General features: G+C 38.6%; 2 protein-coding genes and 2 pseudogenes across 10 annotated transcripts; 2 read left to right on the plus strand and 2 right to left on the minus strand.

The window, feature by feature from the left end:
- The first annotated feature begins 17,236 nt into the window (after nucleotides 1–17,236).
- On the plus strand, nucleotides 17,237–18,105 carry LOC118922882 (40S ribosomal protein SA-like; annotated as a pseudogene).
- A 2,268-nt stretch (nucleotides 18,106–20,373) lies between these two features.
- Nucleotides 20,374–164,755, plus strand: NMD3 (NMD3 ribosome export adaptor). Of its 9 annotated transcripts, none has more exons than XR_008996901.1 (19): nucleotides 20,374–20,492; nucleotides 20,991–21,047; nucleotides 21,924–22,058; nucleotides 23,893–23,989; nucleotides 29,466–29,546; nucleotides 30,281–30,409; nucleotides 30,658–30,748; nucleotides 38,812–38,890; nucleotides 39,572–39,668; nucleotides 41,458–41,575; nucleotides 42,564–42,709; nucleotides 47,551–47,663; nucleotides 48,456–48,528; nucleotides 49,789–49,895; nucleotides 50,807–50,877; nucleotides 51,322–51,432; nucleotides 154,115–154,235; nucleotides 154,924–154,997; nucleotides 164,603–164,755. XR_008996901.1 is itself a non-coding variant. In XM_057499762.1 (19 exons), the coding sequence occupies exons 2-18, from the start codon at nucleotides 21,004–21,006 to the stop codon at nucleotides 101,313–101,315; spliced, it is 1,659 nt and encodes a 552-aa protein (XP_057355745.1). In that variant the 5' UTR covers nucleotides 20,374–20,492; nucleotides 20,991–21,003; the 3' UTR covers nucleotides 101,316–101,317; nucleotides 102,273–102,458. The 9 variants fall into 9 exon arrangements, 7 of the variants coding, with proteins under 7 accessions (XP_057355745.1, XP_057355741.1, XP_057355733.1 ...); XM_057499762.1 differs by lacking the exons at nucleotides 154,115–154,235; nucleotides 154,924–154,997; nucleotides 164,603–164,755 and adding exons at nucleotides 89,927–90,029; nucleotides 101,252–101,317; nucleotides 102,273–102,458; XR_008996902.1 differs by lacking the exons at nucleotides 154,115–154,235; nucleotides 154,924–154,997; nucleotides 164,603–164,755 and adding exons at nucleotides 101,252–101,367; nucleotides 102,273–102,458.
- Nucleotides 138,013–174,343, minus strand: SPTSSB (serine palmitoyltransferase small subunit B). Its single transcript, XM_036906228.2, has 3 exons — nucleotides 174,289–174,343; nucleotides 164,702–164,798; nucleotides 138,013–139,576 (listed from the first exon to the last, which is right to left on the minus strand). Exon 3 carries the CDS (start codon nucleotides 139,542–139,544, stop codon nucleotides 139,314–139,316), a length of 231 nt encoding a protein of 76 aa, XP_036762123.1. The 5' UTR covers nucleotides 139,545–139,576; nucleotides 164,702–164,798; nucleotides 174,289–174,343; the 3' UTR covers nucleotides 138,013–139,313.
- Nucleotides 174,344–183,233: 8,890 nt separating this feature from the next.
- Nucleotides 183,234–183,501, minus strand: LOC118922887 (60S ribosomal protein L37a-like; annotated as a pseudogene).
- Between the last annotated feature and the right edge of the window lie 75,093 nt (nucleotides 183,502–258,594).

Consider the following 258,594-nt stretch of genomic DNA (forward strand, 5'->3'; position numbering starts at 1 on the left):
TGTCCTCTCCAGCACAGGATCCAGTCTAGGATTAAGTATTATATTTAGTTGTCATGTTTTTTTAGTCTCCTGTAATATGGAACATTTCCTTGGCTTTTCATTGTCTTTTGTGACATTGCCATTAAAAAAAAAAGTTCCTGTCAGGAAAACCTAGAATATTCCTTATTTTGGGTTTGTCTAATGTTTCCCAGTGATTAGTTTCAAAGTATGCATCCTGGCTAGAAGAGCATGTTAGTGATATTGTGTCCTCAGGAGCCCACACCTGGAGACATGCAATGTGTGTGCCATTCATCCCTCATTTGTGATGTTAATTTTGATCTCCTGGTCAAGGTGTCTGGGTTGTTCACATTGCAGTTAGTCATTTTTTTCTCTTGGTACCAATCTGGAAAGATACTATGTTCAGTAGCACACCCTTGGTGATTATCAGATGCTTGTCCTGTTAATTGTCTTTGCAGTTTTGTTATCTACCCAAAAACTAGACTGTATCCAATATCTAATTTCCTCAAATAATCTGGCTACAACTCCCCAAATTAACATTTCCAGTTTTCTTCCACCCTTCTGACTTGAAGTCACTAATAACAAAGTCTGTCTTTTCCTTGTAAATTGAAGTTGGATGACTTGATATAAACCTCAGAGAAATCATGTCAATAATTCATGTATGGACAACCTTCATGCCTGTTGCTGCATGGCCACTTATAAAGTTCACTGAACTCCTGATGACATCATCAGAGACATTCAAACTGCAAAAGATGCTTCCAGCCCAACATCTACAAATCACAGGCTGCTCACAGGGTTCAGAAACTGGGTTATAGTCTGCTCCAATCATTACTTTTTGTTTACCTCCCATGTGAAAAGTACCCTCCCTGTTCCAGGAGAGTGAAAGGTATCCTTATCACCAGGGACAAGAATTTAGGGCCAAAAAGGCTGTTTAAACAAATCTTGCTGTTTATCCATTTTGCTATCCATAGACCAACCCCCCCACCCATATTGTCAGTTCTCCACAAATTTATTATTCCTTCGTCTAAAATGTATAAAAGCTTCCTGCATTTGTCACCTTGATCTCAGATCTTTGTGGTACTCCCATACATATGGACATAATTAATTTTTTTCCTTTTAATCTGTTTCTTTTATTATGGTGGGGGAGGGGTCCTTAACCAAGAACCTGGAAGGATAGAGGGGAAATTAATTTCCTCCTCTACACCACCTTCTGAAATGAGACATAACTCTTTAACTAAACCTGACCTATTAAGAGGCTAGTTCAAGGAGACGCAGAAATCTACCGATTTAGCTTCTGGAAAGTGAAACTTCTTCAGGAAGTTTCAGAGGTAGGAATGAAGGGGAGCAGAATATGACACCCCAAAATATGCCTCCTTGGCCTTAGGATTGTTTGATGTTTCTTAAGAAATAGCAAACACAGAGGAAGCTCCAAAAACGGAGGTGAATTTAGCATTTTGTGAGGGAAAATCTCCACTGGTAAGGGTGTCTCCTTCTCTGTACCAGAAAGAAAACAACAACTCTAAATCACAAGAAACTTACCAATGGAGATGGTGCTCACTTAAGGCTGCCTAACAACCTTACCCTATCTTTTATGTTTTTCCTGATAACTTCTCAAAAATGGCCTTCCCACCCTCCAACATCTTTCTTTTGTCTCTTGCTGAGGATGGTATTTAAGGTGGTAGCTGGGGCCATTTCAGGGAGTTTCTCTCAGTTTTCCTGATTATCTTCCAAGGACATGAAGTATATATGTTAATAAACTTGTGTTTGCTTTTTTCTTGTTTATCTATCTTTTATTACAGGGGTGTCTAACCACAAAACCTAGAAGTGTAAAGGGAAAATTATTTTCCTCCCCTACAGTGGCAAGACACCATATAAGACCCTGCAAATAGGCTGCTTTTCATAAAAACCCTCTAGATTTAGTATTTATTAATGACTTTTGCCTGAACCAATCTTAACTGTTTAGACTGAAAAATGAAGGTTTTTCCAATTCGAGCTGTTTTTACATTTACAAGTCAGCACTTTCTCAGACCTGCAATGCATGAAATTGTGTTTCTCTTTCCCTCCTCATTAACATTATCTTTGCCTGACTTTATAGGTTAGAAAGTATATCATAATTTTTGTGTTACCTAGATTATTAATGAGTTTTATTAATTTTTAAACTGTTCATTACCTATTCATAGTGTGTCTACTTTTACCAAGAACTTAATGTTTTATATATCTGCATGATGTATTTATATATCTTAATGCTGTTAACCCATTTTCATATTTGTGATGATTATTTTTCTAGTACATTATTTGCATTTCAATTTTGTTTATACTTTTACCTTACATTTAAATATTTTTTGTATTGAGTCAAATATATCCATCTTTTCCTTTGTGATTTTTTTCCCATTGATATACTTAAAAAGTCTATTTTATAGAGTACATAATAAATTATATAATAAATATTTTAGTGTTGATTATATTCATGCTGCCCATATTGAAAGGGGCTTTTTTTGTGGAAAAAGGGATAAGGAGGAATGATGATTAGTTCCAAGCATAATTTCATAATAGTAACCATTATTAACCCTGGCGCTGTTAATGAAAAACAGTGTGTGTGTGTGTGTGTTTCTAATAGCTGTTTTAACATCAGGATCATTCACAACTCTTTCCTTAGGGTCAGGTGTAATTAAAAGATAATAAAACAACATTAAGTAGAAGATTAGTTACTGTTGTTTTTACAAAAGACCAAATGAGGTCAAGATGCCCTCTAGTGAACAGTTAGGTCCTCTCCACAAACAAACTGAATTAGAAAATCTACTGCACATTGTTTTATAAAATGCTCCACAAACACAGTTGAGATGTGGGGCTTTGCTTGCTTTCTGAACAATAGAATCAATAACAGAAATAAGAAACTCCCTTACATAAGAAATTATATGTGTCCTTGCTGAATGGATTTTATCTAATTCCTTCTAACATGCATTTTCCTTTAAGAAGGAAAAACCAAGTTGTCATGGTCAACAGTCTGTTTTCTCTTTTGAAAGTCAGTCACCCTATTGCAAAGTAAATCTACCTTATAAGTTTATTCAGGTAAATATTGACTTGTTCAATAGGTTATCTGAATTTTTTAATCAGAATTTGCCTTTATTTTAGGAAAGAAAGTAATATTATGAAAGAAAATAGTTTGAAAGATCTAACGATACATATCTACAAGAGGGAGACGTTGGCAGAAATTTTATGACTTTCAGTGTCAATGTGCTTGAAAAAGAGATGAAAGGACAAAGGGATTGAGTGTGGAGACTTTCTGTGTGGGGTTCAGGGGGTGTGGGAAAAACTCAGAACCTAGGCCAGGGTTTTGTTCCTAACGGAAAGCAATAAACGTTGTTGATTTGAGGTGAGACAAGTTATTCCTTCATCACCAGAAATCAAATCTCTTATCTTCTTAGTGAGTTACTAAGATGATGGATAGTAAAAATACTTGTAAAATGCAAAAATCCAGTGTTTCATTGATTTAAAACTGTCCTGGAAGACTCAGAGATAGACAGTCCTTTGGTCACAACAAAAAGTGTACTGAAGTACATGGTGAAAAGAAGATCTTTACAGCGAGGGGTTCCGGGCCAGTGCATATCCATCTGGGCGAAAAATGAACCTTAGCTTCTACTTCACACCATAAAGAAAATCAGTTCAAGGTGGATTTCACATATAAATGTGAAAAGTAAAACAGTAAAGCTTCTAGAAGAAAAACAGGCATCTTAGGGATGGCAGATATTTCTCAAACTAGACACAAATATCAATAACCACAAAGGAAAGGTTGATAAATTGTATTAATGAAAATTAAGAACTTTTCTACATAAAAAGCACCATTCAGAGAGTGAAAAGGCAAATCACACACTGAAAGGAGACACAATGCATATATTCAATAGAGGACTCTTACAAAGAATATGTAAAGAATGCCCACAGATCAATAAGAAAAAGAACAGAGTAAAAAAATGACAAAAGGCTTACTAGGGACTTTATAAAAAAGATATTCTAGTGACAGACTTATGAAAATGTATTCAACTTCCTTAGTCATCAGGGAAAGTAAAGTCAAACCACTGTGACAGCACTATAACCAGAGGTGTGCTGGTGAATATTTGACAATTGGCTTTCCAGAGGAAAAAAAATGTGTATTACAAAATGACAGATAATAAAATATACAATACATATTCTTTATTATAAATTCCATATAGCCAATTGATTCTTATAATGCTTTTGTTGAGTGTTGAACTCTACTATCCATACCTATGTAATTCAACTGTGCTTTGATAATTTAGCTATTCATAATAATATCAGTTACAAACATGACGCTTTTAAGTTTAATAACCTTAAGTCTATATAAACCAATAGAGTAATAAATCAAGTCCCAATTAGTAGCATTTCCCAGTTTCCATGGTGTAAATACTCCACTGTGGTCAATTTTAAACTACCCACAGGATACCGCAAAAGAGATGCATAACAGCACATCATTATATAGTATTTTCCCACACAGATACAGCTGATGTGAATAACAAGGAATAGATGATTGCCAAATGTAGTAAAATAATTAGGTGATGAATTTGGAGTACTTATTACCTTTGTTTTCATATAACTTATTTAAGTTTATATAATTTATAATTATATATTAATATAATATATATTGTTATATAATTTTATATGATTTAATTTTGATAATGTCTGTTTTTACACAAAGTTAAAAAATAAGCAGAAGTAATCTACAGTAGAAAAGTCTGGAAAGTGGCTGCCTCTTGGGGATGGGGCTCAAGGGGAGCACCTGAGGTCCTGGTTATGTTCTTTTTCATCAAATTGTACAACTTAAGATCTCTGTGTTTTTTGGTGGATGTTGCATTTCAATGAAGACTTTAAAACATTAAAAACAAATAAAACCAACCTAATTGATAATTCCAAGGTAAAAAGTAAGTTGGCTAATTTAACTGTATCTCAAGGAATAAGGGAATGGAAACCAGAAGATTAAGTAATGGAGTCCCATTATCTCACCATGAGACCCTGTGAAAGGAATTGTATTCCTTTTGTGATTCAATCTTCCTACTAAAAAACAGCAGTACGGGTAGATTAAACCAGAAAATGACTGAAAGAAAAAGACTTATCAAATGTCTGCGCTAACATTAAAAAGAGTATTTGAAAATAATTTTACATTGTCCCTAAAAATATGACTCTAATGATAAGAGTAAAATAGCCTTTAAAATATTTTTCAGAGACATAGTAACCACGTTCATTTTTTTCCTTTGGCCTGAATCCACAGAGATAATAAAATAAAATAAAAATAAAATAAGCTAATAAATAAAAAGGAAAAGAGTGCTTCTTAGTAAAAGATATGAGCAAATGGCTAAACATATATTGGATATGGAGTGAGGAATCTATCAGCCATAAACACAGTGGAAGGCAAGGAGCATCTTCTACTGAGTAGAAGTTAACTTAGCATTATATGTTGCAGATAAAATTTTCCAGAGATTGTTAATTCCTATGGATCTATATCTATATCTTCAAATTACTACCAAATTACTTTTGAAGATTTTCTCTTTCCATATATAGCATAACAAAATACTACATACAGAAGAATATTAGACTCTGTTGCTAAACAAAGACCATCCTTCTAGAAGCTTTACTGCTACAGCACATTTCACATTTCATGAATTTTTATGCCTGTTTTGCCCTAGACTTTCCTTTCTATGTGAGTTACTTAGCAGAACTTGGTTTGATAGTATGTGATATGTCCAAACAAGTAATCATTTTAGATACATGTGACAGAAAGAGGTCCTTTCTTGAAGGTTCCTATAAGCCTTACATTTTGGTCAAGGATGAGAACCATCACTGAGCATCAGTTTCACAGTAAAGCTACCCATCTCCTTTGAAAAGAGTCTGTAATCAGCAATTAAAGATCTTGAAATAATTTTAGACATTTGGCTCTGCACACACAGCAACATGATAAATGTGAATAATAGGCTCAGTTTGAGCAACCAGAGGAACAGATCATTTGGGTAAATCAAACTAGATTCACATGTAAGATGTGGCATGAAGTCAGAGCAGGTGGAGTATGCAGTAGAGATCAACTCTCATTTGGTATTAACAGACATGGGTGCTTCCACTTGAGGATACCCCAAAACACACCACCAGCAGATACACAGGGGGGGATGGTAAGTCTGAGCAAGAAAGGCTCACATCAGACCTATCAAAGCCCAGCTGTCCCTTTTGGACCTACTGTTACATACATGGTGCTAAAGTAGTCCAGGATGTGGTCTTGCTTGGGTACGTGCTGGAGACAACTGCACTCTGGCTAGGTGTACCTCATCTCAGAGTTATGTGACACATAGGTTTGCAAGTACACAGTACTCATACGTAGTTCATTACTCTTAACTTCTCCAAGCTAAAACATCTCCAAGCCAGATATAATCCCAAATTCCACACTCTGGGGCTAGAGTAAAGATCTGTTGCCCATATAGCCCTGGGAGTCATGTTAATGCACCCTTGGACCAGTTCTAGGGCCTAATCTGCAAGTCCAGACTTATCTGTGTTGACAAGGAATCATGAGATTGAAGAAGGAAAAAAAGACTGCAAAATATCTGCCCCAGCCAGACTGTCCAGTTATCTAGTCTATCAAGACAACTTTTCTACTTCATTATTTTATGTGTGGCTTTGTTTTATTCATTTTTGTCTTCTAAACCTGTGTAATGAGACATGAGGAGATTATATCTAGCCATCCTTCATCATTTGGGGGCATACTTTCATCAGATTATTTGGACATCCTTCCTTTTAACCCAGTTTTGAATAATAAGATGCCAAGCTGCAGTGTCTCAATGAAATCCCAGCAGTTTGGGTTCATCATTGGCTTAATCTACATTATTTTAATCAAGGAAGAATTGCTAGATGTTACACATCTCTGCTAAAGCTTAACGCTCTTTCATGCTGAAACTCTTACTAATCCTGGATCATTCTGCTGAGGTGGAGAGCTGATTAGGAACAGGAGACAGGCTCAAACTGTGGCTTTACCACCTTCTGGCTTTGTGCTCCCTGTTAAGTCCCATAGATCCTGAATTTGCTTTCCTCATCAGCAAAATGGATTAAATCTACCTCATGGGATTGTAGTGAAATTTAAGATAATATTTGTAACCTAACATAGTCTATGCTCAACAAATATAAATTGAGTCTAAATCTGATAGTTCAGTCTTTTGGAACTGTGCAAAAATTGCTTCTTGTCTATAATTTTTACTGTCATGGGTGGGTTTTATTGAAAAACCTCTGAAGTCTGGCAATAAATTAATTGCAAGGATTTTAGAGGATGAGTTTGCTGTGTTCTGAACAGAAATAAAAGTGCTTGCAGCTAAAAGCATTTCCTTGTATATGAAATTAAGGTTTGTGACTACATGCCAAGCAACTCACAAATAAGCATCATATTCTGGGCTACCACTTACCCTCTTGGAAGCTTTTTGAGAAAATTAAAGAGTGTATCCAAGAATTTGTTGAACTCAAGTAAATTTTCACTAAGCTGTTTGATTGCTCACTTTGTTAGATGGATTAAAGGTTATTGGGGAGGGTCCATAGTTGACAGTGCAGCTGATGGACTAGGAGACAGCCTGCACAATAATGAAGGCAAGGAAAATCACTCTGTATAGGATTAAGAGTTTAATTGGTTTCTCAAGGCACTTGCAGACTCTGTTCAGGAGCTAATTTTGAATTTTAAAGGAATACTGGATACGTGAGTCATGACCATTTAGGGCTTTCTATTTTATGTTCATAAATATTAATTGGACACATTACCAATGTCTAAAAATGGTCTAATAAATATTTACCAAGAACAGCTGGCTATTAGACTTCTTAAGTTAGTTCTTCCAACTATTAATTTTGGCAGAATGTGAAAATTATTAAGCTTGTTTAGGGATTCTAGACTTGGGAGGGGCAGAGGTGGGGGAGCAGGAGGCAGTTATTTGAAAATTAGCAAGAAAGGGACAGGAGAGAAACAGGTGGTGGCTCAGCTCGCCCCCTGTCTCTAGTTACTGCCCAGTCTCCATCTGCTCACATGATCCTGATCTAGGCTTTTCTGATTACAGGTACCTACCCTGAACTTCTGACCTAATGATGCAAAGAAGCAGGAACTTGGCAAGCCCAAAGGTGGCCACATGCTCAAGTTCCCAGCTAACAGGAATAGCTTTATGCCTGTGGTGCATGTTGCAGTGTGTAATCTAGGAAAGTGATGTTTGTGTGATCTTGACTGGATGAATTGGCTCTGCTGTGTGATTTTAGGTGGTGTTCCGGGCTGCATGGCCCTGAGTCTGTGTGAATAAAATGAAGGTTCCTGTGGCCAGGATTCTCACCTGGCCCTGGTTGGCTAGCTCAGTACACATGTGTGGGCAATATGTTTTTAATTGACTCTATAAAAGAGCCCTGCCCAGTGCTCTGGGTGACATGGTGGCATGGCTGCAAGGCTGCAGGAGAGCAGAGCAGAGGTTGGAGTGGTGGCAGCACTGAGGACAGACACTGGGACGGCTGTGCAGCCAGAGAGGTCCAGAGGCAGAGACAGGCTTGCTGCATACAGACTTGCTTTGAGTGGACAGGATCCTAGTGATTGACCTGCCACCATGGAAAAAAAAGTTGGGTATAATCCTTTCACCCCAAGAACGTTTTACTGTCATTTCTTTGGTCACATTAAATCCATAGTGAACTTGCTTGGGGCTGAAACCCACTGGCAAGACAGTCTGGTCCTCTGTTCTTTGGATTCTGGGGCCTACCAAGAGCATGTTCACAAATTCCTTTCTGCTAAATAAGCTAGAGTCAATTTCTCTTGCTTTGTGACTAAGAATATCATGTGATAGAACAATTAATTCAATTTTTAAAAAGCCAATGTTAGGCTGTAAAAATTTTCCATGGATTTTATTTGGTGTGGCATACCAATTTAAGACCTCCCTGATAAATTATAAACTCCTTAATAAAGGAAGCAGAACTGAATCCAAACAAAGTTAGGTTTCATCATTTTTCTCTTCATTATCAAAGTAATACATCATCCTATCTTTTTTACAATGCTGTTTTAACTGAAAAATTCTAATAAATTAATTCTTTAATTGTTATAGTCTCAAAGAAAAGACAAGGGACAAGGGTGGTGTGGCTGGCACATAGAGAGCATCTAGTTTGCCTGAGTGTGGATAAAATGAGTTCCTGTGGCCAGGATTCTCACCTGGCCCTGGCTGACTAGTTCACTGCACACCTGTGGGCAATACATGGCTGTTGACTCTATATAAAGACCTCCAACAAGTGCTCTGGGTGTGACGCAGTGGCAGGGCTGCAAGGCTGCAGGAGAGCAGAGCAGAGGCTGGAGTGGTGGCAGCGCGCTGAGGATAGAGGCCCAGAGGATGGCTGTGCAGGACGACTATGCAGGCAGAGGGGCCCAGAGGACAGCTGTGAGGACAGAGGGGCCCAGAGGCAGAGACCAGCTTGCTGTATGCAGACTCTCTCTGAGTGAACGGGATTTTAGTGACTGACCTGCCACCTGGAAATAAAGTTGGGTATAACCCCTCCACCCCAAGAACGTTTTGCTGTCAATTTCTTTGGTCACACTGAATTCATAGTGAACTTACCCAGGGCTGAAACCCATTGGCAAGACACTCAGTAACAAGCTGGCTGGAAAATGTGTATTCCGTAATCCCTAGAATAGTAGTGCAGCATGTTGTAGCTCTGGATTTCAGCTCCAGGCAAGTTCACTCTGGGTTTGGCCAGAACAAAAAATGACAACGGGGCATTGGGGAAAGGTTTCATACCCAGCTTTATTCTCAGGTCAGCCAGTGGAGCACTTAGATTACGTCTACTGCATGTGCATGCAGCAAGCCTGCAATCCAGAATCCACAAAGATCACTGGGCTGAGGTCTTTATATAGCAACACAGACAATAATGACTCATTGCCAACACGTGTGTAGGCATGCACCTGCACAGTATGCCAAGTGTTACATAAGCATAAGATCACATTGCATATGTGCTGAGGGTCAGGCAAGCATCCTGGCAAGAATAACTCCATTTTCCCTACACGTGGTCAGAAAGACAAAGGAGACTTTCCCTTTTCTTCTTTTAACCCTCATGCCAATAAGGAAATGTCTATTTTGGTCAAAACATTGTAGTAACAATCAACAGAGACTCAAAAAAAGTGAGTCACTTGCCAGCTCTCAAAGGAAACACATTTATTCATTCACTCATTCATTTATATTTCAAATGTTTATTAGGCTTTACTGTATTAGACCTGATGGATACAAAGTTATACAAGGTATAGTTCTTGTCCTCTGAGGCTTATGGTTAATAAGTACAATCTTTTGCATGACTAGAGGCTTCATGATACACAGGAACTTATCTGATATATTTATGTATTAGTTTATGATTATGATTATTATTTGTTTAACATTTTATGCATGTACAACCAATTACCATAGTCTATGGTGTTTTTTTAAAAATTGATATTCACTGCAGTATCTTGAGCACACATACTTAAGCAGATATGATTAGCAAGTTATATAAATAAACAGATTATACAAAGGTATATTCCCAAAGGCAATATGTACATTAATTAAAAGCTTGCATCTACAATTATGACCAAGTTCTTTCTAAAATGCAGAAATGTAAAATCACACATTTTTTAGAAATGAAGAAATTATCTTTACACTTCAAAAATCATATGTGGCTTAATCAGAAATGGATGACAGCTACAAGACTGTACTCTTCAAAGCCAATTACCTGATGTTTTTCTTGTTACCTAAACAATAGCAATGGCATTAGAAGAAAACTACACCTGCATTTTAATCACCCTCTAGCATTAAGGAAGTTCTACAGAAAGGTAATGCAACTGAAAGCTTTCAACTTTCAAATTAAAAATCTGCTAGGTCCAGATTAAAATATGGAAAGTCAGAGATGAAAAATACACAATTGGTTTATTGAATGGGATCAAAAGTTGTTGCCATTTCTTTGAATCTTGGAACTACTTTATTTCATTTCTCTAAATGTTTCTATTATTTTTTTCTTAGTGGCATGAGTTATCTCAAATATCTTACACAATTTTTCTACAAAGCACTTGTTTGCTGCTATTTAGATAGAACAAAAACTATTCTGCATTAACTTAATTTCTATTTTCGCTATAAAATTTTATCATGACAGATATCTAACAATTTTTCCACTAAAACAAAACAGTACATAATATTTTCATTCTTTCAGCACTGCATTTTTTAAAAACGTTAATGCTAAACAGAAAGAACCATTATTTTATTTGGCTACTAGATGTTGAACTGACAAAACCTATAGTTCTCCTGTGTTTCTCTTACTCACACTACTGCCACAGTTGTAATACTTCTAACACTTCTGGTCACCAAATACATAGGTTTTTTTTCCCCTCACACCAAGCAATTCTCCAGGACACCAGCTGGGTATCATATAATTTAACTAAAGACAGCATCAGATACCACAGGTTAAGGGCTCAGTCCCATGTGACTGCTGCCACCCCCCTTTCTCCAGGTTACCTACAACTTCTGAACTGGTTACAAATCTGAGGGGCCCATGACTTCCTCCTCAGGTTCTATTAATTTGGTTGAATAGCTCACAGAACTCAGGAAAACACTTATGTTTACCAGTTTATTAAAGAATACGATAAAGGTGCAGATGAAGAGGTACATGAATGAGGTCTGGGAGGGTCCTGAGCCCAGGAGCTTCTGTCCCTATGAAGTTGGGACACATCACCCTCCCAATAAGTGGATGCATCCACCACCTGAAAGTTCTCTGAGCTCCTTACTATTGGGATTTTATGTAGGTGTCCTCACATGGGTGTGACCAACTATTCACTCCATTTCTAGCCATCTCCCCTCTCTGGAAGATGGAGGGCGGGGCTGAAAATTCCAAGCTTCTAACGTGGCTTGGCCTTTCCGGTGGCCAGCTCCCTTCCAGGAGACCGTGCTCCTCACTTAGGCATTTACAAGGGTTTTAGGAGTTCTGTGCCTAAAACTGGGGAAGAAGATCAAATATATTTCTTATTATAAATCACAATATCACAGATATGTTTTAAATCTCTAATTAGAAAGAAAGCCTATGAACAGAATGCAGAATTTCTTGAAGCTTAAAGTTTAAGAACCCCAAAAGGCAACCTCCAGTCAAAAGATTTAGCAGCCCCAGAAAGAGGTTAGAAGTGCTTAAATATGTTAAGACCTGAGTCAGAATCTGGGTTTCCCTCTTTTCTAGGTATAATACCTTTGCTATGGAACATCTCTGAGCTTCTGTTCCTTCTCCTGTCAAATGGGGATTAATACGTACTTCAAAGGATTGTTGTGAAAATTAAATAGTGAGTGTAAGGTGTCTGGCTTGTAGCAGGTAACAACAAATATTTACTCTTTTTCTTTTTTTAAGGAGCTTAAGATCTAGTTGGGATTACAAGCTGTAAACTCATGAAAGGTAAAGAAAAATCCAAGAGTTAAGACACAATTCATGATTCCCATGCACTCAGTTTGCTGGAGAAGATGATCTTTAATGTCCCTTCCAGCTCTAAACATTGATCATTCTATGACAGCTGTATGAGAAGTGTCACGGGGCAGTGCATGATGAATTGGCAATTGCGAGGTGCAGACAGAAAATGCTGTGAGGTCGAAGAAGGCAGCATCTGCCCTGGGCTGGAATGGTTTAGGAGGACCATAAAAATATTCTGAGCTGTCTGGGCTACAGCAAAAGCCCAATTCAATTAGGGGAGCGATTGGCAAGAGGCTGATTATAATACAAGTTCAGGCCAAGTCAAGGAGAATAAGAAACATAAAATATTGTAGAGAAAGAAGAAAGGAAAACACAGTATCAGCAATTTGGTTTCTGAAACATACAAAGAATACTAAGTAGCTATCATCTTTTTTATTCTTACAATAGTCTTGGAAGATAGGCAAAGTATATCAGGCCTGCTGAAAATCTCCTGTGAGCGACGAGTCTGTTAAAATATGTTCAGTTACAAATAATAGAAAACCTAGCCAACAGTGGCTTAAACAAATAAAGTGGTTCTTTTTTCCTTAAATAGAAAGAACTTTAAAGGTGGACAGACCAGGGTTGGTGCCACCACATAATAACACAGGCAAGACACAGTTTCCTTTTAGTTTTCTGCCTTACTATCCTTAGCATGATGGCATTAGCTTTTATCCCTGTTGCCTTACTGTCAGGAGATGGCTGCTCTACCTCCAGGTATCACATTTACATTCTAGACAGGAAGCAGACAGAAGGGCAAAGGAACAAAGAGTGAGGGCAAAATGGCATATCCACTGAATCTGTGCCTTTTTATTAAGAAAGCTAAAGTTTTCTTGGAAGATTCCCCAATGGCCTTCCCTTTGTAACCTGCTAGCCAACACTGTATCTCATGATTGCTTCTAGTGGTAAAGATACTGGGGATAAAGAGAATGTGGATGACTTCTACCAATGATGAAGATAAAAGTGTTGCCTTGTGAAGGAAACTACCACAAAAGATAAAACCAGGGAGTTGTTTTTCTTAAACAGAAAATTTTATCTGATTAAAAACAAATCAGACTTTTAAAAATTTTGTGATAATTGGAGATTCACATGCAGTCGTAAGAAACAATACAGAGAGATTCCTTGAACCCTTTATCTGTTCCTCCCACCAGTAACATCTTGCAAAACTATTGTAGAGTATCACAACTGGGGTATTGAAGTGGATACAGTCAAAATACAAAACTTTCCATCACCAGAAGGATCTTCCATAGAGTCCTTTTCCAGCTACACCTACTTCCCTCCTGTCCTTTACCTCATTCTTAATTTCTGGCAAACACTAATCTGTTCTCCAGCTCTCTAATTTTGTCACTTCAAGAATGTTATATAAATGGAATTATACTGTATGTAAGTAACCTTCTAGAATTGGCTTTTTTGACTCAGCATAATTCTCTGGAGATTCATCTAAGTTCTTTGTGCAATAGTTTGTTTCTTCTGATTGCTGAATGGTATTTCATGGTGAAGATATAACACAGTTTGTTTAATCATTCACCTGTTGAAAAGTATCTGGGTTATTTTCGCTATTACAAATAAAGCTGCTATAAACATTCATGCACAGGTGTTTATGCAAACATAAATTTTCATTTCATCAGAATAACTGACTAATAGTACAGTTGGCTACGTTGTACTGTAGTCTTTGCCTTTAAGAAACTGCTATTCTGATCTTGATCTTCTGTATTTGCCATTTTTGTCTCCCTGGAAACTTCCAGTATCTTCCTTTCATCACCAGTGTTCTAAACGTCCTGAGAGTAATCTTTCATGTTGTCCCTATTTTTATCATTTTGATGAGAATGTGGCAGATCATTTAAATCTGTAAATTCATGTCCTTACATTCTGGAAAATATTTCTTGGATTATTCTTTTCAGTAATAATAGTTTGGCTATTAATTGGGAGGCCATGCCTCAACTAACTGAAAAGTATTCTAAAGTAAAGCAGCTACACACCTAGACATTTTAGAAAGTACTTTTTCTGACATCCACGTTTGTTTATTTACACTCCCTGTATATCCTTGGGATCTCCCTTGAAACTCAACTTCAGATGATATAAAATACTCACATAGTAAAAATAAGTTCATTTCTTACTTCATTTCTACTGTACAATCTTGGGAGGCAAAGTCTCTCCAACACCCCCAGGTTGGCTGGTCATAGTGCAGTTTTGCTGTCTTCTCCACTCTTGCTACAGGAGTAAAACAAGAAAATAGCACTAACCATCTCTGAGATCATCTGAGAGGAAGAGGTGAGGAAGATTTCAGTACCAATGAGACACTGACATGGTAGCAATAACTGAAAAGAAGGATCAGAGCAAAAATATCAGTTTCATCTTCCCAGATTCATAGTTCTTTGGGACCTAGTGCATATAAAGTTGTATTGCTAGAAGTTTTTTTGTGTGTGTGCAACTAAAGTTGTTCACTTCTGTGCCTTCACTAATTCTATCACTTTCCCATTTCATCTAAAAGCTAGAGGTCATTCAGCAAATATGTCTTTTAATAACTACAGTGAAATGTTACAAATTTGATGTCTGATACTTTGGAATTTGCAAAAGTGGAGAAATTTATCAATTATCATTCTTTTATTTTGTCTGTTTTATTTACTGGGATTCTATGTGAGATTTTATTTGTATTTTTTAAACTTTTTGTTGGAGTATAATATACATGCAGACATATAAACATCATGTTATAGATGAATGAATTTCATGAAATGAACATTCAAATTTTGTTTATAATTTCTTTATATTCTAAATTAATAGTAATGCGAGATTGCAAGTGTGATGTTTCAAAGTCTATACACTGGATGCATCAAAAACAAACCATTCCTTGCTGTTTAGTTCAATCACTGTTCAGAAGCTTCACCATAATAGCTTTTTGCAGTTTCTTTTTGCAGTTTACTAACACTTCTGTGTACTTTATTTCAATCACTTCTCTCAGCAATTTTATGAGGTTGGGGTTATTGCATAGCGTTAGAAAGAAGGAAACTGAGGCTCAGCAACATAAAGCAATTCCTTAAGACTGCAGGGTCTGTAAGTCACAAACCTTGGACATTGAAGGAAGGCCCTTGGGGTTTGGGTCTTGTGTCAGTTCTCACAGACATACTGCCTTTATGTGATTCATCCTATGAGGGGCTGCCCAAGTCCCCCTTCAGGAATGAAGGACTTATTCCTTATTCCTGCTGCTGGCAGGAAGCTCTCAGTTTCATCCATTGCTGGGACTGCCATGGCTGAAGAGACAAACCTCAGCCAAGTTTATGCCTCTTCCCTGCGTCAGTTGCATCCAGTGACATTCAAGGACAAGGCACAGCCCCCCTGGGAAAATGCTGAATGGTCATTTCATTAGTCTTGCCAATGGGTTTCAGCCCTGGAGAAGTTTGCTATGGATTCAATGAGATGGAAAAAATGACAATGGAACGTTCTTGGGGTGAAAGGATTTATTACCCAACTTTATTCCCATGGTGGTCGGTCAATCACTAGAATCCCGTCCACTCAGAGCAAGTCTGCATGCAGCAAGCCGGTCTCTGCCTCTGGGCCCCTCTGCTTCTGCAGCCCTCTCAGTCTCTGTTCTCAGGGCTGCACCACTCCAGTCTCTGCTCTCCTGCAGCCCTGAAGCCATGCAGCAGCCCAGAACACTGGGCGAAGCTCTTTATATGGAGTCAATAACAATGCATTGCCCACATGTGTGTGGTGAGCAAGCCGACCAGGGTGAGGTGAGAATCCTGGCCACAGGAAGCTTCACATTCTCCACATGACTTCAGGGGTCCCCACACGGTTGCAGAGGCCTCCATCAGACTTCTGGCAGCATCACGTCTCCCTCTACCTGCTTGCAGTTCTTTCCTTCCTTTCCACAGGTGTTTATTCTAAGTATGCTTCCTAAAAACTTCTGTGTTAATCTCCAGTTAATGCACCTTGATATCCCAAATGTGCTATCACATTTGGTAGTGTGAAAAAAATCACACAATGCACCTGAAATTTTTGTCTAGAATTTCACTGCTTAACAAATATTAATTGAGCATTTACAACTTACTAGGTATTAAAGATACTTAAAATGAATAAAACTCCATTTCTTTTAAAATGCTCATTCTATCTATCTCCAAGGCATTTATGTTGCAATCCAGAACAAAAGAATAAAAATCAATATTTATATTTACCTTAACTGGTTAGGAAGAAGATTTTATGGATTCTGAAAACATTGAAAAAAAATTTTTTTTGATGACTTTTGTAGATCAGGAATCTGGAAAATGAATCTGTAATTTGCTAGGAGGTCACAGTCATCTAGTTCTTTTAAGAATTCCATTTTATTACTAAGGCCAAACACCCAGAATTTAAGTATGTAAAAACATACTAAGCTAAAATTTGAATAAGGTTAGATACCCTGAATATAAGGACTCTGGGCAAGAGAACCCATTTTTTTAAATTGAAATTTGAGGATTAAACAAAAAGTGCAAAATGAGTTTCTCTCTGGTATAATCTGCCATTTTAATCCCACTTTGAGACCAATCATAGCAAGTTTATCCTAGGCTTGTGGCAGAGGCATTTGACACCAAGCACTTAATTCTGACATCTGGAGATGTTAGTACTGTGGGGTGGGAAGTGGGAGGAAAGTACTTTTGGCCATATAAGTATTTCATTTACCAAAAGCTTATGGCCTTTCAACCCTAACCAGAGAGGTCCATACAGAGGCATTGTTCTGGGTTCCCTGTTGTGACTTAAAGGGAAATTTCTCACAATGTCCAGAGTCCTTGATGTCCTCCAAATGAAGGAAGAGAATGTCCTCAAATTCTTTGCAACAGAACCCACTTTGGTGACACCAACCTTAACCTCCAAATGGGAGAGTACACTTTCAGAAGCAAAAATGATGGCATCACCTTATATATCTGAAGAGAACCTGGGAGAAACTTCTGCTGGGCGCTTGCACCATTGTTGCCATTGAAAAACTGGCTGATGCCAATGTCATATCATCCAGGAATATTGGCCAGTGAGCTTTGCTAAGTTGCTGCTGCCCCTGGAGCCACTCCTAATCAGGCCACTTCACTACTGGGACCTTCACTGATCAGGTACTTCAGGGAGCTATGTCTTCTGGTGGTTACTGATCCCGGAGCTGACCATCAGTCTTTCATAGAGGTTTCTTATGTTAACTAGCCTACCACTGAATCTCTGGGTAGCACAGATGTTCCTCTGCACTACATGGATGTTGCCATCCCATGCAATAACGCAGGAGCTCTCAGTGGATCTGAGGTGGATGCTGGCTGGGAAGTTCTGCACATGTGTGGCACCATCTCTGGTGTGCATCCATGGGAGGCTGGGTCTGATGTCTACTTCTACAGAGATCCTGAAGAGAAAGAAAAGGAAGAGCAGGCTGCTGCTGAAAAGGCTGTGACCAAGGAGGAATGTCAGGGTGAATGGACTGCCCAGATCCTGAATTTACTGCTTCTCAGCCCAAAGTTGCAGACTGGTTTGAAGGTGCAGGTGCCCTCTGTGTCCATCCGGCTATTCCTGACTGGAGACCAGAGTGCTCAGCTGGCCACTGAGGCCTGGTCTGCAGCTCCCACCGCTCAGGCCCCTGAATGGGTAGGAAAAACTACTGAGTGGTGTTAAACTGTTCTTCCACAGATTCTTAAACAGACAATGGAAATGAGATTGACAGAAAATAAAGTAGAAAAAAAAAAGGAAGGAAAGAAGAAAGCTTGTGGGTAAGAATAGATGGCCTGAGCCTACAGAATTAGACAAATTAGTTCAGGTCCCAGTTCTACCACTTGCTGCAGAATGCTCAGCAAATTAACTAATTTTTTGGAATATCAGCCTCATCTTAAAATGTAAGCTCCATGAGGGCAGGGACCAAGTCTGTTCACTGTTGTATGTCAAGTGCCTAACAAGCCTGGCACTGTGGCATTTGGTGCCACATCAAATAGAGGATTGAAGGAATATGTTGAGAAAGAAAGAAAAGCAAAAGCAACCCCTGACATTCAGAAGCTGGCCTGTACTCACAGGAAGGTAATGTTACTCTTTGGTTAGACATATGCAATTTCAAAGAATACCAACTTCAAAGTTATTCTGAGACCATGATAAAATGAGATAAAGCCAGGCCACTGCACAATTTTGTCTAAGCATAGACAAGTACAAGGTACTGTGCCACCCACAAAATATCAAACACTCCTTCTCTTGGCCAAAAGGAGTGACTGCCATCCTTCTACCTCTTCTAGACATAAGATTTATTAGCTCCCATCATAGCATTGCCTCCTCTTTCTGACAGCATCCAATCTAGAAGCAAATACCTGCTTTCTTAAACTCTTCCACAAGTCGCCCAACCAAAGATCAAATTCTGTGACAGATTTTTATCTAACACCTTCTTACTGAGACATTCCATAATTCCTCATGGTATGTTTGCACTCACTTCAGTGAATAATAAACACAATCTGTTTAACTACAGTTGTGTTTCTCGTGGTATTTGGATTAAGACAAATGATAATGTGAATGGAAAACATGGGGAGAAAAGCAGTCTTTTCAGAGTTGTTGTATCAAATAGGTATTTAATTTACCAACATACATGGAGATCTGTTTTGCACCAGGCCCTATACTAGGTGCAGCAAATACTGAGAAGAACAAGATCTAGACTGCTTTCCGGGAGTTTGAACCTGTGGAACATGACGAGTGGAAAATTTATGATCCAATTTAATGTTGTGGTACTGTTATAGAGGCATACACCTCTGTTATAGGACCACACATAAAATAAAAGAAGATCTTTGATTAGATTTGCACCCTCTAGAACTGTAAGATAATAAATTTGTGTTGTTTTATGCCACAAAATTTGTAGTAATTTGTTAGAGTAGCAATAGGAAACTAACATAGGATACTTGATCTTAATGTTTAAGGTGGAGTGTCCCAGGCATAAGCAAAGGTAGACGAGTTCCTTTTGGACCTGCCAATTGGTCTGTGTGGCTGTGTGCTTAGGAATGTGATAAGATATGTCAGGGTCAGATCCCGAAATATCTTCTTTCTATGCAGATAAATTGGAAATAATCTCGAAGGTGATCAGAAACCAATGAAAGGTTAAAAGCAGTGAAATGTGACAAAATCAGATTGGCATTTTAGAAGGATGGATTGGAGTCCGGAAATAAGGAGAAGGAATGAGAGACTACTTAAGAACACTAGGCAAGAAATGAGGCCTTCTTTGATGGCCCTCATTAAGAATATTTTACTTTTTACTTGACATTTGGGATAAGAAGGTGGAAAAAATATGGCTGTGCTCTTCAAATACTGGAAAGTCTGTCATGAAAAAGAGTGATTTGACATGGTCTTTGTGGCTCTAAGATCAAGGTGTTAACTCATAAGGAAATATTAAGTGCACTATTAGGAAGCACATTCTAATAATTGGAGTGTCCTAAAAATAACAAAGACTTCTTCACAAATAGTTAGGCCTTACATTTTTTTCTTTCATCTATTCAACAAAGACCATTTGAGCAGTTAGGATGTGGCAGGCATTAAGTCTATGCCTATTAACTGAATGGACAAAGCCTCTCTGATGGCGTTTACTCTAATTTCTTTGTGCAATGTGGTACTGTTTAATTTTTATATAATCATTTCAACCAAGAAGCAAGATCCCAATAGGGATACCTGAAAAGTGACTTATTTACACTTGCGAAGTTAGATGGGAGTGAGAAAATCGGGAGGAAGAAAACCCAACGGAAGACACAGAAAGATGGAGCTCTGGGCTGCGCCTCCCCACGCCCTCCCATCGGGCAGGCCTCCCGCCCTCTCCCGCTCCCGCTCCCGCTCCGCCCCGCCGCCCCAGCCCCGCCCGCGTGGCTCGCCTTCCCCTCCCCTTCCTCCGCCCCACTGGCCCGGGTTTTTCCGCCCGCGGGATTTCGAGCTTTTCTCGCGGGATCTTTACCCGCTCGGAGCTGGCAGTAGTGGCCGCGGAGGGACGTCGGGCGGTTGTTCTGCTGAGGTTTCCCCCCGATCCGGGCCCTGCCCAGAGACGCTAAGTAGGTGCTGGGGGCCGAGACCCGGGCTGCTGTCGCGGAGGGCTCCTGGGAGAGCGTGGGCCGGCCTCGGGACGCTTGTTGCGTGCGTGCCACCGGCCGGGAGCCCGCGTGAGGTCCCACCGCGTGAGGGCGAGCGGCGGGGTGAGCGGGCGGCCCCCCGGGCGCTGCGACACCGCCCCGGCCTCCTGCCGCTCGGGGCCCAGGCCTGGGCCTCGGCGCCAGCGGCTGCGGATGGGGGTGTCCGCGGCGGCCCTCGCTGGCTCCGAGCCTTCTTGGGCCCGGCTGGGTTGGTGCCCCGGTGACGCCGCAGGACCGCGGCCCAGATGGCAGCTCCAGGATTCGTTTGGTTCTCATATTAGAGAAGTCACTGGTTGCAGGGTTAACAAAAATTTGCTGCTTTACGGGGCTTGCAGTATATCAGAGGCAGAAGGGAGATTTGTATAAAGAGGTGAAAAGACAAATGAGTTAAATCCCACGATGTCTTTCTCTTAAAATCAGGGTATACAGGAAAATGGAGTACATGACAGAATCCACCGATCGCAGCCCAGGACACATGTAAGTCGCGTTCCTTTACCCCCATGCCCCTTACATTTAAAGATGTTAAAGTGAGTCTTTGAAACTTACGGCGAGGAAAGATTTTTTTGAGGGGGAATTCTGTCGTAAGTGGGAAAAATGAAAAGCCTTATTTCCTGTTAAAGTCGAGTTAATATTCAGTTGGAAAGTTGTAGTAAATCCTTGAATTGAGAATGTTAAAAATGTACCCTATGCATTCTTCTAGATTGGCACCGAACGGTAGGATAGCCATTAGCCACATGCAGCTATTTCAATTCAAAAACTTAAAGTGAAATAAAATTCAATATTGAGTTCTTTACTCATACCAGCCACATTCAGGTCCTATGTAGGCACATGTGCCTGGTACTATATTGAATATCACAGATTGTAGGACATGTCTTTCTGATAGCATCAGTGATCTTAAACATTTTCTGCCCAACTAGCACATCTATGGTTATGATACTCTACTCTCATCAGTTACACTGAAACACTAGACATGCTACTCTTTCTATCCTTTAAAAATTTTTCTGCTCTGGGTAAATGTTTACATTTTGGCAGTCGCTGTGCTATATTGAGGCTTTAAAAAAAAGCCTTTGCACTATAAAGCTCAAATGATGACTTTCAGAAATAATTTAGAATTTCTAGACCCTTTGGACATGGGCTGTGTTGTGAGGATCTTTGGAATTATAGTCCTTGTTTTTTGCCTCATTGTTACAAGGTTCTTTATCAACTATGCCGTTGAAGATTCTTCTAAGTTACTTTTTTTAAAAAGGGCAGAGATATTATGGCTTAACTTGAAGGCTTTGTTTGATATTTTAAAAATTTAACCAGTGAATTAATGAAATTTAATTTGAAAAATTCATACTTTATTTATTTAAGCTTGTGCTGTGAGTGTGGCGTCCCAATTAGTCCAAATCCTGCCAATATTTGTGTGGCCTGTTTGCGAAGTAAAGTGGACATCAGCCAAGGCATTCCGAAACAGGTCTCTATATCTTTCTGCAAACAATGCCAAAGGTATGGTGCATTACTATTTTATCCTACTTAAACGTTGGGATTTATATATAGGAGAGCCACCAGGACACACTGAGATTACACCAAGATACACAGAATAAAGTACATGTAACTGAAGTTTAATTTTTATTTATGTTGATATACTAAAGATTTTAGAATTTTCAATTTTGTAGTGTACTTTTCTAGGTTGCCCTGCTAATCTGGTAAAGATGGTGTAATTTGAATCTGTTCTTTTTCTTTTAAGGGATTAATAGCTTTGGTGTATACACTTAATAATGTATACGAGTTGATGTTTGTAAGGGTAAGTGAAAGCAGATTATTAAGGACATAGTATTGTTACTACCATGAGAGTTTTTTTCCCCCTTATAGTAACCAGAAGCTATGTATGATGAAAAACACCTTATGTTTTAAATAATTTAGCAGTGGTTTTAAAAATCAAATGAATTTCCCATGTAGCTAGAATGACTATAGTTCATGGGGAAAAAAAAGCTCTGTAAATCATATTTAGTATGTTCTGAAATAAAGATTAGAATTGAAGATAGGAGACTTCTGAAAGTTAGTGTTGTATTCCTTTATTTTCTTTAGTTGGCATAAACAGTTCCTATCTAGTAAGCCATTGAGTAATACAAAACTTTCCGATAAAACTGCCCATATAAAATTATATTCCTGTGATTTCTCAAGTGGGTTGGGACTCTTGAGGGTCTTAACTTTTTTGATAGGTAGGGGGGTTCACTATTCCTTTTGAGAACTTGAAAATTATCACCCCAGAAAAATACTTAAAACATGTACTTACACAGTCACATGGAATTTTGGGTACTGTTACAGGGATTTTACAGTTTGCAAGCTTGGCAAGTGTGAAGCTTATTATTCTGTTATGAGTATTTGCATATTCTTAAAAAGTATGTTGGAATGAAAAAAGTCCTGGACAAGAACCAGGAAATTTGAGTTCGCCTTGGCTCTCACAAAGCATCCTTTTGAAACTCTTGGCCAATTAACCTCTATAAGCCTTAATTTCCTCATCAGGATGAAGGCACTTTATCAGATGATATGTGAAACCTTTTCTAACTCAAAAAACATGCTTATTATAACAAAGGAACCTGTGTAAGGTATTTGAGTGAAACTTTGAAAGTAAAAATCAGAACATTCACTTGACAAGTATTCACTCAGTCAAAAAAAAGAGCATTCACAAAATACATTTAGAAATATCATGTCTAACAAACATTTATTGAGCACTTACTGGGGTCTAGGCACTGTCCTAAGTCCTGGGTGTGCTGGGCTAAAAAACGTAAAAGCATATACATAAGGGATTTAAAGTGTAATTTAATCAGGTTTTATGTAAGATTTTAAAACTTGAGTTTTACAGTTCAAAATTTGGAAAGGGACTTGAAATGGATGAATAGTCTGAACTACTGATACATAGTATGAGGTACTAATTTACCTTTCTTGTGTGTGAGAAATAAATAGTTCTCAAGCACACTTTAGATGTATAGTGTAAACCATTTTGATGCTATTTTGAGATATTTTTACCTGGTTTTCAGAGCATAACTTCAGGGAGCTCTTAGGTATTTTGTCATCTTCACTGTATTTCTTACTAGTGCTTGAAGTGATAAGACCTCTTTAATAGGTTATTTCAGACTGGCTTTCTCAGACACTCATAATTTTACCTTTTTAATAGAAGCTAAAAGTCTAAGAGTTTTCTGTAACTATTAAAATATATTTGGATTTAGTGCTTCAGCTCAATCTTGGTTATTATTGTATCTAGTTAATAACCTTATATCTATGGAAACTTTTTTTCCCTGAGAAATGCTGGTTTTTAGTATATTATCTTCTCTCTCAGATATTTCCAGCCACCAGGAACTTGGATACAATGTGCATTAGAATCCAGGGAACTTCTTGCTTTGTGTTTGAAAAAAATCAAAGCCCCTCTGAGTAAGGTAGGTCAGAATGCTAAAATCAGCTTTTGTAGGTTTTTTTTTTTTTTTTTTTTTTGCAGCTGTCCAGAAAACTTTCATATGAGTGTCTTTTCAAAGTAGCCATTAAAAGTTACCATTGGTAAGCACCCTACTGTACCCAACTGCTGTTTTTATTGGTAAAGTTATTTATATATACTCTCTTTTATGGAAATGAAAATAAATCTTTTTGCTTTAAAGGTTTAGTGTGGAATCAATTTTTTTTTCATTCATTATTTGGAACCTCTATGTGCAATAATTTTTTCTGATAATAATTATATAAAATGTTAAATGTAATTGAGGAGACTGTAGTATTACAGCTATGGTATTCAGTTTCTCATTATTTTCAGGACTGCTCTAGAAAGGAAATATTTGTGCCTGTTAAAGTCAGTGCATAAATGTTTCCAGAAAACAAATAGAGTTTGGTAGTCCATTTCACCTCTTTATATAACACTTTCACTTGTCTTTATGTTAAACTTTATGACTTTGTTCCACCAGGTATGTTTTTAATTGAAATGGACTCTCTTGGCTTAAAGGCCTTTGGATTGTCTTTTAAGCTGAGATAGAATTTCATGTAATAGATCTTTGACATTTTTCTCTTTGTTTTCCCTTTTTTCCCCTTTTTGGATTTTCTGTTACTGAAATGTTGGCTATACTGGCTTAAAACTTTTTCTCTTTTCCTTGGTATTGTTTTTAATCTTTTTGTCTTTTTTTCTGTGTTCTGGCACTCTCGTTTACTTTTGCTTTGTATTGATTTTTTTTGCCCAACAGTAGTATTTTTAAGTTCCAGAGTCTTTAATGTTCTTGATGCATTCTGTTCTTGAATTTTTCTGAAGCCATTTATAGGTCCTTTTTAAAAATTTAAAATTAAATTTTGTATTTCCTTCTGTTTCTAGATTTGTCTTTTTTACTTTCTGAAATAACTTTTCTGTAGAACTTGGAATTTTGCTTTCATATTTCATGCTTTTGTCAAATGTCTGGGGAGCCTAGTAATTCATTAGTTCATTAGCGGATGTTTGGTAAGTGTCAACTCTGCCAGTTTGCTTTTGGTGTTGGGGATATGGCAGTGAAAGAGAGAAACAAAAATCCCTGCCTTAGGGAGCTTTAATTCTAATTGGAAGAGATGGTGTAGAGTAGGCAATGGCTAAAGGAAGTTTGTGTGTGTGTGTGTATATACACACACACAGACACACACGTACATATACATATACTATATTAAAAAGCATATTTTCTTTGGAGGGAGAAAATGGGAAGGGGATGAAAACTGCAGGGAAGTTGTGATTTAAAAGAGTGGTTAGGAAAGTAAGGTGACATTTGATTAAATATTAAAGGCAGTAAGGGATGGAGCATTCTGGGTAGAGAAAACAAGTAACAGAGGCCAGAGGCAGCATATCTGTGTGGCTAAGAGTTGGAGTGGAGAGGGGAATAGTAATTGGAATGAAGCCAAAGAAGTCATGGAAAGTTAAGAGTAGGTCAGGCCTTGTAGGCCATTGTAAGGATCACTTTTCAATCTGAAGTGTGATGGGTATGGAGGGTGTAGGGCAGAGTAGTAAGATGAATAATTTACCATTTATCAGGATCCCTCTGGCTAGAGTAGTTGTGAAGGAGGGTGGGAGTAAGGGTGGAAGTGGGGACCTTTATTTAGGAAGCAACTGTAATAATCATGAGTAATGAATGATATTTGGGTCAGTAGTACAGGTGATTGAGAAGTGGACAGATTCTGGATCTATTTTGAAGGTAGTAAGGTTTACTGATAAAAGCTGGATCTGTGTGTGAGATGGAAGTGTCAAGAATGACTTCCATGGTTCTTGACTTGAGCAACTAAAAGGAGGGAGTTGCTGTTAAGTGAGGTTGGAAAGGCATCAAGAGAAGAATGTCAGGGTGGGAGTGATCAGAGCTCATCTCAAAGTGGTACTTAGATATCCATTAGACAGGGAAGTAGAAATAAGGAGTAGGCAGCTGGATAAAAATAAGCAAGGAGGTGGTCCAGATAGGAGATACTGAATTTGGTATATGTTTGGGGGTATTTAAAACTGTCAAATTGGATGGGATTTCATAGGAAGTTAAGATAGAGAAGGGAAGAAATTAGAGGGTTGAATCCTGAGGTCCTTCAGTGGTAAAAGTTTGGGAAAATGAGAAATCAGCAAGGAGACTGAAAAAGAGCTACTAGTGAGGTAGGTGAAAAATTAGGCAAGTGTTCTGTCTTGGAATGCGAGGGAAGTATTTTTCAAGGGACTTAACTCGTGTGATTTACAGCTGATGGGTCGAGTAGTGAGTTCTGGTAAATTTAGCAATGTAGAGAGCATTAATGACTTTGGCAAGCAATTTCTGTTAAGCGGTGGAGGTAAAGACTGATTTGAATGGAAATGAAGAAAGAGGACAGTAATTGGAGGCAACAAATATAGATAATTTTGAGATTTGCTGCAAAGGGAATCAGAAATGAGGCAGTGGGTGGAGGGAAATAAGGGAAAGGGACACATTGCTTAAGCTGCAAGATATTCTAGTATATTTGTAAGCAGTTTTAGAATGATGGGAAATAGAGGGAAAAGTTCATGGAAAGTGTACAGAGACATAATAATATGCTTGGAGTTACCCTTGAGGAATGGAAAAGAGACAGGTTGTAGCATACTAGAAGAGTATGTGTGTACATTCAGCAAATTATTTGGCACTTATTTTTTTGCCAGGCACCATTTTGGGAGCCTGGAATATTTCATGGAGCAAAACAAAAGATCTCTGCTTTCTAATGGGGCACTCTAGAGGTTGGTCTTGATAGGAGCATGCACAGTTCATCTGTGGTAACAGGAGAGAAGGTGTTGGTAAGCGAGAGCTTTTGGAAAATCTCTTCTAATTCCTTTTTTTACTGAGAAACAGAAGGATGAACAGTAGTTATGAGAGAAAAATTATTAGATGTTTGAGGAGAGAGGGAAGGGTATGAAATTGTTCTCTAGGGAAGTAGGAGAGGGCACATACCCAAATGATGTATGGTTGCTGGGCAGACGTAAGAGTTACAGTTAAAAATTTAGAGACTAGCATGGTGTGTTTTTATTTTTCTAGCCCCATCAACTACACAGGTAAGGCATAATAGACCAGGTAGAGCATTGGATTTAACCAAGATTGTGATTTAGCAAAGTGATTGAGGTGAAGGAGAGAGGGACCCAGGGGAACTGAGTGTGTACATGGGAATGATTTTGTGATTGATCTTGAAAGCAAGAAAGCTGGGATAGGATGGAAGTGAGTAGATAAGGAGGAATGAAGGTTAGTGAACAGGAGGTAGGAGGAATAGATTGTAGCTTGCAGTAGATTGAAGTGTTTTTGGTGCTCAGGAACTGTAGAAACTAAGCTGGAAAGATAAGAGGTGGTAGGGAGTGGGTTGTTTGGAATTGAGATTTTGGAGGGGTTTCAGATACCAGTAATAAAAATGTATAAGTAGCTGAGATAGGAAGATCTTCTAGGGAGAGGAACTCAAAAGAATGAACAGGACAGAGCTAGGATCATCTATGATGATACTGAAATTACCAAGTAGTAATATTGGTGGAAAGAGTGACAGTGACCTAGGAACTAAAATCTTTAAGAAATGAGAGCAGGTTACTCAAATATTAAAAGATGTCTATAACAAAGATATATTGGGTGGCATAGTCTGAAGACATTAGATTCAAAGCTAGTTATATTTAAGGAGGAGGCAGGAAGAATGGTTGGGAATTAGCAGTTAAGAGCAAGGACCTCTTGGTCCAGTGATAAGCTATCTTAACTTTTCTATCTGGCTCCTAGCACAGTGATAAGAAAATAAGAAAAAGTCATTAATTAGCTGCAGGGGAGTAATATGTATGATCATAGATCTAGAAGGTGAAAAGAATATTCAGCAAAGAAATTGCGGATTTAGGAGAGTTTGCTGTTAGGGAGTGTTGAGTTCCAGAGGGCACAGTAAAAGGTTCTCAGGATTTAGGAGGTGGAAAGATCACAGATCTAGAAGGTGAAAAGAATATTCAGCAAAGAAATTGAGGATTTAGGAGAGTTTGTTGTTAGGGAGTGTTGAGTTCCAGAGGGCACAGTAAAAGGTTCTCAGGATTTAGGAGGTGGAGGTGTTAGATGGGACAGAACAGAATGTGTGGAACCATATGGAGGTTGGAGTGAGGGAGATCAGGGGTGACTGAGGTGTCTGGGACTATGGTAAAGAAGGATAAAGGGGCCGGTAAAGTTGACTAGTCCTGGTTGTCTGAGGACAGATAGTGTGGTGAGGCTGTGTTGGGTCTTGGTATAGATACCATCACTCTTGAAGGTGGAGATTGTAGGTTGAGGGATGGGCAGTTTAAGTGCCTGTGGGGCTTCCTCTTGACCACTGCAGGTGGAGACTCCGGGAGTAAGAAGCTGCTTGTCACCCTCTCTAGGTGGTGTAGCTTGTTGACTACTAGGCTTTGCTGTTAGGGGAGCCAGTCATCGGAGGAGAAGGTTTTTACTCTGGAGTGCTGCATCCATACTAGCTAGTGTACTTCTTATCAGACAGGACATGATGAGGTATATCTGCCTGCTGATGTCTCCCATATCTGTTATATAGAGCTCCAGGCCAAATATATATATATCCACTGAACGTCTTCACTTGGATATCTCATAAATAAATCCTCTTAAATGTCTGAAACCAAATGCAGCATCTTCTCATCAAATCTGTTCTTTGTGTTAGAAAAATAGTATCTGAATGCCCAAGCTGGATCTTCAGTCATCACTCTAGAATCTGTTTTTTTTCTTTTTTCACATATCTGGTTATCATTAAATCCTATAGGTCTTATCTCCTAAATAGCTCTTGGATCTTTCTGCTTCTGTTATTTCTAGTGCCTGTCAGTTCAATTTACCTACAACTCCTGCTCAAATTATTGAAACAACCTCCATTCTTGTTCTCCCACCCCAATTTTTAGCCATATTGAGCTACTTTCAATTCTTCACATACAGCAAACTGCTTTTGGCTTCTGCTGGTCTGCTGATTTAGCAGTAAGTTTCATTGCAGATTCAGTATTCAGTGCATGAGCCTTCTCTAAAGCATGTTCATTCTTTTTTCAAGGCCACATGCTTAATATAGAGAGAATAGTCCGAGTAACAACTTTTGTTCATGAGATTTCTAGTAGAAGATGAGGTTACCAGATCTTTGCTTTCTTTAAAAAAGTATAATTTCCATTCAAAAAACAATGTTGTTTTTTTTTTTAGGGAAGAGGATTTTTTTTTCATATGCTTGTATTTTAATTTTTGCTCAACTTATACCAGTTGCATTAATATAAAGTCATTAAGTTGTCCTGTTATTTGCTGTTTTTGTTTTCATACCCTTGATGATCTTTTTTTAACTGGTGATGCTAGATAGTGATGCTCATCACAGATTCCTTAAACATCTTATGAAATCTGTTTATTAATGAATTGTTCTTTTATCTTTTACTACAGATGGGAACTTAGGTTTCTTTTTGTTTGTGTTTTATTGAAGGTACGGCTTGTAGATGCAGGCTTTGTTTGGACTGAGCCCCATTCTAAGAGACTTAAAGTTAAACTGACTATTCAGAAAGAGGTAAGCTGTACATAATTTCCTCAGCATGGTTAAAGTGTAGGTGGTGATAATGAGGAGCTCTGCTTGAATAGTTTAGAAGGAAAAGAATATGCTCTTAGTTTTAAGTGTAGTCTTTTTGATTATCTGTACTGATGATCAGGTCACTAATAAGTGCATTATTGTTCATGATTAGCAGGCTAAGATAATCTTTTCAAAGTTAATTTATAGTAGGAAGAAGATTGAAGTAAAAGTATGAGCTGAGGCATTGTTTCTCAAACTTGGCTGGTCATCATGACTCAGTCGCTGAATCATACTGGATTCAACTGGATGTGAGACCCAAGAATCAATGTTTAAAAAGATTCTCATGTGATTTCTGATGATGGGCTATGTTTGGGAACAATGGTATTAATGCGTGTTTTCTTCTGAGAGTTTTGTTTTTTTTCTTAGGATGAATTTTATATACACACATACACACACACACACTTATTTAGGTAAAAAATTCTTCAAAGAATATCTTCATAACCACTTCAACTAAAGATAAATTTGAAATGTTAATCTAATAAATCCTTGGAATTAAACTTGTTTTTCTTTCTTGAAGTAATATAACTTATGACTTTAAATTTAAATGATTTATTGTTGATGTAAAAGTATTCTTGGAGAAAGATTTTAAGTTAAATATTAAAGCATTTTCTTTTAAGAAAAATATTTGTTATTAAAACAGAAAGGAAAGAAAGACTAATTGTTTTCTTTATCAGGTGATGAATGGTGCTATCCTTCAGCAAGTGTTTGTCGTGGATTATGTTGTTCAACCCCAAATGTGTGGAGACTGCCATAGAGTAGAAGCCAAGGATTTCTGGAAGGCAGTTGTTCAAGTCAGGCAAAAGGTAAGGAGAGAAAGATGATGAGTGAGGCCTCCATCTTGCCTTTCATCTTTGTCAATTACAAACAGTTAGTAAAACCTCCTCTTTTCCCTTTCCAAATCCTTAAGGCAGCAGGGATAGTGTAGGTCAGATTTTAGATAACCTTTGAAGATTGTTTTTGTTTTAAAAATCAGTGTGCCATATCTGCAGATGGTTTTTTACTTTTGTTGCTTTTTGCATTTCATTTACTAATCTAATGCATTTGTGTTTAGACTTTGCACAAAAAAACTTTCTACTATTTGGAACAGTTGATTTTGAAATATGGAATGTATCAGAATACACTTCGTATTAAAGAGATTCATGGTGAGTTAAAATTTTAAAGAATTTGAGTTAAGAATTTCATTTCAACTAACCCAAAAGTCTTTTATCTTTATAGATAATATTTTGAATAGTACTATACAAAATAACTTTTAGGAAAAAGCAAATCTTAGTTCTTTTTGTGCATTATCTGATATGGTAGCCACTAGTCATATGTGGCTATTGTCTACTTGAAATGTGGCTAGTGCAGCTGAAGAACTGAATTTTTATCTTATTTTAATTTATTACATTTATTTCAATTTAATTTTGATTTACACTAATGATTAAACCAGTAACTACATTAATACAAAGTAAACTACTATGATAGAAAATTCATCAAAAACTTGTCTTAAGCAAAGATCAGTTTCTGATTAGAAGAAAATTAGTTTTGAGATCTGTTAGTTCTTTTGTTATAGTTCTGTTTTTCTTATGTCTAGAGGCATTTGTGATGGATACAATAAATCAGAAGTCTGTACTCAGTAATAAACAGTAAACAAATGATATAATTAGATTTTTTGAAGGTGGAGTAAATTTTTGTGTAATTTCATGACTCCTTAGAGTATATTCTTTTTTAGTACTGTTGATGTCAAATACACATACAAAATAATGGGTGAATATTTCTTTAATTAATAATAAAAAACATAAATATTCTTTAGCAAACACTAAAATCTCTTGATGAAGGTTAATATTTTTAGCTTGCTATGAGTTGACATGGAAATTGTTTTCCTAGTCTCTAAAATAGTAGGCTTAGAGAGCTGTTCTTAAAGAAAAAATTCGTATACTCCTAATTTTAAAACTGGGAGTTCCACTGTTAATACTGATCTGTTACTTGTTTATCTTAGAAGTGTGGTCTTGGGTCCTTAAAATGCAGGGAAGTGAGTATCAGTTAGGTCACCTGGAGAAAATCTTGAAAGCTTTGTATCTGACCTGAGCACATTACCAGTAGACATAATAATGTTAATAGTCTAAATTGGTGAAACACAGTTTAGTGAATACTTACTGTAGATTAGGTACCTTGTTGCCTGTTTAACATAGTGCCTGGCTATTTGTGGCTAGCCACCAGTAAAAATACACCCTTGGTATGAGTAACTTTGTTTTGAGTAATTCTTTTGGGGATTAAGGAGACCCAAATATAGCTAAGAAAGAGAAATTACTGTTTATCACAATGGCAGAATTATCCTCACACGGAGTTTTTCATAGCAAAGGACTTGGATACATTCTGGAATATACTTTTGCAGTCTGTCAAAACTAAAAATGTCCAAGTTTAACCCTTTTTTTCTTCCAGAAGAATTAATCTTTTTTCTCCCTACTGGTTCTTTGATTTAAATGTATCTTTGTTTATTTGTAACTTTGTTTTTAGAAATCACAATAATAGTAAAAATTTAAACAAGGAAGTATATGAATAAAGGACTTCTACCTCCCTTTTATCCATTTGTTATCTCCACAAGTATGTAAATTGTGATAAGGTTGGTTCCCTCTGTCAGCTGTGACAGGGTTAGATCATTCTGTAATATTTTGTGTCTTGCCATCTTCACGTATTTGGAAACCTTTCCATGTGGTTCTGTTTTGTTATTTTAATGCCACTGTGGTATCCATCATCTTGGCTATTGTAAATAGGCCTACAGTAGACATAGGAGTACTACTCTTTGAGAGATCCTGATTTTAATTCTTTTGGATAAATACCTAGCAGTGGGATTACTGGATTGTATGGTAATTGTATTTTGAATTTTTTGTTGAACTTTTGTATTATTTTCTGTAGTAGCTTCACTATTTTGCTTTCCTACCTGCAGTGCACAGGGGTTCCAATTTTTCCATATCCTCACTAATATTTACTGACTTTTTTTTTATAATAACCATCCTGATAGATGTGAAGTGATATCTATGTATGGTTTTGTTTTGCATTACCCTGATGATTAGTGACATTGAGCATTTTTCATATACCTGTTGGCCATTTTATGCTGTCTTTGGAAAAATGTCTGTATAGTTACTCTGTCCATTTTTTAATCAGCTTCTTAGTTTTTTTTTTGCCCTTGAGTTGTAGGAGTTCTAATATATTTTGGAGATTAACCTCCTGTCAGATAATGGTTTGCAAATATTTTCTCCCATTCTATAGTTTGCCTTTTGCTATGTTGTTTCTTTTTCTGTGCAGAAGCATTTTAATTTGATGTAGTCCTAATTTATTTTTGTTTTTGTTGTCTGTGTTTTTGGTGTCATATCTTTGAAATTACTGCCAAGACCAGTGTCATGAAGCTTTTTCCCTGTGTTTTCTTCTAGGAGTTTTATAGTTTTGGGTCTTATTTGAGTCTTTAACCTATTTTTTTTTTGAGAGGGCATCTCTCATATTTATTGATCAAATGGTTGTTAGCAAAAATAAAATTCTGTATAGGGGACTCAATGCACAATCATTAATCAACCCCAGGCCTAATTCTCAAGAGTCTCCAATCTTCTGAAGCATAACAAACAAGTTCTTACATAGTGAACAGTGCAAGGGCAGTCATATCACAGAAACTTTGGGTTTTGATCACGCATCATGAACTATAAACAATCAAGTCAGATATGATTATTCATTTGATTTTTATACTTGATTTATATGTGAATCCCACATTTCTCCCTTATTATTATTATTATTATTATTATTATTATTTTAAATAAAATGCTGAAGTGGTAGGTAGATGCAAGATAAAGGTAGGAAACATAATTTAGTGCTGTAAGAGGGCAAATGTAGAAGATCAGGTCTGTGCCTATAGACTAAGTATTAATCCAAGCTAGACAAGGGCAACAAAACATCCACGGATGCAGAAGATTTCTCTCAAAACAGGGGGGGTGAGGTTCTAAGCCTCCCCTCTGTTGGTCCCCAATTTCTCTCCTGATGGCCCCCCTGCGACTGTATCTGTCTTAGGTTGTTCCTCCCTTGAGGAATCTTACCCGTCTCTGGCTAATCAGTCATCTTCTGGGGCCATACAGGGAAATGTAAAGTTGGTAAGTGAGAGAGAAGCAATATTGTTTGAAAAGGTTAGCTTTTTACTTTGCAGATTTATGCCCTGTGGCTTCTATGCCCAGCATTTGTCTTGAGGTATCTTTACCACTTGGAAGAATTATGATACTCGGTAATTCTTGATAAGAGGCACTAATTCTACTAAACGGTTGTAATTAGGAAGGAAGAAGAAAAGCTCTAGAAGTAGCAGACGGAAGAAAACATGGGAAGATTGATTATTTCTTTGACATATCTTCTTGTAGAGTAACATTAGCATGTACAGGTTTTAAACTACTAATTAAATTGTGCACACACATTAACATAATAGGAATACAGCTACATAACAAAAGCAGACCTACAATTACCAGCCATATCCAGTGAAACCAAGAAAACCAGTTAGGTACCCTAGGCATTTGTGAAAACTTACCAATGATATGATGGATATTGTCTAACTGAATTTGAATAGTTTGAGAAAAATCAGACAAATTAAAACAACACATTCCTGGGAACTATTCACATCCCATGTGTTCTTTTAACAGTAGATAGTCTATAGTCGCATGATTTTGGAGCACTGCAACTTGCACTTCTCCTAATTCTTGGTTGAGTTCCGACAGTATAGATCCAGTCAAATTTGTTGTTTTACTGTATGCACAGGCCAGCTTAGATATCTCCTTCTTCATTCCAATGGCAAGTCCAGGAACCGGTGGGATGAATGCAGCTACAACTGCAGCAGCGCCAGGATCTTTGTTGAAGTCTTTTATTTTATTGTATTTTATTTTATTTATTTATTTTTTTGAGAGGGCATCTATCATATTTATTGATCAAATGGTTGTTAACAGTTAACAACAATAAAATTCTGTACAGGGGACTCGATGCACAATCATTAATCCACCCCCAAGCCTAATTCTCATCAGTCTCCGATCTTCTGAAGCACAATGAACAAGTTCTTACATGGTGAACAAATTCTTACATAGTGAATAAGTTCTTACATGGTGAACAGTACAAGGGCAGTCATCACAGAAACTTTCTGTTTTGATCACACATTATGAACTATAAGCAATTAGGTCAAACATGAATATTGGTTTGATTTTTATACTTGATTTATATGTGAATCCCACATTTCTCCCTTATTATTATTATTATTTTTAATGAAATGCTGAAGTGGTAGGTAGATGCAAGATAAAGGTAGAAAACATAGTTTAGTGCTGTAAGAAAGCAAATGTAGATGATCAGGTGTGTGCCTATAGGCTAAGTATTAATCCAAGCTAGACAAGGGCAACAAAACATCCACGGATGCAGAAGATTTCTCTCAAAACAGGGGGGGTGAGGTTCTAAGCCTCCCCTCTGTTGGTCCCCAATTTCTCTCCTGATGGCCCCCCTGCGACTGTATCTGTCTTAGGTTGTTCCTCCCTTGAGGAATCTTACCCGTCTCTGGCTAATCAGTCATCTTCTGGGGCCATACAGGGAAATGTAAAGTTGGTAAGTGAGAGAGAAGCAATATTGTTTGAAAAGGTTAGCTTTTTACTTTGCAGATTTATGCCCTGTGGCTTCTATGCCCAGCATTTGTCTTGAGGTATCTTTACCACTTGGAAGAATTATGATACTCGGTAATTCTTGATAAGAGGCACTAATTCTACTAAACGGTTGTAATTAGGAAGGAAGAAGAAAAGCTCTAGAAGTAGCAGACGGAAGAAAACATGGGAAGATTGGTTATTTCTTTGACATATCTTCTTGTAGAGTAACTTAAGCATGTATAGGTTTTAAGCTACTAATTAAATTGTGCACCCACATTAACATAATAGGAATACAGTTACATAACCAAAGCGGACCTACAATTACCAGCCATCTCCAGTGAAACCAAGAAAACCAGTTAGGCAGCCTAAGCATTTGTGAAAACTTATCTATGATATGGTGGATATTGTCTAACTGAATTTGAATAGTTTGAGAAAAATCAGCCAATTTAAAACAACACATTCCTGGGAACTGTTCATATCCCATATGTTCTTTTAACAGTGGATAGACTGTAGTCTCAAGATTTTGGAGCACTGCAACTTGCACTTCTCCTAATTCTTGGTTGAGTTCCAACAGTATAGATCCAGTCAAATTTGTTATTTTACTGTATGCACAGGCCAGCTTAGATATCTCCTTCTTCATTCCAATGGCAATTCCAGGAACCAGTGGGATGAATGCAGCTACAACTGCAACAGCGCCAGGATCTTTGTTGACGTTTTTTGATAATCATCTTCTGGAATGACTCTTCCAGAGTATGTTGATGTTGGAACTTCTTCTTAATTCGTTTTCTGGGTAGCCAAATTAGGCTTTGATCCTCTGTGTAAACACAAACAGACCCTTTGCCCACACTTTGATATGCCCTTTATACCATTGTGAAGAACTTATTGGAGGTCACCACAGAGGAACTGCCTTTTTTTTTTTTTGTTGTTATCATTAATCTACAATTACATGAAGAATATTATGTTTACTAGGCTCTCCCCTATACCAGGTCCCCCCTATAAACCCCTTTACACTCACTGTCCATCACATAGCAAAATGCTGTAGAATCACTACTTGTCTTCTCTGTGTTGTACAGCCCTCCCCTTTCTCCCACCCCCCCCTTTATTCATGCTCATCTTAATACCCCCCTTCGTCTCCCCGCCCCCCCCTTATCTCTCCCTACCCACCCATCCTCCCCATTCCCTTTCCCTTTGGTACCTGTTAGTCCATTCGTGGGTTCTGTGATTCTGCTGTTTTGTTCTTTCAGTTTTTCCTTTGTTCTTATACTCCACAGATGAGTGAAATCATTTGGTATTTCTCTTTCTCCACTTGGCTTATTTCACTGAGCATAATACCCTCTAGCTCCATCCATGTTGTTGCAAATGGTAGGATTTGTTTTCTTCTTATGGCTGAGTAATATTCCATTGTGTATATGTACCACATCTTCTTTATCCAATCATCTACTGATGGACACTTAGGTTGCTTCCAATTCTTGGCTATTGTAAATAGTGCTGCGATACTTTGTTGAAATATTTTGATGTTCATCTTCTGGAATGACTCTTCTAGAGGACGTTGATGTTGGAAGTTCTTCTTCATATCGTATCTTAATTTGTTTTCTCTGTAGCCAAATTAGGCTTTGATCCTCTGTATAAACACAAACAAACCCTTTGCCCACACTTTGATATGACCTTCATACCATTGTGAAGAACCTATTGGAGATTACCACACAGGAACTGCTTTTTTTTTTTTTTTTTAAGAGAAAGGAATATTATCAGAAAAATGTACTTCCATAGCTGATCATCTGACACCCTTTGAAAGATCAAAATTAAGGATATGTAAAGCATGCATTAATTGTTGATTTGCAGTTAGTTTTATCCTATCAGGGAGTAATCCCCCTTTTCTTTCTCTTTTTTTTTTTTTTTTTGTTATCATTAATCTACAATTACATGAAGAATATTATGTTTACTAGGCTCTCCCCTATACCAAGTCCCCCCCACAAACCCCATTACAGTCACTGTCCCTCAGCATAGCAAAATGTTGTAGAATCAGTACTTGTCTTCTCTGTTCTTTAACCTGTTTTTTGCATTGATTTTTTTTTTTTGTATGGTATAAGGGATCCTACTTTATTCTTTTGCATGTAGATATCCAATTTTCCCAACACATTTGTTGAACGGCTGTCCTTTTTCCATTGTGTATTGGCACTGTTGACAGTCAGGATGTATTTGTGTGAATTCATTTCTGGGCTGTATTCTGATCCATTGGTGTATAGGCAGTCCATACTGTTTTGATTACTATAGCTTTGTAGTATATTTTGAAATCAGGAAGTGTGATGTTTGCTCTTAATGGTGTCTTTTGAATTGCTAAAGTTTTACATTTTGAAGTCCAATTTATTTTTTTCCTTTTTTCTGTTGTTCCTTTGGTGTCATGTTTAAGGACTCTTATATAATCAATGCCACAAAGTTTTTTCCTATTTCTTTCAAATGTTTTATAGTTGTAGCTTTTATATTTAGGTCCAACCCTTTTAAGTTAAATTTTACGCATGGTGCAAGATAAGGGTCTAAATTCATCTTTCTTCATGTAGTTATCCTGTTTTCCCAGTGAAAAGATTATCCTTTCCCTTTGTATCTGCCAAAGATCTTTTAACTATAAATGTTAAGAGCTTATTTCTGGATTCTTGAAGTCTGTTCTATAGATCTATATATCTATTCTTAATGCCAGTACCCCACTGTCTTGATTACTTAAAGTTACCAGGTTTTGAAGTTGGGGAGGTATAAGGTCCTGACAACTTTATTCATCTTCAGAATTGTTTTGGCTCTTTTGACTTATTTTAGTTTCCTAGTTAGCTGAGTTTAGAAGACCATCTTTAAGGTCTATTTCCTAGGTATATTTGCTTTTACTTATTCCTTTTTTGCCAATTTTTAATGTCCTATATTGTGATCAGATAATGTCTTAAGTAATTTTTACTATTTGGAATTTATTGAAAAGCCAAAAAATTTTAGTACATGATTACTTTATATGAGTGTTGTGTGGATTTTTAAAAATAATGTGTTGTTTCTTGGGATTGTGTTCTATAATCTCAATTAAATCAACCTTGAGAATTGATTATTCAGGTTCCAGGTATCCTTCCCTCCTACTTTTGGTTCGTTTAGTCATTTTGGTTGTTAAATAGTCTTATACTAGGCCCCACAGTGATTGTCTATGTGTTAACATTTGTTGATTTCTTCTTTATAATAGTTTTTGCTTTTTGTATCTCAAGGCTATGGTATATTAGATGCATTCCTATTGTCTTCTTGGTAAATTGTTCAGTTTATTACATAAAATATCGTCCTCCTCTCCTATTTAATGTTTTTCCCTCCCCACTTGACTTTGAATTTAGTTTTGTCTGAAATTAAAATTGTGAATCTTGTTTTCTTTTGTTAGCATTTATCCTTTTGTTAAACAAATCATAAGTGTTATGCTATCCTTAATCTATTGTGGCTTCAATATATTTTTAATATTTCCTAATAATTTGATTAATACACATTTAACTTGTGATAATATTGTATTAGTAGAGGAAGACCTTATTTTGTTGAATTATTTTCATGTGACTTTCTTTTTATAAAAGATGGTCTGGATTTCTATTATTCTTCAAAACAACATGCTCAGAAGATGGTAGAATTTCTTCAGTGTACAGTTCCCTGTAGGTATGTTCTGAATCTAAATGTGATTAAGTCCAAGGACCTGGGACTTAAAAGTAGGTCATATCTACTTTTTAGGCTTAGACAAATTGTCTTTTGTTAAAATATTTTAAAATGTAGTAGTAATATGCAATTAATTAATAGCATTTATTGCAGTAAATCACTTTAAGGGAAGTATTAGCCAAATATTATGTTAAGAATCTCTTGGGAACTAGACCTCACTCTATGATAATAACCACTATAATGCTGAACAAGTGATTGAATATACTTAAAGAAAAGAAATAATGATGGTGGTATAGGGCTTTGGAGAGAAGTTTCATAGGAGAGGAAGTAACCTCCTAAAATGAGAAGTTTTCAGAGGTAGAATTTATATTGAAAGGTGTGATCTGTACAAATAAAGACTTGGAGTGAGCATTAGTGTGGCTCTTAATGGATGCTATATATATATTAAATTGATCTAAGCCAAGGGCATGTTTTGGAGGTTTAGAGTAGAGGAAGTTGAAAATTGGTAGGATGCAGTCAATTTGGAGAAAGTTTTGAAATGTAAGTGAATGAAATAAGGCATTGCCATAGCAGGCATCAGGACCTTGGACAGTGATGATTTGATTTGATGAAAGCTGATATTCCTGAGACTATATAAGTAAGGACTTTTGTCTTTTTATTACTATTAACTTTTTCTCTTAATAGGTACAAGGCCTCACAGAGACTTATCTCTCAGGATATCCATAGTAACACGTACAATTACAAAAGTACTTTTTCTGTGGAAATTGTTCCTATATGCAAGGTACTTTTTCTCAATCCATGTCTATAAAAGTAGAAGTGATTAATTGGTTTATTTGTAATTATTAGATCCTGATTGCCTTCTGGGGTTGGTTAAAAACTTAGAATAACTTCTTAAATGATTTCTGACACAATCAGCCATGTTGAAAAGTAATCATGTTTAACATTATAAATTAGTATACCTTTGTACTAATTAAAAGGCATGGTTACAGTTTTTTTAATATTCAGATTCCTTAAAATTTGTGATCCAAGGGGATACATGATATTTTTAATGAGACTTTGAATATAGGAAATAACACTAAAATAAATAACAGTGAACTACTCTGGAATATGTGCAAATTAGATTTTGGCATGATGAAATTAAATAGTAGTGTGAAAATGAGGTCAGAGAATTTTTTTTTTAATTTAAAAACATCTGACATTTTAAATATAGATTAGCATTTCATTTTAATTATACTAAGGTAAAAAACCTTGCTTTATAAATATATAATGAACTAAAGTTCAACAAATAGTTATTGAGGACCTACTATATAGAAGACTGTATATTAACGATGTATCTAGAGGTCTCTGCCATAAAGGAACTTATATGTTGATATTTGTAATAAGTGCCATAATTTACTGTGAACATTTTATAAAGTTAGTGTCTAAGTACTTGAGTGTATTTTCACCTCTTCGTGCCCCATAATAAAAGGGGTATATCGTATCATTTTGAAGATGGGGAAATTGAAGCTTGTGGGGAGGTTAAATGACTTGCCCAGAGTTATTTAACTACAGATAATGAAGCCAGGATTTGTGCCTAGGTTTGTGACTAATTTATGGTGTAGGACAGTATAAAGGATGAAATGATGGCTTAAAACAGGATAAGCAAACTGTATCTGTAAAAAGGATAGTATTTTCAGTTTTCAGGCCATATAGTCTCTTTTGTAACTCTGTTGCTGACCCACAAATGTAGTTATGGATAATAAGTAAACAAATGGTGGAGGATATATTCCAGCAAAACTTTAAATAAATGGAGGCTAAATTTGGCTAAGGGTCATAATTTTGCAGACCCCTGGTTTAAAACAGTGAATATTTTCCTGGCACAAAGCCTGGGAAATGTGAATCTAGGTATAAGGGCATGTTTAGGCCTCTCATATTAAGTGTATTGATTGATGCATACAAATAACTGGATAAATACATAATGCAAAGGATTATTTTAATTAATCATTATAGACTCTTAACTTAAAAACAGGACTGGGCTAGGTGCTATTAGGGATACACAGAATGTCCTTTCAGTGGAGACCATGATTGTGAATAGATAGAGCTTAAACTGTAACTCAGATCCTTTTTATATCTTAGTAGTTTAAAAACAGATAACCACATTGTTGTTACTATCTCCCAGTGTACATGTAGACAGGGCCTTTTTGGGCATTAAATCTTTGAGTAAATATTGATACATGTAGCTATGAAAGAGAAAAGTATTGCTTCTCTGAAATTTGTTGTGGAGATTTCACTCTCCTGATGTTTATAATACTTAGTTAAGCATTCACTTCAATAAACTTGAAATAAATGTAGTATCTTGGTAAATTGGGTCTAGAAAAAAATTTTAAAGCATTTTTATTAAGACATACATATGATCTTAAGGTGTACAGCTTATTTGCTATTCTCTAAGGTCTGATTTTTTCCTTTAGGCTCTTTGTTGATATATAAAATTAAAAATAACAAATGCATGTGGATCAGATTTACATTGATGAGTGTTTATTGGAATCTTATTTAGGATTTGCTTCATTCTAAGTGTTAGTTCTTATGCCTAGGATAATGTTGTTTGTCTGTCTCCAAAAATGGCACAAAGCCTGGGAAATATGAACCAGATTTGTGTGTGTATTCGAGTAACCAGTGCCGTCCATCTCATAGATCCAAATACCCTACAAGGTAAGTTTTAGGAATGGATTGCCTTGACAGTTATGGTAAGCAGTAATAATTTATGTTGTTAATTTTATCAAACATTCTCAGTGATAGTGGTTTGAAAAACTAGTTGAAATTTTAACTGCTCTTTAATTCTTACAAACAGTGGAGTTTTTAAAACTTTTGATAAGTTACCTTTGTGTTTTTTATTTGAAGAAACAATTCTGTGAACTTTAAAAATCTGGGTTTAGTCCATTTTTATTGAAATTGACATATTTGTTTACCTCATTTATTAATTTTGTAACTGTTAAATTCATTACCAAATTTTAGCATGTAGCAAATATCTTAAAATTTGATTTTTTGACTTGTAGTCCAGTAGAACATTTAATTTAAATATGAATTCTAACAAATTTCATCATACGTAATCTTTAAAATTCTCTTTAAAAAATGTTTTTAAAGAAGACCTCATTTTGATAACTATCTTAGTACTTTGTTGCATCTCCTATTTCTTGATCTTTTTCATATATTTCCTGTAATACAAGTTTTCTGTTGTAAAACATTGAGTTTATTTTGATATTTTATAGAAAGTTATTCATTATTCTTGTCAGTTAGAATTTATCAGTCAAACATCTGTTTGCAGTATTGGGATAAGTATCTGTGACATAGAACTTTATTTTCCATAAACTAAGCAGCTGAGATGGCTGATGTTTATAAAATAAAACGCCAGCATATGAAACAAGTATGCAACTGATTGGATCTGATCTTATTTTAAAGGCACTCAGCTATGTGATATTACAATAGTAACTACTTAAGGTATGTTTAATACCTGATGTTTCTTTTATGTTGTAGAAGTTGGGGGTTGATTTATAGGAAGAAATGATGATTCTAGAGTGAGTTGCCACTGTGGTTCTTGTTGATCTGATGCTTCCAAGTTTGTTTATACCAACATTTCCTACTTAACACATTTGAAATACGTCAATTCTCTTGTTCTTTAATGTTGTATATTTATTTTTAGTTGCAGATATTGATGGGAGCATTTTCTGGAGTCACCCTTTCAATAGTTTATGTCATCCCAAACAGCTAGAGGAGTTTATTGTGATGGACTGCAGTATAGTTCGAGATCTAAAACGCAGTGCAGGTGCTGGAATGATATCAAAAAAGGTAGGTTCTGTCCTGCCTACCTTCTCCCCGCCACCCCCTGCCAACTTTTTTTTTGAAATTTTTTGTGTTCTTGTGTTTTCTTAGTTGGTAATTCCAAACTGTAGTTTCAAATAAAGCTAACACAATTAGGTTAAAAATGCATTCCATGTTTGTTTGTTGCTTGCTTTGAACATGTGGTCATTTCCATGAAAATTAGACTTAAACTATCTAGTAACTTAATTTTTTTCTTTTTGATGTTAGAAACATTAAAAAAATGTTTGTTATGAAAAAGCATTAGATTTCTTTACTTTTGTACAGGAGAAACAAATGACAAGCTGACCTTTTTTGACTTTTTAAAAATTTTCAAGCATTTTGAATTAAATTTATTATCACTAAATACCGAATACTTCAGTAGGCATCTCTAAAACAGGAACATTTTTCTACCTGAAGTATTTACACATATGAACTACATAGGTTATATTCATATTCCCTCATTTGTCGCTAAGTGCCTTTTATGGTTTGTTCAAATCTAGTATCCTGTTAGGGGCCATACATCGAATGTGAATATTACACCTCTTAAATCTTTTACTTAACGAAAGCCCTGCCCTCTTTCTTCATGATACCAACTTCCTAAGGCAACTAGGGCATTTATCTTGTGGATCTGTTTTTTAATATTTCCTCATAATGTTCTTTAACTTGCTTCTTAAGCTCTTATATTTCTGGTAAATTGGAAAACAGATCTAAAAGATTTGCTTAAATTTAGGTTATTCTTGGCCAGAACATTTCAGAGGTGATGCTCTGTACTTTTTATAATATATCAAGAGACAAGTAATCTTAGGCTGTTTCACTGATAGCTAGATCTCTCCATTGTAATGCTAGGATTTTTTTCCCCCTTTTTGCTAAGCCTGTCTTCCTTCTATCTGTCTGTCCTTCCTTCCTTCCATTCAGATTGCCTAAATTTAACCAGTGAGAGCCCCATCAGAATAGATTCTATGTTTTAAAAATAATTTTTTTAAACGAATTTTACTTTTTTAGAGCCATTTTTGGTTCACAGCAAAATTAAGAAGAGGTAAGAGATTTCCCTCATAATGTCCTGCCTCCATGCATATATAGTTTTCTCCATTATCAGTATTTCCTCATCAGAGAGTTAAATTTGTTGTGGTTGATGAATGTACATTAACACATCATAGTCACCCAAAGTCCATAGTTTACATTATGTTTCACTCTTGGTTTTGTACATTCTGTGTACAAGTTTGCACAAATACACAGTGGCATGTATCCATCATAGTATCATACAGGATATTTTCACCGCTCTAGAAATCCTTTGTGCTCTGCCTATTTATTTATCCCTCCCTCCTAATAACCTCTAGCCTTTTTACTGTCTCTAGTTTTGTAGAATATCATGTACTTGGAATTGTAGTCTTCTCAGATTGGCTGCTTTTACTTAGTAATGTGCATTTAAAGTTCATCCATGTTTTTTCATGGCTTGATAGTGCATTTATTTAAAATTTTTTTTTAGTGTCAAAAAATACTTCATTGTTTGGATGTACTACACACCTTTCACCCATTCATTCACCTACTGAAGGGCATCTTGGTTGCCTCAGGTTTTGGCAATTATGAGTGAAGTTCCTATAAATATCCTTGTACAGGTTTTTGTGTGGACATAAGTTTCCAGCTTCTTTGGTAAATACCAAGGAGCCACATTTGTTGGCCCATTTGGTAAGATATGTTTAGTTTTGTAAGAAACTGCCAAACTGTCTTTCATTGTGGTGGTACCGTTTTTGCATTCCTGCCGGCAACTTGTGAGAAGCCCTGTTGCTCCATATCCTCACCATTCGGTGTCATCAGTATTTAGGATTTTGGCCATTGTAATTGGTTTATAGTGGTATCTCATTGTTGTTTTCAACTATTTCCTTGTGACATACGACATGGAGCATTGTTTCATATGCTTACTGGCCATCTGTATGTTTCTTAAGATCTTTGGCCTGGTTTTTATTGTGTTGTTTTCTTATTGCTGAGTTTTAAGAGTTATTTGTATATTTTGGATGATTGTCCTTTATCATATGTACCTGTTGCAAATATTTTCTCCCAGTCTGTGGCTTGTCTTATTCTCTTGATAATTGTCTTTCACGGAGCAGAAGTTTTAATTTTAATGAAGTCCAGTTTGTTGATTATTTCTTTCATGTGCCTTTGGTATTGTATCTAAAATTTAGTCATTGCCACACTTATGTTATTCCATGTTATCTTCTAGAAGTTTTATAGTTAGACATTTTACATGTAGGTCTAGGATCCATTTTGAATTAATTTTTGTGAAGGGTGTAAGGGTTGTGTCTAGATTGATTTTTTTTTTGTATGCAGGTACCCAGTTGTTCCAGCACCATTAGCTGAAAAGATTATCTTGGTCTTTGCTCCATTGTATCGCTTTTGTGGACTGTGTGTGGCTCTATCTCTAGGCTTTCTATTCTGTTCCATTGATCTACTTGTCTATCCTTGCATCAGTACCACATTGTCTTGATTATTGTAGCTTCATAGTAAGTTTTGAAGTTGGGCAGTGTCAGTCCTACAGATTTGTTTTTCTCCTTTAAAATTGTGCTGGCTGTTCTGGATCTTTTGCTCTCCATATAAACTTTAAAATCAGTTTGTCAATAACCACAAAAAAATTTGTTGAGATTTTGATTGGGATTGCATTGAATTGTACATCAAGTTGGGCAGAACTTATACCTTGAAAGTACTAAGTTTTTCTAACCATGAACATGCAACTATCTCTGTTTGGTTGTTCTTTGATTTTTGTTCACCAGAGTTTTGTAGTTTTCTCATACAGATCTTACACATATTTTATTAAATTTATACTTAGGTATTTCATTTTTTTGGTGCTAATGTAAATGAAATTTAACTTCAAATTCCATTTGCTCATGTTGGTGAATAGGAAAGCAGTTGATTTTTGTTTATAACTATATCCTGTAACTCTGCTATAATACTACTTCTAGGAGTATTTTTGTCCATTCAGATTTTCTACATAGACAATCATGCTATCTGCAAACAAAGATAATTCTATTTTTTTGTTCCCAACCTATAGACCTTTTATTTCCTTTTCTTGTCTTTGGCATTAGCTAGGATTTCCAATAGGATATTGAAAAGGAGTGGAGAGAGGGGACATGCTTGCCTTATATCTAATCTTATTGGGAAAGCTTCGAGTTTCTCACCACCAACTATGTTAGCTATAAATTTTTTTGTACATATTCTTTATCATATCAAGTTGAGGAGGTTCCTCTCTGTGCCTAGTTCACTGGGAGTTTTTATCATGAATTGGTGTTGGGTTTTGTCAAATTTCTTTTTTGCATCTGTTGGTACCATCATGTGATTTTTTTTCTTTAGTCTGCTTTTGGGGATTGGTGGATCCCATTAATTGATTTTCAAATGTTGAATCAGCTTTGCACATGTGGGTAAATCCCACTTGGTCATGGGGTACAGTGCTTTCATATTCTGTTGAAGATTTTTGCATCTGTGTTCATGAGAGATAACCCAGGCTGAAGTTTGCCTTCCTCGTAGAATCTTTGTCTGGTTTTGCTTTTAGGGTAATATTGGCCTTGTAAATGAGTTAGGAAGTATCTCTCTGTTTATGTCTTCTGGAGGAGACTGTAGAGAATTGGTTCTTCCTTAAATGTCTGGTAGAATTCACCAGTGAATCTACCTGTACTTTTTTGGAAGGTTATTAATATTAATTCAATTTCTTTAATAGATACAGATCTATTCCTATGTCCTTTTGACATTACTTTCCTGGTCTTTGAAAGCATCCTTTCTGGCACGACACCACAAATACATTCAGGAGTTCCAGAATCACATTGTATAATTCTGAAATCATATATTCCTGTCTACAAGGATTTGAGTCTGATTTCTTTTACAATGAAATAGTGTTGAGGGACTCCCAATCTGTAATCTACTAGTGCTTATTTCTTTTGAGGTAATACTGTGTCTCAAAAACAACCACTGTTGATTTGGGAAAATCAATGGAAATGGAAGACATTACTTTTAACATTTTTATTTAAAATAAAAATTTAGTAATATTGTTAAGATCAAACTTTTATCATTTATAATAAATGCAGAACACCATTCCCCTTCAGCCATATATAAAAACAGGTGTTATATTTTCTTGATTTTCAAAAAATACATTTAGTTAGGACAGATTTATAAGGCTTATAAATAGAAGCACTCTAGTAGCTAAAAGTGAATCCTTTTACATAGAATTTAGTCTTTATGGTAATTCACTTAAAAAAAAATTTTTTTTTCCTGAATCTGAGACCTGTCTTTAATTTTAATTTCTCTCTATCTCTGCCTCTTTTTTTTATGTCGTTGGAGATTCCTTATATTCTGTCTATAACTCTTAGTATTTTGCTCTTGATCTCCTTATACTTGGGTCTATTTTTGTTGACAGAAGTTGGCATGTGCTATTTTAATTTAGCCTGGAAGTCAGTTAAAATTGCTTGTAAAATCCTATGTTGGAAAGAGACTAATGGTTTGTTAGTTTATAATTTCAGACTTCCCTCAGTACACATATTGAACTATTTGTGAAAACATTTCTTTTGAAATTCTGCATGTCTTTTTCCAATGACATTGTTAATGTTTTATAAAACTTTGAATAAAATCTTAATCTTAACAAAAATATGATTTTTTTGTGATTCTTTTTCTGTACTCAAAATTCAGTAATTTGCTAATTTTAATAGTGTTTCAGAGATCTGAAAAATAAAAGTTTGTCCTTAGAGTGAAAATAAGAAAACCAAAATCAACATGTATATAACTTTTCTATGAGACACTGTTTGAGTTATGCTTAGATGATTGGAGAGTGCATTTTCTTTCTTGTGAAGCATACCCTTGGAGAAGTCTGGGTGCAGAAAACATCTGAAATGAATACAGATAAACAGTATTTCTGTCGTACTCATTTGGGACATCTTCTAAATCCTGGAGACCTGGTGTTGGGGTTTGTATTACTTTATGGTATTTTTAACTGCCAATTAGCATTGCAAATTTTCTTGGGGAGCCAGCAAAGCTATCTAAAATATTGAAGTTGTTTATTCCAAAGAATTTAAGAGTTTTTAGGAGACTTACAGCTCCTTTATTATTGATAACTAAATTAAACTGGATTGGACAGAAGCCCATAGTTATTCCATTTTGGCTGTCTTCTTAAAGAGTATTTGTTGCAAAGTTTTGAGTAATTGAATCCTGTAGTTATATGGTTAAATCATAATTACAGCTTCTTTGGGGAGTGGGTAATTCTTTAGGATGCATATGCTGCTGCTCTAATATTTCACTTTTAAAATATGGCAGCCATATATGTAAGGCATCTTGACAGGCATAGGACAGTTCATTCTGATGCAGAGCTTATCAGCATGCCTTAACATTACTTTGCTCTTACGATTTCCATTCTTTTTCACTAGGGAATAAGGCTTTCTTTCTTTTTTTTTTAATTAAATGGAACCAGCTTCCTGAATTTTAATGTTAGACTGATTTAACTCTGTTTTGCTTCTTTTACAAGCATGTGGTAAGATGGACAATAATGGATAATATGTGAGACTCGGAGATAGAGTGCATTATTATCTGTACCAGAATTTGTAGAAGCTTGCTTAATGCATAGTAAACTGCAAAACTTTTAAAGTGAGAAAGCATATTAAATGTTGGATCTTAGGAGAAACTTTCAGATAATTATCCATGAAATAAAAAGTTAGATGGGGAGAGTACATGTTTTGTCATTAATTAATTATTTTCATTTCAGGTTTGATTTGGCCAACTGTAACTTAAATGATGAGCATGTTAACAAAATGAACTCAGATAGAGTCCCAGATGTGGTAAGGCTTTAGATTTTTCCCTTTTTTCCTGTGTTAAAGGGGATTGATGTAATTCTTTTGGTAAGATGTACTGAGTTCACATCTTTGAAAATAACAAAAGAGAGATTTTTAAATTCCAGTTAAGGTATAATAATGAAAGCCTTCATTTTAAATCATCTTTTTTTGTGGGGAAAATCCAAGATTTAATGAGTTTTTTGTTGCTCTTAAAAATCAAATTTTCATTCTCTGCCAAACTGCTTGCTTCTGGTCTAGAGCAAAAATAAATGTGCAGCTAAAAATGACCTTTAGAATTTATTCAGGTTCATTGTTTTAGGCTCAGCTTGTATCATGTATTGTACAGTTAAGGCAGTTAAGACTTAAAACTGTTAACTCAGATTTGAATATGATTGCAGTTAATAATCTTCACGGTATCAGGTCTGAGAGAAAGAATATTACTTATGAAAAAACCTGTTAAATTCTAACATGATTATTAGAATTTATGAGCAAGTAATTGTGAATGTGGAAGACCATATGTATCTTGTGCTTGCTTAATTTTCTAAAATAAACATTGATCACTTTAGCCGTGGGCCAAAATAAAATCATGGCTTAATAAGGACTCTACTCCTCACCCACTTGTGCTTTTGTTAATTGATTAATTTATTAGAAAATAAAACCATGGTTTCTGTGTAAGTCTAAATAGGTCTTTCCAGCAAGGTAATAAAAAAAGACCAAGATAGTCTTAGAAAATTTTGTGTTGTATAAAATTATTTTCATTCATTCCATAATTTATTAAATTGTTCTAGGATATACAGTTGTGATATATATATGTATATATTTCTATAAGTACTTCTTAGTAGGAATAAAAGGGAGAAAAAGTGTCTGCCTGTGGTAATGTTTCAGAATGATTTGTGTGAATGGTAGTTGAAAACTGACTTTTGAAACAAAGTTTTGGCATGAAGTTTAATTTTTATTCTGGAAAATTTTAACAGTTACACAAATGATGGTTAATGCATTCTCATGAAGTAGTAAGTAGGTGAAGAAGAATGTTAAAAACTTCTCTTGACATTGCCTTTTGATTCCTACTCCTTTCCCCAAAATATAAATACTGTCATCAGTTGGTGACTTCCTGACATTCCTATAAACTTCTGTTTTTTTTCATCAGTTGGTGACTTCCTGACATTCCTATAAACTTCTGTTTTTTTTTAAGTTTATTGGATTTTGAGGCCTTGTTTACCTAGTTCCCACTTTTCATAACTTTGCAAACACTTCTGTTACTTCTAGGTACTGATCAAGAAGAGTTATGACCGTACCAGACGTCAGCGTCGTAGAAACTGGAAACTGAAAGAACTTGCAAGAGATAGAGAAAACTTGGATACAGATGATGAAAGGTCCCACTTTTCTTTAAAATTTACATGTTGTCTTAGAGGAAACTCTTATGCAGATCTTTATGGTTTTTACATGATGAGGAGAGAGTCACCACACAGTTGATACATGCACTCAATATTAATTTTGTATTCTTATCAGTGTCTTGATTGAATTAGTGTAAGAGGATGTAATGACTTACATATTCCATTATTATTTCTTGGGTTATAGCCTGACAGTTGCAGTATTACCATAAACATTTATTTGAAAAGTTAAAATAAAATAAGTAATTTTACCTGTGGATATCACAAATAACTCATGACTTAGGATAAAAAGAAAACAGCTCATTGATACCAAACATGCTGTTTTCCAAACAGCTTAAGGAGAAGTGAAGATTCTGGGTTCTAGAAAAGTATATTGGATGATTTAGAAGTGGTCTTTATGATGTTGAACACACTAATGTCTCAAAAAATGAAAAAGTAAAATTGTGTCATGAAATGTGAGTGGGAAATAGCACTATTTCTAAAATATAATCAATGTAATTTAAAACAAGTATGTATAAATAATGTTAAGTTAATTAAATATTATAAGTACATACTTGACTATTTCATGTATAGTCTTCAAAGTGTATGTATTTCAGCGTGGCCATAAGACTTTTTTGGGGGGAGAGTAAAGTAGGAAGCAGTCTTTTCATTATTTTATTTTTAATATCAATTTTATATCTGATTGTGTATTTTTTTATTTTTTTATCATGTAATTTTGAAGGTTTCTTTTTCTTAACATGTCAGTATTTAATTAACATCCATATTTGACCTTCAGATAATATTTTTAAAGATTTTAATACTTGGAACACATCTTAAAGTGCTGAAGATGAAGAAAACATAACTTCATAATCTTGGTAAAGATAGAATTAAATTTTTTATCTTTCTATATACAGGCAATACCAAGATTTCCTTGAAGATCTTGAAGAAGATGAGGCAATTAGAAAAAATGTGAACATTTACAGAGGTTGGTGTTTTAGGAGTATTTGATTTAAGTTGTATCTTCTGTATATGTAAGTGTATTACCCTAATATGAGTATTTTGGTATCTCAGACTTTGATTCCATTAATCGCTTTTGTTGTGTGTTTTTAAAACTACCCTAAAAACTTACACCCCAACCCCAAAAAGTTACAGAATAGTAAAATTTACTAAAATGTTGTTTTCTATACCATATTTGATATAATTTGCATCCTACTCTGATCCCTCAAGTGGCTGACCCCTATACTAGGGGATATTTGTTCATACATTTATGCAGTTCAGTCATTCAATGAGTATTTAAATGCCTGCTCTTAATATGATAAAAGAGTTGCAGATATAATATGAATAAATAGTAGTAATGATTGTGGGGGCAGGTATGTATTTGCATATTTCCTTGTTTGTATTTATTTGAAATCCCTGTATTCTTTGTTAGATTCAGCCATTCCTGTGGAAAGTGACACAGATGATGAAGGAGCGCCTCGAATTAGTCTGGCTGAGATGCTTGAAGACCTTCACATTTCCCAAGATGCTACTGGTGAAGAAGGTGAATTGATGATGACATAATGGGATCGTGTTATAGATGGTTTATGCCTCTGTAGGCTCAGGTTGTTGGACAAAATAACTTTTACTGTCTATTCCATCTATACTTCCATATTGAGAAAGGGGAAATTTAGTTTTAAACCTAAATACATGTGACTACTTAAATTGCCTACTCAAAGCACTGAAAATTGATGACTTTGTAGTTTTAGGTAAAAGATTGTGGAGAATGTAATTATACTGATATTTAGGCTACTTACATGTGGAATTTCATTGGTTTGCTTTTTTATGAGCCAGAAATATTTTCATATATTATAATGCTGCATTTAAAAGCTCAAAAGTTGTAATTCCTTTGAGGTTATCTAAGTCCTCAAGTACAAAATAAGCCTTTTACATTCTTTTAACGTTGATTGCATAATGAAGAGCTTATGAAGAAGCAATTTTAATATTAACTTGTGCAGTTTGATCCACCTTAGATTATTTTTATGTCTTTGTAGTAGGGAAGTTGGGATTCAGTTTATTAATGGACATTGAAGAGGAAAGTTAATTTTTTTATTCATAATAATGGCATCTTTAAAAATGGGGGGTTAACTTAGTTTTTATTGCACAAGAAAATATATTTAATATTAGTGGATTTATGGGAAATGACTAATTAAAAGTTAAATAACCATACATAATTTTGGTATTTTTTGCTTTTGCCAGCAGCTTAGGGTAGTAGCTGCTTAAGTCATAAAAATGTCTTCCTGTCACTTCAAGCATTTTTCTTTTAAAATTTTGTTTTACAAATTAAGAAGAAAGGAATATTCAAAATGTAAGTTTCTGTCTATTAAACACATCACCATCAAAAAGAATATTAGAATCTAGCATATAGATGAGAAAGTAATAAAAAAGATCTTCATGCTTTATGCAACCATGAATCAGATTTGAATGAGGAAAGCCTTCCATATCCTTGAAAGAAAGGCATTGGCTTGGGTTTTAAACGGTTTAGAGAATGAAGTATTATTATTTCTACAAGCAAGGTCAGATTTACTAGGTATGCTGTAACTAAGAGCTATTGCATAAATTCTATATATACCACTAAATAAGAAAATTGAGTTCAAGTGCTGAATGGAGCACTTTCCTTTTTTCAAGATTGGACTCCCCAATTCTAAAGTTATGAATAAAAGCCTGAACTTTCTCTAGTGTCTCCTTTTCTGTCTGCGTATCTAGTTAAAAGTTTTCACTTGCCGTCTGTGTTTGTCTCTTTTATGTCAAGACTAAAAAGCATGAAAATAAAAACATTCCCTTTTTTTGTGTCTTTGAAATGATTGCATCAGTGTCACATTTAAAGAATAAAGTATACAGTTGTCCAAAGTGGAATTTTGTTTTTGAAGTACTTGTCATATGACTTTCCCACTGAAAAATACAGTTTCCCACCAACCTTATTTATGTTACTCATTTTTGTGTTACGAGTAATGAAACCTGTTGGTTGAAAGAAGGCTGTGACAAGGTGAAGGAATGTAGCTAAGGGAAAAGCTGTTAGCCAAGAGCTTGTATAGAGCCACACAGCTTTGGTAAATCTACTGTTTTAGAGTATAGTTCCCAGACTTATGGGTCCCAGAAAATTCTTGATGTCCCAGAGTTGATACAACTTGGGAAGGCTGGTATTAATCAAATTCACAGGAAGTTATAAATATGAGTAAATTCTAAATCAATATGATTAGTTACCTCCTTTTGTAGCCAGATCTGTACTTGAAGCTGCTGTTATTTTATAGGGAGAGGTCACTTGATGAGCAAGAGAGCAGTTGAAAGAGAAAGTTGCTTATGTAATCCAGATATTTAACAGTATTAAGCTCATTTCCTTTCCACAGTAAAACCCAGAACTCCAGGTTGTGTGCTGGGACACATTTCAATGGTTAGTACTGAGTCAGTGCTGAGAGTTTTCCCTAGACTCTTTAATTTTAGTAAATGTGTTAATGCTAATTCCATCCTTTAGATTACTCAGTCTGTTATGTATACTCCAGGGGACGTTTATGTTTTTAAAAAATTTAATTTGATACAATTTCAGACTAAGAAAAGTTGCAAGAGTAATACAGAGAATTCCTGGATACCCTTCACTTAGATGTGAACTCTTGCTTGCTTTCTCTTTTTTTTCCTGAACCATTTAAGAGTAACACCACCAAATATTGCAATGTTTTTCCCCTCAAAAAACAGGGAATTTTCTTACATAACCACAGTGCAATGATCAAAATTAGAAAATTAAACAGTGATACAATACTGCTTTACCCAATGGATGATAATGAGTTTTTTCGGTTGTCCCAACTAAGACGTCCTTTATAGTAAAAGTATGTTTGTGTGTTGCATTGGGTACTTACATTGCTTTGGACTTTCTTCATCTGTACCAGTTGCTGAGTTTTATGTTTTATAATAATTGGTATTTTTGAAGAGTCCAAGCCAGTTATTTTGTAGAGTGACCTCAATTTGGGCTTGTCTGATGTTTTCTCATGATTAGATTTGGTTCAGTGTTTTTAGCAGGACTACCCCAGAAGTAATGCCAAATTCTCAGTGCTTGTATCAGGAGATGTACTGTTGATTAATCCAGATGTACTCAAACTTCCTGGGGTCATTAGTTGGTTTTCTGTGTTAAGGAACTAAAGGATTTAATCCTTTAAAGTTTCTTTTCACTTGATTTTAATTTACAGAAAATGAATTTGATTTATAGTTCTATGAATTTTAATATGGGTAGATGTATGTAATCACCACAAGATACTCAGCAATTCCTATCATCCCCTCCTCCCTGCCTCCCCCACAAAATTCCCTTTGCTACTCCTTTGGTTTCAAAACCTTCCACCATTCTTAAACTCTTGTCAACTTTTTGTTCTCTGACGTTGTGGTTTGCTTTTTCCAAAATACCATGTAAATGAAATTGTGCAGTATGTAGCCTTATGAGTGTTATATTTCGCTTAGCTTGCGTTGCACTTGAGATTTAGTGGTCCTTTTTATTTTGAGTTATACTGCATTATTTGGATGGATGTACCACAGTTTATCCAATCCTCTGATGAGGCACATTTGAATTTTGATAAAAAATAAAGCTGCTATGAACACTTCTACACAGGAACTTGGGTAAATAACTAGGGGTGGGATTGTTGGATCCATACTGTAATCAAATTTTTAACTATTGAAATCTGTTAAATTGTTTTCCAAAGTGATTTGTGCCATTTTGCTTTTCCACCAGCAATGACTGGATGGACATTTTAGTTACCCTGCATCCTCACCACCACTTGGTGTCAGTTTTTTTTGTGACTCTAATTTGCATTTCCCTAATACTTAATTATGTTGAACATCTTTTCATGTACTTGTTATCTGTTTTCTTTATTGGTAGAATGTTCAAATCTTATCTACTTTGAAAAATTGGTTTGTTCTTTTTCTTACTGTTTAGTTTTTCATTTTGATACTCAGAATTGGCCAGCGGTAACCTGCCAGTCTGGCTTCTGTGCCCCTTTGACAGTGCTCCTCCATGTATTTGATCTTGTTTGTTGATGGTGAATTTACAGTGTAACACTTTGGGCAGGTTTTCGGTTTCCCTTGTTTAGGCCCTGTGTGCAGTCTACTCTTGGCTTATTTTCATGACAGGGACCAATTTACCTAAAAATAGACCAATTTATTTAACAATAGGTCAGCCTAGGTTGAGTCATCCTGTGAATTAAGGAATCACAAAATGGTATAAAAAGCACAGGTGTAGGCTATTCTAAATTTATCAATTCTGTCACAGAAATAACTTGAGCAGTGTGGGGTGGTTGAGCCTTGAAGGGCAAGAAGTCAGTCTCAATGTTTCTTCAAATAAGTCCAATTTTAGCTCTTTGACTTGATAAATTTTGAAAAAACTGCCTTATTGCTTAGGAAGGAGGCATGATTAGGATGTCTTCTGTTAAAGCAACATCTCTATATGGTATTTAAAAGTTACTAGGAGTAGGTTTGGCAGTGTTCGTAACAATGCTGCTTGTATTGTGTTATCTGATGAAGATTTTGTTAGGTTTTTGGTGGAGTTAGCACTGAGTGGTGCCTGTCACACATTTTTCTTCTGACACAGTTTCACATAAATGTGGGTATCTATAACCCACTGCATTGTTGCATTGTTGCGGTTACTTTAAGATAATGTATATACTAGCACTGTTTGATGAAGTGCTGAACAGGTAATTCTAGGGAAGCTGTATTAGAAAGAAAGAAAACATGTTATAGAGTCAGTTCACCTGCCACTTATTAGCTATGTGGCTTAAACTATCTGAACCTCTACTTCTCCATTTCTAAAAGGGATTAATACTGTTTACAGTATTGCTAAAATTCTTAGTATGCTTCAAATTATAATTATTCAATAAATAGTATATACTTTTAAAGTTTATAATTACAGTTCAAATGTTGAATAAACATGTTGAGAAAACTTGTATGCATATACTTTTTAGAGCAGCAGAGAACTTAGAAAATGTGTATGGCACAGAGAACTATAAAAGACAGAAGCATAAATTACCCATATTCTCACTAGAGAGAGATTATCACTGTTAACCTTTTGGTATGTATTTTCTTTTTTTGTAGACTTCATAATAGTTTTATATCTTCAGACCAGTCAAGAATACAGTACAGAGAGTCCCCGTGTATGCTACACCCAGCTTCTGTCATTTATTATTTATATAGCTATAATATATTTGTTACACTTAATGAGCCAATATTGATACATTATTATTAACTGAAGTCCATAGTTTATTGAGATAAACTACTTAGTTCTTACCTACTTTTTCTTTTCCATGATCCCATTCAGGATACAATAATTTTTTTAAATGATATATTACTGATACACAGTCTTACTCATTTCAATTATACAACACAGTGGTTCAACAGTGACCATATTATTAAATCCTCACCCCCACTAGTATAGTTACTATCTGTCAACATAAAAAGATGTTACAGAATCATTGGCTGTATTCTCCATGCTGTACTACCATCCTCATGGCTAACTTATGATTGAGCCCTTTATCTACTTCACACTCGCCCCCCCTCATTAGTCCCTCCCTCATAGACCACCAGTCACTTCTCAGTGTCTATGAGTCTACTGCTATTTTGTACATTCTCTTTTAAGTTTTGTTTGTAGATTCCACAAATAAGCGAAATGATGTGGTAATTGTCTTTGCTTGGCTTTTATCACTAAACGTAATACCCACTAGGTCCATCCATATTGCAAATGGCACAATTTCTTTTTTTATGGCTGAATAATATTCGATTGTGTATATGTACCACATCTACTTTATCCATTGTCAACTGATGGACACTTAGCTTGCTTCCATATCTTGGCTACTGCAAATAGAGTGGCAATAAACATGAGTGCATATATCTTTTCAAATCAGGGCATTTGTTTTCTTCAGGTAAATTCCTAGAAGTCGAATCATTAGGTCATATGGTGTTTATATTTTTATTTTTTTTGAGGAACCTCTAGTGCTTTCCACAGCGGCTGCACCAGTTGATATTCCCACAAATAGTGTAGGGGGGTTCCCATTTCTCCACATTCTTGTCAGTGCTTTTTATTTCTTGTCTTTTGGATAGTGGCCATTCTGACTGGTGTGAGGTGATATCTCATTGTGATTTTGAGTTGCATTCCCCTGAGATTAGTGATGTGGAGCATCTTTTCATGTTCCTGTTGGGCCATCTGTATTTCTTTGGAGAAATGTCTTTTCAGGTCCTCTGCCTATTTTTTATTTGGGTTATTTGTTTTTATGGTGATGAGGCATATGAATTCTTTATATATTTTGGATGTTAACCCCTCATCAGATAAGTTGTTTACAAATATATTCTCTCATACTGTAGGCTGTTGCCCTTTTGTTCTGCTGATGGTGTCCTTTGCTGCACAGAGCTTTTTAGTTTTATTTAGTCCCATGTGTTCATTTTTGCTTTCGTTTCTCTTGCCTGCGGGGATGTGTCCAGGAAAAAGTTGCTCATATTTGAAGAGATTTTTGCCTATGTTTTCTTCTATGAGTTTTATGGTTGTATGTCTTACATTTAGGTCTTTGATCCATTTCGAGTTTACTTTTGTGTATGGAGTTAGACAGTAATCCAGTTTCATTCTTTTGCAAGTAGCTGTCCAGTTTTGCCAACACCCATTATTGAAGAAGCTGTCTTTTCCCCATTTTATGTTTATGGTTCCTTTATCATATATTAATTGACTATATATGTGTGGGGTTATATCTGGACTGTCTCTTCAGTTCCATTGATCTAAGGGGCAGTTCTCGTATTAGTACCAAATTGTTTTGATTACTGTGACTTTTTAGCAGAGCTTGAAGTTGGAGTATAATCTCCCCGGCTTTGTTCTTCCTTCTCAGGATTGCTTTGGCAATTCTTTTGTGGTTTCATATGAATTTTGAGATTATTTGTTCTGGTTCATTGAAAAATGCCATTGGTATTTTGATAGGGATTGCATTGAATCTGTAAATTGCTTTGGGCAGAATGGCCATGCTGACAATATTAATTCTTCATATCCATGAGCATGGGATGTATTTCCATTTCTTGGTGTCTTTAATTACTCTCATGAGTGTCTTACTGTTTTCAGAGTACAGGTCTTTCACTTCCTTGGTTAGGTTTATTTCTAGGTATTTTATTATTTTCACCATTGAGTATATTAGCTGTGGGTTTGTTGTATATGGCCTTTGTTCAGGATACCATAATACATTTGGTTGTTTCGTTTCTTCAGGTTTCTTTTGGCATTGGCAATTTCTCTGACTTGATTTGTTTTTAATGATCTTAACAGTTTTGAGGAGTACTGGTCAGGTATTTTGTAGAATGCCCCATATTGGAATTTGATGTTTTTCCTATAATAAGACTGGGGTTATGGGTTTTTGGGAGGAAGGCCATAAGCAAAGTTTCATTTTCATGACATTTTGTCAAGAGTCCATACTATCATTAGGATTTATCACTGTAGATGTTGGCCTTGATCAGCTGACTGAGGTAGTGTTTGTCACATTTCTCCACTATAGAGTTATTCCCTTTCCACTGTTCACTTTGGAAGGAAGTCACTGCACAGCCCACACCTAAGAAGTAGGGAGTTGTGCTTCCCCTCCTTGAGGGTAGGAGTATCTACGTAAGTTACTTGGAATTCTGTATCAAAGATTTGTCTCCTCTCCCATTTAGTAATTTGTTCAGTCAGTTATTTCTAGCAATATGGACTCATGAATGTTTCTATTTTGGGTTTTATCTAATACTATTTTATTTTGTTTGAATTGTTCTAGCTTTGGCCTTTTGAAGCTATTTTGGTTGCCTCCTGTGCTACTTTGACGTAACTCCATTATGGTTGTGTGTGGTTTTTCTTTTTTCATTCCTTGCTCTCACCTACCTTCCCTCTGATTCACAAGGTGCTACAGACTCATTTTGTATGTTTACTGCCTTAGAATCAACCACTTCTCCAAGAATTGGAGATGGTTTTGTAAGCCAGTATCTAGACAGAAAATATACTTACTGATTCTAGGGTATCATTTCTTTTAGGTTCTCTAAGCTGATAGACAAAAAAATACTTTTTATACTAACCTATATATTTATACATATTTCTATATATAACAGTCTGTATCTACATTAAACTAAACATGAGTTCATACTTTCTCTATTAATTCATTACCTCATTGATCAGTCTAGCTTCTTCCCCTTGTTTATCTGTAAAATCCCACTCCCAACAGTAAAAAACCCGTTTTCATCATCTGCCGTTGGTTTACTTAGTTGTTCAGTTCTATAATATAGGTATAGCAGTATGAGAATTGTTCACCTGTACTCCTGTGAAAAGCAACTTTATTACATTAATTGCTTATGTAGTTCCTTTTGCCTTTAGTCTTAACAGCCTGCACTCATTTCCAGTTAGATCAGCATCCTTTCCCTCCATCCCCCCTTTAGTGAGGTTGTGTCATATATTTTTAATATAGTTAGAATCTCTTGTTGCAGTCTGCATTTGATCCCCTGACCTCCTAAATGATTTCTTAGAAATTTGCATACATTAAGGTTCCTTCTTTGTGCAGTAAAGTTCTATGTGTTTTGACATGTGTAATGCCATGTATCTACCCTTACATTATCATACAGAATAGTTTTACTGCCCTAAAAATCCCCTGTACTTCACCTACTCATCTTAAACCCCAAACCTTTGGCAATTATTAATCACTTCACTGTTTCTATAGTTTTTACCTTTTTCAGAGTGTCATATAGTTTGAATCATACAATATGTACCTTTCATACTGGCTTCTTTCACTTAGCAATATGCCTTTAATGCTATTCTGACTTTTTTTGTGGCTTGTTAGCTTGTTTGTTTCTATTGCTGTATAATACTCAAAGTATAGATACACCGTACTTGGTTTATCCTCACCTTTTGAAGGACTTTTGGTTACTTACAGCTTTTGATGATTATGAGGAAAGCTGCTATAAACTTCTATGTGCAGGTTTTCAGATCAATTAGATAAATACCTAGGAGCATGATTGCTAGATCTTGTGGTAACTTTGGAAGAGACTGCCAAACTGTCTTCCAAAGTGACCGCACCAGTGTGCATTCCCATTAGCACTGTATATGAAGTCCAGTCACTCTGTATCACTGTCAGTATTTGGGATTGTCAGTTTTCTTTTGGCTTGGATCAGCTGGTTAAGTAATGTTGGTCCAGTTTCTTCACAGAAAAGTTACTTACTCTTCTCACCTCTCACTTTTGAGTAATGTACACTTTGGAAGGAAGCCGTCATGCACAGCCTGCAACAGTGGTGTTTGGTTGCATAGCATAGTTGCGGCATTAGACAGTTGATAGGCTGTGCTCTTGTAATAGTGTGTAGTGATATCTTGTTTTAATTGTCAGTTCCCTGATGACAAATGGGATAAGCATGTTTATATATGATGATTTGTCATTTGTGTATCTTAGATGATGTGTCCAAATCTTTGGCTCATTTTTAATTTGGGTTGTTTTCTTATTGTTAAGTTTTAGGAATTCTTTGTGTAATTTGTATACAAGACCTTTATCAGAAACGTGTTTTGAAAATATTTTTCCTAGTATATGGCTTGCCTTTAAAAATATAGATGAAAATAATATATGTATATGAACTACTTTTATGTAATATATGTTACATATGTTTACTTATACATGATTACATAGAGGTGGTGAAATCGTACTGTCTATAGTTTTTTTTACCTTCTTTTACTCCTTAACATTACTTAATAAGCTTTTCCTAAGCCATGAAAAATTCTTAAGTATATTTAATAATAAAACAATCCCACTGGTTTAATTTTTCCTGGAGTTCTTTACCTTTATCCAATAACTCATTATAAGACTGAGTAATAAACATTTCAGGGTTTGCAGGTCACATGGTCTGTGTCACAAATACTCTACTGTTGTAATGTAAAAGAGCCATAGACAGTATGCAAATGAAAGGGTGGCAATATGCCTGTGAAACTTGATTTAAAAAAACAGGCAGTGGGCTTGATATTGCCTGTGGCCTGTAGTTTGCTGATCCTGATGTAATTCTGTAGTGCCCTTTTACTCTTAGTCTGGGTGATTAGAATGAGGTAGAAGTTCTGAGCATAGGCCTCAGGAGGACTTGGCCTCTGTTGTATTTGTCAGGATGTGTCTGACAGAGTGTTGAAAGAAGAGATGCAGCTGGCACAGACTGAGATGCTCCAGTTATCCTAGATGAGACTTGCTTACCAACCTGGCTCACATATCTGAGCAAGCCCAGCTGAGGTCAGCAGAGCGGCCACACCAACCCCCCACTGATCCCAGACACAGGAGCAAGAAACTTACATGCCACTGAGGTTTGTGGTCATTAGTTGCACAGCATTGTTGTGGCATCTGACAAGTCATAGGGTGATGTTCAAACAATTAACCATCTGTGAAGTTGGGCATTTCCAGGTTTTTCTCCTTTTTCTTTTTTCTGTAAAAACATGTTCATTTTTGCCCATTTTCTTAAGAATGAAATTAACCATGTCAAAGAGTATAATAAAGTCTCAAGCTGTATCACAAAAATCCTTCCCAGAAATATACCTACTCTGTGATACAGTTGATGGGAGTGTCTCTTTTTACAGTCTTGCTATTGGTGAGTGACATGTTCTTTTTCTTCACTCAAAGTCTTCTAGGCTTAACTCAGGTGTGGCCCACTGCACAGTGATGTTTGTTGAGCTGTAGCAGTTACCATCTGTCCTGTTGTCTTGTTTTCATATGCCTTCTGAGTTTTTATTACTACTAATTGTATACATACTTGTCTCTCTCTCCAACTAGACTACACGTTTTTTTAGAGCAGTGCAAATTTGCACATTGCATAGGTCCTCAAATATGTAGTTAGTAGTATGATCTGATTTAAGTGAATATTTTGAAGAATGGGCAGAAATATTTGTTGGGTATAGCTTTTCTTTTAAATAATTCCTTATACATTTGTGTGTGAAAAAGGAAACCAAGCAGATCTTAATGGTGTTTGGCAGGGAGAGTTGTCCATGTTGATCAAGTCTTCATTTCATTTATAGAAACAAAACCTGCATCTAATTCTAAGCTTTGATAAATTTTATTTGAGTAGTACTAGTTAGTTAACCACACAAGTCTGATGTACTATTAATACAAATTGATCAGGTAAACGCACAGTATATTGTTTTCTTCCTCCAGGATACTTTATTGTGTGTAATAGCACAAGTGCTATTTGTAAATAATTATGTGGACAGAGGGCAAAGGACCTACACAGAAGGAAAAGCTAGTGGGCCACACTCAAAAAGTACAAAATATGTCTGGTAGTCTTTCTTTGTTTATGCATTTGGATCAGTAAAGAGCTGATTACTTGACAAAGGCAGATAAGTCAGTGTTTATCTGAATTCAAAAGTGTGAGCATAAATGAGCGTTGTAGAACAAGTCTCCATAGAATGTCACCAGACGGTACCTGATGACAATCTGAATGGTCTGGAATATAGAATTCTTTGTTTCACAGAGGATCTTAAAAATATCTGTGTTCTGACTGGAGAGTTCCATCTTGGCATTTTGCCTTTCATTTTGTGAGAATAGATAGACTAATCCTGGTTAAGTTGTAAGATAGCAAAAAGTTGGGGGTTGTTCCCCAATTCCCTTATTCTTTGTCTTCCCTAGTCATGTTCATTCTTCTCTTTTGCATAGGAAATTGTCTGATATCCATAGTAAGGGGTATATAAATAGTTATGGAGTGAAGTGTTCCTCCTGAGAGTATTTTAATGTTTGTCAAGGACCACAGGTTTAAAAAGCAAAGGCATATTCAGATGGACGAAGTATTTTGGGAGATAGCAAGTCTATGTATGGTAGGTATGTTTGTCACAATTCTTAATTCCTCTGTAGTGATACCTAGCCTTACACTTGCTTTGTCCTCAGGGTGGTGGAGTTTATTTCTTTGTTCCAAATCTTTGGATTTGGCTGTGTGACTTGTTTTAGCAATAGGATGTTAGTGGATACAATAAGACGATAGGATGAAAATGCCTTTGCCTATTTGCACTTGCGTTCTTGTCCTACCATCACCATGAGAAGAACATGTCCTGGGTAGTCATGTTCTTTTTTTTGATGGATAATTTTCTCTAATTGTAGAAATAGGCAAATCCCTTCGCTCAGTTAGGATTAAAGTTCAGATGACAGTAGATGTATTCCTATAGATCCCCTGAGAGCAACCTGGCTTTCACTGCTGTTGTGAATGAGTACAAAATTATATTGGGTTCATTCCCATATTCTCCTTTCTGCCTGTATTACAGATTTTACTGGTTTAAATAAAAAGTGCTCTGGGAGGTGCTTTGGGCTGGTGGGGGGAGGTTAAGACGACCTAGCTCCAGTTCCCAACTGTGCTTGAGGCTAAACAGCTTCACTTTTACTTAGATATTTGCTTTTCATACAATATTTTGTTAGGAAAAAAAGGTATATTTTAGAAAATTGTTGTAAACAAACTTGTATATTCATACCATGAAGTATTCATCAATAAAAAGGAATTAACTTTTTTTTTTACTAGGGAATATTTCTTTATTCTGGAGATAGTTCCATATCAAATCTGTCACAAAAAATATAAACATTACCAAATACCAAAAATGCTAAAAATGAAGCATTTTTGTGTAGTATGCATTAAATGGAATCAGTTATTCACTATCATAACTTCAACTATCCCTTCTCTACCTGTGACCCCCAGAAACTCTGTTATCACCTGTAGGCTCCTCATGTTTGGGGCAGTTCCAGCCCTGGACTAGGGCAATGGCTCACCCGCAGTCACCACCTAGCTTCTTTTCGCTGTGGTCAATCTAGGTCTTCCTGAGTGTCTAAAGCTGCCGAATCCCCGCAGGACCGAGCTCATGCCTCCAGCGGAGAATTCACTTTCCCTGGCCTCCGGTGCAGAGCTGTGAGGACTGGAGGCTCACCTGGGCTTGCATGCCCAAGTTTCTTTTTCTAGACTCAGCCCTTTCTCCCTCTATACCCATAGAATTGTTCAGACTTTTTTGGCTGTCTTTCCTCACCTGCGTTGTCTTTTTGACTCTTGGAAGTACTCTTATTGTTTCTAGGTTGAGTTAAGGGAGTCTGACCAGTTAGCTATCTGCTCACAGCTGTGGGAAAGACCTGCTTTAGACAAAGTCTGCACAGGCCTGCTGGCCCCTCCCTTCACCTGCTCCAGCACTTAAGTAGGCAGACTAAGACCTAACTCCATGCTCCTTCCCTGCACTGTGCAGGTAAAGAGCACCTGAAGACCTCAGGAAGGTAGCTGCTGACGTCTGGGCTGTAAGAGGTAACTTGAAGAAGAGCCACTAGGCCTGACCGGGGCAAGGAGGACAGGGCTGGCTTGGTGGGGACGTCTGGGACTCCTGTAACAGCACTTGATCACTGCTTTTTGCCTGTGCCTTTTGTTTTGTTTTCCTTTTTTTGTGTGTGTGTATATATCTTTTTTTTTTGTGAGGGCATCTCTCATATTTATTGATCAAATGGTTGTTAACAACAATAAAATTCTGTATAGGGGAGTCAATGCTCAATGCACAATCATTAATCCACCCCAAGCCTAATTTTCGTCAGTCTCCAATCTTCTGAAGCATAACGAACAAGTTCTTACATGGAGAACAAATTCTTACATAGTGAATAAGTTACATGGTGAACATTACAAGGGCAGTCATCACAGAAACTTTCGGTTTTGCTCATGCATTGTGAACTATAAACAGTTCAAATATGAATACTCATTTGATTTTTATACTTGATTTATATGTGGATACCATATTTCTCTATTATTATTATTTTTAATAAAATGCTGAAGTGGTAGGTAGATACAAGATAAAGGTAGAAAACAGTTTAGTGTTGTAAGAGAGCAAATGTAGATGATCAGGTGTGTGCCTGTAGACTATGTGTTAATCCAAGCTAGACAAGGGCAAGAAAACATCCACGTATGCAGAAGATTTCTCTCAGAACATGAGGGGGGAGGTTCTAAGCCTCACCTCTGTTGATCCCCCTTTTTCTCACCTGATGGCCCCCCTGCAACTGTGCCTGTCTTAGGTTGTTCCTCCCTTGAGGAATCTTACCCGTCTCTGACTAACCAGTCATCTTCCGGGGCGATACAGGGAAATGTTAAGTTGGTAAGTGAGAGAGAAGCCTTATTGTTTGAAAAGGTTAGCTTTTTACTTCTTTGCATATTTATGCCCTGTGGCTTCTATGCCCAGCATTTGTCTTGAGGTGTCTTTACCACTTGGAAGAATTATGATACTCAGTAAATTCGATATGAGGCACGAATTCTATTTAAGGGTTGTAGTTAGGAAGGAAGAAGAAAAGCTATAGAAGTAGCAGGCGGAAGAAAACATGGGAAGATTGATTATTTCTTTGACATATCTTCTTGTAGAGTAACTTAAGCATGTATAGGTTTTAAACTACTAATTAAATTGCGCACACACATTAACATAATAGTACAGTTACGTAACCAAAGCATACCTGTAATTACCAGCCATCTCCAGTGAAACCAAGAAAACCAGTTAGGCACCTTAGGCATTTGTGAAAACTTATCTATGATATGGTGGATATTGTCCAACTGAACTTGAACAGTCTGAGAGAAATCAGACAAATTAAAACAGTCCATTCCTGGGGACTGTTTACATCCCATATGTTCTTTTAACAGTAAATAGTCTGTAGTTGGAAGATTGTGGAGAGCTACAATTTGCAGTTCTCCTAATTCTTGATTGAGTTCCAACAGTATAGATCCAGTCAAATTTGTTGTTTTACTATATGCACAGGCCAGCTTAGATATCTCCTTCTTCATTCCCATGGCAAGTCCAGGAACTGGTGGGATGAGTGCATCTACACCTGTAGGAGTGCGTGGATCTTTGTTGGGGTTTTTTGATGATCATCTTCTGGCATGAGTCTTCCCGAGAGTGCTGATGTTGGAAGTTCTTTTTCATATCATATCTTAGTTCATTTTCGGGGTAGCCAAATTAGGCTTTGATGCTCTGTATAAACACAAACAGACCCTTTGCCTACACTTTTATATGCCCTTTATATCATTGTGTAGAACTCATTGGAGGTCACCACACAGGAACTGCTTTTTTTTATTGTTGTGGTTATCATTAATCTACACTTACATGATGAATATTATGTTTACTAGGCTCTCCCCTATACCAGGTCTTCCCCATAAACCCCTTTACAGTCACTGTCCATCAGAATAGCAAAATGTTGTAGAATCACTGCTTGTCTTCTCTGTGTTGTACAGCCCTCCCTTTTCTCCTACCCCCCCATGCTTGCTAATCTTAATATCTCCCTTCTTCCCACCCCCTTATCCCTCCCTACCAAAACATCCTCCCCTTTGGTACCTGTTAGTCCATTCTTGAGTTCTGTGATTCTGCTGCTGTTTTGTTCCTTCAGTTTTTCCTTTGTTCTTATACTCCACAGATGAGTGAAATCATTTGGTATTTCTCTTTCTCCACTTGGCTTATTTCACTTCGCATAATACCCTCCAGCTCCAGCCATGTTGCTGCCAATGGTAGGATTTGCCCTCTTCTTATGGCTGAGTAGTATTCCATTGTGTATATGTACCACATCTTCTTTATCCATTCATCTATCGATGGACATATAGGTTGTTTCCAATTCTTGGCTATTGTAAATAGTGCTGCGATAAACATAGGGGTACATTGGTCTTTCTCATACTTGATTGCTGCATTCTTAGGGTAAATTCCTAGGAGTGCAATTCCTGGGTCAAATGGTATGTCTGTTTTGAGCATTTTGATGTACCTCCATACTGCTTTCCACAATGGTTGAACAAGTTTACATTCCCACCAGCAGTGTAGGAGGGTTCCCCTTTCTCCACAGCCTCGCCAACATTTGTTGTTTGTCTTTTGGATGGCAGCCATCCTTACTGGTGTGAGGTGATACCTCATTGTAGTTTTAATTTGCATTTCTCTGATAATTAGCGATGTGGAGCATCTTTTCATGTGTCTGTTGGCCATCTGTATTTCTTTTTTGGAGAACTGTCTGTTCAGTTCCTCTGCCCATGTTTTAATTGGGTTATTTGTTTTTTGTTTGTTGAGGCGTGTGAGCTCCTTATATATTCTGGACGTCAAGCCTTTATCGGATGTGTCATTTTCAAATATATTCTCCCATACTGTAGGGATCCTTCTTGTTCTATTGATGGTGTCTTTTGCTGTACAGAAGCTTTTCAGCTTAATATAGTCCCATTTACTCATTTTTGCTGTTGTTTTTCTTGCCCGGGGAGATATATTCAAGAAGAGGTCACTCATGTTTATGTCTAAGAGGTTTTTGCCTATGTTTTCTTCCAAGAGTTTAATGGTTTCATGGCTTACATTCAGGTCTTTGATCCATTTTGAGTTTACTTTTGTATATGGGGTTAGACAATGGTCCAGTTTCATTCTCCTACATGTAGCTGTCCAATTTTGCCAGCACCACCTGTTGAAGAGAGTGTCATTTCACCATTGTATGTCCATGGCTCCTTTATCAAATATTAATTGACCATATATGTCTGGGTTAATGTCTGGATTGTCTAGTCTGTTCCATTGGTCTGTGGCTCTGTTCTTGTGCCAGTACCAAATTGTCTTGATTACTATGGCTTTATAATAGAGCTTGAAGTTGGGGAGTGAGATCCCCCCTACTTTATTCCTCTTTCTCAGGATTGCTTTGGCTATTTGGGGTCTTTGGAGTTTCCATATGAATTTTTCGAATTATTTGTTCCAGTTCATTGAAGAATGTTGCTGGTAGTTTCATAGGGATTGCATCAAATCTGTATATTCCTTTGGGCAGGATGACCATTTTGACAATATTAATTCTTCCTAGCCATGAGCATGGGATGGGTTTCCATCTGTTAGTGTCCCCTTTAATTTCTCTTAAGAGTGACTTGTAGTTTTCAGAGTATAAGTCTTTCACTTCTTTGGTTAGGTTTATTCCTAGGTATTTAATTTTTTTTGATGCAATTGTGAATGGAGTTGTTTTCCTGATTTCTCTTTCTGTTGGTTCATTGTTAGTGTATAGGAAAGCCACAGATCTCTGTGTGTTGGTTTTGTATCCTGCAACTTTGCTGTATTCCGATATCAGTTCTAGTAGTTCTGGGGTAGAGTCTTTAGGGTTTTTTATGTACAGTATCATGCCATCTGCAAATAGTGACAGTTTAACTTCTTCTTTACGAATCTGGATTCCTTGTATTTTTTTTGTTTTGTCTGATTGCCTTGGCTAGGACCTCCAGTACTATGTTAAATAACAGTGGGGAGAGTGGGCATCCCTGTCTAGTTCCCGATCTCAGAGGAAATGCTTTCAGCTTCTCGCTGTTCAATATAATGTTGGCTGTGGGTTTTTCATAGATGGCCTTTATTATGTTGAGGTACTTGCCCTCTATTCCCATTTTGCTGAGAGTTTTTATCATGAATGGATGTTGAACTTTGTCAAATGCTTTTTCAGCATCTATGGAGATGATTATGTGGTTTTTGTCTTTCTTTTTGTTGATGTGGTGGATGATGTTGATGGACTTTCGAATGTTGTGCCATCCTTGCATCCCTGAGATGAATCCCACTTGGTCATGGTGTACAATCCTTTTGATGTATTTTTGAATTCGGTTTGCTAATATTTTGTTGAGTATTTTTGCATCTACGTTCATCAGGGATATTGGTCTGTAGTTTTCTTTTTTGGTGGGGTCTTTGCCTGGTTTTGGTATTAGGGTGATGTTAGCTTCATAGAATGAGTTTGGGAGTATACCCTCTTCTATTTTTTGGAAAACTTTAAGGAGAATGGGTACTATGTCTTCCTTGTATGTCTGATAAAATTCTGAGGTAAATCCATCTGGCCCGGGGGTTTTGTTCTTTGGTTGTTTTTTGATTACCCCTTCAATTTCGTTGCTGGTAATTGGTCTGTTTAGATTTTCTGTTTCTTTCTGGTTCAGTCTTGGAAGGTTGTATTTTTCTAGGAAGTTGTCCATTTCTCCTAGGTTTCCCAGCTTGTTAGCATATAGGTTTTCATAGTATTCTCTAATAATTCTTTGTATTTCTGTGGGGTCCGTCGTGATTTTTCCTTTCTCATTTCTGATACTGTTGATTTGTGTTGACTCTCTTTTCCTCTTAATAAGTCTGGCTAGAGGCTTACCTATTTTGTTTATTTTCTCAAAGAACCAGCTCTTGGTTTCATTGATTTTTACTATTCTTTTATTCTTCTCAATTTTATTTATTTCTCCTCTGATCTTTATTATGTCCCTCCTTCTGCTGACCTTAGGCCTCATTTCTTCTTCTTTTTCCAATTTTGATAATTGTGACATTAGACCATTCATTTGGGATTGTTCTTCCTTTTTTAAATATGCTTGGATTGCTATAAACTTTCCTCTTAAGACTGCTTTTGCTGTGTCCCACAGAAGTTGGGGCTTAGTGTTGTTGTTGTCGTTTGTTTCCATATATTGCTGGATCTCCATTTTGATTTGGTCATTGATCCATTGATTATTTAGGAGCGTGTTGTTAAGACTCCATGTGTTTGTGAGCCTTTTTGCTTTCTTTGTACAGTTTATTTCTAGTTTTATGCCTTTGTGGTCTGAAAAGTTGGTTGGTAGGATTTCAATCTTTTGGAATTTTCTGACGCTCTTTTTGTGGCCTAGTATGTGGTCTGTTCTGGAGAATGTTCCATGTGCACTTGAGAAGAATGTGTATCCTGTTGCTTTTGGATGTAGAGTTGTGTAGATGTCTATTAGGTCCATCTGTTCTAGTGTGTTGTTCAGTGCCTCTGTGTCCTTACTTATTTTCTGTATGGTGGATCTGTCCTTTGGAGTGAGTGGTGTGTTGAAGTCTCCTCGAATGAATACATTGCATTCTATTTCCTCCTTTAGTTCTGTTAATATTTGTTTCAGGTATGTTGGTGATCCTGTGTTGGGTGCATATATATTTATAATGGTTATATCCTCTTGATGGACTGAGCCCTTTATCATTATGTAATGTCCTTCTTTGTCTTTTGTTACTTTCTTTATTTTGAAGTCTGTTTTGTCTGATACCAGAATTGCAACACCTGCTTTCTTCTCTCTGTTGTTTGCTTGAAATATCTTTTTCCATCCCTTGACTTTAAGTCTGTGCGCGTCTTTGGGTTTGAGGTGAGTCTCTTGTAAGCAGCATATGGATGGATCTTGCTTTTTTATCCATTTTATTACTCTGTGTCTTTTGATTGGTGCATTCAGTCCATTTACATTTAGGGTGATTATTAAAAGGTATGAACTTATTGCCATTGCAGGCTTTAAGTTTGTTGTTAGCAAAGGTTCAGGGTTAGCTTCTTTACTATCTTACTGTCTAACTTAACTCGCTTGTTGAGCTATTATAAACACAGTCTGATGATTCTTTATTTCTCTCCCTTCTTATTCCTCCTCCTCCCTTCTTCATATGTTGGGTGTTTTGTTGTGTGCTCTTTTTAGGAGTGCTCCCATCTAGAGCAGTCCCTGTAGGATGCCATGTAGAGGTGGTTTGTGGGAGGCAAATTCCCTCAACTTTTGTTTGTCTGGGAATTGTTTAATCCCTCCTTCATATTTAAATGATATTAGTGCTGGATACAGTAGTCTTGGTTCGAGGCCCTTCTGTTTCATTGCATTAAGTATATCATGCCATTCTCTTCTGGCCTGTAGGGTTTCTGTTGAGAAGTCTGATGATAGCCTGATGGGTTTTCCTTTGTAGGTAACCTTTTTTTTCTCTCTGGCTGCCTTTAATACTTTGTCCTTGTCTTTGATCTTTGCCATTTTAATTATTATGTGTCTTGGTGTTGCCCTCCTTGGATCCCTTGTCATGGGAGTTCTGTGTACCTCTGTGGTCTGAGAGGCCATTTCTTCCCCTAGTTTGGGGAAGTTTTCGGCAATTATTTCTTCAAAGACACTTTCTATCCCTTTTTCTCTCTCTACTTCTTCTGGTATACCTATAATTCGTATATTGTTCCTTTTAGATTGGTCACTCAGCTCTCTTAAAATTCTTTCATTCCTGGAGATCCTTTTATCTCTCTCTGCATCAGCTTCTCTGCATTCCTGTTCTCTGTTTTCTAGTCCATTAATGGTCTCTTGCATCTCGTCCATTCTGTTTTGAAGTCCTTCCAGAGCTTGTTTTATTTCTGAATTCTCCTTCCTTAGTTCTTGCATATTTCTCTGCAAGTCCATCAGCATGGTTATGACTTTTGTTTTGAATTCTTTTTCAGGAAGACTGGCTAAATCTATCTTCCCAGGTTCCTTCTCAGGGGAAGATGTAGCTGATGCCAAAGCTGTCTGGGTTAGTCTTGTCTGGATCATATTTTTTTGCCTTTTCATGTTGACAGGTGCTATTGACTGTCATCTGGGAGGACCAAACTTTTCACTTGCTGCTGGCCTTTCTTTACTGGGACAACTACGACCCCTAGTGGCTTGTGTTGGGTAATTGCGTGTAGGCTTGGTCTTTGTGTCTTGCCCGGCCGACGTATAGGAATTTTCGTTTTTGTGGGCATTTTGCCTTAGGCTGTTTGTCTGTTTTCGCAGCGCCCGGAGGGGTAATGGACGGGGGGGGGAGGTGTGCTGTTTGGCTGTTTACCTCTGTGAGGGGTCTCAGAGATGTTGCCCAGGGGGTTAGTGCGCCTGGTTTTCCCTGTAATTTCCAGCCACTGGGCTGTGACCTGTGTTGTTTCCGTCAAGCTGTTAAATCCCTGTCCCTTTAAGACTTTCAAAAAGCACTGGCTTTTCTTTGTCACAGGGGCATCAGCCTCGGCACCCGCTCAGAGGTCTTGCTGCCCTGTTTCCCTAGTTTCCAGCCCTCCACGCATGCACTGTGTCTGTGCTCTGATGCGAGTGGCTGGGGCTGGGTGTTTAGCAGTCCTGGGCTCCCTCTCCCTCCCGCTGGGAGCTGGGGGGAGGTGTGCTCGGGTCCCGCCGGGCCGGGGGTTGTATCTTACCCCTTTCACCAGGCTCTAGGCTCTCGCACATGTGGATGTAGTCAGGCTGTTATCCTGTGTCTTCTGGTCTCTCTTTTAGGATTAGTTGTATTTGTTGTTTTTTCAAAAATATATATGTTTTTGGGAGCAGATTCCCACTGTCCTACTCACACTGCTATGTTGGCTCCGCCTCAGAATTAACTTCTGATACAACAACTTGGATGGATCTCAAGGCAATTATGAGTGAAAAAAGCCAACTTCAAAAGGTTACACTTATTGTATGGTTCCATTTTTTTTTTTTTTTTTTTTTTTTTTTTTTTTTTTTGTGTTCCCACTGGAGTTATTTTTTTTTTTTTTTTTTTTTTTTTTAGATAATTATTTTTTATTGAAGGGTAGTTGACACACAGTATTACATTACATTAGTTTCAGGTGTACAACACAGTGATTCAACATTTATATACATGATAATTCTAAGTACCAGCTATCACCATACCAAGTTGTTACAATATTTTGACTATATTCCTTATGCTATACATTACATCCCGGTTGCTTATTTATTTTACAATTGGAAGTGTGTACTTTTTCTTGGTTGTTGTTGTTAGGGCATCTCTCATTTTTATTGATCAAATGGTTGTTAACAACAATAAAATTCTGTATAGGGGAGTCAATGCTCAATGCACAATCATTAATCCACCCCAAGCCTAATTTTCGTCAGTCTCCAATCTTCTGAAGCATAACGAACAAGTTCTTACATGGAGAACAAATTCTTACATAGTGAATAAGTTACATGGTGAACAGTACAAGGGCAGTCATCACAGAAACTTTTGGTTTTGCTCATGCATTATGAACTATAAACAGTCAGTTCAAATATGAATACACATTTGATTTTTATACTTGATTTATATGTGGATACCACATTTCTCTCTTTATTATTTTTAATAAGATGCTGAAGTGGTAGGTAGATACAACATAAAGGTAGAAAACATAGTTTAGTGTTGTAAGAGAGCAAATGTAGATGATCAGGTGTGTGCCTGTAGACTATGTGTTAATCCAAGCTAGACAAGGGCAATAAAACATCCACATATGCAGAAGATTTCTCTCAGAACAGGGGGGGTGAGGTTCTAAGCCTCACCTCTGTTGATCCCCAATTTCTCACCTGATGACCCCCCAGCGACTGTGCCTGTCTTAGGTTGTTCCTCCCTTGAGGAATCTTACCCGTCTCTGGCTAACCAGTCATCTTCCGGGGCCACACAGGGAAATGTTAAGTTGGTAAGTGAGAGAGAAGCCTTATTGTTTGAAATGGTTAGCTTTTTATTTCTTTGCATATTTATGCCCTGTGGCTTCTATGCCCAGCATTTGTCTTGAGGTATCTTTACCACTTGGAGGAGTTATGATACTCGGTAAATTTGATATGAGGCACGAATTCTATTTAAGAATTCGTTGTAATTAGGAAGGAAGAAGAAAAGCTATAGAAGTAGCAGGCGGGAGAAAACATGGGAAGATTGATTATTTCTTTGACATATCTTCTTGTAGAGTAACTTCAGCATGTATATATTTTAAGCTACTACTTAAATTGCGCACACACATTAACATAATAGGAGTATAGTTACATAACCAAAGCATACCTGTAATTACCAGCCATCTCCAGTGAAACCAAGAAAACCAGTTAGGCACCCTAGGCATTTGTGAAAACTTATCAATGATATGATGGTTATTATCTAACTGAATTTGAATAGTTTGAGAAAAATCAGACAAATTAAAACAACCCATTCCTGGGCACTGTTCACATCCCATATGTTCTTTTAACAGTAAATAGTCTGTAGTTGTAAGATTTTGGAGCGCTACAATTTGCACTTCTCCTAATTCTTGGTTGAGTTCCAACAGTATAGATCCAGTCAAATTTGTTGTTTTACTGTATGCACAGGCCAGCTTAGATATCTCCTTCATTCCCATGGCAAGTCCAGGAGCTGGTGGGATGAGTGCATCTACAGCTGTAGCAGTGCGTGGATCTTTGTTGGGGTTTTTTGATGATCATCTTCTGGCATGAGTCTTCCCGAGAGTGCTGACGTTGGAAGTTCTCTTTCATATCGTTTCTTAGTTCATTTTCGGGGTAGCCAAATTAGGCTTTGATCCTCTGTATAAACACAAACAGACCCTTTGCCTACACTTTTATATGTCCTTTATATTATTGTGTAGAACTCATTAGAGGTCACCACATAGGAACTGCATTTTTTTTTTTTTAATCATTAATCTACACTTACATGACGAATACTTACGAATACTTTGTTTACTAGGCTCTCCCCTATACCAGGTCCCCCCTATATACTCCTTTACAGTCACTGTCCATCAGCGTAGCAACCTGTTGTAGAATCACTACTTGTCTTCTCTGTGTTGTACAGCCCTCCCCTTTCTCCCACCCCGCTATGGATGCTAATCTTAATACCCCCCTACTTCTCCCCCCCTTATCCCTCCCTACCCACCCATCCTCCCCAGTCCCTTTCCCTTTGGTACCTGTTAGTCCATTCTTGAGTTCTGTGATTCTGCTGCTGTTTTGTTCCTTCAGTTTTTCCTTTGTTCTTATATTCCACAGATGAGTGAAATCATTTGGTATTTCTCTTTCTCTGCTTGGCTTGTTTCACTGAGCAAAATACCCTCCAGCTCCATCCATGTTGCTGCAAATGGTTGGATTTGCCCTTTTCTTATGGCTGAGTAGTATTCCATTGTGTATATGTACCACATCTTCTTTATCCATTCATCTATCGATGGACATTTAGGTTGCTTCCAATTCTTGGCTATTGTAAATAGTGCTGCGATAAACATAGGGGTGCACTGATCTTTCTCATACTTGATTGCTGCATTCTTAGGGTAAATTCCTAGGAGTGCAATTCCTGGGTCAAATGGTAAGTCTGTTTTGAGCATTTTGATGTACCTCCATACTGCTTTCCACAATGGTTGAACAAGTTTACATTCCCACCAGCAGTGTAGGAGGGTTCCCCTTTCTCCACAGCCTCGCCAACATTTGTTGTTGTTTGTCTTTTGGATGGCAGCCATCCTTACTGGTGTGAGGTGATACCTCATTGTAGTTTTAATTTGCATTTCTCTGATAATTAGCGATGTGGAGCATCTTTTCATGTGTCTGTTGGCCATCTGTATTTCTTTTTTGGAGAACCGTCTGTTCAGTTCCTTTGCCCATTTTTTAATTGGGTTATTTGTTTTTTGTTTGTTGAGGCGTGTGAGCTCTTTATATATTCTGGACGTCAAGCCTTTATCGGATGTGTCATTTTCAAAGATATTCTCCCATACTGTAGGGTTTCTTTTTGTTCTATTGATGGTGTCTTTTGCTGTACAGAAGCTTTTCAGCTTAATATAGTCCCACTTGTTCATTTTTGCTGTTGTTTTCCTTGCCCGGGGAGATATGTTCAAGAAGAGGTCACTCATGTTTATGTCTAAGAGGTTTGTGCCTATGTTTTCTTCCAAGAGTTTAATGGTTTCATGACTTACATTCAGGTCTTTGATCCATTTTGAGTTTACTTTTGTATATGGGGTTAGACGATGGTCCAGTTTCATTCTCCTACATGTAGCTGTCCAGTTTTGCCAGCACCATCTGTTGAAGAGACTGTCATTTCGCCATTGTATGTCCATGGCTCCTTTATCAAATATTAATTGACCATATATGTCTGAGTTAATGTCTGGATTCTCTAGTCTGTTCCATTGGTCTGTGGCTCTGTTCTTGTGCCAGTACCAAATTGTCTTGATTACTATGGCTTTATAATAGAGCTTGAAGTTGGGGAGTGAGATCCCCCCTACTTTATTCTTCTTTCTCAGGATTGCTTTGGCTATTCGGGGTCTTTGGTGGTTCCATATGAATTTTTGAATTATTTGATCCAGTTCATTGAAGAATGTTGCTGGTAGTTTCATAGGGATTGCATCAAATCTGTATATTGCTTTGGGCAGGATGGCCATTTTGACGATATTAATTCTTCCTAGCCATGAGCATGGGATGCGTTTCCATCTGTTAGTGTCCCCTTTAATTTCTTTTAAGAGTGACTTGTAGTTTTCAGAATATAAGTCTTTCACTTCTTTGGTTAGGTTTATTCCTAGGTATTTTATTTTTTTTGATGCAATTGTGAATGGAGTTGTTTTCCTGATTTCTCTTTCTGTTGGTTCATTGTTGGTATATAGGAAAGCCACAGATTTCTGTGTGTTGATTTTGTATCCTGCAACTTTGCTGTATTCCGATATCAGTTCTAGTAGTTCTGGGGTGGAGTCTTTAGGGTTTTTTATGTACAGTATCATGTCATCTGCAAATAGTGACAGTTTGACTTCTTCTTTGCCAATCTGGATTCCTTGTATTTTTTTGTTTTGTCTGATTGCCGTGGCTAGGACCTCTAGTACAATGTTAAATAACAGTGGGGAGAGTGGGCATCCCTGTCTAGTTCCCGATCTCAGCGGAAATGCTTTCAGCTTCTCGCTATTCAATATAATGTTGGCTGTGGGTTTTTCATAGATGGCCTTTATTATGTTGAGGTACTTGCCCTCTATTCCCATTTTGCTGAGAGTTTTTATCATGAATGGATGTTGAACTTTGTCAAATGCTTTTTCAGCATCTATGGAGATGATCATGTGGTTTTTGTCTTTCTTTTTGTTGATGTGGTGGATGATATTGATGGACTTTCGAATGTTGTGCCATCCTTGCATCCCTGGGATGAATCCCACTTGGTCATGGTGTACGATGGTTTTGATGTATTTTTGAATTCGGTTTGCTAAAATTTTGTTGAGTATTTTTGCGTCTACGTTCATCAGGGATATTGGTCTATAGTTTTCTTTTTTGGTGGTGTCTTTGCCTGGTTTTGGTATTAGGGTGATGTTAGCTTCATAGAATGAGTTTGGGAGTATCCCCTCCTCTTCTATTTCTTGGAAAACTTTAAGGAGAATGGGTATTATGTCTTCCCTGTATGTCTGATAAAATTCCGAGGTAAATCCATCTGGCCCGGGGGTTTTGTTCTTTGGTAGTTTTTTGATTACCGCTTCAATTTCGTTGCTGGTAATTGGTCTGTTTAGATTTTCTGTTTCTTTTTGGGTCAGTCTTGGAAGGTTGTATTTTTCTAGGAAGTTGTCCATTTCTCCTAGGTTTCCCAGCTTGTTAGCATATAGGTTTTCATAGTATTCTCTAATAATTCTTTGTATTTCTGCGGGATCTGTTGTGATTTTTCCTTTCTCATTTCTGATACTGTTGATTTGTGTTGACTCTCTTTTCCTCTTAATAAGTCTGGCTAGAGGCTTATCTATTTTGTTTATTTTCTCGAAGAACCAGCTCTTGGTTTCATTGATTTTTGCTATTGTTTTATTCTTCTCAATTTTATTTATTTCTTCTCTGATCTTTATTATGTCCCTCCTTCTGCTGACCTTAGGCCTCATTTGTTCTTCTTTTTCCAATTTTGATAGTTGTGACATTAGACCGTTCATTTGGGATTGCTCTTCCTTTTTTAAATATGCTTGGAGTGCTATATACTTTCCTCTTAAGACTGCTTTTGCTGCGTCCCACAGAAGTTGGGGCTTAGTGTTGTTGTTGTCATTTGTTTCCATATATTGCTGGATCTCCATTTTGATTTGGTCATTGATCCATTGATTATTTAGGAGCGTGTTGTTTAGCCTCCATGTGTTTGTGAGCCTTTTTGCTTTCTTTGAACAGTTTATTTCTAGTTTAATGCCTTTGTGGTCTGAAAAGTTGGTTGGTAGGATTTCAATCTTTTGGAATTTACTGAGGCTCTTTTTGTGTCCTAGTATGTGGTCTGTTCTGGAGAATGTTCCATGTGCACTTGAGAAGAACGTGTATCCTGTTGCTTTTGGATGTAGAGTTCTGTAGATGTCTATTAGGTCCATCTGTTCTAGTGTGTTGTTCAGTGCCTCTGTGTCCTTACTTATTTTCTGTCTGGTGGATCTGTCCTTTGGAGTGAGTGGTGTGTTGAAGTCTCCTAGAATGAATGCATTGCATTCTATTTCCTCCTTTAGTTCTGTTAATATTTGTTTCAGGTATGTTGGTGCTCCTGTATTGGGTGCATATATATTTATAATGGTTATATCCTCTTGATGGACTGAGCCCTTTATCATTATGTAATGTCCTTCTTTGTCTTTTTTTACTTTCTTTATTTTGAAGTCTGTTTTGTCTGATACCAGAATTGCAACACCTGCTTTCTTCTCTCTGTTGTTTGCTTGAAATATCTTTTTCCATCCCTTGACTTTAAGTCTGTGCGCGTCTTTGGGTTTGAGGTGAGTCTCTTGTAAGCAGCATATGGATGGATCTTGCTTTTTTATCCATTCTATTACTCTGTGTCTTTTGATTGGTGCATTCAGTCCATTTACATTTAGGGTGATTATTGAAAGGTATGAATTTATTGCCATTGCAGGCTTTAAGTTTGTGGTTACCAAAGGTTTAGGGTTAGCTTCTTTACTGTCTTACTGTCTAACTTAACTCGCTTGTTGAGCTACTATAAACACAATCTGATGATTCTTTATTTCTCTCCCTTCTTATTCCTCCTCCTCCCTTCTTCATATGTTGGGTGTTTTGTTGTGTGCTCTTTTTAGGAGTGCTCCCATCTAGAGCAGTCCCTGTAGGATGCCCTGTAGAGGTGGTTTGTGGGAGGCAAATTCCCTCAACTTTTGCTTGTCTGGGAATTGTTTAATCCCTCCTTCATATTTAAATGATATTAGTGCTGGATACAGTAGTCTTGGTTCGAGGCCCTTCTGTTTCATTGCATTAAGTATATCATGCCATTCTCTTCTGGCCTGTAGGGTTTCTGTTGAGAAGTCTGATGATAGCCTGATGGGTTTTCCTTTGTAGGTAACCTTTTTTTTCTCTCTGGCTGCTTGTAATACTTTGTCCTTGTCTTTGATCTTTGCCATTTTAATTATTATGTGTCTTGGTGTTGCCCTCCTTGGATCCCTTGTCATGGGAGTTCTGTGTACCTCTGTGGTCTGAGAGGCCATTTCTTCCCCTAGATTGGGGAAATTTTCAGCAATTATTTCTTCAAAGACATTTTCTATCCCCTTTTCTCTCTCTACTTCTTCTGGAATGCCTATGATTCTTAAATTATTTCTTTTATATTGATCACTCAGCTCTCTTAAAATTCTTTCATTCCTGGAGATCCTTTTATCTCTCTCTGCATCAGCTTCTCTGCGTTCCTGTTCTCTGTTTTCTAGTCCATTAATGGTCTCTTGCATCTCGTCCATTCTGTTTTGAAGTCCTTCCAGAGCTTGTTTTATTTCTGAATTCTCCTTCCTTAGTTCTTGCATATTTCTCTGCAAGTCCATCAGCATGGTTATGACTTTTGTTTTGAATTCTTTTTCAGGTAGACTGGCTAAATCTATCTCCCCAGATTCCTTCTCAGGGGAAGATGTAGCAGATGCCGAAGCTGTCTGGGTTAGTCTTGTCTGAATCATATTTTTTTGCCTTTTCATGTTGACAGGTGCTATTGACTGTCAGCTGGGAGGGCCAAAGTTTTCACTTACTACTGGCCTTTCTTTACTGGGGCAACTGCGACCCCTAGTGGCTTGTGTTGGGTAATTGCGTGTAGAGTGGGTCTTTGTGTCTTGCCTGGCCGGAAGGGAGAAATTTCCCTTTCTGTGGGCGGAATTTGTCTCAGGCTGCTTCTCTGCTTTCGCAGCGCCCGGTGGGGTGATGGATGGGGGGGCTGCTTGACTGTTTGCCTCCGTGAGGGGTCTCAGAGCTGTTGCCCAGGGGGTTAGTGCACCCGGTTTTCCCTGTAATTTCCAGCTGCTGTACTGTGACCTGGGTTGTTTCCGTCAAGCTGTTAAGTCCCTGTCCCTTTAAGACTTTCAAAAAAGCCCCCGCTTTTCTTTGTCACAGGGGCATCAGCTTCAGCACCCGCTCTGAGGTCTACCCCCTGTTCTCCCAGTATCCAGGGCCCCCTGGGCATATACTGTGTCTGCGCTCTGGCCCGGATGGCTGGGGCTGGGTGTTCGGCAGTCCTGGGCTCCGTCTCCCTCCCGCTCTGCCTATTGTTCTCCCGCCGGGAGCTGGGGGGAGGGGCGCTCGCGTCCCGCAGGGCCGGGGCTTGTATCTTACCCCCTTCGCGAGGCGCTGGGTTCTCGCTGGTGTAGCTGCAGTCTGGCCACTGTCCTGCGTCTTCTGGTCTCTCTTTTAGGGCTAGTTGTGTTTGTTGTATTTTCAAAAGTATATATGTTTTTGGGAGGAGATTCCCACTGTCCTACTCACGCCGCCATGTTGGCTCCGCCTCTCCGTATGGTTCCATTTTTATAACACTGTTGAAACAACAGATTTAAAGAGATAGGAAACAGCTTAGTGATTGCCAGGTTTAGGAATGGGTGTGTATGTGTTGAGGTTGCGTATGGCCATAAAGGGGTAGGACAAACGAGTTTTTTGGTGATGGAAGAGTTCTGTGTCTTGATTGTCATGGTGATTACATGAACTACCCAGGTGATAAAATTACACGTGTACAAATACCTGTAAAACTGAAAATCTGAATAAGCTCTGGATTCTGTTAATAACAATTTACTGGTTTTGATCCTATAATGTAGTTATGCAAGTTAGCATGGTGAGGGGCTGGGTGAAGAATGCACAGGACCTCTCTGTACATTTTTTTTTTTTGTCTACTTCCTCTGAGTAATTATTTTAGAATTAAAAGTTAAGAATCAAAAGCATTACCATGTATAAAAACTAATTAGAAGAAAATAAATAATTTTCCTTTTGCTGTTATCAAGTGATTATTTGAAAGAAATTTGAGGGAGTATTGACACATTTTATTGGGCAATTTATTTGTTCTGAGGTGTTCTTTAGACAAAAGCTGATGTGACGAGAAGTGGCATGTGTATTTGTATATATTCAGTTCCATCTAATAGAATTTATTTTAGAAGAATCACACAGAAGGGCCATTTTTTTCTTTCATTGTTATTGCTGATATTAGCAAAAGGGAAGACTTGGCTACTAGGGGGAAAAAAAGAGGTTCCTCATTTTATGTGAGGTTATTAGGGAGAAAGCAACTCTCAGAGGATGTGTAATTTTCAATTTTGGCAATTCAGAGAGACTTCTGCATTAGGAAATTAAAAGCAGTTTCTTTCCATTAGGAATGTTCAGAGCTGTGAACATGCTCATATTCAGTATAACATGTGCCTTTGCTGTCAGATATTTGGGAACAAGCTGAAGTTCATAGGAATTGGGTAGAGGCTAATTGGTATAGGGAATAAAGTCACCTACCAGCCTCTAGCTTTGGGCTCTAACGTAATTCAATTATAACATCACCCATGTCCTATACTTTTTCTCCAGTGTTCTATGATTTATGAATTACCAGTGCAAGCAAGAATAATAAAAATAATTTTTAAAAAATTTGAAGATTGTGATGACTTACTTGTCTTTTAGTTATTAGAAAAATAGTTTATGATGCAAAACAATCTAACATAGGCTATAGGTCTGATAAAATCTACCTGATATAGTGCTTCCTACTAATTAGACCCTGGAACGTTTAGCATCAAATCTGTAGTTTTTAGTTTCATCCCAAACATATGAATTATTAGTCCATATTTAGTTTAGTATACTAATACGGGAGCCATATTTAGTTTTATCCCAAGCATGTGAATCAATCTATCAAGAAGGAAGGGAGGCTGGTTGTGTCTTTCATAACTTTTTTTTTTAAAATTTTTTATTAAGGTATGATTGATATACAGTCTTATGAAGGTTTCACATGAAAAAACAATGTGGTTACTACATTACCCATATTATCAAGTCCCCACCCATACCCCAATGCAGTCACTGTCCATCAGTGCAGCAAGTTGCCAGAGATCCACTATGTGCCTTCTCTGTGCTGCACTGTTCTCCCCATGATCCCTGAACACCATGTGTACTAAACATAATACCCCTCAGTCCCCTTCTCCCTCCCTCCCCACCCGCCCTCCCACACCCCTCCCCTTTGGTAATCACTAGTTCATTCCTGGAGTCTCTGAGTCTGATGCCATTTTGTTCCTACAGTTTTGCTTCATTGTTGTACTCCACAAATGAGGGAAATAATTTGGTACTTGTCTTTCTCTGCCTGACTTATTTCACTGAGCATAATGTCCTCCAGTTCCATCCATGTTGTTGCATCGTAATTTTTTTTACATTTTCCTTTTTCTGAGGCAGGAGGATACAAAATAAATGTCTACTTTAAAGCCCAGAGGGCATTATTTGGTTGTCTTTACATACAGTCACCTTTCTTTTATATGACATCATGTGGAAATTTAGTTTTACTGTACTTACATGTGTGTGAAGGGAAGTATAGAAAATAGTTTAGTGTGTAGGCTCAGGAGCCAGATGTCCTGGGTTCAGATACCGGCTGTGACCCTCAGGCAAGCACGTACCTTCATTGACTCAGGTGCCTTATCTGTACAATGGAATTCAAGTTGTTTAAAATTGTGGGGTCCTATTATGATGAGGTTACCAGAAAAGCAGGATTTTACAGATGGCCTATACTCTCTGTACTGACATGAGGTGCAAAAAGGAACACAAGTGGGGCTGGAGCAGTGAAAAGGAAGGTGAAGAGGTCAAACCCAGAGATTAGAAGCTGCAGATGCTGCAGTCTTGAGTTGACTGACTGCCGCTGCACTCTTAACAATGCTCTCAAAGGTAGGCCTGGGCCTGCTAAAGAGGTGCCACTAACAAAGGGTGCTGCCTCTGTCTGTCCTGGCTGCTCACATGGATGCACTCCCTTTTCCACAGCAGCAGGAGTGTATGCTGGCAGCTGGCACACATTGGGAGCCAGAGCCTTTCTCTTTTAGTATCCTCAGTTCCTTTTCAGTGCCTAACAGGAAGCCACCTGGCAAGAGAGCTTAGAAATACAATTTGATGTCTCCCAGTCCCCAGTGTTCAGAGTAGCGTATAGAAGGCTTGGGATGGTGGTGAAAAACAACAGGTAATTAACCTGTGTAAAGATGTAATGCAAACTTTATGCATAACATATATACTTCCAAGAGTAACTGCGGCTGTCTCTAGGAAGGAGAACTCAGGCGCTTGGGTTTTGTTTTTAATGCCTTTAGATACACAGAATTGAATTGATTATACTCATTTTGTGGCACATAGGTTTTGGTCCATGAAAATCATTTCCATTCCTTTCTCCCATTGTTATTCATGCCATGTATGTCTACCTCCCATGCTTTTATGTAAATAGATACATTGAAATTTTGACAGATGTGTAATATTATTCATGGGTTAAATTTAAGTAAATGCTGTTAGGCTAAAATTTTTATTTACAACTTTTTTACATTCAGCATTAGATTTTTGAAATGGATCCATGTTACTGTATATTAATCTGGTTCACTTTTTCATTGCATAGTATCCTTCCATATGCATATGTCACATTTTATCTGTTTTCCCACTGATAGGCGTCTAAGTTGCCTTAACTATCTTGGAGGCAGTACTACAGTGAACATTCCCATCCCTATTTTCTTACTGATCTGTTCAGAATTTTTGCAGTATATACCCAGTGTGATAGGCAACCTCTAAAATGGCTCCCAGGAGTGTCTGCCCCCTGATATTCATGCCCTTATTTAATCATCCCCTTTAATGTGGGCAGGATGTAGTGATTCTCTTCTAATGTACAGAATATTGGAAACGTGATGAGGTAGGTGTCACTAAGGAGATGAGTTTACCAAAGAACTGTGGCTTCTGTCTTGCTTTTGCCATTTTTCATTCTGTCTTCTCTAGGGAAAGCAAGCTGCTCTATTGTGAACTGCCCAATGGAGAAGCCTACGTGTCAGGGAACTTAAGTCTGACCGAAACCCAATGAGGCTCTGAGGCCTGCCAACAGCTATGTGAGTGAAGTTGGAAGCAGACACTTCACTCACTGGAGATAACTGCAGCCCCAGCTGACCCTTGATTGCAATTTTCTGAGAGATGCTAACTCATTGGTACCCAGCTAACTCACATTTGGACCCCAATCCACAGAAACTTTGAGATAATAAATGTTTGTCATTTTAAGCTTCTAAACGTAGCAACAGGTAACTAATATGACCAGGAACATGATTGTTGGGTTGTAGGCTTTATGCGTGCTTAGTGAAGTACTGTCAGATTTCTTTCCTACCAGCAATATATTTGAGGGCCCCTGTTTCCTCACACCTTCACTAGTATTTGCTAATATCAGACTTTCTAAATTTTTGCCAACCTGATAGGTGTAAAGTGATATTTTAATTACACTTATTTGATAACATACCAAGCATCCTTTCAAATCCCTTTCTGGTCAGTGCTTATTCATATTCTTTGCTGTTCCTTGTTTTTTTCTGTCCTGTGTTGATCTGAACAAATGTCTTATGTAAATAGCTCCTGTTTATTTCAGACATTGCAAATATCTTCACTCATTTTATTACCTGTTAAATTTGTAAATAATGTTCTTCATTAAACAGAAATATTTAATTTTAATATAGTTTTAACCATAAATTTTTCTCCTTTATTTCTGCTTCTCTGGATCTTGTTTAGGTAGGACCACTGATACCCATAATTAACAATTTTTGAACAATAAATCTTTTCTTTAAAAACTGTTCAATGAATTGAAATGAGTTAAAAAATACGGACAAGCACTCTACTCTCTTGTTGCCCATTTCGTTTGAATTTGCTTTACAATACCACAGTCAAGTATTTACTTTACATATAGTGTGGTAACCTATTCACAAATCTAGGTAAGATGAAGTGTAGCCATGTTGTAACAGACCAGAGTTAGGTGATAGGAGAGCCTAGTAGGAGTGAATTGATGCATTGGTCCCCAAGTTACAGAAACCACAAGATAAACTATGTTGAAAAATAATACAAATGAGTTTTTCACTCTGTTTTCTTAAAAAAAGAGGGTGAATGCCTAGATTCTTTTAAACAATAATTTTAGTTTTAGTTAAAATGCCCACCAGATGGCACCAATGCATGCAAGTACTTAGGAAAATCAGAAGCATTCTCATTCTACCTTAAAGTCTGTTAAAAAAGAAAAGTATTGATTGTTAAATATTGAAAGTCTGTTAAAATTGAAGAAAATAGTGTGATTACTGGCTTCCTATTAATTTGTCTTCAGGAACCCCTTTCTGAGGCTCTAGTTTGGATGAGGTGTCTTTTCCTCTGTGGTCCTGTAGCTAATAGCACTCACCTGATTGCTCTGTAATTCTTTACTGGAGTCTTAACTTCTTTCACTTAAAGTAGAGATCAGGACATTTTTAGCTTCATCAGGCTTGGAATGGTGAGGCTTTTGTTTATTTTTCTCATCGTCACTAGGTTATGAGTTAAAGCCAGGTTTGGGAGAAGTAAATGTAGACTAAGCAATTTAAATATGTCTTTCAATGCTTATAAAACCATGGGAAAAAAATGGAAATAAATATTTCATTGCTTTAATTTTATGTATTGAATTGACAAAGAAAAAAAACAGTCTACATTATCTACCTCATCTCTAGACTGATTTACAAATCCCATTTCCTTTTGGGAAGGAGGCATAGAGAAATTTACAGCCCTTGAAAAATAAATTTATAAATTAATATGTCTAAGGACCATAAAAGTGACTTTTTTATAAGCAGCCTGGATTCTAAATGTGAAACTTTGATACCATTTATCGTGAATGGCACCAAATGTAACTCATGCTCTGTGTCTGTGGTGTCTAAGTATCCTAGGAAAGTTTCTGAGTTCCCTTATTTTCTGAGAAAGTATATCTTTTTTGTATTATTGATACATTGGAGGCCAGGCAAGCATCAGGCTTTCTATTCCTGGAAAACATAGCTCCAGAACCTTTTTATTGCTGTTCACTTATGGTAGATACTCAGTATTCTTTCACTGTTGAATCCACTTTTTAAAAATGATCGATTTTACCAAAGCATGAGTATTGAAGTGATAGTCTTTCCAGAAGCTACTTGGGGAAAAAAGTGTTCTGTGGGTTAAGCAAGGCAAACGGTTTTCCTTATCACAGCTCACTCTGTCATGCTGAAGACTCTCTGAAGCCTAATGGCAGTGATTCTTAGTGGAGCAACTGCCTCCCAGGGGATGTCTTATGAATAAATTTGTGGGAATGTTTTTGTTGTCACATCAATTGACCCAAGTGAACAGACAGTCCCATAAAAGCAAGAGTTGTCCCTCACTCCCTGGGTCTTTAAGTCATCTAACTGAAAAATCTGTTCATAATTAAGCTTAGGACAGAACTCTGTTTTACATAAAAATAATTGTGATTTTATAATAGTAGACACTGAAAGTCTTAGGAATACAATGACCATGCAAATCAAGGGAAGATTATATTTTTGTTTTGTTTGGAGCTTTATCAACAACTCTTCAACTATTTGAGAAAAGCCCATCATAAGCAAGTATCACTGGTTGTATTTGAGTCTCTGATGCAGCACAACTGCGTATACAGTAGCCTTTGTTTATAGCTTTCATATTCACCTCGACCATTCAGAGGCAAATGTCTGTTTACATCTTTTGTTATAGTCATTCCCAAGCATTTACTTAGTTGGTGGTCTTTTTAGAAATTATGTAGGATATGTCTGAACTTTTTGTCAGGATGGTAAAGGAGGTGTTTCAAAGATACATGTTTAAAAGGGCACATTGTATCTGGTAGGGTTAGGAATCACACTTCTAAGTAGAAAAATCTGGGGAAGTCTTAAGCAGGAATTGCTAAATTTGATAATAGAACATTTGTTTTGTGTAACATATGTTAACTTCAGGGAAAGCTCTACTAATTCAAATCCTGTCATTAATGAAACTTTTTGTGGTACTTTAAACTTCTGAAAATGCTTTTACATGACTTATTTCAACTTATTTTCATATTTTATGCACATAGCATACCAATGCACATAGCATTGGTATTCTCATTCTATAGATGAAACAGTACAAGAGAGTTCAGGTGATTCATCATAGGTTACTTAAGGGTCTGAGGCAGAGCCACAGATGAGAGGCCTAATTCTCAGGTCCATGTCTTTTCTTCTACATTTTATGGCTCTGAAAGTTTGCCAGTCTTAGCACAGGCTTCTCTCCATTCCTCTATGCTTCTGTAGCCAGGGGGTAGGCAGGGACAAGGTCAAACTCTTTGTCAGAGCAGTGTTGGGGCAGGTGAAGCATTCCACGTAAGGGGTTGACTATGTAATATGAAGCACACCAGTTTATTTCCCAAAGACTACTTACTTTTCTAGTTCATCACCTTTCTTGTATCTGCAGATCAAAAGGTGATCAAGGGAAGGGACAGAAAATGAAACTGCACCTCACTGGTTAAAACCACCAGATGGGATATGGAATTTGTAATTTATCTTTCCTTTACTTTGTATTGCTTCATTTTATTATCCTCTGTTCTCCCTGGAGCTTGCAGTTGGTATTTGCATAACCAACTTTATTTAAGATCACTGGCCTATGGGATCTCTTCATTCTTGAGAGGAAATAGTAATGGCAAACAGTGTTTACTATGTGTCAGGCATTGTTCTAAGTGCCTTATGTTCATTAACTTATGTAACTCTTTCAAAACTTCGTGAAGGTGTAACAGTATCTCCATTCATATGAGGAAACTCAGGCAAAATAGTTGAATTTCTTGAGGTTACACAGCTAGCAAGTGGTGAAGGGTACAGTACTATGCCCCAAGGTATACAGCAAGTAAATAGCAGAACCAAGATTTGAACCTGGTTCTACTGACTTCAGAGGAAATTTACAGATTACCAAAGAGGAGCTGACTGTGTTATGCTCCGAATGTGACAGGTGGAGTCATGTGGCTTTCTTTTAGGATGAGTGTTGCAAGAACTTTTATTGAAGACCTAACCAAGTTTCAGTTTTGTTTTGAAATCTAAAAGGGTGTCATGGTATAAGAGGTTTTAGAAAGAACTTCCTACCTCTAAGTCTCTCCATTCAGGTGTTATAGTCTCTTACATTCTATCAATAAGCTATCTATCAAGGTATTTGAGTTTTCTTTGGGTTCAACTGTTAGAAAGGTATATTCTTAAGAGACTAATTGCTGTGAAACCTTGGGAGGTGTAGTTAGCCTCTGTTAATGTCTTACTTGCCTGTGTCACCAGGGATTACGAGCGTTATGATTTTGAGTCATAATGGGAAAGTATTTTGAAAACTGAAACTTCCGTCCATTTAAGATATTGTCATTACTCATTAATTTTAGTTCATAATGCAAATAATTTAAATGACACATTCCTTTGCAAATGAATTCTTTGTTATGATAATATTCTATTGATAATACGTACTTAACTAACAGAAATATCATTATTTGTTCACAAACAGCAAGTAGCGGTGCTGTAGTGGACCCATGATAAAATTGGGGGATATATGAATATCCTGATTCATAGCCTGAGGTGCTTCCTTAGGGTCTTTAGGTCACCTGCATTAAGTGCTGCTTGGAGTCTCACTTCTTAAATTTTGTGTAACTAGCTTCTTTCTTGGTAGAGTTGATATTTTCTTTTTAATTAGTCAAGAGAGACAACCTTCTGGTTTTAATATATCCCCAACAGCATCCTTACTGGTCTTGGACTTTTTCTTCCCATATTATGGGCAGCAATATCCTGGGTCCCAACCTATAATTCTACAGATCGTGTAGGTGGCACAAACACTCATATGTACAGACTAACCTGGGCCTTTAGGGAGGCTGTGTTCTCTGGTCGCCTCAGGAACTGAGGAAATTGCCACAGGAGATCCCTGCCTGCAGTGACCACAGAGAGCTATGCTCTAGAGGCTCACGTGGCTCCAGGCCCACTCTGAGGCACCAGACTTGCCCATCTTGGTTCTGGCCCACAGTGAGACTTAGGTCCCCAGGATTTGCTCAGAACAGCCCCGAAACCCCCTGAAAGGAGCCTTGGAATTGACTAGTGTCCTGAGGCATCTTCCAGGATGAACTGCATGGACTAGTAGCCAAACCTGGAGAAGAGCTGTGGTTGTCGTAAGCCTTCCCGATGTATGTCCCCAGAATTCTAGGACATCTCCAGTGTGTCCTGGATCCTGTGATAGAGACTGCTCTCAGTAATTAGCTCTGGCAGCCCTGAACCTCACTCTGCTCGTAGGCTGGGGCTTTCCCCCATAGAGTCCTAACTGGTCAGTCTCATGCTCACTGTTATAAGTTCTTTTGAAATAGTGCTTCATATGTCAAGGACCAGCTCGAGTATCCCTTTTCTTCCCCTGTAGGCTTCCAACTTGAACAGAATAAATTACTCCATAAAGTACAGTATGCCCATACTTTATTCATATCTCAGTACACAAGCCTGTCTGCCTTGTGCTTAAAGGGAGCTTTATTTTTTGATAGTAAAAAATACATGTGACTCATTTCACCTATTTATGTATTTGCAATGCCTTGCACCATGATTGGACCACCATGATTATTGACTTAAATTCCTTTGAAGGACAGTAAGATGGAGGAAAAAAGTATCACTCTTTTCCTAATCAATTATTTCAACAAATTTATTGGGAACCCTACTAATATGTTAGGTACTGGCATGCTCTGAAGAGGCAATTATGAGTAAGACACACAGTTCTTATCTTGAGGAAGCTTATATTATTCTCCCCTTTCATGCTTTGGTCTCTCATTTCATTTCTGCTGTCACTGAAATCAGTTGTTGCTTCTGGTAGTGGTGAGCTGACCAGACCATTCCTTTTTACTCACCCAGGCTGTGGAAAGGTACTGCTGGTGGTGGTGGTAGAAGCAGAGACAGCCTGGCAGAATTGTAGCCTCCCCTTCTGACTATAGTCTTGATAATTGTAGAATGTCCAACCATCACTTAACCATTACTCAGTTCTCCCCAAACGGAATTCTGGATGAGTTCAGTGGCAGGCTGATGCATCTGGCTAATGACAGGTTGGGAGCTGGGAGCCTAGGTTTTATCTGGAATAGATACCTAGGATAGATGGAGCAAGTGGGTAAGCCAGGGATCAAATCAGGGAGGTCAAATCCATTTCAGATCCACAGGGTAGGCATAGGATGGACAACTGGAGACAAAACGTGAACTTTAGAAGAAATATTGGGCAGGGAAGAAACGAAGTTGTAGGAATGAGCTGGATGTTAAGAGTTAAGGTAGTTAATAGATTCAAGAGTTTTGTGGTAAAAAGCTGGGATTTCAGTTTTCTTTAATTGCTCAGCTTGCTAAAAGATACAGGGCTGGGCTCTTTGCAGGAGTGGTGTCAGCCTTATAGCTGAATAAGAAAGACATTCCTTATGTGTGTCCCTCTCCTAGCAACAACAGTTTGGCATCCATCCATGGAAAAGAGTGCCTTTGTGGGAGCTGTTGGATCCAGCGTCATATGTCAAGGGGCGAATCTTGCCCACCTCTGCATCAGGTATTAGGCATATGGACCTTGGTTCTGGCTGTAAACCCTCCAATAACCTGTAAACTGGCTCCAGCCCCTCTTGGCTGCAGTCCAGCAGCCCCTGGAAAACACTGCCCTAGAATCATGCACAAACAAGAGAACCTTTGTGGAAGTCCAAGTCTCCATTTGAGAAATTTCAGCACACCACTGGAATAAAAAAATATGAGTTTGGATAAATTGAAGTGGGTAAGAGGAACATTTTGACCCTCTGTATCATTCCTCTCCCAAGGTGGCACAGCTTAAGGCCAAGAGAGATCATCTTTGCCTGTGATTTCTCCTGTGGGGGAAAAAGAGATTGTGTGAGTGAGCACCCAGCTTACCTAGCTGTGTGGGACACTGCCAAAGAATCTCATTTTTCTCACCACATCCAGAGTACTGAATTATGAGCTTCATGGCTTGGGGGCAGGAAAAGGCTGGAAGAATGGCAGATTGGACTGTTGATGGGCATTGAAGGGACCTGGATCCTACTAACTGTTGCAGACTCCATCAAGGAGCCCGCCCATGAACTGATGGAGAAATCTTGTCAACAGATACCCCAATCGGTCTATGTACATTCCCATTGCTGTGTGTACCTCATTCTTATCCACCCCCACCAATGGCAGCTCCCTGTGCATGCTTTTGCTAGAGGTAGTGAGAGGGACTTTGGCAAATGGCCAGTGAGCATGTGCAGAAAGCTGGACCTGAATCTGCAGGCCAGGGGGAAGCCACAAACTTGAGGTTTAGTGCTACCTTTGAAGAAACAAAAGGGAGGATATTACCACCAGTTTGGATAGGTTACAGGATCAGGGGCATACAAGCTTAAAAATTCTTTCACAGGAGGGAGCAAATAGCATGGAGCAGGTGTATACATACAAAGCCTCAGAATTACTAGGATGGCTGATGGAAGGTCTTTCTTTCCCAAGGGAAGTTAGTAAATACTGGAGGAGGAGACTGATACTTCAAATGAGAAGGCAGCAATGCAAACCTTAAAGGACATGAAAAATCAAAGAAATATGATACCACCAAAAGATCATAATAATCTTCCAGTAACCAGTTCCAAAGATGTGGAGAGCTGTGATTTACCTGATTAAAATAGCTGTTTTAAGGAACTCAGTGAGCTGCAAGAATACAAAAAGATGATTCAACAAAATCACAAAAATAGTAACATGAACAAAACAAAAGTTTAACAGAGATAGAAATAACCAAACAGAAATTATGGAACTGAAGAATACAGTGAATGAAATGAAAAATTCAAAAGAGCTCATCAACAGCAGAATATTTCAAGCGGGAAAAAAAAAATCTGTGAGTTGGAAGACAGGAACTTTGAAGTTATCCAGTAGAGGAGAAGAACAATAAAAGAAAAGGAGTGAAGAAAGCCTTTGTAATCTATAGGATACATTGAAAAAAAGGAAAAGCTTTTGCAAATTATTGGAGATCTGAAGGAGAAAGAAGCATAGAGCTTATTTAAAGAAACAGTGGCTGAGAACTTCCCAAATCTGGGGAGAGATTTTGATATCCAAATTCATGAATCTCATAGGTCACCAAACAAAAAGAACCTCTCCAAGACACATTATAATAAAACTGTCAAAAATTAAAGACAGATAATCTTAAAAACAGCAAAGCAGAAGAGGCTTGTAACTTACAAACAAACCACTATAAAGTTATGAATGAATTTCTTAGCATAAACTTTACAGGCCAAGAGAGTGGAATGACATATTCAAGGTGCTGAAAAAAAAACCGGATTGGATTAAAGATGGTGGCGTGAGAGGAGAGACAGAGCCTTCCTCCTAAAACTGGATACAATTAGAAAATTTAATTGGCGCAACTAATCCTGAGAGAGCAAAAGGAAAGACGACGCGTCAGACTGCACACACCTGGAGAAAAGAGCAGACCTCAGCGAATGGGGTAACATACCAGAGCTGTGGCTCCAAGGGACCTGAGCCCCTGCCCCACCCCAGCTCACCGGCAAGAGGAAGAGAAACGGAGCAGGGAGGGAGTGGAAGGCTTGGGACTGCTGAATACCTGGCTCCGGAGAGCTGCGCTGGGAGCACAAACCTACATTTCATGGTGCTTTCATGAGACTCGCATGACTTCTGGCTTGGAAAGTTAATACAGGCAGAGTTCCTGGGGAGACTGAGATTCCAGCTGCTTGTGGAAAGCAGGGATCCATATCTGCCTGCTCTGAGACAAAAACATATACCTGTGTGCCTGGCCCACTGGCTCAGGCAGTGGAGACAGGCACAGCAGTCAGGAGGTGGGGAACAGCTCTTACCTCCCCCCAGTACCGCTCCCCTGCAACCCCCGACATTGCTTCAGGGGCTCAGCAGCTCCAGAGACTACAGCTTCTGGACACTAGAGGGCACCATATACAAATATGAAACACCAAAGGAACCTTGTCCAGAGTAAAATTGTTAATACAACTCCCAAGAAAGACTTAAATGATATGGACCTTGTGATTCTCCCTGAAAGGGAGTTCAAAATAAAAATAATCAACATCCTAGTGGAGGTAAGGAAAGACATCCAAAAACTCAGGAATGAATTCAGGTCAGAGATCCAATCATTGAAGAACACGATGGAGGGTATTAAAAGGAGATTGGATACGGTGGAGGAGACAATAAATGAAATAGAAACTAGAGAAGAGGAATACAAAGAAGCCAAGGCACAGAGAGAAAAAAGGACCTCTAAAAATGAAAGAATATTGAGAGAACTGTGTGACCAATCCAAGCGGAACAATATTCGCATTTCAGGGATACCAGAAGAAGAAGAGAGAGAAAAAGGGATAGAAAGTGTCTTTGAGGAGGTAGTTGCTGAAAACTTCCCCAATCTGGGGAAGGAGATAGTCTCTCAGGCCATGGAGATCCACAGATCCCCCTACGCAAGGGACCCAAGGAAGACAACACCAAGACACATAGTAATTAAAATGGGAAAGATCAAGGATAAGGACAGACTGTTAAAAGCAGCCAGAGGCAGAAATAAGATCACATACAAAGGAAAGCCCATCAGACTAACAACAGACTTCTCAGCAGAAAACTTACAGGCCAGAAGGGAGTGGCATGATGTATTTAATGCCATGAAGCAGAAGGGCCTGGAACCAAGATTACTTTACCCAGTGAGATTATCATTTGAATTTGAAGGAGGGATTAAACAATTTCCAGATAAGCAAAAGCTGAGAGAGTTTACCTCCCACAAACCATCTCTGCAGTCTATTTTGGAGGGACTGCTATAGATGGAAGTGTTCCTAAGGTTCGATGGCTGTCACCAGAGGTAGTAAAATCATGGTAGAGAGGGTGGAGCAGCTGATTGTGAGGCAAATGCAAAATTAAATAGACTATCCCCAAAGCCAATCAAGGGATAGAGAAAAAGTATAGAATCTGATACCTAATATATAAAGAATGAAGGAGGAAGAAAAAGGAAGAGAAATAGAAAAGACCTTTAGATTGTGTTTGTAACAGCATACTAAGTGAGTTAAGTTAGACTCTTAGATAGTAAGGCAAGTAACCTGGAACCTTTGGTAACCAGGAATCTAAAACCTGAAATGGCAATAAGTACATACCTATTGACAATCACCCTAAATGTAAGTGGACTGAATGCACCAATCAAAAGACATAGAGTCACTGAATGGATAAAAAAAACAAGACCCATTTATATGCTGCTTACAAGAGACTCACCTCAAACCCAAAGACATGCACAGACTAAAAGTCAAGGGATGGAAAAAGATATTTCATGCAAACAATAGGGAGAAAAAAGTAGGAGTTGCAGTACTAGTATCAGACAAAATCAACTTCAAAACAAAGAAAGTAACAAGAGATAAAGAAGGACATTACATAATGATAAAGGGCTCAGTCCAACAAGAGGATATAACCATTATAAATATATATGCACCCAACACAGGAGCACCAACATACCTGAAACAAATACTAACAGAACTAAAGGAGGAAATAGAATGCAATGTATTCATTCGAGGAGACTTCAACACACCATTCACTCCAAAGGACAGATCCACCAGACACAAAATAAGTAAGGACACAGAGGCACTGAACAACACAGTAGAACAGATGGACCTAATAGACATCTATAGAACTCTACACCCAAAAGCAACAGGATACACATTCTTCTCAAGTGCACATGGAACATTCTCCAGAATAGACCACATACTAGGCCACAAAAAGAGCCTCAGTAAATTCCAAAAGATTGAAATCCTACCAACCAACTTTTCACACCACAAAGATAAAACTAGAAATAAATTGTACCAAGAAAGCAAAAAGGCTCACAAACACATGGAGGCATAACAACACGCTTCTAAATAGTCAATGGATCAATGACCAAATTAAAATGGAGATCCAGCAATATATGGAAATAAATGACAACAACAACACAAAGCCCCAACCTCTGTGGGACGCAGCGAAAGCAGTCTGAAGAGGAAAGTATATAGCAATCCAGGCATATTTAAAGAAGGAAGAACAAACCCAAATGAATAGTCTAACATCACAGTTATCAAAATTGGAAAAAGAAGAACAAATGAGGCCTAAAGTCAGCAGAAGGAGGGACATAATAAAGATCAGAGAAGAAATAAACAAAATTGAGAAAAATAAAACAATAGCAAAAATCAATGAAACCAAGAGCTGGTTCTTTGAAAAAATAAACAAAATAGATAAGCCTCTAGCCAGACTTATTAAGAGAAAAAGAGAATCAACACACATCAACAGAATCAGAAATGAGAAAGGAAACACCACGACGGACCCAACAGAAATACAAAGAATTATTAGAGACTACTATGAAAACCTATATGCTAACAAGCTGGAAAACCTAGAAGAAATGGACAACTTCCTAGAAAAATACAACCTTCCAAGACTGACCAAGGAAGAAACACAAAATCTAAACAAACCAGTTACCAGCAAAGAAATTGAAGCGGTAATCAAAAAACTACCCAAGAAAAAACCCCTGGGCCAGATGGATTTACCTCGGAATTTTATCAGACATACAGGGAAGACATAATACCCATTCTCCTTAAAGTTTTCCAAAAAATAGAAGAGGACGGAATACTCCCAAACTCATTCTATGAAGCCAACATCACCCTAATACCAAAACCAGGCAAAGACCCACCAAAAAAGAAAATTACAGACCAATATCCCTGATGAACATAGATGCAAAAATACTCAATAAAATATTGGCAAACCGAATTCAAAAATATATCAAAAGGATCATACACCACGACCAAGTGGGTTTCATCCCAGGGATGCAAGGATGGTACAACATTAGAAAATCCATTAACATCATCCACCACATCAACAACAAAAAAGACAAAAACCACATGATCATCTCCATAGATGCTGAAAAAGCATTTGACAAAATTCAACATCCATTCATGATAAAAACTCTCAGCAAAATGGGTATAGAGGGCAAGTACCTCAACATAATAAAGGCCATATACGATAAACCCCCAGCCAACATCATACTTAACAGTGAGAAGCTGAAAGCTTTTCATCTGAGATTGGAAACTAGACAGGAATGCCCACTCTCCCCACTGTTATTTAACATAGTACTGGAGGTCCTAGCCATGGCAATTAAACAAAACAAAGAACTACAAGGAATCCAGATTGGTAAAGAAGAAGTTAAACTGTCACTATTTGCAGATGACATGATATTGTACATAAAAAACCCTAAAAACTCCACTCCAAAACTACTAGAACTGATATCGGAATACAGCAAAGTTGCAGGATACAAAATCAACACATAGAAATCTGTGGCTTTCCTATACACTAACAATGAGCCAATAGAAAGAGAAATTAGGAAAACAATTCCATTCACAATTGCATCAAAAAGAATAAAATACCTAGGAATAAACCTAACCAAAGAAATGAAAGACCTATACCCTGAAAACTATAAGACACTCTTAAGAGAAGTTAAAGAGGACACTAACAAATGGAAACTCATCCCATGCTCTTGGCTAGGAAGAATTAATATTGTCAAAATGGCCATCCTGCCCAAAGCAATATACAGATTTGATGCAATCCCTATCAAATTACCAACAACATTCTTCAATGAACTGGAACAAATAGTTCAAAAATTCATATGGAAACACCAAAGACCCCGAATAGCCAAAGCAATCCTGAGAAAGAAGAATGAAGTGGCGGGGATCTCACTCCCCAACTTCAAGCTCTACTATAAAGCCATAGTAATCAAGACAATTTGGTACTGGCACAAGAACAGAGCCACAGACCAGTGGAACGGATTATAGACTCCAGACATTAACCCAAACATATATGGTCAATTAATATTTGATAAAGGAGCCATGGACATACAATGGTGAAATGACAGTCTCTTTAACAGATGGTGCTGGCAAAACTGGACAGCTACATGTAGGAGAATGAAACTGGATCACTGTCTAACACCATACAGAAAAGTAAATTCAAAATGGATCAAAGACCTGAATGTAAGTCATGAAACCATAAAACTCTTAGAAAAAAACATAGGCAAAAATCTCTTGGATGTGAACATTAGCAACTTCTTCATGAATATATCTCCCTGGGCAAGGAAAACAAAAGCAAAAATGAACAAGTGGGACTATATCAAGCTGAAACGTGTCTGTACAGCAAAGGACAACATCAATAGAACAAAAAGGTTCCCTACAGTATGGGAGAATATTTTTGTAAATGACAGATCCGATAAAGGCTTGACATCCAAAATATATAAAGAGCTCACCCACCTCAACAAACAAAAAGCAAATAATCCAATTAAAAATGGGCAGAGGAGCTGAACAGACAGTTCTCCAAAGAAGAAATTCAGATGGCCAACAGACACATGAAAAGATGCTCCACATCGCTAGTTATCAGAGAAATGCAAATTAAAACCACAATGAGATATCACCTCACACCAGTAAGGATGGCCACCATCCAAAAGACAAACAACAACAAATGTTGGCGAGGTTGCGGAGAAAGGGGAACCCTCCTGCACTGCTGGTGGGAATGTAAATTAGTTCAACCATTGTGGAATGCAATATGGAGGTTCCTCAAAATGCTCAAAATAGACTTACCATTTGACCCAGGAATTCCACTTCTACGAATTTACCCTAAGGATGCAGCACTCCAGTTTGAAAAAGACAGATGCACCCCTATGTTTATCGCAGCACTATTTACAATAGCCAAGAATTGAAAGCAACCTAAGTGTCCATCAGTAGATGAATGGATAAAGAAGAGGTGGTACATATACACAATGGAATATTATTCAGCCATAAGAAGAAAACAAATCCTACCATTTGCAACAATATGGATGGAGCTAGAGGGTATTATGCTCAGTGAAATAAGCCAAGCAGAGAAAAACAAATACCAAATGATTTCACTCATCTGTGGATTATAAGAACAAAAGAAAAGCAAGGAACAAAACAGCAGCAGAATCACAGAACCCAAGAATGGACTAACAGTTACCAAAGGGAAAGAGACTGGGGAGAATGGGAGGATTGGGAGGGATCAGGGTGGGGAAGAAGAAAGGGGGTATTATGATTAGCATGCATAATATGGGGGGTGGGGGAAAGGGGAGGGCTTTGCAACACAGAGAAGACAAGTAGTGATTCTACAACATCTTACTATGGTGATGGACAGTGACTGTAATGCGGTTTGTGGGGGGGTCTTGGGGTAGGGGAGAGCCTAGTAAACATAAATAAAAATAAATTAAAACAAACAAACAAAAAAAACCCACCAACCATTATCTGGCAAAGTTATCCTTCCAAAAATGAAGGCGAGAGAAAGATTTTCCTAGACAAATGAAAATAAGGGAGTTCACCACCACTAGTCATGCCTTAAAAGAAATGCTGAAAGGAGTTCTTCCAGCTAAAACCGCACTGGTTAAGATCAGTATGTAGTCAAATTCAGAATACTCTTAATACTGTAATATGGTGTGTTAACCATTTAACTCTAGTTTTAAGGTTCAAGGACAAGTATAAGAAATAGCTATAGTCACTGTAATTTATTAATGAATATACAATATAAAAAGTAAGTTGTAGCATCGAAAACATAGGAGAGGAGTAAAAGGATGGAGCTTTTGTGTGCAATTAAGTTGCTATCAGTTTGAAATGTACTGCTTTAGCTAGAAGATGTATTATGTAATCCCCATGCTAACCCAAAGCAAAAACATAGTAGATTCAGAAAAGATAAAGAGACTCACAAAAGATAAAAGAATCAGAGCACATCACCATGGAAAATCACCTGTTCACAAAGATAGGCAGAAAGAGGTAAAAAGGAACAGTGGAACTACAAAACAGCCAGAGAGTAATTAGATGGCACTGGTAAGTCCTCACCTATCAATAATTACTCTAAATGTAAATGGACTGAATTCACCAATCAAAGGACAGAGTGACTGAATGGATTAAAAAAGATAAACATATGTTGCCTACAAGAGACTCACTTCAGCCTTAAGTACACACATAGGCTCAAAGTAAAGAGATAGAAAGAGATATTCCATGCAAGTGGAAACCAAAAGAGAGCAGGGATGTTATATTTTATTACACAAAATACACTTCAAGCAAAAAATGGTAACAAGAGATAAAGAAGGTCATTATATAACAAGGGATCAACTCATCAAGAAGATATAATTGTAAAAATACATGCATTCATCATCAGAGTACCTAAATACATTAAGCAATACTAACATATCTAAAGGGAGAAATAGACAAAGATACAACAATAGAGGAATTTAATAACCTGCCTCCAACAGTGGATAGATCATACAGACAGGAAATCAATAAGGAAATGTTGGACTGAACTGTACTTAAGACAAACAGGCATACATAGAACTTTCCGTCTAACAACAGCAGAATATACATTCATCTCGTGCAACAAAACATTTTCAGGATAGATCATACGAGAGGTCACAAAACAAATATTAGTAAATTTAAGAAGATTGAAATCTTAAGTTATCTTTTTGGACTATGATGGAATGAAACCAGAAGTCACTAATAAGAGGAAAGATGGAAAATTAATACATATGTGGAAATTAAACAACACACTGGTGAACAACCAATGGGTCAAAGAAATCAAAAGGGGAATAAAGAATACATATAACAAACAAAAATACATACCAAAACCTATGGGATGCAGCAAATGCAGTTCTACGATGAACTAAGATGAATAGTGATAAATAACCTACACCAAGAAAAAAGTATCTTAAACAACCTAACATTATATCTCAAGGAACTACAGAAACAACAAATAGCCCAAAGTTAGCAGAAGGAAGGAAATAACAAAGATCAGAGCAGAAATAAAATAGAGACCAGAAAAACAATGGAAAAGATCAATGTAACTAAGAGCTGGTTTTTGAAAAGAAAAGCAAAAGTGATAGAGGTATTAACTAATGCTACTGTGGTAATCACTTCTTGATATATAAGTGTATCAAATCAACATGTTGTATACTTTAAACTTACATAATGTTACATCAGTTCAATGGTACCCAGTCTGTGGGTACAAAGGAAGAATATTAAAACGTAGTCTTTGCCTTTTGAGAACCTGTAGCTTAGTTGTGAGAGATGAGTCACACTTAAAAAAAAAAAAGAATTGGGTAAGAGGAGATTGAATTTAAGGAGACTGAATTAAAAGGCCCAAGTGGAAAGTGTCTGTGTGAGCTGAAGGCATGGGAGGGCTCTGTGGGCCTTGAAGCACAGGCTCATTCATAGTCAGCAACCTGTGCCACATGGTTATCTCTCTCAACGCTGCAAAGGTTGGTGAAGTTTGTGCTCAGTTTACATGAATGAAAGGTCAGGACACCAAAACGTTCAGAATGCAGCCTTAGTCAATTCAACTTTCCTCTTCTGTATACCTTATAAAAAATCTCATTTATCCTGGAAATAATTCCTGGCTCTCATAATTCAGCCATGGCAAAGCTTAAGAGCTCCTCAAACCCTTTAGTTTGGCCAAAAAGTGGTGTACAGAAATGGCTGCTGCTTTGAGGCTAGCATTTCACCTCCTGTGGATGACACAGGGTCAGTCTGCCTTTGGGACGGGGAGAGTTTCCCAGCCCCACCTGGAACTTGATATACCTTGTTGGCCTTTGTGCTCTTTCTGTGGCATGCTTTCCATTCTGCTAGATTGCCTTTCACCGATTAAAAAGACAGCCACCCACCACTGAGACCTCAGCAAACACATAATTCTTAGTACTAAGTGGGAGCCCCGTATGTCCTAGTGTCTTTCCCCAACATCTTCATGTTTAACATTCGCTTTTGTGTTAGAAAGCATGGAATTTTGAGTCCCTCTGACACACGAAATAAGATGTTCTCATTAATTACTGACTTTCCTGTCCTTGCTTTGCTGTCAGGAAAAAACTGGATAATCCAACCTATGATTTATTTGAACTGGCTTGAATAAGAACTAATGGAGTCATGATTTGATTCCAATAATGCTTTATTCTTACTCTGCATTTGGACTCTTCTGTCCAGCTGTGCTCATGCTAGATGGGACTCTTAGTTACTGATTCTAAATGCATGTCAAGAGTATAAAACAGTACATGTCACCTAAAATTTCAATGGAGTTACCTTTCTCAACACAAAATTTTATAAGACTTTCAAAGTCTTTCCCAAATGGTATCAGAGGATTGAAAAGTCCAGACAACTTACATGTTCACTTTCGACTGACTGACTTAACCTTATGGATGTTTCAAAGAGACCCTGCAATTGACTGTACAGTGACGAGTTTGTTGGTGGATTTATTCAATGCATCTTTTTTAGGTCTTTACTCTCTGTCATGCTCTGTTCTAGGTGTTGGGAATAGAGCAGTGAATAAAACAGAAACCAGCCCCCATTTACAGTAAGAAAATAGACAAAAATCAAAGAAATAAAGTAATTTATTATCTGAGCGTAAGAAGTGCTTATAAGGAGAAAAACAAATTAAGGCAGGGGATATAGGCTGCTAGTTTGGGGGAGACAGGTAGGGAAAGCATTTCAATTTTAAATATTGTATAGAAAGGCCTCATTGAGAACGTGTCATTGGAGCAATGCTTGAAGGAGGGGAAGAAAGGAGCCAAATACATAATGGGGTGAAAAGTGTCTCAGGCAGAGGGAGCATTGGGTTCAGGACCTTGGGGTAGAAAGTGGCTGGTATGTTCCCAAGCAGACTAATGATAGTATTAGCATACATAGACAGTGCTTCCTATGTTCCACACACTATTCTAAAGGCTTTACATCTGTTACCTCATTTAATCTTCCGTGTTTACCCCGTCCTGATTTATAGATGTCCAAGATTACTCAACTGGAAAGTGGTGGAACCCTGGAAATACATTTTAAAAGAAGGCTGAAGGTACTTAACAGTTTAGAACTGGGAGGCAAGCTGTCCTGGCTCTGGGAAAGGTGACTCTCCAGCTTGGACTCGCACAACTAGGATTCCAATTTTTCCATTCTCCCCACTACATCCCTTCTCCCATTGTTCATACTCAGGCTTCCCTCTAGACATGATGGAAAAGGACAGAGGTAGGCTTCTCCCTAAAACCCCAGCCCTAACTCCTGCAGTCCATGTGGCAGTTAGGAGCATGGACTGAGACCAAATAGTTCATACTCTGACCCCCAGCCATCTGGGCTCCAGGTACTCAATATCTTTTATCTGTAAAATGAAAATAAAAAATAATGCCTGCATCTTAGAATTATGAGGATTTAGTAGGGTCATGTTCACACACAAATGCATAGCACAGAGCTGATGCATATAATCACTATGAAATCTTAGCTGTAATTGTTAAATTTAATTAAAACAAAAAAACTGGGGCTTGATTGAAATCTGGCTCTCCCTTATATCCCATCAAATGCCATGTGAGGGCCTCTGAGGTACTGGTCCCTCACATCTTGGCTCCCAAATTGGCTATGGCTTATTGGAAACAAAACAAAACAAATATAAATAGTATTGAATAAAATCAACAAGCACAGCCGAGTTCCAACTCACTAAAAGCCTCAGTCATGCTGAAGACAGGGCTTTGCAGATATGTCATGGAAAAGAGGACAAGGAGGAGAGAGGCTATGTGACGGTTATGTCCACTTTGTAAGTTAGTCTCCATCTCCCAACTTCAATTGCTCAAGAAGAGTCAAGGCTTCTCACAAAATTGGCATTGACTTTTTGAGGATTGCTTCAAATTCTGCAAGAAGAAAACGATCTCCTAAAGAGGCTTACAAAATCCAATTAAATACACTTTAATTAATTGTGTTAGAATGAAAGAAAGGCTTTTTCAAATAGCCCATATATTTGATGCATTTTTTTCCTCTCATAGGAATGTTGAACCCTGACTTTTGTGGAGTAGCATGGTGCTATGGGAAGAACATACTCACTATGCCGTTTCAGGCTGTTGAAACTTCAGTCAAGGCTTCACGGTCCTCATCTATAAAACGGGAATAACACCCACCTCACAGGGCTGTTGAGAGAATTAAATGGCATGGCTATGGAAAGCTCCAAGCAGGTAACAGACTTTTACTGATGTTAGTCTAATTTTTAAAAACTTTTTCTTCAATTATTTCACATTCTTCCACATCATTAAAACTGCTTAATTATTCAGGATTTTTAGATCCAGTTTGTGGATTATCAAAGCCCTTTGCTAATAGGCTTGTTCCTGCTGATTTTTAAAACTGCCATGTAACTGCCTATCAGCCTGTCAATTATAAGAAATAGCAGATGATTCAACATCAATATTGCTGAATGCCATGGGAAAATGACTTTATGAAAAAGTTTGAAACTATAGTTAAATGTAACTTTATTTTTTAAAGTTTATCTATGGACTGATTTCACAAGTTGATAGTTTTCTTATTTTTAAGGTTTTTTTTTTCTAATTACATAATTATCACAAAAAATGTGAAGATCAAATAAAATCACTCATAATACTATTGCCCAGAAATCACTGCTCTTAACTTTTAGTTGTTCTTCTTTTTACATGCATATTCCCTTATATGACTTTTTCCACCTGAAAGCTTAAGTACTCTCCCATATTGCTCGCATAGTTTTCCTAATTTAGACATTAAGGTTCTCTGAAGTTTCTCCACAAAAAGTGTTTTGGAATGTAAGCCTTTGTCTGCATTCCTGATTAGTACCTGAGGATAAATTTCCAGAAGTAAAATTATTGGGTCAATCTCTGGTATCTATTTGTGTGTAATATGTGCTCAAAACTTAGGACAACAATAGCTATTTGGTAACAATTTAGCAATTAGGGGACAAGTTTTCTCTGCTCCATGTGATGTTAGCTGGCTGGGATAGCTTGACGGGGGCTGGAGGATCCACTTCTTAGGTGATTCTCTCACATGACTAACAAGTTGGTACTGGCTGTTGGCTGGGACCTCAGTTTCCTGCCTCTAGGCAGACTTCTGCACTGGGTTCCAAGAGAGAGGAGGTGTAAATTGCTAGTCCTCTTAAAGGTTAAGCCCAGAACTGGCACATAGTCTCTTCCAGCACGCTATCTTGATCAAAGCATTCATAGGCCAGATTCCAGAGGATGGTAAAATAGACCACATCTCTTTCTGGGGGATACAACAAATCATTTGTGTTCATATTTAATCTATCATAGTCAAAGAGCATATTGTTGAAGGATCTTTACACAAATCACCAAATCACTTTCCATAAAGGTTCTTCTGTTATGCAGTTCTACACAGCAGAGCATGAGAATCACACTCACCAACATTATATATTAAAAATTTTTAAATCTCTTAATATGTAAAATGTGGAATCTCATTGTTTAACTTTACTTGATTATCAGTGAGTTTCCATATATTTGATAAAAATTTATATTTCTTTATGAATTGTCTGCCTGTTTTTCGGGCAATTTGTTTATGTATAAATGAACTTAACAAAATTCTATGAGTTTATTTATTACTGACATTAAGAATATGTCATATTTGTTGTAAATATTCCTTTCATTTCTCTTAATTAAAAGTAAAAAATTTTTCCCTCTTAAGAAAAATGTTAGACAAAATGATTTCCTATTAAATTCACATAATTTTCCTGAGTCTGGCCTCCATGCCTTGGTCTCAAAATAATTGTGTATATTATAATAAAATATTTTGGATCAATGTCAGTTTTACTCATCTAACATGTTAACAGAAACCCAAGAAATAATATGATTTATAAATTACCTTCATTTTGAAGGGACTGAACAGAAAAAAGAGTTTAGATAACTTTATAGGAACAGAAATGGAGAAACAAAATTGTGTCATCATCCCTTAATTTTCTCTTTATCCCTTAGCTGCCTGGTAGGCAAGCTGATTAACTTTTCTGAGCCTGTTTTCTTAACTGTAAAATGGGGATAATAGCAGGTATTCCTTGAGGCCTAGAGAAGATGTCTGTGAGGGTTCTAGCACAGGCAGGGCCCGGTATGTGGAGGACACCGTCATTATTTGCCTGTTATGTTTTTCCTCATGAATCAGGAAGGACCTTAACTATCGGAGTATCAATGAAAGTTCTCTGAATGGCTTTCCAGGTCAGGATTTGGGTTGTGTAAATATTGTTATTTAGCTTATCTCAGTGTCCATTACTCACAGGTAGATGTTTCCAACACGGTGTGTTGCACTATGGTGCAAATCAGGTGCCTTGTTCCAAATAACACATCACTATATTCAGGCTACAGCTGTAGCAGATGTCGTGGGATAGTGTGATATCCTCCTTGAGAATGACCCTTGGAGAGCTTCTCAGAGCAATCTGGTTTCCAGTCTTAAGACTGAGAGTTCCATGCTGGTTATTATGCCTAATACCTTTTACAAGTATGGCACTTGATAGTTTTCACAGCGCTTTAATGTGTTTTGTTTCCTTTGATCTTTATAGCCATTCTGGGAAGCCTGCAGGTCAGGTAATATTTATTACTTTCCTTTTTATGCATGAGAAAGTCAAGGCTTGGAGGGGTTACAACCTTCCCAAAGTCACAATGCTAGTAAATTCGAGACCTAGTACCTAGATGGTCGGTCCTACAGGGCCCATTCATGAATTTTCTTAATTGATTGTTTGGTGCCTATCTCTTCACCAAGGTCATTGCAACACATGACCTTAGGATGAGGAGATGTACAGGATAGATTGTTTTTTCTGTCTTCCATTAAAACTGGTGGGAGAGTGTAGTAGTTAATGTAAACTCTTGAATCATTATCTGCATTTGGATCTTGGCTCTATCTTGTTAGCTGTGTGCCTTTGAGGATGTTTTTTTAACCTTTTTGTGCTTCAATTTCTCTCTATTATAAAATGAGAATAATACTGGTACCTAACTCATAGGACTGTTTGGGGTTTAAATGAGACCATCTGTGAAAAGCACTAGCACAGTGCCTGGCACCCAGGTAAACATTAACTAAAGCTCCTGTTCTTAGTTGGTGTGATATGAGAAACTCAAAGTTTACCTCCCTTCATGTGTCTGTATTGCTGGCCGTTCACTGCCTTGGACTAAAGGCATTGGTTTTGGGAGGACTCTGTTATTTAAGAGAGCTGTCTTCCATGCGAGAGGCAGCCATCCACTCTGTACTGCACTGAGTATCTTTCTCTACATTATCAGTTTATCAGAGTGGCCCTGAGGGGATGAAGCACAAGACAGATAAATATTGATTGTTTTGATGGGAAAAAAACACACCATTAATCATTGTTAACATTTGGTATATTCCTTGCCTGTCTTATATAATCTTTAAAAAATTGGAATTAATGAAGAACAGTGTATGCCACCTGAAATATGCCACTATGGCATGTTGATTATTTTGAATTAAAATTACTTGAGAAACAGCCAGTGCAAGAAGGACACTTTGACTCTCCTTTGTCCCCTGAATACAGGAGACAAATCTCCCATGGTACCTTCTGTCAGGAGGCATTCTTACCACATGATGGGGAATTTGGGTCTGAGAAGGCTGCCTAAACAAACCTTGTTACTACTTCATTAGTTTACTCCCCAAGCCCAAACCCCTTTGTCATGTTAATTCTTCACAAATTTATTGTTTTCTTGTCAGACAGGTATAAAAGCTGCCTGCTTGGTCACTTTTTTGAATCTCCTATTTTTTATGGAGCTTCTGTATCTATAAAATTAATTTTTTTTCTCCTGTTAATCTTCATCAATTTAATTATTAGGACAGCCAAAGAACCTAGAAGGGAAGAAGGGAAAAATTTTCTGTCCTTGTATAAAGACTTTTCTGATTTGCTCTGTTCACTTTATGTTTACATTGTCTGCTCATTGCCTTAGTAATCCTGAAAAACTTGCTTTCATGGCTGCATTGGATGCCATATTTGGAGATGCTATTATTTATCACCAATTTAGTATATGGGAATTAGTTTTATTTTCCTAATATAAGCAAGTACCAAAATAAGCATCCCTTTATGCAAGTATTTGGGATTTTCTCTGATTATAGCCTTAAATTCCTAAAAGTAGGATTGCTAAATCAAAGGGTATATACATTTTGAGAAATACTGCTTAACTGTCCCTAGAAAGTTACATCAATTTACTATTCCCTCCAATAGTGTATGTATCAGTGATGCAGTCATTCAAGGCCTTCTATATTTTCTCCTATTTAATATTCTTTCCACCCTTTGTTTGAAATATATTCCTGAAAAAGCTTCTACTTCAGATCTACCCTCAGTTCCAACTATATTGTTTTGTTCAGTGTCCCTCAAACATCCTCTGTAGGTATCATCTCTGGGCCTTTGCCACACCTTTCTTTCTCCTCTTCCTTCATCTTTAAATCATGTGTCCTTAATTCAAGTCCCAACCTATCTGCAAAGACTTTCATGAATGTCCAGTTCAGTAAATAGCCATCCTTCCTCTGAGGTCCCTCCCCTCTTGTCTGTGCTACTCATTTGTCACTCATCACATGCCGCCTTATCTTGTGAATTCTTTATGTATGACAGCATTGTTTCCTAAAGGATCATATAGTATAAAATTACACTTAAAAATCTCTTGTATTGCCTATAACATACACAAATGTAACTTTGCATATATAACTATATTGTACTACATATAATTTATATAATAATGTGTAATAGAAAATTTCAATTAGGGATCATAATGAAAGCTTAAATCACCTTTTAGGTAACTATCCTACCAGATTAAATATTCCCAATAGAATACAGGTATTCCTATAGAGCCTGTCCCAGATATCTAGGAGGCTCAGACTGCAAACTCCTTGAATTTAGGCCTTCTTTGTGCTATACTTATCTAAATTAAAAGTGATAGGGACTCTTTTCCACATAGCACCTAAGGAATAGCTGGATTGAATTTTAAATCATAAAATGTGATAAGAATAATGTGATCAATGTCTACAATCAGGAATCAAAGTCAACTTGAGAAAGGCTCTATGTATACTGCAATAACAAACTGAATATCAGAATCGTAACCCGAATGATACAGGAAGTCTAGATCCTGTTAGTGATCAGAAATCTTAGCTTTTTCAAGAAATACTGATATTGAAAATATGTTAAATAAGTCACAGTATACAAATAATAATGCAAACCTACTGCAAGAAACTGAAAATTCTATGATTTCTTGTTGCATTTAGATTTAACAAGTACTTCTTCAGCATAACTGATCATTGTAACTAGATCACTAAGTGATCTAGTTAACATTCCTGGAAATCTTGGAAGACAAGGTATCTGATAAGATAGTTAAAACTGACATTTGTGAGACTTACTGTTTATAGAGTCCCTTATAAGACAAGGTATCTGATAAGATAGTTAAAACTGACATTTGTGAGACTTACTGTTTATAGAGTTCCTTATCTTCTGTTGGAGTAGCATGACCACATTTTTAGATAGTCATTAATTGTACAAATGAGGAATTGGATACCTAAGGAAATTAAAAATGTGGTTAAAGCCATACACCCACTAAGTGGGGTCTCCAAGTCACACACTCAGGTCTCTCCTGCTCTGTCTAGTTCAATTAGGAGCAGTTTTCAGGTTTAGATGCCTCACTCCTGCCCCAGAGTTTTTGTACTTTCTATTCTCGGTTTGGACTATTCATTACAGATATCCACTTGCTTGCTCCCTTACCTCCTGCAGTGCTCTGCTCTGATGCCACTTTCTTTTGAGTTCTAACTTGATTATTTAAAATACAAACTACTGTCCTCTCCACCATACATACTCAGGAGTTTCTTTGGCTTTTCTTTGTTTTATTTTCCTCAAAACACTCATCAGCCTCTGATATATATTTACTTGCCAACATTAATATGTAAGCTCAAGGACAGGAATAAAAATTCCTAGTAAAAATTGTTCTGTCCACTGCTGTATCCCAGACCTAAACTAGTAGTGGCTGACAACTAGAAGACAGTCAGTGAATATTTGTAGGATTTATTACAGAATAAGAAATCCATGTGATTTTAAGTTTGAACTATTGCTGTACAATTGGCTTCTATGGCAGTAGTCTGAATGGTCTGATTTCTAGTTTTGAATTTTTCGTTCATTCACTCATTCACTCTGCTTTTCTTTTCTTCACATAGTTTATCACTGCCTGAAACTTTACTATATATTTATTAATTTACTGATTTATTGTCTATCTCCTTTTCTTTTTATAATATAAGCTCCAATAATGCAGGGACTTCCTGCTTTGTAAAGTGCTATATTCCCACAAAGAAAATAGTGTCTAACACATAATAGATATTCAAGAAATATCTCTGATAAGATAATGAATTAATTATTCATTTAAGAGATATTTGTTGAGCATCTACTATATGCCTGGCATAATCTGTCCTTGGTCTCATGAGGGAGAAAAACAAGTCAACAGGGAATTACAACTCAGGTAACATTCACCATGTAAGGGGGAAACATGGAGAGAGCCCTAACCTGACTGTAAGAGATCACAGAGACCTTCCAGGTGGGGCTATCCAAGCCAAGCTGGAAGGGTGATAGCATATGCAAAGGCACTGGGTCAAGCAAGAACATGGCAAAATATTGGAAATCCAGATATTTTGTTATGAGACTGGGACTCAGGGTTGGAGAAGAGGCCAGAGGAAGCTGGAGAGCTAAGGAGGTTGTACAACATGCTGGGATGTTGGACTTTATTCTGAGGTCAGTGGAAGATTTTAAGCAGGGATTTGTCATGAGCAGCTTCTCTTTATCATCTCTCTGTAGAAATCTGAGAGGAAAGGACAAGGCAGCAAAAATGAATCTTCATATAAAATCTATATAGTCAACAAATCATAGGTGTGATACAACAACTAAGCTCTTCAGTTTTTCAAGCCCAGGCATGAGTCTGAGCTGTGCAACCCAATTAGCCTTCACCCTGGCTGGTGAAGAAACCTAGTTACAGGCCCAACCTTCCATAAGTGGGAGGCTAGAATGTCCCATGGCTCTAAAGATGTTCTAACTGTCTTGGTGACAGTTTATGGGTGTCTTTGAAATACCTGCCAGGAGCTTTCTCATTCATAAAATCTGAAATTAGTAAAGCTGTAAAAATCTAAATATCTTGATAAGCTAGTAATGCACATTCTAAATAACTGCAAAGAGAATAGGAAGGTTAAGAACACTCCTTTCTCCACTTAATCATGCACACAATTTTAAATTATAAAGGTATTACATTTAATACTTGGAGATTTTTTTTAGACAGTAAGATGGGGAAGCAGAAAATAAAACTGACAATATGAATCAACCTTGACTGAATTTCTAATTTCTTGAAATCCTGTGCCAATTTGTGTCAGCAAAGCCAGTCTCTACTTGCATGTGACGGGGCCTGTGAATATATGTTGGGGTAAAACTCACAGCACAGTGAGAGAAAAAGAAAAAGACACTGAGGAGCAAGTGTCCATTTAGCTTACCTGTAGTTGACCGTTTATGTAAAAAGCATGATATTAGCTATGTATCTATAATAATCAAGGCTGGATATTAGACCCACACAAATATGTCTAACTGATTTTTAAAAATTGAGGTTAAATTCACATAGCATAAAATTAATTAACCATTTTAAAGTGACATTTAGTGCACAGTGTTGTGCAATCACTACATCTATCTAGTTCCAAAACATTTTATTACCCCAAAAGGAAACTCTGTGCCAGTTAAGCAGTTATTCACCAATTCCCCTCCTTCCCTGACCCTGGTAACCACCAATCTGCATTCCATCTGTATGAATTTACCTACTCAGGATACTTCATATAAATGGAATCACATAATAAGTGATCCTTTGTATCTGGCTTCTTTCACTTAGCATGTTTCAATGTTCATTCACCTTCAGCATGTGTCAGTACTTCATTCCTTTTTATGGCTGAATAATATCCCATTATGTGTATATACCATATTTGGTTTATCCATTCATCAAATGATGGACATTTGGGCTCTTTCCAACTTTTGGCTGTTGTGATAGTGCTATTTTGTACAAACATGAAGTGGCTTGGGTACCTGTTTTCAATTCTTTTCCGAATATATTGCTAACTGCTTTTGGCTAAGAGGCAAGCAATTCAGTGGAGGAAAGAGAATCTTTTCAACAAATGGTGCTAGAGTAATTTGGGCAATCACAGGTAAAAAATAAACCCAAAGAACCAGGACATATTCCCATACTTTATACACAGATTAATCCAAAATGAATCATAGATTTAAGTGTAAATGTAAAACCATACAAACTTTTAAAATAAAACAGGAGAAAAATCTTCTAGACCTAGGACTAAGTGAAATCTTAGATTTGCTACAAAAAACACCATCCATGAAAGGAAAAGTTAATAAATTGGACTGCATCCAAAGCTTGTGCTGCAAAGACCCTATTAAGAGCATGAAAAGACAAACTACAGACTAAGAGAAAACATTTGTAAACCACATATTTGGCAGAGAATATACAAAAAGTCTCCACATTCAACACTCAAACAATCCAATTAGAAAATGGGCCAAAGACTTTCACCAAAAGGAGATACATGGCAAATAAACACATGAAATATGTTCAGCATCATTAGCTATTAGGAAAATGCAAGGTAAAATAAAAAGATATCACTACCCACCTAACAGATGAGCTAAAATAAAAAATAATGATAGTACCACATACTGGAGATAATAATGCAGGGAAACAATTTTTAATGCATCTTTAGTGGGAGTGGCATAGCCTCTCTGGAAAGATAGTTTGGCAGTTTCTTATAAAAGTAAATATGCACTTACCAGCGATTGTCCTCTTGGGTATTTACCCCAGAGAAATGAAAACTTATGCTCACACACATCTGTAGATGAATGTTTATAGCAGCTTTATTTTTAATAGCTCTAAACTGTAAACAGAATAGCCAAACCCTGGTACATTCAACCAGGGAATACCACTCAGCAATAACAAGTAATGAACTATTGATACATGCAGTAATCTGGATGGATCTCAAGGGCATTAGGCTTAGTGAAGAAAGTCAGTCTCAAAAGGTCATATACTTTATAATTCCATTTATATAACATTCTCCAAATGACAAAACTATAGAGATGGAGAACAGATTAGTGGCTGTGATGGAGCAGGGATAGGCTTTGGGAAGGAATGTGAACATAAAAGGAGAGTATGAGAAGATTCCTTTGTGATGAAAGTTCTGTATCTTGACTGTGGTGATGGCTACATAATTATATATACATGGGATTGCATATGCATGTGTTGCTTAGAAACACACACATGAGTGCACGTAAAAGCTGATAAAAATTGAACATGGCCTGTAGACTAGTTAACGGTATTTTATCAATGTCAATTTATTGTTTGGATTTTGTGTATATGATGTCACTGTTGAGAGAAGCTGGATGAAGGATACCATAACTATTTAAAATAAAAAGTTAAAAAAATTTAAGTGAAAATCCTTAAAAAAAACCTAAAAAATACCTGTATTTTATTAGTGCTTTGAATAGAGGAATTAATAATCTTAACATAAAAATGAAAGTGTGATTTTGGGCCTGGATGAATGTTCTAGGTGAGTTAGAGAGAGTTCTTGTCCTCTAGGTGCTTACAGTGAATGGGACATGGTCTACTGGGAGATGAGCATATAAACAACTACCTATAATCTCTAAGTTAAATAAACTGAGACATTCCAAGTGAAGTGAGGCAGGAATCGAGAGGAAGGAGATCTTAAAATGGCCTGCAAGACTAGGGAAATACTTCTTGGAGAAGGTGATTTCTGAAGTGAAACTTGAAGGATGGGTCTGATTCTGAAGGTACAGAACAGAGTAAGGAAGTTTTTCATGTGCATCTTAGATTTTTTTAAATTGATTACTTTTTTTAAAAATCAAATTTCTACTTTTCCCCCAATCTTCTTCCTTTATGCCTTTAGACTATGAAGCTAAATGTGTCTATATATATGGTAAAAGTGCATGAGGACTGGCTTCAACTGTTTGTTTTGAAGCTCAAAGAGCATTTAGAGTCACTTTATAGTTCTTCAAAGAGAAGTGTTTTGAAGGAGAGCTTGAAGTTCTGGGTCCTGTTGCCATTTGCCTGGAAGTACCAAGCTGCAGTCATGTAGCTGGGAATGCTGCCAAAATAAAAGAGTATTTCTTCCACCCACATAGCTTTTTTATCAGGAAGAACTTGAAAAATGAATCAAAATTGAAAACCAAGGATTGCTGACAATAAAGAACATTTCCCCAGTTCGGAATACAACAAACTGTTTGCAGTTAATAGAGTCTTAATTCCACATTTTCTTGAGTTTTCTTAAATTTGGGCTCAAGTCCAGAGAAGCCCAATTTCAAAGTAAAGTTAAGTGCCAGACATAAATAGACCTGGAGCACAGGCAATTTATTGTATCCTTTGTTGTAATGAGGAATTTACACTTTACTTGGCCCTGCCTTACCTTATTGGCAAGTATGAACTGTATTATCTACCTAGTGAAGTTTTACCCTATTTGGCAGATGTGCATCTGTACTCTAGGAGAAGATTGAAAGAGGTCTTTAAACTATAGAGAAAAGACAGTCTTGCAGAGCCAACTGTTAGCGTGCACGTGTAATTATAGAAGGTGACGTGGACATTTGGCTGAAAGGTGCCCTGGAGACCAACTTAGAGGGGACTGAGACCAGAAAACGCTCCTCTTCAGAGAATAAGTGGTTTTTAAGCTGTTCATTCATCCATTCATTTGTTCCTTCAATACTTTCTGAGTACCTCTGAGCCAGATACTGTTCTGGATTTGGGGACATAGGGACCTGTTCTGAGGAAGCTTACATAAGTGTGTCTGTGAAGGAGAGAGTAGATAATTAAAAAGTAAGCCTATGAGCTGCCAAATTCATCACAGTGTTAACTGATGCACAGAAAAGTAAGGAGAGCTCTCTGATGGGGATGGGAGGAGCTCAGGGAGGGCTTTTGTGGGATGGTATTTAAGCTGAGACCTGAACCATGAGAAGGGGCTATCTGTGTTCAGACTTTGGGAGATATTGTCACAAGTAGAGGAAGAGCTAGGGCCCTGGGGCAGGAAGGTGACTGGTAGGTTCAAAGAATAGGAAGCAGACCAGTGCATAGGGAGGGAGAGTTAAGTGGAGAGCTTGAGGGCTGGGACCCTGCAGGCCTTGTGGGCCTAGGAGAGGACTTCTGAGGCATTGAGGGTTTAAGCACAGGAGTTGCAGAATCTGATTTATATTTTTTTAATGACTTCATTGAGTGTGATGTGGAATGGTAGAGAGGCAAGAACAGGAGTGAGGAAACTAGCACTGCAGTCTGGCCAGGCAATAAAGTTATGGGCTAGAATAGAGTGGTGGCAGAGGTGAGCAAGAGGAGTTAGGACTATGGTTGGATTGGATATGAGTGTGAGGCCAAATGAGAGTAATACTGAGGCCTTTGGCTTAAGCAGTTGGGACCATTTCCTGAGATGGGAAAGTCCGGAGAGGAGCAGGTTGGGTGAAGATTCATTTATTAGAAAAAAAAAAATAGGTGTTGAGATCCAGGAAAACAGGAGTAGATCCCTTTTGGCAGAGCAGAAAATGAACACTTTACTCAGAAGTTGACATTCAATGTGATATCTGAAAGGTGGGAAGAGCCTGCTGAGAGAACATTCCAGACAGAGGGAACCACAGGAGCAAAGGTGCAAGGGAGGAATGGCTTGGCACGTCAGAGGCAAGCAAAAGGAGCTGTTGTAGCTTCAGGGCAGCAATCAGAAGAGTGGTTTCTATTTTTCATATTGCTCAGGGACAAGTTTAATATTATGACTTAGATGTGCAGAAAGAAATTCTATTTTTTCTCCCACTATAACCAACCTGATTTTCCTCACAGTTGCCACCTGAATAGGAGTTGAGACTGAAAGAAGGGACCAGAAATTAAAACCTGCCAATATATGATAGATTCATCACTTTTAGGTGACTCCATTGCCTTTGCAGGGTGGCAGGGAAGAGAGAGGCCGTGGGTGCACACATCAGTGTCAGCCGTCCTCCAGCCCCTCCTGTCTCGAATCTGACGGAACCAGATCTCTTGTCTTGTCCTTGACCTGCTAGTCATTGATGGGGTTGGAGGCACTTAGATGACCTGTCTCTGGAGAACTCAACCAATCTTTGGGATTGGTTGGCGTGGATGTCTTCCTGCAGATTTACCCCCACTTCTGTTTTCTCTGATGTCACAATTCATTCCCCTAAAGTCTGAGGACTCCTGTGGCTCCCACTTGAGGCACGTCTGTGCCTCCTCATCGCTGACAGCAGCAGGATCATCTTCCTACATCTTTCATGGCTCAGGCAGGAACCTGAGGTCCCTTCTGTGCCGCATGAGAGCCGAGGAAGGCTTCGGGTGACTGATGCTCTCACTACTGCACTGGGCTGTGCTCCTCCTTCGCTGCAGCTGTTCATTGTTGGTGCCCTGTGTGGTCGCATGTTCCCTGAGGTGTGACGAGGCGGTGGCAGCAGCTCCTCTGCTCTTGGCTTTCTTCTTGGCTCTTGTCCTATCTGATATCAGTGCCTCTGACCTTATGGTCTGCATAGTGATTCATAACACATACGTATCTCACAACTTGCTTTCCCTGCCTCTCTTCCTCTTAGCAAATTCTCTGAACTGGAAGGGGCATATGTCCTTCTTCCTCCATATGGTGGTTTTTAAAGTGTCTGCAAATTCTTTGATACTTTTTCCATCAAGAGGTGGAGTCTGTGTCACTTCCCTTGAACATGGGTGGACATTTGGGACTTCCTCAATGAACAGAATATGGCAGAAGTGATGTGTGATATAAAGATAGATTAGAAAAGGCCGAGCCACTTCTGCTGGCTTCTCTTCGGACTTGCTGTGGGAACCTTCAGCCACTGTGTGAGAAGTCCAGCTATCCTGAGACCACCATTTGGGGAGATCATGTGGAGAGATGAAAGAGAGAGAGGGAAGGAGGGAGAGAGATCTGAGGAACTTGAGCTGTTAGCTGTTCAAGTGTGCCTAGCCCAGGTGTTGTTAAGGAGGCTTCAAGATGATGAGGCTTTCAGCCTGTCTGACTGCACCCTCAGGAGACACCCTGAGCAAGAAGCACCTAGCTAAGCCTATTTTTTCAGTGCTCAGATCCATGAACAAAATAAATGATTGCTGTCATTTTAAGTCAGTCTTTTGAGTGGTTTGTTAATAGATGACTGGAGTACACCCTCCTCCTGGAGCTCACATTCTTACCAGTCTTTCTCTTCTGTCTTAAGTAATGTCTACACTACAGCTCCTAATTAAACTGTAGGTCCAGACCTGCAAGTAGAACGACCAATTACCCTGATTTTCCTGGGATGCTGGGTTTTCAGTGCTAAGACTAGGAAAGTCTTGGACAAACTGGGAGGAGTTGGTTACCCTACTCTAAGGTTTGCTTTTGTTATATAAAGGAAGCTGAAAGAATTTAGAGATTTTAGAATTATTGCATCACTATGGATTTTAATAAGCAGCTTTGAGCATGGATGCTCACCCTTTGTTCTAATGTTTTCTGCCCTTCCAAAGGAATAGATGCCACAGAGTCAATAAGTGGGCTACCATAGGCAAAGATAATTATACGATATGAAAATATTTCAAAAAATATCTTATAACATAGGTAGGAAAACTGTATCCAGACAAGGTCACTGACTTTCTCAAGGGCAGATAGTGACAGACTGTTATTTGGGATGCAGATATATGAATTTCAATCCAGGGCTCTTATCTCCCTCCATATTATGTCATTTCCTATCCTTATCAATATTTACCATGTGAGTATACTATAATAGTGAATTCTGGAGAATGTTTAGGCTGAGAGAGAGAGATGTCTTTGCCAATAACATAGTTCACCATCTTCAGCTCTAGGCAGTACAGATTAGACTAAAATCTAATCTCAGTCATACCTGTACTAAACCAGAAAATACATCTTACCTAAAACCCTAAACCAACTTCTGTTTTGAGATGGAGTGTTTATCAATCTTATCATAAATGTTAGGCTGTGGTGCTGCTATCCCAGAAGAAGCCCAGTTAACTTTGACTCCAGATTTTAGGGCTCTTCATGAAAGTGAAGGGTGAGAAGGCGTCCAGTAGGCAGCAGGGCTGGTGTAACCGGATATGGGCAAATGAGCCGTTCTGGGTGTGTCTTTTGGTGGTGCAAGTCAGATTGCTTTGGCTAATAAATAGGAGGCTGGTAACTATCTAGGCTGCCTAGAGCTGAAGATGGTGAACTAGGTAGGAGGGAGGGTGGAGAAGGAAAGCATTACTGTCATGTTGACTTGGCAGGAAGCTGACATTAAGGTCTTTGCCCCACCTCTATTTAGAAAATGTATGTGGTATGCTTGGGTGTGGGCTGTGTGTGCAACTAACAACTGGAGTAGCACTTTTATCAAAGAAGGCAAATTGCTTACTGATATGATTTCAATGACATGGCCGCCCAAGAGCAAACTCTGTCCTGGCCAAGGGATCCAGGAGGAAGTTCTTTTCTGACCAGCAAGGTACTATGGTGATGTGGCCGTGAATCACACATAGATTAAATCCAGCTGACCATTTGAGCAGGTGTGAGTTGAATTTCATATAAGTTACAAGAAAAAGCCTTATAATTTTGCACAACCCTAGAACTTATTCATGTAAACTAAAGCGCTTGGGATGGGATAGTTTCTTGAGGTTTTTAAACTTAACTCTTCTTCTGTATTTCCTCCTTTCTCCTTCTTCCACTGAAGGAGGTAGTTGTCTATTCTTTGCTTCCATGGAGGGATGTGGTTGGGAGAAAAGCAAGTGAAGTCTTCATGGCTTTGGGAGCAGAGATGAGAAGGGGGTGGGTCGGAAAGCATAGGAACAACATATCAGCCAGAAAAAAATATTTCTCTGAGACTAGAGAGAGATTTCCCAGAGCTGGAAAGAGGGAACACAGGAGAACAGACTCTGAAGTCCTGGGATAGAGAAGACACACGCCCTGAATCTTTCAACATTCATTCATTCAGATAACTTCTATATACACCATGCACTGTTGCAAGAACAGTGAAAAAATACACAAAGATGCTTTCCCTTTGTGGAGCTTACATTTAGTGAATATCAAAACATTTGGTTAGTAAGAATGTTTGATATCTTTATCTGGGTGGTGGTTACATAAACACATACACATGTCAAAATTCATCAAGCTGTTAATATGGGTAAATGTAGTAACCACATTGCTTTTTCATGTGAAACCTTCATAAGAGTATTTATCAATAATACCCTAATAAAAAAAATTCATCAAGCTGTATACTAAGATTTGTGCATTTTATTGTATGTACCTTACTATAAGTTTTTTAAATTAAAAATATTGGAATTCTGATATACCAGACACTATTCTAAGTGTGTGGCCATGTATTTACTTTTCACAACCCATTGAGTTATATACTATATTCCCTGCTTGTGAATGAAGAAATTGAGACATAGAGAGGTTGCATAATTTGCTAATCTCACAGCTAGTACCAGAGCTGGCTTCATTTCTCTCAGCTGCTTGTTTAATTTCCAGGCAGGGCTTTGGGAGGATGGTAAGGTACTAGAGCAGAGAAAGCAGGTTGGGCAGTTACAGAGAGACTCCTGTGAGCCAGGTAGGCTAGGGCAGCAGTGGGAAGACCCTGAAGTTCTAGGGGCTGCCGGCTGTGATGATGGATGTCTGAGTCAGTGTTTCCTTGCCTCCGTTCCACTGCCCAAGATTCTGGGACACCCGCCCAACCAGGGTGGGAGGTGCCCTGGCCTGAGGCTGCATTTCCTCTCTGTCCAGCAGGATGGAAGCCCCAAACAAAAATTGAGCTGAGTTAAAAGAATAAAGGTAATAAAATAGAAAGAATGACAGCAAATAATGAGAGAAAGGGAATATTTTTTTGTAATCCTGAGTTTGTGGACTAAAATCCAGCTCATAATCTGGCAAGTGTGGGATTAGAGAGAGCTATGCTGGAGGAGTTAAGAATCCCAGTCTGTACCCCACTTTTTCCCACTGGTACTGGGGCATTGTAAATGGAGGATGTAGGATTCCATGATTGCTAAAGGTGAAACCTAATCAAGTCAGAATATTCACTCATTTTTTTCAGAGAAATGAGTTGTAAGAAATTTGCATGGGCGTGGTATGCTGTGTGTGCCTTCCAACATTCCATTAAAAAAAGCCCACAATATGCAGTATCATTACTCCCTAATCAGTGTAAATATATCAGATTTTTTGGTTCCTTACGAACAAACCAGGATCTGCAGTAGAGTGTAAATCCTGCAATACGCAGTTTAGAATTGAGCTGCCTGGAGTCGGTGCACTCAGCTACCCACCCTGGGAAAAGATTTTCAGATCTACTTTGCTTGTTATAATCCAGAGATTTAGTAGTTGCATAAACAGATGCAGGTCCTGTCCACACAGGTGAAACCTATTCAATTTCTCTGTTAAAGAAAGAAATCATTGCTAATGCATTTTTTTATTAAGGTATCATTGATACACACTCTTAGGAAGGTTTCACATGAAAAACATTGCAGTTACTACATTCACCCATATTATCAAGTCCCCCCATGCCCCATTGAAGTCACTGTCCATTATGTAGTAAGATGCCTCAGTCAGTTGTCTTCTCTGTGCTACACTGTCTTCCCCCTGACTCCCCCTACACCTTGTGTACTAATCATAATACCCCTCAATCTCTGTCTCCCTCACTCCCCACCCACTGTCCCCCACCCCTCCCCTTTGGTAATCTCTAATCTCTAATCCCTTCTTGGTGTATATGAGTCTGCTGCTGTTTTGTTCCTTCAGTTTTTAATGCACTGGTTTTTAAAGCCAACTTTTCTTAAGGTGTAGGACCATTTCCCTTAAATCACTTTTGGTAATTCATCCAGGTACTCTAAACTCACTAGGTTTTTTAATCAAGTTAGATTACTGCAAATAATATATTCTGATACAATTTTTCTTGTTCCTGTAAGCCTTACTTTCCTCAGGCTTTAATTGAAGTACATGCTTTCATTTTCTTGAGGTTTTAAGAACATCTCTATGAAACTGCTGTTTGAAGACATTATCTGTTGTATTATGAATTTCCCTTTATATAAGAATCCAGTGCTTTGTTACTTCTAGAATTTATGAGCAAATTTGTTTTCCTTTCATGATAAGCAGTGTGAGCTTGTGGTCCACACACACTTGCGGTCTGATTTCCTCATCCCGTTTGTGAATCAGCCCCCTGAAGCTAGGCTTTCTGCTCTTAGCATTCACTCCACTCAGGGACCAGTGACTTTCAATTTTCTGTCTTCCCTGTTCAGCTATATCACAAGGGCTGAGTGGATGTCTTGCCCTTCATCATATGTGCCTGTGCAGAAACCTGCATCACACTTGCATCACACTGCCTGTTCTTAAATGAGCCTGAGGCATAAGGTAGTCAGTTCACAGTCTCAGCTGGGGAAGAGGACAAAGATGTTTGTATTCATTTCCTACTGCTGTTGTAACAAATTACCACACACTTAGTGCCTTAAAACAACACAACTTTATCCTTTACAGTTCTGGAAGGTAGAAACCCCAAATCAGGTCACTGGGCTAATAGCAAGTTGTCGGCAGGGCTGGTTCCTTCCAGCAGCTCTGTGGGGAGAATTCCTTGCCTCTTGCAGCTTCTATAGCTACCTGTATTCCTTGGCTTGTGGCCCCTTCCTCATCTTTAGAGTCTATCACTCCAATCTCTATTTCTGACATCACATCACTTTTTCTCTGATTCTGACTTCTGCCTCCCTTTTATAAGAACCATTGTGACTATATTAGGCCAACCTGGATAATCCAGGACAATCGCCTTACCTCAAAATCCTTAATTTAAAAGTCTGCAAAGTCCCTTTGCCATGTAAGGTAACATATTCACACTTTCTGGGGAAACTGGCAAACTGGGGATCCCTCCAACATACCCAAGACTGGGATGTTTAGCAGACCACCCTCAATGAGAACACTGCTCAGGGTAGTTCAGGAGCCCCCAGAAGCTCTAGTGCACACTGTGATGTAACAGCAGCTCAGCGCTCCTAATCATCTTGTCTTCCCTTCAGAAGTGGGCAGTGTTGTTATCTGCTGCTTCCTCTGTGTGTGTCACATGACCCTTTCCAAGTGCAATAGTCCAGGGTTCCAGAGGAACAGATCAGTAGGATATCTATTTATCTATAGAAATGTATGTAACTGGCAGCAGAGATATAACTAGAGAGAGAGTATATCTCTGCATTACTCTCTCTCTCTCTCTCTCTCTATATATATATATATATATATATAGAATATTATAGCGTATATTTATTATTACAATCTTTCTCTCTATATATGGAAATAGGTATGACCAGTGGAGATATAACCAGGGAGAGAGAGAGAGAGATTTATTATGAGGAATTGGTTCACACAATTATGGGGATGAGAAGTCCCATGATCTGTTATCTGTAAGCTGGAAACCCAGGAAAGCCAGTGGTATAATTCAGTCTAAGTCCAAAGGTCTGAGAGCCAGGGGAGATGATGGTGTAAGTCCCAGTCTAAGGGCTGGAGAAGACGAGATGAGGTGTCCTAGTGGAAGCAGTGAGGCAGGGAAAGATGGCGAATCCTTCTTCTTCCACCCTTTGTTCTGTCAGGCCCTCAATGGATAGAATGATGCCCACCCACAGTGGGGAGGGCAGTCTACTTTACTGAGCCCTGATTCAAATACTAATGTCATCTGGAAACACCTCACAGACATACCCAGAAAGAATGTTAATCTGGGCACCCTGTGGTCAGTCAAATTGACACATAAAATTAACCCTCGCACTAGGGAAGAGGCTGTGCCTGTACGGGTTCATCACCGTCCATCATGAAGGGCTCCTACTGGGTATTGCTGAATTCATTGATCAAATTCCCTCTTGGTTGGATTGATCCAAATGCCAATTAGTGATGCACAGTCTTAAAACTGCAGGTTGTATGGTCTGCTCTTGAAAAAAGCAGTATTTGTATTTCATATAGCCCAGAATATGTTTCCATTTTTTTATGTATATATCCAGCCATTTCAAATTTAAGAGATTCTGAACTTGAAATACCTTTAATACTTGTCACTCCTCAAAGAGGAAACAATTAAGATTTTACACAAATTAGTTGTGTTTACTTAATTACAAACTACCTGAAACCCCAAATATTCTTATTACATGTGTTGCTATAGTGGATCACTAGTGCGTGAAAACTCCTGTCTGTGAATTCAGTCCTAGGCAGTCACCTGCTTCTCCTTCAGGAGAGGGAGCAACATCCTACATCCTGTACATATTTCAGTGTTTAAATTTGATTCATTCCATTGTCATCATTATCTATCTGTTCTACCCTAGTGAATCCTGGGCTCTTTAGGTCATTTTTTATATCTTTTGTCTTTGAATCCACACAGAGCACATGATGTCTCAGGCATTGTGAATTTTCCACAAATATTTGTGAAATGGATTAGTTTATTGAAGGAAGAACTCATGTACTTTTTTTGATTGCAAGATAAGAGCTTTACATTATTTTCTTGTGTTTTTTCCCCTTGCATGCCAGGAATCTTCAAGCCAGATTTAATGATCTGTTAAAATAACTACCTTATCCCCATTTTAATAGATTTCTGACTCCTGTTTTTATTTCTTTTTAAATTAACATGACTATGTATTTTTATTTAAAGTGATGTCAAATGCTTTTTAGAACTACAAAGAATATAAATTTTGGCAAATTTTGGTTCATCTCTAATTTATGTTTAAGAAAGATAAATGCCTTTCACCAAAGTGAACCTAATCACCATGATGGTAAACATTAAGAAAAGATGCAATAACTACTAGGGAAATATGCTTATGAATAGGAAAGATGAAATAGGATCATTTAAAGAATTGACTGCTTATTTATAAACTACAAACAGGTATAGTTATATGGGGTGACTTACTGAAGTTGACTTGGCACAGATGGATATTATGTAGCTAGTAAGAATCATGTTGAAAAAATTCTTTTTATCTATAGTTATTACTTAATTTTTTTTTTTTTGGATACCTAGAAGAAAAGAGAAAGGAACATAGAAAATCTGAAACATTTCTCAAGAGGAAAAGCAATATTATAAACTTGGTGAGAAAGCTGCACAGAAGTCCAATTATGAGAAAGGCAGATGTGAGATACACGTACCAAGGTCAGACAGGATCTGAACAGAGCACCTCAATCAGGATGAGAGAAAGCAGTATTAGATTTAAGATTGGGGATGGTTGCTATGGCTAGTTACAGTGATGTAAGTCAACAAGAGTATTATTTTGTGAACTCAGGAGGGTATTCTTTGTCAAATTACTCTTAGTTTTGTTACAGGCTTACCAAACAGCCTGGGGCCAGAGTGAAATGGGAAAACAGGAAACAACAGGAGAGAAAAGAAAAGTAAAAATGCTTGATGACAAGGCAGAGCTTCATTTATGAAAGTTTTATTTGGAAAACTTGAGAAAGTAAAGAAGTTCAGCATTTTCTTGAGCTGAAAACAAACCATCTCTCTTACTTATAAAGCAAACAGCACTTTCTAAATGAAAACAAATAAATGAAAGAATCAGCAAAGAAGCAGTCATCTCATCTCTGAGTCAGTATTTGCTCTTTCTGGAGGCCAGAAATATCTGGTTTTGTTTTTGAATTCTGATGATATAAAATTTTATAAATTTGTACTAACAGTTAAACAAAGGTAGTTCAGCCTTTGGTAAAAAATTGGAAAGAAACTCCCAAACAGTAGAAGAGGTCTACTCTTACAAGTGAAGTTCAGTTTTAGAATGATAAATGTCTTCATCTGTAATGTTTTTGTTTGTCAGTTGATAGGGGCATCCAGATACTGGGAGGTGAGAAAGGAACACACCTACGGAGAGCGCTGGGATCTGTAATGGGGAAGGAGGCTTCCCAGCATCGGCTGGCCTTTCGAGAGAGCTCTCATCCTTGACAGCTGCTCTCAAGGGCACAAGACATTCAGCTGATCTGAAACTTTCTACATTCATTATTAGCATTTAATCATGAGATTTCACATAAAAATCCACATTTCTGATTGCTCTTGAAAAATCTGATAGCATTCCATCATAGCAGCTATCACTGAGTAGGATGGAACAGCGGCTGCTCATTTGGGACAGGACTGGCTCTCCTTGTCCATCCCTTTCCCACCCCACTATTTTCTTCAGACATGGAGGCTGCGTGTTAATTGCCATCCATCCATCCATGTGAGTGCACAGTTGTTTGTCTTATGGTAGAATTAAAAGGATATTAGATGTATCCTGTAACCTTGTTTGTATCAAAAGTGTGAAACAGAGATGCCACATGATTCAAGAACAAGGGGAGGAAGCATATTTCCTTGTGAAAGTGAAGAGTATCCTAGGGATTAATATGCATGTAAAGTAGATCTGTACAGAAATCCCCTGCCTGTTTATTCATGTACTCCCTTTTAGATTTTGGGTTTAAGATGCCTGGTTTAGCTTTTTTAACTGTGATACCATCATGGGCACCATCACCTGAGGCTGAAATAATGATTTTTATCCCAAGAGACAGTCCCCTTTTATTTCTTTAAGTCCCCCTTTTTTCTTTCTTTCTTTATAGTGAAGCTGAGTTTTTTTTTATGGTGGTAAAGTGCCCACAGCTGGGTCTCTGCCAAAAATTTTCATCACATTTCTTATTTCTAAGCTTCCCTTATTACTAGCCAAATAACCCAATTCTGACAAATGAGATATAGTTAGAACATACTGATGACCTGGGGAATTTTCTACTTCCCTATAAAAGGGACAGGTACAGCTGTTTGGTCCTTGACTATTCTCCCTTTCTTCCTGCTTTGAAGTGGACAAGTTATTTGGAGATGCAAAAGCCATCTTGTACTCACAAGGAGACAGCCATGAGGACAAAAGTCAATTTGTGAAGGATATTGAGCAGAAAGAAGTTAAGAGTCTGGGCCCTTGGGTGCAGTTGAATAGCTAAACCAATTATCAGACTGCCTAGGTTTGGTTATATGAGAAAAATAAATCCTTCATTGCTTTAGTCACAGTTGTTCTGATTTAATGTTACTTGCAGACAGGTATTACTGATTAATAACGTTCTTCTTCCTGTCCTCATATATGGATAATACATCCCACTACTTCAAAGCTAGCCCTTGGAATGTGGGTCCTACAAAAATAATTAAGACAAATTCTTTGTCTAAGTAGCCTGCTATCTAGAAGGGACAATCACATACATGCTCACAAAACTGCAACTCAGAGTAGAATAAGGACAATATCATAGCAGAAGTGTAGGTTGCTATGAAATGTTCAAAGGAGGGGTGACAAAAGTGCTGTTGCTCCTAGTTCCTGGCTGGAGTTGTTGGGAGGGTTTTCATAAAGTGGGAATTTGAGATGAGCCTTGAATGTTGGATAAAATGTTAGAGGGTTGCCTTCTAGGAAGAGGGATTTCCAGGAGGAAAGGCATGGAGGCAGAAACATGTAGAAAATCTTGGGGAGAATAGGGGTTCTGCAGCTCCCTGCTCCCATGCTCCAGGCCCGTTGGCCTCTCTCACTCTTCCAGGGGGCAAGCTCATCCTAGCTTTGCACCCTTACAAGTGCTCCTTCACCTGCTCATGTGTCTCCTCTCTTCTGTTGTTTGCTGGCCATCCTGGGAATACTGTTTCCTTAAAGAGGACATCTGTGAGTAGCTAAACTCAAGTAGGTCCCACTTGGTATTTTCTCTCTTGTAACATAGTTTTTGCCTTTACAAAATTTAGATGTTTGTTTGTTTAATAATTATTAATATTTATTGAAGACCTGTTGTGTTCCAGGGACTGGGGTCTCCTAGTACCTATATTAGTGAATAAAAAAGTCAAGCCCCGTGACTGTACCTTCAGATAAGGGGACAGACAAGAAAAATAAAATCGTTAACTATTGTGTAAAATGTTAAGAAGGAAATAAGGGTAATCTGATTGTAATTTATCCTTGCCTGGGGATTGGCAGAGATAAACTCTGTTAATAATAGTTCCTATTTCAGAGGATTTTGTGATGATAATAAAGCTAATATACATAAAGAGCTAAATAGAGGGACTGGCACATAGCTTTAAAATTAGTCATTAGAAATTTGAGAGTGTTTCTAAGTAAAATTCTAATTGAAATACATAAAGGAAGGAGCACAAATCAAAAGTATATAGCTTGGAACTTTTATAAATGACACTGGTTACACAGGTAACTGTCCCAGATCAAGAAGCAATATGACTAGGACTCTTAAAGCCCCATTATGCTTCCTTCTAGCCACTTATCAGCCCAAAGGGTAATTATTATTTTGATCTCTAACAGCATTGAGTGGTTTTGCCTCTTTTTTGATCTCTATATAAATGAAATCGTAAGGTATGTACCCCTTTGTGTTTGAGGTTGTTTTTCTTTTTTTTTTTTTTTACCAATGGTTCCCTGGTAAGGGTGGAACTATGAGAATGAATACTGAACTTGCCCCACCCTCCAATATCTTGCAAGAGCACCAATTGGCTTAAACTGTCTTGAAGCAGCAAGGCATGGGAGTTCATAATGCAGTTTATAAAGGTCAGCCTTCTTAAGGCACAGAGCAGGAGGACAAGGCAGAGGCATGGACCTATAGGGGCAAATAACAATGATCCTCAGAAACAGAACCATGGCATGGATCAGGAAGCCTGTTTGGATACTTTCAGAGTCAACCTAATCTCAGGAGCAGTTGTAATTAATAGTAATTGTTAGTATAGTAAAAATATGACTTTGATCCATTGCATATCCCCTGTGGACCGGGCATTGTGCGCAGCATGGTGCATACTTTATTTAATTTAATCTTCACAATACTGCCAAAGCTAATACCACTGCTGTCTTGCAGATTAGGAAAATTGAGGTTTAGAGAAGTTAAGTAACTTGCCCAAAGTCCCTTAGCTCATAGAAGCCTGTGAATCAAAGTTCAGTCCCATGTTCTCTGAAGCCAAAGTCTATGCCCTTTTTACCACTTGAATCATGTACTGATCCCTTTTATTTATTCATTCACGAAGTATTTTCTATTCAGTTAGATGAAAATATTTGCATAAAAATGGGAACAGTAGAGTCAGAAGTTCAATTTAGTCCTTCCCATCTCTATTTCTTAAAACACATCCTCTCAGAAGTTATCACTGTTAGTGGTGGGGTGTGTCTCCTTCCAGACCCTTTTTTTCCATGCGCTTACAGATTTACATGTATGTAAGCATACATAGCTATTCTGTTTTACATAAATAGGATAATATTGTTTATTATTTTCTTAAACTTCTTTTTACTCTGGCTTTCCTCCCTCCACACACCCTTTGGACTCCTCCCTCCCATAGTGACTTGAATTATTTTATTATCCTGTGTCTTAAATACATCCAGATACATAAATAGGAATAAAACTTCCTTATGCTTCCAGGTGGTACACAACTATAAAGCTCAAGTAAATTAAGGAACAACAGAATTTCAAAATAAAAAATTGAGTTATTATTGTTAATGTAATGCAATTTAATGTAACTGAAATAAAATTGTGAATGGTTAGCTTTAATAATAGGATGTTTTATTTTTTACTTGTTGACTTGGTCCTTTTGATTTTTAGCATGATGGACCATCATTATCATTATTTTTCCTTTTAAACAATAAATAATACACTCTCTTTTGATCTTGTGACCAATCAGTGTAATAGTTCATGCCCAAACATACTAAAAAATTTAAAAAGAATCACTTAACAAAAATATTTTCCATGTGTCCCTGCAACTATACAGACTTGTAATGAACTTTGCAAGCTGATTAGTACAGAGGGAGATATATACAAAGAATCCTCTTACTTCCTGAATGGCACTGATGATTATACCAGTATATCTAAATTACTGTGTATAGTATGACTCAATTCTCCAGCAAATTGTTCTCTCCTTAAACTATTGTTTAGCTTTTGTACAGCATAAGATGAGGTAAATTGGCCTCCAGTTGACCTTGGTGCCTGTTTCCATTCTAGGTCTGCCTCAATTCTTTCCTCATTAGCCTGTTCCATTAGAGTACATTACTGCACACTGTCATTTTCATGATGTCATCTCAAAATCCCAGTTTACTGAGATAGTAAAATTTTAGTCCATGATAATGTCTTTCAATTTTGAGTATCATTGCAAATTTCAAAATTTTTGTTTATAATCAGCTAAAACAAATCATGTAAATACAAAAACAGATATGTGACATGTTTAGTTATACTGATTAAATGCTATCCCTTCAAATGATCAGTTGATAGTAACCTGATTACAAATAGCAGTGCAAATATGCAGGCACTGGAATTAGTGGCTGTTTGTGGGTATTAGGTGGTCATCCAGATTGACCCAGAATATGCCTGTTATTTTTTCAAGAGTATCAAAATCATATGAGAATTAAGCATTAAAATAATCTCAAAGTAATTGTGGATACACTCCTCCACCTCCACAGTTCTGTGTGAGTGAGCACTGCCGCTTTGAGAATCACTGTGCGTTATGCTCCACTTTCCCACATGGAGTAAGAAGGCATCAGGATTGTGGGCAGGGAGGAGAGAACTCATGGAATAGAGGAAAAACAGACTCATCAAACTCTTACAAAATTTCTCTCTGCTGCTGGCAAGGAAGTTGATGTTGAGAATAGGATACTTTGGAGGGAGGAGTCCAAAGTGAGAATAGGCCACCTCCCCAGTCCTTGGACAACGAGATACTTTTCCCTTCTGCACACAGGCTTAAATTAATTTTTTTTCTGTGGGTGTTTAGGCCCTGCTAGATTGATGTCAACCTCCCAGGTTATCACTACATTAGTTTGTGCTATGACCTGAGGCCCTTTTTTCCTGTTCCAAGGTATACTCACTCACTAAAAAAGATGAAAGGGAAAGCCATAATGGTGCTTGTATGTAATGGCCTCATTTATTACCCTGCTGTGTATCTCATCTAGGTGGTGTGAGTGCCAGAAATGTGTTTCTTTCCTTGGGATTCATTATTGAAAGAAAGTGTCCCCTTAAAATACTACTTGTTCTCAAAGTAACTGATAGTAAGAAAAAGTCACAGAAGTTTAATTTTTTCTTTTTCCCCATCTCTCACTTTCCTTCTTTCTCCCAATTTTCTACTTCTATTCTTCCTTCTTCTTTTTTTCTGAAAGATACCTTTAGGCTACCTCCTGTGACTCAGAAGTATAAACATATTCCCAAGTTGATAAACCTTGTTAGGAACAAGGATCTCCAAGACCTTCAAGGCTGTGCTCTCCATAGTAGACATCTGCTAAGGAAAATAAATCAACAATCTATTAAGAAACACTCAGCCTTATGGAATCCAAATTAGTAAATATAGAAGGAATGAGGGAAATACCATCATTAGGCAAATACCACAGTAATAACTGTTGCAGGCAAGATCCACTGATGTATAAAATCAGTGGGTTAAAGTCAGAATGGTAGCAGAGTGTTAGCAAAATCTCAAAGTATCTCCATCAAGATATTTATCAATTAATCAATTATAAAGGGAAAAGAGTAACTTGCAATGGAGAAACTGAGCAGATGCCATAGTAACCATAGAGTGGTCAAGGTTAATGTCACTGGCACTGAAACATACCAGTATCACATATTTCTTAATATCGATGCACTGAGAAGGACACATCACTTTTCTAGTAATCTTGCCTAAAGGTCAAAAAACCTCTGTTTAATCATGAGGAAACATTAGATAAACCCAAACTGAGGGACATCCTACAAAATACTTGTCCAATACTCATTAAGAGTCAAGGTCATAAAAGATAAGGTAAGACTGAGGAACTGCCACAGGTTGGAGGAGACTAAGGAGAGAACCAAACAGCAAAAGGACAGTAACAGAAAAATTATAGAAATTCAAATAAGATCTGTAGTTCAGTCAATAATATTGTATCAATATTAGTTTCCTGGTTTTGATAAGTATGTTATGGTATATGACATGTTAAAACTAGGAGAAGCTGGGTGAAGGGATTTATGGAAATTCTCTGTATTATTTTTGCATCTTTTTGGCTGGTCTAAAATTATTTCATAGTAAAAAGTTAAGAAAGTAAAAACAAAACAAAAATCAGGATAGAGATTCTTTCCTCTTGAGAAGGGAAGAGAAGTTTGAAATCTTTAGGACCATCAGGGTCAGGCAAGTTGACAGGGTAAAGATCTTTGGAAACATCTGTATATTGTAGTGTGTATGAGGAATTTTATTGATTTTATTTTGTGCTGCCTTTCCCATTTTCCACCAAAATTTCTTGCTTTTCTTTGACAAGTGCAATTTGAAAATTGTGGTATATTTTTAAAGTTATCATTATAAAATTATGAGCACACAACTTTTCCTCTTGGGAGCTCATTTCCAACTTTACAGGAAGATAACTTTTGTTTCCCCCAGTTTTCTGTGGTAGTCTGCTTTTAGGGATTGTATCTCATCTTTTAAGTGAGTCACAATTCTATCTAATTCTTATAAAATTTAATCACTCGGCAAGTGTCTACTTATCACGTACTGAGAACTCAAAACATAGCTGCAGTCCTCAATAAGCTCACAATTTCTTTTGAGAAAGGTGAACATAGAGAAATCAGGGCAAAACCCTAAATGAAGCCCTGAATGAGTTCATGGTGCAGAATTTCAGTGCTATGGGAGGAGAGGGAGTTAGGGAGTTGGAATGGTCACAGCTAAGTTTCCTGCATAAGAAATTATTTGAATATCAAAACATCAAGTTGTACCCCTTGAATATATACAATTTTTATATGTTAAAGTTATCTCAAAGTGTCTAAAAGTTATTTGAATTTGTTGAATTGTGGACAGAATTCCATGGGTAGTGGAGAAGTAAGGAGTCCAGGTAGGGAGAGAACAAGCCACCCTCAAGTGGTCCATTACAGGAACATCCTACCTGGAGTAGGCAGTGGATGTTGACCCAAGGTTGAAGCAGTAGCCTGTAGTAGGGGAAGAGGGGAGACTGCATTATGAAGATTCCTGAAAAACCAAGTCAAGGATATTAGATTACAAACCTGCAGCAGATAACAGAGTCTTTGCATGTTTGGAGGTAGGGAGGCTGTTATAATGAGCCATATGGGATCTGAGGCCTTGCTAGGTTTTCATATTGATAGTGGGGCTGGAGAATGGATATGACATAGAATATCATAGGCAACATTCAGTATTTGATGAATATGAGGGAAATGGGGAGGAGTCACAGTATTTCAAGACTTTAGGCTCAGGTAAGTGGATGCTATAGTACCACTGACAGCAAGAAATTCAGATGGCAAAGGAATTTAGGGAAAATGGCATCATTTTGATGTAATGTTTGAGATATTGCAAGAGATTAAAATGAAAATGTTTCAGTAATTGTTTTATGAACTCATTCATTCATTCAACAGATTCTCGCCTGCTTTGTGCCAAGACTTAATGCTAGGTGCTGGAGATACAAGAACCTATGATACAGATCTTATCCTGAGGGGGTATAGTAGAAACAGATATATAAGCTATGATTGCAGGGAGCATGAAAAAGCTTTAGGGACAGTTTTCCTAAGGTGTTAGGAATATGGACTATATAGGTCAGGTAAAGTATGGAAGATCTGAAAATTTTAGAGTCATCAGCAAGAAGTGATAAGTGGAGGCCTACATTAGCTAAGTTCAATTTTAATGAAAGAAAAAAAGACAGAAGGTCAAGGTGTGAGTCCTACTGAAACTCACACTGAGTGAATAGGAGAAAGTCAAGAGTCCATGAAAGAGAAGAAAAGCCCTAGACAAGTTCAGGAGAATCTGTAGGGCTTTCACAGACACTGAAGAGGGAGTTTCAAGGAGGGGAGAGTTTGCCAATTGTTTGATTTTGAAACAACTTCAAGGGTATATCATTTCAGTGGGGTGGAAAGGGCAGAAGCTGGAGTGTAACTAGGGAGGAAATGAAAGCATTGAGCTCTCATGTGAAAAGTATGGTAATAAAAGAAAGCTAGAAAATAGGAAGGTAAGCAGAGAGGACACCAAGAGCAAGTGCAATAAATCTCCTCCACTCATTCACTCCATTCAAAAAGTGTGGTTTATTGCCAGGCACTGTGATGTGTACTTAATGTATATTTCTCTTTTAGTCCTCATATTAAGGACTAAAATGGTTATTAGCTCTTTAACGTTTATTGAGGGCTACTTGGTGCTATTTCAGGAGGATACAATAGTGGACAAAAATAGACACAGTTCCTCCCTTCTGGGTACTTATTGTCTAAAGGGAGAAATTGACATTAAATAAATGATGTGACACATTATGAAAAATTACAAAAGGAAGAAAGTGTAATATTATGGGGCTTGTGACCATTCAAATAGGGCTGTGCTCCAATTCACCTTTGTCCTGTGAACAAAAATGTTTTGCTAAATAAATAGATGAAAGACCAGGACATCTTTATGAAAAATGTTCCAATTTCAGAGGAGTGTACGATGGCACACTGGATTTGCTGTAACTTTTAAGGCTACTCTGCAGGCAGTGATATTAGATGACTTTAAGTGGAAACTTGCTCTGCTGCCCTCCTGAATCTCATCAAGGGCACCTTTTCAAGGTCAAGAATGGTGCCAAGAGTATGCTGTGCAAGTGGTGGAGCTGATGTTTAGCATGGAACCTGGGAAGTTGATGCAGGCTGACCAAAAGTCTCCTCCTTCCCAACCTCCCAGGGCAGCCAGGAATTTAGAACCCTCAGACAATCCTTACCAGGGCTGGGGAACCATGGAGTTTCGAGGCAGCATTTCCACTCCAGCCTGGAGGCTCTCACTTGGTCTTGACACTCTATTTGTATTCTCCTAGCTCCTGATTATTTTCCTTTTTTTCTTAGATTCTGATCTCAGTTTTTAAACCCTTCCTGATGAACTGAAATTACCTATGACTGGTTTGTTGTTTCTAAATTGGTTTTTGACTCAGGAAGAGGCAGGCTCCCAACATCCTGATAGGTTTCACCATTTTTCCCCTGCCCCTCATCTAGGAGGCAAGTAACTTCAAGATTCCAGGATCTATGGAAATATCTTTAAAGCAATCCACTTTTGAGCTTGATTTGAGTGTCCTATTATGGTAATTAACTTAGACTCATCTAGGGTTCCTTTGAAGAAGTGAGAAGAAACCATGTCCTCCCTGACCCTTCTTCTCTGAGCTTCTCAGTGTTTTCAGGTCTTAAAGGTAAATTAGTCTTACAAGGCTTGTATGTTTGCATGTCTGTGGAATAAAGTCACCATAATGGTCAGGCTGAAAATGATTAATTATTATAATAAATTTGAAAAATATGACTGTTGAGTGAAAAGCATGAACACCAAACCAGAAAGAAATAAAAATAAAATTCTAGTGTGGTCCCTTTTTATTCTCTCTCTGATCAGTGTACTTTCCTGTTGGCCCAGCCATCCTTAAAGCAGGTCTCAGAGTGTACAAGTGGAAACAATCTGTATTTATCTGAAACTCACCAAAATGTAACATCTTTTCCCTCACATCCTCATGAACTTACTGGCTCATTACCTTTGATTTATTGGGGAGTTTGAAGCTCTTGTCTGTAAGAGAGAACCCTTTTCCTCACTCTCTGGTGCCCTGAAATGTTTTTTCCTTTCTTAATCAAAAGTTTATTAAATTTTTCCCTTCCTTTCTGACAACCCAAGAACATGACCTGGAAGTGACATTTTAAGCCTTTCCATATGTAAAGTAAGTTACCACAATTATGATAGGACTGAACTTTATTCTTGCATGTAATTCAATGTTTTCTTTGAGTTTTGGAGGGGGGTGGTCAACTCCATTTACAAAAGGGTGTATTTTGCATACGTTGATGATATAACCAGCTGGCAAGGGAGAGTGGTTATATTAGAGAACAAACTGATTTTAACATGGCTAATTGCTATTTATCCTTTAATATGTAGCTCAGGCATCATTTCATGCAGGAAGCTTTCTCTGAATTTCCCCATCCTTACCCAAAGGGTGGGCAAACCAGAATGTATGGTCACCATCTGAGAAGTTCTGTCCAAATCTCAAAATGCTTATCACATTGATTAATCTCTGATAATCACAAAGAATCAGTAAATATAGAATACAAAAAAAAAAAGGTATGGTATAGGGATGGTTAATGTGGATGTTCAGAAGACGGTACCATTTTATCCAATGTTTAAAAACATTTCCTCTGGAGCAAGTTGTCTCTGTTCAAATTCTAGCCTACTCACTGTGTAACTGAGCAAGTCACTTAATCCATACTCTGGCTTTCCTCTCGTGCAGAATGGGGATAATAATGGTCTCTTTCTAATAGGATTGTGGAGTGGATTAAATGAATTATATATGCAAAATACTTACAACAGTGCCTAATACTTACTTAGTACATGCTACCTATATATTAACATTTATCATCATCGCATGTGGTTGGTCGAAGAGGTGGAATCTGAACTGGAGCTGAAGGATAAGTAAAGACAGATTTATAGCAGTATGTGTGGACACATTTTCATATGACTGTCAAAATTAGCAATTAAGGTTGTTTTAGTAGTTGTTTTCATTTTATTTCTACTGGTCTTCATCCATTGCATTGGGTTGGGTATTTGGCCTAGTGGAACCTCTTCTGACCTCATGTCAGACACTGATAGGTTGATAATGGATTTCTTTCCAATGATCAGATGCAGTCTCAGAACATTTCTCAACATGGCCTTCTAGGAAGGTCCTACCAGCAATTGAAGGGACCAAAAAGATAAATGCACATGTGCCATTCCCAAGCAAGTCCCTCATTTCACAGCAGAGAAACCTGAAGCCTAGAGAATCATAACGGCTTGCCCAAGGTGAAGCACAGTCTGCAGGGCAAGAACCAGAACTTGGGTTTTTCTACTCTTTGGTTGGTATTTATCTTTCCTTCATGCTTAACTGGTATTTATTTTTCTATCACACGTATCACTTGGTTAGCTTAGTTTCTAATTAGAATGGCTTCTGCCATAAATTACATTGATGAAACTTTAGATGGCTAAAAAATGTATTTATTTATGGGTATGTATGTATATATATTGCCAAAAGTTCATAATCTTGTACTCAGGTTGCAAATGAAAAAGCTCCACCAAGCTCATCAGCTGCAGACTGAGTATACTTAGAGCTTCATGCCTATAAGCATACATTTTTGCTGGCTTTTAAATGATAAATGATGAAATGATTGAAGACATTATTACATGGAACAAAATCCATCGGGGAGTGTGTGATGTTAACTATTTAGCACTTTAAGCTGTTACGGGAGTCTTAAGTACTTTTACTGAAGAACTGTAGGGAAGTGGTGTTTGTATGTTTGACTGTGTCTAGAGAGAGTGGAGTTCTGACCATACCATAAGACATGTTCAAGTGAAAATAGACATGTTCAGAGGAGCTTGGCAAGTGGGAGAGATTAAGTGGAGTGTCCAGGCTCTAAGCTGGCTTTCAGTGACTTAATTAGCATTCACTGAAACCTTGGTGAAGTGGTTCTCAGTCTTGCTGAATATTAGAATCAGGGTGGAGTTTTTAAAACTATCCCACTGGAGCACTACCCCCCACCTCCCCAACCCCAAGGGATTTTGATTTAATATTTCTAGGTGGGGCCAGGTATTGGTGGTGTCTGAAGCTTCCAGGTGATTCTAATGTGTAGGCACAGATGAGAACCAAGGTTAGGTACTTGTAGGAACAGAAGAGAAGGAGCACAGGTAGGAGAACACCAGGACGGTCAGTAATTTCTCAAAACTTTCACCTACTCATTCAGAGTTTAAAAATTCTCCTCATAGGTGAATCACCTAATACAAACTCTTATGACAAATCACGTCTGGAGTATGACTCTATGTCTCCTAATGTGGAATTGTAAAAAGGACCTAATTTATTTATCAATCCATTAATTTAATGAGCTTCTACAAAACACATGGGGCAGAAAAACATGGTCTATGCTCTCCAGAAGCAACACCCGCATAACTCTATGGGAACCGACAAAGGAGAGGCACCGAATGTGCCTGTGAGGGCAGTGGACTTTCTTTTTCCCCCCCCTTTTGGAGCTAGGTACTTTCTCTGGTTCAGGGACATGTAACTTTGGGCTGGGAGGATGGTATTGCCTTTGTATAATTGGGCGCAAAAGATAAGCTACCAGGGGACAGTGACAGCTGATTTTTTGGATACTTTGCCTGTTGGCCAGGTCACAATATGACCCCTTCCCTCTTTTTTGGTTCTACTCAGAACCATCCCTCCTCGCTCTTGAATCCCTCATGTTTCTCAGTCCCTCATATGGGGAAAATTGAGGTTGCAGAGAATGACAGTAAACCCTTCCTGGAACTGCTTGTAAGGGTAGGCAGGGTGAGGGCCATGAAGAGGTTAAAAGGCCTGAGGGTCTGTGTGGGAGCTGGGCAGGGGTGCAGGAGTAAGGTGGCTACTGAAATGCAAGCTTAACTCCCCAGGGGTCTTCCTCCTATAAACCCACCTGTGAATGCACTAGATTTTCTCACCTAACCCTAGATAAAATTCTGATTGTTTGTTCTTTGGGATTTTTGTGTATTTGTTTGCATGTTTGTTTTTATTTTTGGACCATATTACCTTTCTCCCACTGTAACTTGTTAGTTCTAAGGTTACAAAAGCCATGGAATTTCAAAGAAAGGTCAGGTTCCTATCAATAACCAGGGAAAGCTTTAGGAAGCTGAAATGCTGACAGTCATTAGAATTTCATAGACTGTAAACTTTTTAAATTGGAAGAATCTCTAGAGAGACTTCACTCCCTAATTTTCTAATGAAATTATTGAGCCTTGAGAAGTAGTGATGTGTGGGATGAGGAGAGGCAGAGGGAAACTCAGAAACCAGGCCATGCAGAGGGGGGACATGAGACCCATTGCAGGATGGAAAAAAGATGAGTTGCTTGGCTATTCTGAAGATTTATTTTAACCTTGGGCAAAGATTAATTATTTTAGCAAAACAGAAACTGAAATATTAATATGAACAAAATGTAAAAACATTTAGATATGGCTTACATTAGGGAAAAATATATGAGATCAGGGAAGTTCTTTGGGGGATAAGGACAGAAGAGAAGCATTGCAATTTACCTTCTCAGTATAAACTTAGAAAACAGAAGGTAATGCTTCTTCTTTCCCCCTTTTCCTCTCTTCCTTACCCTTCCCCGATCTTTTTCTCACCCCTTCCTCCCTGTCCCTTTCTCCAGTCTCATCACTGAGTGGGAATCTGAGCCAACTGATGTGGGGTTCATGTACCTCCCATGTAGTTTCTACTGTGCTTTCTTTATCATGTATCTATCCATCTCTCCATTTATCTATCTACCCATCAATATATGGATATTTTAATATTTTAGTACACTTGTTGAATGAGTGAATAAGTGAGTGAATAAGTGAGTTGAAGGCTGGAAGTGTCCATTCTAAGATTGGCCTGATATAAATACTGGACTTCCTTGTTTCTCTGTGGACACAGTGTATAAGGACCTATGTAATGTTCCCTAGGATGTGTATCTGCTAAGTTCTGTACCAGGCATGGGCTAGTTACTGGGGATTCAGAAATAAAGACACATTTTCTGCCTTCCAGGGGTACATGCTGTACTCTTGACAGGACCTAAATATGTTAGTGTGGAAGAAGAAAGAAGTAGAAAACGTGGATTAAAGATTTTTTTTTTTTGTACACTACTTACTAATAAAGACTGACCAATGTTATTTTGATGTTAAAATTGCCTGTTTTCTGGGTATTTTGTATTTTTTGTCACATAAATAGATAAAAGCAATTGTTGACTCAGCCAATACCTATGAAGGAATATTTTATGTTAACTAGTTCAGTGAGTGACAAATGGATGCCCATTTGAACCATGAAATTTTTGGCTCTTCATTTTTTAAAAGTTCTCTACACACCATTGAAATAACAAATAATAGAAGCAAAGGAAAAGCATATAAAAAGTGCTTCTAATCTAGGCTAACTATCATCAAGGTAAAGAGCATCTCTGTCTTGTCTAGAAAATTGATAGATCAAGCAGGACAGGTAGAGCTTTCTTCCCTTCTGTATACAGTCAGGTTTTTTTTCTAAACTGTGGTTATATTTTTTGGACCCTGTGTTTATTATTTTGATTGCTTAGAGGAAATGCACACCTTCAAAGTGATAGCCTGGGGCAGTGCTTTGCAATATCCTTTATTAAGCTTTACTGTGTCTGTTCACATGTATTTTAATTCTTAATTTTAGGAGGATTTTAAGAAGTTCAAAGCAGTATCTTTGTGATTGAATTCCAAGAGTACATAACAGGGGTCCATATAAGGGTGTTGAATCATTGCGAACTGGGAATGCATCCAAGTTCATGCTTAACTGAGAATCCTCTGTTAAATATTTAGAAGTGAAAGCGATCTTTCAAAATAGGCATAAGGGTCTGGACAGCATAGAAATTGGTGAGCATAGCAACTGGATAAGAGCAAAGGTGGAAGCGGACACCTGGGCTTATTATTCTTCTGACCTTGGCTGTTTCTTCATACCCTTACTCCTTTTATTTGATGGGTTTCTGCTTTTTAACATGTTTGTGACCCCCATCCCATGAACTTTCATTTGGTCTCAGTGTCATCCCATGGGCTTCTGTGTAGCAAATACTTATGATCCATCATAGTCCTGACAATTCCTTGCTTTGCCACTAGTAGCTAAACAAGAAATGTACCTTTTCTAAGTTCCATGTTCTTTTACCTTACTCTGAGACCCAAATAACTACTCCAACATGTACAGTATGCCCATCGTGGCTAAGACCCTTGATAAGTATTAGCTTTATCCTACTGTTTAAAATCAGTTGCCACATTGGGTTAGTAAGAAATGATAAGTTTGAGAAGAATATGGATATAAATCTAGATATTTAGTGTAATATGAGGAAAAAGCAAATCAGGAAGTGGATATTTTATTTATAAAATTATACTTACTTTAATTTTGCAAAAATCACCAAGTACATGTTCAGATACGATTTATCTTCAAAACAGTTTTTGTTTTTTTTAAAAACATGCAAGTTCATTTGGCATGCCAACCCTCTTTTTCTCTAGCCCATCTTGGAAATTGTTTTTTCCATAATACAAACATGGGTGCAAATATTGTCAAAAAATTATTTACATTTACCCTCCTGAATTAATAACATTAATATTTATTGAGAGAAAAAAGTTGCAAGGTTTGGTCTTTGGCATTCACATTTGATTCAACAGTATAACTAAAAACTTGTATTTGTTTTTAAGATAAATACTTGGAAGGAAATTTAATAAATCTTGTTTTTGCTCTGCAAAGGAGCCACTATATCAAAGCATTTAACTGGAGCTGTCGAGTTCCTGCTGGTAGAATATTACTTCCAGCCTATTTATTAGCTTTTCTTCCTGTGGCCCAATATATGCTCTCTCCCCCATGCCCCCCTTCTGCCCTCCACTGAGTGAAAGCACAGAAAGACAGCAATTCCTTTTCTCTTTCCCTCTCCCCACAGCATGCAAGGCAAGGCAGCATTACAAGTCACAATATCTAAATTTACTTTGATTATAGTTTGTTTCTTACACTTAAAATTATTTTGTATTTTAATACTTACTTGGTTATCTAAAATCAACATTGTTGATTTTAAACTGCTGTAAAGCCAGACTTTTAGAGGCATTTGAAACAATTCATGAACCATGTCTGAAAGGAAATAATTGCCTCCGAATTATTCTTTTGCACTTGAAGTAAAAGGATTTTAGGTATCAGCAGTTTACTAGAAAATAAGACTTTAGGGGGCTCATATAATTTATGCACGCCTTTTTATATATTGTAAATAAGGATAGGATACTTGTGACAGTAGCCTATAAACAAATTTTAAAAAATATATCCTTTAATATAGAATAGGCATCAAGGGAGCATTTTAAATATGGTTCTGGTAGGTCTCTTATGAGTCTATTTCCCAAAAAAGTTTTATATGAAATTCCCTGATTAAGAAAATATATCTAAAGTTACAGATTGAAGTTGAGAGAATATGATATATGAGGTAAGGTCACTGTATTACCTATGTATGGTCTGCTATGTAACATGTACAAAAGAACCTAAAGAGACATTTATCTCAAATTTCAGGCAGGATATAAGAATGCATAGAAGAGAGAGCTTTTCAGTTCAGATAGTCAAAGAAGACACAGCATTCACCTAAATAAGTTGTAAGGAACATATACATAGGTAATGCCAATTCACAGAATGCAAACAAGCTCAGTTAGAAATTGTACTGTGATAACCACATATTTTAGAGAAAAATTCCCAAGCCAGACGAATGTGGATTGGGATAAAAACATAGGCAGTGTACACCACCATAGCAAAAATCGTTAGTAAGATGGTATTGAACATGGATTGCTCCCAGGGTTCCAAGACTGCACAGCAGCTAATGATTTGGTATTGATAGTAGAGCCAGGACAAATAGTCCTTCACACGCCTGAAATCCATGGTTGGCTCTGTTAAGCCGCAGAAAGTCTGTCCTGTAGAAGAAGGTAACAGATTAGAAGAAAAAATAAAACAAGGAACCTAACAAAGAATCTCGTTAGGATTTTATGATCTCAGCCTGTTAAAACCTTTCAAAGAATGTTAACTATCAAGGAATGAATTATTAGTGAGAATATTGCATAGACATAATACACAATATATTAATCACAGGAATTATATTGCTATAAACAATAATGATTTACTATTATAGTTAATTGCAACAATATTATTAATAACAATATTATGGGAAGCACAGAGTGAGAGCAAACACTGTAGGGCCTAGTTAGGTAAGCTAAGTATTTTGTCTTTATCCTGTGAATGAGTGGGGCTCTGAGGTTTTTAACAAGGGAATGCTGTGGTAGGTTTGAGAGGATGATGCTTTAATAGTAAAATTTATCCAAAAATGATAATTGCTAGTAATAATTCTAGTGATAATATGTAAAGATTGAGGCTAGCCACATTTTCTTTAACCATGTATACACAGAGAAATAAATGTGAGTTTTCTTTTTCCTACAGCATATAGTCTGGAAGAAGATTTAAAGAATGGTGTGCAGAAAAGAATTAATATGGAAAGCCTAAGGCTGCTATCTTTAGAAGGGACTGCTTGCAAGTCTGGCTCTTGGCTGGCATCTGGGAACTTGGCTTTTGGAATGTTCTCTCCATTCCCTAAAACTTAAAATGGAAAGTTTTTTGTGTTACCAGGTTGCAATTATCTGTAATAATGGCCAGGATAATCCAAATAAGTAGTAGACAAAACAAACAAGTAATTTTACTTTCCTATGAAAAGAAATGCCAACCTCCCATCATTCCTAGAAGCCAGAGTGAGAACTAAGTAATTGGATTTAAATGCCTTGCCCTGGTAGGTGGACATTGGTGAAAAGTTGCCTCCAATGTTCTTTTTCATTCTTAGCTCAGATTGCAGAGAAAGAGCAAAGGCCAATAGAGTTAGGTCTTGGAGGAATGAGTGACAGAAGGAGTGATAATTTCACTAAGCGACATTATGCAAGCAACTAAGATTGTTCACTGATAGGCCAAAATGGAGAAAATTGGAGAAGTTATCACTATTTGCACTTTTAGAATGTCCCACTAGACAACTGTATATTTCAAACTAATCTTTAAAAAAATCCCATTCATGGTTACCCACACTTGCTTCTTCATTACCTAGACAGAGTTTGGGGCCATGCCTGGCCAGGAAAATGAGAGTCCGTTCATCAGGTATCAAGTTCTAGGCTGCACTCAGTGAGAGAATGATGGTTGAGACAGGCATGGACCCTCTTCTTCTGGAAGCTTTGTCCAGTTGGGGAGAAAGGTAGCAATCAAATAATATATACAAATATATAATTATCAAACTACATTATGTCCTAAGGAAAAGAGCAGTTCATAAGAGTCTGTGGGAAACTTGATCCAGTCTGAGCAAGTTTCTGGGAAGATACATTTGAGACAAGATCCAAAGGATAATTTAAGTCAGATAAAATGGGTGGTCTGGTGGGGAGAATGGCTAAGACAGAGGGGTCAGCTTGTGTTTGTACAAAGTTTAAAGATGGGAAGGAGCTTGGTAGGTGGGCAGGGAATGGAGCACAGAGATCTGGGAAGGGAGACTGGGAGTATGGGAAAATGAAAGAGGAGGGGATGGCAGAGTGAGACCAAACACCTAGTTGGGACTAGCTGCGTAGGCTGCTATCCTATGAGTAAAGGTGGCTCCAGAGGTTTTTGATAAGGGAATGCTGTGGTGGATTTGAGAGGATGAGGCTTTAAGCTCACACAGATATTTTGCCTTCCCTGCATTCTAAGGCCAAGTTGAAATGATTTTGAATCCCAATCATTTCATAAAATCTATGCCTCTGCTTTCCCTGGCATTACTCATTCAGAATCAACTGTATACTGAACATCTGCTTAAAATATTCTTAATAGTCTTTTCACTTTTATAAATTAGATAAATTACTCATTTAAAAATATCATCAACTTTATCTCTACACACTTTATGCTTTGAAAAATACACTAATTAATTGCCTGGCCACTGCTTTCTCTTCTAAAATTAAATTTCTTGCTTGAGCAACCCCAGTGGACACCTTGATTGTAGTCTTGTGAGAGACCCTGAGCCAGAGGCACTAGTGCCCAGATTCCTGAGCCATAAAACTGTGGAACAATGTTCATTTGAAGCTAAAAATTAATCAGTCAAGACAATGACAAATTTAAAGCATAACCAATATGTATTACACCAAAGGTAGTATACCTGGTAAGACCATGGTCACATACTGCTAATAATTTAAAAAATTAAGATTAAACAATTTTTTTTCTCATGTGTTTCCACAGTTCTGTGTATCATTTCTCAGCCCTCTCAGTAGCCAGCTCTGGCATGTAAGAGGTGCTTTTATTGTCACACCTCACTCTAGTCTCATGAAGTCTAAAAGTCAACAAAAGCATTGATTTCTCCCATTTCTTTGATTCTTTTTTCCCTTGTTGATGAAAAGCAATTTTAAGGATTGTTTATTCATTATTTCTTATTATGAAAAGCTGAGAAGACAGAGAGTTGGTTATTATTGGTAAACCATCTGCTAGAACCTACTGTTAGAATATGCACTATCTTTAGGTTCCAGATTTGCTTAGGTAATATATTTCTACTTCCTCTTGAGTCCATTGTTTAATCTTCTATAGGACTTTTTAAGATGAGTAATGTGGGTAGAAGAATTCATTAATTCATTGACAAATACATTTTGAGTACTATGTGCTTTCTTTTGAATAGTATATGCTTCAGAAGGAATCTATCCTAAAATGGCATCACAGACAGGAGATGCCCTCCAGGCAGCAGCAAATTGAGCCATGTAACAAACATGCAGTGAGTGAGGAGCCAAGAATAAGCCCTAAATGGGAGGAAAGGTCATGGAACAATACTAAGAAGGAATATAGGAAAAGAGGCTGAATTTGGGGAAATAAGGTGACAGACATGCCATGAAATTAATTATTCATAGTAACCTAGCACTAGATGACAACAAACATCTTAAAGTCTTAATTTTTCATAAGAAAATGGGAAATGAATTTGCCCAGTTCTTTGAAGACCTAATGCCATATCCCAGCAAAGCTAAACAAAGGACTTAAAATGAGTATTCTAGTACACCATGGATTTTGTTTTTAGTTATATGCTTTAAAATGATGATTCTCTGTATATGGAAAAAAGGGAGGGAGTAGTTCTTTTTTGTTTGTTTGTTAAATTTTCCCTCTGAGCTTGATGATTTAAAAAACCCTCTTATGTCTTTAACAAGGTTGTGCATTAAAAGGTGGCATTGCCTAAGCAGTTAGTGGGTGTCTTCAGAAGTACAGTGGCCTGGATGGTTATGACTCTAGATGAAGCTGTGTGATGATGCCCTTGAGTGAATGCAACACAGTAGCTCCCTGTAAGAAGTTGGGGGTTGGGCATATGTCAACACTGTTACCTAGAGGAATGGGTTATGAAACCAACACTGTTACCTAGGAATGGATTAGGAAAGACTTTTTGTGGGCCATGGTTTTATTTATGTTTTTTTTTTTTTAGTTTTTTTTCATTTTTTAATTGAAATATAGTTGATGTACAATATTGGTTTCAGGTATACAACATAGTGACTCAACAGTTATATACATTACAAAATGCTCACCATGATAAGTGTAATTCCTGTCTGTCAACATACAAAGATGTTACAATATTATTGACTATAGTCCCTATGCTGTACTTTCATCCCCTTGACTAATTTATTTTATAATTGAATGTTTATACCTCTTTATACTCTTCATCTATTTTCTCTATCCCCCAACTCTTCTCCCCATGGCAGCCCATCAACCTGTTCTCTGTGTTTATGAGTCTATTTCTATTTTGTTTGTTCGTTTTATAGATTCTATACATAAGTGAAATTATATGGTATTTGTTTTCTCTGTTAGATTTCATTTAGCATAATACCCTCTAGGTCTGTCCATGTTGCAAATGGCAAGATTTCATTTTTATGAGTACTATTCCATTGTATATTTGTACCACATCTTCTCCATCTACAATTGGACACTTAGGTTGCTTCCATATCTTGGCTATAGTAAATAATGTTGCAATAAATATAACAGTGTATCTTTTTCAATTAGTGATTTTATTTTCTTCAGGTAAATAGGTGGAATTTCTGGGTCATATGGTATTTCTATTTTTAGTTTTTCAAGAAACTTCCATGCTTTCTGTAATGGCTGCACCAATTTACATTTTTACCAACAGTATAACAGGGTTCCCTTTTCTCCACATCCGTACCATGGTTTTAAAAATGACAAAGTCTTCTTCAGGAGGATCGAGGTAGGACCACATTCTAAGCTGCCTAATGGATTTGATTTGTCAGAGTTTTTCTAGTAATAATAATAAAACAGTTTATATTTTCATAGGATTATTTGTAGTTTAGAAAGTGCTTTTATTATATTTGCATAATGCAGACTATGGGACTGGGAATAAAGATAGAGTTCAAGTCTCGACTCCTCTACTTACTGGTTGTGTGACCTTGGCCCAGTTACTTAATTGTTTTGGGCCTCAATATTCTCACCTGTAAAATGGAGATAATAATCCTCTTTGTTTAGGGTTGTGAAGATTAGCAGAAATGCAAATAAAGCATCAATTCAAGAGATTTGCCCATGGAGGAAGTACATAGATCAGGAAGATAGAATTTGACTGGAGAGAGCCTTTCATCCCTCCTTTCCTTCTTTTTAGTTATTGAAATAATTATTGACATGCTGGTAACTGCACCAGGAACTGGAGATTCCATGGTGACTGAAACAGTCATGGCTGTTACCCTCAAGGATTATAGTTCAGCTGAGTCTATTCTGCCAGTACACATTATAGACAATATTTATCATATCTATTAGGTAGCTAAAGTGGAATCCTAGAATGTTAGTTGCTGGATGGACTGTAGAGATCCCCAAGACCAAATCAGTAATTTTAAAGAAAAGGACTGTGCCTACAGGACTAACATAAGTTGATATTAAGTTGGTTAACATTAAATTGGTGTGTCAAACCGAATTGGTGACTGGACCAGGTGAGGAATACTCTGTGTTTTGTGAATTGACATTAGATGAAAGAAATAAAAATTCCAATGGAGGTTTTCCATGGTCTTCAAAGACTCAAAGTTGAGCAAGGGCTCAGCTGTACACAGGTGTGCAGGATATCTAGAAGACCTCAGCCCCACCCTCTTCCAATTTCCCCAGACTTGACTCTTCCATTAATCAAGACTTTTTGCTGAAATCCTACAATTCAGATTCTCTTATAGCCAAATGAAGGTCTGAATGCCATTTATTACAAATATTACTGGGAACTGGAAAAAACTAAGGTGCTTGTTAGTAATGTACATTTTAGCATGGTTGAAAGGCCCAAAGCAAAGTTTTACCAGGTTGAAAGGAAGAAGATAGAGAAGATTATTAGAATCTTAGGACTCAGAGGGAGACTGAATCCTAAATGGACTCCACTGAATGAATAGGGGTAGTGGGACAGTGAAAAATAGGAAGGACTTAGAAGTTCCTAAGAAGTTATCTCACAGTTGATTGGAGAGTAAGTGACTATTTTTTATTTCTGAATGTCATAGCTCTTTTATCAATTGGTGATGATTTTTTTTCTCATTAGATTTGTACACAGATAAAGGGGAAGGAGATAAAGCTTCATCTCCTCTCCCAGAATGAAAGGGAAAAGAACTGGGACTTATGATCCACATTACTCAGGGGCAGGACTTTGTTCTGGCCTGAATGGAGAAGAAAGTTAGAATAAACCAAGCAATAAAAAAAAAAAAATCCACTTGTTTACATAAACCCATGTGTGTGAGCATTCCAAGAGGAATATTCAGGGAAGTAACAAAAGTAGAGGCTGGCTTGCTCAGGATATTCTTTGTTTGCCTTTGTCCATGGGATTGGGAGTGGTAGAAAGTTAGGCAACTGCAGGGAGAAATGAGCAGCAGGTGACTTGGCAGGGTAGAGTTTACCCTGGGGATATTGCAGATGACTTGATTCTGCAGCCTTCCTCCACCTAAAGAAAGTACTCTGCATCTTTGGGTTTCTTCACTAAGAGATTTCCCTTTCTATACATTAAAATGTTGAAAAAGTTAAAAATGCATGTTCCCTCCTGGGGATAAAATTAAAAATCTAACACAGGTTTTTGGTTTACATTTACTTCTAAAATGTCAAGAATCTGGGGCTGAAGCGAGAAATCAGAAGGACTGCAATCAATTTTGCGTTAACTCCTCCCCAATTTATTTTGGAATTCTACGTCAATCAGCCAGCTTTAAAAAATTTTTTTGCTCCCTAGTTGGAACCTAAAAATCTGAGAAGTGAGAAAGTGTCCTGCCTGCCGCAGAGAGAGATTCTGTATCTAAAAAGAGACTGTGTCTGTACTCAGGAGTAGCTTTCTTTGGAAAGGACTCAATATGCCTTACTCAAGTTCATTCTTCCCTTTAATTAATTCATTTTAAAAAGGAGCAGAGTGATTTCTTTCCAAAGTGTAAAGTATGGAAAGGGGGATAAAAGAAAGAGTAAATCCACAGTGGAGAACACTAATAAGAACTTCTTCAGTCAGCCAATCAAGGCCAATATCAACAGTGATAAATCATGTTGACAGTTTGTATCCATGATATCACGGTCTGAAAATGGCACTTTACTGCTATGGTCTTTCTCCAAATAACCCACAGCCTCAGACTAATCATGAGAAAAAATATCAGACAAATTTGAATAGAGGGGCATCCTACAAAATACCTGACCAGCCCTCCTTAAAACTCTCAGTCATCAAAGACAAGCAAAGTGGGAAGGGCTGTCGTAGCCCAAAGGAGCCTGAGGAGACTTGACGACTAATAATAATGTGTCATCCTGGATGGGATCTTGGAACAGAAGAAGCATATCAGGTAAAAACTAAGTAAATCTGAGTAAAGTATGGGCTTCAGTTGATAATAGTGTATCAGCATTGGCTCATTAATTGTAACACATGTGACATACTAATGTCAGATGTTAATAGGTAAACTGGGTGCAGGGTAAATGGGAACTTTCTGTACTATCTTAATTTTCTGAGTCTAAAACTGTTCTAAACAAGAAAGTGTATTAAAATTTTTGAAGGCAGAAAAAAAATCAGGATAGTCTTGAAAGGTCTACAGTTACCCTTATTATAAACTCCAGTGAAATTTGCTTATGTTGTTCTGCCCTTTTGGAGAACTCGTCCTAATAACTCTGAACATAGTTAAATAGTATCTTCCATAAAGGACTGGCCTTTAAATATTTTAAACACAAAAAAGAGGAGAAGTATATTTTACACTGTGATTCAGGGTGCACATACACAGACACACATAGCCATACAACTGTATCTCTCAAAATAAACTCTGTGGTGCTTATTATTTTCTATTCTGTTCTCTTCAGTTCTGCTGTATTCTATGTTACTCTCTTGTTCATTTAAAAAATATCTTAATTTTGAGCTACCACATCAGTTTCTTAACCCATCAATTGCAACCCACAGTTGGGAAAACCTATTTTAAGGCATAACTAAAGTGCTAGCTTCTCTAAGATGTCTCTGCACTGTCCAGTATGGCAGCCACAAGTCACATGTGGCAGTTTAAATTTTTAGTGTTCAATAGCCACATATTGGACAGCACAGATACAGAATATTTCTATCACTGAAGAAAATGTTATCGGGCAGTGCTGGAGTAATGACATAGCCTACCAACCTGTCTCTTTTTTACTTTACAGTTACCTCCCATGCTGCTCCTGGAATTAACTATTTGAAATATAGACTCATTTCTGTTTGGAACCCTTCAACAGCTCTCCATTTCCTATGAAATGAAACATTCCTTTAAGGCTCTGCACAGTTTGATTTCTCCACCTCTCCAGCACCATCTCCAAACTCCCCTGTGAATGTCCTTTATTCTTAAACTTCCGTGCTTTAGTTCATCCTCTTTTCTTTTCTAGAAATGTTCTTGTATCTGTTCTTTTCTAGATAAAATCCTATTAACTTTCAAGACCTAGCTCCTTATTCTCTCCTCTGTGAGACATTCTCAGGAGACTACCGTTCCCAAGGAAAATACATTGCTTTCTTTTATGTGTTACCATTGTAACAAGGTTTCAACACTTGTATTATAATTAGCCTTGTACAATCTGGTTTCTCACTAGATTATGAAGTTCTTTTAATAGTGGGGATAAAACAACAGTCATCTCTTTATTCCCAGTGCCTAAAATGTGGGATACTTACATGTTGGCTGGTGAGCTGCTTGGCTGGTTGAATGAATTGTAAGGTTGTTGAGGGCAGGGACCACATTTGTACTTTTTTAGTATTTCCATAGCACAATGTGGAGCACATAAAAGGTACTTATGAATTCTCATTGTCTGCTTTTAGGCAACGAGTTTTAGACAGATTGTTTTTTTTGAAAATTCAGTACAATATGTCTTTTTGTAGGATGGAAGGGAGATGGTACTAATTTTTTAAATATAACAAATGCTTTTTTATTTTCTTATACTGTCAAAAGTTCATGGACTTTGTGGGGAATAAAAAACACTCATGAAGTGGTTTTAATCTCAGTAAAACAGATTTTACAAGTGCTTATTCTAGGTGAGTAATAATTTAAGATTGGTAGGTAGAAAGTGGTTTTAATGGAAAAAAAAATCCCAGTATGGAAACATCTGGGGACATAAATTCTATTGCAATTTTTTTCCTTCCCTCCTTTCTCCTCCCCTTCCCTCTCCTCTCCTCTTTTCCTTTTCTGTATCTTCTCTTTCCTCCATACTTTAAATTAATTAATTAATTTTACTTTGTGTCCTTGGCAAGTTCCAAAATCTTTCTGAATCACAGCTTCTCTGTGTGAAATGCCTTAGTTGATAATTGCCTCTAAGTCTGCCTCAGTGATGTGGCAAAGAATGTAGGGCTATGTTGTAAATTCTTTAGAAATAATAGTCATAATAATAGTAGTGTTTTATTGTTGTTCCTTGTGGATTGGTGCAACTGAAACTATTTGGAAAAATTTACTAAAGTAGAGTCCAAGAGTCTTTATTAAATATTTTATAACGGTTGCTTCAACAATGGAGTGCTTTGTATATTTTACAGGAAAAAAAACCTCAGCCCTTATTTATTTGCTAATTAATTGCCCAGTACATTTAAAAAAACAAGACAATGCATGTATAAATAGCCATTACCACAAACCACTACTTAAAACTCATTGCAATCTCTAAACAAATTTTCAGAAGTGTTTTGGGTAGGGCCACCACATACTATTGTGTGGGCTGTGCACTGCATAATGTTATGTGATGGTTCTTGTCTTGGGGACCTAAGCACAAGCGGCTTCTTTCTTCACAAGAGTACAGTTTGTATGATTAATGGTAGAACTTCACATTGTGTCTATGTTAGAATCAGGCACAATAATAATTTATTGGCTTTCCAATTTCCAGGCATACGTCAGAGGGGTTGCAGGTTTGGTTCTAGACCACTGCAATAAAGCTAATATTGCAATGAAGCAAGTCAAATTAATCTTTTGGTTTCATTTGTTCACACTATACTGTAGTCTATTATGTGTGCAGTGGCATTATGTCTAAAAAAAACAATGTACATACCTTAATTAAAAATACTTTAGTGTTACAAAATTGTAACTTGTCATCCAAGCTTACTGTGAGTTGTAGTCTTCTGGCTGATGAAGAGTCTTGCCTTGATGTTGATGGCTGCTGCCTGATCTGGGTGGTGGTTGCTGAAGGTTGGGGTGGCTGGGGCAATTTCTTAAAATAACATAAAAATGAAGTTTGCCACATACATTGGCTCTTCTCTTCATGAATGATTTCTCTGTAGCATGCAACACTGTTTGATATCATTTAACCCACAGGAAACCTCTTTCAAAATTGGAGTCAATCCTCTCAAACTCTGCTGCTGCTTTATCAACTGAGTTTATGTAATAGCCTAAATCTTATGTTGTCATTTCAACAATCTTCATAGCAACTCCACCAGGAGTAGATCTATCTCCAGAAATCATTTTTTTTTTTTCCGCTCATCCATGAGAAGAAACTCCTTTAAATCTGTAAAAGTTTTATCATGAGATGGCAGCCATTCAATCACCTCTTCAGGCTGAATTTCTAATTCTAGTTCTCTTGCTCTTTCCACCATATCTGCAGTTACTGCCTCCACTGAAGTCTTGAACCTCTCAAAAAGTCATCCATGAGGGTTGGAATCAACTTCTTCCAAATTTCTGTTCATGTTGATATTTTGACCTCATCCATGAATCACAAATGGTCCATTAAGCATCTAGAATGGTGAATCCTTTCTAGAAGATTTCCATTTTACTTTGCCAAGATCCATCAGAGGAATCAATATCTATGGCATCTATATAGCCTTATACAATGTATCTCTTAAGAATAAGACTTGAAAGTCAAAATAGCTGTTTAATTCATGGTCTGTAGCATGGATGTTGTATTAGCAGGCAAGAAAACAACATTAATCTTGTACATCTCAGTCAGAGTTCTTGGGTGACCGGATGCATTGTCAATGAGCAGTAGTATCTTGGAAGGAACCTTTTTTTTCTGATCAGTAGGTCTCAACAGTGGGCTTCAAATATTCAGCAAATCGTGATGTAAACAGATATGCTGACATCTTGGTTTTGATGTTCCATTTAAAGACCAACAACAGAGTAGATTTAGCATAATTCTTAAGGGCCCTAGGATTTTCAAAATAGTAAATGAGCATGAAATTTAACTTAAAGTCACTAGCTGCTATAGCCCCTGACAAGAGAGTCAGCCTGCTCCTTGAAGCTTTGAAGCCAGGAATTTACTTCTCCTCTTTAGCTATGGAAATCCTAGATGTCATCTTCTTCTAACAGAAGGCTATTTAATCTACATTGAAAATCTGTTGTTTAGTGAGCCACCTCCATTTAATTATCTCAGCTAGATCTTCTGGATAACTTGCTTCAGCTTCTACATTAGTACTTGGGGCTTCACCTTGCAATTTTTTAAATATCATTAATGTACAATTACTTAAACAACATTATGGTTACTAGACTTCCCATATTATCAAGTCCCCCCCCACATACCCTATTTCAGTCACTGTCCATCAGCATAGTAAGATGCTATGGAATCATTACTTGTCTTCTCTGTATATACTGCCTTGCCCATGTCCCCACCCCCCTACATTATGTGTGCTAATCATGATGCCCTGTTTTCCCCTTATCCCTCCCTTCCCACCCATCTTCCCCAGTCCCTTTCCCTTTGGTAACTGTTAGTCCATTCTTGGGTTCTGTGAGTCTACTGCTCTTTTGTTCTTTCAGTTTTTTCTTTATTGTTATACTCCACAGATGAGTGAAATCATTTGGTACTTGTCTTTCTCTGCCTGGCTTATTTCACTGAGCATAATACCCTCTAGCTCCATCCATATTGTTGTAAATGGTAGGATTTGTTTTCTTCTTATGGCTGAATAATATTCCATTGTGTATATGTACCACATCTTCTTTATCCATTCATCTACTGATGGACACTTAGGTTGTTTCCATTTCTTGGTTATTGTAAATAGTGCTGCGATAAACATAGGAGTGCATATGTCTTTTTCAAACTGGGCTACTGCATTCTTAGGGTAAATTCCTAGGAGTGGAATTCCTGGGTCAAATGGTATTTCTATTTTTAGTTTTTTGAGGAACCTCCATACTGCGTTCCACAATGGTTGAACTAGTTTACATTCCCACCAGCAGTGTAGGAGGGTTTCCCTTTCTCCACATCCTCGCCAACACTTGTTGTTGTTTGTCTTTTGGATGTTGGCCATCCTAACTGGTGTGAGGTGATATCTCATTGTGGTTTTAATTCACCTTGCAATTTTATATTTTGGAGATTCTTTCCTTAAACCTCATGAACCAATCTATGCTAGTTAGGCTTTGCCTTAAGTGAAAGTTGTGGCTGGTCTGATCTATCCATACCACTAAAATGTTGTCCCTATCAGCAATAAGGCTGTTTTGCTTTCTTATCATTCATGTGTTCCCTGGAGTAGCACTTTTAATTTCTTTCAAGCACTTTTCATTTACATTGACAACTTGGTTGTTTGGTGTAAGAGGACCTGCTTTAAGCTTGACTAGGGTTTTGACATGCATGCCTCACTAAGTTTAATCATTTCTAGCTTCTGATTTAAAGTGATGCACATGCACTCTTCTTCTCACTTAAACACTTAGAGCCTATTGTAGGGTTATTAATTGTCCTAAGTTCAATATTGTTGCATCTCAGAGAATAGGGAGGCCTGAGGAGAGGGAGAGCGATGGAATGGTAGATCTGTGGAGCAGTCAGAACACATACATTTACTGATTAAGTTTGCCATGTTATATAGGCACAATTCATGGGGCCCAGAACAAATACAATAGTAACATTAAAGATCACCAGTCACAAATCACCATTTCAAATATAATAGTAATAAAAATACTTTGAAATATGGTGAGGATTACTAAAATGTGACACAGAGAAGCAAAGGGAACAAATGCTGTTGGAAAAATGGTGCTGACAGACTTGTTCCATGCAGGGTCCCCATGAGCCTTCAATTTGTAAAAAAAAAAAAAAAAAGTGCAATTATCTATGAAACACAATAAAGCAAAGCACAATGAAGCAAGGCATGCCTGTATCTTCCTCTAAGTTTTCTCTGGGTAACCCCAGTGTTTTCTGTGCCCCACAGAAAGTTCCATCTTTACTTTTCCTGGGAATGTCCTTTCCATCTTACAATCACTCTAGCCATCCTTTGGCAAACAATTCCTCATGCTGATACCAGCGTGAGTATTAGAAGTCTGACCAGAAGTGATGGATTTGTCAGTCAAGTCTTTAGAATGAGGTATAAAAACCAACTTAAAAGTTTGTGATAAAGCCAGAGAAGAAAACCATAACCATAGGTTAATTAAGGAACTTTCTTTACACATTCATGAATTAGTTGGACAATTCCAAAGATTCATCACAGAAGGTGAAATAAATGATTGTATAAGTCAAAGCACATTATTGCTTTCAGGCAACTTACTCTAATTGTTTTATCATCTTGTGTTTAGAAGTCAATTACTAAAATACATAGTAAAAGGTAAAAGTCTCACCAACAGTTTAGCTAGGCTGTTGTTGGTACAGTGTTGGTTTGATTTATATACAAGAGAAGACTGTTTTTGTGGCTCTGTGAACCAACCTTATTGCCTCCAACTCATTAACACAAAAGCAGAACAATATGAAACATGTATTTCCAGTTCAATTATCAATTGAGGCCATTGAGCAATATGATGTGTGTTGAGTAACTGTAATTTCTAAGCAGTCCTTGTTGTTTTGAATTTTCTGATGGACTCCAGAGGAATTTATGAAGGAAGGACTTCTGCCTGGGAAAGAAGATTTGGAATATGACTTTAACTGAAAATTTCATGATAATTTAAGAACTACTTGGATTAGATCAATCTTAACGTTGTGTGGCTATCAAAAAGAAGACATATATTTTGACACTAAAAAAGAGCCAGCAAGTGCATTAGTGTTGAGTAGATATTATGAATAGGAAGAGAAATTTGTAATGGGGGATGTTAGATCTTGTCTTCTTCCTGGTGTTCATTCATTTACAGACACAGGGCAAGTACCCCTGTTTATTTCTGCCAATATTGGAATGGAGAGTAGGGACTCTGGGCCAAGTTTCTAGTCATAATATAATTTCTGAGGATGAGCCTCTTTATTACTATCTTATTTTTTTTTTTCAAAAGCACCTGTAATCCTATAAAGAAGGAAGGAGGAAGGAGCTGCTTCTTTTTGAAGACACTATTCCCAAGGGCAGCCAAGTTGTTTTTAGAAGTAAAAAGTAAACAGAGCTGCAACATTAACAGTGACCTTAAAGTCATTAAAAATAATTTTTTAGAAGTCATTAAATGTATACACATATTAAAGCAGCTTTATTCACAATAGCTAAAAGGTGGAAACTGTCCAAATGTCCATCAGCATATGAAGGGATAAACAAAATGTTGTATGTGCATACAAGGGAATATTATTGATCCTTAAAAAGTAAGGAAATCCTGTCACAGGCTACAAAAGGGACGAACCTTGAGGACATTATGCTAAGTGAAATAAGCCAGTCAGATAAAGACAAATGCTATATGATTTCACTTACATGAGATATCTATAGTCAAACTCATAGAAACAAATCAGAATGCTGGTTACCAGGGGCTGGAGGAAAGGGAAATTGGGAGTTGTTCTTCACTGGGTATGGAGTTTCAGTTTTGTAAGATGAAAGCAATCTGGAGACTGGTTGCCTAACAATGTGAACATAAACACTACTCAACTGTACATTTAAAAATGGTTAAGATGGTAAATTTTTATGTTATGTACATTTTAAGACCCCAATCCCAAGAGCACTTAAAAGGGAGTAAGAGTGGGAAAATGGTTAAATCATTTGGCTGGAACTGCTTTTCTACTGTCATTACAAACCCCTTTCCAGGCAATGGTGTTGCATGAGCATTATAAACAGTTCTACTTTTCTTTTTTTCCCCCCATCTTTTGGCCTTCAGACTCACAATTTGGTAAAGGAACTACTTGCTTACTGTTTGTTTCTATGGACTTGGTTTTCTTAGGAATGAGAAGCCTGACACGAAAAATTCAGCCTTTATCCCATCCTTACCTATTGTGAACATATATGATGTGTCCTCAGAAACAGAAGACTCTTTCCCAAGGACCAATCTGAGGGTGAGGAAGGTGAGTTACTGCAATACTGATTTGTCAAAAGTACACCTGCTATTCATTCTGTCCTTTGTGAATAAATGTGGGCTTGTCAAGAATAGCAGAGGGAATCTCCCAAGACATAAAACTGTTTGGATTAAGATATCATAGTAGGTTGAATGGTGGTGCCCAAAAAGATATGTCTACATCCTGCAAGCTGTGAATGTGACCTTATTTGAGATAAAGTCTTTGTAAATGTAATTAAGCTATATCTCAGCCAGAGATCCTGAGATTACCCAGATCAGTCCTAAATCCAATGACAGGTGTCTTCAGAAGAGACACAGAGTAGAAGGCCACACAAAGACAAAGGTGGAGATCCGAGTTATTTAGCCATAAGCCTAGGAACACCCGGAGCCGCCAGAAGCTGGAAGAGGCAAGGGAGAAGTTAGCCTAGGAAGCTTTAGAGGGAGTGCAGCCCTGCGGACACCTTGATTTTGGACTTCTAGCCTCCAGAACTGTTGGAGAATAAATTTCTCTTATTTTAAGCCACCAACGCTGTAGACCTTGTCACAGCAGCCCTAGGAAACAAATTCAAATCTTTTCCTTAAAAACAGTGGAATCTTAAACTGTGGAACTCTCCTCAGAGAACAGAAACAGCACTTATTTAATATCACTGTATCAGGCACTGGCTAGATGCTTAACTTAAATAATTCCTGTTTTAAAGATGAAAACCCTGAGGCCCGAAGTCTCATGGTGACCACGGGGGAGCTGGGTGGAATCCTGCCTAGACACAGCGTGGTGAGTAGTTAAGTGCTCTGGCTCTGCGTCTTGTGTGGGTTTGATGCTGGCTAAGTTACTCAACCATTCTGACTCAGTTTCCTCAGCTGAAAAATAGGAATGGTGATTTCTGGGAAGATTAAAAATATAAAGTATTTTCAGAATAATACCTAGAAAGGGCTAAATGAATGTTAACTGTTATAATTACTATACACTATACTAATAATATACTATTGCTAAGGCTATGAATACCAGGCAAAGAATAAAAGAGAATGAGAGAAGAATAAACAAGTTTAAATCAATAAAAAAAAAAGAGGGGCAGAAGATGGCGGCGTGAGTAGAGCAGTGGAAATCTCCTCCCAAAACAACATATATCTATGAAAATATAACAAAGACAACCCTTCCTAGAATAAAGACCAGAGGACACAGGACAATATCCAGACCACATCCGCACCTGAGAGAACCCAGCGCCTCGCGAAGGGGGTAAGATACAAGCCCCGGCCCGGCGGGACCCGAGCGCCCACCCCCCCAGGTCCCGGCGGGAGAAGAGCAGGCAGAGCGGGAAGGAGACGGAGCCCAGGACTGCCGAGCACCCAGCCCCAGCCATCCGGGCCAGAGTGCAGGGCGCTCGATACTAGGAAAACAGGGCAGCAAGAACAGTGAGCGGGCACTGGAGGCTGGGCGACAGAGGGCATAAGAAAAGCGCGCGACCATTTTTTTTTGCTTTTTTGCTGTTTTGTTTTGGCGAGCGCTTTTTGGAAGTCTTAAAGGGATAGGGACCCCAATACTAGGGAAACAGGGCAGAAAGACCGGTGAGCAGAGGCCTGAGGCTGGCACCGCAGAATAAAGAAAAACGAACGACCACCTTTTTTTTTTTTTTTTAATTAAAAACTTTTTTTTTTTTTTTAATTAAAAAAATTTTTTTTTCTTTTTTTCTTGGTGGGCGTTGTTTTGTTTTGGCGGGTGCTTTTTGGAAGTCTTAAAGGGGCAGGGCGGGTCACTTAATCCAGAGGTAGGGAATCCGGGATCTCTGGGCACCCTAACCCCTGGGCTGCAGGGAGCAGGGAGGCCCCTTACGGAGATAAATAGCCTCCCAGCAGCTCCTGCTCCAACGCGACTCCACCATTTTGGAGTAGCTGCCCGAGCCAGGCCACGCCCACAGCAACAGCGGAGATTAACTCCATAGCAGCCGGGCAGGAAGCAGAAGCCCTGTCTGCGCCCAGCTGCGCAGCACAAGCCACTAGAGGCCGCTGTTCTTCCAGGAGAGGAGGGCCACAAACCAACAAGAAAGGAAGTCCTTCCAGCCGTCACTCGTCCCAGTTCTGCAGACTATTCCTATCACCATGAAAAGGCAAAGCTACAGGCAGACAAAGATCACAGAGACAACACCAGAGAAGGAGACAGACCTAACCAGTCTCCCTGAAAAAGAATTCAAAATAAGAATCATAAACATGCTGACAGAGATGCAGAGAAATACGCAAGAGAAATGGGATGAAGTCCGGAAGGAGATCACAGATGCCAGAAAGGAGATCACAGAAATGAAACAAACTCTGGAAGGGTTTATAAGCAGAATGGATAGAATGCAAGAGGCCATTGATGGAATTGAAATCAGAGAACAGGAACGCATAGAAGCTGACATAGAGAGAGACAAAAGGATCTCCAGGAATGAAACAATATTAAGAGAACTGTGTGACCAATCCAAAAGGAACAATATCCGTATTATAGGGGTCCCAGAAGAAGAAGAGAGAGGAAAAGAGATGGAAAGTATCTTAGAAGAAATAATTGCTGAAAACTTCCCCACACTGGGGGAGGAAGTAATCGAACAGACCACGGAAATACACAGAACCCCCAACAGAAAGGATCCAAGAAGGGCAACACCAAGACACATAATAATTAAAATGGCAAAGATCAAGGACAAGGAAAGAGTGTTAAAGGCAGCTAGAGAGAAAAAGGTCACCTATAAAGGGAAACCCATCAGGCTAACGTCAGATTTCTCAACAGAAACCCTACAGGCCAGAAGAGAATGGCATGATATATTTAATACAATGAAACAGAAGGGCCTTGAACCAAGGATACTGTATCCAGCACGACTATCATTCAAATATGACGGTGGGATTAAACAATTCCCAGACAAACAAAAGCTGAGGGAATTTGCTTTCCACAAACCACCTCTACAGAACATCTTACAGGGACTGCTCTAGATGGGAGCACTCCTAGAAAGAGCACAGCACAAAACACCCAACATATGAAGAATCGAGGAGGAGGAACAAGAAGGGAGAGAAGAAAAGAATCTCCAGATAGTGTATATAACAGCTCAATAAGCGAGCTAAGTTAGGCAGTAAGATACTAAAGAGGCTAACCTTGAACCTTTGGTAACCACGAATTTAAAGCCTGCAATGGCAATAAGTACATATCTTTCAATAGTCACCCTAAATGTTAATGGGTTGAATGCACCAATCAAAAGACACAGAGTAACAAAATGGATAAAAAAGCAAGACCCATCTATATGCTGCTTACAAGAAACTCACCTCAAACCCAAAGACATGTACAGACTAAAAGTCAAGGGATGGAAAAACATATTTCAAGCAAACAACAGTGAGAAGAAAGCAGGGGTTGCAGTACTAATATCAGACAAAATAGACTTCAAAACAAAGAAAGTAACAAGAGATAAAGAAGGACACTACATAATGATAAAGGGCTCAGTCAAACAAGAGGATATAACCATTCTAAATATATATGCACCCAACACAGGAGCACCAGCATATGTGAAACAAATACTAACAGAACTAAAGGGGGATATAGACTGCAATGCATTCATTCTAGGAGACTTCAACACACCACTCACCCCAAAGGATAGATCCACCGGGCAGAAAATAAGTAAGGACACGGAAGCACTGAACAACACAGTAGAGCAGATGGACCTAATAGACATCTATAGAACTCTACATCCAAAAGCAACAGGATATACATTCTTCTCAAGTGCACATGGAACATTCTCCAGAATAGACCACATACTAGGTCACAAAAAGAGCCTCAGAAAATTCCAAAAGATTGAAATCCTACCAACCAACTTTTCAGACCACAAAGGCATAAAACTAGAAATAAACTGTACAAAGAAAGCAAAGAGGCTCACAAACACATGGAGGCTTAACAACATGCTCGTAAATAATCAATGGATCAATGACCAAATCAAAATGGAGATCCAGCAATATATGGAAACAAATGACAACAACAACACTAAGCCCCAACTTCTATGGGACACAGCAAAAGCAGTCTTAAGAGGAAAGTATATAGCAATCCAAGCATATTTAAAAAAGGAAGAGCAATCCCAAATGAATGGTCTAATGTCACAATTATCAAAATTGGAAAAAGAAGAACAGATGAGGCCTAAGGTCAGCAGAAGGAGGGACATAATAAAGATCAGAGAAGAAATAAATAAAATTGAGAAGAATAAAACAATAGCAAAAATCAATGAAACCAAGAGCTGGTTCTTCGACAAAATAAACAAAATAGATAAGCCTCTAGCCAGACTTATTAAGAAGAAAAGAGAGTCAACACAAATCAACAGTATCAGAAACGAGAAAGGAAAAATCACGACGGACCCCACGGAAATGCAAAGAATTATTGGAGAATACTATGAAAACCTATATGCTAACAAGCTGGGAAACCTAGGAGAAATGGACAACTTCCTAGAAAAATATAACCTTCCAAGATTGACCCAGGAAGAAACAGAAAATCTAAACAGACCAATTACCAGCAACGAAATTGAAGCGGTAATCAAAAAACTACCAAAGAACAAAACCCCTGGGCCAGATGGATTTACCTCGGAATTTTATCAGACATACAGGGAAGACATAATACCCATTCTCCTTAGAGTTTTCCAAAAAATAGAGGAGGAGGGGATACTCCCAAACTCATTCTATGAAGCTAACATCACCCTAATACCAAAACCAGGCAAAGACCCCACCAAAAAAGAAAACTACAGACCAATATCCCTGATGAACGTAGATGCAAAAATACTCAACAAAATATTAGCAAACCGAATTCAAAAATACATCAAAAGGATCATACACCATGACCAAGTGGGATTCATCCCAGGGATGCAAGGATGGTACAACATTCGTAAGTCCATCAACATCATCCACCACATCAACAAAAAGAAAGACAAAAACCACATGATCATCTCCATAGATGCTGAAAAAGCATTTGACAAAGTTCAACATCCATTCATGTTAAAAACTCTCAGCAAAATGGGAATAGAGGGCAAGTACCTCAACATAATAAAGGCCATCTATGATAAACCCACAGCCAACATTATATTGAACAGCGAGAAGCTGAAAGCATTTCCTCTGAGATCGGGAACTAGACAGGGATGCCCACTCTCTCCACTGTTATTTAACATAGTACTGGAGGTCCTAGCCACGGCAATCAGACAAAATAAAGAAATACAAGGAATCCAGATTGGTAAAGAAGAAGTTAAACTGTCACTATTTGCAGATGACATGATACTGTACATAAAAAACCCTAAAGACTCCACCCCAAAACTACTAGAACTGATATCGGAATACAGCAAAGTTGCAGGATACAAAATCAACACACAGAAATCTGTGGCTTTCCTGTATAATAACAATGAACCAACAGAAAGAGAAATCAGGAAAACAACTCCATTCACAATTGCATCAAAAAAAATAAAATACCTAGGAATAAACCTAACCAAAGAAGTGAAAGACTTATACTCTGAAAACTACAAGTCACTCTTAAGAGAAATGAAAGGGGACACTAACAGATGGAAACTCATCCCATGCTCGTGGCTAGGAAGAATTAATATCGTCAAAATGGCCATCCTGCCCAAAGCAATATACAGATTTGATGCAATCCCTATGAAACTACCAGCAACATTCTTCAATGAACTGGAACAAATAATTCAAAAATTCATATGGAAACACCAAAGACCCCGAATAGCCAAAGCAATCCTGAGAAAGAAGAATAAAGTAGGGGGGATCTCACTCCCCAACTTCAAGCTCTACTATAAAGCCATAGTAATCAAGACAATTTGGTACTGGCACAAGAGCAGAGCCACAGACCAATGGAACAGACTAGAGAATCCAGACATTAACCCAGACATATATGGTCAATTAATATTTGATAAAGGAGCCATGGACATACAATGGCGAAATGACAGTCTCTTCAACAGGTGGTGCTGGCAAAACTGGACAGCTACATGTAGGAGAATGAAACTGGACCATTGTCTAACCCCATATACAAAAGTAAACTCAAAATGGATCAAAGACCTGAATGTAAGCCATGAAACCATTAAACTCTTGGAAGAAAACATAGGCGAAAACCTCTTAGACATAAACATGAGTGACCTCTTCTTGAACATATCTCCCCGGGCAAGGAAAACAACAGCAAAAATGAGTAAGTGGGACTATATTAAGCTGAAAAGCTTCTGTACAGCAAAAGACACCATCAATACAACAAGAAGGATCCCTACAGTATGGGAGAATATATTTGAAAATGACACATCCGATAAAGGCTTGACGTCCAGAATATATAAGGAGCTCACATGCCTCAACAAACAAAAAACAAATAACCCAATTAAAAAATGGGCAGAGGAACTGAACAGACAGTTCTCCATAAAAGAAATACAGATGGCCAACAGACACATGAAAAGATGCTCCACATCGCTAATTATCAGAGAAATGCAAATTAAAACTACAATGAGGTATCACCTCACACCAGTAAGGATGGCTGCCATCCAAAAGACAAACAACAACAAATGTTGGCGAGGCTGTGGAGAAAGGGGAACCCTCCTACACTGCTGGTGGGAATGTAAACTAGTTCAACCATTGTGGAAAGCAGTATGGAGGTACATCAAAATGCTCAAAACAGACTTACCATTTGACCCAGGAATTGCACTCCTAGGAATTTACCCTAAGAATGCAGCAATCAAGTTTGAGAAAGATAGATGCACCCCTATGTTTATTGCAGCACTATTTACAATAGCCAAGAATTGGAAGCAACCTAAATGTCCATCAATAGATGAATGGATAAAGAAGATGTGGTACATATACACAATGGAATACTACTCAGCCATAAGAAAAGGGCAAATCCAATCATTTGCAGCAACATGGATGGAGCTGGAGGGTATTATGCTCAGTGAAACAAGCCAAGCGGAGAAAGAGAAATACCAAATGATTTCACTTATCTGTGGAATATAAGAACAAAGGAAAAACTGAAGGAACAAAACAGCAGCAGAATCACAGAACTCAAGAATGGACTAACAGGTACCAAAGGGAAAGGGACTGGGGAGGATGGGTGGGTAGGGAGGGATAAGGGGGGGAGAAGTAGGGGAGTATTAAGATTAACATACATGGGGGGGTAGGAGAAAAGGGAGGGCTGTACAACACAGAGAAGGCAAGTAGTGATTCTACAACATTTTGCTATGCTGATGGACAGTGACTGTAAAGGGGTTTATAGGGGAGACCTGGTATAGGGGAGAGCCTAGTAAACATAATATTCGTCATGTAAGTGTAGATTAGTGATACCAAAAACAAAGCAAAAAAAAAAAAATTGGGCAGCTCCTGTGTGGTAACCTCCAATGAGTTCTACACAAGGGTATAAAGGGCATATAAAAGTGTAGGCAAAGGGTCTGTTTGTGTTTATACAGAGGATCAAAGCCTAATTGGGCTACCCCAAAAATGAACTAAGATACGATATGAAAAAGAACTTCCAACATCTGCACTCTCTGGAAGACTCATGCCAGAAGATGATCATCAAAAAACCCCAACAAAGATCCACGCACTGCTACAGCTGTGGATGCACTCATCCCACCAGTTCCTGGACTTGCCATGGGAATGAGGAAGGAGATATCTAAGCTGGCCTGTGCATACAGTGGAACAACATATTTGACTGGATCTATACTGTGGGAACTCAACCAAGAATTTGGAGAGGTGCAAATTGTAGCGCTCCAAGGTCTTACAACTACAGACTATTTACTGTTAAGAGAACATATGGCATGTGAACAGTCCCCAGGAATGGGTTGTTTTAATTTGTCTGATTTCTCTCAGACTGTTCAAGTTCAGTTGGACAATATCCACCATATCATAGATAAGTTTTCACAAATGCCTAGGGTGCCTTAATGGTTTTCTTGGTTTCACTGGAGATGGCTGGTAATTACAGATATGCTTTGGTTATGTAACTATACTCCTATTATGTTAATGTGTGTGCGCAATTTAAGTAGTAGCTTAAAACCTATATATGCTGAAGTTACTCTACAAGAAGATATGTCAAAGAAATAATCAATCTTCCCATGTTTTCTTCCGTCTGCTACTTCTATAGCTTTTCTTCTTCCTTCCTAATTACAACCCTTAAATGGAATTCGTGCCTCATATCAAATTTACCGAGTATCATAACTCCTCCAAGTGGTAAAGATACCTCAAGACAAATGCTGGGCATAGAAGCCACAGGGCATAAATATGCAAAGAAGTAAAAAGCTAACCTTTTCAAACAATAAGGCTTCCCTCTCACTTACCAACTTCACATTTCCCTGTATGGCCCCGGAAGATGACTGGTTAGCCAGAGACGGGTAAGATTCCTCAAGGGAGGAACAACCTAAGACAGGCACAGTCGCAGGGGGGCCATCAGGTGAGAAATTGGGGATCAACAGAGGTGAGGCTTAGAACCTCACCCCCCCTGTTCTGAGAGAAATCTTCTGCATACGTGGATGTCTTATTGCCCTGGTCTAGCTTGGATTAGCACATAGTCTACAGGCACACACCTGATCATCTACATTTGCTCTCTTACAACACTAAACTATGATTTCTACCTTTATCTTGTATCTACCTACCACTTCAGCATTTTATTAAAAATGATAATAATAAAGAGAGAAATGTGGTATCCACATATAAATCAAGTATAAAAACCAAATGAGTATTCATATTTGAACTGACTGTTTATAGTTCATAATGCATGAGCAAAACCGAAGGTTTCTGTGATGACTCCTCTTGTACTGTTCACTATGTAACTTATTTATTGTGTAGGAATTTGTTCTACATGTAGGAACTTGTTTGTTGTGCCTCAGAAGATTGGAGACTGACGAAAATTAGGCTTGGGGTGGATTAATGATTGTGCATTGAGCATTGACTCCCCTATACAGAATTTTATTGTCGTTAACAACCATTTGATCAATAAATATGAGAGATGCCCTCACAAAAAAAAAAAAAAAAAAAAAAAAAAAAAAGGACAGACTTCCAATTGTAAAATAAATAAGTAACCGGGATGTAATGTATAGCATAAGGAATATAGTCAAGATACTGTAACAGCTTGGTAGGGTGATAGCTGGAACCTAGAATTATGTATATAAATGTTCTACCACTGTGTTGTACACTTGAAACTAATGTAATGTAATACTGTGCGTCAACTACCCTTCAATAAAAAATAATTATTTAAAAAAAAAAAAAAAAAAAAGAGAGAGAATGAGGTTACTTTTAAGGCAGGTCATGTGAACTTTTATCAGTTATTAAATTAGAAGACACTTTTAGAGAGATTATTCTTCAGAGTGTTTATTCAGTTTTGGTGTGGCTGTCATAAAGAAAATAAGAAATATATTACCTAATTTCAAACATGAGGAAACTGACACTAATTAAATTTTTGTACCTTGTTTATTGTCAGAAACCCAGAAGAAAACATTAGGATTCAGTCCTAAGAGTATCTCACTCCAAAGTGGTCTTTCTATTACACCATACTGCCTCCTACAATAGTGCTTTATAAATGCTGTGTCCAACAACTATTTTTGAAATAGTAAAATCAAGTCTCTTTATCAATAAACTAAAGTAATATTGGCATTTCCCAAACTATATTGAAATGAAGAAATTATTGCCAACCATTTCAGTACCATAAATCTCTTAAAACACTGTAGCAGAAGGGAAGATTAAGAAACAGTCATTCAGAAAATAAACCTTTCTTTGTGTTCATACCCACTACTTTTTTTTCCCCCATTTATTATAGATTTAATAAAGATGAGCAGGCAGCTAGTAGGTAACCTAGATTTTTTTTCATTTCTTTTTTAAAAATAAACAGAAAAAAAATCAATGTCTTCATATGAAGAGTGACCATTCTCACTTTTATTAACGTTTTTGAAAGAAAATGTGTTTATCGTATTTTTCTCTTAATTTGTCCCATCTAGTTAATCAAATATTTATTAAGGCATTTACTCCTCTCTCGTATCAAAGTCTTCCAGTATAAGATGCTGCTCCATTTAAATAAAATATGAAGGATGCTAAAACAGAAGTGGCCTTTAACTAGCAGACCCATAAATAAGATAGTAGCTGGTGCTATGCAATCCTGATATTGGCACTTATACTGGGGTTGGTAGGATGTTCTTAACCTGGAGGCCAAGAACTTGGTGGTAGTGGGGAATCTATGAATTCCTTGATGTGTTTGTAAATTTTACATAAATATTTTTCTGCATGCATTTCAGAGGAGGCTGTAAAGTCCATAAGTTAAGAACCACTGTTTCAAGGCCTTATTACTAAAGTTAATTGCCATATTTTGCTCCTTTGTATCATCCTAAATGCCATTATAATATCAAGTCTGTAATAAATGTTTGTTACTTGTTTATGTAGGGACCAGAAGCTCCCTCCATCTTGTTAAAGATACATCTTGTAATCAAAAGGGTCAGATTTCTGAAAGTGAGATTCCATGATATAATCAGAAGAATTTACCTGCCTAGGAGTGTCCAGATCTGAGTTCTCGTTCTTGCTTCTCCACGGAATGATCCTGTGTGGGTTAATTCTCCAGTCCGGGTTGCTGTTTCTTCATCTGTAAAATAAAGATTTGAGTTAAATAAACCCAAAGATGCCTTCAAACTTTAAATAATTCTGTTCTATGTAAAAGATTTTTAAACCTCTTAGGTGGATGATCACTGATGAAATGCTAGAATATATTTTAAAAACAAGGTATGATGAGCTAACTTTATTTTAAAAATTATTTTTAGAGAAGGGTACAGTTTGAGGACATGCCATTGGCTCATGACTTCCCAATGTACACTGAGGACAATAAGGTGTCACATTACCATCTACAGCATAATTGAAGGGAGGCCCCAGGTGGGACAAAGAGACAGGTTAAGTAAGACCTGTCCACCTCACTTTTATCAAAGCAGCCTGCTTTTAATCCAATTTATATACTGGGTTTCTGGATGAGATTTGTTTGTAGAAAATGTTTCTTGATTTTGATTAGTCTCTGTTGATATCCATGGGTGGGGGACCAAAAAAGGAAGCAGATCGGCTTAATCACTGTATTTAAAAATGTGTCTGAAAAACACATAGCACTGGAAACAGTCAAAAGCCTTAAGGCTTATTTCCTATTTTCTTATTTATTAGCTGTGTCACATTAGACAAATCAGTCTTTCTGAATCTTTGTCTTCACATACAGAATTATGATAGTATCTCGTTCACAGGGTAGTTGTAAGAATCAAATGAAATAATGTTTGGGAAATTGTTTTGTAATTGGTGAAGCATCATAAAAATGGTGAATGGGTCTTTAGTAAGCCCCAGGGTTCTGCATTTTGTCCTAAACATTGTAGCATTTTTGTCCATCTGATTTAAGTCATAGAAAGTATGGGTGATCAACTTTGTAGATAAACCTAAGTTATAGGTTGGAGTTATAAAAGGCTTAGCACATTTACAGAGTTCTAAGAATGACTGAGGGTAAAATTTTGGGGTAAATAGGAAGCCTTATTTTTTAATTCAAAAAGCTATTGTCCAAGGGTAAAATGGGGGAAATGTTGCCTATGATCAGTTCAAGTAAAAAAGACTAAAGAATTTAACTTGACTTCAAGTTCATCATGAGCCAACAGTGTTGTGAAGTGGTTGGCAAATAAATAAATAAATAAGTAAATGATCCAATTGTTTTAGTCCCTTCAGGCTGTTATAACAAAATACCACAGACTGGGTGCCTTATGAACAACAGGGATTTATTTTTCACACTTCCACAGACTGAGGAGTCCAAGATCAAGGTGCCAGCATGTCTGTGTTGTGGGGAAAGGCCCTCTCTTGTTTACAGCTGGCACTTTCTCACTGTGTCCTGACATGGTGGAAAGGCAAGGGATCTCTCTGGAGCCTCTTTTATAAGAACACTAATCCATCCTCATGAATTTAAGCACCTCCCAAAGGCCCCACCTCCTAATACTGTCTGTCACCTCTGGAGATTTGGATTCAACAAGTGAATTTTGGGGGGACACATTTAGACCGCAGCACCAGTATTCTTATATATTTATAGAAATGCTACGCGACAGGTGAGAAAAGGGGGCTACAGCTCTTGGCTTTGATTAGCCTCTGTGTTCCAGCTGTTAAAAATGGCCACTCCAGCTGGATGGAGAAAGTCTGGAAGGTTTCCAGTGGGGGAGGAATGTGTCACAGAGGCATTAAAAGACGTACAAGGTTTTAATGGGTATTACAGGCTGTCATGGAGGGAAAGATTTGGAATTGTTTTATTGTCCTCAGAGGTGAGTCTCAGGAAAAATCTGAAACAATAAGATCTATCTAAAGGGGAAGGGGTTGCTGGTCAAAGTAGTGAAAATCCCTGTAGGGAAACTGTTCAAGCAGAGACTAGATACCTTCTTAGAGTTGCTACCCATCAGGAGGAAGGTTTTAAGAAAAGAGTTGTAAAATTTCATCAAATTTAAGATCCTATTCTATAATCTATCTATCCCACTGGAGAATGATTTGCCTCATTAAATTTTTTTTATATTGTTAATGTACAATTACTTGAACAGCATTATGGTTACTATACTCCCCCTAGTATCACGTCCCCTCCACATACCCCATTACAGTCACTGTCTATCAGCATAGTAAGATGCTGTAGAATCATTACTTGTCTTCTCTGTGCATATTGACTTTCCCGTGTCCATACCCTGCTACACTATGTGTACTGATCATAATGCCCCTTTTCCCCTTCTCCCTCCCTACCCACCCATCCTCCCCCGTCCCTTTCCCTTTGGTAACTGTTAGTCCATTCTTGGGTTCTGTGAGTCTGCTGCTGTTTTGTTCCTTCAGTTTTTTCTTTGTTCTTATACTCCACAGATGAGTGAAATCATTTGATACTTGTCTTTCTCTGCCTGGCTTATTTCACTGAGCATAATACCGTCTTGCTCCATTCATGTTGTTGCAAATGATAGGATTTGTTTTCTTCTTATGGCTGAATAATATTCCATTGTGTATATGTACCACATCTTCCTTATCCATTCATCTACTGATGGACACTTAGGTTGCTTCCATTTCTTGGCTATTGTAAATAGTGCTGTGATAAACATAGGGGTGCATATGTCTTTTTCAAACTGGGCTGCTCCATTCTTAGGGTAAATTCCTAAGAGTGGAATTCCTGGGTCAAATGGTATTTCTATTCTGAGTTTTTTGAGGAACCTCCATACTGCTTTCCACAATGGTCGAACTAGTTTATGTTCCCACCAGCAGTAGTGTAGGAGGGTTCCCGTTTCTCCACATCCTTGCCCAGATATAAACTCATTAAATTTTTTATTAATTTTTAGTAAAACAGTGTGGGTTTTGAAATTGGCAAACTGGAATTTGCTGTTGTGTGATATCCAGGATGTTGTTTAACCTCTGTGAACATCAGTTATGTCATCAGTAACACAGAGATAATTATTTCTGTGGTCTTGTGAAGATTATATCAAACAACATTGGTAAAGGGTGCTTAATGGTGCCTGGTCCTGGTATGGCTCAAAGACGGTGACTTTTAGCACCATTATTATTTGTTCCTCTTATTTTCTACATGCGTTTTATTTAGTCTCTTTCGAAGAGATTCCTTTCTGGTGACTGATGAACCCTTCAGAGATGTATGATAAAAGTGGGTAAGGTGGTGACTCCTGAGTCTAGGACATTATCTTGTCCATCAGAACGAGGACCTGATTGACTTTTTTCTTTGTTTAAAGTTTTGAACAATAAAAAATTCTATTAAATATTTAAGGACCAAGCTTTCCCTTGTAGAGCAGATAAAGTATCTGCCTCCTCAAATAAAAAGGCTTGGTTACTGAAGCATTGGGGCCAGTTACAGATTCTTTCTCTTTTTTTCTATCAATAAAGTGACTCTCAGCTAATTTTACTTAAAAACTACCCTTCAGTGGACAAATTAATAAAGGAGAAGCAGTTTCCTATTCTTAGAAGAAAATAAAAAACATGAAATTCCCTCATGGCTAGGGAAGAGGCCAAGAGTATTCTCTCAGATGAAAGTAGAGGGAGGCATTCAATTACTGGGTCTCCACAGGTTGGTCACAGGTTGGCATTTTGTCTCATTGAGAAGGTAATAGAAAACTGCATATGAGGAGGCACTATGATAATTCTGACTAAAGATCTTACAGAAAAAGGATTTTTAGATTGTCAAAAGAAACAAAAAGATGTAACAATCAGGTTTTTGTAAGACTTAATTTCAGTATTTCTTTCTTCTGTATCAGTGAAGATTGACTGATGCTTTTTGGGCAAGTACATCCCAGAACAGAGAGGAACTGGAGATTTGGCTATCTGTGGAGGAAAGTTGGTGTGAGAGCAGTTAGAGGTATTAAAAGTTGCTTTGGACATGTCAGTGTGAGCATTTTTCCTTCTTTTCTTCTTTAGTTCTTTTAATTTTCTCATTCAATATCCTGCTTTAATTCCTTCCCAAATTCTCTTTTTATTCTGTTTGAGATCTTGAACTCAAAATGATAACTTTAGCTTGGATTCCCTAATTAAAATCCTTTGATTTTATAATGGAGCTGAAAGAGCAGAGATACAATATTTGAATAGTAAACTGCCACTCAGGAAACTGCCAGATATTTATTGAGCAACTTAAGTCCCAGAACTTTGCTAATCACTTTAATGTATCACCTTATGCAGTTCACTTAACACTATAATGGAGGCATTATTTCTATACCCACTTAATAAATGAGGAAACTGAGGATTGAGAAATTTAAAAACTGATCCAAAGTCTCACAGCTAATGTAGAGCAGACACTCTTAACCATTCTGCCAGACTGCCTGTCTGCAAAGATCTCTGATCATGACATCATAACCCAGCAAACCATTCCATCCATCCATCCATTCAATCAAATATTGAGCAAGCATGTACTAGGGATATAAACTATGAATAAGATTGACATGATCATTCTCCTCTGGATGCTTTCTAGACAGGAGGAGGGACAGTTACACAGGCATCCCCACACAGTGTGCTAAGTGCTATGACCGGCAGGTGTAGGGTATTCTGGGGCACAGAAGGAGGCTCCAGCCCAGTGTGGGAGGGGGGCGTCAGGACAGGCAGGTCAAAAAGTTCTTGTCCTCATCACTGTGTGCTTCAACTGTTTTGCAGCAAAAGGCATATGATGTAACCTCTAAAAAGAAAGGTTTTTGAAGCAAAGTCCTCCTCTGTGTTCCCTCAGTGCCTGGTACATAGTGACTGCTCAATAAAACCTGGTGAATGAATGAATGAGAATTCTAATTCTACATAGGTGCTCTATTATAACAGAGAGTCTTTTGACGTATTTCTAACTTGATTCTGAAAATTCCTAAATGTTGCTCCTCTAAGCCTGAAATAAATGTCCCCTTTTGACTTAAAAAAATCAGGTCCCTGCTCCCTTTTAAATCATTTAAAAGTGCTGTACCCATTATAAAAAAGGGAAAGCTGCCATACCCATTTTATTTTATTAGAATTATGCATCCTCAGGTATCTTTTAAACCAGGTGCCTTGAGTAGAGATTCCGGGAGTCTGGGAAAGTAGAGATGCGCCGTTTGCTTTTTCCCCCTTTTTTCTAGTTGACCTGTGGGGATTCCAGGCTGTGTTCTATAGTGCTGAAAGATATGCTCTCCCTTCGACTTTTCAGGATGGCCTGGAAATTTTTCTTCCCCTTGACTTCTTCCAGCCTTCTCACTCTTCAAAACGTGTTAACTTTGGGAAAGTGGTTCTTAATTATTTACCACACAATCCTCTGACAGACTACAAGAAACCAGGGCAAAGTGAGAGAGCAAGGCCAAAAGGCTAACGATGTCCCTCAACAAGAAGTTTTGTTATCATAAGGCGGAGGGCTGTGTTTTACTTAGAGTGTAGGTCTTTAGAGCAGGTATTAAGTTATGTCTTCTTTGTGCCAGCTTGGAATGTGTTGGGGTAATGTAATATTTTCCTTAGTGAAAAAGCAGCAAATTCAAGGTAGTAAGATAATACTGATGGGAAAGGGAAATCAAGGCTTCCAAACTGGGGAGACATTAACCTGGAGCTGGTACTGGAGTCACTGTGGCCAGGTTACTTTCTAAGTACATAATTTTATTTCCTAGCCTGTTTAAAATTTCTAAGTTTAAAATTATACCTCATGTCTTCTCGGGTTAATTTTTCTCCAGAGCTCTTCTATATATATATGTACTGTATAATTCACTTATTATCATTATTTTATTATTTTTTTAATGTCTTATGTTCCGTCTGGAATTCAGGCTCCTCAAAGGCAGAAATTTCTGTCTTTTTTGTTTATTATTCTTCCAAGGCCTAGAATTGTTCTGGTACAGGGTAGGTGCACAATAAATATCAGTTGAATAAATGAATTATTAATCATAGTCAAAGCAATATTAATAAATAATAACTATAATCAAGTTTCTCCTATATGTATTTAACTTACAGACAACTGGCTAGACCTTTAAAGTAATTTTATAGAAATCTTGTGATTGGACAGTAGGACCTCTACAAAAGCTGCAGTGATGGAAAACCACATGCAATCCATTTTGATCAGCAGAGTTTGATCTTTCACACATACACATGGGAGGACAAGCCTGTATTGGTGAGGATGGAAAATCCTGAGGTTTCCTGATGTAGATAGATTTACTTGAATCCCTAAAGCTAAGGGTATAGTTTGGCTCAGTGTACTCATAACTGTTCCTGGCAAAAAGTGCAGGTGATGCTCATGACTGCCATGAAAATCAGAGACTCACTATTTTACATTCCCACTGCTGGACAAAGTATTACAATCCAATTCTATGATTCTTAGTATAGAATCAGGCAGTTTATGGGAACTCAAAACATAAAAGATGATTAATTAGAGGAGTATATTAATTGTTTGGGAGCTTCTCCTGTGTTTGAGACTGTCCATAATCACAGGAGATACTTTCCAGCAATGACATGTCAGTGACTGTAAGGACCACAGTGGCTGCTCCAGTCTTCCTTTACCCCAGGACTCCTACTTGGGGGGCCAGTCTTGTAGAAGTGAATCTAGGTTAATCTGAGTGGCAGACAGGTACACTTTAGCTGAGATTCAAGTGTCCTCCCTTTTGCCCAGCGTGGCCTCTCTCAGCAACTGGCCTAAAGAACTGATGAAGGACTAGACTTACCAGAAACAGGGAGAGCAAGCAGCCTCACCGGGTTTGTATTAAATATAATGAGTTGGTGAGTCCAAAAAGATAGGGCATTGCAAGTAAATTCTCTGTAGGATTGCCTTAATGACATTTGACTTATTTCTAAACAGAGGAAAGCTTGGGCAGGTGTACAAACATATGCAAATCACATAGCTGCGTAACTACCTGTGCCGCTTAGTCATTTCATATATCTCAATGTGGCCCATGGTAAAAAGCCTCATGTAAATCATGGATCTAGTTGTACTTGGGGATTCTTGACCTCTAGTCCTAAACCCATCTGTTTTTTTAATACTTAGATAATTTATTTTAAAAAACAGCTTTATTGAGATATGATTCACACACCACACAATTCACCCTTTTAAAGCACACAGTTCAATGCTTTTTAGTTACTCACAGTAATGCAACTATCAGTAGTCAATTTCAAACCATTTTCATTAACCTGAAAAGATGCCTTTTACCTTTTTTCAGTCCTTTGTCATGCCTTCCCTACTCCATCCCTCACTCCGGCCATATGCAACCACTCATCTACTTTACAAATTTGCCTGTTGTGGATGTTTTATATAAATGGAATCATACAATATGTAGTCTTTCACTTAGCATAATCTTTTCAATATTCGTCTTTGTGGCATGTATCAATACTTCATTCCTTTTTATTGCTGAATGAAATATTCCATTCTATATTACATCTTATCCATTCATTCATCAGTGAGTAGAGACTTGGGCTGCTTTTGCTTTTTGGCTATTATGAGTAATGCTGCTGTGATCATTTGTGTGCAAGTTCTTAGTGGTCATATGTTTTCAATTCTCTTGGTTATATACCTAGATGCAGAATGGCTATGTAATATGGTATAATTCAATATTTAACTTTTTGAGTATCTACCAACTATTTTCTATAGCAACTCACCATTTTATATTCCCACCAGCAATACATGATGGTTCCAATTTCTCCAACTCCTCTTCAACATCTGTTACTAATTTCTTTTTTTTTTATAATGGTAGTTTTAGTTGGTGTGAAGTGGTACCTTGTGCTCTGATCATTTCCCTAATGACTAATGATAGTAAGCAACTTTCATGTGTTATTTGGCCATTTGTACATCTTCTTTGGAGTAACGTCTATTCAAATCCCTTGCCCAATTTAAAATGAATTATTTATCTTTTAGTTGTTGAGTTTGTTTTTTGTTTTTGCCTTAAGAATGGGGGATGGATGGAGGAAGAGAGCCCAAGATCTCTCACCTGTTCTCGCCTACGGTAGAGATTCGGCAACACAAAGCTAGGGTGGATAAGATGTTGGTGGCCTGCTTTTCCCAGGTATACTTAGCCCTAGACTGGGACGTAGGTTGAGACAGAGTGCTGTGCTCTTGGCTGCAGGCCCTGAGAGTGAAGCACCACCACACCCAGCTGGAGAGAGGCAGGGAAGTGGGTTTTGTGGCTCAAATGCCACAAACTCCTGCTATTCTTAACTGAAACATAGTAGATTGTCTTGAATACATTTTTCTTAATTTGTTGCATTTCCTCAGGACAATTTCCAGAAACTAAATAGTTTATGTATACTTTTCACCAGTTGTTATTTTGCTAGAGAGTGGGTTCGTGGAACTCCTCACACCACTATTCTGGAAGTTGAGTCCTATCTGGATACTTTTGAATCAAGATTTTGTATCTTGTACACTTGGTGGTAAAATAGTTTATCCCTACATAGTAAATATAGAATTATAAAGGATATTTTTTATGAAAGTATTTGCAAATTTACAAACTGAATTAAGAAAACCAATTGAAGTTGAAGATGGGTTGACTTTCAACTTCATATGGAGGCAAATTCTAGAACTCCCATTCATTTGGCTTGATAAACCATTCTTAATTTATTATTATTAAATAGTTGTATTAGAAATACATGAATCATGTGGGTGGCAGTACATTTCTTGAGTTTGCTCTTGCTCCAGTAATTTACATACACACCCATCACAGCCACTGAAAACAGTCATCAAAATGATATCTATTTTAAAAAGCATAGGAATAATTAAGATATGATCACCAAGTTATTAAAACTCACTAGTTTTTTGCATTAATCTAAAAAGTTCATAAGCAAAATGACCATACATTTCTTGATTTTTGTTTAGTACAATGGAACTGCGCCACAGAGTCTTTTGAAAAAACTTCCCCAACTTCTCTGATGCATTTATTTGTAGTTTTATGGCTGAGATTTACATTTAACAATTCTTCAAATTCTTTATTTTTTTCATGACCTGGGCTGATATATTAGTTGCCAACCAGTTGAATATCACTTCAGTTGAAACAGATCTGCAATCTCTGCTTCTGTCTAAAAACCCTTCTCTATCTAGTCCCCACATCCCCGCCCCTATAGCAAAGTTAACTATACCTTTCTCCTTGGGCTTAGAAGTCTGGTTACTTATAAATCATCACTTTGAGCTAACCATCTTTGAAAAAAACATACTGCTTAATAATCATGAGAAAATGTTAAAATGTATTCCTTGTTGGAAATTCTTTACTTTTTGATTAGTTGACTTGTATTATTGCCTAAAGTAGCTTATGGGCAAAAAGTATATAAGAGCATGAAGCTGGATAAAGGTGGATAGTTAAGAATGAAACCAAGCACCTCCCAATGATACTTCCCTGAAGAGTTATTGCTGAACTACACAAAGGTAGATAATGAAGTAATTAACAAAGATGTTTTCTCTTTTTTTGGCTGGGAAAGTTTCAATAATAAAGTTGGCTTTTGTTGAGTGAAACATCTTAGCTTCTAACATAGTTAAAGGCAAATGGAAAACTCCATTCAATTTTTAAAATTTTAATGCAGTTAAATAACAAACTGATACAACTGCATTAAAGCTTAGTATTAATTTTTCCCCTATAGAGGTAGAAACTGTGTCATCCCAAAGCTACGTTATGATTCAAGCTGGTATTTTGGAAGATGCTTACCTCCTGGTGTGGTGTTTGTCCCTGCGGCTTAGGTGAGCGCGGAAGCGTTGGCTCCTCCCCAGCGGCCGCGAGCTTCCCACTGCGCTGGGCTCCTCCGAGCCTCCCGGAGTTAAGGTGCTCGGCCCCGCCCCCTGCTAAAACTCCAACTCTGCCAGACTGATTTCGGTGATTAATTATTGACAAAGGAAAACACTCCCACGCAAACTTGTGTCCAACCGCAGTGCTCCCAGCTACTCCTTCCAGAAGAGAACCCGGCTGCACCACTCCCCTCCCCCCCTTGCTTTACGGTCCCAACTTCCCACTCGCTGCCACTCTCAGTCCTGCGCGATCGGTCTCGGCCTCCGAGGAATGCAGCCCAGCGACTTCCACATTTTAAAATTTGTATTCTGCAGCTCGTTAGCACTTCTCCGGGGATCAGCCTCAAAGGAGAGGACGCTTTCCGGATGCAGGGGAAGCCGGGGCTCTGATAGCAACGGAGGAGGCTAAGGCGTCGCTGTCACCTCCGGCTGCTGCAGTAAAACCCCGAGCGGCGGCGGGGATGGGGAGGAGGGGATAGGGAGGTGCCCTCCCCCGCGCTTGTGCTGGGAGCCCCAACACTATACAAGGGGCAAGTCCTTTGAAGGTGGTGGGAGGGGCGGGCAGATAAACAGGAGGCTCAGGGTGGGAGCTTCGGGGCTTTCGTCTAAGCCAACGTTAACCCGCCCAGAGAAAGCCTGCGCCCAGCGTCCACCCATCTGCAGGCTTTGGCATGGGGAGAAGACCTGCGGACGATGAGCAGAACTGCGGTCTCAAACTCAACAGCCCGCTGCGAAGTGACCCGCGGCTCTGGGCCGGGTAGGCAATGGGCCAAGCAAGCATCCCTCTGCATTTGTTTGCCAGAAGCCAAAGACAGCAAACCCTTTTAGCGTTGGCAGCTAATGTAGGTGCCACTGAACGTTCAAAACGCTTCTCTCCGCCCCACTCCTTCCATCCTGCCACCTTTTCCCTCCGCCCGGTGGCTGGGAGGTTAATCGTTGAAAAACTGGGCTCCTCGGGGAAACAGATGGCAAGATCGTGCCTGGGGAACTTGTGTGTGCTCACTCGCAAGTGAAAATAATTAATTTGGGCCCGGACTGCGGCAGGAAGGCAAACTGGGGAAAGAGGGCTGGAAGGCGGTTCGGTGGTGCAAGCGCGGCGCGGGTTGTCGAGATTCCGGGGCCGACGAGCCCAGAGCTCGCGTTTGGCGCTCAGTTGTGTTCCCGAGGAGAGACGCGGGACCGCGAAGAGCGTCTTCCCTGGAAACCTGTAACGAACACAGAACAGATCCCTTCTCTACCGAGGGCAGAGTGCTTAGATTTAACGCAGAGGCCCCGGAGGCTCCCAGCCCTGTTTTCTCCGTAGCTGAGACTCTTTCTACCAAAGACACTGGGACAGAAACCTCTCTTGATTAATAAGCATTTGCACCTGCCATCAGACCCCACTGGTTAATGTGGAGGCACTGCACATGCTCGGCCAGGGCGATTGTGCTGAAGCGCGAATTTTAGCGGCTGGTAGGTTTCTGCTCATTTTCGCAGCACGCTTCCAGGAGGTTACAAGCTGCGGGTGCCATCGAAGAGGGAGACTCACGTTTTGGGGCGGGGATTTCTCTATACCGGAGGGAGGGTGACCCAAAAGGAAGCTGAAGTTGGTTGGGACCACAGAAGGGAACCAATAGAAACTGAGCACCTTGGAGCTTGGGCTGGCTGTTTTATTAGTTACCTTTTCGTTTTCCCGTACTGTGTATAAATATTAGCAGCCACTGCTAGTATTTTTAATTTCTCGCATATGTTGTTCACCTTTCTTATCTCCTGGCTTCTCCTGACAAACCTTGTAATGTTGGCAGAGCAAGTTTTACCACCCCAGTTGGAGAGATGAAGAAATAGAAACCCTGACAAGTGACTTGTCCAGAGTCACCAAGCCCGTTTTGTGGTAGGGCCAATACTATGTACACTAGTTTTTAGGTCACATTATTCATTATTTAGTTTTCTCACTAGATCATGACATTCACAGCCCCCCCGCCCCACCCTCCGCCCCATGTAGTGGTATATTTATGGAAGTACAGAAACAGGTCTCACTTCTCCCTGCCAAAGGTTTGTGAAATGGATATGAGAACTTGCAATTACTTCAACTGGAGGTTAGGAGAAACTAGTACAGTTGGCATAAGCATCCAGACAATTAAAAATAATCTTAAATGACATGTATAAATGTACCCACAGTCAGATACACCTTTATGTATATCTTTGCACCTCCAAATGAGAATGAATGTTTTTTCTTTTATACAAGCATAGAGTATTCTATTCTCAAAGCTCAGCTAGATCGCTAAATAAGGATGAACACATTTTAAGACCACATCATCCATCAAAATACAAGGATAAAATTATCAAAAATGTTCCCTTATTGATTTACAATTGGAAATTTTTAAATGCTTTAAATCTAGATTAAAGCGAATTACCGATGGGAAATTACAAAAATCTTTAGAAACAGAAGGAAAACAAATATCCCACATAACAAGACTAAGAGTATAGAAAAGCCCAAATCATACAGTGTTAAATGTCTTTTTTGCAATGCAACATATAAATCAAGAAACTTAGAAAAAAATTGCAAAAGAATTATCTTAACTAATAAAGATTAAAGGAGAAATTAATGAAATAGAAAAGTGAAAAACCAGGAGAGTTGTTTAATAAAAGAAAAATCTTCTTAATTGAAAAGATCAAGACAAAAATTAAGAAACTAAGATGCAAGTAACATTAAGAAAGAAAGGTGGTATATAAACACAGGAAAGAAAAATGTTAAAAAAAACACACAAAACCTCAAATGATGTTTTTGCCCATAAAGAAGATCCTCCCTTTGTGCTGATAACTAGAAATTGTGAGATAACGAATGATTAAGACACACTGCAGCTATAGAAAAGGGAATAAGATTTGAAGAAATAGGCAGAATTGTTTAGAATATGATAGTATGAGAATATAATGTAATGATAATTGTGTCGAGTAAACATTTTGAACCAGGCCTATCATCAGCATCATAAGCAGCTTTTGAATAACTGAAAAACACATACTTGCTAGAGTAGAAAACTTTTAAAAGTAATGAAAGTTAAAAATAATAGAAGAGTATATTTCCTCAGGTGACCTGTGAGGTTTAGGGACAGATAATACAGGGAAGGGAGTGGGATCATTTTGTAAAAGCTGTACTTATGACCCAGAAAGGTTACTTGGAATATTTCTGGGGTTCAGAATACCAGGACTGAGAAGACCAAATGTGAGGGTCCCCTAAAAATGACCAGCTTTCAGGTTATCTGCTCTCATCTGCTGGGGATGTTTTTACTCCTAGGGGACCAAAATGAAAAGCCTGAAATGTTAGTTTTCATAAGCCTCCAAACCTGGCCAGGATGGCCTGGTGGAAAGAGTATGAATTTGGGGACAAAATAGCTCTGGGTTCAAATTTCAACTTTTTTACTAAAAACTCTGTAGTCTGAGACAAATCATCTAGTATTTCTATACCTTAGTTTTCTCATCTGTGAAGTGGGAATAATATTGACTTCATAGGCTTCTTCTGGAGGATCAAATGAAGAATTAAACACCATTCACAAAGTACTCACATAGTTCTCTATGTCCCCCTTGCCCCCTGCCTTCTTCTTTCCCCATTTTCTCTCCCCATTCTTATTTCTCCAAATACCATCTTTCAGGAACTCTACTGTCCATTGACATTTCTCCTATTTTGTTAGTGGGACTCTACCTTCCTTCTCTTTCATAGACCCAGCACCTTTGGAATGCTTTGGAGGGACCTCCCCCTTAATCTACAAATAAATCAGTTCCTTTCTTATGAAGTGGATGGCAAAAACCAGATTGCTGTCCTTCATTCCTCCCTCTCTCTCCCTCCCTTCCATCTTTCCTTCCTTCTTTATTTAATATACTTTTTGAGTTCCTATGTTGCAATGCTCTAGCATGAGTGATATTGCTCCAGCACACCAATTCCAATTTAACAGATATATATATATATACTTAGGTGGACGTTTCATAATGGAAAGACCTTACCTTAAATATTCTCAATTTTAGTATTAAAATAAAAATCATACTAATAAAGAGAGTCACTAGTTTGTTCTAAAAGTTGGAAAAGCAGTATTTCATTAAGGGACTAATGTGGCTGTTCCATTAATCATTAACACATACATGAGATGTGTCATAATAGGCCCAATTCTCGCCCTTAAAAGATTACTCTTCCTTGACTCTAGAAATCTTACTATGCTGACGGACAGTGATTGAAATGGGGTGGGGGTGGGGGGACTTGATAATATCGGTGAATGTTGAAAACACAATGTTGTTCATGTGAAACCTTTCTAAGATTGTATATCAAAGACCCCTGAAGAACAATACAGAAATCCCCAGAGCAGTAGTAAGACCAATTTAATGAAAGACTTTCTGCAGCATCTATTCTAAAGCAGCCTCAAACTCTGTCTTTGCATACACTGTCAATGTGTATCTACATGTATTTGGACAAGACAAAGAAAACAATGGAAAGTCAAGAATCAAGAGAAAAAGAATAAAGCTCCAACTAACTGTATCAGCAACATCTCCCTTTATATATCAACTCTTATTCTCTTTTATTGATTTTATTTTCAGGAGGGGAAAAAGAAAGAAACCCAGTAATAGATGTGAATATTTAAAAACAAAAACAAATTTGAAGGAAATTTTAATTACTTTCTGGTTAACTAACTTTCACAATGTGATTAACCCTTATTTCTTTGTTAAATTAGAACTACTTATTTTTTGATGGCATAGAGTACTATTACTCTCCCAGAGTAGAATTCTTCATAAAACTTAATAGAATTCTAAAGGTATTTGAAAGGATTGCCTTATGTTAATAAAGCTTACATATGCTAGTCTTCCTGAATCACCAACTAGCTATGCACCTTGGCTAACCAGCTGACTTCACCAGAATCATATTATGTTTAAACCTAGGTACTTGGTTAAATTACTGAAATACATTACTCAATCAATTAAAGGAACCAGTCTCAATTTTCTTCTGGTTAGTATAAGGAAAACCATTATACTGAATTGCTAAATCAGTAATTTTATATTTATCCTTGTTCACTCAGAGTAAGTGGATAATTGTGTTTTTCTGTACTATGGAAAATATTTTTTCTCCTGGTTATGTTGTTATAAAAATGCACCTGATATACTTCACTATAAATTCTTGTTTCACTTTCCCTCAGTCAACGTAGAATTTCTTCATTAATTAGAACTGTTAGATTAACAAACAGGCAAACAAACCAGGAAAGCTGTATGGCTTGGGTCTCTGAGCAATCTGTCAAGCTTCAAAAGAATAATAATAATAATGATAAAGATAATAGTGATGATTATGACTATATTTGTTGAACTGTTACCACCAAGGTTTACATAAACCATCTCACCACAAGTTTGCAAGGTAGGAGCTTTTATTTCATTTTTATACATAGCAATACAAGAACCAGAGAGGTTACAACTCTTCTAAGGTGATACAACTTTAAGAATTGGATATCAAAACCTGTATTTTTACCCTATGCTCTGTTGGCTCACTAAACAATTTTTCCATGACTTCTCATATATCATTTTTCTCAAAGAAGGTGGCTGTGTTGTGCTGGCTCAGAGAATGGATGGCGGAGCCGGACCTCCCATATTTAAATCCCAACTTGACCACTTGTGTATGAGGACAACTTACTTAAACCCCTCTAAAGCCTCAGTTTCCTCATCTGCCATGAAGGATAATAAACATACTGAATTGGTTAAGTTAATATACAAGAAGCATACAGAACAGTGTTTGGCACTGAATAAATGTCTCATAAGTGTTTACTACTATTGTTTTGAGAGTTCAGTGAGATTATAATGCATATGAAGCAGTTCACTCAATATCTGGCCCTTAGAAAATGCTTAATACATCTATTTTACTTTTTTAAATGTTGTATTTTTGTAGCATATATAGTTTTTAACTAGTCTTTCAGGAATATACTTAATTTCTTTCCTCTCTCCTTCCCTCTATCCCTTCCATCCTCCCCCTCTCCCTTCCTATCCTCTTCCTTCCTCCCTTTTTATGCCAAGTAACTATGACTTATTCAACTGTATTTTCTATGCACTAGTTTTTTCAGAAAGACCCATTGTTTACCCTAATATTCCAGACCAACATAAAACATACTTTTAACTCAGTATCACATATTTAGAGACAGAACTCTTCATTTCCCCCATCTCTTTAAAAGACTTTTACTAAAACAATACTTAATGAAAAAGAATATTCAGGTTTTGAAAGTAGAAATTAGCATAAAGATAAAAACTTCTGTTTTATGAGAGATTAATTAATTGATTAAGGATAATAATGACAGAACTCCCAATGTCCGAAATACAGATTGGTTTGAAGTGGCTCTATTAATCAGGGTTCCCCAGAGAAGCAGAACCAATTTTATATGTATACCAGGGGAGGGGGGAGAATGAGAAGAGAGAGACTGATTTTGAGGAATTGGATCGCTTTGTTGTGGAGACTGAGAAGTCCCAAGGTCTGCAGTTGGCAACCAGAGTCCCAGCCATGCCAATTGTGAAAATTCTACTCCAAAAGCTAGCCGGTGTAAGACTCAAAAAGAGTTGATTTTTAAGTTCACGTCTGAAGGCAGGAAAAGACCAACAACATCCAGCTCAAGCAGCTGGGCAGGAGGAATTACCTTTTAGTTACCCTTTTTGTTCTATTTGGGTCTTCTATTTATTGGATGAGGCCCATCCACATTAAGAAGGACAATCTGCTTTACTCAGTCTGCATATTCTAATGTTAATCCCATCCAGAAACACTCTCACAGACACCTTCATAATAAGGTTTGGACAAATTTCTGAGCATCCCATGGCTCAGTCAAGGTGACACATAAAATTATCACAGTGGCCAAAATTTTTGAGTGATCTAACATGTTACTTTGGATTTTGACATGTACCCATATCTAAGCCTAGAACAAACTTACTTTGCTTGTCCCTTGCTAAGGGATTTATTTCTTCTTTTAAGCCTTCTGGTTTAGCAACAGTCTTTCTGACTTCTTTTCTTATCTTTAATTAGTTGGAATAAGACTCTTCAACTATAATGAATAGCTTTGCAGTGAGAAAGGGAGGACTCCAGCCTCATCATTGCCCAATTCCTCACTAAGTGAGCTGTCACCCATTTTCAACAAAACACCTTTCTTTGACTCCTATGTTCTATGAAAATGCATAGCCACTCTAGTATTATATAGGATTCTGTGGAGAATTTGGCTTTCATTGTAAAGGCATTATTTTAATTTTTAGCAAATTAAACTTTTGGGTCAGAGTTACTATTAGGGCTCAAAATAACAAACCTAGAGTGAAAACAAGAAATAAGAAAATAAGGGAACAAAACAATTCAGATGTCAATAGTAAACAACAACAGGAAAAGGAGTTCATGGAAACACAGTGGCAAACTGGAAATGAAGCCAAGGTCCTTTTTGGGTACTCTGTCCCAGTCTTTAGTACCTGATACACTGACCTGTATTTTAAACTTATGTGATGGCTTTAAGGGAGGTCCCAGGGGAATTTGGTGACGTCTCTCACAAACCACATAAGAATCATGTAGGAAATTTTTCCCAGAAGGACTAGACTTAAAATCCAGCAGGTCACAACATGTCATTGCTTGTTTAATTAAAACATAATCGCACCACAAATAGCAACCAAAAGTTTATATTGATCTCCATCATTTTATTTTATTAAATGGTTGTCATACTCTTTTACTTATTTTTCAAAAACAGTATTATCGAGAAGTAATATATAACTATACAATTCACTCATCTACAAGGTACAATTCAATGTTTTTAGCATGGTCACAGAGTTGTGTAGCTATGATCATTACCTAATCCAGAATCGTTTTATGATCTCAAAAAGAAATTCCGTATTAAATAGCAATCACTTCCCATTCCATCACCCCTACCTCCAGCCCTGGGCAACCACTAATCAACTTTCTGTCTCTATAAATCTGCCTATTCTGGGTATTTCATATAAATGGAATCATAAATTATTTGGTCTTTTGTGACTGGTTTCTTTTTATTTAGCATAACATTTTTCATTCATGTTGTAGCTTGTATTGGTTTACCATTTTTATTGCTTAATAATATTCTGTTTTATGCCTATACTACATTTTATATATCCATTAATCATTTGATGGGCATTTGGGTTGTTTCCACTTTGGGGCTATTGTGAAAAACACTGCTATGATCATTTGTATACACATTTTTGTGTAAGCATACATTTTTATTTCTTTGGGATATATACCCAGGGATGGAATGGCTGGGTCATATGATAACTCTACATTTAGTTTTTTGAAGTACTGTCAAATAGTTTTCTAAGGTGGTTGTACCAGTTTACATTCTCACCAGTGATGTATGAGGGTTCCAACTTTTTCACATCCTGGCCAACATTTGTTAATATTTGCCTTTGTGATTTAGCCATTCTGATGGCTAACCCTAACCCTAACCCTAACATCTCATTGTGGTTTTGATTCACATTTCCCTAATGAATCATGATGTGGAGCATCTTTTCACATACTTTACTGGTTATTTGTAATCTCTGGAGAAATTATTTAATCTCTTTGCCCATTTTTTAACTGGGTCTTTTTATTGTTGAATTGTAAGAGTTCTTGGATGTAAGTTCCAGATCAGATATATTATTTGTAAACATTTTCTCCCATCCTATGGATTGTCTTTTTATTTTCTTGATGGGATTCTATGAATCATAAACGTTTTTAATAAATTTTGGTGGAGTCTAATTTATCTCTTTCTTTCTTTGGTCTCTTATGCTTCTGATGTATGTAAGAAACCATTGCTAACCCAAAGTCACAAAGATTTACTCTTTTTTTTTTATTACATAAATTAGCCCATTAAGTATTGTCTAGCAATGCTTTAAGTGTTGGCACTTCTACTGGTCTTTCAATACCTTCGGCCTTTTGATAGCCAACTGTAATGTGCCAGCCACTGTGGTGGTGCAGGGCCAGGTGCCACCAGCTACTGTTTTCACGCAGGCACCACAGCACCAAGTCCCCATAGCTTGTCTCTTCATCTTGGTTTTGCCACAAAAGGGTTCTTGGCGTGCTGACTTATTTCAATTTTCTTCACCATTTTCCTGAGGGAGGCACCATAACAGTCCTGTATTTACCAATGATTCTGACCCTAATGCATTTAGCCATATCACCACCAGCTAGGTGCAAGCTGAGAGAGAGAGCACAAAGATTTACTCTTATATTTTCTTTTAGGAATTTTAGAGTTTTAGAATTTAAATTTAGGTGTATGAGCTATTTTGAGTTAATTTTGTGCATGTGGTGACGTAGGTATCCAAATTAATTCTTTTGTTTATAGTTAGCAAGTTGTCCCAGCAATATTTTTGAAAGGCAGTTCTTTCCCCATCAAATTATCTTACTAACCTCACTCAAATCATTTTGGTCATTGTTATGGACTAAATGTTTGTATCTCCCCAAAATTTGTATATTGAGATCTAATCCTAAGTGTGATGATATTTGGAATTGGAGCTTTTGGAAAGTAATTAGGTCAAGAAGGTGGAGTCCTCATGAACAGGATTAGTTCCCTTGTTAAGAGAGGCTAGAAAGCCCCTGGTGCAGGTGCCTGAGAGGCCTGGCTATAGCTTCTGAAGATGTGCTGGTGGGCAGGGCAGGAGTTTTCTGGAGGGATGCCATCCTGGCAGGGCTGCCTACCAGGGTGTGGTGGGGTTATAGTTGCTTTGGGAGGACACCAGTCCTACCTGAAGTTGCTTACTAGGTGTGGCTGGGGGAGCCATTTTGCAGGGGTGCCTGCCATGGTAGGCAGATTGGGTGGAGTGGCTCCACAGGGGAACACTGGGGCTTGGTAAGTATGCCAGCATGGTATATGGAGAATGTCAGAATTGGCCTGCAAGTGTCTGACCAGCTAGGCTGAGGGAGGGCAAGAAAAATGGTACCCACCAGAGCTTTTGTTTCAGGAGAAAGCTCCTGTAGATCCCTGCCCCTCCAGCACATTCCCTAAAATTAGTCAGTAAATTTCCTTCATATATAATCCTTGTGCTTTTCAATCTGTTGCCTCTGTGCTGAGTCTTGGAGGGAGTGAAATTGTGCATGGGCCTCTAAGACTGGAGGCTTAGTTTCCTAGAGCCCTTAGCTTTCCCAGAGTTAAGTCCCACTGATTTTCAGAGCCAGACATTACAGGGTCTTGTCTTCCTGGTGCAGATCCCAAGGGCAGAGGTTGCCCATTGTGGGGTTTGATCTCCTCGCAACTCAGGGAGGACCTGTGCACCTGTGATAGCACTCCTGCTTGTGGCTCATCTTGTAGGGGATTGGGTTACCAACTGCTTCTACTCTTCTTGATGTGGCTTTTTCTTTATTTCTTTAGCTGTGGAAGATCAGTTCTGCCAGTCTTCAGATCATGTTATATGCAGTTGTTGCCTCAGTGTGTCCATGGGAGAAGGTGAGCTCAGGATCCTCTTACTTGGGCCATCTTCTCATTTAATATTAAGTACCTAGTATTTGTTGAGAACATGTACCAACTAGGAAGACATGGTCAAGATGAGGCAACTAAATAGATCAAGAGGAGAGTACTAGACTTGGCTAGATATTACTGATTATGCAATCTCATTAGAAAGGTAAAAGGAGGCCCACTGATAGTTACCTGATGCAGAAAACAGAAGATGCGTTAAGAGAAGTGCCTGTTAATAAGGGCATCAGACATTGTGGCTTAGAAGGAACTGCTGTGATTGACAGACGCTTTTCAGGCCTGAACTTGATGAGTGATGATAGCTACCTGGACCCAAGATGAAGAAATTTTCAGTTATAAAATGGTTAAAAAAGAAAGGACCTGTTACTCCAGGAATTATTCCCTAAGGAAGCCTGGTGAAAATCTGTGATAATAGGATATTTTTTCTCTGTAGGAAAATGTAAATAGAGGGACAAGGGGCTTCAGAAATTGGAGTGAAACACAAAAGAACTTGTGGATAAAGATGTGAGTTGAAATGCTTTTAACCACATATTTATTATTTTAACAATTGTTTGAGAGTCAAACCAATGTATATAAAGGAAAGGTACAGATTTTAAAGAAGGCTTGTGTATTCATGTGTATTTGCCCTTCATATGTGGGTAAAATATCATTTAAATCATTCTAGAGGTCCATGAAATTTGTAATTTTGCTGAGCCCCAAGCTTGAATTCTAAACTTAAGGTTAGAATGAGAGAGCAAGTTGCTTAGTTAAGAAGTGGCCTAGCTAGTGAGTAAAAGTTAATCTTAAAAATGTTGCTGTGTTTGTTTTTGTTTTTAATTTGCCAGCAACTCTGGTAAAAATAGATAAGTGATAATATGAATATTTCCAGTAAAATATTTTAAATACTTAGATTTTATTTCACATTGTCCTATTTTCCATTAATATAGATTGAATTTATTTGGAGGAGACAGAGCAGTTCCACATTTCTATTTAGGAGTTTCTTAGAGGTGGCAAGTTGTAGGTAGGTGAAGACTTTTGTCATGAAGCTGCATTTCCATAGTAAGTATACAAGTTTAATTCAGGAGAAAATTAAATGAAAATTGGAAGGGTTTACTTTTTCATCTTAGTTTCACCTAGGCTCATAATTGAAAATACAGTTTTGATTAATAGGTAGTTACCTAGACATTCTCCTCAAACTCTTGTGTGAATAACGTATGATCAATTCCAGGTTATACAGGTGTAGAGAAAATGAAAATTCCCATGGCCAGGAGTCTCACCTGGCCCTGGTTGGCTTGCTCACAAAACACGTGTGGGCAGTACATTGTTACTGACTCTATATAAAGAGCTCTGCCCAGTGCTCAGGGCTGCACGGCTGCAGGAGAACAGAGGCTGGTACGGTGGAAGCACCGAGGACAGAGATTGAGAAGGCTGCGAGGGATGGAGAGGCCCAGAGAAAGAGACCTGCTTGCTGCATGCAGACTTGCTCTGAGGTGGACGAGATTCCAACGCTGTGGGAATAAAGTTGAGTATAAACTCTTTCACCCCAAAAACAATTCATTGTCATTTTTTGGTCTCACCAAATCAAAAGTCAACTTGCCTGGGGCTGAAACCCATTGGCAAGACACTTGGCAACATTGGCAGGATTCGCTGTAGATCAAAAATAGAATGGGCTGCCCCTATGGATGGGGGAGACATTCAAGCGTCCCCCACGGGGCATGTGGTCTGAGGTGGCTTGCCTCCTAGAAGAGGGGACCCCACCTCAGGACTGGGGAGAGGTGGAGGTAACACCTGGGGTAGTAGAGTTGGCCCTCAGCAAAATAGGGAATTCCTTAAGGAGACAGAGTGCCTGTGAGGCTGGGGGAACTGTGGGGTGTTTTTTATTTCACACTGTTAAGAAAGGCCATAAGGCAGAAAGACATCCTCCTGCAAGAAACACGAGAAGAGGCAACATGAGAATGTGAGCTGTGAGGTGCCCTAGAGGAAGTAAAAAATTTATTGATGACTGACATGGTGTCACTATGAGGTGCTGTGGAAATGGTAAAAGATGTAATGGTAGCATGAGAAGATGCAGCATGAGAATGCAGGCTGTGAGGTGCCATGGGGCAGGGGAAGGGTGTAGTGGTACATCAGCCCTAGAAATGGAGGAGGAGCCGAGGTTTGATGAACAGGTGGAGGTGGAGGCCCTGCTGGTGCCAGAGGCACTGGCCCCTCCTCTGTTGAAAGCCAACCTGAATGTAGTCAAGAAAATAAAGATGTAGCAACCATGGGTTCCTCCAGGAGAGGAGCAGCCCCCTCCCCAGGTCGTGGAGCACTCTATGCTATGCTCCTATACTCAGGCTGAGCTGGTGGATTTGGGCTCCTGGTTTCAGAAGAAGCCCTCAGAGGCAATATCAGCTTGGCTTCTGCATCTTTGGGATGTAGGTGTTGATGGAATTACTTTGTCTGGGCTAGAAATGGGAAAACTGGGTTCCCTGACAACTCACCCTGCCCTGAGGCAGCAACTACAAAATGTACATCAGACCCCAGAAAATCACTCCCTCTTTGATTGGATTATGACCGTTCTTTGGATTGTGTGGCTCAGTCAGACTGATTTACCATCTTCCCCTACTAGATGGCAGATGAATGCTGAGCTCCAACAGGTGTTATGGGAGTTAGGCATGAAAAATACCATTTATAGTCCAGAGAATTATGGCCCAGATGAGACTTTTACTGTGGGGATGAGAAATGTGGTGCTTCAAATGGCTCCTCTGTCTTTCTTTGGGCCCATAGTGGCCATTCTTGCCCCTCACTTGGGACAGCCTATAAGTGAGGTTACCCATATGGTAGCAGACTTAGGAGAAGCTGAAGCAATGAAAGCACAGAAGGAAATATGGTCTGCTACTCAGAGAAAGAATTTAAAGGGCCTGGGAAGGTCACAAGGATCCAGATGTGGGTTGATTTGGTAAGGGCAGGATCAGACAGAGAGGAATTGGATGGAAAGTCAAATAGAATCTTACTGGAGCTGTGGCAACAATTGAAACCGGAGCAGCAGTTCTGGCCACAGAAGCAAAGACTGGAGACAGAGACACTGCCTTTGTGTCTCCAAGACTTTCTGATGGATAGGTTGGGGAAGCCCTCCAGGAGCTGGAGAAGGTGGGTACTGTAAGGCCCACCTATGGTCCTTTTGGTTAACTCATCTGAGTAGAACTGGTTTGAATACTATAATTTCTTTTATCTGTATCATAATTTGTGTTATTTGTATATTGTCATAGCCTCTTGTTGAATTTGGTTACAATGTTCCAGCTTTCTTGCACAGGGACCATCATGGAAGATTGAGGGTGCATAGATTAAGAGTCAAGAATTCTGCCAAAGCAATCCTGAGAAGGAAGAATAAAACTGGGGGGGTTACGCTCCCCAACTTCAAGCTCTACTACAAAGCTACAGTAATCAGGACAATTTGGTACTGGCACATGAACAGAACAATAGACCGGTGGAACAGACTAAAGAGCCCAGATATAAATCCAACCATATATGGTCAATTAATATACAATAAAGAAGCCATGCACCTACAATGGAGAAATGAGAGCCTCTTCAACAGCTGGTGTTGGCAAAACTGGACAGCTACATGCAAGAGAATGAAACTGGATTACTGTCTAACCCCATACACAAAAGTAAACTTGAAATGGATCAAACACCTGAATATAAGTCATGAAACCATAAAACTCTTAGAAGACAACATAAGCAAAACTCTCCTGAATATAAACATGAGCAGCTTGTTCCTGAATGCATCTCCTCGAGCAAGGGAAACAAAAGCAAAAATGAACACATGGGACTACATCAAACTAAAAAACTTCTGTATGGCAAAGGACACCATCAACAGAACAAAAAGGCATCCTACAGTATGGGAGAGTATATTTGTAAATGATGCATCTGACAAGGGGTTACCATCCATAATATATAAGGAACTCACATGCCTCAAGACCCAAAAAGCAAATAACCTGATTAAAAAATGGGCGGAGGATATGAAGAGACAATTCTCCAAAGAAGAAATTCAGATGGCCATAAGCATGTGAAAAGATGCTCCACATCACTAATCATCAGGGAAATGCAAATTAAAACCACAATGAGATATCACCTCACACCAGTGAGGATGGCCAGCATCAAAAAGACTAAGAACAACAAATGCTGGCAAGGATGCGGAGAAAGGGGAACCCTCCTACACTGCTGGTGGGAATGTAAGCTAGTTCAACCATTGTGGAAAGCAATATGGAGGTTCCTCAAAAAACTAAAAATAGAAATACCATTTGACCTGGAAATCCCACTCCTTGGAATTTACCCAAAGAATACAACTTCTCAGACTCAAAAAGTCATATGCACCCCTATGTTTATCATAGCACTATTTACAATAGCCAAGATATGGAAGCAACCCAAGTCTCCATCAGTAGATGAATGGATAAATAAGAGGTGGTACATATACACAATGGAATACTATTCGGCCATAAGAAAGAAACAAATCCTGCCATTTTCAACAACATGGATGGAGCTGGAGGATATTATGCTCAGTGAAATAAGCCAGGTGGAGAAAGACAAATGCCAAATGATTTCCCTCATTTGTGGAGTATAACAACGAAGCAAAACTGAAGGAACAAAACAGCAGCAGATTCACAGACTCCAAGAAGGGACTAGCGGTTACCAAAGGGGAGGGGTGTGGGAGGACGGGTTGGGTGGGGGTGGAAGAAGGGGATTGAGGGGTATTATGTTTAGTACACATGATGTGAGGGATCATGATGTGTAGCACAGAGAAGGCAAATAGTGAATCTGTGGCATTTTACTACACTGATAGACAGTGACTGCAATGGGGTATGGGTGGGGACTTGATAATATGGGTGAATGTAGTAACCACATTGTTTTTCATGTGAAAGATTCACAAGAGTGCATATCAATAATACCTTAATAAAAAATTGAAGAGAAAAAAAAGAATTCTGGAGGGCTGGAATGTGGAGAAAGTGAAGGTTCCTTGGCCAGGATTCTCAGCTGGCCCTGGTTGGCTTGCTCATTGCTCTAGGCTACTGCACAGTGGCAGGGCTACAAGTCTGCAGGAGAGCAGAGACTGGAGTGGTGGCAGCGCCAAGGACAGAGACCGAGACGGCTGTGGGGGTGGAGAGGCCCAGAGGCAGAGCCCACTTGCTGCATGCAGACTTGCTCTGAGTGGACGGGATTCTAGTGCTTGACCTGCCACCGTGGGAATAAAGTTGGGTATAACCCTTTCACCCCAAGAACGTTTGGCTGTCAATTTCTTTGGTCACACTGAATCCATAGCGAACTTGCCTGGGGCTGAAACCCATTGGCAAGACAAACAGCATTCTAGTGATTGACCTGCCACTGTGGGAATAAAGTTGGGTATAAACCCTTTCACCCCAAGAATGTTCCATTGTTATTTTTTGGTCTCACTGAATCAATAGTGAACCTGCCTGGGGCTGAAACTCATTGGCAAGACAAAGGGTGAAAGTTATTTTTACTGCAGTGGCTATTTAGACATGACACAGTTTTGTGCAGGGCATACTCAAAGGTTTCTTTGAGAGGTCTGTGGAAACCATGAACCCAAACTTAAGTCCTTCTAAGGACTAAGGAATTTTGGTTCCCAGGAGAATAGAGCCAGAGGGGGGCTCACTAGATTTAGCAATTTTGAGGAAATTTTGAGCAAAAATAATAGAACTCTGAGTTTGGATGTGTAGTAGACACTGACGGTGGCTCCGAAGCTTTGAGGAGTCTTTGAGCACAGATTTTCTTAGATTTATAAGTAGGACAAGTCATTTCAGTCAGCAATATTTCAACATTTATATTCTCCCTTTTGAGACCTTTTTTTGGCTCTGAAACTATGTCTAAATTAAGAAGCTGCAGGGGCAAGAAGATATTATTTCCCCCACCAGTCCCCATTCCCCACAGGCATTTGAGGGATAAAAAATGAGTAAGTGCTAAACCATTTTTTCTGATTTTGAAATCAATAAACACAAGGGAAAGAACAATTAAGAAGTAGATCAATAAGTGCTCAAACAAAATGAGCACTTGGAATTTGCCTTTACCTTCAAAAAATGTCATATATTAAAAAACATTTTTTCTTTAAATTTTTTTTCTGTTTGAGGTTTTCATTCTTTACACAGAAACAGTTCAATAGTTTGAGTCACTGTATCTCAATGACGGTGCATTTTATTCTCCCCAAATCATCTATACAGAATATTTCTTTTATCATGCCTTTTTATTTTATCTTTTAATTCAATGATTGACTTTCCAAGAGGTCAAGCATTCCTAGGCACATACCCTCTTGCAGTGAGTACTCCTTCTGTGGTCTGCAAAAATCATGCTTTTCATGAATTTATCTTAAAGTTTTATCTTTCATGGAGTTGTAGAACAAAGTTTTCTGGACTTAACAGATTTGAAGGCAATTTTAGCAATTACAAAACCTTTAAATCTTAAGTAAAACTGAAGCTCATTAAAAAAAAACTGATGCATTCTTAAGGGAAAATTATGACATTTTCCAATCAAGGACTATAAAATTGAAAATTTTAATTCTATATCAGAGCTACCAGGGGAGGGAGGAAAACAGTGGGAAAATGAGGATGAGGATGTTGAAAGGACAGGGAGAGATGAACACTTTGCTTTTTAACCATCCTAGTAAACAATACACTTTTATTATAATTGTCCTATACTTAGGGGAGGTTTTTGACCTCCTGGACCTTTGTGAAGGGTGGGATAGCTATCCTTATCCTCTTGTATCCTTTTAAGAATATTATTTGCTGCCCTTTTAGTTGACTTTATGTTTTGTTCATGAGGAAATAATCAATGTCCTTTGAAATGCCTTCCTCTCCTGCTATATCAAATAGGATTCCTGACTTGACTGGGAATTATCTTTACTATTTTTATCTACTAAAGCCAATGTTTATTTTCTTCAATTCTAGCCATTTAACACAAATATATACTATATAGGGCGTGTGTTAGGTGTTAGAAATTTACTTTTCAACTTAGCTGTTGGATCATGTGATTTAAATTTAGCACAAAAGATGTGTAATTGGTTTACCACTAGTTTCAATAGGTATCTGGTTATCTACACTACCTGCCTAGCTGAAAGCGCCTATTGATGGAATTAGTACAGTGAGGTTTGTAAAAGAGTCTTTCCTATTGCCTTGCAGATAGCAGGTGCTCAGTGGTTATTAGTTTTCTTCCTTAACAGTGAAGTTGATAGAAGTTTTTTTAAAGTGGCAAATTACAATCTAGGATTAAATGAGTTAATGAAAGCTCCAATTTTCTTTCTGAGTAGATTTCATGTTCATATATACAGAGAACCTTGCTAGGACCTAACTAAAATAAAAAATTCAAAAGTTTTCACAACACTAATATTTAATGTTTTATATTTGCACTTATAGCTTTAAATTTCCTCTATTTTAAAGTCCCCTTTTGGTATTGCTAGCAAGTATTCTAGGTATAAAACATAGTTCCTTTTGATGTAAAGCCAAAACTTGTCTTTGCAGCCTCATGCAATAGAACAAGTCATTTAGGGTTACTCTGGAAAGTTACAAAATGTTATTACAGCTATGACTATCTGTGATGATCTCATTCATTCATTCATTTATCCAGTGAACATTTACTGAGCAACTGTGTCCAGCTGTGGCCACTCTGGCCTACAGTGTTGACAAACACAGGGTGATTTCCTCCCTTCATGGAACTTTCATGTCTGTGGTGGTAAATTTGTTCAGCCATCCTGACTCCCTTCCAACCTGTTTTAGATGCTTTAGTTTTGAAAGATTTATTTCAAATAACAATCATATCATGTGCAGAATAGGTCAGGAAGCTGGGTAAAGTTACTCAAGAGAAGTCTTAAGATCTTTGTCTTCATCTTTTTGAAGACTGTTAGATTTATATCTCCTAAGAATATTATAGGAATGATTCTTGCAATATAGGCTTATGAGAAGTTAAATCAGAAGATTTCTAAGACTCTTTCATATCTGGAATTTGGTGAAATGGTAACAAATCAATGGGGTGGATCTCTCCAGATGACCCCAGAAAGAAACAGAAACCTCCTAAAAAAGTGCAAAGAAAGTCTGGAGACTAACAGAAAAGTCTTATGGAGCTTTTACTGATCTCTGCTTCTGACTGGGAACTGGAGCTAGAGACTGGCTAAGCTAAATGAGCTCAACTGAGACTTGGGCTGTCAATGTTTATGCAGAACTTGCACATTAGCTTCTGGGTCTGTAGGGGTTTTCTTCTGACCAGGCATAAACATTGTACATGGGCAGATTTGAACAGGGCTTTTGGTAGTGTTAAACAAACAAAGTGTACCCTTTAGTTTTTTTAGTGAAATATAGGAACTTCTGTTTTTTATTTCAGAACTTTTGGTAGCATTAAAAAAAAAAGTGTACCTTTTAATTTTTTTAGTGAAATACAGGCACTCTGTTTTTTTTATTTCAGAAGTATGTTTAGAATATATTATTACAATGTTTTTCTATTTAATGTTTGGTAGCATTTCCTCATTGTCAGTAAATAAAACTGTAACTTCCTGCTTTGTTGAGTGGGCAGTATTAATTTCAATTCAGTATCCCTTGTGGCTGGAGATATTTAAGCAGAGGCTTGGTAGAGATTAATATTATAGGGCAGTGGTTCTCAAAGTGTGGTCTTTAGACCAACAGCATTAGCCTCACCTGGGCACTTAGAAATTCCCCCTGCTTCAGGTGGTTCTGATGCATGCTAAAATTTGAGAGCCTTGTGATAGGATTATGAGCCTTAGCTCAGGAATTCTTTAGGAGGAGGGAGAAGAGAAGGTGAGTATCAAAAACATTTAGGTTTTCTTTCTTTTCTCAAGCTCACAGTCTCTGTTGCCTCCCTGCATGCTTCCTTCTACTCCCATTACTGCACAGTGACCTACTTCTCTGAGAATCTGACACATCCTTTGGAGGTATCAAGGTGAGCCATTAAACTAGATGAATGAAATTTTCAAGAGATGGTCAGTCATGATGAAGGCATGTCCTAACCTTGTGACTTTTTTATGATACTTGTTAATAAAGATTTGTAAAGTTGTATTGTCATTGCATTTACTGTGGATGTACTGAGGACCCCAAATGCTCAGCTGAGAAAAATAGGAGTGTTGTTTTACAATCTAGGATTAGCCTCTGGTTCTAGATTGTAGTAAAGATACCTCTGATCTTTCCTAGGAAGCTTGAAAAATTTTCTCCTCTTTTCTGAAATAAAAGTTTACTCCTGTTGTATTGTGCCTCGCACTTTGCACTTAAGGTTTCTCAGAGGTAAGCCAGCTATTAACTGGCACTGAGAAAAGATAGTGCAATGACTGGGATGTTCGTGTGGCCTGTGAATCCAAGCTGCCTAGGCACAAATCCTGGCTCTGCTATTTGCTACTTATATGACCCTGGGAAAGTTCCTTCACTTCTCATAGTCAGCTTTTACATTTGTAAAATCAGGTTAGTAATAATGTCTACCTCTCACTAAGTTTTAAACATTTAGTGAGTTAATACATGTTAAATTCTTGATACTTGATAAATGCTCAATAAATATTATTATTATTATTATGAGTATTATGTAATGAGTTAAAATTATCTACTACTGTGAGGATAACTAATTAGAACAATAAGTGAGATTGGAAAAAATATATAATCCTTAGGATAAAGAGGCAATGGAGTCAGACACACACAGGTGTGATTTCTTGGTATGTATCTTACAGCAAGTAACCTGGCTGCTCTTCAGCCTTGATTTCCTTATTTGTGAAATGGAGATAATGCTATCTTTGTGGGGCTGTGTGAGCAGAAACAAGAATATTTTGGAAGAAGCTGGTGTATTTAATACAAATATCTAGTATTCTTTTTATTGCTGCTTGCTTTTCTTGAACTAAATTTGAAATAGCAACTTCACTTTCCTATGGAAATCTAGGGAGTCTGATTTAGAGGAAATGTGTGTTTGCTGTGGAATGGCCCATATGCCACTTTGCTATTAGAATATGACTCATTATTGCTAAACTTAGTGTTGTTTTATTTGTACACTATTTGCTTTCCTCAGAAATCCCTGTGTTCAGACCTAATCATAAACTTTGAATAATAAAGAAACCTCAATTAAATGCATATTTTGGAGCTATCACATGTTACCCATATGAAGTTGTCTGACCAAGCAGTGATATAAAAAAGACTAATATTTATGTAAGCACTTTGGCATTTTACTTTTGTACAAAACTGTTCTATTTACAAAGATTTTTAGTTTTCATTATCCTTTCTTTGAGGTATGATTTATAATGGTGAAAGGTGTAGATTTTAAGCATGCATTCTATCAGTCTTGACAAATACTTGACAAATACTTGTATATATGTCTATCAAAGGATAGGACTTTCCATCACCCCAGAAAGTTTCCTCTGTCCCTTCTTAGTCAATTCTCTCAGCCCTTGGCAAGCCTTGTTTCTCAGGAGGAGTGAATCAATTTCTGAATTTGACTCAAGGGTTGAACCAGAGTAGGAGATCAGGATGACTTTGGGTTAGATTACAGATCTTTTGATGTAGGACAGAAGCTTTGTCTTCCATAGTGCCCAGGGGAGGTAGGGTGGATGTGGGGTGGGGTAGGCTTCTGTTGAGTCCCAGCCCTGCCACCCTGGTTGTGGGAGCTCAGGCAGCTCACCCTCTGTGAGTCGGTTCATCCAGCTGTAAAAGAGGTAGGTGAATGCTTCCCAACCAGGTCCCAGGAAGGAAGTTCCCGAAACACACCCTGCCCTTCCTGTGGTCTGTCAAGGGCAGGCTGAAGGCAGCGTTACAATGTGCTGTTGACTTTGCTGTAGGATTCCCACTGTATGAACTAATCCTCCCCTTTATCTCTTAAGACAATAATTCATTATTTATAAACTCTGAATAGAGACAAGAAAGTTTACTTGTCAGTGAAGTCCTCACAAAAAGCAAGGGAGCGGCACAGAGGGATTCGTTTCACAGAGAGCTGGGAAAATGAATACAGCTAAATGTGCCCTTCAAAACACTTTTCTCATCCCTTCTCAAGAAAATGTAGACATCTTCAGTAGGATGACCCTTGTCCAAGATGCTGATTAGGCTGCATGGTTAAAGAAGGCGAAAGGAGAAAGTGCTTTACTATCAAGTTTCTATCACTCCATTCTCTCCCTGTTGCTGATTTCGTAATGTCTTTGTATTCCAGTTTCTCTACCTTTAACCCTTAAATAGCACTCTTTGTCATACACCTCAGGATCTGATGTGAAAATTCTTAGAGTTCAGTTTTCCAATAATTATCAGTGAAGTCCACACAAAAAGCAAGGGAGAAGATGCAAAGATTTTGGTAAAAAAAAAATAGTATTTGTGTGTATACTATGTAATTTGCAAAAGGTTAAGTATTCATCGAAGAAAACTTTACAATCTGTGAGAAGACTGATAATGTAGATAATTAATAGCAGGGTACATTAAATTAAAAAAAAAATTGGAGGAGTCTTAGAAGAACCTTGGGTTCGATGAGTAACTTGGTTAGTAAGAGCTTCTAAAGGAATTTCAAGACATTTCTAAAGGAAAAAGTTCATGACATTACTGAGTTTTTTCAGCCAAGATGGAATGTTTCCCTTTAATGTTTCCCTCAATATTCCCAAGGAAAGGACATACTTCAAAAGCTCAATACTTGTGCTTAGAGAGGAAAAACAATCCTAATAGTCTGGAAATCCAAGTGATTGAAAAGTATTTATGCAGGAAACTAAATGATATACTTCATTTATGGCTTTCCATAATTGGCATTAAACAATGTCTCTCTGTTGGCTTAGCTTTTTTTTTAAACAATATATTTTTCATTCTGAATTTTTGTTATTGTGGTAAAATATACATAACATGAATTTTCCCATTTTAAGTGTACAGTTCAGTGAGACTGAGTGTATTCACACTGTTGTGCAAGTATCACCACCATCCATGTCCAGAACTTCTTCACCATCCCAAACTGAAAATCCATACTTATTAAGCAGTAACACCATTGCTGCCTCTCCCCAACCTCTGGTTACTAGTTCTGCTGGCTTAACTTTTTAGTGTAACAGATCCTTTCTGTGCAGGAGGAAGGAAGAATGAATATGCCTCTAAATGTGGGGTGCCTTTTAAAATTCTTTTTTAAAGTCCATCAGGTTCTGTTCAACAATGGCAAGGAGCCACTGATGTTTTTGCACCTTTCATTTTTCTTCTTTTTTTAAATTAAGGTATTGATATACACTCTTATGAAGGATTCACATGAAAGACAATGTGGTTGCTAAATTCACCCATATTATCGAGTCCCTATTGAGTCTCCCCCCCATACACCATTGCAGTCACTGTCCATCAGTGTAGTAAGATGCCACAGAGTCACTACTTGTCTTCTCTGTGCTACACTGTCTTCCCCATGATCGCCCCCACACCATGTGTACTAATCATAATACCCCTCAATCCCCTTCTCCCTCCCTCCCTCCCTCACCACCCACCCTCCCACACCCGTACCCTTTGGTAACCACTAGTCCCTTCTTGGAGTCTGTGAGTCTGCTGCTGTTTTGTTCCTTCAGTTTTGCTTTGTTGTTTTATTCCACAAATCAAGGAAATCATTTGGTACTTGTCTTTCTCCACCTGGCTTATTTGACTGAGCATAATATCCTCCAGCTCCATCCATGTTGTTGCAAATGGTAGTATTTGTTTCTTTCTTATGGCTGAATAGTATTCCATTGTGTATATGTACCATCTCTTATTTATCCATTTATCTACTGGTGGAGACTTGGGTTGCTTCCATATCTTGGCTATTGTAAATAGTTCTGTGATAAACATAGGGGTGCATATGACTTTTTGAATCTGAGGAGTTGTATTCTTTGGGTAAATTCCAAGGAGTGGGATTTCCTGGTAAAATGGTATTTCATTTTTAGTTTTTTAAGGATCCTCCACATTGCTTTCCACAATCGTTAAACTAGCTTACATTCCAATCCAGCAGTGTAAGAGAGTTCCCCTTTCTCTGCATCCTCGCCAGCATTTGTTGTTCTTAGTCTTTTTGATGCTGGCCATCCTTACTGGTGTGAGGTGGTATCTCATTATGACTTTGATTTGCATTTCCCTGATAATTAGTGATGTGGAACATCTTTTCATGTGCCTGTTGGCCATTTGAATTTCTTCTTTGGAGAATTGTCTCTCCATATCCTCCGTCCATTTTTTAATCAGGTTATTTGCTTTTTGGGTGTTGAGGCATGTGAGTTCTTTATATATTTTGGATGTTAACCCCTTGTCGGATATGTTGTTTACTAATATGTTCTCCCATACTGTAGGATGCCTTTCTGTTCTGTTGATGGTGTCCTTTGCTGTATGTGGTGTGCCTTTTTAAATGAATAATACTCAAAAGGAAAGCGATAACCATAAGACAATGATGCATAAGGTAAAAAGAGTAAACATAGGTTAGAAAAAAGACATCTTATGTAGTGGATGTTTATATGACAATTGCTTGGTTTTGGCTTTTTGTTGGAAAGTATTTTCTTCCAGAACTTACATTATTTCATACATTACTCTCAAGTGTATCACATAATTTCCGTATTTATTTATATGTCTGTCTCCTGCAAGGCATAAAGAAAAAGTTACTTTGAATCTCAGGTGACAGTGGGACATGGGGTTTAGCCACTTATTTAAAAAATTTACATTTATTGACTTGTTTTTTTATGTGCTAGCCATTGGAATAATTACTTTTATATGTATTATTTTATTTGCTTCTCATAAAAATTATATAAAGAAAGTATAATTATTATTTTTATAATTATTATTTTATAGATAAGGAAACTGAAGGCAAGAAGTTACCAAGTTTAGATGATTGGTAAGTAGCAGATGTCAAAGCCAGAGCATTTAGCTATGACTTTATTGTATATTGAGCTTCTGCATGGAGAAGGTACTGTTCCATCCCTCTTGGTATCTTCAGCACTCAGCTCAGGATCTACAATATAATGCTTGTTGAATAATTTATAGAACCTAAACATTTTAAAATGACTTTTGAAAAACTACTGGCATCCTTAGGTCTTTTTTTCCCAACCATTCACATAATCAAGTGGTCCAAATTATTAAGGGAAAATTTGAAATCCCTTTTGGAACTGTTAGCTTTAAGATGCCATTTAGACACACGAATATGAATGTTGGTTTGATACTTGTATTTATGAGGCTGAAGCTTAGGGGAGAAGTTAGGGCTGGAGATGCAAATCAGTGAATAGATAGGATTTAAAACCTTGGACCTAAACGAGATCTGGAGCGCGGTGGGCACAGTAGGAGCAGGGGGCTGAAAGGGAAAAGGATTGAAGACTTAGAACTGGGTATCTTTCAGTAGCATCTGAGTATAGCAGAAGAAAAAGTGAGTTGGAATAGGAAAACTAGCAGTGAGGAGCCATAGGGGCTAAGAGAAAAAATGATTCAGGAAGATGAATGTAGACAGTTGGGTCAAAATACAGTGAGAAATCAGGGTGGATAAAGGTGAAGAACTGACCATTAGGTTTGGTGTGGGTGAAGATCCTTGATAAGAGTGGTTTCATGGGCATGGTGGGGATGAAAGATGATTACAGTGACTGGAGAGAGTGAAAAGCAAGAGTTAGTCAAGGTTTTAAAGTTCTGCTGTAAAGAGGAGCTGCAGAATGGGGTAGAATCTAAGTGGGGTCATAGGGTCATGGGAGACTTGGGTTTTTAAAATAGGCAATATTATGTATATTTTATACTCAGGAGAATGGTCTAGTAGTGAGGGAGAAACTGAAGATGCAAGGGAGGGACAGGGTGCAGGAGGGTCCCAGCCGGACTCCATGGAGGAGGGACATTCCGGCACTTTTCAAACATTCTCGCTGATCTTCTCAACAGAGCAAACAAAGTGGTTTTACAAGTGAGAAAACTGCCAGTGAGGTTCTGCAAGGTTTAATGATTTGCTCAAGGTCGCCCAGCTGGTAAGGTGAGATTTAAATTAAAGCTCATTTTGGATTCAGAGTTGCTTTCCTCATATACTGTCTTAATATAGTAAATGTTTTGGTATAAGAAATATCCCTATTTAACCATATGGACAACATTTGGCTCAAAATATTAACTTTCTCTGATAGCTAAAGACATTGCATTTATTTGCCCAAACTACCCCAATTTTTTTATACAATAGTGTATAGACATGACTAAAAGTTAAGGAAAGGAAAGAAGCAAGGAAAGAAGGAAGAGTAGAGGGAAATCTATGTAAAACTAGAGATAATAGTTGTCATGAACCCTCATATCCCAGGTTCCAGCTTCACCAGGGGCAATTCCTGGCCAATCTTATTTCATCTCTATCCACACCTCCTCTCTTTGGCCACTAGATTAATTTGAAGTAAATCCCAGACATCATATCATGTCATCTATTCATATTTCAGTGTATATTTCTAAAAGATAAGGATTTTTTAAAAATGTAATTCTAATATCATTACTATGTTAAAAAATTAACAATAATTTCTTAGATAAGCTAAATATTCAGTCTGTATTGAAGTCACCCCACGTGTCTCATGAATGATTGTTACAGTCAGCTTACTCTTCCATTCTAAGCAAGGGCTGCACAGTGTAGCTGGTTGAATTGTTTCTGAAGTCTCTTTTAGACTACGGTTTCTATGGCCTTTTTGTCTTTCTCCCTCTTGCAATCTGTCATCTGCCCTGTAGAGTGTCTATATTCTGGATTTTTGCTGATGGTATCACTGTGCTTTGGGTTAACATGTTTTTGTAACTTGGTGTCTCTTGGAAACTCATTGATATTTCAACAGATTCAGCAATATGAAAGCAGGAGATATACCATATATCCCACTATACTAAGCTATGTCCACAGTCAGCCCACCATTCCCATCCCCAGTCCCTCTCTTTCTGGGGCAGAAGGAGCCTCATGCTCCTGGGGACCAGCCTTGTCCTAGTGGCAGAATCTGCTGGGGCAGGGCGGGGTGGAGTCAGAGACTGGGCGGATCTGCCCACACCCAAGCATGGACTAAGGCAGACAAGGGTTGCCCTGCCCCACACCTTGCAATTTAAACACCTCCCAAGATTATGCCTCCAAATTAGAGGGGTTGGAGGGAGCACAGTTGTCTGGGGAAACTGGTGGGCTGAGACCCCTACTTCTGCCAATGCTCTGCTCTTTTCATTTAGTGTGGGCACTGCTGGCTGTTGGTCTCTTCCTTCTCTCCTCCTGGTCATCCTAGAGCAGTCTTTCTCCTGTGAATGCTTCCAGGAGGGAGATTGAGGCCTGCTGTGCTCTGGTTCTTAGGAGGACACTTCCAAGCTGAGCAACTTTTTGAGCTGTTACTCTGAAGACACCCCTGCTGCACCCAGGCATGGCCAGCTGTAGAAAGCCCCAGAAAGCAGTGAGGAGAGCTGCAGGACTCTGCGAAAATCACATGCCCACCTTCCTTAAATGCTAGAGGACAGATTTGAATGATTTTATCTTTAATCTTTTAAATTCATCATCTTTAGCATCAAACAAAAAGTCATACAGTTTGAACCAGATTTTTTCATCTCAGTTAAAGAGACACAAAGCCACTCTTATGTCTAGGTTTATCTATGGTTACTATGGAGATGGCTCCCTTTGTGTCACGATTTACATAGACATCCTAGAAGGGCAAACAGTTTAGGCTACTGAGTTCTTTAAAGGCTTTGCAAGGTTGGGAGACCAAAGGCACACAATATGTATAAACCTTGAATTTAAGCTGTTGACATTTTGGTTGGGACATGTCAGTGAACTGTCTTTGGTTTGTGTAAAGTGAGAGGGCTGGCTATGTTTTGCATATAATGGTGTCCATCCTCACAACTGTCTTGACCTCCTATATACCTGTGTCAGCTCCGATGCAGTTGTGTTCATGGCTTGCTCTTTGATTTCAGAGTTATTGTATTTATAAACTTGTAGCCAACAGGCTCAGAATTACAAGGCACATATACATTTCCCTGAAAGTAAATATAAGGGAAAAAGAAGGGAATTAAAAAAATGTACTGATGTCTAGTAAGTCTCTGTTTTGGGTCTCACTGAGTGGGTCTGGATTTTTTTTCCATCCTGAGGCATATGAGTCATTAGGCTGGCCTGGATGTATCCATCAGAGTTCCTAAGCTTTTCCCTGGAGTACACCCAAGAGTCAGTACAGCTCACCCTTGAACATGGAGGTTAGGGGCACACATTCAGTTGAAAACATGCCTGTAACTTCTGACTCCCCCAAAAGATTAACTACTGACAGCCTATTCTTGACCAGAAGACTTGCTGATAGCATAAACCATTGATTATTATATAATACATATAACACATATTTTGCATATGTATTATATATTTTATTCTTATAATAAACTAAGAGAAAATAAAATGTTTTTTCAAATTGGCACAAATCTCCAAAAACTTCTCTAATATATTTATTGAAACAAATCTACATCTAAGTGGACCTGTGCAGTTCAAACCCATGTTGTTTAAGGGTCAACTGTGTATTTACCTTCCTCTCCCTTCTCCTCCAGTCTCTTTCACATGATCCCAAACAGCTCAGGGCTTAATTTACTTTTAGTCCCCCTGTTTAAAATGAAAATTTATGTAAAATTTATATTCACCTGCATAATGTTTTGGTGTGTTTTAATATAAACTATTTAAAATCAATAAATTGCCTCTGATCTTTAGGTAAAATAGATGCTCCAGAATAATGTGCCCCGCTACCTGTGGCTTCCATTGCAGTGTAGCATGCTGCCCATACTCCTAGTGGTGTACAAATTCCATCTGAGAGCTAGCAGAGTAGGAGATTTTTTGCTAAAAGCTGTGAAGGACCATTGCCTCTGGTCCTCTGTGATGTCTGAAATTCCATTTAAAGTAGTGTTCTTTAAGCTCTATGTTCTCCTTGGCAATGCAGCTAGAAGGGAGCATAATAAATTCTTCATACCTTAGCAATGGCTAGTTATAGCTCACAGAGTGTGCATTTAAATAATGATGATTGCCTCAGAGTTGATGATTGGGGAAAAGCATGAATGAAAATTGAGTGGCAGTTCTGCATTTTATATATGAGGAAGCCTGACACATAGGAAGTACTAAATAAGTATTTGTTGAGTGAATAACTAGGGAAACAGTATTCACATCTAGACTACTGTGATCTGTCATCTAGAACAGAGGTTCTCAGTGCCTTAGGAGCAGATTGACATTAACTCAAAGATTTCTCCTCATGGTACCACTCTTTTTCCTGGAATCAAGGGCTGAAGTCTTACACTGACTGCATTTATCCATTCTGTGTTCTGTTCCTGTGGCTTCTACCTCTGCAAAGTCTTTCATATTTCTTAATTTCCTGCGCCCTTCTCTGGCTCAGGCCATGGTGGTTTCCCTGCTAGAGAATTATACTAGCCTTCAGCTTGTCTTCCTGCTTCCAGAACTTCCCCTCCAATATTATATACAGTAGGCTGGCTATAGGATAGTATTACTAACTCACATGTTGTTAGTATTACTAAATACCCCAAACCTTTATCAGTGACCTGTGACCCATCAAGTCCAGTTGAACTTCTTCCCTTGGTTTAGAAAACCTTCTCACTCTTGCCTAACCTACTTTTTGGGGCATATCTACAAAGCCACTGACATAAAACCTACATTCTTGACAATCCAGTTGTTTTACAACATTTCCTTATGCCCAGGAAAATGGTATGAGAATATTTTGTTGAATTGTGAGGTTACCTTTGACACTTGATGGTAATCAGCTCAAGGATGGGGGATATGTCTTGTACATCTTTGAATTTATTCTCCAACACAGCAAATATCCTTGGAGATGTCTACCAGAGATGCCAATTTCAGTTTCTCTGTGGGGTCTCTGGCAGGAGTAGTACAGCGTGCAGGACTTGGATGTGGACTGGCCCTGATTCTGGGGTTGGGGGGAAGGGGATGTGGACGACTGAGTGAAGGATTGAAAGAGAAAGACAACGTTGGGAGAGCTGGTGCCAAAGGTACATTTTATCTGTTTAAACTTCCTGGAAGTTGTATGGATTCCTGTGGGCAATTCTGATCTTCTCTAGTGTGGTGAAACAGCAGGCTTACGGACGGGCATGTGATAAGAAAGAAACATACTGAGAAAGGTTCAAACTAATGTCATGGAGAGGGCTCAGGTGGGTGGAAGCCCCCACTAGCACACAGGGTACTTGGATGAGAGCTGGGAGGCATGAACCAGGCTAATGACCAGCTTTCTAGGACTGGGGAATAGGACGCCTTTTCAGGGCAAAGACTGGCTTAGCAGAGACTGAAGGAAACAAAAGCCTCATCTACAAAGGTGGGTCTGAAAACTTTGGTGTGCATTAAATTAAGATACCTCTATGTTTGAGGAAATTTGGCCATTAGTTTCAGGGGTGTGTATGTATATGTGTGTTTAGGCAGAGGCTAAGAGAAGGCTATCGATGATGCTAAGACTTTCTATAGTCATACACCCAAAGGCCCTGTAAAAGGGTCTGTTAACTCCAGAGTCAGAGCCAAAACCTGGATCTAGGACAGCTCTGATTTCAAATATTCTGTGAACTCTTCCCCAAACAGCACTACTCTATGCCTTTATTTCTGGTGCCCCAAACAAAGTCTTTTGTATCAACACCACTGTCATGCAATTTTCTTTAAATATAAATAGAAATTTTCACTTTTCCTTCTCTTTCTTTCCCTCTTCCACTTTGCCTTCTCTCGTTATTGCTTCTTGAGAATGTGCTTTTGCACTTTGCCGGAGGGCCAGATCTCAGAATCAAATACAAATGAAGCTTTGTGGAGGACTGTGTGACTTAGAGGCAAAGGAATTCTTTCTTTTGCTAGATTTGGGTTTTTCAGCACAATAGTAGGACCTCTAAAGTTGTAAGAATTAAAATTTCTTTAGAGAAATTTTCATGTATGGTAGAACAAAGGTCAAGAGATGACAAATGGTTGTTGTTAAGAATAGAATATTTTTCAACTCCAAAAATTCTTTTCAAAGCAAATATGTACATTTGATACCTGCAAGTTTTGAATGTGCAAATATTGACTCAGCAGATGGATGAACCCAGGTTGAACATGCCCTGTTTTTTTTTCTCAAGGGTTGGGCCTATTATGACTCTGACTAAGGGTTATATATTTTCTCTTGAATGGGTGAATTTTCTAAAATGGGTTGGTTTCTGGCCCCTGTCTTCAGAATATGAAATGTCTGTGGAAAATGCTAAGCAGAGCTTTATCACTCAGAGTCCCCCTTTGAAACTTCATTTTCTGGTTTGGGTTAAATACCTGGTCTCACCCCATCACTTCTTCAGTGACCCTTGCTGATGACTTCCATCAGGTTGTTAGGGGGTTTGGTGGGAATCTCCAAGTTATATACATTTGATTTTCAGTATTCTTATTTTGAGGGTGATGAAGAAATCTGCTCTCTTATAAGCAAGGAACCTTGAATAATGGAATTTCAAGATGCTTTCAGAATTAGTTCTGGACATAAGCATGTACAAAAAACGCTAAACTATAAAGCAGTATATTTACATGAAATCAGAAACTGTAAGGCATTATACAAAATTAGTTGTTATTAAAACTTATGCACAGTGATGGAAACTTAACAAACTGAAAAGGCAATATACTGAATGAGAGAATATATTCTCAAATGATGTATCTGTTAGGAGGCTAATACTCAACAACAAAAAGCCAAATAATTCAATTAAATATGGGCAAAGGAACTGAATAGACATTTTTCCAAGAAGACATAAAGATGGACAGCAAACACATGAGATGCTGAACATCACCAGTCATCAGGGAATGCAAGCAAAACTACAATGAGATATCACCTCATACTAGTCAGAATGGCTGGTATCAAAAAGATAAGAAATACCGAGTGTTAGCAAGGATGTGGAAAGAGGGAATCCTCTTACACTCTTGGTGGGAATGTAAGCCGGTGCAGCCACTGTGGAAAACAGTATGGAGGTTCCTCAAAAAACAAAATAGAAATACCATAAGATCCAGCAATTCTACTTATGGGGTATTTATCTGAAGAAAACAAAAACACTAATCTAAAAAGATATATGCACCCGTATGTTTATCACAGCATTATTTACAAGAGTCAAGGAATGGAAGCAACCCAGGTGTCCATTGATAGGTGAATGGATAAAGAACACGTGGGATATATATACAGTGGAATATTCCTCAGCCATAAAAAAGAAGGAACTCTTGCCACTTGTGATAAAAATGGATGGACCTAGAGGATAAGAGAAATAAGTCAAACAGAGAAAGACAAATACCGTATGATTTCACTTACATGTGGAATCTAAAAGACAAAACAAATGAAAAACAAAAACCCCCAAAACAGACTTATAAATACGGAGAATAAACTAGTGGTTGCTAGAGGGGAGGGGAGTGGAGATTATGTGTGAAAGAGGTGAAGGTACATACTTTCAGTTATAAAACAAGTAAGTAATGGGGATGAAAAGTACAGCATAGAGACAATAGTCAATAATATTGTAATTTGTATGATGACGGTAACTAACTTATTGTGGTGAGCATTTAGTAATGTATACAATTGTCAAATCACTGGTTGTACACTTGAAATTAATATAATATTATGTCAACTTGAATAAAAGTTAAAAAAAGAGGCATGGAGGATTGTAAGGCCTGGGCTTCTCCATGGCAGGTCCTGCAGATGATGAAACAGACACCTACCTAATCAGAGGAAAAATGTACCTGCATTCAGCCCAACACTTTTACTTTCATCCCATTTGCAAATGAGGAGAGGACTTGCAGGGAAGGAAGTTACCAGGAAAAAGAAGAGGTCTTTGGGCCAGTAGTCTGACCAGCTTGTAGGGAATAGGAGTAAAAGGAGGAAGTACGTAGTTCTTGCGGCTGTGTGATGGATTTTCTCAGCAGGGTCTAACCTAGTACTATTCCTTCCGGGAGGCTTTCTCTGAACCACCCCATCCCCCTTACACAGGAAGAATCAAACCACTAACATGCTTTGTTCCTGTTGCCATGATAGCACTTATCAAAGTCAAACAAAGTTTGTGTCAATTTTCCTGAACAGTCTATGACATCTTGACTCATTTGTTCATCATCACACCCCATTGTCTGGCACACGGTGGTTGCTCTGTGTTTGTGGAACGAATGAATGAATGGATTGAAAGAAGCTATGTTTCATCAGAGGGCAGAGCCAGATATGAATACTCAGTTTTCACAGGAGCTTCAAGTAAGCCAGGAAGACCTGGAGTAGTGGATCGAGATCACTGGGACGATTTCCAAGAGCTAGTCATTTATGGGGGACAAAAATCACCTGCGATTTTTGCCTGGGCTGCTTTGTCATCCAGGACCCTATTGCAGGTCAGTGGGAGCAGAGAGATCAAGCATTCAGAAACAAAGGTCCCAAAGACCGCAAGAGATGGAAGCAGTGCACAGCTCTACAGAAGGGCGAAGGACAAGAGGAAACCACCATCTCCAGAGCATTCCCAAGGCACCGTATCCTTGAGCTTTACCTAATCTCCTTTCCTCCTCCTAGCAACCCAGAGAAACAGGCATCCCTGACTTACAGGTAAGAAACACCACCAGGGATCAGGACCCCTCCTTCTGTGTGGAGAGGGGCAGGGGCCTGTGCACCTGATAAACTATTCAGTGACAACAGAAACAAAATGAAAAAAAAAAGTTAATTGTTCTTAAATATGATCAAAGCAAAGCAAGGTATTCATAATTGAATCATTAACTTCAGCTCACATTGTCAGGGAGTGTAATGATTTAACACCTAAGTTTTTACTTTTAAAGTGAAGAACAATCATAAATCATTAGGCAACCTACTTGATACATCATTTTCATAAAAGCCTTCATGTTTGAAAAATTTAATTACAACAAGAGGTGTTTTAAAATGTGTGACTTTTATCTATGATATATCTGCAGTTATTGACCCAGGTGTGGATACAGTTTATCAGTTTCTTGAGACCCACTGGAAACTCCCCAAGACCAGATGAGCTCGCCCACCCAGGCCCCGTGTTTTTGAACAAGGCGTCCATGTGGCCCCTAAGCCCTACCAGGTGAAAGCTGCACCTGAAACCGCGATTTCTTTGTACATCAGGGTGTAGGGGGACTCAGAGTGCAGGTTGTTATCTCCTGCTTTGTGCTTCTGGGCGTGTGTTGTCTTATCTCGAATCTAAACAGGTAATGCAACAATCCATTTGAATCAACTGTGTTGTTAATCAGGTTTTGCCCATGTGGGCATATTATTACATTGGAAATTGGCGCCTGCCCTCTGTAGTAAGCAGTGCAGATGGTATTAGCCCTGTTTTACAAATATGTACATGGAGCTCCAAAGAGGGCAAGGGTCTTGCTTCAGTTCTCAAACACCTTAATTCTAATATTTAGCTCTGAGGAAGGTATCACAGAGCTTGGAATTCCTGGCAGTAATTCTTAAAGTCAAATCCCTGGAATACTATTTTTGGAATAAGCTGAGGCTCTGGAAATTTTTGAGGTTAAAGCAAGAAATCAGGTTTTTTAGAAATAATGTCTCCCTTATACGACAGCCCATGTTGCCCCCTTATGGAACTTTCAATATTTGCAAAATATCAGATTAGTCTTTCATTAAACTGAGACAAATAAAACAAGATTTATAAGCATTAGGTGTTCTCAGGATAGCACATTATCTTACCATTTTCACATATTAAATCAACTTATGGACATTTTGCCAAATTTAAGGACACTGGCTATAGGTAAGTCTACAGAAAACTTTATACAAATTTCTAACTGTATGTCACAGCCCCCTTCATCTGTGTCCTCCAGACTAATCATTTCATACAAATCTCAATATTTACTAAACTTGGGGGGATAGAACAGTGGCTTATTTTAAGTTTTATGTATGTGAAATATTTGGAAATTTGGGTAAGTTTTTTTTTAAAAGTGGGTTTGCATTCCAGCTCTGCCTTGTTGGCTGTGCAATCTTAGGTGAGACTCTTTGTTTCCTTGCACGTCAGTGTATTCCTCTGGAAAATGCAGGGAATAGTGCCATTTGTGAAATATTTGAAACAATTCTTGATGCAGAGTATGCATGCAAAAGTAAAAGTAATAGTGGTTGTAGCAGTAGTAATAACCCTGGGCCTTACTCTCCTCAGCTATTACATGAGGAGATTGTACTCAGGGAGCTCTGAGTTCCTCTAGAGGTCTTGGATCTCTGAGCCTATGGTTGCAGGATGAAAAGGGAAGGGGGAAGCCCCAAGAGTGGTGTTTTCATCTCCTCCCTCCTGGGAAGGATTTTGGCTCCTCACTACACCTGAAGAAGCAAAGATTTCCATTAATTTGCTGGTAGGGTGCTCCTGGTATTGGCCAAAATTTCTAGGGTTTTATTTTAAGTTTTATAAATGTGAAATATTTGGAAATTTGGTTAAGTTTTTTTATTGGCCAAAAATTGGCCAAAATTTCTGGGTACTTCAAATGGGGCTACTTCAGATACTAGACCCTCTCCAGGGGTGTACAACCACTCTGCCCCTAGGACCACGCTCCCCAGATGCCATCACTGGTTGGGGAAAGACTCAACAGGTAAATGGGAGCTGGTGGTAGGCAGTGACAGTGCTTGTAAGGAGGTTGGAAGGAGGGGTGCTGATCATTGTCTAGGAAATGGACTGGAGGAAAGCACACTGAAAGGACTGATGACTCACAGAGTAGGCCTGCTGTCCCAGTCTTGACTTCATTGGCAAAGATAAACAAAGTTGGGCATTAGTTAAAGCAGTGAGAACAGATTTTATTCAGTAACCACTGATAGTAGGGGAAAATGCTGAGGTCTGCTTTGATTTGTGTGGTGACTAGGCTTTTAAAAGGAGAAAGAATGGAGGGGGTGCTCAAGAGGAAAATGACAAAGGTTGGTCAGTGTAAATATGATGAGGCTAACTGTGTAGCTCTTCGGCGATTATGGAAGTGAAGATTCTTCTCCCACAGGGAGTGGAAGACAGAGGCCAAATCCTTTCTGATGGTCACATTCCAAAAGCCTGGCTCTCAGAGCCTTGAGAAAAGACATTCCTAAACTGTAGGAGGTACAAATCCATCTCAAAGGGGCAGAGGAAGGATTCACAATTATAAGCTCTTTTTAGAAAATAAGAAAGGGAGGTCAGGACCTATCCTGAGGTATTGATTAGAAAAGCAATAAATTTTCCTTGTCGTGGTGAGCTTTCTCAGGGTGACATTTTAATTGGGGGTGGGGGGTGCTGGGGTTGTCCTAGGGACACAGCCTTATCCTGCTAAGAGCCAGGCTGGAGTTTGATCTCTGAGCAGAGATTTGGGTGGAATTCTGCAGTTCTCAGCATGAAGCTTCCTCTCACCAACATAACTCTTCATGGGTCTTCATCTGTCAATGGTGATGGCATTTGGAAACTAGAGCATTGGTGGTTCATCTCCTCACTTCATAAAGATTAGCTGAGAATCTTTGTGTGCTGGGCATAGTTTGAGAGTCAGGGAGTCTTAAAACTGTTTGTGTTGTTCACTAATTGTTTTGGTTTTGTTAGTCTTACCTTAACTAAATAGATAACTTCTTCGAGATGAAAGACACTGTCTTTTTTTCTGTCTTCCACATAGTTTGTCATTTAGTAGAGCCCAATAAATATTCAACTGAATTCATTCCATATGAGTGAGCAACACAGAATACAAAAAGAAGGTAAAGGAAAATACTTTGAAATGGAATTTGAGTAATCTGGGAGTTAAGTGGAGAAGAAAAAAATTGAAGAACAGCATTGAAATGATGAAGGAGAATATTTGATAGAAGGAAAAAGTGAAAATTCACACTAAAGGTCATGCTAACTTTTCCTATATTTCTGAGATATTCTAAAAAATATTTGCTACTTATTTCTTTAAATATAAGGATATTTCTATAAATATTAAAATTGCATTTTTTCATGTGTCTGCAATAGTAAAAATTTCTACTAGCTTAACATTTATCTAAACACTAAGAATAGGTACAAAAAATTTTATTCCTTCTAGATGCTAGAAATAGTCACAGATCTTGCCAGCTCTGCAGCAAATGAGGGGGTGGTTCTTGGGTGGCAGGTTTCCTTGGAGGGAGGCCAGGCTGCAGTTGGCCGGATTGTAATGTTTTCCTCTGAGGTGTTGGCATGAAGGCTTCCACCATTCTTTCTTCCTGTTATTTCTAAAGGAATGCCAGGGTGGGTAGGGGTAGGGCTGGTACAGAACTGGAAGACATAGGACTGCTTTTACACAGATGCGTGCGTGCATTTGATCTAGCAGCTTTTTCCCTCTAACTGCCCAACATGTCTACTATTTAAGTGGTTCTCAGCTGGGATAATTCTGCCTTCCAGGGCTACATTTAGCAATATCTGGAGACATTTTTGACTGTCATAATTGGGGTATTTGCTGCTGGCATCTAATAGGTAGAGGGCAGGAATGCTGTCAACATCCCACAAAGCAAGACATTGGACAGCCTTCAGGACAGCTCCCCATAGCAAAGACCCATCCAGTCCCAAGTGTTATGGGTGCCAAGGCTGAGAAACTGCACTCTATACTTGAAAACAAAGAGACCAGTTTCTTCCTTAGTGTACCAACTATTCAGTGTGCCAATCACCTTCCACTCAAAGTGTGGCTCTCATATGACATCAGCATCATCTGAAAGTCTGTGAAAAATATAGACTTTGGGGATCCACTCTAGACATACTGGGTTAGAATCTGTATTTTCATAAGCTCCCCAGGTGATTCACATACACGCTCAATTTTAAGAAGCATGACAAACATACTCTGAGGTCTACAGAGGGCAGGTGCTTTGGGAAACCAAGTCAAAAAGAGACAGTCCTGGCCCTGCCCAGGTAATGGCCTTAAAGTCACAAAACCCTTTTCTCTATTTTTATTTTTCATTCAGTGAGGTATCTTTCACTTCTTTGCTGGCTTCCTCCTTCCCTCCCTCCCTGCTTCCTTTCTTCCCTCCCTCCCTCCCTCTCTCTCTTTCTTTTCTAGTTACTCTGTTTCATGAAAGCTGTATCCATTTGTCTTTATCCCATATGTATGCACTGCTTTTTCTAGGTCTTCAATTTTGAGCCATTCTTGATACCAAAAAAAACCCAACAACACAAAAAATAAAAAATGGCAGACAACGATCTCTTTAATTAAAGAAAATTGTCCTGGGGGGAAAGTGGATGGAATCTGGAAGGATAGCCATACTTTTGGTGTCCGGATATAACAATTAAATTCAATCTTCCTGCACTGAGCCTTCAGTGGTGAGATATTAAAAAAGGAAGGCAATAAAACTCATCTGGTACTAATTTAATCAGAAGTCAGGGCACTCAGTCTCTTTGATTTATCTTTTGTCAACACAGCTTCATGTTTGAAACAGGCAATCTAAAAGCCTGGAAGTTTACCATATTGACTTATCAGCAAAATTTCTGTTGTTCATAGGTATAATAATAGAACTGATGAAGAAATGAAATTCAGTCAGCATACCATGCCAGTACACTATAAAATTATGGAGTCTTTTAGATATCTTATTTAGAAATTCTCTCTCTTTTTAAACTTTGGGCTGTGTCAGGTTCACCATCTATTAGCTCCATGTTTCTCTGCACAAAATATGAGCTAAAATTTTAAACCATTAAAGCAAACTTCAGTTCAACTTGGTAAACAGTTACTAAGCATCTACTGTATTCATGAACTAGAATCAGAATTGTGGAAGATTTAAAAAGATAAAGATACAATCCTGACAAGGAGAAAAGATGGAGGTGTGAGTAGTGTGGCAGAAATCTCCTCCCAAAACCACGTATATTTTGAAAATACAGCAAATACAACTATTCCTAAAAGAGTGACCAGAAGTAACCATACACCATCCAGTCTACATCTTGGAGAAGTCAACATTTCATGGAAAAGGGTAAGGTAAAAAGCCATGACCCGGTGGGACCCAAGCACTATCCCCACCCCCAGCTCACTGGCAGGAGGAAAAGAATCAGCGCAGGGAGGGCGTGGAAGTAGAGGACTGCTAAATGCCCAGCCCTAGAAATCTACCTGGGGAGCACAGACCCACACTGCATGGTACTCTGGAGATTAGAGGGGCTGAAAAGCAAAGTCCGAGACTAAGACTGAGAACAGGTTCCCACAACTGGCTGCCCTGGGACAAAAGAAAAACAAGTGCTTTAGGGGACCTCTCAACAGTGAGAGGCCTGCTAAAGGGGCAAGGGTTTAAGAGAAGGAAAGGTGGACAAATTTGTCCTGGCACACTCAGCCCAGCAGGCTGGGAACTTTCAAGAGCTTCAGGCACCCTATCCCCCTGGTTGGCAATACAGCCCCAAGGCCCTTCACCATGATAAACAGTCTGTCACTCCTTCTTCCCCGCCAGAACCTGCACACAAACTGGCTGTCCCCACCATTGCTGCAGACCAGCTGGAGGGGCAGCCCTGCCTACAGCAACTACACAGCTTAATGCAGAGGCTTCTCCCTGCACGTGGCTAACCAGCCCAGACCCAGAGGCTGCTTCCTGTGTGTAGTTGAGCGGCACAGACAGCGGAGATGGGCACTGAGACCGAAAGCCATGAGCGAGCTTTGTTATTGCTGTGTAACCTGTGCCACTTTCCTGTGATCCCCACCATAGCCCTAGGCCATCCCAAGGGCCACCCCACCCATGGCAGTTTAGGGGATTAACCCAGAGGCTGCTCCCTGCACAATTAACCAGCACAGACAGCAGAGACAGGCATGGCGACTAGCAAGTAAGAAGATACTTTGTTCTCCCAGCTGACACTTGTGCCACTTGCCGGCGACCACTCCCACTGCTCCAGGACTATGAAAAGGCAGAGCACTGTTCAATCCAAAATCCCTCAAATACCAAAAAGAGGGCTCAGTGAGACTGAAATCACCAATCTTTCTGAAAAAGAATTCAAAATAAAAGTCATAAGCATGCTAATGGAGCTACAGAAAAATATTCAAGAGCTAAGGGATGAATTCAGGATGGAGATAACAGAAATGAAACAAACAATGGAGGTATTTAAAAGCAGATTTGGTGAGGTAGAGGAGACAGGGAATGGAATAGAAATCAGAGAACAGGAATACAGAGAAGCTGAGGCAGAGAGAGGAAATAAAAGGATCTCTAGGAATGAAAGAATATTAAGAGAACTGTGTGACCAATCTAAATGGAACAATATTTACATTAGAGGGGTACCCACAGAAGAAGAGAGAGAAAAATGGATAGAAAGTGTCTTTGAAGAAATAATTGCTGAAAACTTCCCCAATCTGGGGAAGGATGTAGTCTCTTAGGCCATGGAGGTTCACATATCTCCCAACACAAGGGACCCAAGGAAGATAACACTAAGACATATAATAATTAAAGTAGCAAAGATCAAGGATAAGGACAGACTATTAAAAGTAGCCAGAGAGAGAAAAAAGATCACATACAAAGGAAAACCCATCAGGCTATCATCACACTTCTCAGCAGAAACCTTACAGGCTAGAAGGGAGTGGCATGATACATTCAATGCAATGAAACAGAAGTGCCTCAAACCAAGAATATTCTACCCAGCAAGGTTATCATTTAAGTAAGAAGGAGGGTTTAAACAATTCCCAGATAAACAAAAGTTGAGGGAATTTACCTCCCACAAACCATCTCTACAGTGTATTTTAAAGGGACTTCTCTAGGTGGAAGTGTGCCTAAGACTAAATAGCTCTCACCAGAGAAAATAAAACCACAGCAAAAGAAGTAGACCAACTAAATACTAACCAAATGCAAAATTAAATCAGCTACCCATAAAGTCAGTCAAGGGATATACAAAGAGCACAGAATATGACACCTAACATATAAAGAGTAGAGGAGGAAGAAAAAGAAGGGAGAGAAAAAGAATCATCAGACTGTGTTTATCATAGCATAATAAGTGAGTTAAGGTAGACTGCTAGATAGTAAAGAAGCTGCCCTTGAACCTTTGATAACCATGAATCCAAAACTTGCAATGGCAATAAGTACATATCTATCGATAATCACCCTAAATGTAAATGGACTGAATGCACCAATAAAAAGACACAGAGTTACAGAACGGATAAAAAAGCAAGACCCATCTATATGCTCCCTACAAGAGACTCACTTCAAACCCAAAGACATACACAGACTAAAAGTGAAGGGATGAAAAAGATATTTCATGGAACGAGTAGGGAGAAAAAAGCAGGAGTTGCAGTACTTGTGTCAGACAAAATAGACTTCAAAAGAAAACAAAAACAAAACCAGCTATACAAAAAATCAGTCAAGGGATACACAAAAAGTTCAGATTATAACATTTAACATAAAAAAAGTGGAGGAGGAAGAATGGGTAAAAAGTACCTTTATATTGTGTTTCAAATAGAGTAATCAGCAATTTAAGAAAAACTATTATATAGTAAGTAAGCTACCCTTGAACTTTTGGTAACCATAAAACTAAAGCCTATAGTAAATAACACACACACACACACACACACACAAAAAGCCTATAGTAAATAACACACACACACAAAAAAAAAACCCCACACAAAATAAATAAATAAATAAATAAATAAGAAATCCAATTACAAAACTAAAGAAAACCATCAATAACAAAAGAAGAGTACAAGAAAGGAAACAAGGAAAAAGGAGGAATGAGAAAAAACATCCAGAAAACAATTAATAAAATGCCAGTAAGTACATATCAATAATCATCTTAAATGTAAATGGACTGAATGCACCAATCAAAAGACAAAGAGTCACTGAATGGATAAAGAAACAAGACCCACCTATATGCTGCTACGAAAGACTCATTTCAGACCCAAAGACATACACAGACTAAAAGTGAAGGGGTGGAAAAAGATATTCCATGCAAATAACAGGGAGAAAAAAGCAGGAGTTGCAGTACTTACATCAGAAGAAATAGACTTCAAAACAATGAAAGCAACAAGAGACAAAGAAGGACATTACATAATGATAAAGGGGTCAGTCCAACAAGAGGATATAATCATTATAAATATCTATGCACCCAATACAGGAGCACCTAAATGTGTAAAACAAAAACTAAAAGAATTAAAGGGGGAAATAGATTGCACACATTCATTTTAGGAGAATTTTCCACATCATTCACATCAGTAGACAGGTCAACTAGACAGAAAATAAACAAGGAAGCAGAGGCACTGAACAACACATTAGATCAGATGGACTTAACGTATATCTACAGAACACTCCACCCAAAAGCAGCGGGATACACATTTTTCTCAAGTGTACATGGAACATTCTCCAGAATAGATTACATACCAGGCCACAAAATTCAAAAAGATTGAAATTGTATCATGCAGTTTCTCGAGCACAATAGTATGAAACTAGAAATAAATTACATAAAGAAAACAAAAAAGCCTACAAACACATAGAGCTAAACAACATGCTGCTAAATAATCAATGGATAAATGAACAAATTAAAACAGAGCTCAAGCAATACATAGAGACAAATGAAAAAAAACACAATAACCCAATATCTGTGGAAGGCAGCAAAGGCAGTTATAAGAGGGGAGTACATAGCAATACAGGCCTACTGCAAGAAATAAGAACAATCCCAAATAAATAGTCTAAAATCACAATTAAAGAAACTAGGAAAAAAGGAACAAATGAAGCCCAAAGTTAGCAGAAGTAGGGACATAATAAAGATCAGAGCAAAAATAAATAGAATTGAGAAGAATATAACAAAAGAAAAAAATCAATGAAACCAGGAGATGGTTCCTTGAGAAAATAAGCAAAATAGATAAACCCCTAAGCACACTTATCAAGAAAAAAAGAGAGTGTACACACATAAGAATTATTAGAGTATAGTATGAAAAATTATACACCAACAAATTGGACAACCTAGAAGACGTGGATGACTGCCTAGGAAAATCCAACCTGTAGAGAGTGACCCAGGAAGCAACAGAAAATCTGAACAGACCAATTACAAGCAATGAAGTTTAACTGGTAATCAAAAACCTACCTAAGAACAAAACCTCTGGACCAGTTGGCTTCCTTGCTGAGTCTTATCAAACATTTAGAGAAGACCTAATACCCATCCTCCTTAAACTTTTCCAAGAAGTAGAAGAGGAGGAAATACTTCCAGACTCATTCTGTGAGGCCAGCATCATTCTAACACCAAAACCAGGCAAAAACACCACAAATACAGAAAATTATGGACCAATATCCATGATAAACATAGATGCAAAGATCCTCAACAAAATATTAGCAAACCGAATTCAAAATTACATCAAAAAGATCATCTATCATGATCAAGTGGGATTTATTCCAGGGATGCAAGGATGGTACAATATTCAAAAATCCATCAACATCATACACCACATCAGCAAAAAGAAGAACAAAAATAACGTGATTTTCACAATAGATGCTGAAAAAACATTTGACAAAATTCAACATCCACTCATAATAAAAACTCTCAACAAAATGGGTATAGAGGGCAAGTACCTCAACATAATAAAGGCCATATATGATAATCTCACAGCCAACATCATACTTAATAATGAAAAGCTGAAAGTTTTTCCTCTAAGATCAGAAACAAGACAAAGATACTCACTCTCCACTTTTATTCAACATAATACTGAAGGTCCTAGCCACAGCAATTGGACAAGACAAAGAGATAAAAGGCATCCCAGTAAGGAAGAAGTTAAACTGTCACTGTTTGCAGATTACATATTATATAGAGAGAACCCTAAATGATCCAGCCCAAAACTACTAGAATTAATAACTAAATTCAGCAAAGTTGCAGGATACAAAATTAATACACAGAAATCTGGCATCTCTATATACTAATGATGAATTAGTAGAAAGAGAAATCAGGAAAACAACTCCATTTACAATTGCATCAGAAAGAATAAAATTCCTAGGAATAAACCTAACCAAGGAGGTGAAAGACCTATACCCTGAAAAGTACAAGACACTCATGAGAGAAATTAAAGAAGACACTAATAAATGGAAATACATCCCATGCTCATGGATAGGAAGTATCAATATTATCAAAATGGCTGTCCTGCCCAAAGTAGTTTACAGATTCAATGCAATCCCTGTTAAAATACCAGCAGCATTCTTCCATGAACTAGAATAAATAGTTCTAAAATTCATATGGAACTACAAAAGACTCTGAATAGCCAAAGCAATCCTGAGAAGGAAGAATAAAGCTGGGGGGATACCCTCCTACACTGCTGGTGGAAATGTGTATTAGTTCAACCATTGTGGAAAGCAATATGGAGGTTCCTCAAAAAACTAAAAATAGAAATACCATTTAACCCAGTAATTCCACTCCTCAGAATTTACCCACAGAAAACAAGATCCCTGATTCAAGAAGACATATGCAGCCCTATGTTTATCACAGCACTATTTACAATAGCCAAGATATGGAAGCAACCTGAGTGTCCTTCAATAGATGAATGGATAAAGATGTGGTACACATATACAATGGAATATTATTCAGCCATAAAAAGAAAATAAATCCTGCCATTTGCAATGACATGGAAGCACCTAGAAGGTATTTTGCTTAGTGAAATAAGCCAGGCGGAGAAAGACAAATACCATATTATTTCATTTATTTGTGGAATATAAAAACAAAGCAAAACAGAATAACAGACAAATACCATATTATGTCAGACAAAAGAGCAGTAGACTCATAGACACTGAGAAGTGACTAGTGGTTATCAAGGAAGAGGGGCTGGGGTGAGTGCAGGGGGGAGGGGGAGGGGATAAAGGGGCACAATAATTTTCAGTCATAATATAAGTTCATCATGGGGGCTGTTGAACCACTGATATATGTCTGAAACCAACAAAAGATCATGTATTAACAACAGTTTAATAAAAATGTATTTTCGATGATGTGATATTTGGCTTCTTTAATAAACAAGGTGTGTTTTTATTTAATAATAGCTTTCATAGATGCCTTTAACAATACTGTGCAGGCTCTGGTTTACCAGGAGCATAAGGGAACAATGGTCTTCAAATACGAATTTGTACCAGACATGGCTTTCAGTGCCCACCTCACCCACAGCCACCTGCTGATTGAGCATGGCCATGTGTGCTGTGTCCCCGATGACGGGCACTTAATCTATCCAGGGGGACCACGCATCCAAGGCCCCATCCAGAGGCCAGATTAAGCCAATTAAATTTCCTTTGTCAGAAAAAGAGACACAGAAGAAAGGATCCAATGAGCGGAAAGAATGGAGAGGTCAGGACACAGGGTGACATCTTAAGAAGCCACTGGAGGAAACAGAGAGGACAGACCACACTGCCACTGTCAGGCGAGGGGAGCGGCTGTGTGGGTTTATATCCCCAAGAACCAGAGGCGCCTCACTTGGAACAAATGAGATGTCTGAGCCCACAATGTAAAGAGCAATTGAACATTTGTTGGTTTAAGAATACCCCATATCGAAGTGGTAGGAGCGGCCCTTACAACAGGGGCTCTGAGCTTACTCTCTTTATCCCCAGGCTTTCCAGTTTCTCTTCCAGGGGGTCCTCCAGGACTGGCCTGAACTGCTTCAGAAAGGTGGGGTTTCCCCTCAGAGCTGCTAGCACCTTCTGCTGCCCATCTCTGGAGTCCTCAGACTCGGCAACACAGGACAGCCACCACGGTCAGCCTGGACGCCCGAAACCTCCACTACCAAAGCGCCGCCTGCACCCACCCGATCCGCACTCAGCCAGTGGTCCCGGTCTTCAGCCCGAGAGCCCGGGACTGCAGACCCCACCTGAGTGTCCATCCCTGGGTCAGAAGCTGGGGTGTTTCTGCCCCCGGGTACCACTGCCTCAGGCCCCCCACCCACCTTCGGGATTCTCATCCTGTGCCGTCTGGACCTCTGAGATCCGGGCTCAGACCCACCCCAAGTTACCTGGGGGCTTTCAGGCTTTCTGACTTGCACTTGAGACCTGCTCCCGGATTCTAGGCCCTGCCTACTGCTGGCGGCAGCCTGATCCCAGCCCCACCCCATGTCTGCACCCCCACTGCTGTGTCAGGTTCCATCCCGACCAGAGGCTGAAATGGTGGGTAGGACAGAAGGACAGGTCCCTGCTCTCATCGAGTGGATGGTGTGGATCAGGATTCTCCCTCAGGCTGTAGTATCCCTCAGCAGCTCATGGGTTAAAAACGCATATTCCCTGGCCCCACCCTCCAGACAGTCTGATTCCATAGACCTGAAGAAGGGCCCAGGGATCTGCATTTTAACTTGCTCAGGTGTTTCTGATAGAAGTGAGCCATAGACCATACCTGAGGATATATCAACCCAGAGGGTAACAAAATAAGCAATTATGACAAAACTTGGTAACTGTGGCGAAGGGGCTGTCCAGGGTCAGGGAAGACCTCCCCAGGCAGGATATGGTCTTCATGCATAACACCCACTCTGACCACTATTCTGAGAGCAGCCTCAAGAAGGTCAAGGGTAGAACAGGAAAACTAGTTAGGAGGCTTCTACGATTAATGAGGTGAGAACTGATGGTGCTTTGGACCAGGGTGATGGCAGCCATGGAAAGAGTCTGGGGGCAGATAGTGTTTGAGGGGCCTCTTAGTTGTTGAATAGGTAGTTGCCTATGGAGACAGATATTGAAGAAAGAAGTCTGGGTTGGAAATATAAATTTGAGGCATCAGTGTAGAGATGGAATGAGATCATGAAGATAACAGATGTAGAAGGAGAAAAAAAGAAGTTTGAAAAATGATCACTGGCCCTCCAGCATTTAGAAATCGGGAATATAATGAGGAGACACCAGCAAAGGAGACTGAGAGGAGTGCCGAGTAAGAGGGAAAAACCAAGAGTGAGGTGTCCAGAAGCCACCTGCTTCCAGGAGCAGAAGATGACCCATTGTTAAAAGCTGAGGACAAGGACTGACCCTTGATGTTATCAGGGTGAATCGTGGTGGCCTGACAAGGTTGGTGTTGCTGGGGTGATGGGGCCAGAGCCTGATCAGAGAAGATTATAGAAATGAAGCATGATGCAGGAGACAGCGAGGGTAATAGTTATTAGAAGGAATTGTGATAGAAAGGGAACCTGGGAATGAAGCAATAGCTGGAGGGTGGTAGGAGATTAAAGAGGGTTTTCAAAAGATGGGCAAAATGATAAAATGATTTTATGCTATTGGCAGTAGAGAGGGAAAGCTGGAGGGTGCGAGAAGGGGATGAGACTTTCCAAAGGAATGTTCTTGAGTAAGCAAAGGGGATGGGATCTAATGCAGAAGGTGGGGGTTAGCCACCTTTAGTATGTGGCTAGTATATGGGCCCAGATCTGGGAGGTGGGAGCATTTTTGATTAAGAAAATAAGGTCATTGTTCCCCATGATCCTTTATTCTGTATTCTGTGTTATTTGGAAACATGCCTTACAGAAACTGTTTATAAAGCCGATACCGTATCTAACTGATTGAGTTAAACTGTATAGCGGCCTGATCACCAGGCTTTCTGTAGTTCAAAGAGCAGTACGTGCCACAGCTGCCTGGGCCTAGGCTTCATTGAGGGTCGGGGCGTGGTTGGGGGTAGGAGACAGTGGGTTGATGAAGCCTGCTTACCGGACACTGCCTCTCACTATCCAGTAGGCGCTTTCTCCGGAATGCTTCCCTCCAAGAACATGCAGCAATTCACCCATATCCTGCCACAGCAGAGAAGACCTGCTAGTCAGTTTTGTGCCCTATGCTGATTTAGACAATGAAAATATAATTGCCAGGGAGAGTCCAAAGTGAGTACTGCTAAAACAAAAAACAACAGATTTTAAATCTTTCAAAATTGTTTTAGATTTCAGGCTTCCTTGCTGTCCCCTCTGACTGGGCAGTTTTGTCCTAGATGGCTACGTGACTCACATTTTCGTATCATTCTGTCGGATCCAATGTCAACATCTCAAAGATGCCTTCCTTGAGTTGGCAACTTAACCAATCTCTGCTCCTCTTTGTGTCTACCATCCCTTCATTGTCTTCCCTTTGTTCTGCTTTGTTTTTTTTTCTTGTTTTTTTTTTTTTAATGCCCTTGCCACTCCTGAAATTCTGTGAGGTATTTCAGGTATTTGTTTATTTGTTTTACTTCCTCCCTCCATGGGGGCAGCAGACCTGTCAGCTTTGCTCACTCTTCTCCCAACCACCTAGAACACCACACACAGAAAAGCTGCTCAATGAATATGAATGAATGAATTGTTGTGAATTGATTATGACAGAAGAGAAAGAATGGAATGCAATTGCTGGCAGGAACCATGTAATATTTGGGACATACTTATACTAAAGAAATTTTTGTTGATCTGAAATTCAAATTTAACCAGGTATCCTGTATTTCATTTGAACTCTACTCCCAGAGATTTTAACTGTTGGCAAGCCACACCAAACCATGGCATAGCCAATGTAGGTGCTTAATCAATGTCATCGGGAGGCGGCATGACATAGTGGGAAAGAGACATAGTGGAATTAGGGTCAGTGGAATCATGTGACTTTTATGTTTGTTTAGGAAACTTACTTTATTGTATGCTATAAAGAAATATGATTCAATTATGTGTTCAATAAATACTATGTGCTAATGACTGGGCTAACACATAAAAGTAATTCCATGATGAAACAAACTTTCCTACATCTCACTTTTCCTTTTATTTATTGATAACACCTTGCAAATTAATTACCTTCTCAAAAATTCTGTCCATTTATTACTACCCAGAATCATGAAAAGAAGTCAGTTCTTGCTTTTTTTGCTGAAGGGTAGATGATTCTATGGGCATAATTTACTTACAGACAAAATGAGTCTTTTAGTCCGACTATGCCTGAAGGACTTGTCTCCACCTTCTTCATAATCCCTCAGCCTAATTTAAGATTGCAGTCACACAAACTTGTATTATTTTCTATGTATTCTATTGTCTTCATCAGTAACATATTTTGTTGCAAAAAATGCGTATATGCCCACTGTCATCTGTTCCCCTGCAAACAGTGATTCTTTCCCCCTGGAGTTTTCAAAGGGGCATTTTTCAACATGGCTGCCTTTTCTTTCTTACCTGGATCTTTTTATATCTGTTCAAATAGCAGCATTTTGTTAGCATTGGGTTACTTCAGGTTCTACAAACCACCTACTCCAGGCCACATGTTTTTCATGGGGGAAAGAAGAGGGTGTGACATTTGAGTAACATAAATTCATTAATAATCTCCTACAAGATTAATCTCACAGTGCAGGACTGTACTTTTGATCTTCGACTTGATGGTAAAAATGAGAGGATTAGTAAACATCACTTAAAAGGAGGGAGAAATGGTAGTTCCCTAAGAAACTAAGAATGTTGTTCTAAAATTGCTTGGTCAGACTTTTTTTACCCTCTGTTCTGACTCTTGGGGCATATATTACAGAAGAAACGTACTTTCCTCACAAAATGATGTTGTCCTCTCTGTAGTGACGACTGCAGTCATTTGAGGGCTAGAAGGCTCATCTGAGAGGCCCTTGATCTGGGGTCGCCAGGCCCAAGCTGCTTGTCAGTTAATGAATCACATTCATAGGCTCCAAGGTGTGTGGGCCAGATTTGTATAGCAGCCTTGCAAATTTATCATGCAATACACAGTTTTGCACAGAAGCCCATCTGCTTACTTATTTTATTAAAAATTCTTGATATTCCTTGTGGTCCCCTACCCAACTCAGAGAGAAAAATACAAAATAATCCATTTGGTAAACTCCACTAAATAAATAGCATCTTTGGGTAACCTGGGCTTATTTCCTCTGCTTCCTCTGTTCTCCAAGATGGCAGCTCAGTGAACGGTGGTAAGCCACCAATACATTATTTGTTGCCTTCCATCTCCTATTCCTGGTCATTGGAGCCCCTGCCTGGCATCTGCTGTTCAAGTCTGGGCCTGAGGAGCCATTAGTTCTTTCTTAGCTGGGTCAGATCTTCAACTTCTATGCTATCTCCAGCCTAGCTGAGCTACCTTATCTTTGCTTAGAGAGTCATTTTGCCCCACCGTCTAATACCCCTCCTGTTAGGCTCACCAGGGACTTAAGCTATCTACATATTTCTTTCTATCATTCATGGAACTTCTAGAAACAAGATATTCTGGGGAATCAGACCCTCACTCCCCTACCTGATCCTGAAGTTATGGGAAGAACCACTCTTGAGTTTTCCTCCTCTCAAGAAGGGAACAGGGCAAAAGCCATTCTTCTTTCACCTTTGTCCTCATCCTACCTAAAATATCTCCACATTCAGCACTTCGGCCGAGGCAGGGTCACCTAGTCTCACCATGTGCTTTCTCTGCCTCTGTGACCTCCTTTCTCCCATGAGGATGGGCTCCCCTCTTTCTCCTCTGTTAGGACCAGGACGTACCTGGCAGAATCTGGGTGATGCACTGAGTCTGAAGTGTGTCCAGATGGGACCCATCTGCTGCAGCTTTTGACCATGGTTCAAGCATGAAGATGAAAGAATGGAGAAAAAGAAATGATTGTAGGATGAAACAAGAATATATATATTCAATATTCCCCAAAATGTGATTTCTTTACATCTATGTTCTTAGAAGCAGAATTTTTGAATTCCTTTCAAGAGTTTCTTCACCAGATTTTAGCTCCCTAGATTGCCAGTACACCTTCAGTATTCCAAAGAGGCCTTTTCACTAGCTCATCAAAAAAAGGAAAAAAAAAAAAACCACACCAAACAAGCTCTCCAAGCTTTGATATCAACTTAAAAGCAGCCAGCCAGCTGTAAGGGACTGGAGGCTGTAGAAAAGTCATGTGTGAGGACATAACACAGTATTCAATTGAGAAAGAAAATGAGTCACAGAATTTGGAGCAAATAAAAGTATGTTTGGAAAACTCAAGGCCAGGGTTATTGATGAAGTAGACTTGTTTTCTATGGTAGTGAATACACATCCATAATTACTTTAATGATCTTCAGTATCACATAGTGAGGACACACCTGCCAGTTTTAAAAGGTGAGCACAGCCCTATAAAAGTTATCATATAAAACCAGTTTTATCTAACTTGTTTTAAAAATGAATCCTCCAATGTGATTGCCTAATAGAATAAAGTTTTAGTATGACTCAATTTAGTTTGAGGAATTCAGTCCAAATGCTGATGTAATTTTTGGCACAAATAGTCATTTGTAAGGTCATGGGGTAGGAACAAAAAGACGAGCACTCTCATTACTTGTCATTTCCACATAGTGTACGTCCTTTTGACTATTGATTAGATCTCAGGAAAAAGTTGTAGATCATTTCCAGAGCTTTATTATTAAAATCTCAAATAGATGCCAGGGGAAGAAATTTGCAAAGTGACTATTACAGGCACTATTTAAAAAAGTCATTGTTGAGCAAGACAAATTTTATTCAATTAAGTTGATAAAATACCCAGTATACATTGTTTTTACTAGGTTCACTTCACTATTCACATAACAATTTCATTGTCTTTCATGTATGACTAGATAACAATAAAAAAATAAGTTTCTGCTTTGGTTTCACTGTAGTTTTACAGGGGGGGAAAAGGTGATGGAAAAGTGATGAGATGTGTTGAAAAACAGCTATGAAGAAATTCTTGGAAAAACAGCCATAAATAGGAGACATAAAATGAGAATATCAGGTCTACATAAGCTCCTTAAACTTCCCTTAAATTTAATGTAATTGTTAACCAGGATGTAAAGTGTCACTGAGAAAAACACAGTTTTTTAGGAACTGGAGACTTATTTTTCCTTTAATTTCAAAATCTGCATTTCTATAAAAAGGAAACATAAATATTCTCTATGAAATCCTGCAGCTTTTAGTTGGTACGCAATATGCTTACCATGAACAAACCTCTGTGTATAGTTATCCTCCCTACCACATACATACCCCCTCCCAGATTATAAACTAGGGCAGGATTGTATCTTTTTTTTCTCATTTTTTAAAATTAAGGAATCATTCATATACAATCACATGAGCAACATTAGCTTCTCCAAAGATGATGGAAAGGAGAGAATTTGAGGGATATTGTGTCCTTAGAATTCACAGAATGATAAAAAAATCTACCTTTACTCTGAATTTTTTAGCACTGAGTGATCCTTGGTTGCTATCAAAATTAGAAATGCCTGAGAATAATCAGGTTCATAAAAAATCTAATTTTATTTTGGGTTATTTCAGGTGTGAGGTACTTGTCCAATCATTGTGGTGGTGGTAGAATCATATGCTATTGAAGTTTTACAAGATCATAAAAGTTATTTCATCATTTAAAAAAATTTTATCATTAACATACAGTTACATGAGCAATATTGTGGTTACTAGATTTCCCCCATTATCAAGTCCCCACCACATACCCCATTTTAGTCACTGTCCATCAGCCTAGTAAGATGCTATACAGTCACTATTTGTCTTCTCTGTGCTATACTGCCTTCCCCGTGCCTCCTCCTGACGTTATGTGCGCTAATCATAATGCCCCTTACTCCCCTTATCCCTCCCTTCCCACCATCCTCCCCAGTCCCTTTCCCTTTGGTAACTGTTAGTCCATTCTTGGGTTCTGTGTGTTTGCTGCTGTTTTGTTCCTTCAGTTTTTTTCTTTGTTCTTATACTACACAGATGAGTGAAATCACTGATACTTGTCTTTCTCTGCCTGGCTTATTTCACTGAGCATGATACCCTCTAGCTACATCCATGTTGTTGCAAATGGTAGGATTTGTTTTCTTCTTATGGCTGAATAATATTCCATTGTGTATATGTACCACCTCTTCTTTATCCATTCATCTACTGATGGACACTTAGGTTGCTTCCAATTCTTGGCTATTGTAAATAGTGCTGCGATAAACACAGGGGTGCATCTGTCTTTTTGAATCTGGGATTCTCCATTCTCAGGGTAAATACCTAGGAGTGAAATTCCTGAGTCAAATTGTAATTCTGTTTTCAGTTTTTTGAGGAACCTCCATACTGCTTTCCTCAATGGTTAAACTAATTTACATTCCCACCAGCAGTGTAGGAGGGTATCCCTTTCTCCACATCCTCTCCAACATTTGTTGTTGTTTGTCTTTTGGATGTTGGCCATCCTAACTGGTATGAGGTGGTATCTCATTGTGGTTTTAATTTGCATTTCACTGATGATTAGTGATGTGGAACATCTTTTCATGTGTCTGTTGGCCATCTGAATTTCTTTGGAGAAGTGGCTGTTCAGATCCTCTGCTCATTTTTTAATTGGATTCTTTGCTTTTTGTTTGTTGAGGTGCATGAGCTCTTTGTATATTTGGATGTCAACCCCTTATTGGATATGTCATTTATGAATATATTCTCCCATACTGTAGGATGCCTTTTTTGTTCTACTGATGGTGTCCTTTGCCGTACAGAAACTTTTTAGTTTAATATAGTCCCACTTGTTCACTTTTGCTTTTTGTTTCCCTTGCCGTGGAGATATGTTCATGAAGAAGTTGTTCATGTTTATATTCAAGAAAGTTTTGCCTATGTTTTCTTCTAAGTGTTTTATGGTTTCATGACTTACTTTCAGGTCTTTGATCCATTTTGAATTTACTTTTGTGTATGGGGTTACACAATAATCCAGTTTCATTCTCTTACATGTAGCTTTCCAATTTTGCCAACACCAGCTGTTGAAGAGGCTGTCATTTCTCCATTGTATATCCATGGCTCCTTTATCATATATTAATTGACCATATATATGTTTGGGTTAATATCTGGACTGTCTGTTCTGTTCCACTTGTCTGTGGGTCTGTTCTTGTGCCAGTACCAAATTGTCTTGATTACTGTGGCTTTGTAGTAGAGCTTGAAGTTGGGGAGTGTAATCCCTCCTGCTTTATTCTTCCTTCCAGGATTGCCTTGACTATTCAGGGTATTTTGTGGTTCCATATGAATTTTAGAACAATTTGTTCCAGTTCATTGAAGAATGCTTTTGTTATTTTGATAGGAATTGCATTGAATCTGTGGATTGCTTTAGGCAGGATGGCCATTATTAATTCTTCCTACCCAAGAGGGATGAATGTTCATTTATTAGTGTCCTGTTTAATTTCTCTCAAGAGTGTCTTGTAGTTTTCAACATATAGGTCTTTGACCTCCGTGGTTAGGTTTATTTCTAGGTATTTTATTCTTTCTGATGTAATTGTGAATGGAATTGTTTTCCTGATTTCTCTTTCTGCTAGTTCATTGTTAGTGTGTAGGAATGCAACAGATTTCTGTGTATTAATTTTGTATCCTGCAACTTTGCTGAATTCAGAAATTAGTTCTAGTGTTAAGAGTGGATTCTTTAGCATTTTTTAAATGTACAATATCATGTCATTTGCAAACAGTGACAGTTTAACATCTTCCTTGCCCATTGGAATGCCTTTTATTTCTTTGTTTTGTCTGATTGCCATGGCCAGGACCTCCAGAACTGTGTTGAATAAAAGTGGGGAGGTGGACATCCTTGTCTTGTTCCTGATCTTAGAGGACGAACTTTCAGCTTTTCACTGTTAAGTGATGTTGGCTGTGGGTTCGTTACATATGGCCTGTATTATGTTGAGGCACTTGTCCTCTATACCCATTTTGTTGAGAGTTTTTATCATAAATGGGTGTTGAATTTTGTCAAATGCTTTTTCAGCATCTATGGAGATGATCATGTGATATTTGTCCTTCTGTTTTATTGATATAGTAGATGATATAGTAGGGATTTTCAAAGGTTGTACCATCCTTGCATCCCTGGGATGAATCCCACTTGATTATGGTGTGTGAGCCTCTGATGTATTTTTGAATTCAGTTTGCTAATATTTTCTTGAGTATTTTTGCATCCGTGTTCATCAAGGATGTTGGTCTGCAGTTTTCTTTTTTTTTTTTTTTGTGGTGTCTTGCCTGGTTTTAGTATTAGAGTGATGCTGGCCTCATAGAATGAGTTTGGAAGTACTCCCTCCTCTTCTATTTTTTGGAAAACTTTAAGGAGAATGAGTATTAGGTCTTCTCTAAATGTCTGATGAAATTCAGCAGTGAATCCATCCAGCCCAGGAGTTTTGTTCTTGGGTAGTTTTTTGATTACCTATTCAATTTCATTGCTGGTAATTGGTCTGTTCAGATTGTGTGTTTCTTCCTGGGTCAGTCTTGGAAGGTTGTATTTTTCTAGAAAGTTTTCCATTTCTTCTAGGTTATCCAGTTTGTTAGCATATAATTTTTCACAGTATTCTCTAATAATTCTTTGTATTTCTGTGGTATCTGTAGTGATTTTTCCTTTCTCATTTATGATTCTGTTTACGTGTGTAGACTCTCTTTTTCTCTCAATAAGTCTGGCTAGGGGTTTATCTATTCTGTTTATTTTCTTGAAGAACCAGTTCCTGCTTTCATTGATTCTTTCTACTGTTTTATTCTTCTCAATTTTATTTATTTCCACTCTAATCTTTATTACATCTCTCCTTCTACTGACTTTGGGCCTCATTTGTTCTTCTTTTTCCAGTTTCAATAATTGTGAATTTAGACTGTTCATTTGGGGTTGTTCTTCCTTCTTTAAATAGGCCTGGATTGCTATATACTTTCCTCTTAGAACTGCCTTCGCTGCGTCACACAGAAATTGGGGCTTTGTGCTATTGTTGTCATTTGTCTCCATATATTGCTTGATCTCTGTTTTAATTTGGTCATTGATCCATTGATTATTTAGGAGCGTATTGTTAATCCTCCATGTGTTTGTGAGCCTTTTTGTTTTCTTTCTACAATTTATTTCTAGTTTCATACCTTTGTGATCTGAGAAGTTGGTTGGTACAATTTTAATCTTTTTGAATTTGCCGAGGCTCTTTTTGTGGCCTAGTGTATGGTCTATTCTGGAAAATGTTCCATGTGCACTTGAAAAGAATATGTATCCTGCTGGTTTTGGGTGGAGTGTTCTATAGATGTGTGTTAGGTCCATCTGTTCTAATATGTTGTTCAATGCCTCTGTCTCCTTACTTATATTCTGTCTGGTTGATCTGTCCTTTAGAGTGAGTGGTGTGTTGAAGTTTCCTGAAATGAATGCATTGAATTCTATTTCCCCCTTTAATTCTGTTAGTATTTGTTTCACATATGTAGGTGCTCCTGTGTTGGGTGCATAGATATTTATAATGTTTATATCCTCTTGCTGGACTGACTCCTTTATCATTATGTAATGTCCTTCTTTGTGTCTTATTTTCTTTGTTTTCAATAAGAAATAGCTGTTAAAACATTAAAATAAATATAGATATGAAAATATAAATATGATAGCTTCATTCAATAAAACTTTTTTCTTAAGAACAGAGTTTTAAGATACTACCATCTATTTGCCTAGTTGCTATACATTTATTATATATCTACTGCTTCTTTGTTCTGTATTGGAGGCTGCTAAAGAAAAATGGATATTCTATTTCTTAAATAATTTTTTCTGATAAAAACACATGTCTTTGAAGTGATATTTGTACACTCATGTTTATAGCAGCATTATGCACAGTAGCTAAGATGTGGAAGCAACCCAAATGTCCATTGACAGATGAATGGATAAATTGTAGTAAAAACATACAAGGGAATATTGTTCAGCCTTAAAAAGAAAGGAAATTCTGCAGTATGCTACAAAATAGATATACTTTGAGGATATTATGCTAAGTGAAATAAGTCAGCCACAAAAAGGCAAATATATTATTTCCCTTACATGGGATACCTAGAGTAACCAAATTCATGGGCACAGAGAGTAGAATGGTGGTTACCATGGGCTGGGCAAAGGAGAAGTGGGGAGTCCTTGTTTAATGCATGGAGTTTCTGTTTTATAAGATGCAGAGAGTTATGAAGATGGATGGTAGTGATGGGTGCACAATATTATCAAGTTATTAATACCACTGAACTGTATATTTAAAAATGGCTCAGATGATAAATTTTATATTATATGTATTTTACCACAGTGTAAAAATTGGAAAAAAAGTAGCTCCTTGATAGAGAAAACTTAAGTACAGGAAAGTAGAAAAGAGAAAATAAAAAATCATGGGCATTATTACCTGTAGTTAATATTTTGGTACATTCCCTGCCATTATTTTTCTGTATGTATGTATGTATGTATGTATATATAGATATAGATATAGATATAGACATAAATGTATAGTGTGGAGTTTTGACTATTGCTTATTTTCAATTAAGAGTGCATCACATTTTCCAATGTTATTAAATCATCTTAAAAACATGATTTTTAATGGCTGAATAGTATCCCACCATGTAGCTATCATAATTTATTTCACAATTGAATTATTCCATAATTTATATGGGCTACTAAAAAATGTATAGTAACCTATTAGATATCACATGATAATCAACATTCTTGTATATAAATCTTTGTGCATATTCCTTACTACTTCCTTTATGTGAAGTGCTATAAGGAGAGGAAAATATGTTCTTAAGGCACCTTTTACTATATTAATGCTCATGACTTTTCTGTTCTCAGGCAGCTGGCTTCCAATATCCCTGCTGTCCTATTCCATACTAACCTCAAATCACTGTATTAACCTAAATTAATTTCTACTACAAGTAAAAATTGCTTGTTTCAAAAAAGTCCAATCTGAGAAAAACCATGTCTGTTTTCAAAGAAAGTCTTAGAGTTTTAATAACAATCTCCTCTATCTAATAATCACTACATGTACTTTAAAAACTGACAAATGTTCAAATACAATTGTACAGTCTTTGATTTTTTCACTAACCCATAATTCTTGGTCTATCAGTAAGTGGTTTAGTTGGAATGTTCTTTTATAATTCGTTCTTTTTCAATCTTAAAATATTTAAAGTATACTTAAAGCAACCTTAGCTAAAAGGTTTCTTCATCACGCATGCTGCCTTTTTGGCATTGAAATTTAAAACTGTACATTTATACTATAACATTGGAAAAAGTGAACTACAATGATTTTCATTACTTCAAATTCCTCTCTGATTGCTTTCGGGATACATAGATGAGGCCTTTGTATTAACAATCAGTGTATGTCTCCTATTGGGTGTTCTGCTTGTGTTCGCCTACTAATTTTCCACTGACATTTCCATGTGTCAGTACTGTCAAAACAGTTCTTTAGATGATAATGGTAGTTCACATTTATTGAGCTGTCATGCGAGGCACTGTGCTAGCGCTTTGCATGATCACATCTCATCCTCAGAACAACCCTCTGAGTTAGGTGCTATTATTATCTCTATTTTCCAGGGTGGGAAAACTGAGGGTCAGGAAGGTTATGTTGTTTCCCCAAGGTCAGTGTACAGTGTAAGTGGTGAAGCTGCTCTTAGATTGAGGTGCGACTGCTTAGGTGAGGAGCTTTATTTCATTGACTTTGATAAAAGTGGTGACCCTCTCTTTGCATAGATACGGCAGAAAAACAGAAGAATCAGGGAAAACAGCCAGTGCAGGAGGAGTTAGAAAGCTGCAGGCTAAGCTGAAGTGGATCCAAGGGGAGCTGGAAGCCCGAAGGGAGGCTGAGAGGCAGCGGGCAGGGAGAAGCACAATCAGGGAGACTTTGTCCTGGACCAAGCTGAAGGCCCGTGAAGCACGTGCATCCCACTGGGCCTGGGTTCCTGCCGGCCTCTCAGGACCAGGGTGGGAGCTTGGACGACAGCTTCCTAGAAGGGGCAAATGATTTTAGGCAGTCTGGAAAGGAAACCTCCATTGTTTTGCCAGACCCGTATGGCCAAAAGTAGAGCAGATCAGTGCTGTTCCTGTGTTCTTCACACCCTCTGAGGGCATTTGCACCTGAATTGTAGCTTCTTACACAATACTGTAGCTTTCTGAGGACAAAGACTGGGTAAAGCTCCAGAATCCAGCCCAAAGGAGGTACTCAGCACCCATTTGTAGAATAAAAATACATAAATATCCTCACTCAGTCTTTGATTTATTCATTCATGATTCATTCCCTCAACATGCATGTATTGAGTGCCAACTATACCAGGCATTGTGAGAAATATAAAGAGAGAAAAGACATGATCCTCATGGGACTTTAAGTTCAGATAAGATTTGTCCCACTGCAAGTCCAAACAATGGGGTCCAACGCTCTTTAGGTCTCCATAATGACTTGCATGGGAAAGGGTCCCTGGCAGTTTCTCAGTAAATATTTGCCGTAATATGGAATTAATGATTTTATTATTCTTGGTTTTCTTTGTAGGAAGCAGTGAGCACTCATCAGAGAGAAATACAAGCTAAGAAACTATTTGATGAATGGAAAGGAAAAGAGCTGGTTGAGCTATATCGGGAAATAGACAAGCTAAAAAAATGACTTCTGGATGAATTTAAAAGTGTTGCCAACCAAACTTCTACATTATAAGAGGTACCTGACTTAAAAGGCTTTTCAAAGTTGTTTTGTTGAAAATCTGCTTATTTGTTCTCAAAATTCATATCTTAGTTTGTACTAGTTTTATTTCATCTGCCATTTGGGCCTAATACTGTGAGGCCAGATACCCAAGGCCATGCCTGGGAACAAATGAAGCCCTGTTCTTTCACATACAGACTGCGTGACCTTAGGTGAGTTACTTAACCTTTCTGTGCTTCCATTTCTTTCCTGTAAGACAGATTGCCAAATGGTTAAATTACCATCTTCTCAGTCTGAGGTGGAAAGCCAATATTTAATACTTAATACTTAATATTCTTTCCTATAAGACAGGTTGCCAAATGGTTAAATTAGCACATAGACAATACTTAAGAACTCCCTAGATATCACCTTTATTTTTACAAAGGGCTTTCATCATTGGACAAGAAACGAGGCAAACTTTAAGCGAATGCATTTTTCTCCCAACAAATATTTGCTGGGCACAGGCTTCATACCAGGCACAAATAATAACTAACTTTTACTGTTTGTATTTACTGTTTTCCAGCCCCTATGCCCTGCACTTTGAATACACTAACTTTTAATCCCCATGACAACCAAACAACCATAACATTCTCAAAGCAGGTACATCATTAGTTCATTAATTTGTTTTGTAAAGTTCCTTTTTTCTTAAGTTCTCATCATTCTTCTTTACTGGTGAAGACATTGAAGCCATATAACTTGTCTGCGGTCACACAGATATTAACACCTGGGATTTGGACACAGTCATTACAACTTCAAAGTCCCTGAGCTTCTTCTGGATGTAACACCAAGTTTATTCAGGCATACAAACCTGTATGACTAAAACTGTATCAGGGAAAAAGTTTTGAGGAGAAATATTTTCTGAATGTATTTAGCTTTTAATGGTCTTTCTCAAGCCAAGGAGAATATTTTCTTGTTTTTGAAATGAACTAATGGTGTTTCTCACAATCATTCCATGTTTTGCCTAGAGAAACACCTAGACAGCTGTTCCAGATGGGGATTGCCGTAGGATATGCTTGGAGTCTGGGTGAACCATCTTCTCAATCTGAGGTGGAAAGCCAAGGATGGAAGGCAGTGGGGTTGAAATGAGGTGCATGTGTGCATGTGTGTGATCTATAGGGACCCAAGCCCTCCCATCCTACATGTTCCCCTAACATGGAAAGGGATGTCTGTGCATGGCAAGATGCAGCTCCACCATATGGACGTCAGACTCCAGCTCCATACCCATCATTCCTGAGCTCATCTAAGCCTTCCCTGACTCCCACACAGTGCTAGCTGACTAGACATTGGATAAATGGTATTAATTTAAATTTGGAGTTGTTCAGAAACCACCTTGCTGAGGAACAAAGGGCTACTTTTCCTTAGGAGATTCTGAGTTTTGGTAAAGGAGGACATAATTCTTACCATCCATGGCTTCCTTTTAACTTGGATCATGACTGGAGCACCTCATGTGCTATTACTATTTTTGTCTTTCCCCTATAGGATTGCTTACACTGTGTTGTGTGTCTCCCTCATCTTCTCTCACCTGACACTTCATTATTCTACTTATATTAAAGTATAGGAACCAAACTGGGTAAGAAATTCTCACTATAGTTGGATAATTATTTTGTTACTTTATTTTTTAAAATCCTGAAGGGAAAACATATAAGATTCTGTTTAGAGTGACTGTGAATAACAGCAAGCTATTGCATTTCAAAACAGAAGAAAAGGTTCCCCTTCATGTCAGCAGGGGCCAATGAAAGTTCAATACATTTTGAAAATATTTCTCCTCAAAACTTTCCCCATGATACCCAAGTCTGAGAGCTTGCTTTGGCTCAGTTACCTGACCGAAGGGAGGATTTTTGATGAGCTACAGGGTAAATCCAGCTTTCAAAGGACTGCCTAGTTGAAGAGAAAATACCGTGAAGGTTTGTAATGCCAAGAAAGCCAGCCCTCTGGTGTGTCATAAACAGTAGTGAGAAGACAGAAGTGACAGGCTTATCAGAAGCTGAGAGTTGTGCATACATCTGAGCATTTGACCCTATGAAAATATTCAAGGGGTTTGAAAACAGTTAACATTTGGACTCAATATTGCTTTAGCAGTAATGGAGGAGAATTAAAGGTTAGCAAGAATGACACCAAGTTAATTTAGGGACATGGAATTCTTTAAAGCTGTAATAGGGCTTATGAGATTAGTATCTTAATAGAAATGGATATATTTACTTTTGTTACTGATGCGGTGGTGATGTATTTAAAAATATAACCATAGGTGGGTGGCAAGGCATCTTCTCTTTGCCCCACTTTCTGTGCCTTTCCCTTCAGATCACACACTGTTAGTCCAAGAATCACTTGGCATTGGTGTCCTGACTCCAAGCTGTGCAAAGCCAGGCCCTCTTGGTGACAGCTAGGACTTTTTTGTGGGAGGAGGGGAAGGAGTCCTCAGGGAATGGTCTGGGCACCTGGGACCCTCCCAAAGACTCTGACAGTCTGATTCTCTTCAGCCTTTTGGAGACTGAGGAAGAAATGGGGCAGCTGTCAGGCGAGTTCTGGGTTTCGAGGACAGCAGAATTCCATGCAATTGAAATTATACTCTTCAATTCTGTTCTTACACGGGAACTGGCTTCTCCTGCACAAAGGCTGAGTGCTCAGGAGAACTCGAGTGGAGGGGCATGTGGGCTTGTGTGACTGTCTGCAGGTGTGCAGATACCTGAGGAGGACAGGCTGGGGGGTTGTGGTTGGGCTAAGCTGTGCCCTCCTGACATTGCCCAAGACAACATCAAGATTTGATCTTCATTTAAATAAAACTATGCCCTGGCCTTTTCAGAAATTGCAGGCACTGCAGTCCTACAGTGTGATAGAGTCAAACCTCGGGTAGCTGCAGGATGAGGAATCTGAGGAGCAACTCAGGCTGGCCCGGGAGCTCCAGGCTCTGAAGGAGAACATGGAAATACAGGTGAGCCGATGCCTCATGCCTTTCTTGCTAAAGCCAGCCAAGATCCATGTTGTCTTCCAACAACGTTTCTCATTTTTGTTCTGTGGTTTTAGGGGAAGTTGAAAGACATCAAAGTTTTCAGAACTTCTGCCAATACATGGAACCATAGAACTTAGGGTTCTGAGGTGAGGCTGGTGGGTTCCATGTGGGCAGGATCAGATTTGCTTGTGATCTTTTTCAAAGTGCACATAGCTGTGTCTCTTACTGGACACTTTTGCCCTCATTTTGATTCCAACCCAGTTGAAAACAACTCTTAGGAAGTGTGACTGTTTCCTGGATTTGAAGATATTTGGGATGGATCAGGTGGTGTGATGGTAAATATTTAACAACCAGCTCTCTGGAATGAAGAAAGCTTTTGTTTATAGCATCTGCTTATTTCTGTGGTATGCCACTAATGGGTAAATGTTACAGCATTCCAGTTACCCATGGTCCGTGTCACTGATCATTTCATGGCAGTGAAGAGCGGTTGACAGTCATTAAATCATGTGCTTCTGTTTCTGCTCTCTGAGACTAAGAAAGAGCTTAATATCTACTTAGTGCTCAGCAGTAGTGTTTCCAGTGCCCGATGTTTCACAAGTTTCACATTAAAAAAAACACTCTTTTTCTATGAACTTTGTTCACATCCCTTGCCTATTTTTCTGTTGATTTCCTTACCAATTTGTGAAGTTATATAATGTATGGAAATAAATCCAAACCTTTGTTCTTCTTGTTGTAGCTATTTTCTCCATAACATTGGTCCTTCAGCTTTATCATGGTTTGGCCATACAAAATTAATAATGTTCATATGCTCAAAATTATCAAATTACCAATTTTTTGCTTATGGTCACTCTGAGATCTAAAAAAAAAAATCCCTACGTTTTCTTTCAGTACTTTTATGGCCTCATTAGTTCATTCATTCCACTTTATTAAGGTATGGCTAACATGTAAAAACCTGTGTATATGTAATGTATATAACTCAGGGAGTTTGGGGGTAAGTATACATCCTTGAAACCATTACCACCATCAGACCATAGATGTGTCCATCATCTCCCAAATCCTCCCACCTTCTGTATTATTATTTTCTCTTTGTGTATGTGTGTGGTAATAACACTTACATAAGATCTATCTTCTTAGCATATTTTAAGTACACAATACAGTACTTAATTCTGATCTTTATTATTTCCTTCTTTTTGCTAACTTAGGGCTGAGTCTTTCTAGTTTTTCAAAGTGTCAAATTAGGTCATTTATTTGAGACCTTTCTTTTTCCTCATGTAGAAGCTTATCACTATAAACATCCCTCTTAGAACTGCTTTTGCTGATTCTATAAGTTTTGGCATGTTGTCTTTGCATTTTAGTTTGTCACAAGATATTTTTTGGTTTCCCTTTTGATTTCTTCTGTGAAACATTGACTGTTCAGGAGTGTTTTGTTTAGTTCCACACATTAGTGAGTTTACTGTTTTCCTCATGTTATTGTTTTCTAGTTTCATAGTAGTGTGGTTAGAAAAGATCAATGTGATATATTTCAAGCTTAAATTGGTAGGACTTCTTTTGTGAGCACACATATAATCTATCCTGGAGAATGTTCCTTGGGCACTTTAGAAGAATGTGTATTCTGCTACTCTTGGATGGAATGCTTTGTTTATGTGTGCTTGTTTCATTTGCCCTATAGTGATATTTAGGTCTGCTTTTTCCTTACTGATTTTCTGTCTGGACAATATATGCATTGTTGAAAGTGGGGCATTAAAGTCCCCTACTATTATTGTTTTGCTGTCTATCTCTTCCTTTAGGTCTGTTAATATTTGCTTTATATATTTAGGAGCTCTCATATTGGCTGCATGTATATTTAAAATTGTTATATCCTCTTGATGAATTGACTCCTTTATCATTACATAGTGACTTTTGTTTCTTGTAATAGTTTTGACTTGAAGTCTGTTTTGTATAAGTATAGCTGCCTCTGTTTTCATTTGGGTATTATGTGCATGAAATACATTTTTCCATCCCTTCAGTTTCAGCCAACATGTGTCCTTAAAGTTAAAGTGACTCTCGTAGACAGTATATCAAAAACCAAGTTGGTTTCTGTTTTTGTTTTTATCCATTCAGCCATTCTTCATCTTTTGATTGGAGAATTTAATCCATTTAAATTTAAAGTAATTACTGAAAAGTAAGAATTTGCTATGTTGACCGTTTTCAGACTGTTTTGTAGCTAACTTATTCCTACTTCTCTTGCTGTCTTCCTTTGTGATTTGATTTTTTTTTTGTAGTGGTATGCTTTGATTCTTTTACCTTTTGCATGTCTGCTACTGTTTTTTTTTCTTTGTGGCTTGTATTAGACATACATAAGACATCTTACAATCATAGCAGTCTATTTAAGCTAACAACAGCTTAACTCCGATTACACACAGATACTCTACACTTGTGCCTCTCTGCCTCTCACACTGTCTGTGTCCACCAGCCAGTAGACCTGCATCTGGTTGTTGAGATCCTGTGCCAGTGTCTCAAATGGATTCAGCTGTGCAGCTTCCCTCAGTTTCTGGGTGGGGTGAGATGGAAATGGGCCTCCTGGGCAGTGCCCCTCAGGTTGGAGCAATTGGGTGCTCACTCACTCCCACTAACCTTCCCACCCAGCCCTGTGGGAGAAATTGTGGGCTGAAAGGGTCTCTCTTGGCACTGAGCTGTGCCACCATGGGGAGGATGATGCAGGCAAAGCAAAATAGTTCTTCTTCCCCACTTCAATATGTCTCTTCCCAGATGTTGTGCTCCACCGAGGTGCTGGAAACTCTCAGCCTGATCCCAGAGCTCCCATAATGGCATTCTCCTCTGTGGGTGGGTCGAGAGCTGGAACCTCTTATTCCACCATCTTGCTGTTGTTTTTTAAATTTAAATCTTTGACCCATCTAGAATTTATTTTGGTTTAAGATATGAAATGAAGATCCAAGTTCATATTTTTTTTGTCCCAGGCAGTTATTAGCTACTTGTTTGAACACCATTTGTCAATAATCCATCCTCCCCCAGACTAAGATTTCATTCACCCCTGCCTCACTCCACCTTTGTCTGGCCTTTCTGTTCTTTTCACTGTTCTGTCTGCCTAATCATGAGCCAGTACTTTTTCACTCTTATGGCTTTATACTGTATTTTAATACCTAGAGGGGGCCCATTTGATAAACCTCTAATCTTTTTCAGGAAGCAAAATGGAAGAGGAAAAATGAAGGACCTGCAGGGGAAGCACGCAGCTCAGAACAGAGAGATAGCTTTTCTTGGGTGGTCTGGGGGAGCTTCGTTTCCCATGACCTCCTCTCATCCTTCACCCCCATAGTTCACCTCCCCCAACCTTGAACTGTTTGGCAGATATTTTGTTGCTGATGTTGTTCCTGGCTGCTGACCCCCGTCAATACACAGAAAAGGTCGACTGTGTGGAGAGCAGCTTCCTTGGCCAGGAGTAGGGGCCTCCAGGTCTTTTCTTCTGAACCCAACCCATCCTTCCCTCTGGGGTCCCTCCTGCAATGATCCTTTCAGGCCCTCCTGGAGATTGTGCTGTAAACCTCAGGTAAATTGCCAGGTTATTTTGGTGTGTGGGGTTTTCTTTGAAATTCCACCTAGGAGAGAACCAGATGGCTGTGGACCTCAGCGATCGCTCAGGGGAGTCCAGCTGGAAGGGCTCCGATGAGGCCAGTGAACAGAGAGCTGCAGGCCTCAGGGCAGAGAAAACAGCTCCGATAAAAATGCTCTTGAGGAAGAGGAAAGGGAAGGAGGAAGCTGATTAACAGGAGCCCCAGGTTCCACCTGCGGGAAGCTGAGATGAACGTGCTTAGGTCAGAGTCTGGCACATGATAGACACCCATCCGCCATTCCAATAATTTCCATCTGATGTTTTTATTTTATTTGAAACACTTTAAAATGGGAAATATATTGTTACAAAAGCAGAAGAAATATATTAAGATACACTGATAAAGTCTCATTTCCACCTAGTTTCCATCTATCTGTTCCCAATATTCACCCCATATTTAACCGCTTTTGTTTTCTTGTGCATTCTTCTAGAGTTTCCTCATGTAAATATAAATCAATAGTTACATTTTTCTCTCTGTTTTTACAACAGAGGTAACATATAACCATATTTTCTTTACCTTTTGTTTTCTCAGCTTACCTGACTGTCCTTCAGTGGGGGGCCACACTTGACAAAGAGCCTTTACCCTGATCTTGGGGGCTTACATTCAGTTCTGACTTCTCAGGCACAGCTTGAAAATGTCCCCACACTGCAAGGTAGTCAGTCTTGTTAGAAAGACACCTGCCCAGGTCTGGAAACCCTTTCCCCTGCTTCATGTGAAACCCTGACCAGGGTTTGCCTATAGGTGCAGGCCCTGCAGACAGTGGGCACACAGAGGTTGCTGCAGACATTTGACTGATGGACCCTCCTGTGTGTACCAGGCCTCTCTGTCTCAGGATTGGAGGAAAGCTGCTGCCCAGTCTCAGTGCCAGACCAATGCCCTCCATGCCCAGCTCCAGGAACAAGCCAGGCTCATCGCCTTCCAGCAGGACGTGGTAGGTCTGTCCCTTCCTTAGCCAGGTCCTGTGCCGCTAGGCCTCTTCCCTGTGAAGCTCTCCCGAGGTTCTTCTGAGCCCACCAGCTCTAGTCTTATTGGTCAGGCTCTTTAAGGCCAGAGAAGAGTCCTCAGGCTTGAGGGGTGCAAAGTGATGAGGTTGCAGCCTGCCACCCTCCGTGGTGGGATGGGCCTGTTCTCCCCAGAGGCTGTCAGTGGGTTCACACTCACACCAGAGACCATCTAAGTGCCAGCTCCTGATTGAGACTTTGCTTACTACTTCATTTAAGCCTCACACTGCCCTCACCTTCTCCCCATCTTCCTCTGGCAGGTGATGGAACAGGCTGGAGAAGTCAGGTGGCTCAAGTCCCCACAGGGCCCTCACTAGGTGACAGGGCTGAGATTCAACCCCAGCTGGGCAGGTGGGTTGCAAAGCTTGTGCTCTCCTCACTGTGCTCTACACACAACTTCTTAACCATTAGCATTTTCAAAAATTAGCAGCCTCTGATGAGGTTGCCAGATAAACTATTGTGATGAAAAGGCACCTACTCTGCTAAGCCCCATTCCTAGAACTACTCCCTGTGACTCTTCACCTACTGTTCATGATTCTCTGCCCAGCCTTGCTCAGCTGTCCCCCTTCTGAGCCTCGGGTTGGTGGGGCCCCTCCTGTGGCTCAGGTCCTTGCTGTGGACCTGATACCACCTTCCACGCAGCTTCCCTGGGTTGAGCACCCACTGTCACTGTCCACTGCACTCTTCCTATTTCGCAACCCTTGCTATTTGTACTTTTCTCTTCTCCCAGCCACACCTCACCCACTGCCCTGCTGCTTTTTTTTTTTTTTTTTTCACTGTTTCTCTCCACCCCAAATGCTTAGCTCTTCACTGCTATGGTGTACCACATGGTGTGAGTCATTCACCGGGTCAAGTCTGGACGTTTCCTTCTTCTGTTATCCAGAACTCTTGTTTGCAAATGTTTTAGTTAGGAACCCATTGGCTAAACATAATAGAAGAGGGTAATACTGTCCATTTTTATTGTAACATAAAAAGAAGTGATAGCTGATGGCCTTGGTTTGGCAGCAAAATCATGCCATTGGAAATTCAGATTCCATTTTTCTTTTTACCGTCTTTAGCATGTTGACTTTTGTTCTCATGTTTGACTGTCATGGTTGCAAGGTGGCTGCTATAGCCCTAACCATCACAACCATATTCAGTGGAATAGATTAGTGAAAAGGCCCCTTCCCAAAACTTCTGCTTATATTTTATTGGCAACTATAGCTGTATGAAAGGTTAAAAAGTGAATAATTAGTTTGACAGTTTCTAGAATAGAGGTAGGCAAAGGAGGAAAGGATTGGAAATGGACTTTGGATCAGTCATTCATCAGTAGGTAATACAAAGTAACTAAAACTTGAGCAGAAGATGGAATTTGTCATAAGTATAGACAGGGTCTACACAGAGCTCAAAGCAGGGAACAATTGACTCTGGGAATAAGCTGGAACTAGAGACATGAACATGGTCAGGACTTTTCCTTTGCTGTCTTTGTTCCTTCCTCTGTATCTGCTGCAACTGTTTCTTTTACTCTGAAGACCAACTTCCACTCCATATGTGTCCCATGTGGCAAAACAAACAAGTAAACAAACAGAGAAAACCACAACCAGCTGGCTGACAGTAGCTCCTGGCTTTGCATGTCACCAGTCTAGAGTTCTGTGCCCAGACCTGGGCAGTCAGCTACGGCTGTGTGTGGGATCATATGGTCACATGTGCCACTACATGGAAGGAGGAAGAAGAGGCAGTCCCTGGAAAAGGGGGGCTGAGCAGACAGTTCAGGGACTGTCCACATCAGGCTTCCTTCCTCCCCGGGGGGCCCAGCTCAGATGCCCGCAGTGAGGGAGCACAGCCTACCTTTCCCAAGCACTACCTTTCCCTGGCTGTTTTCCGCCAATTGTACCAATAGTACTGACTGTGTGTCTGTCCCGTTCTCTCCTGCCCTTGAAGTCACAGTTCCTCTCTGAAGTCCTAGTCTTGCTTCCCCAGCATGGGAAAATGGCTCACGGAGCCATGCTGGTGGCTGCTGTTCAACTTTGGTGCTGTTCCCTTATGTATGGATGGCAGGAGATGCTCTGGGGGGTTGGGGTGGTGTGCTCTGAGCTCCCTCTAGGTCCCAACAGGTGGCATGGGAACAGTGGCTGTCCCTCCTTCACAGAGCTGGGCAGACCCAGTGCTCAGAGCAGAGTTCTCTGCTGGCTGTAACCTGCTCTGTTTCACATCTTTGCAGATCCAGACCATGTCTCTCAGGAAGGTGGAGGGTAAGTCTGTATGTGACGGTTTATAACAATTGTGGCTGTTGTTTGGCTTATTCTCTCTCCTGTCTCACACCTGTCAATTTCTAGGGTGAGGATGGGTCATGTGGTGTCAGGCGCTCTGGCTGGGTCAGGCAGGGTGTGAGGGCATTTGCTTCTGGGACAGACAGGGCTCCAGCTGGTGTTTGTGCTGCAGGCATTCTCCACAGCCGGCTGGGTGTCCTGCCTGGCCTGCTATTCTCCCTATGGTGGTGGAGACATGGGGTGGGATGAGGATCCTGGGGCCTGTGACTGATAGAGCAGATTCATGAACAGGCTCTTTCTAGGTCAATGTGCCTGTGGTTGAGGCCATGAACCTTTACATTGTTCCTGGCATGTGGGAACTGCACATCTATGAGCACGTGGCCTGGTGGGAGTGCATACTGTCCTCCTCTGGGGTTTCTGGTGTCTGTGTGTGTGCATGTGTGTATGTGTGTCCAGCAGAGTGCAGGTGCTGGCCTCTAAAAGGAGACAGTTACCCACAGAGGACTGCTCCTGCTTGGAAGACCTTGGCGTGCTGCTTATGAGGCCTAGCCCTTCCCACTCCATCCCACCTCCCCTGGCCTGTCCTTTTAGCTACCCTTCTGCCTTTTCCTATAAAGCCACACATCTCTTCCATCCCCTGCCTTATAGCTAGACATTTCTTTCCTGGCCCTGCAGCCAGTTCAGAGGCATGTTCCTGTGGCTGCAGACTTCCTGAGTGCTGGGCTGGGATTCATGCCCCTAATAACAGCTGTGTGCCATGTGCATCTCCAAGCACTTCTGATTTGCTGTCTCATTACATCGTGGGGCCCATATGATGTGCGGAGGCGTTGTTGGCCTCACTTTCCAGATGAAAACACCGAGGCCGAGAGAGGCTGGGGGACTCACTGCGTGGGGCACAGCTAGGGAGGGGCAGAGCCAGCACAGCTCTGATCTTCCTGCCTCCAGCATCTGTGCCTGTGACCACTGCTCCCCCTGCCTCTATCTGGTGAAGAAACAACGGAGGGCTTGCTCTTTCTGGCTGTTACTCCCATGGTGACCCACGCTTTTCTCTAAGTCAGGGATGGCATCCAGGGCATGGGAGCCACTAACTGCTCCTGCTCTCCGCAGGGATCCACGAGGGCCCAAAGGCTGTGGCCACAGAAGAGGAGTCTTCTGAGGAAGGTGGGGCCTCATTTTCTTCTCCAGGAATCCAATGCAAAAAACACACTTACCGCTCTTTACCTCCTTCAGTTTGTCTCTGCTCGACTGAATCTGGCTCCCTGAAGCTGGGGGAAAGGAACTAGGGATGTGAAATAAATATTTCTTAAGCACCTTGTATGTGCCAGAGGTGTCCCACACAAGTGCTAATGTGCAGTCTGCAGGGTCACTGATGGGGAAACCCAGGCCCAGGGGGGGTCAGTGACTTGCCCATAGTCACAGAGCCAGCAGGTGGGGGACCCAGGATTTGGAGCTGGGTCTGATGAGGAGCTGGTCCCTTGCACCTGCGCTGCTGCGTCTCACCCAGCACTGCCCAGAGCAGTGGGTGAGGACACTGCCGTGGCTTAAAGGAGCCCTTGCTGTTGTGTTCCGTGGGGTGAGTGTGCTGCAGACAGTCACGTGGGGCCTGACTCTGTGCAGGGCCCACCTCAGCTCCCTGCAGAGCCCCGGGTGCCCGCTGTGGTGAGTCACTCGGGCAGGGACTGACTTTGATTAGCAGAGCTCTCAACCGTTTGATTTTAGGTGACACAAAGGGGAAGTGAAAAAACAGACGTGCTGCCTGACCATGGGAGCCTCCTGGGACAGTCCTGGAGAAGGAGCTCCCGGGGAAGCTCCGAGGGAGCCCACAGACAACCTGCCGACCAGGGCCTGCCTGTCCCCGCCAGGCTGTGACCTGACAATTCCAAGGTGACCCAACAGATGCACCCAGGACAGGGTTTTACTTGTGTCACCAAAGTTTTCATCCTGGAGTAGATAATGTTTTTCTTTACTTTTGAGACGGTAATATGTGGTCTCGCCAAAGGAAAGCATGCAAGGAAAAGGTTACACAGTAAGAATAGGTCTCCCTCCTGCCGGCTATCTGGTTTCTGCCCAGAGATCCCACTGCTAAAGGTTTCCAATGTATCTTTCCAGACATACTCGGTGCAGATACAAGCACATTGCATATGCATCCTTTTCCTTTTCTCCAAATGGGAGCACAGTATACATATTGTACTGTATGTAGTTATTTTCTTATTTGGGAAATCATCTCATATTCCTTTATTACAGCTGCTTCATTGTTTTTTTAGGGCTTTGCAGTATTCCATGGGATGGATGATCCAAAATTTATTTAACCAGTCCTCTACTATTCCCACTCCCACTGTGCATTTCAACTTGGGATATGGTAGTAACACCTAGAGTTCCATTAACTTGGGGGGAAGGTGTCTTTGCGTGACACAACCTGTTAATCCGGTTGTCTTTCAAGAATGGCTTTTCAGAAATCAATTGCTTTTCCTTAATTTATGCTAATAATTAATGAAATTTCAATTCAACTGTAAGCACCATTCCATGAAAACAGTTAACCCTTGAACAACACAAGTTTGAGCTGTGCAGTTCTACTGATATGCAGATTTTTTCAATAAATATTTTAGAACATTTTAAAAAGATTTGTGACAGTTTGAAAGAACATTGTTTCTATAGCTTACTTATTGTAAGAATACAGTATGTAATGTATACATAGCACACAAAATATGTGTTAATTGACTATTGGTACATCTTCTGGTCAACAGCTGGTTATTTGTAGTTAAGTTTTTGGGGAGTCAAAATTTATACGTGAACTTTAGACTCTGTGGTGGTGGTGGCGGTAGGGTTGGCACCCCTAATCCCTGAATTGTTCAAGGGTCAGCTCTGATGACACTTTCAGTAAATCTATATAATAATGAATGCTCATAAAAGCATAGTTTTCATGTGAAGCACTGATTATAATATTGAAATCCCATTTGTGCACTTTCTTGTGTTGACACAAATTAATAGAAAAATTTAAGTAATTTTTTATATAACAATGTATTATATAGATACTGTAGTATTTATAATTCTTTGTTCTTTGCAAGTATTTTTCAGAAAAATACTTTCTACGGTAAAAGGGATGCGAACTCAACAGTGCAGGCAGGTTTATTGCTAACCTGAGAGGGACCCCTCTGTTCTGGCCGGCAGAACAAAGGAAAAAAGGATCTCTAACAGGTCAAGAGGCTTTTTATGGCCAGGGTTTTTGGCGGGCTCTTTGAGGGGAGGGGTCAGGGGAAAGGAGGGCTTGTGGCTTGCTGATGAGTCCTCTGGAGGATGCTTGTAGCCTAAGTAAGATGACACCCAGGTCTCTCTGAGATGGTGGGTGGGCTTATTCAAAAGGTGGCGCTCAGGTCCGGATTCTATCACGGGGAACATAAATTGAGCAATCGGAGTGCTGCGGAAGCCAGAGAATAATAGATGAGCTAATATTGCCCTCTAGTGGAAAACATTAGACATGCTATATAGAATCTGATACTCCTACAAAAAATACTTCATTATTTTAGTCTAGGCAATGCCTAGGGATTGGCTGTTTCCAACTTATCATCTACTTTTATAATGTCGGGTTAATTTTTTAAATTTAATATTTAAAATCTGAATCATTATATAAAGTGTGCTTGAATAAGCAATGTACCAAAGCAATATATGACCACTCGAATTTTTTAAAAAGTGGTTAACATTTCATTAGCAATCAAAAAATACAAATTAAGAAAAGAGTGATACACTTTATTCATTTACCAAACCAGTAGAAAGTTTGAAAATAAAGTGAAGGAGTAAGTAAAAAGGCACTTACATTGTTGGTAGGAGTGTAAGTTGTTCCTGGGTTCTTAACCTGGGGTCCTTTTTGTGTGGGAGCCCCATAACTGTATGAAAACTTTGTGTCTATTTGCCTTTTTTTCTGAGAGTTGGAAGGTCCATGAGATTCTCAAAGGTGCGCATGTTCCCTAAGGCTGAGAACTAATGTTTAAATTATTTCCTGGTGGCAAATTGGTAAATTGTGTCCCAAAAAGGTCAGGGGTATGTACCTCCTAGCACTGTTTTGAATACTTAACAACTATAAACCACTTAATATTCAACAATAGGGGAGTTTAAAATAAATTACATTCCAGCCCAAGGTTGGAGTCACTATAGCTATTAGCAAACATGCTGTAGAATTAAGGATTCTTTCACCTGTAAATTTCAGTAGCAAAGGAACTAGAGAGGCTGGGTAGGGAAGCAACAATTTCTGATCCTGATTTTTAATTTTTTTTTTTTTTTTACTGCAAGTCAGCAAACATAATTTCTCCAGTACAATAACACCATTATAAGCTCTGATTAAGTCTGTCCATGTTTTCATTTGCTATTGTGTTTTAGACACTGACCTGCCTTTTCAGTCCTCAGCAGGGCTGGGGTTGGAAAGGGGGCACATTACAGTATTGTGAGAACACTACATGCCTCATAGATAAAATTCCTGCCAACAAGGAATCCTGACTCTGGAGCACAATGAATGCTGCTGTTACAAATGAAACAGCTACTGACATGGCATGACAGTCCACAGTGCTAGCTTTGGTGTTAGTTTACATGGTTCTTAGTTTTCAGCTGTGGAGTGTAAAGACCCTTGCGGCAGTGCTTGCCTCCAGGAGTGGAACTGGGGAGCTGGGAGGCACGGAGGGAGGCCTCCTTGATTTTTACTACAAGCCTTCTTTGCATCCTATCCTACCCCACTTAAAAAAATTCCACATATGGATCATTTCTTCAAGTAACAGAAACAGAAAATGACACACACACAAAAATCTACCCAAAGAAAATTTTGTCATAACAAAAATACTTCCAGGCCTCAGAGTTTGGCACCCTTTGCAACATCAAAATGTTTACTTACTTAGTTGAAGCTCATCCTTAGGCTTTCGGTCAAGCTGTGCCATCTTTATTTGTTCTTGCAGGAATTCTGAAATCCCATTTTGTCAAGATGTGATTTTTAGCTGAAATATTAATTGCAAAAGATGAAAGTAAACAATTTAAGATATTAATTTTGGTGTTTCTACTTCAAAAAATCAGATAAAATCTTAGAAAGATCTGCTATTCTGTAGGAAGGCCAGATCCTTTCTCTTATGTTCATAATATTCATGCTCCACTTCAGCGCAGATGATTTACAGTGTAAAAAGGCTGACAATCAGAGTTATAATTAGGTCCTGCTTTTTTTCTTCGGCGTTTATAGTCCAAAAAACTCATGGGGGTGATGAGAGTCTTACAACCTTCTGCTAATGGGCTGAATTGTACCAACCGCCCTGCCCCCCACCGTTCATGTGTTGATGTGCTAACCTCCCACACCCCAGAACCTCAGAATGTGACCTTATTTGGAAAATGGGTCCTTGCAGATATAATTAGTTAAGATGAGGTCATACTGGCATAGGGTGGGCTACTGGGAAATGGGAAATTTAGACACAGGTATGCACACAGGAGGAACACCACATGAAGAAAGAGGCAGAGACTGGGGTGGTGCACCTACAAACAAAGCAATGCCAAAGATCACCAGAAGCTAGGGGAGAGGAGTGGAACAGGCTTCCTCACAACCCTCAGAAGGAACCATCCCTGCTAACACCTTTATCTTGGACTTCTAGCCACCAGAACTGCAAGACAGTACATTTCTGCTTAAGCCACTTGTTTGTGGTACTCCATTGTAGCTGCCCTAGCAAACTAATATACTTTCCAGTCCAAATGGAATCAGGCAGAAAAATAAACCTGGGAAAGGGAAGGCAGACCACTCTAGAGTGGCTAAATCATCCCCTCTTTTAAAAAAATTTATGGATTTTTTAATGGTAAAAGAATACTTGATGTGCAAATAGTAAAACTGAGAAAGAGAATCTGTTGCATGAAGCACCAGGAGCTTAACAGGTGTAACTGACTGAGTGGCATGCACCTGTGACAGCCCTCATGCAGGGTGCTTTACGGAGATCATCTACAGCTCTCCCAACAATGCACAAAGTTGAGATAATTCTCTGTATTTCACATAGAAGGAAATTGAACCTCAGAGGAATCAGTGAGGATCCTAAGGTGGCATAGGCCATAAGTCATGAGTTCAAGATTTGGACCTAGGTTGGATAGACATTGTCAGATTCAGAATTGCTGGACTCTAAAGTTCATCAACTGTAATTGTGAGATGCTTATTCCAACCTTTTTTAAAGTATGCAGGGTTTACCCACTGTTTTTAGATAAAATGTGGAGTGGCAAAGCTGGCACTGGGGACAGACTAAATGGGGGTCTAGAGCCTCACAAAGGAGCTGTTGATTGCGTGTGAGTGTATGGGAGTGTGTTTGCGTATGTGTTTGTGTTTATGTGTGTGGGAGGACAGAGGATGGTAGTTTGAGCTTGTAGTCACAGGGAGATGTGCCCCTAGTAAAACTGATGATTTCTGTAAGACTAAGAATATGGACGAAGTTCTTTAATCTATTTTTTATCATTTTAAGGATGGAGGAAAGGTACTGCTCTGTGACAGCCTCAGTGACATCTGGGGATTTGCTAAGTTCAAATTAATTTATCAGCTCAAGTGGACTTTCCTGGGTAAGAATTTTTTTTTCCCCTGCTCACATATTGTACATCTTTGGGTTACTTGAAATTCCTAGAATTTTTATGACAGCAATCCAATCTTGCAGTTTCCCACTAAATTCTTACAAAATGTTAATTTAAAATTTATAATTTGATCAAATGCACGTATGACATTTGACAATGAGAAAATCATATATAAATTATAACAGTGACTGTTTTGAGAAGTACAACAGTTTTCTATCTGGGCACATCTGATCTCCACAATACAAAACTTGCTTTTTTCCTTTTAACAAATACTGTATTATTCTAAGGTAGAATTTCTTTAAAATGCAAAACACTGCTATTTTAAATATGAAATGAAATCTCGTTTGCTTTTAATTTTGTAATCTCTTGGTGCCTTTCCCTTGTGGGTAGGTGTAAGGTTAAAAAAGACATGTAGATACTTCATTTAAAATTTTGTCACTTGTACATACATTAGGTCTAGCAAATTTGTTGTATGTTAATACCCCATAACAGTGGTATTTTTACTCACAGTCTTTTCTCATGTATTTTAAAAGATTTGGAAAGTATTTCTGCCCCCAAAGACATGAATTCTGCATGTTAGATTTTTAAATTTCTTTGCATAACAGCATATATGAATGAATATGAGAAGCTATTAGGAATCTCTTTGGGGAATAGAGTTTCTTTAAATCACTTTTACAACAGCATTCACAGCTCTGTGTTTTTTCAGGTGTGATTTCCACTTCACCAATACAAGTTCTCTGTTGAGCGTCTAGGGGCTTGTCACCCTGTTCCTGTCTTTGGCATGCCCAGCTAGCTGTTGGCCTTGCAGCTCGCCAAAGCATTTTAAACAAACCTCCTCTGTTCATCCAGACTCTCTTTAAAAGAGCGCTGAAAGCGATCCAGGCACAGATGGCTGGGTTTCGCCAGTGTTCCTAGCCTGCTGTAACTTGCATAGGCACTGCCATTTTCCTCAGTAAGATGGATGGAGTGGAAAATAATATTAAACTTCGAGAGAAGGATTCATGCATTATTGGTCCCAGAGAACCAATCATTTAAAAACAATTTACCACCACAAACTGGGCACCTGTTTTAGAGAAACATGACATAGAGCACAAGAAATCTGTTTCCTAATGATTCAACTGGCAGGTTCCAACAAAGGCATTGATTGCACTGGGCTATCAGTTTGCTTGTGTCTTAGAAACACCACCTCACCGTGCTGTGCCTGAAAGGATGAAGAAAGCAGGAGAAAACCAGCATTGAGGTCCTTTGTCCATCTTTAGGTGGTTGCTGTTCATTGCTTACATCACAGTTTTCTTTACTAAAACAGGTTACTATTAATGATGCGGATACCTCAATAAATATAAAAATAAATTGAATAATTTAGTTCAATTAAATTAACTATGAAATATTTCTCAATTTCCTACTGCTGGTGATAAAAGCAGTGCCCAGTAGCCCTGAACATGGACATAGATTTTCAGTGAACTAACTCAAAGAACCCTTCTGGGCCAAAGTAGGTATGTCCAGTGTCTTTTCAATGAGAGGTCAGTCTCTGCAGGGGAGAAGGCACCATGGAGTGAACAAAGAAGGATCTATCATCCCATTTTTGTTTTCTGTTGATAGGGGTTATCACATCATTAATCACATTTATTCCCAAGTTTTATTCCTCAAAAGCATTGAGTGGAGTATATTTAGGAATTAACTTTTGGAATTTTTAGTGACTTTTCTGAGAAGATGGATAACTACGCCACATGGGTTTTTCCTGCTAGGCCTGCTTTTTTGAATACAAATGAGTTGTGTATCCATCAGGAGGAGTTTGAGAAGGCTTTTATTAAGCATGCCTTTTCTTTTTTCATTTATGGCCTCTTAGAGTATCGTAGCAACATTATTTTACCATGGTTTCAACTTGTCCCCAGGAGGCCAAAGTCCACACTCTTCATTGAGGGGCTCATGAAGATTCTGGGATGTTGAAGATGAGGCTGCATTGAGGGGTTATTTAGATATGGACTGAGCGAAGTGTTAGTCTTGCCAGAAGTCAGTGGGCAGGCTGTTTTGTAGGGCAGCTGTGAAAGGAGCCAGCAGGATGACAGCACTCACTGGTGAGACCTCAAAGAGGCCTGGAGTTAGACACAGATGCTCATGTACCTGTGAGACTGAAACTCATCCTCTCCTAAGATCTTGGGAGGTGAGATGCACAACTGTCTCCTTGGTTGAGGTAGAAGACACTCAAGACCATGAAACCCTGACTTGGGACATTGTAAGGGGAGATAGGAGAGGAACCTAAGAAGTGAGAATTCTTCTTGTGGGAAGGAAGGCTTGGAATGAAGAGGCTTGAAGAAGCATCTGCACCAGCCAGCTGGTAGCATCTCCCATGTTGTGATCCCCCTCTGAAGTGTCTGAACCTGCCTGCACTGCCGGTGAGTGAGTCTGGGTCACTGAATAGTGGTAAAGGGAAGGGAGGCCTGTCTGTCCCACCCCTCCCAGCCTCCAGAGGAGAGAGGAATGCAGCCTTTCTTGGGGATCGTGTAGGAGTTCTGTGGGGGTGGGTGAGGGAACTGCAAGAGCAGGAGAGCCCACCCCAAAGCCACAGCAAGCAGTGACAGACCCTACCTTGGTGCAGGAGAAGTCTGGAGAGGACCATGGGAGATGTCACAGACAACAAGCTCTGGCGACCCTCGTGACGTCTAGAGGGGTAGAGGGGCAGCGCAAACTCCCGTAGGGCTTTAGCAAGGGAGGAAGAGGGGCCAGGCAATGCCAAAGAGAAACTATGCATGTGTATAGCCATAAACATCCTAAAATCTTCAGAAGGATGAAAATTTCATCTGCTACTAATGATCAAGATATGCTAGTATTTTATAAATGGAAACAAAGGATCCTTAAAGGAAATGATAGTGAGTGTTTTTAAATTTAAATTTCACATTAATCTTTTTTCACAAACCTAGGCTGTAGTCACATAGGCCTCCTGTCAGTTCCTGGAACATTCCTGTGTTTTTTGGGAAGTTTGCTCTGCTTGGAAAACTCTTAATTTGGCTTTTTGCAGAACTGACTCCTTTTCATCCATTAGGATGATTTTAAATGGATTTTATATCTTCAGGGAGTATCTCCTTGACCATCTTATCTGATTAAGCCTTTGCCTTTATTATAGTTCCCTGTTTATCTGCTTTCCAGCATTTCTCAAAATCTGTAATTATTGTATCTATGTATTTCTTTTTTTGCTTCTGATTTGTCTGTCTCGTTGGAATACAATCTCCATGAGGACAAGGATCTTGTCAGTCTTTACTACTCAGCACAGTGTTTGGCATTTGGAAGTTACAGAAAGAAAAATTGTTAATTAATGAAATGTAAATCTGGTATGTTTATATGCTTAGTTGTGTTCTAAATGTTGGCAGGAAATTCTTGAAAAATTATTATCTCAGTGGTTTCAAGAAACCCACTTTTCTATACAAATTGTTTACAGAGATTCCAAAGTCATCCTTCTGGTGTACTTCCTTCCAAATGAATTAATCACCAAAAGAAATCCTATTTATGTCCAGACATTTTTATTGCCCTTCTTCTTCCTTGACTATTTGCTGAGGATTTTAAAAAAGATACTGCACGGAGTAGTAATTCAACTGAAAAGATGGTAGTCTTAACATCTGCACCCCAGTAATTATTAGTGTTGATTTCTTAATTTGTCTGGGTGGGAGAGTAGCTGCTCACTTGGTAAAGGAGCAACTTTCACAGCTAAAGGAAAGCCTTTCTTTGAGTATAGGTAGCGATTCCCCAGAGCTGTTTCAAAAAATCTAGTGGCTGAGTTTGCAGGAGGCATTTCTTCATGGGTTTCTTGTATTCTGCATGATTTGTATGAGCTCCTATTCCCAACTATTTTTTTCAAAGATGTTTGTATGGCAGATAGTCTTGGAAAATAGCAATAGTGTCTACCTTGGGGTAGAGGGCAGATTTGTTTGCTGTTCAGGATAATAAGGATAATCTCTCCCTCTGGAACAAAGGTTGGGCAGGTTTCCTAGCAGTCTCCTTTAAAGTTTGGGATTTCCTAAGTTTGTGGCTCCCAAGCTGGGATACAAACCCATTGTGTGCGTAGCACCCTACCCTGGCCACTGGGCTCTTCCCTATAGAACTGGCTGGGAGGAGTAAGGAGAACTGAATGTGGCCACGCTGCCTGCTGTGCTGTGAGTGACAAAGTCCTTTATCTTTGATTCGTAAGACTTATGTCTTATTGTCTGGGAGAATAATAAACCCCATACTCAGTCCTGTCCCACTGGGGAGAAGGCCTGGAGCTACATTTCCCAGACTCCCTTACCACTGCGTTCCAGGTAGGCTTTTCTAATAAGGACTCCTGTGTAATGAGAAGGTACAAGTAAACAGAAGCCCTTTGATTTCCAGCTCCAGCGGCCGTGGTGACATCAGCTGTGAGGGTGTGTAGGGTGTTAGGGGGAGCAGTGGTGGCAGTGAATGTGGTCCCACAGATCAGGGCAGCCAGCAGGGAATCCTGCAGGTCTCTGAGTGCCTCCTCTGCCGCTGGTGCCCTCCAGGCCTCCCAACAATGTGGTAGCCTGATTCTCTGCATTCATCTCTTTTCTGTTTTAAGTAACTAGAGTGCTTTCTACTTTTCTGATTAAACCCTTGACTGATAGCCCCCATTTAAGGCTCTCCTGGCAAACTTAGTTAGAGGACAGGAGACCCACCAAGGCCAGAAGGTTTTAACAAGGTTCTTTGGAACTATGATAGTGGTCTGAGCAGATTTTGACCAGACTTATCTCCCCAGTCTCAGAAGGAGCTTCGAGAACACAGAGAATGTTATGGACTTGCTCCAAAGAAACAGGGCCATGTAAATGTACTAAGTAAAGAAACAAAATGGAAGAGGCACTGGAACATGGCTGCAAACCTTTTAAGAAAAAGCAGCCTCATCTACTAATAAAATGTGGGCCAATGACCAATACTTAATTCTCTTCCCCTTCTTGTAGGAGGAAGGAGTGGAGGGGATGGATGGGAGCACCCCAAGTGTGTGGGTGCCGGACGCGTCTGTCACTCCGAGAGCTGTGGTAGAAACCTGAGGAGTCGGGAAAAGGAGTTCCTGCTCCTCCACAGAAAATTCAATTCACTCTGTCAGCCAAGCAGGATGAGCAGGAGAGGCCCATATTTTATAATTGAGACAAGCACATGGGTAGGATGATGAAATATATATTTCATTTGCCTTACTTTTTATCACCAACGTAAGAGGTGGTGTGCTTTTTGTGTGCCTGAGTTCTTGCCAGTGAGGTCCCAAATCCAGCAAAACCAGGGACACTTTGTGTCTCTTCATTGTAAAACTTCCTGGGAATTCTTAGAAAGAGTCTTGACTTGAAAAGATAAGGATTTTATGAACAGTTGGATTTGACCCCCGCAAAAAATCCTCAAATCCAACTAGAAAGCTAATAGCACTGGAAAAGGAAAGAAGGCACGTGCATCCAGAGGGTCTGCATGAGGTCACATGCCCTGGGAATGGTCCAGTCGGGAGCAGCTTGGAGCAGGGGAAGATAACCGAAGCAGTGTGGCATTCAGATTATGTGATTACATAACTGTTGACATTTCTCCTGATGTTTCATAGCCGTTCGCAGAGATGCCACACTAGTTTCGTCAACAAAGCTAATAATGTTTCTCAGTACAGCCAGCTGCTGTGTTTTGTATGTTACATGCCTGTTGATGCCATCAAAGAAAAAGTCCCATTTCTCTTTTGGAAACTGGAAAGGTTGTCAACAGTTTCATAATGGTGCAGTATTTCTTAGCCAAGCAAAACTTTCCCTGAAGGAAAAATTGTGATAGTGTGTGTACAGATGGGGTCTCTGGATGCTTGGCACTGTACTTGACTTCACTGCCTGGTGACATGTCAGAATGACTCACTGCTTTTGACATGGGCATGTATTGGCATCAAAACCTTGTCGAAAATCCTGAAAGAAGTTGTTCTTACTGCTGCAAAAAAATGTTAAATCATAAATAGCATCTTTTCAAAAGGTTTTGTCAAGAACATGAGAGCCAGATACAGAGTTCTTCTCTTAACACAACTTACTGGTTTCATAAGAGCAAATCTGAAAAAAAGTGGTTGGATGTCAGATGGAAGTTTACCTTTCTTGAGAGAAAAATAAAGTAAGAATAGTTTTGGCATGGGGCTAGCTCATTCATGGCCTGATTACCTGGCAGACAGTTTTTGATCACATATTTGAATAAGAATCTTTTGATTCAAGGTTCTTCAATGACAATATGGGTGCCATTGAAAAATGACAAGCTCTTCAACCATGTTACTGCTAGAGGTGGTCAATTATGTGAATTTTTTTATGCTAGATGAAGATATACTTTAGTGGTACAGGAATGGAGATGCTAAAGAGGTAGCATTGTATATATATTCTTGACAGTATGGTAGAGTTTGTTTGAAAGTTATCTTGCTCAGATAACCTTAAAATAGAAGTTTGGATTTGGAATTCCTTCCTTGCTGACAAAGAAAGAACCAATATTCAGATTTTGCTAAAGGTATTGTGATCGTCAATTTATGTGTCCACTTGATTGGACCATGATGTACCCAGATATTTAGTCAAATATCATTCTAGTTGTTTCTGTGAGGGTGTTTTTGGATGCAGTTAACATTTAAATTGATAGATTGAGTAAGGCAGATTGCCCTCCCTAGCATAGGCCTCATCCAATCAGCCGAAGGCCTGAAGAGAACAAAAAAGACTAACTTTCTCTCCAGTTAGACAGAATTTTTCCTACCTAACAGCCTTTGAACTGGAATACTGGCTTTTCCTGCCTTTGAGCCTGAAACATTGTTGCTTCCTGGGGCTCAAGCTTGCCAGCCTTCGGACTGGGACTGCACCACTGGGCCTCCTGGGACTTGCCAGCCTCCATGATCATGTGAATCTATTTCTTACTATCTTCATCTATATCCTTTTGGTTCTGTTTCTCTGGAGAGCCCTGAATAATACAGATACCATCATTGATGTGAGGACTAAAGTGAGGACTTGACTTATGGTCAATTTAGACTCCTGGAGAATCCCGGTGTTGCTCAACACAAGATTACATTGATTCCATTTACATTAGAGAAAATGCTGTAACATTTAGGACTGGGGCCAAAATCCTCTTAGAAATAACTGTGTTTGTTGTGAATCACACTCTGGTAGGTTTGTAATTAGGATGGATTTTGTCACAGCTCAGTTTTGCCCAAATGCTGGAAATGATAACTTGCCCCTGGAACCTTCAACTTCCTCTCTGGGAGATTTTTGCAAATCCTGGCATCTGAAAAATGAAGCTTCTATATGCTACATTTTGGATGTGGGGGAGTCCTACTGGTGGATGACCCACGGTGACAAGCCCTCCCCCATCAGCAATGGGAAGAAAGCTGACATAGCTGCTTAGGGTGGTTACTAAGCTATCTGTAACTCTTACCAGAACAGCCATGGCTGGTGGGTGGGCATTAGCTCGGCTCCCATCAGGCTTCCTGCCAAAGATGCTTCAGAGATCTGATAGCCCTCCATGATCACTTTGCTCTTTCATTTGCTGCCTCCCCCCACCCCACTTTGTGGTTCAGCCCTCTTACCTTCTCTCAGGTGGTTCTCTAGTACACACTCTCTTCCCTGTCACCTTCTTATCGAGGTAACCCTCATTTAGTTCCCATGGAGATTTGATAGAATTGTCTGCCTTTCTTTCAATTTTCTTTCTAATAAGTTATTATGATTAAATTGTATGCCCTGTTTCCCTCAAGGCTTTCCTGTTTCTCACTTAACAGCCCACTGTAGACATAAAACAGACATCAAAAGGAGAACAAACACCAGAAACCCAGCAGAAGCCAAAGGCCCTACATGGTGTTTTTTGCTTTTTGTAAGCCAGCCTTTATAATTCTAATTATTTTCAAGGCAACATGGCTGCCTCTTGGAGACTGAGAAGGGTCAATACAAAGAAGTGGTAGAAAAATAAGGTACAAAAATGATCACTGGGTAAGAGGGGAGCCCCCTCAGTGCCTGGACATCACTGGGTCCCAAAGCTTCAGAGAATGGCCATAAGTGATTTGACTGATAGGTGAAAAATTTAGAGTCAGCAAAATGGTACAACATTACTTAATGTAACTCGTGTGTCCCCCCATCCCCAGAGTCAATCAAATCTAATGTCACAAAAGCGTGTGTGTGGGAGAAGGCGGTATGATGGAGTTAGTGTTGGGTGGGATGAGGCAGAATATAAGAGCATCAGAACTTGGAGGTGAGGCCAAGGCAGATGCTGGTTGGTGCAGGATTTAGCAGAAACCTTGAGGATAGAGCTTTGGATTTCATGAGCCATGAAGTTATTGAGTACAGGGAAATTTTACCTAAAGATCAAGGGGGCAGCAAGGCCTCCAGCTATCTTGAGGGTTATACTAATTCACATCTTTGTGATTAATCACTTATTAGAAACCAGAAATGGAAGTTAGTTAGATATTGCAGCTGACAAGTATGTTATGTCAAAGAACACTGTAACTTTAACTTCTCATTCTTGCCATATAACTTCAGAATTCTCATTTCTGTACAGCCATCAAGTTAATTTTCATTTCATTTGAACAATTGTGATTTATTTCACATTTTCAGGACGTTACCATTAATTTCTGCAAGAAAAAAAAAAACAATAAAGCATACCAGTCAGGGCTAATAAAGCAGAAAAGGATTTTTATTGAGAGACTATGGGATTGCTCCCAGAGTTTCCAGGAGGGCTAGAGAACAGGCCTTGTGAAGTCAGCTGGGACAGTGGCAGACCAGGAAGTCAGAGCCACGGCCAAGACTGTACCACGGAACAGAACTCAGGGAGACACACTGCTGCCTTCGCAGGGCCAGGTCCCTCGTTTTCACCATGCTGCCAAAAGCACTGAACGTTGTCCCCAGCTGCCACTGCCCCTGCTGCCATAACAGGTTCCTGCTTTTCTGTCCAAACTGAGAATGCCAGGCTTCTGCATTTAATTGGCCAAATTTGTGCCAGTAATCCATGCCATGACTGTTAGGGGGACCAGAGAACAAGCATCTGGGTTTTGTGGCTCCCATGGTGGGAGTAAGTGTGAGCAGTGAATAGGGTTAATATGGGGATAATATGCCAGGAAATCAAAAGAAAAATAGAGATTACAGTCATATACAATACTGGAGAAATTATTTTTTATAAAAAAATATTTCTTTTTCTGTGTTGCCTATGTGAAAGCAATAAACATTCAAAGCAATAATAAATTTTTATATAAAAATGAATGCAGGTATTTTTAGGTAAAATTTGGGAGCAGATTCATAGGTTTCATCAACTTTTCAAAAAATCAAGTTCTCCTCATACTTTCCCTAATGTCAAATTTTCCTCCTCATGTCCATCATCTAAAGAGTTTGAATTCATCACACTTGAAGCTCAAAATGTCACTTCAATATCTGAAAAAATACTTAAATTCTCTAGTAATAAGAGAAATGCATTGTAA

This window comes from Manis pentadactyla, chromosome 1 (genome assembly GCF_030020395.1).
Source record: "Manis pentadactyla isolate mManPen7 chromosome 1, mManPen7.hap1, whole genome shotgun sequence".
In the NCBI taxonomy this organism is placed as follows: Eukaryota; Metazoa; Chordata; class Mammalia; order Pholidota; family Manidae; genus Manis; species Manis pentadactyla.

What these genes read in the sequence shown, in the direction of transcription:
- NMD3 (XM_057499750.1), top strand. Translation starts at nt 21,004, where the DNA reads ATGGAGTACATGACAGAATCCACCGATCGCAGCCCAGGACACAT. An exon ending in AAATGTGAACATTTACAGAG is followed by an intron (nt 50,878 to 51,321) that starts GTTGGTGTTTTA and finishes ATTCTTTGTTAG; the next exon opens with ATTCAGCCATTCCTGTGGAA. An exon ending in TGTGAGATACACGTACCAAG is followed by an intron (nt 122,378 to 124,749) that starts GTCAGACAGGAT and finishes TCACTCTTCCAG; the next exon opens with GGGGCAAGCTCATCCTAGCT.
- SPTSSB (XM_036906228.2), bottom strand. Translation starts at nt 139,544, where the DNA reads ATGGATTTCAGGCGTGTGAAGGACTATTTGTCCTGGCTCTACTATCAA.